The following is a 288,358-nucleotide window of genomic DNA, read 5'->3' on the forward strand; positions in this document are numbered from 1 at the left end:
AATTGCTTTAATAAATATAGAGCTATTTATATCATTTTTTTTCTTAAGTCAATTTTGATATGTTGTATTTTTTAGGAAATGTATTCATTTCAATATTCCTATTTTGGCATAAAGTTATTCCTAGCATTATTATTGTTCTTTAATATCTGCAGTGTTGATAACACCTTTTCATTGCTCATATGGATGACATTATTTCTCTTCCTCTTTTTTTCTTTATGATCAGTCTAGCTAGAGCTTTGTCAATTTTGTTGATATTTTCATAGAACCAGTTTTTGGTTTGCTAAGCAGTTTCTCTATTGTTCATTTTCCTTTCATTGATTTCTGTTCATTATTATTTCTTTCCTTCTCCTTACTTTGGGTTTATTTTGCTCTTCATTTTCTTGAAGTGAAACTCTGGTCTTTGCTATTAGATTTTCCTTCTTTCTAATATAACTGTTTAAAGCAATGTTTTCCTCTCACCACTGCTCTAGCAGCATCCCACAGATTTTGATATGTTGTATTTTCATTGTCATTTGATTCAAAATATTTTCTAACTATCCTTCTGATTTCATCTTTAACCTGTGACTATTACTTAATTTCCAAATATTTAGTGTTTTCCTAAGATACATTATTAATCTTGATTTCTAATTTCCACTGTGGTCAGCAAATTCACTTTGTATAATGTTCATCCTTTAAATTTGATAAAAACATGTTATATATGGCCCTGAAGGAAATGGCAACCCACTCCAGTGTTCTTGCCTAGAGAATCCCAGGGACCGGGGAGCCTGGTGGACTGCCGTCTATAGGGTCGCACAGAGTCCGACACGACTGAAGCGGCTTAGCAGCAGCAGCACCATACAGTCTATCATCGTCACTCTTCTATGAACACTTGCGGGGAAAATGTGTAGAATTCTCTAGTTTTTGAATGCAGTGTTCTATAAATTAGATCAAGATGGCTGAGAGTGTTGTTCAGACTGTCTGCATCTGTACAGGGGTTTTCTCTCCTTGTCCTATCATGTGGTGAGAGACGGGTATTAACATCTTCCATCCGTCAGGGCTGAACCTGACGGTGTACAGTGCCGGTTCGCACTGAGAATCCGGGCACGTTCCTCTCCAGGTTGTCCCTCTGGGATTCTCCTTTCACTCTCCAGTCCCTGGACACTCATTTTCCTCATTCCTCTGGCCAGAAATACAGGATGTTCCTTGGAGTTTTAGCCACTTACAGTATTGCCGCTCCTGCAGCACTCTAAGACTTTGCAGAGGGGGCAAAGCCACAAGAGAAAAGAGGGACAAAAGAGAATCTTATCCCTGTGCAGTCACTTCTCCAAGTTATGACTCCTTTCTACAATCTGCCTATTTTTGTCTACTTTTCAGTCTTCAAGTTGTTTTGTATTTTGCCCAGAATTTTCAGTCAGTGAGAGAAATGGGGTATATGTGGATGGAGCTTTTGTGTCATGCCAATAACAAAACATCCAAAAAGGTTCATAAGTTTTATATAGAAAAACTTTTGTCTTTTCATCAGGAATTCTGATTTTTTGTGTGTTTTTTTTTAAAGAAGTATTCTTTATCGAAAGATTATATACATATAAAATGGCTCAGAAGATAAAGAATCTGCCTATAATGCAGGAGACTTGGGTTTGATCCCTGGGTCAGGAAGATCCCCTGGAGAAGGAAATGGCAACCTGCTCCAGTATTCTTGGCTGGAGAATCCCATGGACAGAGGAGCCTGGCAAGCTACAGTCCATGGGGTTGAAAAGAGTTGGACTTTCAAAGTTCTTTTGTTTGTCTTTTTGTTTTGTTTTAACCTTACTTATTAAGCAAACTAAAATTCATTTTTTATTTTTTTTTAGCATTGGATAAAATAGAGATCTAACTTTACTTTTTTTTCTACTTTAAATATTGTTGTTCAGTCGCTCAGTCATGTCTGACTCTTTCGACCCCATGGACTGCAGCATTGCCAGGCTTCCCTGTCCTTCACTATCTTCTAGAGTTTGCTCAAGCTCATTTCCATTGAGTTGATGATGCCATCCAACCATCTCAACCTCTGTCATCCCCTTCTCCTCCTGCCTTCAGTCTTTCCCAGCATCAGGGTCTTTTCCAATGAGTCAGTTCTTCACACTAGGTAGCCTAAGTATTGGAGCTTCAACTTCAGCATCAGTCCTCCCAATGAACATTTAAGGTTGATTTCCTTTAGGATTGACTGGTTTGATCTACTTGCTGTCCAAGGAACTCTCAAGAGTCTTCTCCAGCACAAGAATTTGAAAGCATCAGTTCTTCGGTGCTCAGTCTTCTTATGGTCCAGCTCTCACATCCTTACATGACTACTGGAAAAATCATAGCTTTGACTATATGAACCTTTGTCAACAGGGCTTCCCTGGTGGCTCAGATGTTAAAGAATGTGCCAGCAATGTGGGAAACCTGGGTTCGATCTCTTTGTCAGGAAGATCCCCAGGAAGAGGGCATGGCAACCCACTTCAGTATTCTTGCCTGGAGAATCCCCATGGACAGAGGCACCTGATGGGCTGCAGTCCACAGGGTTGCAAAGAGTTGGACACAACTGAGCGATTAAACACAGCATAGTACCATTGTCGGCAAAGTGATGTCTTTTCTTTTTAATATGCTGTCTAGGTTTGTCATAGCTTTTTTCCCAAAGAGCAAGCGTCTTTTAATTACATGGCTGTAGTCACCATCCATAGTGATTTTGGAGCCCAAGAAAATAGTCTGTCACTTTTTCCATTTTTCTCCTATTTGCATGAAGTGATGGGACCAGATGCCATGATCTTAGTTTTTTGAATGTTGAGCTTTAAGCCAACTTTTTCACTCTCCTCTTTCACTTTCATCAAGAGGCTCTAGTTCCTCATCACTTTCCACCATAAGGGTGGCGTCATCTGAATATCTGAGGTTGTTGATATTTCTCCCGACAATCTTGATGCCAGCTTGTGCTTCATCCAGCCTGGCATTTCTCATGATGTCCTCTGTATATAAGTCAAGAAAACAGGTAACAATATACAGCTTTGATGCACTCCTTTCCCAGTTCGGAACCAGTCCATTGTTCCATGTCTAGTTGTAACTGTTGCTTCTTGCCCTGCATACACATTTCCTCAGGAGGCAGGCAAGGTGATCTGGTATTCCCATCTCTTGAAGAATTTTCCAGTTTGTTGAAATCCACAGTCAAAGGCTTTAATGTAGTCAATGAAGCAGAAGTAGATGTTTTTCTGGAATTCTCTTGCTTTGTCTATGATCCAACAGATGTTGGCAATTTGATCTCTGGTTCCTCTGCCTTTTTTAAATCCAGTTTGTACATCTGGAAGTTCTCAGGTCAGGTACTGTTAAAGCCTAGCTTGGAAGATTTTGAGTATGACCTTGCTGGCATGTGAAATGAGAACAGTTGTGTGGTAGTTTGCATATTCTTCATCATTGCCCATTTTTGAGATTGGAATGAAAATAGACCTTTTCCAGTCCTGTGGCCACTGCTGAGTTTTTCAAATTTGTTGGCATATTGAGTGCAGCACTTTCACAGCATCACCTTTTGGGATTTGAAATAGGTCAGTGGAAACTTCATCACCTCCACTAGCTTTGTTCATAGTAATGCTTCCTAAGGTCCACTTGACTTCACACTCCAGGATGTTTAATTATTTAAGCACCATTTATTAGATAGTACATATTTGATATATATATACATATTTGATGTATATTACATCATGATGTATATAGTACATCATTTTTCATAAGAATTTGTTTCTGAATTGCCCATTCTTTTCTATCAATCAATTTGATTATTAATTTTCCAATATCTGGCATTATTACTTTAATATTTTTTGGTCATAATATATATTATTCTTGTTTTATACTTGTTATTCAAATTGAATTTTCAAAAATTGTCTGAAGTATGAATCTAACGTTTTTTTAAGGACAGTCAGTTGTCCCAACACCACTTTTTGCCTACTCCATTGTAGGCATACACAAATAAATGCATTTCTGGATTCTGGATTCCTTATACTGTTCCACTGATGCGTTTATCTATCACTTTTCCAATATTTAGCAATACTGTGTTAAACCCTTTTTGATCATGATATATATTATTATTTTAATGAAATTCTTTACTAAGAGTGCTGATTCCTTTTACAATTGTAGGTGGTGACAGATGGGCTTCCCGGGTGGTGCTAGTGGTAAAGAATCCGCCTGCCAATGCAAGAGACATAAGAGATGTGGTTTCGATCCCTGGGTCAGGAAGATCCCCTGGAGGAGGGCATGGCAACCCACTCCAGTATTCTTGCCTGGAGAATCCCCATGGACAGAGGAGCCTGGAGGTCTACAGTCCATAGGATTGCAAAGAGCCGAACGCAACTGAAGCGACTAAGCATGCATGCACGTAGGGTGACAAACGTCACTTATTGTGGTGACCATTTTGCAATATATACAAATATTAAATCATGTTGTACATCTGAAACTAAACAATATTCTATGTGAATTGTACCTCAACAAAAATGCTGATATTATATTGAAGGATTTTTTCATCTAGCTTTATAAGAGTTCCACTTTGGCAGTCTCTCAATAGTCTGGTCTGATTTTGTAGAATCTATCTATAAAATGTTTTGGTCCTGGATTTTGTCTATATTTTACATTTGTCTATTGCTGCTGGTCGGAGAAGGCAATGGCACCCCACTCCAGTACTCTTGCCTGGAAAATCCCACGGACGGAGGAGCCTGGTGGGCTGCAGTCCACGGGGTCTCGAAGAGTCGGACACGACTGAGCGACTTCACTTTCACTTTTCACTTACATACATTGAAGGAGGAAATGGCAACCCACTCCAGTGTTCTTGCCTGGAGAATCCCAGGGACGGGGAGCCTGGTGGGCTGCCATCTATGGGGTGGCACAGAGTCGGACACGACTGAAGCGACTTAGCAGCATTGCTGCTGGTCTATTCTGTTTTTAACTTCACTGAAATTTTATTTTTTTTATGGAAAAGCCATTCGTTCCAATTTTAAAAGCTACTTTGTAAAAATGTTCTCTTATTAAAAAAAATCTGTAATTACAGTTTCCTATTTTTTTAATTCTTGATCTGGTTACAAAAGGGTTGTTTATTGGTATTTTCAGAGAGTTGACATTTGACATTAAATATATATTCTATTGTGCTTTTAATTGTTTCTTTTGACTCCTCTTATACTTTCTTTGGGTGTGTTTTTTGTTCTTTTTCTGGTTTGTATTTACTAGTTCATTTATATTTAATTTTTACCTTATTAAATACTTTTAAGCCTATATTTATTATTACTATTGCTTTTGTATGTGTTTTTAAATTTCAAAGTAGTTAGTTTTTTTTTTTTTTTGTCTTGGTTTCTTTCCTTTTTCTATCCCATATAAGAATTTTTTGTTTGCTTTGCTTTATTTTATCTACTTATATTTCTGAAGTTTGTTAAAGTCTTCCAGAATTCAGATACTCTTTTGTTGCTAAACTAGTCACAGAATATACCTCCCCAAATACCTGTGGATTGCACTTTCCATAACATCTGGAACCAGTTCAGGGTTTCAGAGGGAGAGAGATAGGAAGACAATACCTGAAAGTCCTTAATGCAATGGCTGTTGCATCATCTCTTCACTTCCCTAGTGAGAGCCAAATCAGCAGTACTCTTGACAAGCCAAATCTTCTTTCTGGAGGTAACCGTATGTAATTAATGAGCAAAGCACTCTATATATATATATGACATTATTTATAAGATTTCCTTGATGTGATGAAGGAAATTGGGAATTCTCTGGGGAAAGTCTGTGTATACACTCTGAGTTCTCATTCAGCTCCATGAGGTATAAATGTCTAAACTGTTAAACAACCAACCAATCTGGACAAGAGTACCTCCTTTGGAAAGGAGGGAAGTTTGATTTGTAAAGAGACTGGAAATGTCATGGCTTCAGAGAAATGTTTCTAAAGTAAATTAAAATTAAAGTTTATTATAGTATATAGAGTGTTTTCTTATCCACTAGATAACTTTATACTAGCAATGATCCTGTGACACAAGTAAAAAAGATGTGACTATCATCACCATCCTGATAGATACCACTGAATACAAAGAATGGGAAGTGACTCACCCAAAGTTATACAACTAGAACATGATGACGTCAGTATTGGAATACACATCTTAGGACAACACACATCTATTTACTTATACTTTACTGTAATAATCCCCTACACCTAAAGATTCAATTTTCATGGGAAATTCTTGGATTCCAATTCATGTAAATGATGAAATCTTGGAAATGAGGAATTCCTCACATGTAGTCATTGAATAGATATTGGTTGATTTTAATAGCATTGTGCTAAATGTCTTGCAGTTGCCCTTTACCCTTTCTGTCATGCTCTGCACACCAGGGGCTGACTTAAACCTCAGCATTACAGGCTCTCTTGCCCTCTGAGATCCGGTAGTGTTGACCAGTGGGAGCACCATCAGGAGACTGGAGGGAAAGAAGAGAATGAGGTTCAGGCATTTACTTCCATTTCCTCCCTGCAGGCTGATTTGGGCTGGCCATGTTACTTAACTGAAAATCTCAGCGCTTGTAAGAGGCCTTCTTTACCCTTCGTTTTTCCCCTGTTGCAGTAGCAATGTCCCCCGTGCCTTCTCAGGCCTGGGGTACCACGCCATTCCTTCTGGTTTCTCTGTACCTCTGCTTATACCTTTGTAAAGGTCTCTTTGTAAGTGATCCTCAAGTTATCTGACTTGAACGTGCCAGCTATTTCTTGCAAGGACCCTGATAAAGGAGACAAATTACTCTGAAAGTTTATAGCTTAAGTAAAAAAAGATGGGATAAAGAGACATGTTTTCTAGCCAAGCCAAAAGCTATTCATATACTAACATCTGATTATACAGTTTTGGAAAAGAGTTGACTCTTTTAATATATTCTTCATTGGGGATTATACATTTTCTGGACCAAAATCATAATCAGATCCAAAAGGTTTCTAATACTTTATATATAGTTAATAAAATTTAACAGTAACAGGAAAAAAGATAAAAGGGAACAACCCTTTCAGTTTCCAAAGCAGAGAGAAAAAACAGGGCATTGCTCCTAAATCACTCTGTTGCCATGCAAACTTCTTAGCCATACCACGCTGAAACATCCCTTAGAAGAGTCAGTCTCCCAATTCTGATTCTTTGGCTAATTAAAGCAGACGTGGGGCACTGCAATGGCTCACTTTCCAAAATTCAGTGTGAGAAGAGTGGGAATGTTGATTACATGTGAACAGAGGGATTGAAACAATACATTTCCTGTAGGCATCTATGTACACATAAGGATTCTTTCTCTCTCTCTCTCACTCTCTCTCTCTCACCCCCACACACACAGCCAGAAAGGTAAACCCACAGAGAAAAAGGTGTGATTGTCAGAATTCATTCTGCTGCTTGGAGACTAGACAGGACCAAAGGCTATTACTTTCGTTCTGAGTCAAAGCAGGGTGACATGCTGACATGTTCAATATTTTCTGCCAGTTGGTCACCATTTGGGTAGGTGGGAAAATATACTTCATTCCTATTCTCTCCCTTATCCCCTGCCATGAGTTAATTTTTAATATAATGCCATAAGAAATATTACAATTCAAAAAATAAGAAAGGAACCAAGCTACATCATTGCTTAATCAACATAGGATAGGTTTCCACTGTCAAAGTCGAATGGAGCATTATCCTCCAGTGGTTTTGTTTTGTTGTTTGTACAGGAATAAGGCTGATTACATTTTCCTCTTTTGAATTTTAATGAGAAGGGGGACTGTGAACTAAAATATATTGGCTACAGCCACTGAAAGCTACAAGGTGGCACAAAATAAGAGTGGGTCATTCATACTAACAATTTTTTCAGTTTTGAAACAGTGCCTTTTGTCAGGCAAGGTAATGAGGCAAAGTGACCAATCAGAAATATGTTATAAAATTTGTGTATTTGAACGATGGTTGCAGTTGCTAGTCCCTTGTCTCTGTTTTCAGCAGCATAATAGGTATTTCTTCAGACCACCAACTTGGAGGTAAAATTACTGCACAAGTTAATAATAAAACAATTTGTGTATCAGCCATTCTAAGTTTAGAGCAAGAGAAATGAGAGTAAGGACTTAGAAACAAAAATGATGATTGTCAAAATTAACATTTATTTCTTAATTGCTCAAAGTGAGGATAAATAATTGTACTTTAAATGAAAGTTGATATATTGAGAACTGTAGATTTAAGCAAATTATTTAAAACTAACCACAACTGCTTTTTGAATTTAAAATTGTCCGTATATTTTTTCAAACATCAAAGAAGAAGGTAGCAAATAAAGGAGATGCAAGACATTAAAAGCAGAAAAGACCATTGGTATGAAAAAACTCTAATATGTTAGCTTGATGATAAAAGTAAACAGCATAATACTCTACTAAATAAACAAAATGCTGACAGGAAACTTTATACTAATATCAAGCAGAAGTGAATGCAAACTAAAAGACTCATGTTACTTGATGTAGGTTAAAATACAAAGAGAAATTATAATTATTCCTTATGAGCAAAAATATGAATAAAATATAAAATTACTGAAGATAAATGATATATTTCTAAGAACACAACAATAATGAAAGGCAACACTTCACTTTCTGTACTTTATGGATAATAAATAAAAAAGAAAATATAGCAGATTGAATAGCAATATGTATAATAGTATTTAATAAATATGTAGATATCTAATATCAAACCCTAGAAACAAAGAAAAGCATCATTTTTTCAAGGACCCATGCTGCTGCTGCTAAGTTACTTCAGTCGTGTCAAACTCTGTGCAACCCCATAGACAGCAGCCCACCAGGCTCCCCCATCCCTGGGATTCTCCAGGCAAGAACATTAGAGTGGGTTGCCATTTCCTTCTCCAGTGCAGGAAAATGAAAAATGAAAGTGAAGTCACTCAGTCGTGTCCGACTCTTCGAAGGACCCATAGATATTCACAAATATTTATCAAACTTTTTAAAATAAAAAAAAAAATACTAAGTTCCCCAAAGTAGAAATACTATAAGCAAAATTCTCCAACAAAAAATACATTCAGTGCTAGAATCAAATAAGAAAATTAGGAACAAAACAAATTTTTTTATATAAAATTGTCCTCACATAAAGTAAATAATAACATCACAATTGCAGGGTGTCTGAAAAATAAGTGAGAAAAAGATTTAACTATATATATTTATATTACTAAAAGAATGGAAATAAGCAAATAATGTGCCACTTGTTATGCTAGAAAAATAAATCCAAAATAAACTTTAGAAATACACAAGGAAAAAAATTTTTTTAATGAGAAGCAAAAATCTATGAGAAAAATGATAGAAATCATAAATTAATTCAAGACTTGGTTCTAAGTGGATGGGAGAATCAAACACAATAAAATAAATAATTTACCACTACAAAATATGAGCAAGAACACAAGAGAATGAATTCATAAAATAAATAAATGAAAAGGAGAAATGACTAAAATAAAGAGAAAATCATCATAAGAAAATATTTTGCACAACTTTATATTAGTAAATTTTAAAACTTCAATTTTAGAGGAAATAGACTATAAATTGTGCAAGAAATTGTGAATGTTGTTAAAGTTCTCCAAAAAGCTTCTGACACAGAAGGTATTTTTGGAAATTATTTTCATTCTTCCAAGGGACAGATTACTCCAACATGATTTGAATTTGTTCCAGAGCAACACAAAATAAGGAATTCTCTTCAAATTCTTTTATGACCCTAGCATATGTGTGATAGTTACATCAAACAAATTCTTTCCCCTCTCTCTTCCCCTCTCTCTTTCCTCACCAAAACTGTGAATGATATTTCAGTTCAGTTCAGTTCAGTTCAGTCGCTCAGTCATATCTGACTCTTTGCAACCCCATGGACTGCAGCACGCCAGGCCTCCCTGTCCCTCACCAACTCCCGGAGTTTACCCAAACTCATGTCCATTGTGTCGGTGATGCCATCCAACCATCTCATCCTCTGTTGTCCCCTTCTCCTCCTGCCCCCAATCCTTCCCAGCATCAGGGTCTTTTCAAATGAGTCAGCTCTTCACATCAGGTGGCCAAGTATTGGAGTTTCAGCTTCAACATCAGTCCTGCCAATGAACACCCAGGACTGATCTCCTTTAGGATGGACTGGTTGGATCTCCTTGCAGTCCAAGGGACTCTCAAGAGTTTTCTCCAACACCACAGTTCAAAAGCATCAATTCTTCGGCGCTCAGCCTTCTTCACAGTCCAACTCTCACATCCATACATGACCACTGGAAAAACCACAGCCTTGACTAGACTAACCTTTGTTGGCAAAGTAATGTCTCTGCTTTTGAATATGCTATCTAGGTTGGTCAGAACTTTCCTTCCAAGGAGTAAGCGTCTTTTAATTTCATGGCTGCAGTCACCATCTGCAGTGATTTTGGAGCCCAGAAAAATAAAGTCTGACACTGTTTCCACTGTTTCCCCATCTATTTCCCATGACGTGATGGGATCGGATGCCATGATCTTCGTTTTCTGAATGTTGAGCTTTAAGCCAACTTTTTCACTCTTCACTTTCACTTTCATCAAGAGGCTTTTGAGTTCCTCTTCACTTTCTGCCATAAGGGTGGTGTCATCTGCATATCTGAGGTTATTGATATTTCTCCCAGTAATCTTGATTCCAGCTTGTGCTTCATCCAGCCCAGCATTTCTGATGATGTACTCTGCATATAAGTTAAATAAGCAGGGTGACAATATACAGCCTGGATGTACTCCTTTCCCAATTTACAACCAGTCTGTTGTTCCATGTCCAGTTCTAACTGTTGCTTCCTGACCTGCATACAGATTTCTCAAGAGGCAGGTCAGGTGGTCTGGTATTCCCATCTCTTTCAGAATTTTCCACAGTTTATTGTGATCCACACAGTCAAAGACTTTGGTATTATATATATATATATATATATTGGCATGATAATGATATATTAGCAGAGAGAATTAGCAGTACATCAAAAGATTAATACAATATAACCAAGTGAGATGAACTCCAAGAACATATTCAATTCAGTATTGGCAAATACATTGATTTCTTTCAATGAGTCAAGTCCCAATAGATGTTAAAACATATTTGATTAAATTTAAGACCCATACCTGACTTTAAAATATTGTTTTAAATCTCCCAGAAACTGTAAATAAGAAGATATTCTTCATATAATAATTATCCAAATTTGTCAAAAAAGTTAAGTATTAAAAATAGTAGTAAAAACATAAAAATAAAATATGTAGGAATAAACTGGTTAAGAAATATCCTTAATCAGGTATATAAAAGAAAACTAAAATATTCTTAAGAACATTAAATATAATTTAAATAAATGCAAATGCATGCCATGTTTTGGTTACCAATACTTAATATTTTACTATCATTCACTTTCTTCAAAATAATCTATAATATCCATGTATTTTTATTCAATATTGAAGTACTGTTTCTTTAGAAACTTTTCAGCTATTCTAAAGTTAATTTTAAAAAGAGATAAATGAAAATGCTAAGAAAATTTGGAAGGATTTAAAAATGTAAGAATACTTATCCTGCTGCTACTGCTAAGTCGCTTCAGTCATGTCCGACTCTGTGCAACCCCACAGACGGCAGCCCACCAGGCTCCCCCATCCCTGGGATTCTCCAGGCAAGAGTACTGGAGTGGGTTGCCATTTCCTTCTCCAATGCATGAAAGTGAAAAGTGAAAGTGAAGTCACTCAGTCGTGTCCGACTCTTAGTGACCCCATGGACTGCAGCCCACCAGGCTCCTCCACCCATGGGATTTTCCAGGCAAGAGTACTGGAGTGGGGTGCCATTGCCTTCTCCAATACTTATCCTACTAGATATTAAATTTATAAATTATAATGTCTGACACAAAACTGCCTCAGGAGGCAGAAACAGTCTGAACTGAAACATAATAAAGCAGCCAGAAGTAGACCCAAGGTTATATGGTAGTCAGTTATATGAGAAAGATGGCAGGCATTTCAACTGGTGAGATGATGAATAGAATTTCTGGTAAATAGCATTGGGATTACCAGCTAGACATTTGGGGAAAAGAAAGCTGAATTCCTATGGTAAAATAACCTCTAGATGGATCAAAGAGTTAAATGTACACAAAAAGATAAGAAAAGAAAAGAGAGAAACCAGAAACTACTAGAATAAAATAGGGGACAATATTTCTAATCAGTATAAGTAATACAAGTTCCATAATTAAATTTTGATAAATTTGGTTACATAGTAATGTAACATTTCTCTGCCATGAAATAAGCTTTTAAGTTAAATCAAAATACAAGCTGGTATATATATGAAAAAGATTAATACACTTAATATATAAAGAGTTCCAGCATACCAATAAGGCAGTCAAACACCCCAACAGAAACATGGGTAAAAAAATAATAGGTAGTTCACAAGTGGAGAAATGCAAGGATTAACAAACATGTGGAACATAGTCACTCTCACTAGTAGAGCAGTGGAAAAGAAATTACATATATTATTTTTCACTCATGAAATTAGCAGATGTTTATGTGACTGTAGGGAACACTGAATTGTCCAAGTCATATTGATGTAAATGTAATTCTACAGATTTTTGTAAAGCGGTGTGGGAGTGTGTATAAAGTCTTAAATTAGATACCTTTGGCCTAATAGCTCCAGTCCAGAAATTTATCCCAAAGAGATCTTGTGTAGGCTAAACTAATATATTTGAGGTTCTTTTTCATGTATATAAATAATCTATAAATATCTTTCAGTATGAAACTGATGATTAATTATAATATAAATTATAAGATATCCCATATCCAATAAAATAGCAATATAGATCTGAATTTCTTTGGTCAGAAAGATGTTCATGATTTTTTGGGGGGTTAAGAAAAGCAGGTTAAAATAGTAGGTAAGGAATGAATTGAACATGCAATTGTAAATAATAAGATCCATCTATGTAGCTGTGCACATAGAAATATACAGACATGTATTAGTTATATTTCCCTGGAATACAACTGACAGAATCTCAATCTAATTTAAGCAAAAGAGGAATCTGGGGGCTTAGATAGTTGAAAAGTGCAGAGTTTTGTTCTGCTTTTAGACACATCTTTTCCAGGGCTTCAAACGAGGTCATCATGAACAGCCAGTTTTCCCCTGTTTCCAAGTTTCTGCCCTACTTTCTCTGTGGCTTTGTCTTCAGAACAGTATCTCCCCTCATGATGACAAGGAGGCTGCCACAGCTTTTGCCTCTTCTCCTGTCCGTATCAGCCCTGGCGAGGAAGAGAGAAAGTCTTTTCCTAATTACTCAGTTGAAAGCTCTGGGTTCACCAGACTTGGCTGGTTAATTTGGGATTTGTGCTTTGTTATTGTTCAGCTGGACACGATTGAAGCAACTTAGCAGCAGCAGCAGCATTGTTCAGTCACTAAGTCGTTTGTGTCTGACTCTTTGTGACCCCATGGACTGCAGCATGCGAGGCTCCTCTGTCCTTCACTGTCTCCCGGAGGTTACTCAAACTCATGTTCATTGAGTTGGTGATACTGTCCAACCATCCTCTGCTGCCTCCTTTCCTTTTGCCTTCAATCTTTCCCAGCATCAGAATCTTTTTGCATCAGGTAGCCGAAGTATTGGAACTTCAGGTTCAGTACCTGTCCTTTCAATGAGTGTTAAGGACTGATTTCCTTTAAGATTGACTGGTTTGATCTTGCAGTCCAAGGGACTCTCAAAAGTCTTCTCCAGAACCACAGTTTAAAAGCATCAGTTCTTCAGTGCTCAGGCTTCTTTATGGTCCAGCTTTCACATCCATACCTGACTACTGGAAAAACCATAGCTTTGACTGTACGGATCTTTGTCGGCAAAGTGATGTCTCTGCTTTTTAACATGCTGTCTAGGTTGGTCATAACTTTCCTTCCAAGGAGCAAACGTCTTTTAGTTTCATGGCTGCAGTCACTATCCACAGTGAGTTTGGAGCCCAAGAAAATAAAATCTGTGCTCATACCCAAACCAACACTCTGATCTAGAGAACAGCAGTTCTGACTGGCTTAGGCCTGTATGCTGTGTCAGACTTTCCACTGTATCTCCACCATATCCAAAGGTAATCTAGGATAATACCTATAGTGTGTGGCCTGAGAATCAGCTGAGGCAGGGGGAGAGAGGAGGGATCTCAGTTTAGGAAAATTGATGGGGTAATTATCTGACAATGGGTAAGTGGATCCTGGGCCACTGAAAGAACAAAAGACATTTCTCCCTTCATGATGATGTTTTTGGACACCACTGTTTTATGTATGATTTGAGAATTTGCAATCTTTTAATTAGCAAAACTTATTCGAGACTATTAGTATGCCTTCTTTTAGATAATCTATTTGCAATATAAATAAAATACATAGATATTTGTTTCTCTCACTCATGATATTTTTGCTTGTATTTTGTATTTATGCCATGTCTTTAACTTATTTTTCTTTCCTATAAATCTCTCAGTATTGCTTCTTTCTGTTGTCATACCATAGCTGTTATTCAAGCTTCCAAAGTCACAGGGGAAACAATCCATGCAAAAAGGGAAGGTATTTACCCTAGGAAGTATTTCAGAGAAAGAAGAAAAGTAAAGAAATAGGTGGTGGCTCCTGAATGTTTGAAGAGGGTTCTAGGGGACTGACTCGTTTTGAAGTTTTGTTTGCAGAACAAACTTGATTTTTACTTTGTTTGCAAGTTTATATACGGTGCTGGAGGAAAAGGTGACTTTCTAAAGCCTCCCTGAAAAGCCTTTCAATTTGAATGTGCTCAGTTGCTAAGTTGTGTCTGACTCTTTGGGACTCCTTGTAGCCTGCCAGGTTCCTCTGTGCATGGAATTTCCTAGGCAAGAGTACTCAAGCGGGTTGCCATTTCCTCCTCCAGGGAATCTTCCCAGCGCAGGGATAGAACCCAAATCTCCTGTGCCCCCTACACTGGCAAGAGGATTCTTTTACCACTGAGCCACCTGGGAAGCCGTTGGTGAATGGTTAATTCGGATCAGTGCTTCAAAAAGTTTGTGTACACATAAGTCACCTCAGATCAGAACAGATCAGTCGCTCAGTCGTGTCCGACTGTTTGCGACTCTATGAATTGCAGCACACCAGGCCTCCCTGTCCATCACCAACTCCCGGAGTTCACTCAGACTCACGTCCATTGAGTCAGTGATGCCATCCAGCCATCTCATCCGCTGTCGTCCCCTTCTCCTCCTGCCCCCAATCCCTCCCAGCATCACAGTCTTTTCCAATGAGTCAACTCTTCGCATGAAGTGGCCAAAGTACTGGAGTTTCAGCTTCAGCATCATTCCTTCCAAAGAAATCCCAGGGCTGATCTCCTTCAAAATGGACCTAGTGATCTGTTAAAATGTAGATTGTGATACAGTGTGACCATATCGGGGCCCACAGTTCTCCATTTCTCAAAGCTCCCAAGTGATATTCATCCTGCAAGTCTGTGGGCCATTCTTTGAGAAGGAAAGATTTGGATAATATTTTCTACCTATTAAGCAAAACTTAAGCCAGTCATAATCTGCATACTTTTTCTTAAAATTAGAAGTATATTAAAATAGACTTGTGACTATTCTGGGTTTTTTGTATATGCTACTACATTTCTATTTAAGGCTACATTTTTAAAAATCAACAGAACTTTATCTTGTGGTCATTCATCCTAAAAGAAGGTAAATACTTTCATTCTCTCTCCTGCTTTCTAATATAAAATCCCATATCTGTTTTTACATTAATTCCATAAGAAAGAATGCTTTCTTGTGCCATCTTAAATGCTATTTTTCTCGTGAAACCACCAAAGAGTACTCAATTTAACTTTGAATCAAACTGTGATTGTGAAAAATCCTTTCCTGTTTGAGCATTTGATGATGTGCTCTGTCAAGGGCAAACTCAGAAGCCATGGGTTTTTACTTTATTGCTTCCAGCTAGTGTGATTTGCAAGGCAGAAGGAGCACGGGGCAAAAAACTTCTCTTGGAGAAAAAGCGTTGAAACCTTAGATGCCCACCCATGCAGAATGGTGGCTGCTCCTCTTCTCTGTGGGTCCATGTGAAATGGGGCAGCAGACATAGCCCAGCTCTGGTTTCAATACTGGTCAGGATGGACAGCCCAAGCCATTTAACCTGTTAGAGTCTGTGTATGAACGTGTGGCTGAATTCACTTTGGGTTACCAACACTTTTAATAATTTTTAATAATGTATATGCTTTTAAACTCACATACCCTCTCCAGCTCCAGGCCCTTTGCCAGTTCCTCTTGGCTGTGCTCAGATGGGTGGAATCTGGGAACCAGCATCAAAAGCAGACGTCTGCTCTACCCAAGAGCGATGTGCGCGTGTAAAGCAGAAACACCCCTCCCCGCGCCTCCGCTGGCTTGAGTGCCTTTCTTTAGCTTACCCCAGGAGCCACACTTGCTCTGGGGACTCTAATAAGCAATTCCAAATGGTAGCTCTGCTGTAAATTTTACTTCTGTGCCAGCATCTCACTCACCTTTGGGTTCCTGGCCCTGTTTTTGAACATGGCGTCCCTGCTGGGTGAGCCCTGATGCAGTCCTCTGAGTACCCTTGTTGCTGTCCTGACTGCCTGCACAGGTTACCTTGTCTTGTGGGAATTTATTTGGACTTTCAGACTGAACTCAGCACCTACAACTATCTATGTTCTCTGACTCATATTGAGGCCCACTGGTTAGGTGTTTGTTACATTCCCACTTCTTTGGCTATGATTCTGTGAAAGTTACTGGTATTTGCTAAGAAGAGAGTGATCGTAGTAACATAAGCATTTATAATAACATTAAAGCCTGCTGATGAAGAAAAACGTTATCACAACCTGCATGTACTTTTTTCCAGAGACAGAGGCCTTTAGAAACCAAAGAAATATGTTTTATAAAGGCATCTACACAGTAAACAACTTCTTTTTACTGTAAAATCATGACACATTGGATAATGAATGTTGGGTTGACCATTGGTGCGAGTTTGGCCTTTGGCTATGCCATGTGGTTGTAGGGAAAGAGACCTCACGGTGCACTTCTGTGGCTTGGCCATCCCCCTCACACTTGCTTCTCTGAGCCTCAAGGGACCCTATAGGACTTGTGGAGTTCATGTCTCTAGCATTTTGCATAGACAAGAAAAAAAGAGTCTTACATATGCATGTGACTCAGTTTTAAATGTATAAGGAGAAAATTATGTTTTAAGTTCATTAGTCTTTCAGTGCCAAACTTAAGCTATGGATGAAAACAAAAAGGATTCAAATATGTTTTGAATAATCATTTACTCTAGAGCATCTGGCAAACATAAACTTGGATATATGGAAGAACCTCCATATTAACAATGGCCACTTGCCAAAGAACAGTAAAGAGACGTATATTAAAACAACAACAACAACAAAAAAGCCCAAACCACAGTCATCTGCCACAGAAGTAATGACTGCAGGAATTATAAAGGATGGTGATAATAAGCGGAAGGTTATGCCTTTAAGTCCTGCCAATGAAATCCAGTTTGATGAAATGAGGGTTTAATTATAAAAACAAGGATGACTTTCACTTCTATTTTTAATTTTATGGATGAAAAGTAAGCCTCAGAAGTATGAAAGAACCAAATAAAGGCATCAAATAAGAATAACTTAAACTCCTTTTCTTATCCTGGTTTGTGGGGGGTTGGGGCATTTGAGAGCAAAGGATTGTTTGGCAGGCAATAGATAAATATAAACAAACTGAAAGTCCTTGACTTTGCCTTAAGTGGTGAAATGCATGATGAAGACAAGACTGAAAGGGTCTGAGTTGATAAACATGAAGGCAAGTTTTGTTCTTGTTTATTGGCTTATGAAGCACATCTTGCTTAATACAAGGTGCTGGGCTAGCAATCAGAAAGGCTGTTGAAACCCCAAGGTAGATCTATTCTGAGAGTTTAATTCCTGCAGAGATATTTTCATTTACTTCAGAAAATAAAGTATCTTACATATAGCTGGAGCTGTGTGTACCAAAGAGTTTCTCTGAATAAGGATTATAGTTCCTAAGTGAATGCTGTACTATATGCCAGGATGGCAAAATAGTATGTTGAACCCAAATGAAGAACTTAGGCTAAAGCATTAAAACAGATTGGCATTTTAAATCAAATTATTCTTATTATTTTAAAACTTTTTTTCTGGATGAGGGGTGGTGAGGAGAGGCCCAGAAAGAGTTACATAAGGACAAATGCCACGTTTAAGTAAAAGTTGGTTTTAATTCAGAGCTACTCAGTGGGAGGTCTATATCATATTTTTTACATTTTGTAATAAGCCCAAAATTGTATGGGTCTTTTCTCCCCCTAAACTGGCAACTTTATGTGGCTATGTTCATCTATACCCAGTCTAAGTGGGCATACACACAAACCAAAAAGTTTTAAAAATATATTGCCTGTCTCCAGGACATTTAAAAACTATTTTACTTTACATCATCATTAAGGAAGATGATTTAAACAGAGACACAGTCTACTTTTTCAATATCCTAACCCTGGGACTAAAATTAGCAACTAAACCTTTGAATTCAAACCATTCCAAGTTGTGGAATCAATTGCATTAACCTTTCTACCAGTTTTCCTGCTCAGTTTAATCCGATAGCCCCAAGAGATGGGTTCTGAAGGAGTGCCTGAGCTCTTGGGGGAGGAAGTGGTTAAGAAGGAAGAAGTATATTTCTGGGCAGGGTGTCTGAGCATGCAATGACTTTACTCACGGCTGGAGTAGACAGTGTCTAAATATCAAGTGTCATTTAGAGATGTCAAAAGGCTTACTGGCTTTAAAATACCTGATGATCCCACCATAAATTCACTCAATAAGGATGCATTCATTAATTAAACATTTGGGGATAGAAGGCACCTATCGTGCACCATCTTGTGTTTGGCATTTATGCGTGATTAACAGAGGGGAATAGGATGTGTCTTTGATTCTAAGAAGAGACCCACCTCATATTTTCCAGGCCCTGTCAAGAGTGCAAATGGAAGCCCACATGCCATGTGTCTAAATATTTTAAGGCCATTAATTAAAATGTTATACAAGTTTAAGTGTTAGTCACTCAGTCGTGTCCAATTCTCTGCGACCCCATGGATTGTAGCCCATCAGCCTCCTCTGTCCATGGAATTCTCCAGGCAAGAATACTGGAATGGGTTGCCATTCCCTTCTCCAGGGGATCTTCCTGACCCAGGGATTGAACCTGGGTCTCCTGCACTGCAGGCAGATGGTTTACCAACTGAGCCACCAGGGAAGCAGCATTTACATATATCTTTGACATATAAAAATTGTGTGTGTTTAAAGGCTACAACATGATGTTGTGATATATGTGTACACTGTAAAGGGCTTCCCTGGTAGTTCAGCTGGTAAAGAGTCCACCTGCAATGCCGTAGGCCCTGGTTTGAATCCTGGGTTCAGAAGATTCCCTGGAGAAGGAATAGGCTACCCACTCCAGTATTCATGGGTTTCCATCGTAGCTCAGACAGTAAATAATCCACCTGCAATGCAGGAGACCTGGCTTTGATCCCTGGGTTGGGAAGATCCCCTGGAGGGGTACATGGCAACCTACTCCAGTATTCTTGCCTGGATAATCCCCATGGACAGAGGAACCTGGCGGGTGACAGTCCATGGGGTTGCAAAGAGTCAGACACAACTTAGCAAGTAAACACAGCATGGCATATGGTGTAAAAAGACCACCGTAATCAAGCTAAATAACTTACGCCTTCAATTTTATATTATGTGTATGTGTGTGTGTGTGTGTGTGTGTGTTGAGAAGGTTTAAGATCCATCCTCTTAGCAAGTTTCAGGAATACAGTACAGTATTGTTAATTCTGGTTACCATGCTGTACATTATACCCCCAGAACCCATTTATCTTGCAAAGTGAAACTTTGCACCCTTGCCCAACATCTCCTTATTTTCTCCTCTCTATTCTGATCTTTGGAAACCACCAAAGATCTGCTTCTATGAGTTGACTATTTTACATTCCAAGTATGAAGAAGACTTGTCTTTCTGTGTCTGGTTTATTTCACTTAGCGTAATGTCCTCCAGGTGTTCTCTTTTTTAAGATTGAATAATATTTCATGGGGGGAGGGAGCGAGAGAAAGGAAAGAGGATGAAGTTTAGAGAGAGAAATATCACATTTTCTTGGTTTATCTGTTAAAAGACTTTTCATTTGTTTCTGTATCTTGGCTACTGTGAATAATGCTACAGTAAACATGGGAATGAAGATCTCTTAAAGATCCAGATTTCAATTCCTTTGGGTAGATACCCAGAAATGAGCTTGCTGGATCATATGTTAGTTCTATTTTTAATTTTTTGAAGAACCTCTATACTGTTTTCCATGATAGCTACACCAGTTTACATTCCCACGGAGTGTATAAGGGTTCCTTTTTTTCCACATCCCTGGCAACCCTTACCTTTCATCTTTTTAATGACAGCCATTCCAACAGGTGTGAGGTGGTATCTTATTATGGTTTTGATATGAATTTCTGTGATAATTAATAACATTGAGCACTTTTTAATATATTTGTTTACCATTTGTGTGTCTTCTTTTGAGAAATGTCTATTCACATCTTTGCCCATTTAAAATCAGATTTTTAATTTGCTTTGTTATGGAGGCTGTATGGGTCCTTTATATGTTTTGGATATTAACTATTTATCAAATATATAGTTTATAAATATATTTTCCCAATCCATAGGTTGTCTCTTCATTTTGATGATTGTTTCCTTGGCTGAGCAGAAACTTCTTAGTTCGATATAATCTCATTTGTCTGTTTTTGCTTGTGTTACCTTTGCTTTTGATGTCATAAGAAAAAACATTATTGCCTTGACCAATGTCAGTAAGCTTTTTCTCTGTGTTTTCTGCCCATGTGCTTACCACTTCAGATCTCAGTTGATGTTTGCATATGGTGGGATAAAGACCCAATTTCATATGAATATCCAGTTTTCCTAACACCAATTATTGAAGAGCCTATCCTTTCCCAGTCTGTGTTCTTAGCCCACTTTCAAGGGTTAGCTGACTGTACATGCATGGATTGATTTCTGGGCCCTCTATTCTATTTCATTAGTTTATATGACAGTTTGTATGCCAGTACCATGCTGCTTCTGACATGCACAGTGGAACAGCCAGCTAACCTTTAGAACATTCAAATGCAGTCACCTTTGTTTTGAGCACATAAAACAAATAAGGGCAACAACATTCGCTGAATCTGAACAGTTTAGTCAGAAGAGCTGTTGTTTTCGGGTGACACACACTACATTGTGCCATTCTTCGTGGTGGAATCTGAAGTGACCCATGAATCCTTTAATAAATTTAGGATCGTGATGTTTGTGACACACAGGGCTTGCTAAAGAATAGATCCTGGAGCACAGGCTCTTGTCTGGGCCAAGGATGGTTCTACCATGGAGCCTATAATTTAGTAAGAGAAAGAGACAAGAAATCCTGAATTATAGTAGGAGACTAAATGAAAGAGTGCTGTGATAAAAGAATAACAATAACCAGCTTTTACTGGCTCCCTGTGTCCCACTCTTAGATGTGCTTTATATATATTATTTCATTTGAACCTTAGGAGTAGTAAGTGAAGATTGCAAAATACAGAACTGAGACACAGAAATATTAGGTAACCTGTCCACATATGTGAATGTCAGTCAGAGGCCACATTTTAAGTAGGATTTGCCAGATATAGTAGTTTGCCAAATTTTATTTTAAATTTTAAAATAGGTGTCCATGAAAGGAATTTTTTTTTTCATTATCATTATGCTCTTGTCTGGTTTTCCATTCTCAAGAAAAATAGTTCAGCTCTGTGTGAGTGTATGTGTGTATTTTTCTAGAACTAGGGTCTTTGGTTTTGATCAGCTAACTCTAAAACATATATGGAAATGGCAAAGGCCAAAAATAGCCATGAAACTCTTGTAGAAGAACAAGGTTGGAAGATTTACAATAGTGGATATTAAGACATATCATAAATCTACAGTTATTAAAACAATACAGTATTCAGAAAAGGAGAAACAAATCAAGGGGATGTTGCAGAGAATTTAGAAACAGGCCTATACCCAAAAGGAATTGTGATTTATGATACAAATGATTCTGTTTAGGGTGGAGGAAGGGCAGCCTTTTCAGTAATGATGATGGGTCACTGGATATTCGTATATAAAAATAAATGAAATGTTATTCTCATTGCATATCACATCCAAACATCAATTCCAGGTGGGTTGTAGTTCTAAATGTGAAAGTGCTTTTAGAAGATAGTATGTGAAAATATCTTTCTGACCTTAAGTGATGAAAAGGTATTTTTAAAACAAAAGTAAAAGCAATAATCATAAAGAAAAACATTTGCAAATTAGACTACATCAAAATTAAGAAGTTTTGTTTATCAAAAGACATCATTAATGGAGTGAAAAGTCAAGCCAGAATGTGGCAGAAGACATTTCAATACATATGTCTATGTATGTCTGGATGCATATCCAGAATATATAAAGAACTCTTACAAATCAGTAAAAAAAAAAGAAAAGACAAGATTACACAATAGGAAAAAATGGGCAAGGAATTTGAGAAGGCACTTCATAAAAGAGACTTATCCAAATGACCAACAAACATGAGCATGTGTTAAACTTTATTAATCATGAGGGAAATGCAAGTGAAAACGTTAATGAGATATAACAGCATGTTCACCAAAGTGGCTGAATTTTTATAAATGATCACCAATACTAAATGTCGATATGTTTTTTGGCATCTTGTACTTTGGTGATACAAGTGTCAATTGATCCAGTCACTCTGGAGAATTTACTTGCAATATATGTTAAACCTGAAAAATCGTTCAGTGATCTAGTAATTGAACTTCTATACCCAGGAGAAGTGCACCAAAACAATGGACCTCATGGTCATAGCAGTATTGTTTGTAGTAGGCCTAAATTGTCCATCAGTGGTGACATAGATAAATATATCATGGTATAGTTATACAATGAATGATGTTCAGCAATGAAATGAATGAATGAACTATTATAAGCAACACTGGGTGAGTTTCATCAATATTATATTGTATGGCACCCCACTCCAGTACTCTTACCTGGAAAATCCCATGGATGGAGGAGCCTGGTGGGCTGCAGTCCATGGGGTCACTAAGAGTCGGACACGACTGAGCGACTTAACTTTCACTTTTCACTTTCATGCATTGGAGAAGGAAATGGCAACCCACTCCAGTGTTCTTGCCTGGAGAATCCCAGGGACGGCAGAGCCTGGTGGGCTGCCGTCTATGGGGTTGCACAGAGTTGGACACGACTGAAGTGACTTAGCAGTGAAAGAGCATACTCTATAATGTTGAAAAACATGCAAACTAGTCTGTGGGGCAGATTTTAGGATGGTGGCTATCTTTGGGATGAAAGAGGAATAATGATCCAAGGCGGGCACGAGGTGGGTCCCTCGGAAGAGGGCAGGTTACACTTCTAGGTCCAAGAAGGCCACCATGTAGAAATCTATCAAGTTGTGCAGTTATGATTTATATACTTTCCAGTGAACTTTAATACTGTGAATACACATGTGTTAACACTGTGAAGGAACTAAACAATGATGGAATAGAGAACAGAGGAGGGAGGTCAGGGAAGGGCTTCTGAGAAGGTTATGTGTCTTAAGTTCTAGAAGACAATCAATATGCATATGGCTGGGGAAAACCCTACTTTTGCCCTATGCAAAAGTGAGTACATTACCTCACTCTCACATGGATGGGGTGGTTGTACACTGAATTCAATAGTACTTTCATCATCTATGAAAGAGAAAGATCCTATGGCAGAAAATAGATGCGTTTTGATGGACTGCAGAACTAGGGAAGATTCAGAAATAGGAGATGCTTCCCAAAGGATGTACATGTGTAGGGAAAACATAGATGAGAAGAGAGACCCCTGAGGTATCAGCCCTGAAGGGACTGATCCAACGAGAGGAAGGAAAGACTGGAGAAATGACAAGGAAAGAAGGGAGCATACTGAACCCAATCAGCTTCCTTCCTTCAGTACTTCACCTGTCCTGATCTCAGACATCAAGTAGTAGAATCAGGGCTGAAAAATTAAGGAAAAAAAAAAAAAGAGTGTGTGTGTAGACTTGTTTGAGCGAACATCAGCAAACCTACATGAGGGAACTGAGCAAATAGGACATGCCCAAGTAGGGGGGTCAGGAAGGTGAGAGGGAAAAGAGAGGCTCCACTGATAAAGATAATGTGAAAGTTACATACAGAGGTTTGCTTGACATCTTTGGGGGAAAAATCAACTGTTTTATAGGCAACTTCTCACCTTTTAACAAAATTATTTCATGAACAAAACTTAAGAACTGATGGGCCAGAAGAGAAATGCAAAGGGAAAAAAAAGCCCTCTGAATGCCTGCCTATGTACCATATTTGACATTATGAAGGATTGAATGAGAATCACATTCAGAAACCATGACAATGCTCAAAGAAGAAGAAAAAAAAAATTTCTGGCCTTCAGCAACATTTTTACATTATGTGGAAAGTAAATATTGATGTTACTCCTCTGTATAAATAGATTTTACATACAAATCTTGAAGATGGGCATGTTCATGGCTTAGGCTAAAAAGTATAGACTAAAGAAAGTAGAGTCCAAACTTCTGAGCATCATAGTAACGCAAAGATTTACACGTTCACACACAGCTAAGTCTGGCTTGTATTTGAGAGAACGCCACTGTAATTAATCAGTTCTCTCCAACGTTTACTTCAACAATTTGTTGTGCACAAAATGGCTTAAATTAGTTTTGGTAGTAGAAATAGTCTGAAATAAAATATAATATCCAAAGACAGCTCATATTACAGTTCTAAAATTATCACAGTGCAACAGTGTAAATTTTACTTGTCCAGGTGTGAGCCATATGCTATAAGATTATTGCAAGGTACTTTCTCTTTTGCAAGATTTTCTTTTCAACACACTCTCAAAGATTACATAGTGATGATTCACACTTGTGTTGAACACATTCCAAATTGCCTATGTAGGAGTTATTTCTAACAAAACCAAGCAAAGACTTTTGAAGATTTCAAGCAGTGTTTTATTGGGAATCATTTATTTTCTAGCATTTCAGGAGAACAATCTGAAAACAAAACATAGCAGGATATTAAAATTATTAAAAAGTAGTCAGAGATGTTAACTTAGAGTTTGTAAAGAGTGGGAAAAAAAAAGGAATAAGGCATATTTTTATTTATAGAACCCTTATTACATGAAGTAATATCCAGCTCATTACAATATGAAACTTTCTCTTGGGATAAACAGGTATGAAATAGTTGGGAAAAGAAATCTGACATCATAAAATATACAAATGACAAACCCCAGTGTCTTTAGTAAACTTACATATAGTCCAAACATAACAAAGAGATTAATAAATACATAATATGCATTTCATGGTCCAGATGAACAGAAATAAATTTAATTTTATTACACAATAGGTAAAACTAAGGAAATATTTGGACTTCTTTCCCAAAATTTCCCACTAGGGCTATGTTCTAAAAATAAATATTAGAAAAATACAGTGTACATTTATCATACAGAAAACACAGAGTTGTGAGTGAGGCTGTGACCAATATTGTCATGTCACAGCAGGGGTTCTGGTGTAAATCCTGAATGAGAGAAAGCCCTTGAGGTACATTAGTATGTCCTGCAGTGACTGAAATTCCACTGTGGGAGGAGTAATGGGGAGTTTTCAAGGCTACTCAAGATGTGACAATACTGTAGGAGAAGTCTCCCTCTGACTGTATGTACTAGTCTCCAATGACTACAGCAGAGAAATTTCACCTTGTGGCTTTTCCTACTCTAGGAAAGCAACATATCTCAGGAGCACAGCCCTGGCTCTAAGCTAATTTCATCCATGCCAGTGATGCATTTGCCAGACATGCTGGGGAGAAGCTCCTGTAGGCCGTCTACCATGCAGTTATCGTGACCTCATTGGACAAAACCTCCAGGTCCACAGCCGTGATGACCCCCGCAGTATAAACACCACCAACCTCACCCCTCTGGCTTTTACCGTTCCCCCTTCTCTGCTTCCTCCCCACCTGGGCTCTTCCTCACACCCCCATTTCCACATCTTACTAGGTTATTCTTTTCTCAGCTCTCCTTTTCCTCCCCATCTTGCTTTCTCCCTCTTTTCCTCTATTTTCTCCATTGTCCCCATTTCTTCCCGCCCCGCTTCTTTTCCATTCCCTCTCCCCTGATCCCTCTTTTATCCTGCCTTCCCTTCTCTCTAGTTCCCTCATCTCTCTCAGCTACTTGGGGCTATCCTTTTGGGATCTGGAGGGGTGGATTCTTCAGGGACTGATGCCTCTCTGAGCATATCCTCTATGGAGCCTATTTCAGCAGCTGTCCTCTGCGTCACATCCTTCACCCCACTACACATCTCATGCTTGACCCAATCTGGCCCTTTGTGACCCAAACACATTATTCCTTTGGGGAGGTAGAGTGATGACAGAGGCAAACGCCTTATAGGAAATCAAAATCCTACTGGTTTATTGCTGTCAGCAACATGTTTAGGCCAGATTGTCAAGGGCCCACTCTTTTCTGGGTACCCTATTTTTCAGGCTTTTGACTGATTTATGCGTAAAATTCATAAATTGTTTTCTGCAAAGTAAGAGGTAAAAAGGCAATTTTGTGTTGCTAAAATGGAAACTATTCCTTTGAAAATCTGACCAGAAATGTTGGTGGAATTGTTCTATTCAGCAAGACTCAAAAGACCAAGAGAACAGTTATCCTTAGGAGAAAAAAACAAAAAACAAACAAATAAAAAATCCACAAGTTCTGTGGCTACAATCTAATGGTTTAGATCAGGAGTCCCTGACCCCAACCCCCAATCTCAGATCTAATGCCCAATGATCTGAGGTGGAGCTGATGTAACAATAATAGAAATAAAGTGCACAATAAATGTAATGTTCTTGAATCATCCTGAAACCATTTCCCAGGTCCATGGAAAAACTGTCTTACACAAAATTGGTCCCTGGGGCCAGAAAGGTTGGGGAACCCTGGATTGGACAGAAGATGTCAGAGTCAGCAACTGAGGTCCCTATGATGGGTTGCCAGGGCTTGCATACGGAAAATTCAATGGTTCAGGTAAACTAAGCCTATAATCACACAAATATATCATCTTAGTACTATTTTAACATATGTAGGAAACAGTTCACAGTCAGACTCAGGAAAGAAAGCCCCTTGGAGCTCTGTTGGGTGCTCTGCTCATGAAGCGAATGCCAACATGGGCCCAGGCATCAACAATCTCGGGATGTAGATTCCCTCATCCACAACAATATTAGTAACTGTCTGATAATAAAAACTGAGCTAATGGTTTATGTACCTACTCTTCCTTCTTTCAAAATAACTAACTGTTTGATGCTGACACTATGAATTCTTTAGGATAAAAGTAGAAGTTAAAAATAGTGCTTGTCTGTGTTGTTTTTGACAAAATTTTAGATGAAGTCAGATTCTCTCGTCTTGCTGGAATCAGACAAGAAGTTAGCACCCGTATGTTTCCTTACTGAATCCCACTAGCTGTTTCATGATTCAGTATTTAATGCGTGATCAGGGACTTCTTTTCTGTGATTAACCAAAATTAAAGTTTACATTATCTGCTCTTTTTCAGATTTTCTTACTGGATGAAAGAAAACATACTTAGCATTCAGTGGGAATTATGATAATGAAAATGATTGTAGCCAGTCATCCTGGCGTTAAAAATATGTGGTTTTGCTAATTACGAAGGGGAAAAAAGCCTTTATGTCATATTAAAATCTTTGTCTCTTAATGGGTAGCAAGCTCAGAGTTTCTTTGTCTGAAGGATATTTTCAAATCAAATTTCAAATCAAATCAAATTTTCTCTTTGTATCCAGGTACAAGTACTGTACTTTTGTTACAGAAAAAAATTCAATGGAAATTTTAGCAATATAAGAAATATTTTTAAATGGAAAATAAAAAGAATGCTAGTTAATTGTTTAAAGTGCATAAAGATTTAGTTTCAAGTTATACACACACACACACACACACATACACATATATATATATATATATATATAAAATCTCATGACACTTAAAATTTTCTCAGGTGATCATAAAATGTTCACACTGAGCAGGACTTTGGAGATCATCCAGTGGTTCTCAAGTTTAGGTCACATCAGAAACACCTGGAAGGCTTGTTACAAAACAGATGGTAGGCTCACCCCCCATAGTTCCTAATTTAGCAGAATTTGCGTTTGCAACAAGTACAGATTATACTGTTGCTGCTGGTCCAGGGACCACAATGTGAGACTCTTTGAGCCAGGCCAACTCTCTTGATTTGTAGACTGACACAACTTAGCAGCAGCAGCAGCAGCAACCTGCAGTTTCAATACGTTGTCCAATGCTAACCAACATGAGTGGATGTGAACTGGATGAGACCTGGCTCTTCTTGCTCCTACTTTCATTCTTAATCTTCTATGTGAGTGTTTCTCTAACTCTAATGTTCACACAAATGACCTGGGGAACATGTTAAAACACAGACTGGTTCAGTGGGTCTGGGGACATACTTGGGCTTCTGCATTTCTAACAAGCTCTCAGGCACTGTCCCGGCAGCTGGTTCACAGATATATTTTAAGTAGCTACATCTTGCACTGTTATACAATACTGCTGTCATCTTTATGTTAATTACTTACACACAAAAAAATATAGAAGACATATTCTTTTTCCCTAATAAATTTTAGAGTAGTTTTAGGGTCATAGCAAAATTGAGCAGAGAATACAAAGAATTCTCCTATACAATGGCGCTCGTAGTAAAGAACCCACCTGCCAATGCAGGAGACATAAGAGACGTGGGTTCCATCCCTGGGTTGGGAAGATTCCCCTAGAGAAAGGCATGGCAACCCACTCCAGTATTCTTGCCTAGAGAATCCCATGGACAGAGGAGCATGGTGGCTTATAGTCCATAAGGCGCAAAGAGTCAGATACGCCTGAAACAGCTGAGCATACATGCATGCACATACTCCCCTCTCCCCTTCTTCCCCACTGCCCCTTGCACAACCTTGCCCACTGTCAACATCTTGCACCAGAGCTGTTGCAATTGATGAACCTACATTAATGCAACATCGTCACCACAAGTCCAAAATTTACATTAAGGTTCACAATTTAAGTTCTGTGAGTTTTTGACAAATGTATAATAGCATTTATCCACTATTACAGTATCATACAGAACTGTTTCACTGCCCTAGAATATCCTCTGTGTTCTGTCTACTCATCTACCTCTCCCTTTGGCAAGTGCTAAACTTTTCACCATTTCCATTGTTTTGCCTGTTTTAGACTGTCATGTAGCTGGGATCATGTAGTATGTAGACTTTTCAGATTGACTTCTTTCATTTCAGTTCCTCCACGTCTTTTTGTGGCTTGATGGCTTATTTCTATATAATACTGAATAATGATGAAATATTTCATTCTCTGGATATAGCACTTTGGAGAGCATGAATTTATTTGCTTAATGGCTGTCTTGAAAAGTAGGTGCTTAGACTTAAAGGAGCCATGATCTTCTAATACTTCGGACTTTAAACAAATGCTAGGATGTGTCTGTAGATTTTAGATTTTATTGTTATGGCTACATCTGACATCCACCCAAACATTCTACTTTTAGTTTGTCCAAATTTAGATTTGATCAGTTTTCTAGTGTGATAAACGTATATTTCCAAATGTCTATTTATCCTTTAGTATATGCTACTCCAATAGTTTTCTTTAAATCAGTATTATCTTTTTCAAATATTATCTACACAGTTTATTTCAATGTTTTCTTTTTCAAATATAGATAAATACCTCTCTGTTATAATTAAACATTGCCTCATTTCCCATTGCCTGTACAATAAACTATTAATGCTATATACTGGCCCTGTTTTAAAAATGGATATACCCATTCAAATACTGAAGGACTTCTTAGATGCTTCCAAGTTTTGGAAACTATGAATAAAACTTCTAATAAATATCCATGTCTAGGTTTTTGTGTGGATATAAGTCTTCAAGTTCTTGGGGTAAATACCAAGAAATACAATTGCTGGATCACATGGGAAATTATGCTTACTCTAGTGAGAAAACACCCAACTGTCTTCCAATGTAGCTGTACCATTTTTCATTGCTGCCAGCAACAAACAGGAGTTCTGTTGCTCTGCGTCTTCACTGACATTCTGTGTTGTCAGTGGTCTAGACTTTGACATTCTAATAGGTATGTAGTGAAGTGAAGTCGCTTCGTCGTGTCCAACTCTTTGCGACCCTATGGACTGTACCCCACCAGGCTCCTCCGTCCACAGGATTTTCCAGGCAAGAATATTGGAATAGATTGCCATTTCCTTCTCCAAATAGGTACGTATTCAGTTCAGTTCAGTCACTCAGTCGTGTCTGACTCTTTGCGACCCCATGAATCGCAGCACGCCAGGCCTCCCTGTCCTTCACCAACTCCTGGAGTTCACCCAGACTCATGTCCATCGAGTCAGTGATGCCATCCAGCCATCTCGTCCTCTGTCGTCCCCTTCTCCTCCTGCCCCCAATCCCTCCCAGCGTCAGAGTCTTTTCCAATGAGTCAACTCTTCGCCTCAGGTGGCCAAAGTACTGGAGTTTCAGCTTTAGCATCATTCCTTCCAAAGAAATCCCAGGGCTGATCTCCTTCAGAATGGACTGGTTGGATCTCCTTGCAGTCCAAGGGACTCTCAAGAGTCTTTTCCAACACCACAGTTCAAAAGCACCAATTCTTCGGCGCTCAGCCTTCTTCACAGTCCAACTCTCACATCCATACATGACCACTGGAAAAACCATAGCCTTGACTAGAGGAATCTTTGTTGGCAAAGTAATGTCTCTGCTTTTCAATATGCTACCTAGGTTAGTCATAACTTTTCTTCCAAGGAGTAAGCGTCTTTTAATTTCAGCCATTCCTTCTCCAAGGGATCTTCCTAGCCTAGGGATCCAACCTGGGTCTCCTGCATTGCAGGCAGATTCTTTACTATCTGAGCCACCAGGAAAGCCCTATCAGCTCTATAGTCTACAGGAAACCCAACACACTGTTAGCTCAAAAGGACTCATTGCTAAGGCAGACACACACTGGCTAAACTTCAGGGATTTGTAGAAGTTTAAAAGTTGTAATAATTAAAACACTACCTCTCTTAAGCAATTAAAAATGTAAACTAATACATGAACATCTATTTTAAATGTGATATACTTTAAAGCAATCCAATATAACAGAATCTATTGGTTAGACTGCAAGCTTTAGGAGGGCAGGGACTATGAATTAATTTCATAAGCTCCTAAAGTTTATTTAACTAGTATTTTTACTTCTAATCTTGCCCTTTACTTCTTTTTAAAATGTATATATAGATTTTTTTTTTTTAAGAAAAATCTTTCTTTTCTCTTTACATTTATTCTCAACTTAGCTCAGTTGCAAACCCTGTACTTTTGGCAGCTCACTTCTCTTTAGAGAGCGATCTTTCTCTGACTCAGACATTTCTGCCTTTTCCCTACTCTCATGTAAGACCTCTACCTACATTTTCCAGCTATATTTCAGCTAAAATATCCCTTCTTTCCTGTGTGGATAATTCATTTCTCTTCAGTTTATTTTCTACCCTATAGTTTCCCCATCTTTCTTTGGAAGAAAGACATTTTATAGAACTTTCTTACCTCTCAACATATCTTGTACAGTGATTTAGAGTTATATTGCAAATTTTCCTCCAATAGGATATTTTTTAGATTGAGATGGAATACTTGTAAGTATCCAGAATCTCTGCAAATGAAAACTTAAGACTTGAATTTATTATGTGCCAATTAATGAATCTTCCTGTTTTCTCTCTAAACTTTTGTCACTATAAACAGTTCAATACTAAACATTGTTACCAATTTAAAGCTTATTCTGTATTTAACAGCTAAAATCATGGTTATGGACTGGCTATTATGTCAATTCAAAAATCACTAGCTATAAAAGATAATAGATATAAAAATAAACTTTTGACACCATCCAGCAGAAGAAAAGAAATAATGATGATAAGCATATTAATTAATGGAATTGAAAATAGAAAAAGTAGAGAACAATGGGACAAAAAGCTGGTTCTTTGAAAAATTCAATAAAATTGATAAATCTCTAGAAAGACTAACAAAGATAAAAAGAGAAAGAAGGTACAAATCACCAATAGTAGAAATAAAACAGAGGTTATTGATACAGATACTGCAGACATCAAAATGATAAAGGAATAATGCAAACAACTTTACACTCATAATTTGGCAACTTTGAAGAAATGGACTTGAAAATCACAAGCTCCAAAACTTAATTCAGGCAAAATAGGCAACCTAGGATAGTCCTACAAGCACTAAATTGAATTAGAAATTTAAAGCCTCCTAAAAAAGAGAAATATCAATAACCTCAGATATGCAGACGACACCACCCTTATGGCAGAAAGTGAAGAGGAACTCAAAAGCCTCTTGATGAAAGTGAAAGTGGAGAGTGAAAAAGTTGGCTTAAAGCTCAACATTCAGAAAACGAAGATCATGGCATCCGGTCCCATCATTTCATGGGAAATAGATGGGGAAACAATGGAAACAGTGTCAGATTTTTATCTTTTTGGGCTCCAAAATCACTACAGATGGTGACTGCAGCCATGAAATTAAAAGACGCTTACTTCTTGGAAGAAAAGTTATGACCAACTTAGATGGCATATTGAAAAGCTGAGACATTACTTTGCCAACAAAGGTCCGTCTAGTCAAGGCTATGGTTTTTCCAGTGGTCATGTATGGATGTGAGAGTTGGATTGTGAAGAAAGCTGAGCGCCAAAGAATTGATGCTTTTGAACTGTGGTGTTGGAGAAGACTCTTGAGAGTCCCTTGGACTGCAAGGAGATCCAACCAGTCCATTCTGAAGGAGATCAGCCCTGGGATTTCTTTGGAAGGAATGATGCTAAAGCTGAAACTCCAGTACTTTGGCCACCTGATGCAAAGAGTTGACTCATTGGAAAAGACTCTGATGCTGGGAGGGATTGGGGGCAGGAGGAGAAGGGGACGACAGGGGATGAGATGGCTGGATTGCATCATTGACTTGATGAATGTGAGTCTGGGTGAACTCTGGGAGTTGGTGATGGACAGGGAGGCCTGGCGTGCTGCGATTCATGGGGTCGCAAAGAGTCGGACACGACTGAGCGACTGAACTGAACTGAACTGAAAAAAGAGATCTCTAAGCACAGACAATTTCACTGAAGAATTCTACCAAACATTTAAGTAATTACCACCAATTTCACACAATCTCTTCCAGAAAATAGAAGAGAAGGGAAGACTTTTCAGCTCATTTTATGAGGCTAATACTACCCTGATACCAAAATCACACGAAGAGAATACAGAAAGAGAAGACTAAAGGCCAATATCTCTCATGACGTTAAATGCAAAAATCCTCAACAAAATATTAGCAAATGAAATGCAGCAATGAATAAAAATATTTATATACTAGGACCAAGTGGGATTTATTCCAGGCATGCAAAACTGATTTAGCATTTGAAAATCAGTATAATCCACCATATCAACAGGATGAAGAAGAAACTCACATGATCATAAAGCATTTGACAAAATCCAACACTCAGGGATAATTTTAAAAAACCTCAGCAAACTAGGAATAGAGGGGGAAACTTCTTCAACTGGTTAAAATGTATCTACAAAACACCTTTAAATAATATACTTAACGGTGAAAGACTCAAGGCAAAGATGTTTCACCATTCTCATTCAACATAGTACTGGAAAGTTCTAGCTGCTGCAATGAGACAAAAGAAAGGAAAGAAAGAAGGAAGGGAAGAAAGAAGACAAAGAAAAACATTATGCACATTAAAAAAATAAAACTGTCTCTGTTTCAAAATAGCATGGTTATGTAGAAAATCCTAAGGAATCTACACACAAAAAAATCCCTAAAACTGGTAAGTTGAGCAATGTTTTGGGAAAAAGATCAACACACAAAAATAAATCACATTTCAATAAATAAACAAGGAATATGCTGAAACCAAAATTAAAATCACAATATCATTAATAATCTTTCCAAAGAAAATAAAATACTTAGGTAAAACCGAAAAATCATACACAGCATCTGTATGCTGAAAGTTATAAATTACCAATGAAAGAAATTAAAGACTAAATAGGCAGACATTCCTATTCATGCTTTCATGTTTTGGAAGTCTCAGTCTAATAGAGATATCAGTTATCCTCCAATAAATCTGTAGGTTCAAAATAATTCCTACCAAAATTCCAGCAAGGATTTTTGTAAGCACAGATAAGACAAGCCTATCCTAATATTTACATGAAAAGACAAAGCACATAGAAAAGCTAAAATAATCTTGAAAAAGGAATAAAGTAGAAGGAATAAGTCTACCCAAAACTAAGGGCCACTGTGTAGACATAGTATCAAGCCACTGTGATAATGGTGCAAAAGTAGACATAAGGGTCAATGGCACAACATAGAGAACCCAGAAACAGATCCCCACAAAACATGCTCAACTAATACTTAACAAAAGTCCAAAAGGAATTCAATGGAGAAATGTCAGCTTTCTTAACACATGATTCTGGAGTACTCTACAGGAAAAAAATGTTATACAAATGAAGAACAGATTACTGGTTGCCAGTGTGCAGTGTGCAGAGGTGGGGGTAGGTGATTGTGGCTATAAGCAACAAGAGGGAACTTTGCCTGTAGTAATATCAATATGCTGAGGAAGGCTTTCTTATCTCTCCTTGTTATTCTTTGGAACTCTGCATTCAAATGGGTGTATCTTTCCTTTTCTTCTTTGCTTTTCTCTTCTCTTCTTTTCACAGCCATTTATAAGGCCTCCTCAGACAGCCATTTTGTTCTTTTGCATTTCTTTTTCTTGGGGATGGTCTTGTTCCCTGTCTCCTGTACAGTGTCACGAACCTCCATCCGTAGTTCATCAGGCACTCTGTCTATCAGATATAGTCCCTTAAATCTATTTCTCACTTCCACTCTATAATCATAAGGGATTTGATTTAGATCATACCTGAATGGTCTAGTGGTTTTCCCCAGTTTCTTCAATTCTTTATTCCTCAGCAATCAATGCAAAGAAGTAGAAGAAAACAATAGAATGGGAAGGACTAGAGAGCTCTTAAAGAAAATGAGAGATACCAAAGGAACATTTCATGCAAAGATGGGCTTGATAAAGGACAGAAATGGTATGGACCTAACAGAAGCAGAAGATATTAATAGAAGAGGTGGCAAGAATACACAGAAAAACTGTACAAAAAAGAGCTTCATGACCCAGATGATCATGATGGTGTGATCACTGACCTAGAGCCAGACATCCTGGAATGTGAAGTCAAGTGGGCCTTAGGAAGCATCACTATGAATAAAGCTAGTGGAGGTGATGGAATTCCAGTTGAGCTATTTCAAATCCTGAAAGATGATGCTGTGAAAGTGCTGCATTCAATATGCCAGCAAATTTGGAAAACTCAGCAGTGGCCACAGGCCTGGAAAAGGTCAGTTTTCATTCTGATCCAAAAGAAAGGCAATGCCAAAGAATGCTCAAACTACCACACAATTGCACTCATCTCACACGCTAGTAAAGTAATGCTCAAAATTCTCCAAGCCAGGCTTTAGCAATATGTGAACCATGAACTTCCTGATGTTCAAGCTGGTTTTAGAAAAGGCAGAGGAACCAGAGATCAAATTGCCAACATCTGCTGGATCATGGAAAAAGCAAGCGAGTTCCAGAAAAACATCTATTTCTGCTTTATTGACTATGCCAAAGCCTTTGACTGTGTGGATCACAATAAACTTCAATGATGGGAATACCAGACCACCTGACCTGCCTCTTGGGAAACCTGTATGCAGATCAGGAAGCAACACTTAGAACTGGACATGGAATAACAGACTGGTTCCAAATAAGACAAGGAGTATGTCAAGGCTGTATATTGTCACCCTGCTTATTTGACTTATGTGCAGAATACATCATGAGAAACACTGGGCAGGAAGAAGCACAAGTTGGAATCAAGATTGCTGGGAGAAATATCAGTAACCTCAGATATACAGATGACACACCCTTATGGCAGAAAGTGAAGAAGAACTAAAGAGCCTCTTGATGAAAGTCAAAGAGAAGAGTGAAAAAGTTGGCTTAAAGCTCAACATTCAGAAAACGAAGATCATGGCATCTGGTCCCATCACTTCATGGGAAATAGATGGGGAAACAGTGGAAACAGTGGCAGACTTTGTTTTTTTGAGCTCCAAAATCACTGCAGATGGTGATTGCAGCCATGAAATTAAAAGACGCTTCCTCCTTGGAAGGAAAGTTATGACCAACCTAGACACTATATCAAAAAGCAGAGACATTGCTTTGTCAGCAAAGGTCATCTAGTCAAGGCTATGTTTTTTCCAGTAGTCATGTATGGATGTGAGAGTTGGACTTTAAAGAAAGCTGAGCACCGAAGAATTGATGCTTTTGAACTGTGGTGTTGAGAAGACTCTTGAGAGTCCCTTGGACTGCAAGGAGATCCAACCAGTCCATCCTAAAGGAGATCAGTCCTGGGTATTCATTGGCAGGACTGATGTTGAAGCTGAAGCTCCAATACTTGGCCACCTGATGCGAAGAGCTGACTCATTTGAAAAGACCCTGATGCTGGGAAAGATTGAGGGCAGGAGGAGAAGGGGACTACAGAGAATGAGATGGTTGGATGGCATCACCAACTCAATGGACATGGGTTTGGGTAAACTCCAGCAGTTGGTGATGGACAGGGAGGCCTGGCGTGCTGCAGTTCATGGGGTCGCAAAGAGTCAGACATGACTGAGCGACTGAACTGAATATCAATTTTGCTAGTTGACATATTGGCATGTAGTTTTGTAAGATGTTACCACTGAGGGAAACTGGGTAACAAGTACACAGATCTCTGAATTATTTCTTCAAACTGCATGTGAACCTCTAATTATCTCAAAAGTTGAATTTAAAAAATAAGTTTAAGTCTTTTCCTATCTTCTAATTATTTAATAATTTATTATCAATGTTATAGTAATAAAGACATAAAGATATAGAAATGAAGACAAAAAAAGACATAGGAATCAAATTACAATCTTATGGAGAGAAAAAGGAATAATTAATTATGGGATATTAACTAATACTTCATAATAATAATTATCTTTGTTGTGAACCTGAATCCTCATATGGGATATTGCAAGAGAAAAAGAATATGGCATTGTTTCCTCAGATCTTACATGGAACAAGGTGGTGGATTAAAATCCAAAAATATTTTGGATGTGAATACAAGCTAAGATTTTACAATTAACAAAATAGCATTTCTCAATCTGCATATTATAGCTTTAAGTATTGTTTCTTCTGCCATTAATGTGCAGACTTATTGATGAGTTTTATTCTCTGATGATGGCATATTTATTAACATCAAGGTAGTGAATGTGAATTTTTTGCTTATTGGATGAGTCTATAATGCAAAATAAACATCTCTTAATTTCCCTGCAAGGAAAAATAAGTGTAAAATACAGTCTAGAAATTGAAGTGTAGGATTGGATGCTGAGGCCATGAGATTTTCTTTACTCTTTGCACCATCGTATAGGGATCTTGACTCTGTAGATAGCATGCCATTTGTGTATTGTTATTCATTAATTGATTTAATTTTATATTCATTTATTCAACTAACGTTTACTGAGAACATAGCATGTGCATAAAATTATGCTCAGCACTGAAATAGAGCAGGCAGGTAAACACCATGGGCCCTGCGGGTAGACTTGAAATTAACACACATCCGGAGTGACAGCATACATCAGAAAGTCTTAAACGCCCTAAGATACAGGCCATGTAAGCAAAGAACAGTCAGTGTTCAGGGAAAGTGAGTCTTTCCAACCCAGGGAAACTGGTGAAGGCTTTATGGAGAAAATGCTGCCTGATGGAATCTTAAAGGAGGCTAGGTTCCAAAAGCCTGAGAAAGTGAAGGTTTAGACAGAGGAGTCAAGGCCCTCTGGAATTGCTGGAGCAGTCTGAGGCCATCTACACTGATAAAAGGATGGCCTGGATTTTAACTCTGACAGCTGTCAGTCAAGCATGCTTGGATTTCCAGGGACAGGCCAGTTATTACTTTGCAAGGACATTTTCTTCAGCCATTCAGTATGTTTCTGACTGGTAGCTATTTCCTTATCTATGAAATGAACTTTACAGAAATTAGGAACATACAAATATCTAAAGTACCTAAATAAATATATTTTAAAATATTTTTATTGACAGTGAAGATAGAATAAAATAAAGTTGTCACAAGGGTAGAAGTCAGATAGGAAATCATTTACAAGCATGACTTCTGTGGGGGATTGGGGTTTAAGGATGGCAGCACTGAAGTTGTGTATTTCCTGGTGGGATCTAAAGAAAAAGAGAGAAATAACTGCTCATCATCCTAGGTCTGTCTATAAGGAAGAGATCTTTACCCAAGTCAGTGAGGATACATCAGATGTAAATTTCTTTCAATTTGTGGCTGTTTGTACCTGGTGAATCTCAGGCAGGTAAATTATTTGAGTGCATATATTGTTGTTCAGTTGCTAAGTCATGTCCAAATCTTTGCGACCCCATAGTCTGCAGCAAACCAGGCTTCCCTGTCCTTCACTATCTCCCTGAATTTACTCAGACTCATGTCCATTGAGTCAGTTATGCCATCCAACCATCTCATCGTCTGGCTCCCCTTCTCCTCCAGAAGAGATGTATTGTCTACCATCCATTCTCCAAGGAGTTTAAGAGAGGTGCTGGGATTTTTTCATGTGCATATTGGTTAATTTGGGATATCCTTTTTGATGCTTATGCCTGTGTGCTCAGTCACTAAGTTGTGTCAGACTCTTTGTGACCCCATAGATGGCAACCTGCCAGGCTCCTCTGTCCATGGGATTGTCCAGGCAAGCGTAGTGGAGTGGCTTGCCATGCCCTCCTCCAAGGGGTCTTCCCTACCCAGGGATCAAACCCGAGTGTCTTGTGTCTCCTGTATTGGCAGGCGGATTCTTTACCACTGTACCACCTGGGAAGCATCTATACACTTTCATATTAGATGGTTAGTAAAGTCTTAATGTCAGGCAGTATCTGCCCTCACATTTTTCTCTTTCTCTATTCCCTAGAATCTGGACACCCTGACACCCCGGGGTGTGTATGTATGTGTGTTACGGTCAGGAGAAAAGAATGTATAAATCAAGGAAGGTGACCATGTCACATATGAGCTATTGGAAAACTGATCTGAAGTTTCTTTTAACCCCCAAGAACCACTTTAACCAGGAAATTTTTTTCATTTTAGTAAAAAATAGCTAAGTCAAATTTAACAAGCCTTGTGATTTAAAAGTGTGTCCAATGTGACTTGTTGATTAAATCCCAAATAAAATTATCAATTTCTTCAAATAATTTTTAAAAACTCATGTTTTGACTTGGAAATGAAAATAGTTGGCCTTTGTGCCCCACCTCTAATTTGACTGATCGCTAACATAATAAGAACAACACATATGTACGGTCCTTAAACATTAGTACAAAGGCCTTTCCTGTTCCTCCTACTTTCTAATTCCATAGAGATATTGTGAATTAATACAACAGACTGGTTTGAATCAGCACTTTTCCAAAAAAGAAACATTTTCTGAGCAACAAAGAGTGTTTTTAATTTAGCCTGATGAGCTGTATTTCAAACATCCATGTAGATAGGAGGTTTAAGAGTAATTTGCTTACACACACACACACACACACACAAACCTACCCCTTTGATGATCACAAAGCAAACTCTCATAATCACCAGATTGCAGTACTGAACTTCTTGGGAGACACGACATCTAAGAACCCACAACTTCACAGAGTTTAATTACTGCATTGCCCCATGGAGCTTACCCTCAACTCTGATGAGCAGATTTCATGTTAGCCTTATAAACAAAGTGTCTAAACTATTACCGCTCAGAATTTTAAAATTGCAGTATGTTTTCTTATGGAACCAGCCCCAAAATGAAGAACTCCTCCCCTCAAAAACAAAAAACAAAAAAAAAAGTTTATGAACTGATGTGGTAATGTCAAATGCCAAATACCATGAAAAATATCCACTATGAATTTTCTTTCCCATGTGAAGGTCTAGTTTGCTCACCTGAATAAACTGGCTTCCGATATACATTACATCATCAGTATGAGATCAGAATTTTCTTCCTTAGATATACTTAATGTAGAAACACGTGAAGCCTGTGTTTATTTAAATAACTGTAGTTACAATGATTTTAAAGTATGTATGGCCATTTGAGTATTATTGAGTAGAAAAGTCTTAAAGCATTGGTTCTAAACTGTGAATTGTTCCACATCAGAAAAATCACTCCACACCAAGATGCCTTGTAATTACTCTCAGAAACCAAACTGGTAACTCTTCATCCAGATACTTAGGCTTTCTCTTGAAATCTGTGATTACCTTGGGGTCCAAAGAGGAATTGAAAGGTAGTTAAAAACAATACTAAAGGCAACATAGGAGACCTAAGAATCCAAGGAAACTGATTGTTCTCTATCTGTATCTTTTACAAGTGTTAACAGATTGGAATTGTGGGTTTGTAGTTTTTGGCAAGCAAGCTTATTTTGTACTGACAGAAATATTTGGCTTTGCAAAATGTGTTTGGGTCAGGTATACGCATAACCCAGGCCATCCATCATCGGGGCAGTGTCGGGACTAGGGGTTTGGTAGGTCAAAGAGAACAGGAATTCCCCCAGGATTTGTAGTGAAGAGCAGTCCATGGATGAGCAGGTTTCTGGGGTGGTGCCCAAAGCAACTGCAGGCCATTATCTCCTTACCTAGTTCCAGACATATATTTGCAAATTGCAGAGTGACTCAGACCTTCTCAAATGAGTTCCGTTCCATAATCACCTTGAAAAGTGGGAAGAGATCTGCTGCAGGTTTGGGCTGGCCTTGAACATTAAGATACACCCTGAGCAGGTGGGCAATTCTAACCTGTGCTGTGCTGGGCAGTCCCACAAGATGGGAGAGTATGTGCCTCCCACAGTGGTCAGGCCACACCAGCTTGGCCATTCTATTCTGATGTACAGGACAGTGCAGGGCAACAGGTCTGGCCCTGTGGTGGTTGTGAGTCGGCAGGTGAACAGAAATGACAGAACATCATTATTCCTGTCATGAACAAGCACACATTTCCCACTGTGGATTGACTGTACTCAGTGTAAACATCCAAGTCCCCAAGCTGTTCTTTCAGTCTGCCGCCAATCACTCATTAGATTAAGACTGTCTGCGTACATATGCAAAAATCCTCCTTTGGAGAAGGTGGTCAGGCCAGATACCTAGTTTTAGGAAGACTAAACAACTTGTGTCAAGTGATACTGCAGTGTCACTAGGACTGAACAAGGGCAAACAGATAAAAATGCGATCCTTGTATGAACTCGACCTAGAGCACTTGATTCTAAGTCCTCTGTCCCTGCACTGACTTTCATTCAAATGACACAGCCTGGAAGGTTGGCAAGCAGCTGACACATCTGTGCCATAAAAGACAATAGTGAGGGTCGAATGCAGTATTATCTAAAATATCTCCTTCTCCTGGACCTTCACACTTTCCTTCCGCTTAAAGCATGCTCAGCCTTTCATGTATATCCTGGTACTTTGGGGGACAAACTCCTGATGTCATTTTCCAGACATTTTGGATCGTGGTAAAATCCTTTCACCAGGTCCTTTAACTGTTTCAAAGGCATTTGTTTTTGAACTACCTAGTTTCTTATGTAGTGTGGAAGCTTTGTATAATATTTTCACAGTTTATGAATTTAAACACTTCTTCATGGTGACCTATGCCCACCCTGGCACCTAGTCCTTCAAGCACAGGAGAATAAGGATTCTCCACTATTTCTCTGAGAGTCAGACCCTTTTTTGTGTGTTTTTAGGCTGGATGTTGAAGGGAGGGGGGCGTTCCTATTAATAGATGAAAGATGAATTTAATAGAGCAACTATTTAAAGATAAGCCCTTGCAGCACACACATTAAGCTGGCGCTTGAGTTCCTGGTTTTGGAGCGTCTGGGATCAGGAGGAATGCTAGAGCCCCAGCTGCTTCTTATTTGGCTCTCCATGAAAACCTCCCCCCACTGAAATGCCTGCTTTTTAGGTGTCACATGGTTCTTACAGCTGAACCAGCCTTTCTCTAACTTGGCTGTTTTACATGCAAAATATTTTAAGTCAGATACACGTTAAGTTAGAGTACCTTAATTTCAATCTTTTAAGCTAAAACATTAAAAGACTTGTTTTCTTTTATTGAAATAGGGAGAGGCTCCCTGTAGGGACAATGGGGTCAGAAGATTTCCTTTCCTCCATTGTTCAGTGATTTTTCTTTCTGATTATCTTATGTTTTCAGGGTCTTGTTCAGTCACTAAGTTGTGTCCGACTCTTTGTGACCCCGTGAACTGCAGCACTCCAGGCTTCTCTGTAGATCACTATCTCCCTGAGTTCACTCAAACTCATGTCCTTTGAATCAGTGATGCCATCTAACCATCTCATCTTCTGCCACCCCTTTCTCATCTTACCCCCATTTTTCCCAGCATCAGGGTCTTCTCCAATGAGTCAGTTCTTCACATCAGGTAGCCAACATATTGGTGCTTCAGCTTCAGCATCAGTCCTTCCAATGAATATTTAGGACTGATTAGATCAGCCCTGGGATTTCTTTGGAAGGAATGATGCTAAAGCTGAAACTCCAGTACTTTGGCCACCTCATGCGAAGAGTTGACTCATTAGAAAAGACTCTGATGCTGGGAGGGATTGGGGGCAGGAGGAGAAGGGGACGACAGAGGATGAGATGGCTGGATGGCATCACTGACTCGATGGACCTGAGTCTGAGTGAACTCTGGGAGTTGGTGATGGACAGGGAGGCCTGGTGTGCTGTGATTCATGGAGTCGCAAAGAGTCGGACACGACTGAGCGACTGATCTGATCTGATCCCTTAGGATTGACAGGTTTGATCTCCTTGCTATCCAAGGGACTCTCAAGAGTCTTCTCCAGCACGACAGTTTGAAAGCATCAGTTCTTCGGGGCTCAGATGTCCTTACGGTCCAACTCTCACATCCATACATGACTACTGGAAAAACCATAGCTTTGACTATACAGACTTTTGTTGGCAAAGTGATGTCTCTGCTTTTTAATACACTGCCTACATTTGTCATAGGTATTTTTCCAAGGAGCAAGCATCTTTTAATTTTGTGGCTGCAGTCACCTTCTGCATTGATTTTGGAACCCAAGAAAATGAAATCTGACACTGTTCCCACATTGTCCCCATCTATTTGCCACGAAGTGATAGGACCAGATGCCATGATCTTAGTTTTTTGAATGTTGAGTTTTAAGCCAGCTTTTTTACTCTCCTCTTTCATCTTTATCAAGTGGCTCTTTACTTCCTCTTTGCTTTCTGCCTTTAAAGTGGTATCATCTGCATATCTGAGGTTGTTGCTATTTCTCCCAGCAGTCTTGATTCCAGCTTGTGATACATCCAGCTCAGCATTTCACATGATGCATTCTGCATATTAGTTAAGTAAGCAGGGTGAAAATATACAGCCTTGATGTACTCCTTTCCCAATTTGGAACCAGTCTGTTGTTCCATGTCTAGTTTTAACTCTTGCTTTCTGACCTGCATACAGGTTTCTCTGAGGCAGGTCAGGTGGTCTGGTATTCCCAACACTTTAAGAATATTCCACAGTTTGTTGTGATCCACAGTCAAAGACTTTAGCATAGTCAGTGAAACAGAAGTAGATTTTTTCCCCCTGCTTTTTCTATGATCCAGCGTATGTTGGCAATTTGATCTTTGCTTGCTCTGCCTTTTCTAAATCCAGCTTGTACATTGGTCCATGTACTGCTGAAGCCTAGCTTGAAAGATACTGAGCATAATCTTGCTGGCATGTGAAATGAGTACAATTGTATGATTTAAAAATTCTTTGACATTGCCTTTCTTTGGAACTAGAATGAAAACTGATCTTTTCCAGTCCTGTGGCTATTGCTGAGTTTTCCAAATTTGCTGGCAAAATGAGTATAGCATTTTAATAGCATCATCTCTTAAGATTTGAAATAGCTCAGCTGGAATTCCTCCATCACCTCCACTAGCTTTGTTTGTAGCAATGCTTCCTAAGGCCCACTTCACTTCACACTCCAGGATGTCTGGCTCTAGGTGAGTTACCACATCATCATGGTTATCTGGGTCATTAAGAGGTGTTTTGTACAGTTCTGTGTTTTCTTGCCACCTTTTCTTAGCTTCTTATGCTTCTGTTAAGTTCTTACCATCTTTGTCCTTTATTGTGCCTGTCTTTGTATGAAATTCTCCCTTGCTATCTCCAATTTTCTTAAAGAGATCTCTAGTCTTTCCCACTCTATTGTTTTCCTCTTTTTCTTTCCATTGGTCACCTAAGAAGGCTTTCTTACCTCTCCTTGTTATTCTCTGGAGCTCTGCATTCATTTGGTATATCTTTCCCTTTCTCCTTTGCCTTTCGCTTCTCTTCCTATCTCAGCTATTTGTATGGCCTCCTCAGACAACCACTTTGCTTTCTTGCATTTCTTTTTCTTGAAGATGGTTTTGATTATCACCTCCTGTACAATATTATGAACCTCCATCTGTAGTTCTTCAAGCCCTCTGTTTATCAGATCTATTCCCTTGAATCTCTTCATCGCCTCTACTGTATAATCATAAGGGATTTGATCTAGGCCATACCTGAATGGCCTAGTGGTTTTCCCTATTTTCTTCCATTTGAGACTGAATTTTGCAGTAAGGAGCTGATGATCTAGCTAAGGGTCTAGGCAGTTTAATACATAAGAAACAAAAACTAAACTTTGGGGAAAATTATGTTAGAAAGAAAAAAGCAAACATTACATACCTTTCAACCCTTTCCTGAGTGTAAATATTTAACTCAAATTTATTACATACATATTTTAATGAACTCTACACAGTGTCAATTTTCAGATTTCTGCTCTTAGACAGGAGAACCAACTCTTTGGCTTTAGAAATATGCTGAGATAAACAGCAGGGGAGGACATGGCTTCCCAGGTGATGCTATGGTAAAGAACCCACCTGCCAATGCAGGTGACATAAGAGACATAGGTTCGATCCCTGGACTGGGAAGATCCCCTGGAGAAGGAAATGGCAACCCACTCCAGTAGTCTTGCTTGGAGAATCTCATGGACAGAGGAGCCATGGTGTTGCAAAGACTGAAGTGACTTAGCGTGCACACAATCACATCACAGGTGGGGAATCCTTTTAGATGAGACTGGGGGAGTGGAGAGGCTCAACTTTCATAGCCAAACAGGCTCAGGTCATTAAGGTATTTTCTAGAAGAAAAAAAAAATTCTTGAAAAGAATTCTGCCTTCTTTGTAAGCCTTTGCCTTCAGATGCTAAAATAACTGATATTTTTATTGTCTTTACAGATGGTTTGAGGAGAAAGGAGGGAAGGATGAGTTGAGACCTTACGGATGATTTAGGACTGTGGCAAAGCCCCAAACTGAAAGCCTGAAATCCCCAAATTCATCTCCTATTTGCTACTTCACTATATATTCACCCTTTCCCAGACTAGAACAAGAGGGAGATGCTTTTAGATGGTTGTATAGAAATAAATTTTTCTTATCTACCCGATGTCAGCCAGTTGTTTACCTTATTGATTTGAAAATCTCCCTCCTGCCCTAGGTCTTCCTTACATTGCCAATTAGCTTCTTTCTAATGTCCTGTCACCATTAAGATCCCCTGATTAGGGATTTACAACTGCAATCTCATTTTATTATATATATATATATATATATATATATATATATATATATATATAAAGTTTTCCCCTACCATGTAATTCTTCTCTCTTGAGCATGAACATATTTAACTGAGTGAACAGTAAATAAATATTCCTTTTATAGTTGATTTATGAACACTTAATGCAATTCAAATCAAAGCCTTCAATTTTCATTTATCCTTCACATAGCTTCTTCATTGAATATGAAATTAACTAAGGTGATATTTATAAATTTTCTTCATGTTGTGCTAAAGTTCAAGTAAATTGAACAAAGGGCAACACCTATGGAAAAATTAGAAAGCACTGTATTTAGATATAACTATATCCAAAATGCTTAAGTGGTCAGGAAGACTTACTCCTGGTAAAACAATATTGTTGTCTATTCCAAACTGCCTCATTAAAGAACACAGTGAAACTAGAAGGGTTAACCAAAGACTAATAACTGAATTTAAGGAAATACTCAGAGGAAACATTACAGTCTGTGAAATAAATTTTTACTTAAAGAAATACGGAAAAATAGTCTACTTTCTTGATAAGAACCTTAGATTAATTTCTCTTCCCTATGATCTTAATAAAAAGCCAGTTATATTACACACTGCATTTTCATTTGCTTCTTAGAAAATGAGATTGAAATACTATATATAATCTATACTCTTCAAAGAAAAAGCAATTATATGAAATAGAAATTTGAAGGTATCAGAGAAGATGGGACCAAACTGAAAAGACGAGAGACAGAAGTAATAATTGAATGTTTTGTTCAGTTGGAACAGTGATGTCTTCTTTATCCCAGTTTGACCCCATGTGTGTTTCGAGTTCCCTCATTGAACATAACATGGTAGGCATTTCAGTGTGGTTCTGTAGAAGCAGTGAGCACATTTAGTCATGCAGGTGTCCTCTAAAAGCCTGGGCAGGTGAGCCACAGAGGAGGAGAGAGAGAAGTGTGAGAAAAGAGAGCAGTGAAATCCATGTGTTTCAAACAAGATCTTTAACTGCCTCTCTTATAGAATGTCAGAAAGCTGCCTTATGTCGGAGAATGTTCCCTGGCAGAGCTCTCTTCCCCTGCTGTGGGGAGGAGACCGAAGGATTGCTAAGTTATAATTGCTGCTGTGTTAGGACAGCCCATCAAGTTTCCTGTCAAAATGGCGGAAGGCAGGAGGCCAGGCTAAGTTTTTGTGGTAGGGGGCTGCCTCTTCTTGTGCTTTGAAGAGTTTCTAAATCACCTCTGTCTGAAAATCTCCCCTAAGAAAATGCCTTAAAGCCCCACCATTATATTCATTCCTTTTGCATAAAGATTCCCAACCAGATTCAGGGGGAACCTCTTGGCTGCACATACCTCCCAAGAGATGCATCCACAAGTGACCTTCAGTTATATGGATTTATTGGCTTCACTCCCTTGCATTAGGAAATGGCAACCCACTCCAGTGTTCTTGCCTGGAAAATCCCAGGGACAGAGGAGCCTGGTGGGCTACAGTTCATTAGGTCACAAAAAGCTGGACACAACCGAGTGCATGGCACATGGCACATAGGCTTCACTACAGATCCTATTAGGATCCAGAGGGAGTGGGATACAAGGCAAGTGTATTTTGGTGGCAAGTGTGGAGTGGAGACAGAAAAGTCTGAGATGTGATACACAGCCCAGATCTAAGAATCAAGTCTGGTCCCAGGAAGTCCAGCCCCTAAAGATAGTAGATTTCTATTTTGAAAAATGGAGAGGAGTTGAAAAGTGAGGTGGTTGGTACCCAACATAAACTTGACCTACCCAAATCTGCAGGCAAGTCCTGGCCTTGAGTAAGGAAAGGACCCTGTTAGGATGTCAACCAGTTATGACTCATTGGTAATTGCCAAACGGTAAAGTAAAAGCCCTTCCAGGAGTTGGGTTGCCTTGGGCCTCATTTCATTTCACTTCCCTGCATTTCATTGTTGAACCAGGAATCTGCCATCAGGAGCTTCTCTTCCTTGTCAGTAGAGAGGCAGGGCTTGCTGTTTTAACTGGCCATTGTTCTTTGACATGTAATCTGCTGCAATCAGAGATTTCCTTAAAAATCGCCTCATGTTATTGGGTTGGCCATAATATTCATTCAGGATTTTCCATAACGTGTTATGAAAAACCCAAGTGAACTTTTTGTCCACCCCAATATTTTCTTACTTTCAACAACAGTAGTGAAGAGACAATGAAACAGAAGTGAGAGTGGGGTCACAGGCAAGGCACCTGCGCTTCCTGTTCTGCTCAGGTTATCTGAGAACCAGTGCTACACATGAGCCAGGACATTTCACTCCCCTGCTTTCAGACACAAAAAGGTCAGTGTAAAGAAAAGTAAGCCAGGTGATAAACCACCACAAGAAGGGGTCATTTTTTCATGTTTCCTAGCCTGGAGAAGGTAGAGGAAAATATTACAAGTAATTGGGTCAGGCTTCAGTAACCTAAAGTGCCATAAACAACACCCCTTCTCACTGCCAAAAAAAGCAGGGGTGGGGGCTAATACTGTCTGAATATTTGGTAATGATACGCAAGCTAAAAGAAAAGACTGAACTATTTTTTAAAAACTCTCGAACTATTTTTAAAAACTCTCGAAGTTTCCTTGGAAAAAAATTCAAAGCAGAAGGTAAAATAAATGAGTCCTGTCCACTGGGCTGATTAAAGAGTAGCAATTATATTGTCAATTCTGCCAGGAATAAATACACCCACAGAATTCAGAATTCAGTTCAGTTCACTTCAGTCACTCAGTCGTGTCCGACTCTTTGCGACCCCATGAACTGCAGCACGCCAGGCCTCCCTGTCCATCACCAACTCCCGGAGTTCACCCAGACTCACGTCCATCGAGGCAGTGATGCCATCCAGCCATCTCATCCTCTGTCATCTCCTTCTCCTCCTGCCCCTAATCCCTCCCAGCATCAGAGTCTTTTCCAATGAGTCAACTCTTCGCATCAGGTGGCCAAAGTTCTGGAGTTTCAGCTTCAGCATCATTCCCTCCAAAGAAATCCCAGGCTGATTTCCTTCAGAATGGACTGGTTGGATCTCCTTGCAGTCCAAGGGACTCTCAAGAGTCTTCTCCTACACCACAGTTCAAAAGTATCAATTCTTCAGCGTTCAGCCTTCTTCACAGTCCACCTCTCACATCCATACATGACCACAGGAAAAAACCAGAGCCTTGACTAGACGGACCTTTGTTGGCAAAGTAATGTCTCTGCTTTTCAATATGCTATCTAGGTTGGTCATAACTTTTCTTCCAAGGAGTAAGCGTCTTTTAATTTCATGGCTGCAATCACCATCTGCAGTGATTTCGGAGCCCCAAAAAATAAAGTCTGACACTGTTTCCACTGTTTCCCCATCTATTTCCCATGAAGTGATGGGACCAGATGCCATGATCTTCGTTTTCTGAATGTGGAGCTTTAAGCCAACTTTTTCACTCTCCTCTTTCACTTTCATCAATTAGAGGTGCTTATAAGGCTCTTGATCTAGACAAATGGACCACAGATATCTGCCTAAAGGTAAAGAGCTGTTTTACTAACTGTCTTGTGTGATAACGGACAGAAGCTGACAGTGAAAATGGCAGAGATGGTAGATGAAGAGGTCAGTCATCTGCCAAGACCTGTAGGCCTGGAGTGTGATTTGAAGGTTACAACACGAGGAAAGTCAACTTACGCATGTGTGATTGTGGGTGTAGACTTCACCGGTCCTGGGTCACCTCGTGTATGTTGGTGTTTCTTCTGATGTCACACTTTAAATTGTGCCTCTCTGCTGCCTATTTCATCACATCCAGTGTGTGTGTTTGCACACAGTTGTGTGCAAGACGGAGACTTTAATCGGCTCTTGTTCTGATCATTAGTTCACAGTTTGTGATTAGGAAACAGTTACAACAATAATACAAATGAGAACAATTTTGAAAAATAGAAGAGTATAAAACTATATTGAGGGCATTTGTCATAGCACTAGATCTAGCAGCAAAAGCAATGAAAAACAAAGAAAGTAGAGACAGACTAAATATTTGTCAATAATTAAAATATTGCGTGTGTTATCACTCAGTCGTGTCTGACTCTTAGTGACCCCATGGACCGTAGCCGACCAGGCTCCTCTGTCTATGGAATTCTCCAGGCAAGAATACTAGAGTGGGTTGCCATTTCCTTCTTCAGGGGATCTTCCTGACCCAGGGATTGAACCCTGGTCTCCTGCCTTGCAGGCAGACTCTTTACCAACTGAGCCACCAGGGAAGCCCTTTAATTGAAATATTAGTCATCAGCTAAATAAAATGATGTGGACCTTATGTTTTTGCATGAAAAGATGTGCAAAGAATGTTTTTGTTTAAAAAGGAATTAATTTGGGAACCAGATGCATTACTTTGATTCCATTTTTGTTAAAAGCCAAAAAAAATTTTTTTGAAGGTTGGTAAGAGTTTCTGGGAAAGTACATTTAAAGACACACTTGAAGGATAGGTTTGAAATGTAAGATTTGGATTTTTATTTTTAATGACTTCTTTACTAATGATTTTTAAAATGAGTATATATATTGTTTTATTAATTTTAAAAGTCATCATTTTTTTTGTTTAAAAAAATAGGGAAATGGTGAAATACAAAAAAAAAAACCAAAACAATAAAGCTGCGAGGTATGATTTTAAAAACTGCACTTTTGCATTCAGACTACCTCCTATGCCAGAAATGGTTAATTTTATTGCAGTTATTTAGTTTGTGTTCAATTCTAGAGGGTGAGTTAAGATTGACAGAATTTCCATGTGTATAATTATGTGTGTGTAATTTCTGCTGATACATTTGAGAAAAAAGAGAAATTACCTAATCATTTCCATTTTTCTTTCTTTTTTTCATTTTTGGAGGCCATTATTATGCTTTCTATTTTCTTTCCTTTCTCTTTTTTTTGACACAGTTTTTATTTGCATTCAAACATACTGTATTAGAATCTTTTGATTGTAACAGACAGAAACCCAGCTCAAACTGGATGATGCTGAAAAGAAAAGCTTAATGGGAATTTTGTGATCATATAAGTAAGAAATCTGGGGGCTTACATTTTTTCATCAAGATTTCTTTCCTTTTACATCTCTTAGTACTACTTTTCTCACTACTGTCTTCATTCTCAGTCAGGTCTCTTCAGAGTAGCAAAGATGGCAGCCACAACTGCCCAAGTCTTACATCACTCTCAGCACTAACAGCCCCAAGAGAACAAGAAGGAATGCTTCTTTTTCAATAGCCGCAACCAGTCCTCCCAAACCTATGGCCAAGAGGACAAGACATTCTGATTGGCTTGTCTTGGTCACGTGCCCATCGCTATGGCCAGGGAGGCAGGTCAAGTGATAAACACATCTATCAGCTGAGGAAGGGAGTGTTCCCAGAAGAGAAGATAATTGTTGTTACAAGAAGGGAGAAAGTCTGCCAAGTAGGCTAAAACAACAGATATACACTAAACGTGGGATTTAAACTGTGTCGTTCTCCATAAGAAAAAGTAAAAGAGCCACCCTCATCTTTTTGGTCTTCCTAAATTCTTGAAAAATTTTCCTCCTTAAGATTCTACAAGTTCTGTGAAAAATCTCTCTCTGAATTGGGAGACAAGATTGCCTGTGTTTTTCTTCCCGTGTGTATCCTGTTATGATCGAAAGGTTCATGATTTGGTTTACCCAACTGTCCTGCCATTTGCCTTCCAATGGTTTATCTCAAAAGGAAGCTGGTAAAATGAAAGATTTTTATTTTTAAAATACTTTATTTGAGTGGGGGTAGGGGGAGAAAACACTGTTTCAAATGAGGTTTTTAAAAGCCTTGAGTTGGCGAGTTGTTGCATAAAAATAACTTATGTTCTTTTCCCTGAGCCAGCAGTCCTTTAAAAAAAGCAGGTGTTCCGGATACTGGAGATGACAAACAGCTTTATAACTAACACAAGGAAGAGCAGAGAACAGGGAACTTTTCTGCCAAGTGTTAAAGCCAAGGGCAAAATATTCCAAAATGGACTTTTCTGTAACCATTTCAAAACAGAGGAAGCCAGAGGATTAGTAAAACAGTAAGTGTACAGTCTGGTCACTTTGAAGCCTGACATATTAGTCAGTTTGCTAAGGGAGTACATTTATGCAGATCTTTTCAAGGGAAAAGATTTTTCCTTCAGCCAAGTATGAAGACACAATAGTTTTTTTTCTGTATCCTCAGTCATGCTAAGCATCATCAACATCTGTTGCATAATCTACATGGAGTGTGGCTATTGTCAAGAAGTTTACAGAATACTCATTAGCTTAGAATACCTTAGATTATTGATTGTAAAAGGCTTCTTTCTGCTTGTTTAGTTGCTGTATTAGAAGAAAGAAAGGAAGGTTCAATATAATTTTGGAGAATTATTCATGCTCCCTTTTTAAAAAAAAAATCTAAAGCAATCTGAAGGACAGAATATTCTGCAGCCCCTCGTTCACTTGGCACAAGGATAAAACAGTGTTTTGTTTTATTTTTTATGCTCCTGGTTTCCTTCTTTGGGAACATCTACAGCACATCAATAAATATTGTCTAACACTTATAGATGAGTTTTTCTACCAAGCATTAATTTTTCCAATACTGTGTAACTGTCACATCCATCTCTCACCTCCCATCCAAACCTGAAACTGGCTACCCACCCTCTGACAACACTGCCATCCATTTTGATGGAACGGTTTAGGATGGATGCTGGGGAGCAGGTATGATGGGGTGATTTTTCACATTCCCTAGAACCGAGCTGTCCAATAGAAATATAATGCGAGAGAAATATTCATTTTTAAGTTTTGAAGTAGCTGGATTAAAAAAAAGATTACAGGTGAAATTCATATTATTTAACCCATATATTCCAACAGTACACAATTATTAACGGATATTCTACGTTCTTTTCTCTACACTAAGACTTTGAGATCCAGGTGCCTATTACACTCACAGCACATGTCAGTTGGGACTAGCCATGGTTCAAGAGCTCAAGAGCAACCTCTGACTAGTTGCTGCTGTATGGAGCGGTGTAGCCCTGGAAGGACCCTGTAGGTTACACTTAGAGCATCTGCTGTGGACCTGTTATGCTTTCAAATAATGTTATATAGTTCTGAGTATCAGGATACTGTGAGCAGTAGAATTTCTTGCCCCCACCCAAATCCTCATTTCCTCAATTCTGTACCAAGATTCCATGTTCTTTCCCCCTGGTCAGTGTAGCTTCTAAAAGCCATTGCCAAGGTCATGATGGTTCTAGAAAATGTGGAAAGTTAGAGTCCAGGAGAAGCGTTCCAAATTTATAGGTCACAATTCTTGTTAAATTCCATATAAGAAAACACAGTGTTTAAAATGCATCTACCTGATTATTTATGATTCTCACAGATTTTTTTTTCACCACCCTCATGATTTTCTGCTGACTTGCTCTTAAATGTGTTTTATGTTCCAGTCTCAATTCTCCAGTGTTTTGAACAATTGACCTCCTTTCTGTTATACCTGGCCACACATTTCCACTAGCACTGCTTGATCCCCACACTAGGGAGTATGCTGTAGGAGGTTTGACTTTCTTTGAAGACTTGCTGTCTAGGAATTAGCACAATGCAGTTATATTGTTCTCACAGATGTTTTATAAGCACTTTAATAAGTCAACATATCCACTTGTGTTTCCCAAATACATGGTTAATGGTGGTATTGATGATAGATTTTGCTTTTGTATCTGTGTGTACCAGGCCAAGTGGTAGATGACGTGTGTGTGTGTGTTTGTGTGTGCGTGCGCTCAGTCATGTCCAACTCTTTGCAACTCCAGGAACTGTAGCCTGCCAGGCTCCTCTGTCCATAGAATTTTCTAGACAAGAATACTGAAGTAGGTTGCCATTTTCTCCTCCAGGAGATCTTCCCAACCCAAGGATCTAATCCATGTCTCTTGCATCTTCTGCAGTGGCAGGCAGGTTCTTTACCACTGAGCCATCTGGGAAGCCCCAATAGCCCTCCTTAAATCACTTAGTTATTTGAGAATAACTCTTAACACTTGGTTTCTGCATGGTCAATGGATTGATACTGAGCAGTCTGGGCTGGTTCTTCTACCTGGAACTCTTCTCTCACTGTTGGCATAGTTGTCCTTTTTTCTTTCTTCAAATTTCAGACGCCTTCCCTGACTACCCAATATTATAGTATATCCGCTTTGTTTTTCTTTTTTCCCCACAGTATTCTGTTTTTGCCTTCATAGGTCTTGGCAACACTGAAACATGCTTGTTTATTGACTACCTATAAGATCAGTCTAGTGTGTCTATTCTCTCCAAGATCCTCAACAATTAACACAGTGCCTGCTGCTGCTGCTAAGTCGCTTCAGTCATGTCCGACTCTGTGCGACCCCATAGATGGCAGCCCACCAGGCTCCCCCATCCCTGGGATTCTCCAGGAGAGAATACTGGAGTGGGTTGCCATTTCCTCCTGCAATGCATGAAAGTGAAAAGTGAAAGTGAAGGCACTCAGTCGTGTCCAACTTTTAGAGACCCCATGGACTGCAGCCTAACACGCTCCTCCACCCATGGGATTTTCCAGGCAAGAGTACTGGAGTGGGTAACACAGTGCCTAGTGCACAGCAAATGCTCAAATATTTGCATAAATATGTAACCAAGTACCTTGCATTTTTCCAAGGACTGTATTTTTCCATTTATATCGCTATAGTGATAATATCTCAAAATCATATTGACAGCCCTAGAGTTAAATGTGGAAGATACTCCTCTCACTAAAAATGTTTCATTGTTAAAAGTATTTCCTCTTCGTCTATTTCTAAATTATTAGTCAAATCACCATTGGAGGTCTCCGTTGAATGTTAAATGCTATTTACAAACCAAAGTTAAATGTGAAATTGGAGGCTAAAAGTTTTTTTAAACTTTAAATTGTCAGAGAACCAATGGCAATACTAAAACATGAAATGAAAGGTTTTCTCAATGTCACATGATCTAAATGATTATAATAAAAGTAAGTTTGTGGACAACTATACACATGCCATATAGCAATCTAGGATGTACTATTATTGTAGTTTAAGAAAAAAAGAATTCTAGTGCTGTTTAATGCCATGACACAAGTAGAGAAATAGGGATATTTCCATCCAACAAAGCAGCAGTGAGCTCTAGGGTCCATTTTTTCCCAGTGAATTCACCCAGGTGCCATAGGTTTTCTAGAGTTCATTTATTTAACAAATACTTATTTAAACTTTTAATTGTTTACTTTTAATTCTTCTTAGAATATTAGCTTATTTAATGCTGATAACAATCTTTTGAGTAGGTACTATAACCTCTCATTTCATAGCTGTGAAAAGTAAGGCCTGGACACATGAAGTGACTTTGAAGGTGGTAAGAAGGGAAGCTGGGATTTAATCCCAGGAGGTCTGACTCCCAGATCAGGGTGCTTAACCTTTATACTGAGGGTTACTTTGGACTTTGAGTTTAAAAGCATTCAGTCTATCAACAATTACATCTTTCTGTATTCTTCCCACAAACCGGCTTTAAAACATTTCCCATGCTTTACAAGGACCGTTTTTCATCAGCCATCAGCTTTTCTCATCCTGTCCAATATGTATTTAGCTTTTCTTTCCTTGATTTCTTCTAAAGAGGACCATATGTTCCCAGGACGAGGAATTGGAAACTGGAAGCTATAAATTTATAGAAGAAAGTAAAACTCGTAAGATAGTCATATCTAGGAAGACTGAATATCTTCCTTCATTTTCAGAACTGGACTTTCTGCACCAAAACTGTTTGGAAATAGGATTTATTCTGGTTTGGAACAGTGGGGATTATAATTACTTATGCATTTCATTCACTGACAGCTTTCTTCTGTACTTAGAGGTAACAAATTCTAATGTCTTTGCATGACTTATCCAAGCGGGAAAACTTTTTGTTCTATTAATCCCTAGAAGCTGATTAAAGATCAAGTCAGAGACCAGTCTATTATACTTTTAATCCTCATAAACTCTAAATCACTTTACTCCATCTCATAGCCATGGAAATCTGTAGAGCCATCCAGTTATCTCCAAATGCATGTTTCCGGTGCTGAGGTAGAACAGAGGAGAAAAAAAGGTGTATTACTCATAAAGACAATAAAAACTCTGAATCCAAGCACATACATATCATAGCAATATTCAAAATACAGATTATGTGCATGCTAAGTTGCATCAGTCATGTCCGACTTTTTGTAACCCTATGAATTGTACTCCCCCTACTCCACGATCTTCTGTCCATGGGATTCTCTAGGCCAGAATACTGGTGAGGATTGCCGTGTCCTCCTCCAAGGGTATCTGTCCAACCCAGAGTCTCTTGGTCTCCTGCATTGGCACGCAGGTCCTTTACCACTAGCGCCACCTGGGAAGCACACAGATTATATACTGTAGTAAAATCTTGAAAACGTAAAAGAGATACATTAGAATAGATTCAATGTCAGTTAACATCAGTGACTGGAGAGCTATTAATGAAGATGGGAGAGACTCTAGAATTTAAAAGGGGGAAAGGATGATTTTAAAGACAAAAAACAGCCAAGTAAGAATGATTTTATTCAGGCTCTTGAAATAAGAACACCCCAGCCCTGAGTACCAGAGTGTTTCTGATGGGTGATGTTACATTAGAACTTTGTAGGGAAGGACAGACATGTTACAAGTGAGATGATTTACATTTGGGATGGTTGTAATCAGAGGAAGTCTAGGTCAGTTAGCTGAACAGGAAACGTTTTTCTCTGTGTCTAGGAAGTTTCAGAGGGACCCACAGTTGTAATCTCAGCTATTCATTCATGAGACAAAGAATGGGAAGTTGGAGGGTCTGGGTCTGGTCTTGTCAGCACATTCAGGCAGAAAGAGGAAAATCTGTGTTTAGGCTTGTCCTGGGTAAACAAAAGAGTCATGTGCAAATCTTATGAAGTCATTAGAAAGAGTGGACCGTGGGTTTTATCAAAGTCACGGGAAGGAGGCTTTTTGTGGTAAGCCATTGCCCAGAACACAATAAGGTGGGTACACTTCCCAATGATTGTTAATATGTGGGAGCACAGGGCTTAGGCAGTTTCACCATTGTCAATAGCAAACAGATTCAGAGCAGAGGCTCAATGGACACATAGTGAGATGTGTGTGTGCATTAGTAGCTTGGTTGTGTCCAACTCTTTGCAACCTCAAGGACTATAGTCCTTTGGATTCTTCTCTCCATGGAATTCTCCAGGCAAAAATATTGGAGTGGGTTGTCATTTCCTTCTCCAAAGGATCTTCCCAACCCAGGGATCAAACCTGGGTCTCCTGCATTGTAGGCAGATGCTTTACCATCTGAGCCATCAGGGAAACCCCATAGTGAGATGTGCTGTGACTCAAAGGAAGATCAATTCAAGTAGATCTGAAGGCAACAAGCCACTCTTGGAGGGAAGAGGTTTTCCATTAAAAAGTATCCAGGAAAAAGGGACCTACTGAAGATGATGTAAGTGGAGTCCCTAGAAAAAGACCAGTCCACTGGACCCAGGTTGCTGCAGAAACATCACTTTGAAATCACAACTGCAGGTTTGCAGATGAAGCTTAAGAATGGGCAGTGTCTCTCAAGGCCAACATGAATAGTGTGTCCAAATAAACTTTAGGTAGAATAAAGCACAAACATGCACAAATCTGACTATTGGGTTAAAGTAATTATAGTTAAATCTAGCCATGAATACTTGTATAGAGTTTGAATCCAGAGTTCCTCTAGGTATCTTTACACCAACTTTTGCACCCTGCTGGTAGCTTGTTATGAAAGCGGGACACAGGGGAAAGATCACAGTCCCAAATCAGTTGATTTACTGAAAACCCCTTAATGCCTAATGGATAGTTGTTTGTTTGTTTGTTTGTTTTTGGTATGTTTTTGCCCCAGGGTGTCTCAGAACAAATGGCAAGACATTCATCTCATTGTAACTTTGTGCATGGTCTAATTTTTCCCATTTAAAAATCCCAACAATAAAATTGCCAATGATCTGTAAGGATGGGTAAAGTACAGTAACAGGATTAAATGGAATTTCACGATAATCTCAGCAAATCAGATTAACAATGCATAAAATTACTCCTATACCTAATCTTCTACTGACATTGCAATATCATAAGCAGCTAAGCTGCTGGGCTTGAATTTCATCCCCCTCCCCAATTTTAACTTTATTAGAAGTGCTAAAATGAAGCAAAAGGCTAAAACTTGCTCCAAGAAGAGAAAAAAGAAGAAATATTGCAGGGAAAAAAATCACTAGAAAGTGAAGACGTGATCATAGAAACAGGTCAGGTGAGAACGCTAAATTCCTAATCAGACTCAGCTCAGGCATACAAACACCCATAAGTATAGACCTCCCACTTGACGCTAGTGGTAAAGAACCCGTCTGCCAATGCAGGACACGTAAGACATAGGTTTGATACCTGGGTCAAGAAGATCCCCTGGAATAGGAAACGGCAAGCCACACCAGTATTCTTGCCTGGAGAATTCCCATGGACAGAGGAGCCTGGCGGACTACAGTTCATGAGGTTGCAAAGAGTCGGACATGACAGAGCAACTAACACTTTCACTTTCATAGCAAAGATAAGCTGTATGTAAAGAAGTTTAAAGTTTGTCTGAAGATATTCAAAAATGTTCAAAAGTTCGATTCCTAATCATTCTTTGTCAGTCACATTTATTTGCTCTTGATTTTGTGGTTATTTCAGAAGTTAGAGCTGCTATAGAGTTTATACTTCTGTTCATCATCTATTTCTATACTTCAGCTCTATGGCTTTTTGTAAAATGCATGAAGACTTTTCTCCTGTTTTATGAGATCTACAGTCAAGTGTAGTACGCTCATACCGCCTCATCTTATTATTTACCAAATGTCTGGTCATATTGTAGGATGCACTTCCTTGTCGTCTTGTGAGAAGTGGAGCCACATGACTAGTTGTGGCCAATGAATTGTAAGCAGGAGTAACCTGTATAATTTCTGAGCTGGAGTATTTAATTTCCCATATAAGACCTTCAAGTTCGTTTTCCCTCACTAGAGTGACCAGCAATATTGCTGTTAGTGGCTGTTTCATTAGGCTGGTCTTAAAGTGAAAAAGATGTGAAGCAGAGATGCTGCTGATCTGGAATTACCATATAGCGAGAACAAGAAATGCATTTTTAATGAGCTGTGGAAGTTTTGGCTTCTTGTTGCCTGAATGTTTGTTACTATAGTATAACCTAACCTATCATGACTGATACAATTATATTTGCATGTGAAGTATGATCTGATTCTTGATACACTGTTGTTTAGGTGCTAAGTCTTGTCAGACTCTTTGCAACCCCAGGAGAACTATACCCCTCCAGTTCCTCTGTCCATGAGATTTCCCAGGCAAGAGTACTGGAATGGGTTACTGTTTCCTTCTCCAGGCGATCTTCCCAACCCAGAGATAGAACTCATGTCTCCTGCGTCTCTTGCATTGCAGGTGGACTCTTTACCCACTAAGCCACCTGGGAAGCCCAAAAGCATGGGCCCAACTGAATTATAGGTTCCAACCAGAAATCAGAAAGGACCCCAAACAAGGCTTTCTTCAGTGATTCACACTCTGCAATGAGAAATAAAAATCAGAGCTTTTCATGCAGAGTTGGATGTCTTATTAAGCAAACCAACACTTAAAGAATGGGAAAAAGAAAAGAAAAAAGAATAGTTTCTATTTGATCGTTGGCAGTGTTGTAGCAGGTTTATTCAATTTTTGTAGCACAATAAAGATATATTATGGAAACTGGGTAAAAAGAAAGAGGCAGCTGTTTAATTGTAATAATTGAATGAATAATTACATGGCAGCTCTTTGGCAGATGATTTACAGTGAAATGAATTTCTGTACTAATTATTTTCAGTAGCTAACTCTTGAATATAAAAATCTGCTTAGTGATGAAGATCCAAATATGAGTAATATGAACTCCCTGGCATGAATGGAAACTGACAACTGAATAGTAGGGAAGAAGAAATGGACATGAAGCAGAAATAAGTGCTCTAAGAGTTGCACACTCCAAGCTGTGACAGGCCTGGGAGTTCTAAAAAGGGGTAAATGATCTAGTAGCTATGGCTGCTAAGCCATTCCATAGTTAGTACTAGCCTATAGAGGCAGCTGCTTGAATAGAAAACTGAGTATCAGAGAGTAGTTGGTAGTAATAAGCCACTGAAGGAGTGGGCAGAGCAACTTATAACTTGATAAAAAGTCAACGTTATTTTGAGAAAGCCGGATTTCTTGCCATCCAATCTAAAATCTAGCAGCTCTGTTTCAACTCCAGTTACTTCACTACTTCCACACTTTGGTGTATCAGTTTGTGGTTTAGGATTTGGCAAGACTGTGCACAGGAGAAGCAAACCAACAAATGGTCCAAGTGAAAGCAAACTGATTGCCTGTGTGTATAAGCATAGGTTTAAGGCACAGTGTAAAAATAATCACAGGGAAACAATGGTAAATATGTAATCAAAAACATGTTAGAATGAACCATAACAAAAGAAATTAAAAAAAAAAAACAGGGGAAATTTTCTGAAACAATGTCTCAAAGACTGCTTTTTTAGAGTATAGCATGCTCTTCCTTCGCTACACAAAACCAATATTTTCTCTCCTCAGCAATGTCTTCTGTCCATGTAACAGGATCATACCCATTCTTTGTTGAACCGTTTACACTGAGGTAACACTGGCTTACTTACTGTTAGATGTTTAAGGCAGTTGGAAGGAGATAGCCACGTATAACTCTTCAAAAAATTACTCCTTCAGTGTTAAAATTTGATTTTTCAAAAGCAGGCTGTCAAAATATTTAAGAGGATGGCAATAAAAGTGTGTTGTGTATAGAACATATCAAGGGTGACACCAACTCCATCCATATCTACTGGATGGAAGCAAGATGTGCTTTTCTGAGAGTTTATAGTAGGCAAAAAAAAAAAAAGAGGCATTTTTATTTTAACCAGATGTGAAAGAATTAAACCCAATATTTTCAAGTATTTTTTAGTGCCATATGATGTCATCTGATTTTATATTTTCTGAGGGATAGTGGGTATTTTCAAATTGTTAAGCCACTTTCCATGTATGTACTTAAAGTCTTATATATGATAAATTACAGTAAACAAATTACCACACCGGCAGAACATACTTTTGGCTGTTTATGTAAGACAGCAGAAAGAGAAATTTAGTTTCTCAATCGGAAATGGGATCAAAATCATGTGAAATGTCTTCTTCTGGTCTTCAAGACAGTCCTTATTTCAGAGACTATGTACTCCTCATCCAAAGAGGTCCAGGGCAGGGAGGGCTGGTTGTGTCCTCCGAATAGTACAAGGGCCTCTTCCCTGCAGTGCCAACACAGCAGCCCCCGGACCTCGTAGGCACTACACTAGTCATCCAGGCAACCACAGTTTTTAAACAACCATGCCCTTCCTTTTTTACTGGTAATATGTTTTCAGTGACAGCCTTACACATGCTATATCTCACCGCCACTAACCCAGATGGGGTCAAATTTCCCAGGATTGCTGCGCCACTCTTGTCCTCCGGAGTTGGCAAGGGAACCAGGCGGCCCCTAAGCAGACAGACGAGAGAACTTGCTTCCTCACACTTTTCTCTGGAGCAGCATCAGACAAGCGGCCACACCCAGGAGCAGGAGAGTGGCCCTCAAAGGCTTTGCTGAGTGAGCTTCTCTGAGCCATCTCTCCCGGGGTGGGGAAAGAGACTTCTTAAAAACCATTAAAAGCTTTCCAAAGGGCAAGAGCGAGACGATCGCGAGCCAAGGTTAGCATCAGTGGTTCCACTCCTCCAGACTTCACTTCGGAAATAAGGAAGGAGTCAGTCACCAGTGCTGACTGACGGATGCCTCATCCAGCAGCTCTCCGCCCTCTCCCAATTAAGACAGAGCTGCTGAGAGTAAAGTTAATATTACTAAAGGGCCGTCGTTGTATTAAACGTTGTTGAATTAGAAACACCATCAGTTCAGACCAGTTTCCTCCCTCCACCACCCATACTCAAGCACGGAACATTCCGGGCAAAGACCCCTCAGCCTTCCTTCCTTGGCGAAGTCCTCGAGGGTGGGCGAGACCGGGTTGGGGGCGGGAGGGGAGGATTGGGGTTTAGGACTGTGCCAACGCAAAATCCTCTGCCAAGGGGCTCCCGAAGCAGGGCAGTTTCCCAGGACCGTGCCCACGTTCCGTCGCCCCCTCCCCGAGTGTCTCTGCCCGGCCGAGGCTGGAACCCTGGATGGGTTGGGGACCAATGAGATGGCAGCGGTTGACGCAGGGATCACGGTGAGGGGCGATTTCATCTCCCGGGGGTGGGGGGTAGAGGCCGCCCAGCGGGGGTGGGGGGCGGAGGAGAAAGCGGGTAAAAAGTGGGAGGGGAGGAGATCGGAGACAGCCAGTTGAGCAGCAAAGACACAGAGGTGTGAGAGCCAAAGGTAGAGAAGAAAAGAGCAGGTTCGCGGACGAGGAGGCGGCGCGGCCGGGGCTGGGGGCCGCCGCGCGTAGGGCGCCGCGGGGAGGGCGGGGGAGGGTCGCCGTCAGTCAGGCCGAGCCGGGCTCGCGGGCCGGGGGGCGGGCGCCGGGCGCGCGGCGGCGGCGGGAGGGCGCGGCGGCCCGGGCCGTGGAGACCGCGCCCCCGCCCGGCGGTGCGCCGCGCTCGGCGCTCCGCGTCCCTCAGCGCCAGCTCCGAGCCCGCCGCCCCGGGGCTGCCCTCCTCCCGCTGCCGCGCGCCCGTTGAGGGGCCCGGGGGGGAGAGGCGCCGGAGGCCCGGCCGCATTGTGACGTAGCGGGGCCGCTGCAGCGCCTCCGCCGCCCGCCGGCTCCCGCGGTTTCTGCTCCCGCCGCCGCCGTCCATCTGTCCGTCCGTCCGTCCGCATTTTTGAGCAGCCGCAGCGCCGGGCGCCCGGGGTGAGTCCAGGTCCCGGGGTGGACGCCGCGGGGAGACGGGGGTGGGGCGCGACGGCGCGAGCGACTGAGCCTTTTCCAAGTTTGCACCGGGCGACCCGGGCGGGGGTCCCCCCCCCCGGCCCCGCCGCGAGCCCCGGGGGGGCCCCCTTTGTGCGGCGAGTCCCGGCGGCTCCAGTGGCGGCGGTGCCTCTGCAGAAAGGGTTTCGGGGGAGGTCTCTATAGTAACGTTGGCGGCGCCTGCCAAGCGGCTTCTCTTCTTCTTGAGGGAGGGGGGAGGAGCCCCCACCTCAGGTTCCAAAGGATTGCTCTTTTCCTTTGCCGGTTTCGTGTGGTTCTTATTCTTCCTGCCACCTGGGATGGTGTGGGAGGCAGGGATGGGCAGTGCCGGGGCTCCTAAGAACTGAGGTAACCAGGGACGAAGTAATAGTAATAGAAACGGTACCAACAATAATAATAGTAATCGCAAAAGAGGGACGCCTGGGGTTGCCGCGCGGCCCAAGGGGAGCCCCTCGCTCTTGGGCACCGCGGCCCCCTGGCTGCCCGGTCCTCTAGGGCTCCGACCACCACCTCGGGCGCTGTCCTGTGTCCGCCGCTCGTCCGGGTCAATTGTAGCCAGGAGTGTTTCTCCCCTGGCCTCCTTTCGCGATGATGTCTCTCATCTGCAGGTGGTAAGCGAGGTGACTGGTAATTTGGCTATTGTCAAATGCCACGTTTTGTTTATTTCATTTTTACGAAAGGAAAAGAGGGAAAATTATGAGCCATTACTGGCAGCCATACAGTTTCCACAGGAAATACTAGCATTCTTTGAGGAACACGCTACTGCTTGCGGGGAAGAAAGTCTTTAGGAAACAAAAAGGCAACAGCATTGTTGCTCATTTTCAATGGACCGCTAGGAGAGGGGAAACGTGGTGTTTTTTCCTGTGGGAACAGGCTTGCCTTGGGAAAGTTAATTAAGGAAGCTTACTGTCGGGGCCCGTTTTTCACTTGCTGGTGCCTAGACCCCACTCCTCCTGGCTATTACTGACAAGTGTCCATCAAAGAGCTGCGAAGAAGGGAGAACCATTGCAGGACAGTCTCACCACACACCATGTGCTGTGGAGCCCAGCCAGGGTGCAGTGTGCAAAATGAAATAAGGGCTGTCTGGGGAGGTTTATGAGGATTGCATGTGTGCAGAGTATGTCAGTTCTCCAAGGTGTCACTCTAAACACATCATTTTCAAGCATGGCTTTCCCTGCTGAATCTGCAGAAAGGCAAAAAACCTATTTCTCTTATTATGGAGCGCACGTCCCAGTTGGGAATGGGTTGAAATATGTATTTCATTTGTATATATTGAAATTTTCAAAGGCAGAGAGGATAAGGTTTAGGAAAGCAGTATGCTAATGGGTTCACATCTAGAGAATGTCTGTTGGGTATTTCTGATGCATCTCAACGTTAAATTACGTTCAGCCTGGCTGGAATGAAGGGAGAGACCCTTCAGGTGCCCTTTATTTGAAAAAGTGTGACATTTTGTCCCCATTGCAGAAGTCTCTCTGGAAGGCAGTATTAACTGAAGATTACCCAAATATGTAGGAGTTTTAGGTCTAGACACAGAAAGAAGATGGTGCTTCTCTTAAGATCTTTGGACATCTCAGTTAGAAATAAAATATAAAAAAAATAAATAATACAGCTTTGAATATAAACTTCATTTTATTTAGAGCAAGCATTTCATGAGGAAAGGTTACAATATGGTAGATCTGAAATGATGCTGCAGTTATTGATTTGACATTTACTACCGTATATGGCGTGCTGCGATTCATGGGGTTGCAAAGAGTCGGACATGACTGAGCGACTGAACTGAACAGAACTGTGTATGGATATCCAAAAGGTAGGGACTAAGGCAAATGAATTTCTCTGTCTACTGTGTCATAGCTCCGCTACTTTCAACTAGCTGTTCTTGTGCAGGTGTACAGTGGAAATTCAGAACAGAGGCCAAGAAACTTTCTGTGCACTGTTGTGTGGAGGGAATTGTTGCTTGGAGGGAATTGCAGCAGTATTTTACTGCTCTTAAGAGGAGGAAAACCCACATAAACATCTAATACAAACAAATGATCTTTGATATTATCAGAGAAAGCCTAGAGTCATTTTTCTTGCCAGATTGAAGGCATTTCTTGTCAAAAGAGGAAATCTCCCAAGGAGCAGGTGCATCATTATAAGAAACACAAGAGAATTTTTCTTTTAAATGCAAAAATCTAATTGAATTGAATAGCAACAAGAGAATCAAGCGACACTCTTAGAATAGAAGGTTTGTTTTTGGCAGTCTGTCAGATTAGGGTTGCAAACCACATAGGAGAAATAGGTGTCCTGGGAGAAAAATAATTTCCTGGTGAAAATCAAACATTTGCTTCTGTGAAACTGTTACCTTTATGTGCTTGTTTCCTTGTGCCCCTTAGATTGGTGTGCAGATTCTACTTGCAAGAATTAATTTTCTGGAAATGATTCAATGAGTGGTTACTAATATATATACTATGCATGATTTATGCCTGTAGATAACCGGATTTTATATTTTATAATTTATATATCTTATCACTCCTTTTTTAAGCTTTTAAAATTATTGATCAAAATATGTGTTGACATGATTAATTTTTTTTATTTTTAATTGATATGATTGACAGCTGGGTCCTGGAAAAGTGCTGATTGATTACTAAATAGTCATTCCACATACACTTTGTACATACATGGGGTATAAAAATATAAAATGCAGAGTCTCTTCACAAAGAACTTACAAGGGGAAAAATAGGATACATGAAATATTAAGTAATGATACAAAGCATGAAAGAAGATATTTTATGATTAATTGCCCAAGACAGTGAGCAGTAATTGAAAAGGAATTCCCGTGAGAAAGTAACCAAGTCAGCTTAGATGTTTTTTCAGTTATCCATTGCTGTGTAACAAACCATCCCCAAATCATTGCTTAAAATGACTGTATTGCTTGCAGTTGTGTGGTTGGTAGTTCGAGTTGGGTTCAGCGAGGTGGTTCTGCTGCTGCTCTTGGTTGAGTTCCTCTGTTATCTTCAGTCACCTGGTAGTTTGGATGATCTAGGATGGTCTCATTTACGTCTGATAGTTATTAGGTCGGGTTAACAGGTAACTGTGGCATGGGCCTCCCATTCTCCAGCTGACTAGCCTGGGCCTGCTTGTCTATGTGACAGACAAGCAGTATTCCAAGAGCAGCAAAAAAACAAACCCCAGTTTAGGGTGATTTTTAAGCCTCTGCTTGCATTATATTTGCTATACCTTCCCCTCAGCCAAATCAAATCACAGGGTCTCCCCAGATTCAAGAGGGTATTGAAAGACTCCAGTTGCTGTCAGTGGGAGCTGCAAAAATTTGTGGCAATTTTTTTTCAACCTAGTATGTGTATGAAAATAATTGTTCCAGCCAATGTTTTTGTGCTGAGGGATAGTGTACTGTAAGTATACTTGGAGACAGCCCAGAATTGAGGTTAGGGAATTGCCCTATAAATTATTGTCCTGTAATCTTTGTTCTGTAAACCACAGAAAGAAAAGGAATGACAACGATAATAAAATTTTAGCTATATTCTATGCTAGTGGTGTGAGGATGGTTTGGAGACAGTAGGCTGGTAGCAGAGTCAGCAATCCATTGTTGAAGGGTGAGGAAGGCTCTGACAAAGGTGGAGGCAGAGAGGAAGGAAAGGAAGGGATTGATCTGTGCATTTGGGCTAAGTCGTTCGGTCGTGTCCTGTCCAACCCTTTGTGATCCTATGGACTGTAGCCGGCCAGGCTCCTCTCTTCATGGGACTCTCCAGGCAAGAATACTGGAGTGGATTGCCATGCCCTCCTCCAGGGGATCTTCCCAACCCAGGGATCGAATCCATATCTCTTTCATCTCCTGCATTGGCAGGTGGGTTCTTTACCACTAGTGCCACATAGGAAGCAGGGATCGATCTGGGACATCCCATATTTTGAATTAGGTGACTGATTATACAAGGTTAGCGAAAGCCTAGAGTCAGAATCATTATGAGATTTAAAAAAGCTTAAGTGACTGAAAGAATGATTGTGCTGTTGTGAGAAATAGAGAAATCAATAAGTGATTTATTTGGGGGGAGGTGAAAAATTCAGTGCCAGGAAGATTGATTAAAAGAGATAAATGAACGTGAGAATGCTTTATAAGCTGCAGAGTATATTATGAATGTTACAATTGCTTAGTGTTTAAATCACAGTGGATTGTGTACAGTTGTTTCTCTAGTTGTAAAGCAACAGAAAACAAATGCAATCTGGAGGATATCCTGAGAGTCAAAGGGAAGTCAGAACCATTCTCAGGATAGAAACGGAACTCCTCTTGGGCACTGGGGAGTAGAAAATGAAGGTCTTGTTCCTGAGGCACACAGCTGGCTGTCGGCCCTTGGAAGTCTCTGCCCTTGCACTTAGCAAAGCAGGAAGAACTCCTTTGGCCTAGTTTGAGTGGCAGGCACACTGCTGAGCCAGAAGCGTTCATTGACAGCCCTGTTCAGATAGCACACAATGGGGGAGTAGGTGGGTGCTTCCTCAAAGGACCTGGGAGCACTGCTGTCAGAATTGAGAATGGACACAGGGTAGCAGAACCAACAAATCCCTGCCAGAGATGAACACTTGATGATTTCTTTGGGCCTGGCTACTGGGAGGAGAAGGAAATGGCAACCCATTCCAGTATTCTTGCCTAAGAATCCCGTGGACAGAGGAGCCTGGTGGGCTGCTGTCCATAGGGTCGCACAGAGTCGGACACGACTGAAGCAACTTAGCATGCATGCATGCATTGGAGAAGGAAATGGCAGCCCGCTCCAGTGTTCTTGCGTGGAGAATCCCAGGGACAGAGGAGCCTGGTGGCCTGCCGTCTATGGGGTTGCACAGAGTCAGACACGACTGAAGCGACTTAGCAGCAGTAGCAGCTACTGGGAGGTAGGCAGGGTAGGAGGTGACACTTTCGGCACATTTACATAGAGATACCAGTGCATTCGTGACAGTTAACACCCATGCTAGTGGCAGGAGAGAGCCAGCACAGTGTAGGCTCCTCTGTAAACGTCAGTGGATGTTTTATTAGCGGGGAGAGGAATGCAAAACACGTTCTTTTCTGTCTTTCACCTGAGGGTTCAGTGGAGGTGCTGCTTCGCCAGCCTTGTTTTATAGGTGGCCTGTCTGAAATTCAGGTGGCCTCCCTACCATAGAGTGCAGCTGTCAGGCTGGCCTGAAACATCTGGCCTCACTCATATCCCACAATTCGGCTCAGCAGCACACACAGCTGTGCTTTATGGAAGGGCCTGGGATGGACCAGCTCAAACCCGAGCCCACACTTTTTTATATCCCAGAAGATATTCCATAAACATTAGTGAGTGAATATGCCATTATCTGCCACAGTAACATTTTCTAAAGCAGTCTGGTCTGGATTTTCATTATTCACAGAAGAATTGGCTATAAAGTCCCTAAATACCTTTTGTAGATTGCAATGTTTTAAGGTACTGGTGGTGGTGGTTTAGTTGCTCAGTCATGCCTGACTCTTTGCCACTCCATGGACTGTGGCCCGCCAGGCTCCTCTGTCCATGGGATTTCCCAGGCAAGAATACTGGAATGGGTTGCCATTTCCTTCTCTGGGATTTTCATTATTCATAGAAGAATTGGCTATCAAGTCCCCTAAATGCCTTTTGTATACTGAAATGTTTTAAGGTACTAGTGTCACAGAAATACAGGGTTTTATAATGCCAGTTACAAAAATAGACCCTGGGGTTTTTTTGAAACACAATTGTCTTTACTTTTTGTATCTGTCAGGACTCTTGGCAGCAAGTCACAGAAACCCAGTGTTCAAGTAGGAAGGAAGGGACATATACTGGCTCCTATGTTGGAAAAGTTCAGGGAGGACCAAGTTCTGATTTTCTCTCTTCTTCATGGTGGTAAAATGTTTATCAGCAGCTTTAGACTTAATCCCTGTGGGAAAAGAGAATAATTCAGGATTAACTCTAATTAGACCACTTTGATCATATGCTCATGCCCAAACCAGTTTTTTTGGCCAGAGATGGAATATGCTCCTTGGCTCGGCCTTGATGATGGGCGCAGTCCTGTCCTGGAGCCTTCAGGAGCAGGAGGGAGTCTATGTGAGGGGTGGCTGGGTGCCAGGGAAGGTGCATGGGAGGGTGGGCAGGTTTATGGGGGGAGGGTGGTCAGTAAAACCCTCCTAAACCCCGTGACCTGAGAGCAGGAAACGGGTGGGTTTTAAAGAGAAAATACTGAAAAGAAGAGAGTGGAGGCTGTGCAAGCAGAAGCAGCAGATACCTATTGTTCCATCTGTTTTCCCTAGAGTACATAGTATACCTTGCTAAGCCACCAAGCCGTAAACCTGAGGATGGCCCTGGTCTGACCATCTTCCTTTCCACTTCCACCTAATCATTCACCAGGGCCTCCGAATCCATCTCTCAGTCTTACTCTTTTTCCCTACGTCGGCATAGATCAGCGATCCCCTACTTTTTTGGCACCAGGGACCAGTTTTGTGGAAGACAGTTTTTCCAAGGACTAGGGTCAGGGTTGGGGGTGGTTGGTTTCAGGATGATTCAAGCACATAGCAATTATTGTGTGCTTTCTTTCTATTATTATTACATCAGGTCCACCTCTGATCATCAGGCATTAAATCCTGGAGGCTGAGAACCCCTGGTTTAGGTCATCACTGTTTTTAACTCCTTCACTCCTCACAAGTCACCTCTGAAATGCTGCTCCCAGTCTCTCCCTGCCGAGCCGTTCTCCTCGCCACTACCTGAGAGTCCCTTCTAAAGAGCAAAGAGTTAAAATTGAACCACGTGTCCATGGCCAAATAGTACAAACTTCCAGCGGTAAAATGAAAGCCATGGGGCTATAATATACAGCCTGGTGACTATAGTTAATAATGTTATAGTGCATAGTTGAAAGTTGCTAAGAAAGTAGGTTTTAAAAACTCACCACGAGGAAAAATGTTGTAAGTTTGTGTGACAGATTTTAACTAGACTTCTTGTGATTATCATTTCATAATATATACAAATATCAAATCATTATATGGTGCACCTGGAACTATTGTAATGTTATATGTCAGCTGTTTCTCAATAAAAAAAAAAAAAGAACCATTCAAAATTTCATAGCTCTGGGGAAGAAGCCCAAGCTCTTGACCATGAAGTCTGGGTTTCCCCACGATGTGTGCCCTGCCTCCTATTGAACACGGGATGGATGGGAGGAGGGTGCACAGTGACTTCTAGCTGCCCACGAATTCCCCATGCTGTGATGACCTCTCTAGCACTCAAGGTCACCAAGTGTCCATTTTCTCTCTCATTTTCATGCTTTTGCATCTGTTGTGGTCTCTGTGGAGTATTGTTTCTCCTTTCTTGACCTAGTGAAAAGCTGCTCCTCCTTCCTGACACAACTCAAGTGTTACTCTTTCGAGAAACCTTTGCTGGTCCAAGGCCCTGCCTTGGACTTGACCCTGTGGGACAGCACTGGGTATACTTTCTGTCTGTGCCATTGCTCTGAACGTCTCGAGCAAGGCATTGCCTTTCCTCGTCTTTGTATATTTCTGTGCTTAGTAACAGTGCCTCTCATAGGGATGTTTTTTTAATTGAATGAATGAGATATGTGTACTGAGTTGTTAACCTTCAGGTTTTTAAGGTGATTTTTTTTTAGATCACCTTAACTTGATTCTGTTTCCTTTAACTTGATTCTCACATTTGCTTCTCAGAACATTGGACATGAAGACAGGTTACTTTTGAAAATGCTGCTCAGACACTTTTCCGTCAGTTCTCCCAACTGCTTGTTTCCTACTTGGTCACTAAAAGCTACCTTAGAAAAGAGCTGGAAAAATGCAAGTGGCCCAAAGTGAATATCAAGGCTGGAATCTATGGCTCAGAGATCAGATGAGGAATATTTTTTCTTCCTACTATAAAGAGGCTATCTATTAATTAATATCTGAGGTGCTTACTCTGTGTTGGGTACTTGCCAGCTCAGAGGCATTCCAGTTATTCTTAGTGAATCCTCACAGAGGCTCTAGGAAGGAGGTACTAAGTTATCATCCTCTCTCTCCATCTGAGAAAACTAACATGTAAAGAGTTGAAGCAGCTTGCTTGCCACTAAGCTCTCCCTTCCTGGGGACTGAAAAGCTGCCAGACCCTCAGCTGGGCCATTGAGGAGTAGACCCCATCTCTGATTGGGCTCTTCTGAGTCATCTGTTATGATGCTTTCGTTGTTTCTCTAAAATGAAGTGACCACTTCCTAAGAGTAAAACATTCCAGCTGCCTCCCTTGGCCATCCGTTATGTCAGAAACACTATGGGAAAAGATGTGTTTAAAGAAGTAAGGACACCAGTTCTATAGGTAGTTGAAATCAAGATGAATTTCTACCTTAGGCATTCCCATCATGTTCTTCTGCTTCTGCTATGGCCAGACAATAGAGGCCTCTTACAGAGGTTGTCCTCTTGTGTGTAATGCGTAGGTCTCTTGAACAGACATTGAAGAGGCTTCATTCTGAGAACCACTCTGAAACATATACTAAGAATACACAAAATGAGCTAAAGATTTTGGAAGCCATAGAATGTTTCTTAACCTGTTTTGAGTCTGAGAGCCTTTTGAGGCTATGATGAAAGCGATAGATTCTTTCCTTAGAGAAAAAAGATGTACACACACACACACACACACACACACACTGTGTATCTGATTTCAAGAGTTTCCATCTGTGGATTTCCCCCGGCTCCATACACTCCAGGTTAAAAACCTGCTTAAAAGCTGTAATCTGGAAGAACGGTAATAGCCATTGTTGAGTGTTTACCATGTATCACATGCAACCATTTATTGTGCTCACCATGTGCCAGTCCTTTCTGAAAAGCACATCATAGCCAACCAGCCCCAGAGACGTGCATGATGAGCCCTGTTTTAAGCTGTCCTGAGTGAAGTTCAGAGAAGGAACTTATTCTTCACCCAGCTGCCAAGTGGTGAGGGTGGAATTAAAGGCTGAACCCTGATCTGCATCACTGCCCCTTCCTGCAGCCTCCACGCCCGTTCCTCTTACTGTGTGAGACATGAAACCTGGCTAGGGAGACTCCCAGCCTCTGTCAGTCCTGACGGCCCTCAGCCTCTCTGTTGACAAAGTTGGTCTAGTGGCTGCTTCTGCCACGGGAGCCTCCTGTAATGCTGGAGCAGATGAAGGCTGAAAAGGGGGACAGAGTAAGCAGAGTAAGCAGAGTGGTTTCCTTTCAGGCCCCCTCTGCAGGTGAGAAGGCAAAGGGACCAGATGACAAGCCACAGATGGAATGAAGACAGGCTGACTGGTCGGTCTGGTCCCAGTAGAGCGTGGCTCCCTGGAAACCAGAGCCTGCTTCTCATTTATTGATGATGTGACTGTTGTCCTTGTTTTGGCCTTCATGTAGTGGTGTGTCTGCTGCAAATGAATTCAATGATAAGTGCTCTTCAGGGAGCACACACACCATCAACCTCTTCTCTTTGCAGCCCCTCGTGAGGTCCCCTGTGTTTTCCCTTCTCTCATTCTATGGCTACTTTTCCCCTCTCATCCACAACACCCCAAGACAGCCTACTGGATTTTCTCAAGCGTCCACTGGTGACCAGAACTGCCTGCTACAAGTAATAGAATCCATGGTTCATTTCAGATTTTCCAGTAGACATGGTGAGAAAAGTAAAAGGAAACAGGAAATTAATATTAATGTTTTACTTGGGCTTCCCTGGTGGCTCAGTGGTAAAGAATCCACCTGCCAGTGCAGGAGATGCAGGAGACTCAGGTTCAATCCTTGGGTCAGAAAGATCCCTTGGAGGAGGAAATGGCAACCCACTCAGGTACTCTTGCCTGGAAACTCCCATGGACAGAGGAGCACGGAGGGCTACACAGTCCATGGGGTTGCAAAGAGTTGGACATGACTGAAGCTATTGAGAACGTACGCAGAGCACACGTGCAATGTTTTACTTAACCCAGTATATCCAAAATACTAGCATTTCCCCATGTAACTGATATTTTTAAATATCATTAATCAGATTCTTTGCATTCCCAATCTCTTTGAAATTTGGATGTATTTTTAAAATGTTAATTCTTATTGAAATATAGTTGATTTACAGTGCTATGTTATTTTCAGGCATATCATGAAGTAATTCAGTTATACATATATATATATTTATATATATATATATATTTACATTGTCTTCTATTATAGGTTATTACAAGATATTGAGTATAGTTGGGTGCACTTTATTCTTAACTCAGACCAGCCACATTTGCCATGCTCACTTGCCACGTGTGGCTTGTGGCTCCCATTGCAGCCTGCAGGCTTGGGCTCTGAAGAGGCCTTGGGAGCCCCGAGGGCAGACTCAGTCCCCACCACCAGCTCTGTCTCCCCAACACTTAGCTTCATCTCCTCTGTCACCCCATAAGAGGTGTTGTACTCAATTGCCTGCGCTCTTGAACCTGGGCCCTTGAGAGTAGGCAATGTGTTGGTCGTCTCTCTGTCCTTGGTGTAGAGTGCAGTGTCTCAGAGTCCACAGTTGGCATTTGTGACCTTGAATGCATTAAAGGAGGGGGAGGTTGTATGTAATCTCAGGAACTGAAGAGACTGGTATATGAGGCTCACCTCCCAGCCCTGGCTCCTGCCTTTCAATCCCTGGTGCTTTCTGGTGCCACAGAACCACACTGGAGTCAGACCAAATGGACAGTCAGAAGGAACACTATAGCCTAGAATTGTGCTGTAAGCTACACCTCCTCTAGTATTGAATCCTAGGGGAACTTATTGCAGTCTAGCATGTTAAATCATAATGGTCTTATTTAACAGAAGGGGAAAGAAGTAAGACAGACCAAATACCAAAACAAACCTCATCCACTGGACAAGCCTCCTACTGACATTGCAAAGAAGGCCAACTGACATCTAGAATATTAAATCCACAGAGAAGGGATAGGCTGCATCAGGGAGCTGTTGCAGTCGTGATGATGAGCTTTCTCTATGCTTCCAGTGGTTTGAGAGTCATGACCACGCCCCCTGAGAGAATGGGAGATTTATAGCCCAAGTTAGTTTGCCTTTGCACAAACAGTATTTAAATTTTGCAAGGCTCCTAACCAACTAACATTCATACGCTTGTCTGTCTACTTTACCCTAATGATAAATGCTGTGTAAAATAATTCATTCAACCAAGTCTCAAAGGTTGGTGCTGCCACAATACCATACAAACCACATACTCACATAAAGTCAAAAGTTTGAAAATGGGAGAAAATATTTGTGTTTGATCTATTAAGTCATATAATCATTTTAAGGACCTCTTGTCTCAGAAAAAAGTATGTTGCCTCAGAGCCACTCAAAGGGTGCATTGAAATAGAAAGTGGAATCAGGCCTAACCTCTGTCTTCTAGTTGATTCCCATTTTCAACCTGGAAAGCTCATTGACCTGCTGGCGGTTTTTGTTTCTCAGAGTGCATACAGGGAAAAGTAAATCCTGCTGTCACAGACTATGTAGGAGGAGGATGAATGAAGTCTAGAGAATGTTTTGAACAATTTCTCAAAAAAAATTTTTATTTGGAACAGTTGGAGGGCAAAGTAGCTGCCAATATTTTTGCAGAGTAAATTCTAAAGAACTAGAAACATCATAGCATACATCCTATTGTAGATAACCAAACACTAACCATGTTTAAGTAATTTGATGATCTCTTTTTAATAAGTCAAGGATGGTTCAGGACAGACAAAGGTTTTCATCTATTGGCTAGAGTTTTGGGAAGGCTGCTTTCATTTGCATGTCTTAAAAAGAACCCGTGGCTCTCCTTATCTGCAGTGTCCTTCATCCTACATGCAGCTCTGGTGTTGCTGTGTTGGTGTAATTGAAAACCTATAAAAGGCCGAGAGCTACTTTTGAATTGGCTCAGTGAACTTGGACTGGATTTGTCAAAGTGGTGAAAGGTTTAAAGGAATTTTCATAAATGAGGTCTCCAAGCTGTGTTTTAGCCATACAGTTCCAATGAACTCCAAGGCTCGTGAACTCGGAGAAAAGCGCCTCTGAGAAGGGCAGTCATATCAAGATGGAAATAAATGATTCATTTTTACTCCCCGAGTTCTGCAGACATAAGCACACTTAGCCGCTGATCATCATAATTTAACGGTACTGTTGTGCACTAAAAATACAATTTAAAAGTCTAATCTTTAATTAAGTTGAGTACTTGCAGATTAACGTGGTTACAAATCTTGGGCCCTGAATGTAGCACAGTGTTCACTCTTGTTGCTAGGAAATAACAGCTCTTCACAAGCTACAGATTGACTTGGTAAGAAGAGGGACATAAGCTTTTCCTACTAGGGGACTTGATCAGTTCTTCTTTGTTTCTGTCTCATAATGTATGTGAATGCATTTCATGCTGCAGAGGTCTTGCTGCTTTTGTTGGCCACAGAAAGCCCAGGTATGCGCACTAAAGCAAACATTTCGAGGATGTTTGAAAGATCTTACCTAGAGCTCTTGGACAAAATAAGCTTCATCAAGTTTTTGAGTTTTTAATGAAATGAATTTGTCCATTCATTAGAATTACCAAGGAAATAGATTGTTCTTTAATGTAGAATTATCACACAGTTAATTGATGGCTTTGCATTCTCACCATTAGTGGGAAGCTGTCAAATTAGAATCAGCATTTAATCCAAGTTGATGGTTTTCCAAAATCATTAAAACTTGCATGTAGGAAATCAACTCTGCTATTCCTTTTTCCCTTTCCCTCTCTTTGGCAAACCTCACCGCGTGACACATTGTACAATAGTTTTTAAAAATGCAAAGCTAATGCTTGCACAGCATGAAAGGGGGTAGCGATGCCAGTTCATTTGCCTTGTTCCTGAAAAAGACGAGAGATTTCTATGTGCTATTTCAGTCAAGATTAGGCATGAAAGAATGGCCTCCCCAAGCTCAAAAGCAGAACTAAGAAAAAACCCACAGGGACGAATTTCTGTTTGATCTGTTGGAGGCAGGCCCTTGTACACAGGGCTGATGTTTCAAAGCAGAGGCCCTTCCTAAAAGATGGAAAATAGCAGAACACTTGTTTGTGTTGAGGAACAGCTTTTGATTGGCTTGTGCTCATTACAGGATTTTGTCCTAAATCCAAACTCAGAAGAATCTGGGGAGATTATATCTTTTGAGAAGGGTACTGCTGAGGGACAGGATCCTGACTGCACCCAGCGTATATGCTCATGACCTCTCTTGGTGAGTGAGTGCATGCGTACATAGTCGCTTCAGTTGTGTCCGACTCTTTGTGACCCCATGGACTGTAGCCTTCCAGGCTCCTCTGTCCATGGAATTCTCCAGGCAAGAATACTGGAGTGGTTGCCATTTCCTCCTCCAGGGGACCTTCCCGATTCAGGGATCAAACTCGTCTCCTGCATTGCAGGTGGATTCTTTACCACCAGAGAAGCCCTGCTCTTGGGGATTCAGTTCAGTTCAGTCACTCAGTCGTGTCCGACGCTTTGCGACCCCATGAATTGCAGCACGTCAAGCCTCCCTGTCCATCACCAACTCCCAGAGTTCACTCAAACTCACGTCCATCGAGTCAGTGATGCCATCCAGCCATCTCATCCTCTGTTGTCCCCTTCTCCTCCTGCCCCCAATCCCTCCCAGCATCAGAGTCTTTTCCAATGAGTCAATTCTTCACATGAGGTGGCCAAAGTACTGGAGTTTCAGCTTTAGCATCATTCCTTCCATCCAAAGAACACCCAGGTCTTATCTCCTTTAGAATGGACTGGTTGGATCTCCTTGCAGTCCAAGGGACCACACTTTAAATTTCCCTCTGGATAATTAAGGGCTCATTTCTGTTAGAAAACCTCTTGTTGATTTTGGTAAAAATGTTTTCTCAGTCTGTGCAAGTACCTGGCACAGTTTTAGGTTCATACTTATGATTAATACATGCTGGCTGGATAAATGAGTCCTTCAGCATGTCTTGCAAGTAAATGTATCAATTATAAGACTGAAGGTTTACTTCAGTGCAGTAAATAGAGGTTATAAACGCTTGTCTTCTCAAAAGATATCATTGTGTAACCTGTGTAATTTATATTCAGAGTATCCCTCTGAAGCAGGATACTGTCAAACACTTGGGCAAAATACTATGTGATGGAAGGTCTCACTGCCCAGCCACTAGTTGGAATAGGGAAGGAATTGTAAGAGTCTTAAGACCTGCTTTTATGGAACTTTTGATGCTAGAAGGGAATTTGGAAATTTGATAGTAGTAAGATGGAGAGATAACAAAACTGGCACACAGGTTACAAGCTTCTAGAGGGTGTTGATTATTTTTTGTTATTCTCATTGTCACCTGAAACACCCAACAGCATGCTTATAAACGATGTGGGTCAGAGATGGTGCATGAAGGCAGACTGCTACACTGGTCATGAGTCTCAGAGCACAGGCTGGCTTAGTCTCTTACTGTGTGTGTGTGATCTGGGGCAGCTTACTGAACCTCTGGATATTTTGATATGATTTTATCTTTCACTACCAGATATCTGCTGATTATTTCACTTACTCTAAGTTTGGGATGATGGTATCAAATGGATTCTAATCCACTCTATTCCTTTCTCAGCCTACTCTGTGTGCTGAGATATTTGGACTGAATCAGCAGGCTTGTTTCCTGGTTTCTGATTGGGTTTGGTCAGTGAGAGGCATCAGCAGGAGATGAGCTCCTGGCACTTGAGCATCTCCCTAAGGCTACTTTCTGAATTCTGGTAACTATGCCCTCCTGCGGCTACTTCATACTGATAACTGCTCCCCTTTGGTCTTATTAGCTTAGGGTACTACACTATCTCTTGTAGTTTCTTCAAACCCAGCCCACACCTTTGCAAATGGTCTCTTTATTAAAATACCCACAAATTGCATTTGACTGTGCCACTTGTTTCCTCGTGGGAATCTGGCACAAGTGGTTACCTGTTTCAGAGGTCATTGTAAGAATGACATGTTTTAGGTAGGATTTAAAACAATGACCAACTCATAATAAGTATTCAACAAGGTTAAATATGATTATCATCAGCAGTTGTTGTCTGCTACAAAATATTGGGTTTGTCATATTCATTGTGATTATGATGTTTTCAAGTTTTTAAAAGACAAGAAGTAAATAACTACCATGTTGCAGATGTTAAAAGTGGAAAAAGTGAAACAGAGAAGTCAAGAGCTAAGGCACTCAGTACTTCCATTCTAGAACTGAAGAAGTGAATTGAAGATTTTTGTCCTTGTTTCTCTGTACAGGGTACAGAGTCGCAATAATGTCTGGAAAAGAAAGTTACAACTTCAAAGTATTTACTAACTTGAAACATAACCTACTTGGAGTAAATGGATATGCCAAATATAATACAGTCTATTTGTGACTGCTAAATAATAATTGGGTTGAGTCATGGACACCTCAGCATCTTCACCTTAATTACTGTAAGAGCTGGGGCTCAGCATTTTCACATTTGTGCCCTCTTGGTGGTGTGAAGATATATGATCCTTAGCACTGAATTTCTTACAGACTCTTGAGGGTAGATCTATTTGTTTATACTCACAGCTGAATAAAAGACCAGCATTATGATGCTTATATAGTACACATTTTTCTTACTACCATTGAAGTGTTCTCATTCTTAAGTCATATAAAATAGCCCACTCTGTGATAATTGGAGCCATCTCATCTTAACTTATAGTACACTCATTACACTGTTTGGCAAGAATGAAAACTAATGCTTTCCCTGAAGGAGCAGTGATCAGTTTGAAAAACTAAACATCCTACAATGTCTTTCCATTTGTCATAGTTGTTGAAATTTCAGAACATGTGGATACATCTTTAAATATCCTGGAAAAATTGTATACATATTCACTAAGAAATTATAAAGAAAGTGAGTTTCAGAAATGTCTCTCTCTCTCTCTTTTTTTTTTTTTACAGTTAAGTGGAGTCAAGGGGGAGAAGGCGATGGCACCCCACTCCAGTACTCTTGCCTGGAAAATCCCATGGACAGAGGAGCCTGGAAGGCTGCAGTCCATGGGGTCGCTAAGAGTCAGACACGACTGAGCGACTTCACTTTCACTTTTCACGTTCATGCATTGGAGAAGGAAATGGCAACCCACTCCAGTGTTCTTGCCTGGAGAATCCCAGGGACAGGGGAGCCTGGTGGGCTGCTGTCTATGGGGTCGCACAGAGTCGGACATGACTGAAGCGACTTAGCAGCAACAGAGTCAAGGGAGGGATAGCAATCTGAAAGGCCTTTTGATGTCAGTCCATATGAGGATTTATAGATTCTCCCTTCCATTCAAGGAGCTAAGTGGCAAAAACAGATATCTCGTTTCCAGAGAGGCTAATGCTTCTAGAAGAAAGGATTATTGTTTGAACATTTGGATCTCTTTTTATTCTTTAACGTTTTCTTCAAAAGCGCATCCAGGTAAGATTGATGTTGTCTTTCTTTATAAAGAATATGCCTTTTATATATTGGGCACTTAACAAATGGAAACTTTCTCAACTACATGTTTATTTATTGTCTTAAGTTGTCCTTTATGGAGGAGACATCATATCCAAGTGCCATAGCAATCTCCCACTTGACCCTCATGAAGCCTCCCATTGCTTCCTTCCACCCATCTACTTCTGTTTAGATTTTCTCTCTTCCTATTTTTTTTTTCATATTGAGTGAAATACAGTGGCATAGTCACCAAGAGGAACTAGTAATATATTCATTGTAGTTATTATTCCAAATGATAACAACTGTTTTCAGCACATCAGTTGTGTTGACATGCATACCAGCAGTGTGGGAATAAAATAAAGTTCTTAGTAGATCATACTAAGTGATCCTAAAAATATCACACTGTACCCAAGAACCTTCCATGGCTGCTTGCCAAACAGATATAGCCATAGGTTTTTTAAATTGAGTAATAGATGGTGTTTGCAGATGAAGGACATGTTGCTTTACATAGTCATTTGGTAAACATGCTTTAATACTCTTTGCTGTATAGAGGCAGTCATTTCCTTCTCTGAACTTTCTGTCTAGTGCAGGACATAATTGGCTATCAATAGTAGAGGCATAGGCCAAGTGCTGTAGTAGGAAGGGGTTGGGAGTAATGAAGTCCACCTAGAATCTGGAGGAAGGTGGTCAGATTATCAAGGTTTCTCAGGAAAATTGACATTTGGTTTAAGAGTTTAAGGCCAAGTGGGAGATCACCAAGCAGAAAACTTCAGGAAGAGTGTTAGGGTCTAACAGACTTGAGAAATTGTAAGTATTTTGATGTGACTTCACAGTAAGATATATGGTGTGGAGTGGCAGGTGATAATGTTAGCTGGAGCCAAATCTTTATCTGTTTCGCAGTATGGAAGAAAGGAGCCTATCTATTTCAGTGAGTGATACTAACAAATGACCCTACACAGACTCTTGTGTCATCTATGCTTGAGGTTCATACTATCATCTGTGTTGGTGACTTTCAAATTTTTATCTCTGGCCCTGGGCTACAGATCCCCTTTATCCTCTGCTTACCTACATTTTGATGTTTCATCGGCTGTCACAAAATCTCCACTCCCACAGTAAACCCATCACCCTTCCCTCAAGACCTTGACTCTGTTCTGATTCTTAGTTTAGACAATGGCCCCAGTTTTCAAGGTAGTCATCCATGACACTCTCTTCTCTGGAACCCCCAGTATCTCCTGATATCATCTCAATAAGTTTACTTATTTATTCAGTTACTCTCAACATTATTGTCTCTTTTCCATGCCTAGTTCCAGTATCTTTATTTAGGTTGCTGTCATCTTTCTCTTTGGTTACCCCTGCAGCCTCTTAACTCAGCTCCATCTCCCTTTCTGTTCAGTTATCTCATGGTTACCAGGTTGATCTTTCTAATTATTGCATAAGTGACAGCTAGTAAAATTTTTAGCAGGTTCTCATTGCCTGTGGATAGAATCCAAAACATCAGCACGACATACAAATCCATAGGATTTTGGCTCTGCCTGCTTGTCCAGCCTCCTGGGGCCCATGATCAATCCCCTACCCTTCTCCAGACTTTTTCAGTGACATGGAGCACCTGTAATTTCCCGTCTGTTAGTCGCCTGGGCATTTTCCTGTTCCTGTTCCCAGCCTTCTTACCCTGTCTGCTCACTCCTTTGCACCACTGCCTCCATCCAGGTCAGGGTGAGGTGTTTCTACAAGTATGTGGTGATAGGTTTGTTTGTTTTCCTCCACTAGATTTCAGGCTCCTCAGCATCAGGCACCATGTCTCATTCATGTCTGCCATCTTCCCAGCACTCGTGTCTAGCTCAGAGTTACAGCAAAATAATAGTGTTGACAAAGCACTCACTGTAGGCCAAGCAGGGTGCTAATTTATTTACATATATTCTCTTTTAAGGGAAAAAACAAAATCAAGCTATGATTTAGAAAAGGAATGTGGAAGAAAAGTAAAGATTGGGCAAGAGATTTGTTACAGGGAGTTCAGTAAAGACAGTATTTTATCAAAACAAGTAAGAATTGAAAAGATATCTATACTAGGGTAGGGCCTTCCCAGGTGGCACTTGTGGTCAAGAACCCGCTTGCCAGTGCAGGAGATGTAAGAGGTGAGGGTTCAATCCCTAGATCGGGAAGATTCCCTGGAGGAGGGCCTGGCAACCCACTCCAATATTATTGCCTGGAGAATCCCCGTGGACAGAGGGTGTCGCGCAGAGTTGGACATGACTGAAATGACTTAGCATACATGTACATGTGCACATACAAGGGTAGAGGCAGTAGAAACCCAGTGGAAAGAATTCTTCATAAGATGGTATGAAAAACCCAAACAAAACTTTCTGGCCAACCCAATGTTACAGTGATTCCTAGAGGTACTGAACGGATGGCTAGCTAGGTGACTGAATGGAAGAATAGAGAACCCAGCATGTGCTCCTTACATAGAACTTGCTGTGAAACTTACTTTGTTTAACTTACAAGTCTGATAACTTTGGTGCAACAACTTCATTAGGATGAGAGGAAAAAATGTCTAGGTGCAGAAGTAAGCTATGAGGCAACAGCCCGAGAGGAAACAAAGGTACAAGCAGACATATCCTGAGAGAGTAATTGTGATGGCTCTTAAAAGAGATATTTAAAATTAAATGTACACATACGATTATTAAATTAAGTCCAAAATTGCTCAGGTGTGGAAGTATGTAATGTAATTCAGAATTCTTTCAGGGTCAAAAAGTGAAGATTCCAGTGGTCATTGTAAGCTGAAGGATTGTCAGTTGGGGTGTTGTTGTTCAGTCACCCAGTTGTGCCCAACTCTTTGTGACTCCGTGGACTGCAGCACACCAGGCTTCCCCATCCTTCACCATCTTCCAGAGTTTGCTCTGACTCATGGAAGTAATGGTTAAAAGTGAGGACCCTGGAATCAGAGTGCCAGGCTTGAGTTCTGGCTCAGTCATTTACCAGCTATAGGACCTGGAAGAAATGACTTTACCTCCAAAGTAGAGGTACTTTCTTTGTTGGGGTGTTTTAATGATTCAGTGAATAAAAGAAAGCATGTGCTTCTGGAGCAGGCTGGGCTGTAGCAAGCAATCAGTGAAGTGTGGTCTCAGCTCCGTGTAAACCCACACGACTTAGTAAAGGTGGGAAAGGGAGCAGTGACTGTATTCGCACTTACACTCATGGATTTCGATGGGCTTTCATCATGTTTGGTAGATGTGTTAATATGGGTGAAGTGTTGCCTTGTTTCATATTTAAAATGACAATTTTGTTTCGTAAGATACACTTCAAGGGACTTTGTTTTTGCTACGCTTCAGCCTAAGTGCACTTAGTTTTCCCACATACTTCCTGAAAATAGTTGGTCAGGTGAACAATGAAAGTGATCAGTAATCATTTAAGACACAGTGTATTAAAATATGATACCTAGTTAAGTCCTTATGGTGGGAATTTTCGAGTTCATTGGTGTTGAATGTTCATTAAATAGTCCCTTTTACTATTCATTATTTTAGCTAATTAAACATCTTAATAGAAAAAATCCTTGAAATATGCCACTTTCCAAATGTTTCCTAAGATATAATTCATATATATTTCAAGATAAAAATATTGTGTCCTTAAGGAGAATTGCCCAGAAATAAATATATATTGATTTAAGTACTAACTGATAATGAACACAGAATTAACCTGTAGGATTGACTTAACAAGTCTTTTCTAAATGTCTGCTTTTTATCTTCGTCTTCCTCAGTTTCTTTGATTGATGCAGACACAAAGCGTTTGGTGCGTGTGCATGTAAGCTAAGTTGCTTCAGTCATGTCCAACTCTTTGTGACCCTATGGACTCTAGCCTACCAGGTTTCTCTGTCCATAGGATTCTCCAGGCAAGAATATTGGAGTGGGTTGTCATGCCCTTCTCCAGGGGATCTTCCCTACCCAAGGATCAGACCCACATCTTATGAGACCTGCACTGGCAGGCGGGTTCTTTACCACCAGAGCCACCTGGGAAGAAAATAACATTTGGTGGCGCTTCTCAATCCATTGTCATTCTCTGTACCTTTACCTTATGTTATTTTTTGTGTTGTAGCACTTATCCCAACTTAACATAAACTAGCTTTATTTGCTTATTTATCATCCATCTCCCCAACCTGAATAGAAGTTGCTGTGTGCAAGACTTTCATTTGTTCACTGCTATATTCCCCAAACCTACCATAATGCCTGGCAGAAATTCAGTAAATATTTGTTGAAAGAAGAAATGTACATATGTAAGTTTGTGCTTAGTCAAGACTCCTAGACAAGATTGTGCTGCTACATGGATGTATTTTTGTAAACATTGTTTACTGAATATAATGTAATGCTTATTCACTAAAAACTCAAAACAAAATTTGGGAAATACAAGGAAATATCAATTAAAAAAATGTTAAATCATTCTCCAACCCTGAGAAAATGATGACATTTTGTTGTGTTATCCCCTTCATGTATTTGATGTCACATCATAATTATGTGCCATCCTGGATATATTCTTTTATATGCTGGATTTCTTTCACTTGTATTATATCATCAGCATCTTTCTATACTTTTACAAATATTTTCTAAAGACTTCTATTTTAAATAGTAGAGTTGAAATCCTTTTCTTCTACCTCCAAACAACATAAGTAATGAAAAAACAGAGAAGAAAATCCATCTGTGATGAAACAAGTCATTAGCAGCAACCCCAGAGCACAAACTTTGAAGTACACCTGCCAAGTCTATAACATATGGATACAGGTGAAGGAAGACTTAAGAAACTACCATTATTCCATCATCTTGGACCTTGAACAAGGTGCAGATTTCCTTCAAATCAAGTACACTTCCATCCAAGACATCTCCAGTGTTTCCTTAATTAACCTAGAGCCGTAGAAAGACTCTGGGAGAAGTTGGAGTGACTCTGTAAATATCCAGACATCGCCACTGAAAGGTGGACAAGATGGAACTGGAGGAGAAGTGATTCTGAGCTGCCGTGTTCATTTTCCTCTCCCAACCTGCTAGCTGGGGGTGTCCAGTGGAAGTGAAGTGTGAGGAGGGCGGGGAGGCAGCCGTTGCCTGTAGGGGGCCCACTGGGGCAAGCAGAGGGAGGAGCAGGGGGCAGCAGAAAGGAAAGGCTTTCTGCAAGAGCTTGCCAAGGCTTTTAGGGAAATGCGTTACTTATTTCAGACTGAGAATGTACTGAGACACTGAATAATATTTGGTGAACTTAAAGAGTGAATACTTTCTCCTTATCCTGTTTGATAGAGAGACATGGCCACTAGGGAGAAACTAACCCATTAAGATTAGAAATGAGAATGAAATAGCTGAGCTTGTGCAAACTTCATGTAGTTTACAGAAAGAGGTTAGCACAAAGATAAGGGCCATAAATCAAAGATTAAGCAACATGGCACAAAAGGGCATGTTTCTGCAGTTGTAAAAAGAGCTTTGCAGCAAAAGGTGAAGCTGAGCTTTTCAAATTGCTGGAATGTCACTGTTTATTTATGAGGCAAGATAAAACTCATTTTTAGATAAATGACTAAATTGAAATACCATAATACGTACCATTCAGGTGCTGTTATAGTTTTAAAATGTGACTATAAAAATGTCACATTATTACGGATCCTATTTGTTGGTTGGGTATTTTCCGAGTCCTGTCTACTCAGTGTATTGACTCCCACTAGGTTTTACTGCTGCCCGCCTTGTGTAGCCAGTACACAGTAGCTATTATAAAAGCAAGATAGAGTTCTTTTCTACCTTGCAGAGCTCTGAAGAGTTTCGGGAACGTGAGCCAGAGCTCGTGTTGTTGTTTATGGTATTAGATAGAGTAGAAATAAAGGCCCTTTGCTGACAGAGACCATACCTCATTTACAAAAAAGCAGTGGGTTCTTCAAAATTCAAATTTATATTTCATTTGAAACTTGAAAATCTTACATTCTAGTTGTTTCCCATTTCCCTTGAGCAGCTCTGCCGGATTTAGGCAAGGCTGAGTTTACTATGTGAGTGTGCAAGTGCTTAGTTGTGTCTGACTCTTTGCAACCCCATGGACTGTAGCCCACCAGGCTCCTCTGTCCATGAGATTTCCCAGGCAAGAGTACTGGAGTGGGTTGCCATTTCCTTCTCCAGGGGATCTTCCCAACCTAGGGATCAAACCTGAGTTTCTTGCATCGCCTGTATTGGCAGGCGGTTCTTGACCTGCCTGAGCTGGTAACTCACTAAAAAAACCGTTGCGTGACTGCATGACAGTAGCAGTCCTGTATTTTGTGTGCCTCTCTGGTTAGTCATGTTCACAAATTGCACTTTACATTTCATCATGCTACCAGTAAGGTTTTTGGAGATAGTTGGGAATAAGTCAGAAACAATGGGCAAATGGAAGCTGTGTTTGGGTATGGAGGCCACTAGGAAGAGCAGGTTGATATGGAAAACTGAGCTTTGGGAAGCACAGAGCAATGGATTAAGAGGGTAAGTCAGGTGACAGTATGAGAGGAGGCTGTAACAGGCTTGCAACTTCTGAAGAGGTGATAAGAAGAACTCAGGGAAATGAAAACAGAGTGGCAAACCAGTGATAGGAAAGATGTTCAAACCATATGCAGGCACTGTCCTAGATGCTTTACAAATGTTAACTCAGCTTCACCATAGCCCAAGTGAGCTAGGAATGATTAGCATCTCCACTGTATAGGTGGAGAAAAAAATTGAAGTGAAGGAAGTTTTAAAGCGGGAGAAGGCAATGGCACCCCACTCCAGTACTCTTGCCTGGAAAATCCCATGGATGGAGGAGCCTGGAAGGCTGCAGTCCATGGGGTCACTGAGGGTCAGACACGACTGAGCAGCTTCACTTTCACTTTTCACTTTCATGTATTGGAGAAGGAAATGGCAACCCACTCCAGTGTTATTGCCTGGAGAATCCTAGCGACGGGAGAGCCTACCGTCTATGGGGTCGCACCGAGTCGGACACAATTGAAGCGAGTTAGCAGCAGTAGCAGCAGCAAGTTTTAAAGCACTTTGCTCAAGTTACACAGCTAACAAGAGGCCCAGCTGGGATTTGAACCTGGTACCTCAGATCCAAGCCCATGCCCTTGGTCCTTATATTGCTTTGTCTCTCAGACATCTGTGACAAATTAAGATGCTTTGTAAAAGTTTAAGTGTTCACTGTACAAACGAATGAGTTGGCAGTTAGGTCTTTGTTCGAGGTCAACACTTGATTCATACTTGAGACACTTTCAGGGTAGAAGTAATGAGTAAGAGTGGGCACACAGGGTCGTATCAATGGACAGAAGTTAGTGAAATTTAAAGAGGAAAATATAGGGTGGATTAGAGAAATTATTGTAATAATGAAGCCTCATCTTCAAACTGGGTTCATATTAGACAAATTGTTACTTTTAGAACCCACTTCAGTATTCTTGCCTGGAAAATCCCATGGACAGAGGACCCTGGTGGGCTACAGTCCACGGGGTCGCAAAGAGTCGGACACGACTGAGTGACTTCACACACAGTTTGTAATTGAAAAATTTCCTTATAGAAAATGTGTGAATATTGTGCAGTTTTACAGTTCTGTTGTTCAGTCTCTAAACTGTGTTTGGCTGTTTGCAACCCCATGAACTGCAGGCTTCCCTGACCTTAACTGTCTCCTGGAGTTTGCTCAAACTCACATAGTGTGCTTAAACTCATGTACTTTACGGTAGTCCTAGAATAAACAGCATGTGAACTATTTCGTTGTCCCCTATGCAAATGAATTAGCCACAGAATTTAGGTAAGTGTCCAGTAATTAGTGGATTTTTCTTTTCAATTTAGGACACTTAGGCAAAAATTATGTTGATCCTCTTGGTGTGGATTTAGTTCAGTGTTTAGGAAGTATTATTAAATTGCCAGAGATATTATTAAATCACTATAGGTTTGGCCAGAATGTACTTTTAAATGTATTTGACAATGTGCCTTCACTTTTAACAACTAACACAATTAAAAGTGTAGGAGGAAGACTTTTAGGCAATTTAAATACATATTTTCAATAACCAGTGTACGAGACAGCAAAAGAGACACTTATGTATAGAACAGTCTTATGGACTCTGTGGGAGAGGGAGAGGGTGGGAAGATTTGGGAGAATGGCATTGAAACATGTAAAATATCATGTGAGAAACGAGTTGCCAGTCCAGGTTCGATGCACAATACTGGATGCTTGGGGCTAGTGCACTGGGATGACCCAGAGGGATGGTATGGGGAGGGAGGAGGGAGGAGGGTTCAGGATGGGAACACATGTATACCTGTGGCGGATTCATTTTGATATTTGGCAAAACTAATACAATTATGTAAAGTTTAAAAATAAAATAAATAAATACACATTTTCAAGCATGTTTTTCCTGTTTCTTTTTTCTTGACAACCAAGATATTGTATAATTGTTTTTAAAATAAAAATAAAACCTAATGTTTTAGATTCATTTTTAGTGAAGTGTATTTGTTAGGGAGAGCAGTTTTATAGACAAGTTTCAGTTGAACAATTGTCAAAGACCCAAAGGATAGGCTTCTTTATATGCTGTATGTAGGGCTGTGTCTTGACAATGTCAAAGCAACTGCTTAGTTCAATTAACGATTTGATTCTGGAATCAAATAAGAAAAACTAATTATTTGGTAAAAATAATCTGTTTTTGTTATTTTCTCTCATCTTTTTCAGTCAAAAGTACCCACTTGTAGTTGTAGAGAAGCTGATGCACCAGTTCTTACAAAAAATAAAAGGTGCTTCATTTATGATGTTGCAGGAAGCCTGACTCCAGTAACCTTTAATACTGGCTAGTTTTGGCCAGTATGGAGAAGGAAATGGCAACCCACTCCAGTACTCCTGCCTGGAAAATCCCAGGGACACGGGAGCCTTGTGGGCTGCCGTCTATGGGGTCGCACAGAGTCGGACACGACTGAAGTGACTTAGCAGCAGCAGCAGTTTTGGCAAATGGTTACTCTGGACTCTAACTGTTATACTTTGGGACTCTTGGGAAGTAGACTATATGCCGGAAGTTTATCAGAGAGTGCTCTTGGGATCAACACCTGTGGAAGGGAGTGGGCAGGAGAAGCTGGGCTCTGATGCTGTCTCACCAAAGGCCTCAGTTGATCAGCAGAGAGTGGAGGATCTCTGTTTAGCCAGGGGTGATTCCCAGAGAAGAGGATAGCTGAGGGCTGTCGGGCAACATCATTCCCAGCAACTGGGGATGATGTCCTTCCATCCTAAACTGGAAGCAGCAGTGCCCTCTAGAATAAATGACTAAAATATTTTGAAATTTTAAAAAGGAAAAAAAAAAATCTGCATCTTATCATTTACTTTCAAGTTATATATAGTGTTATCACAGAAGCCTCATTTTACAAGGAAATGAAACCAAGAAAAATTTTATTTGAATAAGTCTTTTGCGTAGAAAAGGGAAGTGGTCATATTTTTAGTTACTGGTCATCGGGAGAATGTACTTGTGTGTGCAAGAGTGTGGAATAGATAAATAGGATGAGCCGCTTTTAGTCTTGTGCACTGTATTAGGAGCTTGAAAGTGAAAGTGGTTCAGTCATGTCCGACTCTTTGTGACCCCATGGACTCTACAGTCCATGGAATTCTCCAGGCCATGGAATTCTCCAGGCCAGGATACTGGAGTGGGTAGCCTTTCCCTTCTCCAAGGGATCTTCCCAACCCAGGGATCAAACCCAGGTCTCCCACTTTGCAGGTGGATTCTTTACCCGCTGAGCCACAAGGAAGGCCCTGTCAGGAGCTTAACCTATCATTTAATCTGTGGAACTCCTCTGTGAGGGAGGTACTGTTCTCTTGATGGTATTGGTAAATAAACAGACTCAGACAGGTTAAGTGATGCCTGAGATCACACAGCTAGTTTGTGATATAGTCATGACTCGAAGCCAAGTTCATCCAAATCAAAGCCCTTTTTCAGATCCCATGCTATACTGTTCTAATCCTTTAACTCTAGCCAGAGATTTTCTGCTTCAGTGGTTAACTTTCTTCCCTTGTTTTAACCATGTCTCCTTATCCGGGTTTAGGTCCTCACAAATCCCAGAAATTTGCTTTTGACCCTTGAGACAACTTCTACTGGTAAAAGGCAAATATTTTTATCCTCCCTTATCAGGGCTGTAGTGCGAGTGACAGTGGACCAGCGTCCTATGAGAACGGGTGCCTTCTGGGATGATTTCTGCCCCGTACTTCTGTCCCCATTTAGTAGGTGTGTTAGTGGGTAAAGGAAATTCACCATGCTAAAATATTCTTAGGAGTCAGAGGTGAAGCTGGGTGTACTGATTCCAAATCCCGTGCTTGATCCCCGCTTCAGTGAGATTAATATGGGGAAGGAGGTGTGTGTGTGTGTGTATACAGTAAGTATAGAAACACTCCAAACTTTGAATGACCCCACATTATAAGCATTTCATTTATGATGAGGGGTTCTTGGAACCAGTAGAAAGAAATCGCTTGGGGTATTGCTAGGAAAAATATAAATATATACACTTGAAGTATATGCTTTTTGAAATGAATTTAAACCATTGAAATTAGAATAACTTCCTTTGGGCTTCTCATTTGATTAGAATGCCTGGACAGTGTTCTTTTACACTGTGTTCTGTGTTTTGAGGAGCTATGGTTGATTGGTCCCCACAGTTGAATCAGGTTACAAATGACACAAAACTTCCACTGCTCCATGACAGTCGGCGTCCTCTGATTTGTTTTCGACAGCACAACTGAAGTAGGCAAGATTCTCTTGTTACTTTGCTTATTTGAGTAGGATACTGCTTGTGTCAGATAGTCCATGAGGACTTTAAGACATTTGTCAGATTTTCATATAATATTTCATCTTCTATAGTAAAAAAAGGAATAAGGCAAGTCATTGTAATATTTTCAGTCACATATATTCTTTGATAAAAGTAAATGACAATCTCTATCTGAAGTATTTTATGTCTTTTCTCAAGCAGTGATTACTTTATTTGTATGACTTTGGTTTCTACGCAAATCTTAATTTAATGGAGGATTTCAGGAACAGTTGAATGAAACAGATATTTCGACATGATTGATGCAGTGTCCCATATATATTGTATAACTGCATTATAAATTACTTGGGGCTTTAATATTGAAAACAGATGAAAGTATGTTTGCTTTTTGAAATGAGAAAAGAAGGATATTCGTATACAAACTTGTAGAGGTTTGACTATATCATGAATGCATATCTTCATTAACAACCATAACTCAGCTTCCCAATTTATCAGTATTAATCTAAATGGCTGTAAACTTAATTATCAGTACTAGTGCTGCAGTCAAGACCAACTAAGAATTTATTATTTTTTTATTGTTCTGGGTATTAAAATGGTCACAGAACTATAGTAATACTGTTTCATATCTATCCCTACATATATTAAATTATGCTGATACTGATAATTTATAAAGTTTATGAATGAGAACCAAATTAAAGATGCCCTTTGAGTTCTCTTTTTTTCCCCCATAGTGAAGTTAGGAATCAAGTAGTAATATAATATCTTGAGAATTCATATATAATGGACAAGGATTTAATGAAGACTTTCAGGTTTCACTGTTATTTTAGATCCCCATAGTATTTGAATGTGGTTTTATATGTCATTTGAATCTCTTGGCCTAAGTCTTCAAGGGAATGTTCATTTCCTAAAACCTCTTTATGGGATAAACATAAGCTTTTATAAAAGGATTCATGCACACCTCTGCTTCTAGGGTAGCCTAAAGGCGTGTGCATATACAGGCAGGAAGGAATCAGATACCAGGAGGGGGACTTGGGTCTTACACAGGGGGGAAGGCTGTGGCAGCTTGCGTACTGGTGTCCTGATCTGAAGGAAGCAACTGGGTTTGTGATCATTTTGAAAAGTAGTACCAATTTCTCTACATCTAATGTTCAAGAGAAGATAAAAATATGGATGTTTTTGTAAAATTCCTTCATTTTAGAACACTGAGAAGACCAAATCAATCCCTGATGTGGGCTGCATATGGCCCGAAGGCATCCAGTGTTCTCATTCCCATCTAAGTCATGGGAAACTGGAATTCTGATTGTCTTCCATTGGACATACATGGAATGGAAGTTTGAGTAGGAAACTAATTATCTTAATAGAATCTTCAAAATGAAATCAGAGCCAGCTTTGGATAGATTTAAATTTTCTTCTTCAAGTGTGAAAAATCCTCCAGTTTTCTAGGTTAAGCCACATATATTTTAGTCCAAAAAGGAGGTGGGGTATAGGAAGTTGGAATCCTGTTTCATTTGGGATACTGTCTTTTTATTGATTGGTCCAAAATTGAATACCCAATTTCCTCTTTCGCATTTATATCTCAGCATGAGATTTCCTTTCCTGATTTAAGCCTTTGTGGCCAGTTTTTATCTGATCATTTGTCTGTCTGATATCCTTGATATGTTTTTGTAACATTTTTAACAGAAAATGTAAGTGCTATTTATGGAAAGCAAGCTGGTCGGCTGTGAGGGGTCTCTTGTGATTTCTCAGGTTGTTTTCACATTCGACTGATGCTGGCTTCTAGAACAGAAGTCTGGGAACTAACGATGAATGTTAGACCACTGAACATAGGTTTCTTTCCTTTCCAAGTCTGTCTGCAGGGGCAGAGAGAAAAGATGAATGAGAATGGAAAATATATGCATGTAGCTGAGCAGGAGGTTAATTATATTAATTTCAGACTCAACCCAGCCTGAAGACAATATAATAATCTTATAAAAAATGGAATGCCAGCAAGGAGCCAAACTTCTATTACCTTTTTCCTTTTAAGAGCACAATATGTTATAGCAATCAGGAACTCATAAATTGCCCTTACAAGCAGTTCAGAAAAAGTTACTGTGTGAAGCCTACTTAGAGTTGGAAACTGTGGAGAGATTCTTTTCCCCCATTGCACCTGAGGTGTTTTTTTCCATGTGTTGAGTTTTGTTTCAGTTGTTCAGTAGAGAACATGGGAATTCTGCTATGTTTCTCAAACATGTGATGGATGTGGAGGGGTCAAGCTGAAACTGAGTTACTTTGAATACTGAGGAGACAATAAATAGTACTCAGAAGTATGATTCCCTGAATATATATGTGAATACAGAGAACCATCCCATTTTCCTCTCCTTTGGACTAGGATCCCTGGTAAGAATGAAGTAGGGGATGAAGATGGGAATTAATGTAGGGAGAGATGAAATATTCTAGTGCCTTCCAACACAGACCTCTTCCTTACCTCACAGGGAAGCTTCCGTTCCTTTCCTTCATCAATAAATACTAAGACTCACTGAGTAAAAGACCAGTGATTCAAAGTGTTGACACCTTGAAGTAGGGGAATGTTTTTCAAATAATTTACAGCAGCTATGAAAGTAATTTAAAAAGTTAATCTGCCCTTAAAGTATTCAGCTTTGTCAATTGTGCATAATATCCTCAATATTTACTATTACTTTATGCTACAAACATAAACAATCATTTCAATGACCCTTTTTATTAAAATATGTGAACATTTATATTTCATTATTTCAGAGAACCACATGAATCCCACAAGTCCGTGGAAATTTTAGAGTGAATTTTACTGCCTCGTCACCTATGTCTAGACAAATTTATTAGGCACTTGCTGATGGTGAGTAATACCTGTTTATTAAGCTGGTTTTCAGGCTGCTTACATGAGAACTTCCATAAATTAGCTCTAGTAACCTTAGGATTTAAACTTAAATAGAGATTAGGTATTTATAAATTGATTCTAGCGATCATGAAGTAAGAGGGAAGATATATATTTTTAAATGCATTTTTTGGCTTGAAACCCCTCCCTTACTTTCAACCCCAGGGGCCTGCTCTACCATAAAAAGGACATATTTAAACATTAGAATCTCTAGTGCCAGAAATTTCCACTTTATGTCTTGGCTAACCAGTGAGGATAGTCAGCACCTTGTCTCTCTTAAAACTGACAGGGTACATTTTTAAAGTGTTGAAAGAGAAGTATACAGACTTTACAGGTTGAGCAGTCTCAGTTTCCTGGCCTCGATGAAGTTTTTGAAAATTAAGTTACTTTCAGTTGTCAGGATAACGCACTGTGGTCAGTAAATGAACTGGCTATTTAGTCATTGGCATTTTCTAGTTAACACATACAAATTGGTAGGGCATACTCTGAAATAACTTCCCTGGTAGCTCAAATGGTAAAGAATCTGCTTGCAATGCAGGAGACCCCGGTTTGGTCCTTGGGTCGGGAGGATCCCCTCGAGAAGGGAATGACAACCCACTTTAGTATTCTTGCCTGGAGAATTCCGTAGACAGAGGAGCCTGGCAGGCTACAGTCTGTGGTGTCACAAAGAGTCAGACATGACTAAGTGACTGACACTCCTCCAAGACTCTGAAATACAAAATCAACATTACTTATGGTTTTATGGTACCTTAATCCAAGGAACCATCTACTTCCCAGTACGCAATTTAGTGTATTAAGAAGGCGAACCATTTAAAGACTCAGATTTATTAATCTTTTGGATATTAGCCCAGCCCCAAGTTTTAAATGAAATCTGCCTAAGTGTGGGCAAATGCAAAGAACCTCCAGGTTTGTTTTGTTTTTTTTAGCACTTTAATTTGCAAAACTGTAGGACTGTCTATTCCTCTTGTCACTGTTTAGAACTTTGGTCTGTCTCGTACCTCCTCAGAAAAGCAATAAAACCCTTTGTCTCTTGGGGTTCTTTAGGAAACTGCATTGTTTGGGGAAAGGCTCTACCATTTTAAACCCATCTTTGGTATCTTGGTGTCATGACTTCCCTGGGGGCTCAGATGGTAAAGTGTCTGCCTACAATGTGGGAGGCCTGGGTTCGATCCCTGGGAAGTGGCAACCCACTCCAGTACTCTAGCATGGAAAATCCTGTGGACAGAGGAGCCTGGTAGGCTATGATCCATGAAGTCGCAAAGAGTCGGACACGACTGAATGACTAAACTTTGACTTTTCACTTTGGTATCTTGGAGATGCTGGATAGGAGTTACATGGTGTGTCATGGGAATAGCCAGCATACAAAATGAACAATACCCCATCCAAAATTTAGTTGTTTCTAAAATCCTTTGTCTCTCATAAATTCACTTCTTGATTATGTTGCAGAATCAAAAGTTAAAGAAGTATTAAATAAACTGTGAGAAAGTTTAGCAAATTTCAGTAAAATACGCTGTCTTCTAGCCACCTCTTTCTCTAGGAGAGTAGAACTTCCGTGGGTGGTGCTTCATGAGATATTTTGTATTTTAGCTACATTTGCCCATCAGCTGCATGTTCTCACAGCAGTCAGGATATTGATTGCTAGCCATCGATATTAATACACCCAGAGTGATAATTTTGTGGTTTCTCCTTTTCTCCTACCTCTCCTCTCCTGCTATCTTATTATCCAAGTCACTCAGTCTAAGGGTAAAGAAAACTGAGATGGGTGGGTTGGGGATGGAAGAATGGAACCAGAACTGCTCTGTGTCCCATCTTCCCAATGGGAGTTACTACTCATTGCTCAGGTAGTGTCCATAGGAAGGACAACTACATGTGTCCAGTGACCTCTGGCAAGCAACAAGCTGGCATCTCTCACAGTGACTCACATCACTGGGCATGGATTTGGGTGCTAAAGAGAAGGCAGGACCATTTCAGTCCATACGCGGCTAGTTGTATCCATAATGCTGTCAGTAATTACCAAAGCTTTATGGAGTGCCCAGTCAAGCGCAGGTACTCTAGTATCTGTCTAGTTACTTAATCCTCATGACAGGGGGACTTTGATGACCATTTTTCCCGATTGACAAATAAAAAAAAAAACTGGAGCTTATAGAGAGGCTAAGGAGCTTGCCATGGCCATTCTCCAGGTCAGTGGTGGTGAAAGGACTCAATCCTGGTCCCAAACCCATAGCTTTAAAAACAGCCTGTGTGCTCCCAACTGTGTTCTTCACTCAGCAATATGTATAATGCATCCCACAGTGTGAGATTCTTCATTTGTCCCTTTTTTTTCATGGTAACACTGTGATAAGCAGGCTGTGTTCTTTTTCCAGTGGCAGAATGTTTAAGATATATTGTTCGTATCTTAGAGATGTATAGGGGATTTTTTCAGTTGATATGTGAAGATCTATTTCTATATTTCCCTTAAGTAAGAAACTAAATAGAATGTCTTTTTTCTTCCTTTCCTCCTAACCTTGTGATTACACTTGCATTGGAAGAGATCCCATGGCAGATGGCATCTGAGAGTAGTTTTAACAAATATGTTCATTTTAAACATTGTATGGCCTTCGTATCAACCAAGTTTTCTAATGACACAATAAAAACAGAACATTTTAATGTTGAAACCTACTTATGTACTTAGCTGTCAAACTAAATGGACTGTAGCCCATGAGTCTCCTCTGTCCATGGGATTTCCCAGGCAAGAATGCTAGAGTGGGTTGCCATGCCCTCCTCTAGGGAATCTTCCTGACCAAGGGATCAAACCCACATCTCTTAGCTTTCCTGCATTGGCAGGTGAGTTCTTTACCTCTCACACTGCCTGGGAAGCCCTGCCAAACTAAATCAGCCAAATATTATTTTCTGCTAGCCTCTTATGTGGATAGCTCAGTGTCCACTTCTGGAGTTTAACCCTTGCCAGTCAAGTAGTTTTTTCATGTTCCCCCTTCATCTCACTATCCTCCTAGCAATCACTACAGTCTAGTCTTTTTACTCAAGCTGAAACTTACCATTATGTTAGGTACATTTCTTTAGTTCAATAATTTTCACTGGAGACTGTTGAAATTAGTGCAAGTTTTTAATTACTTTTTGAAAGAATAGATAGCTTTTATATGTAAGCAGTTACTTAAACTGAAATAATGAAACATTAGTAATTATATCTTTATTTTTGCTTTAATGAATCACTGAAACTGTTTTGTAAGTAAACTCTGCAGAGATACTCTTTAAAATGATATTGTTTGAAAATGTTTTTGGTTTTCTCTTAGGTGTAGGTATTGAGTATTTTGGAGAGGCCAAGCATGCTTCATCATATATGGCAAAGCCTTTCCTCCTTGGTTCTCCTGACATTTGGGGTCAGATCGCTCATTGTTGTGGGGGCTGTCTGTGTGCATTGGGGGATATCGAGCTGTATCTTTGGCCTTTACCAATCACATGTGAATATGTAACCTCCTCCTAGATGTGACAGTTAGAAATGTCCAGACATTGTCCCATGTCCTTTGGGGCAAAATCACCCCAGACCGAGCGCTGTTGCTCTGTGGTTCTCCTGCTGAGAAGTCTTAGTTAGAGAGGGATCAAAATATCAGCTCTGGTGATGACCAAGCTACAGAAGATAAGGTGGCTAAGGTCTAAGACCAGGATAGGTTTCTTTTTCTTTTCTTTTCAGACACCTTTACCCAAGTGTCATCTTACCAGGCCTTCTCTAGCCACTCTGTTAAAAACTAGCACAACCCTATGACTCTCAGCCTCACTTGCTCTATTTATCTTCCTTGCACCTATAAGCCTGTAGTTATATATTGCTTGTTGTTTTTTTTCCCCTGTCAAAATGTAAGCTATAATTACCTTCAAGGCTCATTTCAGAAAATTTTAAATTGCTTTTAAAAAAAAATTTTTTTTAATGTATGTTACATGAATGCAGGAAATTTGTGTTTTATTTAGTCCTATAAGTGCAGCACACAGACCCATATGTGACACATAATTTGTAACCCATGAGAAATTGTTGACTGAATGAGTCAATTATTTAGAGACACTTTCTATAAAAAAATAGAGTGAGGATATTAAAGATCACTAATATAGCTGAAAATAAATTGAGAGAGTTGTTAATGGAAAAGAAGCACAACTTCAAGTATAATAAAATCTACCTAATGATTTTATAATTAATTGTTTCATAATTGAGATTTAGGTTTTTCCTTCATTTGATGGAATTAGTTGTACTAGAGTCCATTTTTCATGTCAACCAACAATGGCTTCAGATGAGAGAAAGCCTTGAGCTGTAAGGAAATGAGGAGAGAAAGTCCAGATGATGCATGAAGTCAGAAAACAGTTGGAAAATACCAACATTTCGTATACAAGCAACCATTGAAAAATGTGTCAATAAGCAAAAGCCTGTCATTAGACGGTTTCATTGGAAGTTACGGAAGAACGAATACAGCATTCCTTAAAATGCTTGTTTTGTAGTTTGAGAAGTAACAATTGAAGTTTGGAATTTAAAGGAAATAATTTATTTATTGAGTTTAAAATTCTTATTCTGTATTTTAAAATCTTTTCTTGCTTTATGCTTACTTTTTCAGTTCCCTATTTTTAACCAATTGCAAATGTTTTTAAGTACCACTGCACTCAGTCTTTTGAATTGAAGTAGTTGCCTTTAGTAGAAAATCTGAATTTCATCATAAGGATGGAACACAAAATCCTTGGCTTAAATATAAGGCTCAGAAATGAATGGGATAAAATGATGTCAGCTTAGCAAATGGTAAATATACACAGTCCACCAAATGTGCTTTTGTCTTGAAGAATTATGTACATGTGTACCAGGCACTGTGAAGACTGCAGCCCCTTCAGGCTGTATACTGAATGCCACTTGAAATTTTATATGACAGGAATAGCCAACCTGGTCATAGGCAGACACCAGAATTCACTAGCATTATCAACAAAAGGTCTGTGACAATTGATCTTTCAAAAGAAATGTTATTCTCAGATTTATTGCTGTTGGTTGATTAGGGTGCCCTCATGTGTTTCCTAATTATAGTACCTATTTAATTCTTTCAAAGTACCTATCATTTCTTCCTTTTAAACATAGGGTCAATATAATTAATGAAAATACTGGAATTTTTTTTCTCATACATGCTTCTTGAGATATATGTAAAGTCCTGAAGAGTCCAAGGCAGCTCTGGGTAGTGGATTGGGCCCTGTTTATCATGAATTAGTTACAGAAGTAGAAGAACCAAAGAAACAGTCGGTCCTATTCCTCTTGTTTGTTGCGGTTTGGAGGGGTGTTGGCTCACCTGGTCTTACGTAGTATGTGGGTGGTATGTCCTGGCCTGAGACCTTTCTCCAAGGCTCTCTGTCCAGTGTTATTCCCAACCTCCATTTGTGGTATAACATGGTCATATCTTATCCCTCATGGATTATAGCATAGCTCAACATCTGGAGCCAGAGGTTTTGGTTTTATAATGGAAATAGGATGAGTGGAGGTGACAGGAAACAAAGAGATTATAGAGTAGCCTTTCATTCCCTGAAATTCTGTCTGATAGTAGAACATTTTGGGAATGTGCTTGTGTGCGTGCTCAGTCGCTTCAGTCATGTCTGGCTCTGGGAACCCATGAACTATAGCCCCTCTGGCGGCTCTGTCCATGGGATTTTCCAGGTAAGAGTGCTGGAGTGGGTTGCCATGCCCTCCTCCAGGGGATCTTCCTGACCCAGGGATTGAACCCACGTTTCCTGTAGCTCCTGCATTGCAGGTAGATTCTTCACCAGAAAACCACTGGGAAAGCCCCATTTTAGGAATTTACTCAATCAATGGACATATTAAGTTTCCATTACATGCAAAACATCCTGATGCGTGATGTGGGGGATACAGAGATGAGTATGAATTGCTTTTTTTCCTGCCCTCCAGGAAAGCATGTCCTCTAATGATTTCCTTCCTTGAGGTGGTCTACTACAACCCATAGCTACAGGTCTTTCTGGAAGTGTTAGAGATTCAGGAAAATCATGCTCTTGTGACTTTTGCACATCCAACAGGATGGCTTACATGTATCATTTGGTAGCATTTTTGTACTTCTTTAGAATTCATCCTTGCAAGGACTTTCTTAAAACTTAAAAATGTATTTCATTTATCCCATGATTTGCTCTGTGTGGTTTTATATTTTCTAAGTACATTAGCATCACTAGAACATGTTAAAAGTAGAATTCCAGTGTTAAAGATGAGGGGATAGAGTTTGTCTCAAATAGCTGATGATGTTTCCAGAGTCAAAATAAAACTTCCTCTTTTCTCTTCATTCAAGTAGAAGGCAGTTTGACCAATGAACTCAACGTCTCTCTCCTGAAAAACATGGATTCATGGACTAATAGAGTTTTAAAGCTCTAAAATTATTGGAGGTAATTTCAGAGACAGCGAAATTAGTAGACACTGAAATACACATCTTCCTGCTAGTCACTGAGTAATAGGAATGTCACATTCTTATCTGCTTATCTGATAATTTCCTGGGGTTTAGGTGAATGAAAGTAGAGTTGATAAATGAGCTATTTGATCTATTTTTGGCATGTCCAGTGCCTAAGCATAAAGCTGAGAAGTCAATTCTAAAATCTTTTAGTAGTCACAAAAAGTAATAATATTGACTGCTGAGATATATTATGAACTGTGGGGTTGTTAAGAGACACTAATGACATGGATATAATTATGGATACAATGAAAGCAGTTGTCAGTGGATTTTGTAGGGTTTCTTTTAAAATCACATTAACAAGATTACTGAATAATTAGAACACAGTTTGAGGCAAGCTTTGCAGGAATGATTCCCAGATGTGAGTGAGCTAATTTTTATCATTAGATTAAACTCAGTGTTTTAATGCAGCTGGAGCGAAAAACATATACTTCAGTAGGACTTACAAGAAGCCAGAGTTGTTTGACTTTCTTCATTTTACTCACAAATTATTTGAAAAGATAGACTGTGTTCTTTGTTATCCATAATATATTACAGCTTTCTGGAAGGTCTGTGTGAGTAGTGCTTTTCAAAGCTTGCTGGGATAAAGTGGTCATCACAGCATCTTTACCGCAAAGAACATCTGCTCACCAGCTCTGCTTTCTTTGGTTGTAGGAGTACTTTAGGGGATGATTTCTTTTTTGTCTCTTGACAGACTTCTGTGCTCGAGGCCCGACTGCAGAGATAACAATAGTGTGTGTGTGTGTTTGTGTGTGTGCACACAAGTATAGAGTATGCTAAAATCATAAGCCTGACCATATAAGAATTTGTTGTTTCTCTGTGTATCCTGAAAGTTCTTGGTTCTTTCACATATGTGTAGATATTCTCAATTTGAAAAAAAATACTGATTTTCATTTGTCTCCCTTCAGATTATGCTCTCAATTTCTAGAGATGTTTTACATTTTTAACTTAAATAACACATTCATCCTGGTACCTTGGAATGATGAGCATCGTATTCAAGCAGTTCTGTTTGTGTCTTACTTGTAGAATATTGTGAAAATAAATATCTAATGGTTTTTCATCTAAAATAGAACTGTGAAGTTTTTGTGGGAGAAAAAAGTTGAATTTGGCAAACGTTTATCCTGAATTTTCCTCTCATGCCATTGCTTATTAAAAACATAAAAATAAGTGCTTCCCTCCCTATTTCTCTTTTTCTCAGCCCTTGAATATTGAACATAATCAAACATATTATGAGCAAAGCGAACTACTTGTATTTTGTTTTTACCTCTTAAATTAATTTTCAATATGTAAAAAATACCACAAATATTGATTATATTTATATTTTTCTCAAATTTCTGGGATCCTCCCATTATTTCAGATTCGGAGGGACATATATCTTTCATTCAAAATATATTAATAGTTGATATACAAATGGGAAAATCTTAATTTTCCAAGCATTTTATATGTTCCTTAAATAAATGTGGTACATAGAAACAATATAAAGTTCATTATCTCATATTTGTTAGGACATCTTTGTTCCTTAAAGGGAAAAAAGATATATGAACCTGGCTTTCAGTTTCTGGAACATTAAGGTCTAGAGTATTACTGTTGTTCATTACCTTGATGTTCTTAAATAATGTTCTGATAATAAGAGCCTTCATTGTCTAAGCCCTCACAGTTTGGTTACAAGGTGAACTATCATAAGAAGAAAATATTTACTGATGAAGTGACTGGTTATAAAAGTAGCTTTCTAAAATCTCACTAAGCTGATGTTTTTATTAATCAGTTTTGGGCTGATTATAAAATGCTTACAACAATGTAACACACACAAAAAATGCAATGCTAAAAATATGATACACATGCAATCCATATAACAAATTGATTGCAAGAATTCATTAATTCTCGGACTTCCCTGGTAGCTCAGTGGTAGAGAATCCATCTGCCAGTGCAGAAGACACAGGTTTGATCCCTTAACTGGTAAGATCCCACATGCCTTGGAGCAACTAAGCCTGTGCACCACAACTACTGAGCCTATACTCTGGAGCTGGGAAGCCACACCAACTGAGCCCACATGCCCTAACTACTGAAACCCCATTGCCCTGGAGCCCATGCTCTGCAACAAGAGAAGCCACTGCAATGAGAAGCGCAAGCACCACAGCTGGAGGGTAGCCCCTGCTCGCCACAACTAGAGAAAAGCCCGTGCAGCAGCAAAGATCCAGTACAGTCAAAAATAAATAAATAAATAAAATTATATATATATAAAAAGAATTCATTAATTCAAAACAATTGATGTTGGAAAACTGCCTGAATCATATATAAATCCATTGATAAATGAGGATCCAGCAGAGTGAGACCAATGAACAATTAAAAATGAGAGAACAAAAATGGATGAGGACATAAGTAGATGCTTCATATGAAAATTATTTTAGAATCAAAGGGCAAGAGGAACCCCTGGGAAAATTGATGACATCTTTGAGTATTCTTTGAAATAATAGCTCTGGTTTAGGCTGAACTGTAGTGTAATTTTGTCAGGAAAGAAAAATTATGTCTACTTGCTTCAATCTTTACTCCAGTTCATTGCTGCAGTTATAGCTTAAAATTTTCCTTATGATATAATTTTAATGAATTTATTTAAGATAATAACCCAGCACTATGTTTTTCACTATTTCAATGAAAAGGTGGCTTAGCCTTTTCCTGTTACCAATTTTTCTCTGATAATGAAAGCCTCGTGATAAAGCCACCTGGACTATTTATCACCAGATGGACTCTGAATTATCCATCACCAATAATTATGAATAGAATGTGCCTCAGTTGTTTGCTTCATTGAAAGCCTAAAGTATTTATTTGTTTCATCTCAAAATAGTTATTTAGCACAGTAATTCTCAACTCTTGTCAGGCTTTAAAATGACTTGCTCCCAGGCTGCACTCCAAGAACAGCTAAATCAGAATCTGAGGGTTGGAGCTTGAGAAAAACTTTTTTTGTTTGTTTTTAAGACTTCCTATGAGATTCTAGTGAGTACCACTAATAGTACATCAAAAGGTATTAACTTCCAATGATTCACTTTGCAGAATCAAAAAAATGAATATGGCTGTTTTCTTTCTACTAGCACTGTTTTAATGTATTAAAAAAAGTTCTTAAGTTTTCCCTTACATAAGTCAAATTTGAAAAAGTGATGGTAACCTGTTAGGTCTTTATTGACAAGAAAGAGAGGATTCTTAACCATAATAACTCATTTCTGCATTTTGAACTATCTATTTCTTTAATTTTTTTTCTGCTGTTAATTAATCCAAACACTCTCTTCCAACAACACAAAAGAAGACTCTACACATGGATATCACCAGATGGTCAACACCAAAATCAGATTGATTATATTCTTTGCAGCCAAAGATGGAAAAGCTCTATACAGTCAGCAAAAACAAGACTGGGAGCTGACTGTGGCTCAGACCATGAACTCCTTATTGCCAAATTCAGACTGAAATTGAAGAAAGTGGGGAAAACCACTAGACCATTCAGGTATGACCTAAATCAAATCCCTTATGATTATACAGTGGAAGTGAGAAATAGATTTAATGGACTAGATCTGATAGAGTGCCTGAGGAACTATGGACGGAGGTTCATGACATTGTACGGAAGACAGGGATCAGGACGATCCCCACGGAAAAGAAATGCAAAAAAGCAAAATGGCTGTCTGTGGAGGCCTTACAAATAGCTTTGAAAAGAAGAGAAGCGAAAAGCAAAGGAGAAAAGGAAAGATATAAGTATCTGAATGCAGAGTTCCAAAGAATAGCAAGGAAAGATAAGAAAGCCTTCCTCAGCGATCAATGCAAAGAAATAGAGGAAAACAACAGAATGGGAAAGACTAGAGATCTCTTCAAGAAAATTAGAGATACCAAGGGAACATTTCATGCAAAGATGGGCTTGATAAAGGACAGAAATGGTATGGACCTAACAGAAGCAGAAGATATTAAGAAGAGGTGGCAAGAATACACAGAAGAACTGTACAAAAAACAGCTTCATGATCCAGATAATCACTGTGGTGTGATCACTGACCTAGAGCCAGACATCCTGGAATGTGAAGTCAAGTGGGCCTTAGAAAGCATCTCTATGAACAAAGCTAGTGGAGGTGATGGAATTCCAGTTGAGCTATTCCAAATCCTGAAAGATGATGCTGTGAAAGTGCTGCACTCAATATGCCAGCAAATTTGGAAAACTCAGCAGTGGCCACGGGACTGGAAAAGGTCAGTTTTCATTCCAATCCCAAAGAAAGACAATGCCAAAGAATGCTCAAACTACCGCACAATTGCACTCATCTCACATGCTAGTAAAGTAATGCTCAAAATTCTCCAAGCCAGGCTTTAGCAATACTCCTGATGTTCAAGCTGGTTTTAGAAAAGGCAGAGGAACCAGAGATCAAATTGCCAACATCCGCTGGGTCATGGAAAAAGCAAGAGAGTTCCAGAAAAACATCTATTTCTGCTTTATTGACTATGCCAAAGCCTTTGACTGTGTGGATCACAATAAACTGTGGAAAATTCTGAAAGAGATGGGAATACCAGACCACCTGACCGGCCTCTTGAGAAACCTATATGCAGGTCAGGAAGTAACAGTTAGAACTGGACATGGAACAACAGACTGGTTCCAAATAGGAAAAGGAGTACCTCAAGGCTATATATTGTCACCCTGCTTATTTAACTTATATGCAGAGTACATCATGAGAAATGCTGGACTGGAAGAAACACAAGCTGGAATCAAGATTGACAGGAGAAATATCAATAACCTCAGATATGCAGATGACACCACCCTTATGGCAGAAAGTGAAGAGGAACTAAAAAGCTTCTTGATGAAAGTGAAAGAGGAGAGTGGAAAAGTTGGCTTAAAGCTCAACATTCAGAAAACGAAGATCATGGCATCTGGTCCCATCACTTCATGGGAAATAGATGGGGAAATAGTGGAAACAATGTCAGACTTTATTTTTCTGGGCTCCAAAATCACTGCAGATGGTGACTGCAGCCATGAAATTAAAAGACGCTTACTCCTTGGAAGAAAAGTTATGACCAACCTAGATAGCATATTGAAAAGCAGAGACAATACTTTGCCAACAAAGTACCGTCTAGTCAAGGCTATGGTTTTTCCAGTGGTCATGTATGGATGTGAGAGTTGGATTGTGAAGAAATCTGAGTGGTGAAGAATTGATGCTTTTGAACTGTGGTGTTGGAGAAGACTCTTGAAAGACTTTGGACTGCAAGGAGATCCAACCAGTCCATCCTAAAGGAGATCAGTCCTGGGAGTTCAATGGAAGGACTGATGCTAAAGCTGAAACTCCAGTACTTTGGCCACTTCATGTGAAGAGTTGACTCATTGGAAAAGACCCTGATGCTGGGAGGGATTGGGGGCAGGAGGAGAAGGGGACGACAGAGGATGAGATGGCTGGATAGCATCACCGACTTGATGGGCATGAATTTGAGTGAACTCCGGGAGTTGGTGATGACAGGGAGGCCTGGCGTGCTGTGATTCAAGGGGTCACAAAGAGTCAGACATGTCTGAGTGACTGAACTGACTAAATTACTCTCTAAAGAAAACATCACAGTGCTACTTGTGTTCCTGAGAGGTTGAGGATCTGGGAGGCAGGACCTCTTCAGACTTGTCACACTTCACTTTCTCTATTCTTTTCTGCATCCTACTGTAGACACATAAGTGTACCTTCAGGAGACCCTGGTTCAATTCCTGGGTTGAGAAGATCTGCTAGAGAAGGGATAGGCTACCAATTCCAATATTCTTGGGCTTCCCTGTGGCTCAGCTGGTAAAGAATTTGCCTGCAATGCGGGAGACCTGGGTTCGATCCCTGGGTTGGGAAGATCCCCTGGAGAAGGTAAAGGCTACCCACTCTAGTATTCTGGCCTGGAGAATTCTGTGGACTGTAGAGTCCATGGGGTTGCAAAGAGTTGAATACAACTGAGCGACTATCACTTTCGCATATTCCCTAAATCTGTGGTGGTGCCTCATTGAGCTGAAATACTTCTGATGGACCTGCCTTGCCTGTGACCATCCTGTTTGTCTGTCTACCCGTCTTGCCGCCTCCCATCCTCGCCAGCCTGTAGACTGCCTCGGAACTTCCACACCCTTCTGCTCCCCCATCAGCTGAATGGTCTTTAGAAAGAGCCACTATACTGTATTTCTCCCCACGTGAATAGTTCAGTTTTCTCCTATTAGATACACACTCAGTAAGTTCTTAAGTTAGGAAGTTATGGAAAAGGATCTAATGGCAGGGAGAATCTCAGTATTTCATTCAGCTGTAATAAAAGTTTATTCTGTACAGATTTATTTCAAGAATTGCATCTTCTTGATCATGGCACATTTCTACATTTGGAATAAGTTAAGCACAGCAGTATCTGAATTCAGGAGTCCATCTCACCTGTAAGACTTGTAAATGCATAAATGGGTTTGCTGATTTTTATGTTTTAGTAGAAAGGAATATGACAAATAATTTTGTAAGTTCCCATTAAAAATAGAAGATTTCTTCTTTTATTATAATTCAGTTTCTCAGAATTAGTTTCAGCTTACATAATTTTTAATTGGGATGACATGATTTTTAACATGAGTGTTTTATTTCAGTATACTCTAAATAGATATTACAGTTGAGATTTCTGCATTTCTTTTGTCCACAAAGAATAATGCCTCACAAGATGTTTACAGTTAAAAGAGTTTTGCTTGAATCATTGTTCATTACTAGAAAAGTCTCAGAAATCACCTTTCTATACTTTAGCTCAGACTGACTCACAGCTCATCCCTGACCAACTTTAATTGCAAATGTTTGGGGGCTAAAACCGTGTTATTTTAGTTTTTTTGTGCTTATGTATGCAACAAAGCCCAGGGATCATGGAAAGTGTATGATGGGGTGGTCACGAGATGGATGTCCAAACCAGAGTCAGGGTGCTTCCTGGCAAAGCCAAACAAAAAGGTGGGTCCCAGATAAGAAGGTGAGATGAAAAGAAGGAAGATGAGATAACAGTGTTCACAAGAGATTGGGGTGGCACTGAGGGATTTCTTGAGGCTTAACTGAAGCCAGAACACCAAAGACCATGTAATAACATTTAGTATTTATTCTTGCTAGTAGTGTTGAGTGCTGTTTACTTTCTTTGATCCTGAAGATCTTTGCTAGAAACATTAACTCTGTATCTAGGGCATCAGTTACTATAACCCAGATCTTATTTTACCTCTAACATTTTCTATTGATTCAGCATATACACTTCGGTGTTCTTTTGGATATGAAAGTGTTATCCTTTTTCATGCTTTTTTTTTTTTACCGTAAGTTTTGTGGTGTCTTCTCTTCTCATTTTACGTCTTTCCCCCCATTAATAGATGTGCTTTTTGACTCCAGAGGAAAATTAAAAATGTGGACTGATTAAAGACATTATTTCGTCTGTAGTGGTTGTGTACTTGGCATGGTCAGTAAATAGTTTTTTTTTGTTTTGTGTTTGATGTCATTAGGACCTAAACAGGCCTGGACAGAGGGTACTAATCAGCAGCATGCAGCACCTCTGTGTTTGGACCCAGCCCTCTAACTGGGATGTTTGTATTGACCTCATTGAGGAAGGCTGGCTGCTTAGCAAATTTGGCCAAGCCTGTCCTAAACTAGAAGAGTTTGTATGCAATACGTGGGCTTTAAAGCAGAAAACCAGATGATGCCCTTCCTCAAAAGAAAGGATTTGTCAGTAACGATGACCTGTTGTTTCCCCAAAAGCAAGATACTATGATCTCACCCACTGTTACCCTCTAGGAGGCAGGCCTGTCTGATTCATCTAATGGCTGTGTTGGAAGCAACCAGGCTTATGACAGATGGGCAAAGTGCAGTCTTGAAAATCTTGGATGTTGAGCGTTTCTTTATGATGTTTTCACAAATGTATTAAGTTGGTACATGTAATAATTTCTGTGAAAGTCATTAATTACTTTTATGCCTTTGCACCTCTTACTGGATTTTATCCATTGCCTCCCAGAAAAATGAGTTCCTTGTGTAACCAATTCTACCTTGTCATCGAAGATTACACCACTGCTTGCATTAAAGGCTCAGGGGTCTTTGCAAAATTTCCAGGAATGTTTTTAAACTTTTTTTTTTTTTTTTTTACTAAGATGTCTCTTTAAAAAATCCATAGATAAAATTGCTTTCTTTTAAATTATTGGAGTTTCCATTGGACCCTCATTAATAGGATTAAAGTCCAAGTTTCTGTTAAGTTATCTTCTCTGATTACTGAGCTTTCTTCTTCTCTTACTGAAGGACAGTTGTAAATATGGCATTATAGTGGGTTTTTTTTCTGATTTTCCAGATTTTGTGGTATCATAAACATTAGAAACCTTTCTTCATGGTTCTATATAAGGATTAGAAAATAGTTCCTCACTACAGAAAAGGTTCTTGGAGGTTTTTAAAAAATGTTTTTTAACCTTTTTAAAACTTCATATACTTTTGTATTTATTGATTTGATATTAATGCATTGCATATTAATATAAAGGCCATATACTTTAATTTGGGGATAAGATTTGACCTCACAGACCTCCTGAGTCCTATTCTAATGAAGGACCAAACTTGGAAAGTAAATATTATTTGCCCTGGCTTATATTACCTGAGTCTGAAAACAGGGAATGAGAATTGTTAACATTTTAAAAAGTGTGCTCAATTTAATGGCCTGTTTCTTTGGTTTATTAATTAGCACTCTTATGTACAAAATCAAAGATTTTTATTTACTTTATTTTTGTTTTCTTAGATAGCAAATCTTTTTAAGGAAGTGCTTTATTTTGACCTTACTGTATCTTTGATTATTTAAGAAAATAAGGCAAAAATTTCTCACTTATGAAAGAACTTAAGTTTCTTTTTAGTTTTTTTGTGTCATTTCTGCTTATTTTTCAATGTTTTCTTGTTACCAAATATTGCTTGAAATTCATCTCTGATCCTAGCTCAATGAACTGTCTACATTTTCTCTGAAAACTTTGGAATTTTGCTTTCCCAAATTCAGAACCTAAATGCAGAAAAGTGAAATAACAAATCACCAGGATATCTTTTACACCTAAAACAGTTTTTGAGATTTCACAGATACTGGAAATATCACAGAGATGTATACTTTCATCTTATAAAAAGAGAAGTGCTAGAAACAGTTTTGCTTGAAATGTTACTATTGTGAAAGTTTATAGGACGAGTAATGGCACCCCACTCCAGTACTCATGCCTGGAAAATCCCATGAACGGAGGAGCCTGGTAGGCTGCAGTTCACGGGGTCGCTAAGGGTGGGACACGACTGAGTGACTTCACTTTCACTTTTCACTTTCATGCATTGGAGAAGGAAATGGCAACCCACTCCAGTGTTCTTGCCTGGAGAATCCCAGGGACGGCGGAGCCTGGTGGGCTGCCGTCTATGGGGTCGCACAGAGTTGGACACGACTGAAGCGACTTAGCAGCAGCAGCAGCATAGGAAGAGTTGTCTAATAAAAATAGACTCTCAGCCTTCCCTATGATACAACTGTATAAATTGTTATTAATATAAATATTAGTATAAAATTTCAGAAATTGCTTTATGGGAAGTTCCTGGATACTTGTCAGTTCTCCCACTTTCATAATATTTTCAACAGCCTTTATTTGTGGAGCAATTTTTAATTCACAGCAAAATTGAGAAGAAGATAGATTTCCTGTAGACCTCCTGCCCCTGTACCCACTTGCACAGCCTCCCCCATTATCAACATTCCTCACCAGAGTGGTACGTTTGTTAAAACTGATGACCCTATATTTGCATAGTATTATCACCCAGAATTCGTAGTGTACCTTGGTTTGTTCTCAGTGTTCTACAGGTGACGGATTTGTACAAGTATATAAGGGCCTGTATCTGCCTTTCCAGTATCATAGAGAGTAGTTTCACTGCCCTTTATATCCTCTATGTTCTGCCTGTTCCTCCAGGCCTCCAGAACTTTTTCTCGCTCACCGTGAACCTTGTAAAGAGAATCAGTCTTTTTATTCCTCACAGTTACAAGCCAAGAAAAAAATCATTGTGAACAAATGACAACATAAAACAACTTTGGGTTCCTTGAAAAGAAGATATGAGTCGATTTTTAAACAAATATTTATTTTTATTGTCTTCATGCATTTGAGTTGCAGGCTACTCACTTTATACCTTGCTTTACAGATAAATATATAGTTAACCAGAGTTGATACACCATGGCTCTAAATGAACAGTTAATATATCTGTGGACTCTGGAAAGTTTGTCTAGAACAGGTCTGGAATCACCACCAGTTTCCAGTTACTTATCGCCAGTGGATGCAGAACCCCATCAACATGGGAAATCCTTTAATACACATTTAGACTAAGATGATATTGCCTAGGCTGTATCTGCTATGCTTCTGTTTATTACTGAGATCAATTATATTGCCTTGGCTGTTTTCAAAAGTATGTTTCTTGTGTATTGCTTTAGTAGTTAGCATCATTAGAATTAGAGCTGGAAGGAATGAACAATTATACACACTATTATGGATGAGTATTCCAAACAACAATGTGTTGAGCAGAAGACAGCAGGTACAAGAGTATATACTTTGTGATTCCATTTATGTAAAGTTAGCAAGGCCAACCAGTCTGTTGTGCTAGAACTCAGGATAGTTGTCAGTTAGGATAGGGGAGGGACTGTGACTGAGATGGGACAAGAGGGAGATGGACTCAGTTCGTGAAAATTCGTTAAACTGTACAATTATGATTTGTGTGTTTTTTAACCAAAAGCTTGAAATAATGATAGCAGTTATAAGATAATTGAGGGGAAGAAACAGCTGCTGAGTTAAAGCAGGAATAGGAGGAGTGCCCAAGATGGGGATGGGGAGAGGCTGAGCCAGTGTGAAAACCACTGGTATAACCCAAGCACCATGTTTTGGAGCAAAGAAAAGAAGGGTTCCCCTAGAGACAAATTACACAGCTACTTGATGACAGCATTTATTAATGTATTTAATAACGCATGCATATTGAGCATGTACTGTGTCCTAGCTATGGGGCAGGATGCCTGTATATAGTTGAAAACCAGAGTGACCATGCCAGATCCTGCCCTTTTGGAGTTGCTTTATTTTTTTATTTTTTCAAAACAACTGATGATTGTCTTTATTCATTTATTTTACATTTTTATTGGAGTACAGTTGCTTTACAACATTGTTTTAGTTTCTGTTGTACAGAAAAGTAAATCAGCTATAGGTATGGATACATATATCTCCCCTCTTTTTTGGATTTCCTTCCCATTTAGGTCACCACAAAGCATTGAGTAGAGTTCCCTGTTCTGCATAGTATGTTCTCATTAGTTATCTTTTTTATACATATTTTATACATAATGGGCTTCCCTTGTGGCTCAGCTGGTAAAGAATCTGCCTGCAATGCAGGAGACCTGAGTTCGATCCCTGGGTTGCGAAGATCCCCTGGAGAAGGGAAAGGCTACCCACTCCAGTATTCTGGCCTGGAGAATTCCATGCACTGTATAGTTCATGGAGTTGCAAAGAGTCAGACACAACTGAGAGACTTTCACTCACTCACTTTTATACATCATAATGTATATATGTCAACCCCAATCTCCCAGTTCATCCCCTCCACCCTCCTTTCCCCCTTGGTATTCATAGGTTTGTTTTCTATGTCTGTGTCTCTATTTCTGCTTTGTAAATAAGATCATCTATACCATTTTTTTTCCGGATTCCACATGTAGACGTTAATATACAATATTTGTTTTTCTCTTTCTGACTTAGAAGTCAGGTTTTCTAGCTGACTCATTTACATGACCCACCCTGCCTAGTAGACATTTGAGTTTGCCTTCCTTGGTTCACATTCACCTTTCTCTTTCAGAAAGCTGGGCATTTCATTTTGTTAAGGCACAGGCTAGAATTTCCTTTTTTTTCCTACTTGTTGCATGTTTCATTGTGTTCAAGGAAGAATGTTCTGAGAATTGTGTTTAATATTTTTTGCAAGAGACCCTGGTCTTCCAGAGAGGCTGTGATAGGGAGCAGAGAGAATTCTTGCTGCATCCTCCTCTTGGCCCATAGACTTGAGTCCCCATCATGTCTGTGTGGGTAAACTCATTCACAGCACTTGGCTCCCAGGCTTGTCATTTGATCAGGCTCTCATCTGCATGTCAATGAGGCTTAAAGCCCATGGAAAGAATTAACTGGTCTTGGATGTTTATGCAGCTTTTCAGCAAAGGCAATTGAAAGCAAAGTTGCCCTGACTGAGTTGATTGTCTTGGAGCAAATATATAGTGAAGTAATCATGTTAATATTATGTGACTAGGGTTATATGATATTTTCAATGATCAGCCTAGTAGGAGTTTAAACATGAGCAAAAACACAAACTAATCAAAAACAGTAAATGAAACATCCCTTTTAAAGCAGATCAACTGGCCTTTTATTTATTTTTATACTCTTTTTTCAGAGTAAAGCATAGGACAAACTCAGGTTTCTTTGGAGTTTATGAACCATGTTTTCTATTTTCTATTGCATTTTAAAACCAACAATATTAATTTCCAGTTGTATTTCTTTTCTGTTAAGGCTAATTAAAGAAAACATGTTTGTTTTTCTAGGCACATTCCCAAATTTGCAAGTGCCAGGATACAAATTCTGGTTTTATGTTCCAAAGGAATGTTTAGGCTTTGAGATCATACTACTCTTTAGTAGAATAAAAGTTAGTGTGTGAGGAAGGTACATGCATTCTTTGTTCAAGAGTTTAACCTCATACCATAGACATTTCTAGAGTGGTAAGCAAATTCCATGCAAAGACTTTTCTGTTCCTTCTCCACAGGTTATATAAACACACAACAGATTCAACTCAGATTTAAAATCGTGTTTCAGAGGCCATAAATTTATTAGGTAAGACCCCTCAAAATTTGTACATTCTCTTTTGTTTGTGTTAATGTTTCTCATCTGTAGGATGGCCTCCCCTAAAAAAAAAATCTCAAGAAAGCTTGATTTTCAAGTCCTTTCAAACTGAGAGATAGCCGTGTAAGATCCTTCATGATTTTCCTTCTGAGTAAAGTTGAAGCAACTTTGTGCCAATACGTAATGGTATAGAGCAGTGGTCCCCAACCTTTTTGGCAACAGGGACCAGTTTTGTGGAAGACAGTTTTCCCATGGCTCGAGGGCCAGGGGTGGGGTGAGGGGAGGTGGTTCAAATGCATTACATTTATTATGCACTTTATTTCTATTATAATTACATCAGCTTCACCTCAGATCATCAAGCATTAGATCCTGGACACTGGAGACCCCCTGGTATAGAGTGAAGTCCTATTCTATAAAGTGATTAGGTTATAAACTTGGTGCGTGAGGCAGAAAATATGTCTAGTCACAATAACCCCTGAATGCCTGTTAAATTGCCCTTAAAATCCACCTTCCCATAAGCCCAGTGCTGTCAGTTTTTCCTCCAACATTGGAAACAGTGGTTTGTCTTTGCACATCAGATGATGTAGGGCCACATTATAGGGAAAAGTAACACTAGATCCTGCCTGACATGGTGGGATTCCCACAGCATGAAATGGAACCAAACCAATGGTTGGAACAGCCAGTTTCCTATCTTGAGTCTCATGTTCATTTTCAGGCCCAGACTCGTTGAGGAGAATGGGGAGTAGAATTTCTCATGGTATGCCAATTGCCTTCCTTTCTTCCTCCCTCTCACTATAGAGCTGAATTTAAGTTAATGCCTATATACAATGATACCACTGTATCTGTGAGGCCCCTCTAGGGCTTTTTCTGTGCGTAACACACCAACAGACATGTCAGGGAAAATATGTTATCAATTCCAGGGTTAAACACTTGAAAACAATACAGTAATGAGAGGTTGAAGTGGTCTGAACCCCAACTCTCCTACTGGATAGCATATCATTATGGTTTAGAATAACTGGTTCTGAAGGTGGGTGGCATTTACACATGTATAAATATATGTAGATTGTGTTTAATACTGTGCCAAAATGTATTTTGGCAACAATAGATGTTGTAAGAGTTGGCTTTTTTTTAAAAGGTCATTACACAGTTTATATGCCTAAAGTTCTTTCTGACTGGATTGAAATAATTGGGCACATTTTACTTACAATTTTATACACACACACACACACACACACACACACACATACACAGGCTTCCCGACATGTTGATAAGGGCTTTTATGGTTTGACTGCTTCTGGAAGTTTGAGCACCATTTTTTTCTCACACTGTTCGACAGTTCAAATGGCACTCCATCCCTAGTGGCTGGTGATACGGGGATTAGCTCTACAGTTCCCTTTCAAATCAACCTCCTTGATTTCTTGCTTTCCTTTCTCTCACATACATGCACTCTCACCACCAATCATGCATCACCAAGGCCGGTTGGCCCCACCCCCTGAGTACGCTAGAGTCTGGCCCTGGTGTGGTCTTAGCCAAGCCACTGCAGCATCAGGCCTGACTCTGGGTTCCCTCCTGAGTGCTGTTTCTACTCTTCCATTCTTGCAGTTTGGCCTCTAATCAGCTGCTTGTCTGATCTCATTAAATGTAAATCAGCTCGTGATACTCTCTCTGGTCGGAACCATTCACTGGCTTCCCTCTACCATCAGAGTAAACTTCAAACTCCTTTCCATGGCCATAAAGCCATGAAACCCCCACCCCTCCACCTGCTTCTCAAACTTGGTCTCCATAAACTTGCTTGCACCTATTCTTCTCCACATTAGCCTTCCCGCTCTTTCCTTCTGTTGCATTCCCTCTCACTGGAGATCTTTTGCACTTGCCGTTCCCTCTACTTAGAATCCTCTTCCCCTACATGTTGTGTGCCTTGATGTCTTTTGTTAAGAAAAAGCCCTTTCTTGATCCACCATAATTTAAAAAGTCCAACCTCTCCCCCAGTCATCCTCAGCCTGCTTTTTTTCTTTGTTACTCTTACCCAAACCTGAAAATACTTCATATACTTGTTTGTTTATTGTCTGATTAATCCATTGGAATTGTGCTGTCCAGTTTGGTAGCCATTAGTCACATGTGGTTATTTAAATTTAAACATAACAGATTAAAATGAAATAAAGTCTAAAACTGAGTTCTTCAGTTGCCATGGCCATCTTACAGGTGCTCAGTGGATACTAGCTGCTCGTGGCTACCTCATCAGACAATGTACCTTTAGAGCATTCCCATTATCTATATGTATACACAATGAAATACTACTCAACCATAAAAAAGGAATAAAATAATACCATTTGCAGCAACATGGATGGACCTAGAGTTATCATTACTGAGTGAAGTCAGACAGAGGAAAACAAGTATCATATGATATCACCTGTATGTGCTATCTAAAAAAATGATACAAAAGAACTTATTTATGAAAGAGACTCAGACATAGAAAACAAACTTTTGGTTTCCAAAGGAAGTGGACAGAGGAGGGATAAATTAGGAGTTTGAGATTAACAGATATATAGTACTATATATAAAATAGATAAACAAAAGAACCTACTGTATAACACAGGGAACTATATTTTAACAAATGAGTTTTCTTAGGACAGTGAGCCTGTCTTGCTTATTCACTGCTGAATGCTCAGTGGCTGTGTCTGACACATGATGCTCGATAAATGTGTGGCAGGAAGGAAGAAGAGAAGAAGGGAGAGAGAAGGAGGAAGGGAGGTAGGGAGGGAGAGAGGGAGGGAAGAAGGAGGGAAAAAAGAGCCTTGTATCTTTCAGGAAGGGATATCTTTATCACTTTAGTATTTGTCTCCAGGCCTTCTGTATCCCAAAACAGGCTTAAATTTCAGGCTTACAAAATTTCTTTTTTATATATAAGGGAAGCCTTATATGCAATGGAGTCCCTTCAAATTCCCCTGTGTTTGCCACCTTTTGTCTCTTCTTAGAGTCTCACTTTGGGGACTCCAGCCTACAAAGAGAGACATTATCAGACTTCCAGGAGAAAAGCACATTTTTCCTGGTCTCTGTCTAGTATAATAAACCATTTTCCTTCCTTTATCTCTAGGATGTATGCACAATGTTTTTTTCTCTCAGGCTACAGTTCTCAAAAGTTAGAAATATGGAATGCGTGTACCTGCAGGTTATTTGTGTAACTTTTCTGAACTTACCTTGTGGAAACCATACTTCTGAGAGGTGTCTTGGCAATGTAAGAACTCTGCATCACACCAATTGGTGAGATGTTTAGCGTAAGGATTGTAGCTGAGTGTTGATTAAAAGCAGCACTTTCCTCCTGGCTTGCTTCAGAGCTAAGACCCTTATAAATTGTTGCTATGAACTTTTGAACTCAGAGAAACTTCTGGATGTATGTAATAAGACGTAAGGTGATCCAGAGCTAAGAATTTGTGTCTTCCTTGTAACAAATCACATCTATTAAAAATAAGTCTGATTCTTTGCTTTTTAAGATTTTCTTCTAACTTAATGTTTTAAAAATTATCTGAAACCTTTAAATACACTTTCTAAAGTGTTTTTTAAAGTTTTTAATATACAATTGTCTAGATAGGAAATGATGCCATATAGTTGATATAAAAATAAGAATGGTTTCAAAAACAGTACTTTGTCATTTTTGTTTTAAGACAGAGAAATCTATCATTTAAGCCCAGAATAATTTACTAAACTATGCTCTGAAGCCTAGACTTTAGTTAGATTTGAATTATCAAAATAATGTCATAGCATTTAAATTTCTGAGTAGTTTCACATTGAATATTCTTTTGCCCTGAGTGACAACATGAGATATTTAAATCTTAAACAGAACAAATACACTTTGCAGATTCTCTATGCCTTTCTTCACAAAGCTTACTGAATCAGTGAATACCTTTATTTAATAAGATCTTATGAGAGAAGTACAATAGCTATTAGAGGAAAGCCATATTAATTTAATTTTTTTTTTTTTTGGAAAAAGGTAGAGCAGAATATGTCTTTAAAAGCCAAGTGCTCATCAGCCCATGAATCTGTAGTTTTAGAGATAAAGAGCTGGGTCTCTAGCATGTGTTGCTGTTATTTGTAGCCACACATAATGGTGCCTTCAGCTTCTTAAGTGGAGGATCTGTGCTCATGGGATTCTTGGGTAAGGACATGCTGCAACTTGGAGAACCTGCTGGATTTTAAGCACCTCTTTATGCAGTCAGAGTTGATTTTTTTGTACTTGTGGCTGGGCTCTTTCATGCAGAAGTGGGAAAACATTGTTCCAGGGAGCACCTGTAAACACTTTCCCACCATGCTTTTTGAATTTTAACATTTGATGTCAAATTGCTTTTGGCTGCTTGAGACCTAAATATTTAGTAACATAGCCAGCCTTCCCCTTCCAAAGAGTATCCCACAACAAGCAAATGCCTGGAAGTGCTTCAGCTGTCTATAGCAGCACCAGTTGAACAGAATTCCTGGAGCCTCTTGGAGCTCTGGACCTTCTGTCTTCTCATCAGGCTAGTTGTTCAGCCAGTCCCAGAAATTAACATTGCAAGTGTCTTTCTCATGAAGATTGGTAATGAATAGGGTTATATTAGAGAGTGAGCTGAAAACTACTGGTTCCCACCAACTCCAGCATTCCGGCCTCAAGGCCGGAACACAATCTCCTCAGGGCCTTAGGAATATTATTCACTGTAGATTGTAATCCTTTTTCCAACAAGGACCTGCTTTGTAAACTAATAATTGGCACTTACCCCCATGTCTCAGTTTTCCTGTCTCTGAAACGGGGATGGTTATAACTACTTTGCAGGGTGGTTGTAAGTTTTACAAGTTAGGCATGTGAACTGCCTGGCACGTGGAAGCTGCTCAAAAACAGTACTGTCTCTTTAGCTTCATGAAATTCGTTAGCTGGAACTCTACTTGAAGAAGAGAAATGGCTTTTTGGATCCCTTTCACTTAGCACTTAAGTTTTATTTTGTAATGTCTCCAAGTATTCTCATGAAAAAAAAAGTATGATTATGTGTACCAGAGGCCCTTATTATCTGAGAATAATCAGGAGAGGAATAAAAGCCCGCTTAAAAAGTGAAGTCACTAAAAACTTGAACATGTTTTCATAGTAAATAGTAAAATACACAAACAAAATTCACATCATTCGAATCTCTCTTGAAAAATTAAATAGAAATTATGGAAATAAGTCCATCTATGCCTCAGTCTGTATTTAATGAGACCTAGGTTAGATCTTTAGAATGAATTGCCTGTTAATTCTTTCAACAAAATTATACATTTATGTTACATGACATCCTTTATTTTGTGTTCGTCTTTGTAGTACATAATGATGGTCATTTTTGCAAACAAAAGAAAAAGTCCTTGTGCTTCATCAAGTTATCCAAAGCCTTATCTTTACCTTTTACTCATCAAATCATTCTCTTGTGAAACATCTGTTACACCATCATCCTTGTTGATGTGTTTCTGGAATTATTAACCCCTCTAACGTTTTCCAGTGACCTGATGTGTATTTTAAGCAGTTACTCAACACAATTTCAGACTTCATGGATCCTGATCTTTTGCAAGCTTTGCAGTTTTGCTTCCAGTCCACTTGCATTGTATTCGTGTTGCATTGAAGGAGGGTTGGAAACATCCCACAGCCCGTGTGGGACTGGTTTCCACAGATGTTGATTAATGGATATAGAGAGATGCTGCTTGTAAGCAGAGTGGGATGTTGAGGGCAGAGTGGCTAAAGCAGCCCATTCATGAATATTTTCATATTATGATGACTTTTCTATCCCTCTGTAACCTGGAAACTGTGGGAAGTTGGATAAGCAGGCTTCCTTGAGTGGAGTTATTGTCATCCCTTGATGAAGAGCTCTCTCACTGACCTTAAGGCCTCCACATGATCTTGTTCAGCATGTTTGCTCATGCAGTCCCCTGGGTTTTCCAGATCAGCTTTTCCATCAGTATCATTTGATCTACTTCCACATAATCAGTTTCAAATGACAGACCAGACATAGAAGAGAGAAAGATCTTTCATGTTTCCTCAGCCCTATGTCAGCACAGTCAACTTCTAATCTTCTATAAAACTGGCTGGTAATGATTTTGAAAGGGTGACCCTTGTAATTTTCCAGCACTGAAGGATGGATACAGTTTGGGAACAATGGAAAATGGAGGGTAACATGTGTGAATGTTTTCAATTCCAGCTGCAGAATCCTGATCTCATAATCATCACTGACCTTGATACATTGAGTAATTTTTTTTTATTATCACTGGGGATATTGTAGTAGATCTGTAGTAAAAATAATAATAAAAGCAATAACAACTAATTTCTGTTGAGCACTGTTCTGAGGACCTTGCCTCTGTGATCTCATTAACTCTTTACAAAACCCTCAGAGTTACCATATGATCCAGCAATCTCACTCCTGGGAATATATCCGGATAAACCTCTAATGTGAAAGATACATGCACCCTAGTGTTCAGAGCAGCATTGTTTACAATAGCCAAGACATGTAAGTAACCTAAATGTCCATGAATAGATGAGTGGATAAAGAAGATGTGGTACATAGGACTATTACTCAGCCATAAAAAGAATGAAATAATGCGATTTGCAGCAACATGGATAGACCTAGAGATTATCATACTAAGATGAGTAAGTCAGGCAGAGAAAGACAGATATCATATGGTATCATTTATATGTGGAATATGTTTAAAATGATACAGATGAACGTATTTATAAACCAGAAATAGACTCACAGATTTCAAAAGCAAACTTACAGATACCAAAGGGGAAAGGGCAAAGGATAAATGAGGAATTTAGGATTAACATATATACACTACTATCTACAGGTTCCCTGGTGGCTCAGATGGTAAAGCGTCTGCCTACAATGCAGGAGACCTAGGTTTGATCCCTGGGTCGGGAAGATCCTCTGGAGAAGGAAACGGCAACCCACTCCAGTACTCTCGCCTGGAAAATCCCATGGACAGAGGAGCGTGGTAGGCTACAGTCCATGGGGTCACAAAGAGTTGAACTACTATATACAAAACAGATAAACAATAAGGACTTACTGTATAGCATAGGGAACTATATTCAATATCTTGTAATAACCTATAATGGAAAAGAATCTGAAAAAGGTATATATATTCAGATACTTGTATATATATCTAACTGAATCACTTTGCTGTATATGGGCTAGGTGTGTGTTAGTCACTCAGTCGTGTCTGATTCTTTGCAACCCCATGGACTAGGCCCTTCTGTCCTTGGGATTCTCAAGGCCAGAATACTGGGGTGGGTTGCCATTTCCTTCTCCAGGGGATCTTCCCAACCCAGGGATCGAACCTGGGTGTCCTGCATTGCAGGCAGATTCTTTACCATCTGAGCCACCAGGGAGGCCCTGTATATCTGAAACTGACACAACATTGTATGTCAACAATACCTCAATTAAAAAAAATTTTTTTTAAACCCTCAGAGGTCAAATTCCTATTTACAGATGAGGATTCGAGTCTCTATCACTTACATGCCTGTGATCGTTGGATGATGGAGTAGAGATCTGTCAAGAGTGTGAGGTGAATATAAATGTCATTGTCCTCTGAGGTACAAGGATTACCACTATAAATCACCACAGGGGATATTTTGGAAATTCAGAAATCGGGGTATTTTTTGACCCCAGGAATGGAGCAGATGGTGGAGAGCCAGGTTTGTCCTCTGTGAAGCTCAAAGATGTGCAGGGAACTGCTGACTAAAGAGAACTGAAGTGAGTTCGAGCAGGGAAATTTTAAGGCTTATCAGTAGAAATGGAATGTGTGAAGTCAGAGAACTCATAGGAACGTGTACTGGTTACCAAGTGCAGAATCAGCTTAAATTGGAGAGGAGGAAACTGGAGAATGTCGACATGTGACTAGGTAATAAGGGAGCGAGCCAAGGACTCAATTGGAGCTTGACGAGTGAAGCAGCAGTCCAACTGAGGCTAAACTGAGCAAGAACCATGCTCAGAAGCCTTGGAAGTGCTCCCACCCACCCCACCCCACCCCCGCCATAATGATATAATGATAACAAAGGCATGCACATGAGTTGAATAATGTAGCAACTTGTGCTCCAACTATCTTCACCTTGGAGGATGGAGTTTGGAAAGTTTGATATTTGAGTCACAGATGAACTATATGGTTGAGAGGAAAAGAAGCTATGTTTGAAACATTGAATTTCTAGGTACCATGGCTTCTCTTGTTTGTCTCCCTAACTTTGTTGCACTTACTGCCAACAGTTCAGGAAGTCACATATCCATGCTGTGTGGCCTGTTCTACCCGCTGTCATTGCTTCCCAGAAAGGATGTGGTGTGCAAGTGACAGAGTTCCTTCCCTGGGAGACTCTGTGGGAGGAGGCTGAGACTGACCAGGGCCCGATGGTTGAAATTTGCTCCCTTTACCTCACCTGGAAGAGTCAGGCCCAGGAAAAGGGAAAAAAATGTGGAACTAGAAGTAAGCCTGAGTGTTTAAACTGAGGATCCAACATGACTTAAGTACAAAGGGGAAAAGGAAGAAAGAAAACATAATCCCTATTTGCCATAGCTCCTAGGATGGTGCTAGAAACTGGTGACGACTTGTAGTGCGTCTCTTGATTGATTTTAGATGATTTGAAGCTGAAAAATGTCCTAGAGCAACCCACCACTTTTAATTCATCTAAAAAAATAAGCATCTGTGTTCAGCTTCTTCTTGTTCAGATATTTGACATAGTTGTGAGACTTTTTTTTTTAATTGAAGTATAGTTGATTCACAATGTTGTATTAGTTTTTTGTGTATAGCAATAGCGGACCAAGACCTTTGACCTAATTTTTTATTAGACCCTTAAAGGAAAAGGAGGAAGAATATCAGACAAGTCCAGGTGTTACTGAATTTATTAGTAGAAGCTGACCTTAGAAGAAGTAGAAAGTTGTGGTGAGTTAAGAAGTAAAAAGAGACATGAATGCAGATGCCCCTCTTGAGATGTTCAGATGAAAGGAGAGAAGAGATGGGATGGAATCCAAAGCTGGGATGGGGTTTTTTGATTATTATTTATTTGGCTGCTCGGGGTCTTAGTTGCGGCATGGGGCATCTTCCATCTTAGTTGCAGTTGTGAACTCTTAGTTGCAGTATATGGGATCTAGTTCCCCGACCAGGGATTGAACCTGGGTCCCTTGCATTGGGACCACAGCGTCTTAGCCACTGGACCACTAGGAAAGTCCCTGGGATGGGTTATATTTGTCGGGTTGGTGAGACTTGAGGATGTGTGTGGTCAGGTGCAAAAAGACAAGACTGATGGGTTTAATCCTTAGACAATAGAGTAGAGATATAGACCAAGGGACTTAGGGCTGGAGTCAAGCTGGGAGAGGTTGGGGGGAGTTTTCCACAACTGCCTGCCAAGGAACTGAGCTTAGGCTGCAGAGACAGTGCATTTGGAATTCCAGCCTTTGGCAAAGAGCCATGTAGCACCTTCCACTTACAAACAAAAGCACCTCTATGACTGTCTTACGATTTTAGGAAATAAGTACTCACAAAAGCTGGCAGTTATACCAGACTTTGTAGCCTTCAGACTGGGTTCATGATTTCATTTGACCTATGCTAACCTTATTACACACACCATACACACACCTCATATGCATACAAACATATGGGTATGCTTGTTTATACACACACTTATATACATACACATAGAACTATATATATTTCATTGTCTCTAAAAGAAAGTGAAAGTCGCTCAGTCATGTACGACTCTTTGCAACCCCATGGACTGTAGAGTCCATGGAATTCTCCAGGCAGGAATACTGGAGTGGGTAGCCATTCCCAACCCAGGGATTGAACCCAAGTCTCCTGCATTGAAAACAAATTCTTTGCCAGCTGAGCCACCAGAGAACGCCAATATGTAAGTGTTAGTGAAAGTCATTCACTAACTAAGTGAATTCATTAACTAACTAAGTCAATTCACTGGCTCTTTGCAACCCCATGGACTGTATGTAGCCTGCCAGGCTCCTCTATCCATGGGATTCTCCAGGCTACCCACTCCAGTATTCTGGCCTGGAGAATTCCATGGACTGTATAGTCCATGGAGTCGCAAAGAGTCGGACATGACTGAGCGACTTTCATTGTCTCTGGGAAACCTTTATTAGGAATCTGAGGCTAAGAGCAGATATGACCTGACAAACCTTTCACAGTCTGTTCGTGATTTAACCCAGGTCTTATAGCTTCGGATTCCTAGAGACAGACTTTGCCATTCTCAGAGGCTGGCCTAGGGAGTGTCGTGTGTAGGTTCCTAGGGACATGTTCGGATTCCCGCAGACAGACTTGGCCATTCTCACAGGCTGCCCCAGAGAGTAAAGTCCTGTGCAGGTACTGCCCGCTCCACTTTACTTCCTGCTTCTGCAGGCCTTTCAGCCTCAGACATGGGGGCCACTCTTCTCGGCAATGGCAGCTCCTCCCCTCCTATGTTCTGATGGGGAGGCTCCCCCAGATTCTGCCCACAAATCTTCCCCATCTTGGGCCCTTTCTTTCTACATGCAGCAGGAAAGACCCCCACCATGGTCCTCATTCCAGCAGACTGTTTCTTCACGGCCTAGTTCTCCAATTCTCTCAGCTTTCTCTGCTACCACATTTCTTTCAGCTTTGAATCCAGTATTTGTCCCCATTCCCGCTCAAGGCCCTGCCCACCCCCTGCTCTGTGGAGCCCCGTAACCCTGGTGGGACTCATGATTCAGTCAGGCACGACTGAAACCAAGCAGGCAAGTTCCTCAGCTCTACTGAAGCTAGCAATTCCTTTTCAGTTACTGAGAGGATTTGAGGAGAGAACATATGCACAGGGTCCAGCTCAGTGCCAGGCTTAATCAATCCGAGCTCCCTTTCCCCACCAGAGTGGCCTGGAGCTCTTACTCACATTTCCCAGCACTTAGCACACTAATATAATTAGCAACATTAGTATATCTAAAAGGCAATTACCATTTAATTGCTCTGGCCCCAGCCAGCCTGAAGTTGCTCTCCAGTCACTTCCAATTTGGAGCTAGGGTGTTTTCAGTCTTACCCAGGCCAATCACAAAATCACTGCCTTGGAGAGAATTAAAACAACCTACAGGCAGCCATTGATTACGAGATAAAGGATTTGGTAATTTCCTCCATTTCGTTCTATATAAAAATGCACATATCAATTTGTTCCTGGCCACAGACAGCTTCAAGCAGCATCTCTCTGTGACTTAGTGGATTATCCTGCTTGGCAAGAGCAGCGCCATGCAGAAAGTGTGCCCTTCCCCCATACATGCTATACTGATCATCACAATAAATCGGTGCCCTCCTGTAGATCCAGACTTAGAATCAAGTTTCAGGCATCTCTTCTTAAAAGACATTGATTTGTATTACATACTCAATTTAAAGGAGTAAATGCCCTTCCCTCAGCCTGCAAGATTTGTTTATCTTAGCGCTACTGTGAGAACTTAATGCCCAAATGAAGGCAGCGTGTTTTATTTCTTCTACTCCCACCCGACATTGCATAAAGTTAACAGCAGCCTCTAATCATGAGGAACCCAAAGTAAATACTCTGAGATTTCGAATCCAGATCTTTACTATTAGAATCGCACATGTGCATTTGAGGAAACCTAGATTGCCTTAAGCCACACGGAAAGCATTTACATCTGAGCCACTTTACATGTGATTGCAAGTTAAAGTAAATTCTAAATAACTTTAGCAGTTTGCGATTTGGAAAACAGCCTGGGCCATATAAATTCTCCTTTAGTTCTTTTTCTGTTAAATCTTATGCCAAAGTAAATCGAAGCTGTAGAGAACCTTTGAACTCCTCAGTTCTCAAATGACCTCAGTGAAGTTGGATTGGCAGAGCCAGTGTTTAGTTTCCAAAGGAAACAGTTTTTTTTTTTTTCTTTCCTCCTTGAAATGTACACAGGACGGTTACCTTCCTTAAGGGAGGATGCAGTCCTTGGAGGAGGAGGATAATAGGTGGGCTTCCTGGGCCCCCCTGCTTTGGGCCCTATTCCTGCCTCTCAGAAAGGGGCTTTCTGCCGTCAGCAGCTCATCACCGCAGTTCCGGGGGAGCCTTGGGGTTGGCACCCAGGTTTCTTAACACCTCTGCTTCACAAGTCAGTCAGCTTTGCTTTCCCCCTTCCCTTTCTCTTTCAAAAAGATCTGTTGAAAGCAAAAGGTCTGAGGTTCTGTGCCACCTCTTCCTGCTGGGTCTCCACGCTTCAGTTTCCTTTCCTGTGAACTGGAGATTAAAAATGGATCTGGCCACAGGGGGTCTTCCCTTCTCTTGAGTGTTTTATTCTTGTACTCATGACCACACAGTTTATCACATTGTATTATTCATGATTTATTAGTTATTAGTAAATAATTTATTTAAATTTATTTTAAACGATATATACGTGTGTGTGTATGTGTATATATAGTAGGTTTGCATGTGTGTGTGCTAATTCCCTTCAGTCATGTCCAATTCTTTGTAACCCCACAGACTGTAGCCCACCAGGTTCCTCTGTCCATGGGATTCTCCAGGCAATAATACTGGAGTGGGTTGCCATGCCTTTTTCCAGGGAATCTTCCCGACTGCAGAATCAAACCCACGTCTCTAATGTCTTCTGCACTGGCAGGCAAGCAGGTTCTTTATCGCTAGCACCACCTGGGAAGCCCCGTTCATGTAATATAAATAATATATATTAACATAGCCTTAAACTTCAGTGTGTGCTTACGACTAGACCGCACACCTCTTGAAGCCAGGGACAGCGGCCTCCATTTCTGTGCACCACCCTTGGAGTCCAGTGCTGAGCTGGACACACAGTAGTTCTCGGTAGACAACCAAGTGAGGCAGTCTTACAGAGGTGCCTCCTTAGCCATACTGTGCCATGGTTAACAAAAGCGTTATCCATCAGTCAAGACAACGTTCACAAAGATCAGTTTTACTCCCCTTATATTTTAATGTGTGCTGTTTTTAATAGATACCCATCAAGATATATAAATAACCTTGAAGGGAAAAAATGACATTTATATTTTACACTTTTGCTGTGCTGCCAAGGAACATATTACATGTTTGCTAATCCTTTCAAAAACAAATGTTTATGTAAGCCTTTAGAGAAGGGGGTTTAAAAAACATTTTTACCCTTAGACCTCAGCTCTGAGAGTATTTGCCATAAATTGTTACTATGTCAGCATATTTGAAAAATTGCATCACATAGACAATTTCTTAATTCCCTACTGCAAAATTAAATCTTAAGGTGGCTGTATGTTGTCTGCTATTTAGGGTTGTTTTTCAAGAATCTACAGACTCAGTCCAGGTGGTCATTGTGCCTCTGCTTAAATATGGTCAGGAATGGGGGCCTCTCTTCTGCTGGTATCAACCCTTTTCTCTTTCATGTAAGGCATCTTGAACTGGTGTACAGAATGTTTAAAGATCTTTATGATATTCAAGAGTGTAAATGCCCTTAATGTATGTTATTATTATTGAAGGAGAAGGGAGGGACTGCTATCCAAAAAATCTACATGACTTGTGTATTATAAACCCAAGAAAACTCTTATCAAGAGGTGCATATTATGGGCTCTATAGGTTGGGTGTACCAATTGTAAATGATTAGGAAACTGTCAAGAACCATCAGCAGAAAACCCACAGTCTGACAGCACTGTGGAGAGGTGGTGGTTAAGAACCAGTGGTTTCAGAATCAGTCATACCTGACTTTGATTCCTGTAGCAGCTTTGACCAATTTGCTTTCCTCTCTGGTCTTTTACTGTCTCATTAGTGAAATAAGAATGATATTAAGGATTAAACGAGATCACATTTATAAAGCAGAACACCAAAACAGTGTTTGGCCAAATTTATATTAAATAAATGGTAACCAATATGAGCAATATTATTGTGTTATTACTGTATTATTGTTATTATTATAAATTCAGAGGTGCCTGCTTGACTGCAGTTGACACTGAGGTAATGGATGTTTCTTAGGGAAGAAAAATGTGGTGTGGGGACTGAGTTGGCTACCTGTCTTAACTGCCAACTGGGGAAAAGGAGTTTAATAGGAAGTGTCAGCCCCCAAGCTTACCTCCCTTGGGTGGAATTGTAAGGTCCAACTTTCCTACTTGTTAACACTGCTATAAACCACTTACACATACCCTTATTGAAAGGGTTCAGTTCAGTTCAGTCCCTCAGTTGTGTTTGACTCTTTGCAACCCCATGGACTGCAGCATGCCAGGCTTCCCTGTCCCTCACCAACTCCCGGAGCTTGCTCAAACTCAGATCCATCGAATCGGTGATGCCATCCAACCATCTCATCCTCTGTCAAGCCGTTCTCCTCCTGCCTTCAATCTTTCCCAGCATCAAGGTCTTTTCTAATGAGTCAGTTCTTCACATCGGGTGGCCAAAGTATTAGAGTTTCAGCTTCAGCATCAGTCCTTCCAATGAACACCCATGACTGATCTCCTTTAGGATGGATTCATTGGATCTCCTTGCAGTCCAAGCGACTCTCAAGGGTCTTCTCCAACACCACAGTTCAAAAGCATCAATTCTTTGGTGCTCAGCTTTCTTTATGGTACAACTCTCACATCCATACATGACCACTGGAAAAACCATAGCTAATACTGATCTTATCATTATGTAGGTAAAATACCAGCTCATATCTTATCACTCTATTCTGTATTTTTTGGTCAGGCCAGTATTGTCCTAGTGAAACAATTCCTCCCCCACCAAAAGCCCTGAGTTGCAGCATTTGCTGATTTCCATGGTGTAAATCAGATTGATTATATTCTTTGCAGCCAAAGATGGAGAAGCTCTATACAGTCAGCAAAAACAAGACCAGGAGCTGACTGTGGCTCAGACCATGAACTCCTTATTGCCAAATTCAGACTGAAATTGAAGAAAGTAGAGAAAACCACTAGACCATTCAGGTATGACCTAAATCAAATCCCTTATGATTATACAGTGGAAGTGAGAAATAGATTTAAGGGACTAGATCTGATAGATAGAGTGCCTGATGAACTATGGAATGAGGTTCATGACATTGTACAGGAGACAGGGATCAAGAACATCCCCACAGAAAAGAAATGCAAAAAAGCAAAATGGCTGTCTGAGGAGGCCTTACAAAAAGCTATGAAAAGAAGAGAAGCAAAAAGCAAAGGAGAAAAGGAAAGATATAAACATCTGAATGCAGAGTTCCAAAGAATAGCAAGAAGAGATAAGAAAGCCTTCTTCAGTGATCAATGCAAAGAAATAGAGGAAAACAACAGAATGGGAAAGACTAGAGATCTCTTCAAGAAAATCAGAGATACCAAAGGAACATTTCATGCAAAGACGGGCTCGATAAAGGACAGAAATGGTATGGACCTAACAGAAGCAGAAGATATTAAGAAGAGATGGCAAGAATACACAGAAGAACTGTACAAAAAAGAGCTTCACGACCCAGATAATCACGATGGTGTGATCACTAACCTAGAGCCAGACATCCTGGAATGTGAAGTCAAGTGGGCCTTAGAAAGTATCACCTCGAACAAACCTAGTGGAGGTGATGGAGTTCCAGTTGAGCTATTCCAAATCCTGAAAGATGATGCTGTGAAAGTGCTGCACTCAATATGCCAGCAAATTTGGAAAACTCAGCAGTGGCCACAGGACTGGAAAAGGTCAGTTTTCATTCCAGTCCCAAAGAAAGACAATGCCAAAGAATGCTCAAACTACCACACAATTGCACTCATCTCACATGCTAGTAAAGGAATGCTCAAAATTCTCCAAGCCAGGCTTCAGCAATACTCCTGATGTTCAAGCTGGTTTTAGAAAAGGCAGAGGAACCAGAGATCAAATTGCCAACATCCGCTGGATCATGGAAAAAGCAAGAGAGTTCCAGAAAAACATCTATTTCTGCTTTATTGACTATGCCAAAGCCTTTGACTGTGTGGATCACAATAAACTATGGAAAATTCTGAAAGAGATGGGAATACCAGACCACCTGACCGGCCTCTTGAGAAATTTGTATGCAGGTCAGGAAGCAACAGTTAGAACTGGACATGGAACAACAGACTTGTTCCAAATAGGAAAAGGGGTACGTCAAGGCTGTATATTGTCACCCTGTTTATTTAACTTATATTCAGAGTACATCATGAGAAATGCTGGACTGGAAGAAACACAAGCTGGAATCAAGATTTCCGGGAGAAATATCAATAACCTCAGATATGCAGATGACACCACCCTTATGGCAGAAAGTGAAGAGGAACTAAAAAGTCTGATGATGAAAGTGAAAGAGGAGAGTGAAAAAGTTGGCTTAAAGCTCAACATTCAGAAAATGAAAATCATGGCATCCGGTCCCATCACTTCATGGGAAATAGATGGGGAAACAGAGGAAACAGTGTCAGACTTTGTTTTTCTGGGCTCCAAAATCACTACAGATGGTGACTGCAGCCATGAAATTAAAAGACGCTTACTCCTTGGAAGGAAAGTTATGACCAACCTAGATAGCATATTCAAAAGCAGAGACATTACTTTGCCAACAAAGGTTCGTCTATTCAAGGCTATGGTTTTATCCTGTGGTCATGTATGGATGTGAGTTGGACTGTGAAGAAGGCTGAGTGCCAAAGAATTGATGCTTTTGAACTGTGGTGTTGGAGAAGACTCTTGAGAATCCCTTGGACTGCAAGGAGATCCAACCAGTCCATTCTGAAGGAGATCAGCCCTGGGATTTCTTTGGAAGGAATGATGCTAAAGCTGAAACTCCAGTACTTTGGCCACCTCATGCGAAGAGTTGACTCATTGGAAAGGACTCTGATGCTGGGAGGGATTGGGGGCAGGAGGAGAAGGGGACGACAGAGGATGAGATGGCTGGATGGCATCACTGACTCGATGGACGTGAGTCTCAGTGAACTCCAGGAGTTGGTGATGGACAGGGAGGCCTGGCGTGCTGCGATTCATGGGGTCGCAAAGAGTCGGACACGACTGAGCGACTGATCTGATCTGATCGTGTAAATACTTCCGGGATACCCAGTTTCAAGCTTCCAAGCAACTGCTCCATAGTCGCTGGTCACAGAGTTGGGAAGAGATGCGCACAGCTGCTCAAGTCAGTGTAAGCTGGCTCCAGAGCACCACTGGGTCAGAGGGAAGCATGTGATGCGACAGTACAAGATAGGATGATTGAAAATGAAATTTACAAGCATATAGAATAGAGGGAAAATAGTTTGTCCTGGGAATGACCAACAGAATTCATCCAGAAAGTGATTACTTGAGCAGCATGTTTCACTGCTGTTTTTCTGTCCTTGCTCTGTACTCTGTAGTCATACTGAGGGCAGAAGTCTTTTCCTAGCTGCCTGTGCTCAATTGGCAGTGGGGTGCAGAGGTGGAGGGTTGAGTGGTGGTCTCCCTAATGACTTCTGAACATCAGATTGTTTCTTTAACCAGTAGTTTAAAGATTTGGTCTTGGACATAGTGCCCACGTTTGTAAAAATGTCTCCCTTCCTCCCTTCCCTTCTCCCTTCTCTTCCCTTCTCCCTCTCTCCCTGTCTTCTTTATTCCCTTCCCTATGACCTCACAAGTATTTTCTATCATCTCTTTTGTAATCCTAACAACCCCCAAGAGATCATCAGAACAGGTAATACTACTCCTGTTCTGCAAAAATGGTAGAAACATTAGAAAACTGCTATACTTCATAAATTTCTATCATGTTATTAATGTCATTGGTAATACATAATTTTGTTATTTGGAAACCTTCACTGTTACTCAAACACCCCCACTTCTGTAATATTTTTTGAGTCGAGAGGGTCATTTCAACCTCTGGCCACCTTTCCTTTGTTGTCACACAGTTAATTTTCTTCTCTCCCTCATGGTTGTTGGAAATTGTATCACACTGTATCTAGGAAATTGCATTACAGTGCTATAAATACATTTCTGAGAACTTTTAATTAAGTGATGATACCTAGAACTTTCTCATTATAGTTAAATCCCGAGAGATGATAAAACAGAATCCTCTTGAGAAGCTGTTTTGTTTCCAGTGGCCCAGCACTGAACAAACATAATTCTGTTACAAACCATCTCTGAACTATTAGAGTGACACCAGTGGAGGAGTGTGTCAATGTAGTGGCTTCGAAAAACCCAGGTCTTCTTACTAAAGACTTCTTAAAAGCTTTCCAAGTGCCTTATGACTCAAACTGAAGAAGAAGCCATCTGAGCTCACTGACTCGCCATTTACCATGAAGTCCTCTGTGGATGTGCTTGAAATCATCACTTGCATCCTGCTAATCCTTGTGAGCTTTATCGGAAACCTGTGTTTATTTTATTCTACAAGGAAGTGTATGACTGGACGTCTAGAGACATCCTTTCTTCTGATTTTCAGTCTTATATTTGTCCACCTCATTAAGAACCTGGTGGTGAATGTCATGAAAATTGTTTATTCTTCTGGTTGCATGTTGGATTCAGCTGGCTGCAAAGTTCTGCGCTTCACGGCAGCTCTGACGACATCCCTGGCCATCTGGTTCATGTTACACTTTGCATTGCTCTACCACCAGAAGCTGTACCAGACTGTCCGCCCCTTGAGTGAGCCTCCAAACCCGGACCATCAGAAGCATTCCTTAAAGGTGGTTTCTGCACTTTGGATGACAGGCGTGGCAGTATACCTCCCAGTTTTACTCTATACTAGGAAATCAGAATACCTGAATGCAGGAAATGATACAGACCCCTTGTCAACAAACAGGATTCACAGGGATTGCCTAACTGACTTTGGAAACAAGCAAGTAGAGTTTTACTATGAGGAAGTGTTTTTGGTTCTGATTGATATTCTTCCTTTAGCCACCTTAGTCTTTGTCTGTTTCTGGATGTCTTTTCTGCTTTCAGAGAGAAAGAAGATGACATATGGTGACATCTGGATTGGAGACGATGATTCAGAAATTGAAATCCTTAGAGGGGCCAAGTTTAGTATTTTATTAATGTGGCTGATCACTCCACTTTGGATTTCTCATTTTATCTTAGTCTATTTCTTGAAAGGCTTGGCAGCCTGTGTCTTTTTTCCAGCTGTTCTCACAGCCCTCTCTTCAGGCTTCTCTGCACTCAGTCCTTTCCTGCTTATGCTGGTGAATTACAGAATGAAGTTGGTGTCCTTCTGTGATGCCAAAGAGAAAAAACGCACACCACCTCCTGCAAATGTTATTCTCTCTCCATATGCTTAATGGCAAAAAAATCTCTGCTTTAACTTTGGGGAGTCAGACCAAACTTCCACAACCCTCATCAACAGATAATTTCTGAAAGAAGGACTAAAGACTGACTTTTCCTCAAAAAAAAGACTTCTGAGGGAAACAGTGCAAGAAGAAGATATTTGAACCTGAAGTTATTATAAGTTGAAGAAAAATAGTCATCTCAACATTTGTGATTTCAGACAATACCACAGTTTTTAGTGTAGAACCCAACAATGATCATAGTCTGGAAGTGAACTCAACAGTGTATTAAGTATTTACTGTGTGTAAGATACTATGTTAAAAAGCAGCATATTGTAAAAACTGAGGATTACACTGCCTAGCTGAATTCCTTTAAAGGTACTTAACAGTAATCTTGTGTTTTCATCTTGTGTTTTTTCTTGACATACTATGACATACATTGGAAGTGCATTAGTATAGTATACAATGTTCATTTTTGCACTTTTAATCACGATACCTCACCTAAACTAGAAGCAGATTCTGTTCATTTGCCTTCCTCTAATTATCTTTAGTAAATTTGGCTAGAGAAAACCATTGGATGAAACAATCAGTGCTTGCTAAATCATATTCTTTCTGTATGTACAGATGTGTAAATATTTGGTTACTACAGACATTTAACCCACTCTTCCTTCTTAATCACCTTAACATGCAACTTTACTCCTCTTCAGAAAAAAAAGAGATATTTATTTTAAGAGACTTTATTTCCTCTTTTGGTTATTAAGTTGGTACATTTTAATTGGAAGAATTGACAAGTATCCATAATAATCTATTTTTCTGAACTTGGATTTAATAAAAATAAGCACATTATAATTTAAAATACATGACCAGGATTTTATTTTTTACAGTTAGCCAGTATAATCATTTGGACTGCTTCAGATTCAATAAATAATAATTTTATATATCTTATGATGCATATATGTTGTATAAGCATTGAATTTTAAGTTAATTTTTACTCGATTCTTGCATTTCATTTTCCTTCTTTATGAATAGACTTAACTTTATGAATAAACATAACTGCATTATGGTTCTAGTGACTGGATGCCCCTAAGTTGGGGTTCTTGCTCTGAAAAGGTTCCTTCTGAAATTTTAAACCTGGATCTCATTAACAGGAGAAACGTAGAACATCTTTGTTGCTGTGAAGTGCTATGGAGAAAGGAATTTTTAAAGTAACCAAGGCCCAAATTTTGTAGGGTTCGGTAGGCCGATGTCTTGTCCCTTGCATAGCACTGAGAATTAAAATACACACACACACAGACTGAAGACCTTCTGAGGTTTCTGGGTGGTCTTCATGGGAAATGCTTAGTTGAGTCCACTGAGGAAGTTTAATCAGAAGGGCACTATGCATGGATCCTATATAATGAAGTTAACATCTGTGGAGATGGGGGATGTGGGGAAGAGGTCACCATCTTTTAATTAAGTGCAGATGTAGCTGGGGCTGGGACCAGCCATTGATCTTAGGTAGTAGCTCTCAAATGTGGTTCTGGGACCAACAGGATCGGTATCATCTGGGAACTTGTTAGACATGTAAATTCTCAGGCCCCAGCCCAGAGCTACAGTTTGGGCAATTGGACCCAGCAACTTGTTTTTAATAAGCCTTCTGGTTGATTCTCATGCAGGCTGAACTTTGAGAACCACTGGCCTAGAGTTACTCAGAAGTTTAATCCTCACAATGAGAAGTGTGAGAAGGAAGCCAAGATGATGGACACCTGATGTAGTCTTTAGTGCTCCTGTACACATTGCTGTTATGTCTATTGCTCTCTAAAACGGGAATCAGGATTGTCATCTGTGTTGCATACATTCTCAATAACAATTGCCAAATAAATCCACTGTAAAAATCAAGCAATCTTTGCAGAATCAAGAGGAAAGCATGACCACTTCAGGTGTGCCAAAAATCTGGAACTTGGATTTGGAGAGTTTCCGGTGCATAACTGAGTAATGGATCTAGTTCCATAGTTGCTTTCCAGGAGTCAGTGTAAGACATGGCTGGCGGACACCCAGGCTGAACTTCCCAGTGCTGGAAATGTTTCCTTTTCCTCCTCAGACATTTTCTTTTGGTTTGGGCCTCATTAGGTCATAGTTTTGTCCGTGTGGAATTGATGTTTTCATGTACAACAGAGAGTAAATCATATTCTCACTGAATGAACCACATTCCAGTTCACTTTTAAAAATTATGTTCACTCTAACTCTCTGACTCTCTTTCGCTCTCCTCCTCTCCCTTAACCTCCACATTTCATCTACATTCCTGGTAGGATCAGGATGATAGATGAAATAGGGTAGAAGTTCGACAAAGGTTGTCATGGTGGCAACCTTGCAGAGGGCTCAGAGTTGGTCAGGACCATCCTGAGGTCTTGGTTTGGGCCTCACAGAATCTCTGACTTAGAAGGTCATCTGTCCCTTCTTTCAATGCAAGATTCTTATCTTTCTCCCTCAGAGAATCCCTCCAAACCTCTGAATGAATAGTTTCTTGCTAGGGTGGTTGTGATCTTATCAAGGAGCCCATTCCATTCATGCCCTTTCCAAACACCATTAGTAAGAAGTATTTACTGAGACTGGAATCCCTGAAACTTCTTAAAGAAGTTTCTTACCCTTGAAGGCAAGTCCTCCACTTACCTGATGGCTTTCTAGGCTCTTAGAGAGAGAGGAGTGCTTTTCTCTTCTCCCCGTTAGACATTTCTTTAGCCATGCCATGTGAGGCAGAGCTTGCCAGCCACTGGCTGTCATGACTTCCTCACTCTGTCTTGGTATATTCCAGTTTGCCTGTGGCCTTCTTAAGTAGTGGCAGCCAGCACTGAACACAATATATATTCTCTTGTATTTACATATGTTTATATTTTTTCTACATTCTTTTATCTTCTCTTGTGTAGGTACTGTGAGCATGGATTCTTCTCTTCCTCTTCCAAAAAGAATTTTAAATATTAAATTCACTTTAAATCTGCCCCCCGCCACACACACACACGCACACACACAAATACAAATTTAAAAGCACCATTGTGTTAGGGCTTAAAAATGAAGGTCCTTTCAGGCTCTAAAATTCTGCTATAAGTTAGTTCATTCTCAGTGTCAGATTTTAAAAATAATGAAATACCCCCAAATCATTTGTAAGAATTTTAAACTATAGGCTAGGGCTCAAAACTACAATAAGACCATATTTTAAATCAAATATACTTCATTTTCTTTTTAAAAAACTACAAAGAAACACAGCCTATACAGTGGTGTTTTGCTTGCCTTTCCAATAAGACATAAGGAAAGATGGTCATAATCAAATTTTCTTTGAAGATGAACTGGAGGTATTAAACCAACTGGCTATGGAATATAATGCTTTATAGGCCAGTTCAGGGATACCTGTGGATAGGTATGTTAGGTACACAAAGGTCTATATACTTTCCTTTAAAGATGATCATGTCTACCATTCTCTTTAGACTCTACTGGAGAGAGGAAAGAGCCAGTTCTTGCATACCCAAAGCAGTACAGCTCAGGACTGAGGATGCCTGTGGAATTCTGGCCTACATGGTTCAGAGACACAGTCATGTTTTAGGACAGTCTAAGATGCAAATCACTGCCAGTGGTGACTGCAGCCATGAAATTAAAAGACGCTTACTCCTTGGAAGGAAAGTTATGACCAACCTAGACAGCATATTAAAAAGCAGAGACATTAGTTGCCAACAAAGGTCCATCTAGTCAAGGCTACGGTTTTTCCAGTAGTCATGTATGGATGTGAGAGTTGGACTATAAAGAAGGCTGAGCGCTGAAGAATTGATGCTTTTAAACTGTGGTGTTGGAGAAGACTCTTTGAGAGTCCCTTGGACTGCAAGGAGATCCAACCAGTCCATCGTAAAGGAAATCAGTCCTGAATATTCACTGGAAGGACTGATGTTGAAGCTGAAAGTCCAGTACTTTGGCCTCCTAATGCAAAGAACTGATTCATTTGAAAAGACCCTGATGCTGGGAAAGATTGAAGGCGGGAGGAGAAGGGGACGACAGAGGATAAGATGGTTGGATGGCATCACCGACTCAATGGACATGAGTTTGAGTAAACTCTGGCAGTTGGTGATGGACAGGGAGGCCTGGTATGCTGCAGTCCATGGGGTCTCAAAGAGTCAGACACGACTGAGCAACTGAACTGAACTGAACTGAAGATGCAAATCGGAAGAGCTGTGAGCTTGATCCCAGGAAGTGGTTTGTCTGAGCTTGCTTGGTCCCTATCTATGTAGGAGTACATCACCTCAGCTGAAACATTCCTGAGTTTTACCATCTTTAAAATTGGAAGGATATGATTGCAAATTGTGATATACACCCTCTCTATCCCTCATGGACTTGTAATAAAGTCAGATAAAATATATTGAAGATTAAGAAAAAAAAGATATTGAAGGTGTTTTGAAAAAGTAAAATGTCTGATGCAAGTGAAGTGTTATTGGGTTGGCCAAAAAGTTTGTTCCAGTTTTTCTGTACAGTCTTGCAGCTAACCCCATACTTTACCCCTGCAGTTTGGGTAAGCTGAAATAAGGGAGAAAAAGCGAACTTACCACCAGAAGCCCTGGCTGCATGTGAGGCAGCCACAGCACCTCTCTGAGCCTTGGTTTCCTCTGTTCCATGAAGGAGATTGTGAAGATATTTGTCTCCTATGACTTTGGTGAACTGTGAGTGAGAGAGTATATGTAAGAGCACCCAGACCTACTCCTGGTACAAAGTTTGGCTTCATAAATCCTTGTGGTTGTTCAAACTGGAAATGCAGCTCCCCTTTCCTGGATCTGGAGCGGGCTCAATACATTACATTAAAACCTCCTGTTTGATAGCAAATACTTGCTTGTACTTTCTCCAGACATGCCAGAGAATTTGTTACTCCAGCACATGCTCTGTTTATACTCTGACTTTGGAAATATTCTCCTGCCCACTTATCGACCCACCCCAGCTATCACCCTTCAAGACCCATTTTTTGAAGCAAAAACAGCAGCAAGTGTTAAATCTGTGTTACTCACCTTTCTGGAAATCCTGCTTCAGGATTCTTCTCACCTCCAGCCTCCACCCGTACAGCAGCTCTACCCAGAATGCTTCCTCCTGGCCCATCGACTCACTCACCATTTGTGCCCTCACTTTCTTCAGCTGTCAGCTTAGACCTCAGCTCTACTGCACACACTTCCCTCATCTACAAGATCTCAGTTAGGTGACTCAGGCTCCTGAGTATTTTTTAAACACCAAAAACATTTTGTATTGGGGTGTAGCCAATTAACAATGTTGTGGTAGTTTCAGGTGAACAGTGAAGGGACTCAGCCATACGTATACATGTGTCCATTCTCTCCCAAAACCCCTTTCGCATCCAGGCCGGCACGTAACATTGAGCAGAGTTCCCTGTGCTATGCAGTAGGTCCTTGTTGGTTATCCATTTTAAATATAGCAGTGTGTACACGACCTTCACAAAGTCCTTATCGATCCCTTCCCTGCACCCTTCCGGTAACCGTGAGTTTGTTTTCTAAGTCTGTGAGTCTTTCTGTTTCGTTTAAGTATGTTCATTTGTATCATTTCTGTTTAGATCCCAGATATAAGGGGTGCCATGTGATATTTCTCCTTCTCTGTCTGACTTACTTCACTCAGTATGACTCTCTAGTTCTACCTATGTTGCTGCAAATGACCACAGTATATGGTAATGGCCCTTTTTTCTGCACTGTTCCCCCCATACTGGCCTGGAGAGTAGTGTTGGTCTAACCTAACGTGTTCTCTCAGGAACATGCCGTAAATGAAGACAAGGATGAGATCTACACAGCTTGTGCTTCCCTCCCCTTTCTCCCCATGTGTACTTCTTGGCTCTCCTTCAGTTACCTCTTTCCAGTAGAAATTTCTTGCCTCTATCATCTTTCTGCTTCAATACTAGGCATTCAGTGACTGCCATGCCTCTGGCCACTGTTGAATCAAAGGGTGAGAGAAACTGAATCCAACATTTGGAATGAGTTGCCTCCTTGCCAGCCAATCTACTGAGCCAACTGGGGACGACATTTCATATATTCTACTTTTTTCCACCCAAGCCTTCCAGTATGCAGTTTGTGATTTTTTTTGAACTCTTGTTATATGAAGGAAAGAAAGTTCAATATCTATGCCTAGGCTTTTAAAGTGAAAATGTATCCCAGTACAAATTTGGCTGTGTGTGTCAGGGTGTAGGCAAGTGCGGTGTTTTCCCAAGTTATTGGTGAATTAAAGACTAAAGAAAGAAGCTGTAATGCAAATCAACCAAGGTTACCTCATCTCCAAATGTACCCTGCTCATTTATTTTGACAAGCCCAACTTAACTTTTAATTACCAGGCCTCCTAGTACACTGGTAAAATGTAGCAATAGTGACTTTGGCATAAGAGGAGAAATCTGTGTAACATGAGCCTTCAGAATGAGTCCATGCTGACTCCTTGTAAAATGGAGTGAGGCAATTCATTTTAAGAAGAATTTCAGTAGAGCAGTTTATGTGATCTGTGACTATAGTCGCAAATCAGTGAGCCTTTTATGAGCCAAGCACACCAGAATGTGTACATTAAATGAGGGTAGTTCCTCAAAGAAATTTTGTCGGCCACTCTAAGCCATTCATTACCCAACAGATTTTGTAAGTCTTCATTTGGAACTATTTTCAGAGTCAGTTTTCAAGTCACTATAAAAAAAAAAAAAAAATTGAAAATGTCACTCGAAAGTCCTAATACTGGAGAGGGTAGGCTATTTTTTACATTGATGCCTACTTTTTATTATTCCGTTGGACTCTTAGTTACTTGGAGCTCTTTCCTAAATTGAGTCTTCCCTTGAAGGAAGCAGTCGGGCCGTCACTGAGGTCACCCATGAGAAGGTGACATGGCGTTGATAGACCTATTAGGGCCAGAGCCCCTGCTGTACATTTTAATAGGCACTGGAGGGACTTCTGTTCTTGGCAGTTTATCAAAACTCTGTGCAAGTAGGGAAAATCCTACAGATGTGCACAGTTGATGCTCATTACTGTGCTTCTTTAGTCTCTTCCCCTCTAACTGGCATCAGTTTGGAGTTTGGGTAAAGTTTCTCTGGTGCCTTGGACACATCAAGAGAAAGGGTGCATTATGTCACCAGTAGCTTCTACCTGGCACATGGGTCCCAGCCACCCGGTCCTGTGTCCTCACATCCTAATATTGGTTTTCCTTCCCTCTCTGTAATTTTTCCCACCCAGAGCAGTAGACTTAAGCCATTGGAAAATGTTTCCTTTCCCTTTCTCTGCTTTCCCACTCCTGCCCACTCTCCACCTTCACCTCTCCACCCTGCCCTAAAAAGAAAGCTGAAACACACGACATGCGTGCCTCAGTGCATAACAGATTAAAACTCGCCCATGTCAGTGAAGAGAGAAGCCCAACTGACCTTGAAATGGAAGGATTTCAACCAGTCCGCAGTATCTGAGAGTAGACAGGTCTTGTAAGAGATGTGCTTGAAGGGAAGGAAGTGGGCAAAAGAGGAGAGAAGGAACCTGGGATTGCAGCTTGTAGGCTCAGGGCTGATGGGGTAAGGGTGCCGTGCAAATTTATAAATGACTGGGCTCTGAGATCCCAGAGGGGTCCAGGGCCAACTATGATGTATAGCAATAAAAATCTCATGTAAAGGCTTTTCAGCTGGACTGCCCTTTCTGGGGAAGCTGAAAAATATTTTCCACTGAGGTGTCTGTTGACCCACTCTCGTCAGCCTGGAGCCGCTTGGCCCTCTTGGGTCCAAGCTGCCAGGCTGGCCACGCAGAGGATGGTCTTGGTCTCTTTTCTGGACTTGCCCTTGGCATAACTTCTGCCCTTCCCCCCAGTCACAGTAGTGAAGTGGCATCGTGTAACTGCACAACGCCAGTGACCACAAGGCAAAGACGTCTTCTTCCTCTGGTTGTAAAATGAAGGAAATGTAATCCCCACCTCCTAACATTTTATTGTGTTGGTGAAGCTTTCCTTTCTTTAATACTAAGAGATGACATGGAGGCTGTGGAAAAGCACATATTGTAACATGCTGGTAGTTTATTTGTGAGAAATTGTGTTTTACTGCTGTTGTGGTATGAGAATTCAAAACAATCGTAGAATACAGTTTCAACCTTAGAATACAAATGAAGGAAATATCGTTTGTTGGGAGGCACCAATAAGAAAAGCAGGGAGGATGGCACTTAAGGTTTAATCCTGGATTCCTCTGAAGGGTCAAAGGCTGAAATGCCACCAAGGCCAGGCAGGATGTGTGGATGAGCAGAACTGATGGGGGTTGAGGGGGGAAGCTGAGGAACACGTGTCCCCTAGACAGGGCAGCGGCAGCTCAGCTCCAGCCGATTATTTATTGTGGGGAACACAGACCTGTGCTGCCAGAGCTTCAGATATTTTTTAAGTGAAGCCAGAAATCTAGAGTTTTATGTGAAATCACCAAAGGTCTATAAGCTGGCAACAGAGTCTATTTTTTAGAAACACTGCTGGGGCCAAGCACATCACATCTGTGGGCCAGACTTGGCTCATGGGCCTCGGGTGTACCCTCTGTGGCTGTTCATCCCATCAGAGCCTGTGGGGCTGTCAGAACAGGGGGGCTCGCTGGCTTCCGCTGTGGCTGGTGGGATGGTGCCCAAAGAGCACAAGGAGGAAAGCACATCCCCAGCCCAGCTCAGTTTCCTTATTGTGTTGGATTAGTTGCAACAGCTGCTCTAAACCTGACTCTGTTCCCATCACATCCCTAATTCCTCAGAAGGGAGTGCTTGAGGGGCCTGTGTGCTCCATGGAAGGGCAGATGGGGAAGGAAGAGACGATGTAATGACCACTGGGGCAACTGTGGGCTCACCCTCAGCTGAAAGATGGACTTGATGCTGGGAATGTGACCCAGATTTGGTGAACCACAGGGATTTCTCTACCTTATAAATGAGGATGTATTAATTCCAGAGTGGCCCCTTGAAAGAAAGAAGCATTGACACTAGACAGAAGGAATTGTGTTGTAGATGGCATTAGGTGTGTTAAAGGAGATGGCTACATGTGTAGGTCCATTGGGAAGCAAAGAAGAATACTGTATGCCTTGGACCACTTAATCTGAGGTGGGACCATTCAACCTACTGAGATAAATATGGCCTTCATGTAATGGGCTGGAACTGTTGTAACACTTATGTTCTGGTCTGTTAGAATAAAGAATCTCACTGTCAACCTCCAAGGCCAAATATAAAGATTTTCCCATTGTCATGATTTATATTATCCACTAGATATGTTCCGTTAGAATGTTTATGCTCAAATGCAAATTGTTCTTCACAATGTCAATAACACCTCAAAGATTCAATGACTGTTAACTTTAGTTAAGATGTGATCATTTGCATTTTGCATTTAGTTTTGTGTATCCATGTTTTGAAAGATCCACTTGTTCCCCAGCTTTGACGCACGCTTTTCCACTTCATCTCATGTTTCCATGCCTCTGGTGATACTGTTTGTCTGTACCCCATCCTAACACCCAGAATCATCTTTGTGTTCACCAAAGCCTTGGGAATAGAGTCTATAAATCAACAGTTCATTGTGGAGTACAGATTTAGTGAAAAGAAATTGAATTGAAAGAAGATCTGTTAGTTGACAAGCTGGAATCCCAAGTCTGGATTGTCTCAGAATCCACCAGAATGGAAGGGAAAGTTATTTTGAGTAATTTGCAAGTATGAGTATGCATGTTTTTCTCTGAAAAGCTTTTTGAGGCTTAAAGGAAAAGTGATACATTTTTGTACCAAGCAATTTGCTTACAAACCAATTTTTAGATTTCTATAAATAATAAAATTGAATTTAGGCATCAAATACACATTGATTTTCTTTTTATTTTATACCTTCTGTGATTTCAAAAGAATTTTTAATATATATTCTAAATGGATAATTACATTTGTACATGGTAATAGCATCCTAATCCTTTCTTAGATCAACTCTGTGTCCACTATAAATTAAATATATATAAAAATGGTGTATTCATGTGGGAAGGGAAGAAAAGGAAAATTGAGTCCAGTGATGGATTTGAGGTGTGGAACGAAGAGTGCTTTTCTCTCTTTTGCTGCAACTATGCTATTTTTGTAGATTTTTTTTTTTAAACCTCAAAATGAGAAATCAGTGCCTTCAGAGTCAGAGTTTTCCTTTAAAAACTAGGTATGTTTACAATCTCAATCTTTTACTGATAAGTTCATTCTAATCAGCCTAGATTTATTTTCACTTTCCAATAATGTATTCCTTACTGTTTGGCAAGTTACCCCTTCATTAGAGATCTGAAAGAGGAGAAAATAAATTATTTAAGACTCTCAAGTCTGAGTGCATAAGACAGTTTTTGTAATAAGCAAAACAACTTACAGGAAATGGAATCTTTTTCAGCATCTCAGAGTTTCCTCTGCAGAAGAGAACTGCCCAGCAAGGCACCGGCAGGAGATTTTTATTTCTATTCCTGACATCTGTGGGTGCCACTGCCACCGCCGATGGTGGTGATGATGAGTAATGGGGAAATGAACTGGGAGGTGCTGTGTCTTCCTTGACAGATTTAAAGAGCTGCCGCGGGCTACCCAGAGGCAAGTCCTGCCCGAGGACGCTCTGGCGTCTGTGTCAGGTCCGTCTGGCTCTGGCAGGCAGAGCTGTTAGAGGCAGGGGGTGATGCAGTAACTCTGTGGTTTAAATCTGTGTTTAGATCCTTTTTTTTTGAGGGGTGAACTGGAGGTTGCCCTACAAATTCTGAAATATTCATTACTGTTGGTTAGTTAGTGTCTGCCTTGAGTTCAGTTCAGTTCAGTCGCTCAGTCGTGTCCAACTCTTTGCGGCCCCAAGAATCGCAGCACCCCAGGCCTCCCTGTCCATCACCAACTCCCGGAGTTCACTGAGACTCAGATCCATCGAGTCAGTGATGCCATCCAGCCATCTCATCCTCTGTCATCCCCTTCTCCTCCTGCCCCCAATCCCTCCCAGCATCAGAGTCTTTTCCAATGAGTCAACTCTTCGCATGAGGTGGCCAAAGTACTGGAGTTTCAGCTTCAGCGTCATTCCTTCCAAAGAAATCCCAGGGCTGATCTCCTTCAGAATGGACTGGTTGGATCTCCTTGCAGTCCAAGGGACTCTCAAGAGTCTTCTCCAACACCACAGTTCAAAAGCACCAATTCTTCGGCGCTCAGCCTTCTTCACAGTCCAACTCTCACATCCGTACATGACCACAGGAAAAACCATAGCCTTGACTAGACAGACCTTTGTTGGCAAAGTAATGTCTCTGCTTTTGAATATGCTATCTAGGTTGGTCATAACTTTCCTTCCAAGGAGTAAGCATCTTTTAATTTCATGGCTGCAGTCACCATCTGCAGTGATTTTGGAGCCCCAAAAAATAAAGTCTGCCACTGTTCTACTGTTTCCCCACCCATTTCCCATGAAGTGATGGGACCAGATGCCATGATCTTCGTTTTCTGAATGTTGAGCTTTAAGCCAACTTTTTCACTCTCCTCTTTCACTTTGATCAAGAGGCTTTTTAGTTCCTCTTCACTTTCTGCCATAAGGGTGGTGTCATTTGCGTATCTGAGGTTATTGATACTTCTCCCGGCAATCTTGATTCCAGCTTGTGTTTCTCATGATGTACTCTGCATAGAAGTTAAATAAACAGGGTGACAATATACAGCCTTGACGTACTCCCTTTCCTATTTGGAACCAGTCTGTTGTTCCATGTCCAGTTCTAACTGTTGCTTCCTGACCTGCATACAGATTTCTCAAGAGGTAGGTCAGGTGGTCTGGTATTTCCCATCTCTTTCAGAATTTTCCACAGTTTATTGTGATCCACACAGTCAAAGACTTTGGCATAGTCAATAAAGCAGAAATAGATGCTTTTCTGGAACTCTCTTGCTTTTTCCATGATCCAGCGGATGTTGGCAATTTGATCTCTGGTTCCTCTGCCATTTCTAAAACCAGCTTGAACATCTGGAAGTTCACGGGTCATGTATTGCTCAAGCCTGGCTTGGAGAATTTTGAGCATTACTTTACTAGCGTGTGAGATGAGTGCAATTCTGCAGTTTCAGCATTCTTTGGCATTGCCTTTCTTTGGGATTGGAATGAAAACTGACCTTTTCCAGTCCTGTGGCCACTGCTGAGTTTCCCAAATTTGCTGGCATATTGAGTGCAGCACTTTCACAGCATCATCTTTCAGGATTTGAAATAGCTCAACTGGAATTCCATCACCTCCACTAGCTTTGTTTGTAGTGATGCTTTCTAAGGCCCACTTGACTTCACATTCCAGGATGTCTGGCTCTAGGTCAGTGACACACCATCATGATTATCTTGGTCGTGAAGATCTTTTTTGTACAGTTCTTCTGTGTATTCTTGCCATCTCTTCTTAATATCTTCTGCTTCTGTTAGGTCCATACCATTTCTGTCCTTTATCGAGCCCATCTTTGCATGAAATGTTCCCTTGGTATCTCTAATTTTCTTGAAGAGATCTCTAGTCTTTCCCATTCTGTTGTTTTCCTCTATTTCTTTGCATTGATAGCTGAAGAAGGCTTTCTTATCTCTTCTTGCTATTCTTTGGAACTCTGCATTCAGATGCTTATATCTTTCCTTTTCTCCTTTGCTTTTCGCTTCTCTTCTTTTCAAAGCTATTTGTAAGGCCTCCCCAGACAGCCATTTTGCTTTTTTGCATTTCTTTTCCATGGGGAAAGAAGATCAAGACATGGTCTTGATTCCTGTCTCCTGTACAATGTCACGAACCTCAGTCCATAGTTCATCAGGCACTCTATCTATTAGATCTAGTCCCTTAAATCTATTTCTCACTTCCACTGTATAATCATAAGGGATTTGATTTAGGTCATACCTAAATGGTCTAGTGGTTTTCCCTACTTTCTTCAATTTAAGTCTGAATTTGGTAATAAGGAGTTCATGATCTGAGCCACAGTCAGCTCCTGGTCTTGCTTTTGTTGACTGTATAGAGCTTCTCCATCTTTGGCTGCAAAGAATATAATCAATCTGATTTCGGTGTTGACCATCTGGTGATGTCCATGTGTAGAGTCTTCTCTTGTGTTGTTGGAAGAGGGTGTTTGCTATGACTAGTGCATTTTCTTGGCAAAACTCTATTAGTCTTTGCCCTGCTTCATTCCGTATTCCAAGGCCAAATTTGCCTGTTACTCCAGGTGTTTCTTGACTTCCTACTTTTGCATTCCAGTCCCCTATAGTGAAAAGGACATCTTTTTTGGGTGTTAGTTCTAAAAGGTCTTGTAGGTCTTCATAGAACCATTCAACTTCAGCTCCTTCAGCATTACTGGTTGGGGCATAGACTTGGATTACTGTGATATTGAATGGTTTGCCTTGGAAACGAACAGAGATCATTTTGTCGTTTTTGAGATTGCATCCAAGTACTGCATTTCAGACTCTTTTGTTGACCATGATGGCTACTCCATTTCTTCTGAGGGGTTCCTACCTGCAGTAGTAGATAGAATGGTCATCTGAGTTAAATTCACCCATTCCAGTCTATTTTAGTTCGCTGATTCCTAGAATGTCGACATTCACTCTTGCCATCTCTTGCTTAACCACTTCCAATTTGCCTTAATTCATGGACCTGACATTCCAGTATCTCTGCCTTGTCCTCGTGTTATTACCATGGAGAGGCTGAATTCATTACTCCATGCCCAGGATCCAAGGATACGCCCACATAAACATTTGAATAGGGTTGTCCTCAGATTTTGAGCTTTGCTCCCCATCCTCAAAGTCCATACATTCCCCCATGGTGTAGTATTGGAAGTGGGCTGGATCTGCCTTAATCACAGGGGAAGAGTCTGACCTGAGTTACTATTCTGGCAAAGGCAAACAGGCACAAATGAAATACAGTGAAGGACCCTTGGCTACCTGCTAGGGACCCTCCTGGGGAGCCTGGAGGAGCTGTGCTTATAGAGAGCCAGGCTGGGGACATTGGAAACAAGCGGGAAAGTGTGCTCAAAGGCAGCCCTCGTACCAGTTAACTTTTCTTATTTTGTTTGTCTAAATAAAATGATTTCTGGTTATAAAGCAGCTAACCTTTTTGCTTTTCTCTTGTGCTTCGTTATTGTCCAGGACTTTATAAGTAGCTGACGTTACTCAAAATGTGCAAAGAAGAATAATGGAAGCCCCTGAATACCTTGATTTGGATGAAATTGACTTCAGTGATGACATCTCTGTAAGTATTGCTCCTTGCAGGCAGTGCTTTCAAGAAATTCTGCCTTAATCTATATGGGTTCCTTTCTCTGTTGTAGTCTGTACATTCTAAGCTCTTCCTACCACATTTAGAAATTGACAACAGAAATCCTGCTGTGGCAGACAAAGTGTGGTTTGGGGGCCTTCCTGACCAGGAAGTAAATGAATCCCATTTCGTTTTGTGTGAGCTTGGATGAGAAAGCATGTAACCTCGCTGGACTTCCCCTTCCTAATCTGTTTCTTTCTTGTCACAATTATTCATTAGGTAAATGTAATTAACCCGATTGGTGTAGATGCCCATAATGTACATAATTAGTCCCTTTCATATACCTGGCTGTGCCACAGCCTGCATGGACTAACATTCACAAGGACACAGACTGAAGGATGGCCAAGTTATTAGTCTTTGAACAATATCTTTCAGTAACTGGAGCTTTCAAAACATGGGTTGGACACTTGTTGGGAATATCGAGGAAGAGTCATGTATTGCTAAGGACAGGACAGGCTGACCTCTGAGGCCCTGATTCATCCTGTACTCCTGTGGACTGATGAACTTCTTAGTGTCCTCTGCACTCACGAACTCCCTGCTGCTTCCAGTCTGACTCTTGGCTGCTGTGAGTGGATGGTCTGCCTGCTTGCTCAGAGCTTCCTGTGACTCACCCTGGGCCACATGGTCTATTCTGCCAGTGGCCGGACAGCAATGTTAGACTCTCACACCCTCACCCGGTTGGGCTGACTCTCAGAGTATGTGACGAGAAGGTGGCTTTTCTGAACAAGTTAAGTGCCTTTTCGTCTCAGGGCCAACACGGACCTACTTTCTGACCTTACTTTCCATTGATGTCTTGGTTTTTGGTCACCAGTGGCAACTGTCTCAAAAACATAGGCTTTCACATGCCTCTGGCAGCAGCGTTATTCTTCTACTTTACTCCTTCCCTTAAGTGAAATATGCATACTCTATGTAAGAATTGGATTCCTGGGGTGCGTTTGATGAATCACCCATTTTATTCAGCCGTGGGTGAATCTGCCTACCTTTTCCTATATGTGAATTCAGCCTTTCCCTCTTTGAGCTTTCGGAAAATTATTAGTCCTCATTAAGATGGATGTGAAGTGAGTGGTATCCCTCTCCCTTTTTAAATCACTATGCATACATGCTCAATCACTTAGTTGTGCCCAACTCTTTGCAACCCCATCGACTATGGCCTACCAGGCTTCTCTGACCATGGGATTTCCCGGGCAAGAATACTGGAGTGGGCTGCTATTTCCTCCTCCAGGGGATCTTCCTGCCTCAGGGATGGAACCCACGTCTCCTGTGGAGTCTTTACCACTGAGCCACCTGGGAAGCCCCATAATTAATGTGGATCACAGCCTGGTTCTTTTAAAACCACTCCCCTCCAGGTATCTTGAGTTGAGTGGAGAAGAGCAAGGAAAGTGAACGATGATGTGGGTGGTGGGGGTAATGTAGAAAGTGTTTCAGAAAGGGACACGTTACGATTCTCAGTTCAGGGTGGCGCGTAGGCTTTGAGGGCACCAGCGTGGGCTGCAGCCTCGTCCTGACCTTTGCTGGCTGTAGCACTGTAACTTTGCCTTGCTGAGATACCCACCTCATTTTTAAGATTGTTTCGAGGATTCAGTGAAATAGTAATATACGGAAAGCACTTATCTTGGCACACAGTAAGTTGCTCTTAAAAATGGTAGCTTTTGTTATTATTTCAATGAATGCTGCAATAATATTTATATGACCAATGGTGAAGAAAGAACTCCAGGGAAAAGACCAGGCATCATGTCAAGACTTTTAAAAAAAATACAATAGAGCAGTTGTGTTTATAGAAGAGTCATCTGGCAGCAGCCCATAATTTTGATGAATTAGGAATCTCCACTTGAAAGATAATAAAATATGTTAAGCAATAACTGAAGCTGTTTAGCAAATTAGGATTCAGAATTATGCAATAGTTGAGCTTCTATAGCCTGACCACTCTGAAACATAAGTAAAGATCTCCATCTGTGACTGTGTAACTGCACTCAAACTCACCCCCTTTAGATATATTCCTATTGTTTGGATCTTTAACCTACATTTAAACTGAAACCAGAAGGGAAAAAATGAAATTGCATAGACTTGATAAACTAATGATAATGGTTAACATTGAGCACTTCCCAGGGGATATGCATTATCTTGTTTAATACTCACAATAATTCTCTGAAGAAGGGAAAATTATTATTTTTTTTTATAGATGAGGAAACTGAGGTGTGAGTTGTTTAACTTGCCCAACGTCATCCACTGAATTAGGAGCACTGTCTTTGGAATACCTGCCTTTAGCCCCAGTACTTGGGGCAACTTTACCCTTCCCCCAGCGGACGTTTAACAATACCTGGAGATGTTTTTGATTGTCATAACAGGAGGTATAACCAGCATTTGGTGGGCAGAGACTAGGGATGGATTTAAACATCCTGCAATGCCTAGGAAAATACCCCATCGGAAAGAGTTATCTAGCCTAAGATGCTGGCAGTGCTGAGGATGAACAGTCCTGGTCTATTTCAGTCCACTTAAAACTAAAGAAACTCTAACTGGCATCCTCTGAGACATGGTAGATTATTTTATAGTTGTTCCATCTCATCCAGGTTTAAGACCTTAAACATGTCAGAATGTATTAGCCTATATAATGTCTTCATGGGAAAAGAAATGGACATAGCCTCTAAAATATTGAAATGATTGTTCTCAGTCTATTTAGGTAACCTAGGGGCAATAAATTTACATCTGCTTTAAGGGCTAAGTGGATATAATTCAAATGCTAACATTAGGGGAAAAAATCCCCACAAAGATGTGTTCAACTTGCTAATTCACTGGTATAACAAAAAAATGTGTGTGCATGCATACTCTCTCAGTCATGTCCAACTCTGCGACCCCATAGGCTGTAGCCCACCAGACCCCTCTGTCCATGGAATTTTCCAAGCAAGAATAATGGAGTGGGTTGCCATTTCCTCTTCCAGAGAATCTTCACAACCCAGGGATCAAACCTACATCTCTTGTGCCTCTTGCATTGACAGGCGAATTCTTTATCATTGCACCGGGAAGCCCAACAAGAAATGTTGTCTCCCATAAACCTGCCTGTGTTGTTGAAATTCTGTAAACAACCTTTTCTGACAGCCTTTATGCTTCTTTCCTGGTTTAGTGGCAGGAAGAGGGAAGGGAAATGCATAATACATTTGAAAAAGATGTTTACAGAAGAGATGCCCAAGTTTAAAACTCCTCTTCTTACTCTCCAACCGTAGCCCTTTTACGTATTATAGGGTTTCTGTTTCATGATTTTCCCCCCTGGTCATGAGCCTAGTTCTTGTTTTAATTAAAACACAAGCTGTATATTGGTACAGAAAAGCAAAGCTTTTTTGCCTTTGCCTAATGAGACAAAACACAGAAGGCAATCAAATTATTTTGAAGTTTCCCAGACTCAAAAATAATGCTCATCTTTTGCAAAATGCAGAGTTTAAACTATACATTCTTGTAACTCTGCCATCTGAAAGGGCAGAACATTGTGCAGTGACTGAGGGTCTGAGAGGGCGAGATGACGACACACACAGACACAGGGGTTCAAAGCTGGACTTTTCTGTTGCTGCAGATGGTTTACAGAGTTCCTTCTGTATTCCTATGGAAGCCAGCTCTCTCTGTCTTACAAAGGGAAAATGCCCTGGAATATTATTTTACTATAGAGTTCTTAGTAGCCGTGATGTATATTTTATGAAGAGAGGCCAATTTGCTGTCCTCAAAAATAAGATTATACACAGGACTGAACAAAGTAGAGGCCAAACCATGGATCCAGTGCAGTGCTCCACTCGTGAGCCATCAAATGTTGGCTGCGCCACGCACCGCAACTCTTTAAATCATTGGTCCTGGTTAATCCTCGTATCAGCTCTGCAAGGCAGGCCCTATTTTTAATCCCCTGTTTGGCAGATGAAATAATGAGGCTTAGAGAGATAGTCTGACTTTCACAGGGTTACAGATAGATAAGTAGGAGGGTCAGGATTTCAAAACAGAACTGTTTGTGTTACTTTTTCTCTTTTGAGCAATTTGGTTTAATAAAATCTCCTCTGGACCAGTCATCTTACCCATCACTATCCCTAGCTGTCACTGAAGCGATTGTAGAGTGCTTATCAAAAGTAAAGGAGTTGATATACAGTATAAATAAATATTAATAAAATAAAAGAAGCTAGGAGAACTTAAGCAACCCTCCTAATTTAATTGTTCCTCAGTTTTTCCATCTGTTAAGTCATAATAATCCATCTCTACCTATTGTCCTGTATTTTATGGAGAAGATATGAAATGTATATTTATGTCCATACATAAACTCACACTTCTATTCATATGCAGACACAAGTGCATATATATGTATATGCATATATTTATACAAATACCTACATATACATACAAACATGTATGCTGCTGCTGCCAAGTCGCTTGAGTCGTGTCCGACTCTGTGTGACCCCATGGACTGCAGCCTACCAGGCTTCTCCGTCCATGGGATTCTCCAGGCAAGAACACTGGAGTTGCCATTTCCTTCTCCAACATGTATACGAACATGTAAATAGACACACACAGGCATGTGTGCACACGCACATAAATAGAACTAAGTACAAGGCTTTATTCCTCAGCACAGGAATTTTTCTTGCTTTTCTGTATCACCATGACTGCAGCTTTGGTGAAAGTTGACATTTTTGGCAATCACATAGCATACGTTTTGTGCAAATCAGATGAGATCAAGGTCAATAAGTGTCCTTTCACTTTATTATCCCTTTTGACCCAAGCCCTTGCCGCCCAGGGTAATAGTACAGACTTAGGTGGATTCATTTTCCTAAAGTGCTTAAGGGGCTTCCCCAGTGGCTCAGGGGTAAAGAATCCATCTGCAGTGCAGGAGCCACAGAAGATATGGGTTTGGGTCAGGAAGATCCCCTGGAGGAGGGCATGGCAACTGACTCCAGTAGTATTGTCTGAAGAATCCCATGGACAGAGGAGCCTGGTGAGCTATTAAGAGTTGGTCGCAAAGAGTAGGACACGACTGAAGCGACTGAGCAAGCTAGCAAAGTGCTTAAACCACTGGTAGAAAAATAAATTCTTATGGCAAATAAATCTCACTCTGAGTGAGTTTTCACATTTCCGTCCCACAGACTGGGCATCACTTACACTAAAATACCAGCCCCTCTTCCCCCTTCATGCGTACATCACCTTTTGCTCAACTCATCCCACTGACACTTTCCAGATTTCTTTACATTCTGACCAAGAAGTGCTTTAGGGTAGTGGGAGACCTTGAGAAAGGGCCCGAAGGGCTTATCACATGGACCCAGGCACTGAGTCGGGGTGGATAAAGAGTACAGCTTTTGTTCCAGTTTTAGGTGTGAAAAAAATCTTAGAAAGATACTCAAGGTACAGAGAACCTTGCTTGTCCCTCCTCTCTAGCACGGCTCTAAAACCCTGTTATCTTTCTCTGGTGCTTCCTAGAAGGTTACTAAGACGTTTAGGGGCCTCAGATCGCCTCCATCTCTTCGCTGTCCCTGCCCTTTCGAGCCATCACCCTGCTCTTACTTCCGTTCAAACTTCTCTAAAGTGCTTCTCAGTAGGATTTGTTTCATCAGCTCTTCGGAATGCCCCAACTTTGGCAGTGTTCTTTTTGTAGTGTCCTGTATCCAAGTCTCAATTACCTCTCATTGGTCCCTTCTCCAGCTCACCATATTATATATGTCTTACCGTTTTCTTAATACCTGCCAGGAAAGGAATTAAAAATAATCTAATCCAGGCAAAATTTAATTTCAAATTTATGTCCCATAACTAGTGTTAGAGTGCAGGCCTAGAACCCAAGTCCCCAGATGCTAAACTTGGACCTGACTGACATCCCTACCTGAGAAGGTAGAGAGCAATCTTATAGATATGGAGTGATTTCCTAGCAGAATGAATAATTGGTTGATTTACTGTTTTGCCCTTCTCTTACTCTGGAAATAGTTTTCATCTTGCCCAAGTCATGACACTTATTAAGTTGACTATGCGGATTATTTATACAAACCGTTTACCATTTATGAACAAGTACATGTTATACAAGTCTACTCAACAGGCATATATTAAACATTTACAGTGCACCAGGCATGGTTCTAGACTTGAGGTGAATGACACAGATGTATCCTATGTTCTCACAGAGTTTACCATACCCTGTGATAACAGTTGAGCATATTATGAAATGTCAGGTTAACTTAAATATTAGGTCACAATTAATTATAGTATCAAACGCCATTCTTGAAGTCAATCTTTATATTTTGGTAGTGATTGATTATTGACTCACAATTAAAAGTACACAATCATTGAAGTCAAATAAGGCTTGTAGTTGGTCATCTGCTCTACTGTAAGATAACTTGCTTTCTAAATCTTTCATAGTTTGTAATTTTTGCCTCAATAGTTACCATTATTTTAGCTTCATTTCTAAGTGCTCATTTTTTATACTTTTTAATTAAATAATAATGATAACTAACAATTTTTGAACACATGCTGTGCATCAGACACCATTCCTGATATTTTTCATTATTACCTCATAATCTTCACAGCCACATTCTGATGTAGATACCATTAGTACCTATTTTACAGAAACTTGTAATATGCAGAGATTGAGTAACTAAGATTAATTAGCTGGAAAACAGTGAAGTCAGGCTATAACATGTGCAGTCTAGCTATAGAATCCAAGTATGTAACTACTGAATTGAAAAATGAAAAAAAACCTCAGCCCCTTGGTCGCCTATAGCCACACTCATTCACCCACGTCCTTTCCCATCCACAACCACTGCCTGCAGTAGAAGAGGATCATTCAATTCTGTGGTCTCATCGTCCCTTCACAAATGTGGAGTTTCATCTTTTGTCTGACTGTACATATTAACGTTACAATAGAGTCATTCCTGGTGTACTTCTAATATGGTCAGAGAGAATTACTGAGTTTTCCCAAATACCAACAGCAAGCAGTGTTTTAGCATGGAAGAATTTGACACATCAATTTTTTAAATACCTCTTGGAACATAGGATAAAAACAAGGAGTAAGAGCAAAAATCAAATGCATTTAAAATAGGATAATTTATAATAATAATTTTCTTTAATAGAGTCTGAATGGTGGAAAGAATTATATATTTAAAACAGACTGAGATATATATGACTTCCCAGGTGGCTCAATGGTAAAGAATCCTCCTGCAATGCAGAACATGCAGGAAATGCAGGTTCAATCCCTGGATCAGGAAGATCCCCTGGAGAAGGCAGTGGCGACCCACTCCAGTATTCTTGCCTGGGAAATCCCATGGACAGAGGAGCCTGGTGGGCTACATCCATGGGATCACAAAGAGTCGGACGTGACTGAGCATGCACACACGGGATTTGTTTAGTCACCGAATCATGTCCAACCCTATGTCTTTGTGACCCTATGGACTGTGGCACACCAGGCTTCTCTGTCCTACACTATCTCCCAGAGTTTGTTCAAACTCATGTCCATTGAGTCAGTGATGACATCTAACCATCTTATCCTCTGTTGCCCCCTTCTCTTCGTGCCTTCAATCTTTCCCAGCATTAGGGTCTTTCCCAGTGAGTCAGCGCTTCACATCAGGTGGCCAAAGTTTGGGCGCTTCAGCTTCAGCATCTGTCCTTCCAATGAATATTCAGGGATTATTTCCTTTAGGATTACCTGGTTTGATCTCCTTGCTGTCCATGGGACTCTGAAGAGTCTTCTCCAGCACTACAATTCAAAAGCATCAGTTCTTCGGCACCCAGTCTTCTTTATGGTCTAACTTTTATATCCGTACATGACTACTGGAAAAACCATAGGTTTGACTATACGGAACTTTGTCAGCAAAGTGATGTCTCTGCTTTCTAATAGGCTATTTAGGTTTGTCATAGCTTTTCTTCTAAGGAGGAAGCATCTTTTAATTTCATGGTACAGTCACTGTCCATAGTGATTTTAGAGCCCAAGAAAAGAAAACCTGTCACCATATCCACTTTTTCCCCATCTGTTTATCATAAAGTAATGGGACCAGATGCCATGATCTTAGTTTTTGAATGCTGTGTTTTAAACCAACTTTTTCACTCTCCTCTTTCACCCTCATCAAGAAAGTCTATAGTTCCTCTTGACTTTCTGCCATTAGAGTGGTATCATCTGTCTATCTGAGGTTTTTGAAATTTTTCCCCGCAATCTCAATTCCAGCTTCTGATTCATCCAGCCCAGCATTTCTCATGATGTACTCTGCTTAGGTTGGTTCAATCAGTCTGTTGTGCCCGACTCTTTGTGACCCCATGGACTGTACATGCATGGTGACAATATTCAGCTTTGATGTACTCCGTTCCCAATTTTAAACTAAACCGTTCCATGTCTAGTTCTAACTGTTACTTCTTGACCTGCATACAGGCTTCTTTGGAGGCAGGTAAGGTGATCTGGTATTCCCATCTCTTTAGGAATTTCCATGCATGGGATATATATATGAATATGTAGATGACCAGTGTCTATACTATGTAGAGCTAATGGTTGAAACTGTGGGAATCAGTAAGGTCACCTGAGAAGCATGGAATATGAAAAGGGAAGAATGTCCCAAGAAAGGAACTGTGCAGAAGTGTGTCCTGTGAGGAAGGAGGAAAAAGAAGCTTCTCCAAAGAAGACAGGAAAGAAGTTTTCAAAGATATTCCTTCAAAGAGGAAACTTAGGGAGATAGAAAGAGGGGGAGTGATGATTTAAAGAATGTAAAGGACCACTTACGATGGTCAAGCGTGGGAAATAGGTGATTAGAAAGAGCAATGTCTGAAAAGTGCCCCTGGATTTTCCAGTTAAAACTCACTGGTGGCCACAATAAGAGCAATGCCTGTGGGTGAGGGCACAAATACCACAGTGCTGTGGCTGGAGGAGTGAATGCAGAACTGAGGAAGTGGAGACAGGAACCAAGGCAATTCTTTAAAAAACGATGGCTGTGAACACCTGAGCAGGAAACTCCACCCATGACCAGCTGAGGAGGCAGTGTGTCTTGAGGTGGTGGGGGTGCTTGTTTAATTCTGTAGGATCAGAGGAGAGAGCTGATGTTGAGAGTGTGGCTGAGAGAAGGAGAGAGCATGAGTCCAAGGAGATGGGAGAGAATGAGTTCTGAGCCGTAACAGCAGGCTAGTGTGATGAAGGTGTGGAGTGTGAGCACCACATCCCCAGAGAAGGGAAAACAGAGCACGATCTGTTAGGGAGGGCGTGAAGTCAGGATGCTGCTGCCTTGAGTTGGGCCATTGGAGAGGAGGTCACAGTTTTAGGAAAATATTGCACTTCTGAAAGTCTCTGTTCAGCTGTGTGCCTTTGCTTTCCCTACCAGCTTTGTACACATTTTTGTCATTTTTAGTGTGTGACTGTGTAGATGCCTGCTTGCATTTTGGAAAGCTACGTGAGAAACCACGAATTTCAGGATAGTTGTTTGGATGACTGGCCTAATTATTTCTTTTGGAAACTCAATGTGGCCTTAGTTGCTTAAAAGTCTCTAGCTTGAAAAAGTGTTAGGATTTTAGTTCTTTCATTTTCTGTGGCTCATGACCATTTGAGTAATGTCTGCTCATTCACCCAACTGGCTCCAGTTCTCAGGAGCAAGGGCCAAAGCTTTCAGCCCTGAATAGTATGTAGGGTGGTCAGAGGTCCCCAAAGCCCAGTGTAGAAGTCACAGCCTGTAATTATGAATCCCATGCACGTTCAAACTGTTTTGCATGGCAGAGTGACAACATTGGGATGTGTAGGATCATCTTAACATCATAGCAACTCTGTGTAGTTTGTGAAGCTGAGTTTCAGTGTCTGTTCTTGGGCATGGGTTCTCTTGGAAGGAAAGACCAAAGAAGTGAAATAAAGTGCTGAGACAGGCTGGGCTGTCCTTCCTTTCCTTTCCAGTCCCAGCCTGGCCACCCCTCTTCCTGGCTCATCAGTTCTCAAGTCTTGATCTCCTGAACTGCGAATTATGAGAGGCACAAAGATGAGGAGGGAAGAGCTGTGGTACACACAAGGAAGATGAATTAGAGAGAAGAGACCAGAACATTTCACATCATTTTATAGCTTGCAGATTCACTTACATAATCTCATCTGATTATCTGTGTTTTCTGAATAAAGAAACTGAGCTTCAGAGATTAGAAATGATTTCTCTGCCCAGAACTACAGAGTTAATAAATGTCAGAAGTAGGACTTGAATCCAGAGCTTCTGGCTCCAAATCCATTGTCTCTGTACAAAAGGCTAAGGCATCAGCTGCCATTCATGCTGTGAATATATTAGAAGTGTTTATTCTTTTAAATATGTCCTTATTACATTGCTAGACTGGTAGGTATGGCATTTTCTAACATGATTAGTGCTATATAAATATTACTGAATACTACCAGTGGCTCAGAGGATAAAGAATCTGCCTGCAATGCAGAGACCTGGATTCCATCCCTGGGTCGGGAAGATTTGATCCCTGGTCCTTCTCCAGGGAAGATGCCCTGGAGAAGGAAATGGCAGCCCACTCCAGTATTCTTGCCTGGAAAATCCAATGGACAGAAGAGCCTGATGAGTTTGAGTCCATGGGGTTGCAAAGAGTTAGACACAACTGAGCGACTAACGTGCACATGGTTTCTTAAGATTAGTGCTATATAAATTAGCACTACCATTATTAGTATTAGTATTGCCACCAGTATCATGAGCTTCCTAGGAAAATTTCATTTTACTCAGTTCAGTAAGTACCTAGTATCTGGTAAATAAAATATTGTCCATACCCTCAGGAAGCAGAGAAAGACATTATGTAAAGGTATAGATGAAATGTCACATGATGGATTCTGTACTGAACATATGGCCAAGATAAAGAAAGAAAGAACAGTGGTTCTTGAGCTTTACTAGGCATCAGAATCACCTGAATGGTTTGTAAAAACACAGATTGCTGCTGTTGTTCAGCAGCTCGGTTGTGTCCCACTCTTTACGACTCTATGGGCTGCAGCATGCCAGGCTTCCCTGTTCTCTGCTACCTTCTGGAGTTTGCTCAATCTCATGTTCATTGAGTTGATGATGCCACCCAGCCATCTTATCCTCTGTCGCCCCCTTGTCTTCCTGCTGTCAGTCTTTCCTGGATTGCTGGGCCCTGCCTTAAAGTTTCTGGGGTGGGGCCCAGGAATGTGAATTCCTAACAAGTTCATAAATGGTGTTAATGCCATTGGTCTGGCCACCACACTTTGAAAGGTGAGGTAAGTTCCACTTGGGAGGATCAGAGAAGATATTATGAGGGATCCACAAGAAACTTAGTATTATTGCAACCAGAAGAGGACAATGGTGAGAGATGAGTCCAAGCTCATGGAAGGCTGCCCATGCCATGCTAAGGCCTGTTGATCATTCTTCTAGGGGCAGGGCAGAGCCACTGAAGATTTGAAACTGAGAAGCACCCTAGTCAAACTTACATTTTAGAAAGCTAAGTAATTTTAGAGCAAGTACAGAAGCATGGAAGGAATTCCCACTCACAACCTAAATATGAAAGGACTTGCTTGACCGTCTATAATATTATGTCCCAGGATTAATCATATGTGTGTATAGCTTAGCATTTCAGACCATGAATAAGTTGTTGTGTGCCATCCATATATACTAAAGACATCATCCTTTCCCTCAGGCACATGTGGGAGCCAACACAGCACAGGGGAATGACAGAGCACACGACAAGGTTTTCTTTTCAAGGGCAGAAAAGCATCCCTTTCTGACTTACTTCACTTAGCCTGGTAGTCCCTGAAAAGTGAAGTGAAGTCAAGTGTAAGTTGTTCAGTCATGTCCAACTCTTTGTGACCCCGTGGGCTATAAAGTCTATGGAATTCTCCAGGCCAGAATACTGGAGTGAGTTGCCATTCCCTTCTCCAGGGGATCTTTCCAACCCAGGGATCAAACCCAGATCTCCTGCATTTCAGGCAGATTCTTTACCAGCTGAGCCACCAGGGAAGCCCATGATAGTCCCTAGTTGCATCCATCTAAAACATGGCAGAAATGAACCTATCTATGAAACAGAAATAGAATCACAGACACAGAAAATAGACTGGTGGTTGCCAAGAGGGAGGGGGTTGGAAGAGGCTGGATTGGGAGTTTGGGATTAGCAGATGCAAACTGGTATATGTAGAATGGATAAACTACAAAGTCCTTGGCGGGAACTGTATTCAGTATCCTATGATAAACCACAATGGAAAAGAATATGAGAAAGAATGTGTGTATATATGTATATGTATAAAACTGAGTCACTTTGTTATACACAGCAGTAGTGAACACAACATTGTAAGTCAACTATACTTCAATTTTAAATAATTAACTAATTTTTCAGGAAGAGTATGTTCAGTCAGGGCTGAAGCAATCAGGCAGGGTTTCACAGAGAATGTAGAACTCTGTGAAACCCTGGCCTTGAGGAGCTGGCCTTGAGGAGCAGTAGCATTTGCCCGGCCAGAAGAAAGTGTTGCAGGCAAGGAGGCCCTGGAGTAAAGGAACTGAGGGGAAACTAAACTTTGAATGCACAGGGACATGGAAGAAGTGGAGGCAACTGTTCAGTCTTTGGCGGGGGCTTTCCTTGGAGCATGCTGGAGGGGTGGAAAAGAAGTTTGAATCAAAAATATTGCTTCCTCTAAAGATGCTTAGAAAAAGAAAAAATTAGAATGCAACACAGAGATAGGAAATATAGTACTTTTTGGCCATCTCCAAGGCCCCTCTCCTCTCTTGTCACTCAAGGATAATAGGAATCAAGGGAACACAATATAAAGGCTTGGGTTGAGGTCAAGACACAGGACAGAAACGGGGCTTTCGTTCTCTTAGGGCCAAAATAACAGTCATGGCTACCCTGGGAGCTGGCCATTGTCCTGAGAATAGGTGGGCTGGTGACCTAACAGCTCCTTATAAAAAGCCATCTGTCCTGTGAACCCGGGTGACGTCCTGGGAAAGCTTTCCTCTCAGCTCCCAGATGGTATCACAGTGCATTTGTGAAAGGAGATTTCCTGGGTTGTTTGCTTATTCCCAGATATGAAAATTATTTTTTTGTGTCAGTTTTGTGAATTTTGATTTCTGCTGTATCTCTTCATATCACAACTTAACCATCTGTATGGCACTCTCTTAAGTTTTATCTTGTATCCAAAGAGCAGTATACTTGCTGAAACAAATCCACAAATTGATTTTTTTTTCCCTCGTGTGTTCTTATAGATTTGTTTGCAGTGTAGGTTAGAGTCATTGCTGAATTTGACATTCCATATATTCTTATAATTATCCAAACTGATTTTTCTGGCCAACACATCATCTTTGTCTTCAATTACTATTTATTTCCATGACCAGGAGCAAGCACATGACTTTTTCTACAATGCCATATTCCCAAAGAATTAAGATAGATACCTTCCCAAAAGTGACTTCCTGTGTGCCTGTGGGTGAGAGGCAGAGCCACCAGAAGTGAAACAGATCGAGACAGTGGATGGGGCTCAGCCAGGCTCATCTCCGGAGCTCAGTCCCTGTACCAACCAGGCATCCTGTGGGCTGTTGAAGTGGAAACCTCATCAAATTAAAAGTGATTGCATACTGTGGACCTTTGCAATCACTCTGGAGGAGCTGAAGGTGCAGCTAATAAATCATAGGTTCTGACATTTCTGACAGGTGGGAGGTGGCAGTTAGGATGCATGTGGCTGGAAATGCAGATAGCAGCACACCCAGTTAAATCAAATACTTACCATTAGGCCCACTGAGCAACTTATTGAATTTACCATTGACTATATTTAAACATGATCAATCTGAAATTTCCTGTCTGAGATTTTGCCTCGGAAGAACAGGGAAAAAAGAGAGAGAGGGTAAGACTTTGCCAAAGGGTGCTTTCATGGGGTTGATGGCAGCTGAAACAAAAGGCCCAGTTTTAATTGAATCACAGACTGTGTAATTATTTAACCTGTACCAGCTGGCCTCAGGAAGCTACCAGATTTCCTTAGAGAGCTTGTACTTGGCCAGAAACAGAAGGTAACTTACTAGTAACAAGAAAAATGCTTCTGTACCTGTGTTACCTCCCACACCCAGAGAACTTAACGTAAAAGGGGAAAACCTTCCATGGAGTTCATTTTTGGCTTAAGAGGCCGTCCTCCTTCCCTGGAGGATGTGAACGGGTTTGCTAAAACACCTGTAGTCTCTGAGGAATAGCCAACATAAACAGGATGTTATTGCATCAGGCAGGTAAGAGTCATTTCTCTAATTAGTCATCTGGGATTTCATTCTTCACGTGGAAGTACTGGAAATTTAATTTGTTTGTGATGTGCAATTGGCTAACTGACAATAGCTCCAACTGCCCCTCCCTCTGTCTTGCTGTCCTGATGCTTCATGGAAAGTGCAGGGGTGGGACGTGGGGGAGCTCAGTGTAAACACTGCTTCATCCATCAATGTCAAGCTAACTGAAGCACCTTCCTATAGACAAATGTGTCCCAAATACACATCCCTCACTTGTAATGCTGGAATAATCCTAATGAGCTTCTCGTGATCATTTTTCTTTTAGATTAAATGTTTTTGTTTTTCTCAATCCCCCTCCCAGTTTTGCAACGTGAAGTCATTCAGAATCCATGCTCATTTACATAAGAGCATCATTCTTAAAGGTGCGGAGTAAACTTTTTAGGAAGCTATATATTATGAATTAAAGTATGATTGAAGACCGTCCCTGACTTGGCCTTTGATTAAAGAAAGAGTTCATCCTATTTACATTGTTTTAAAACACCCTTCTCCAAAGAAAGATTAATTGGCATCAAATGTCATTCCTATACATTATAACTATTGATTTTACATTTGTTGTAGCTCCTCTGATTTTATGCCCCTTTATGTCATAATCTATCATCCTGATAGCAGCCCCTAAGTTGGTGCTGGGACAGAGCCTGAAGGGTGGTTTCTTTCAATTTAGACTAATCTATCTGTGAAACAGATGAGCTTTCAAACAGAACCGTGCTCTTCTCGCTTTTCATAGCATTATCCTGATATTTCCCATGGAGATCATAGTATGATTTGTGGCAGCATTAGGGACATTTCTGTAGTTCAGGAGAGATGGATCCTGGCTACCCTGGCTGCTGTAGGAAGCCGGGTGCTCCTCTTCTTGACTTTTTTTTTCCATACATAGATTCACTCTTAGGATTCAGAGTGCAAATATTATGGCCATCTTCTGGAAACTGTCAAGGTTCAGAAAAATCCATCTTCCACAAGTAGCAGAAGAAATAGAATATCTGCTGGCTATACCCCACCTCATTTGTTAAAGGACTGTCCAGACCTCTTTTTAATCTGCATCTACTTACATGTTTATAGGTAGAGTCTGGGCTACAGCCAGATCACCAAGCAGTCCATTTAGTGTAAACTTAGACTTTCTGGACATACATGTTGTACTCAAGTATCACTTCTTGTGTTTTGGTTTTCTGGCCAGTTGAGTGAATGTAATGCTCTTGTTTTAAACTGTTACTTTACACTCTTTTTCCTCTGGCTTCCTGTTCAGTATTCAGTCACATCACTCAAGACCATCCCGGAACTGTGCCGAAGATGTGATTCGCAAAATGAAGACAGATCAGGTAAGTTTCACTCATCTCTTTTTAACCTGCATTTTAGAGTGTGGGGGACTCCTCCTGGAATCTCTTCCCCCATCAAATTGGTTGCTCCTGCTTTCTGTTTTCTTCTTCTTTTATGGCTTCTCCATTCACCACCCACCCCCAACAAACAGATGTTAGGTCATCCTCCAGAGACTAACTGGACAGGGAGGCCCTGATGAGGACCCAGTTGTATACAAATAAATGTAGGCGATCATCGTGGTGGCTCCAAACCACAGTATACGCAGCAATTTACTGCAAACCCGAGAAACCATTGGTGACAAAACATAATGATGCAGGCGCCAATGAAAAAATGTTGGATACGTTTACTACCCAGATGGCAAGGACCAACTTGGGGGATGGTGCTTTGCCAAAGTTTGAAATCCTATCAGGGATGCGACATGATAGAATCTGCAGTAAGGCATACTGTAACAGTTAAGATTAAAGCAAAGCTTTGGAGTTTAATAGTGTAAACTAAACAGAGAATTATGGCATATAGATGAAAACCAGCTGGCTGACCTTTTCTCCTTGCACCGCCCCCCACCCTCGACCAAAATAAAAGTACATTCAGGATTGTTTTTCCTTCTGAAAATCAAATTAAGCCTCTTTGCTTTTCTCTCTGTGATGGGCAAAAAATGAAAATAAAAAAGGATATTGATGGGAATGATACCATAGCATTAAACTATGAAATGATGTTTGTTATTTTTCCAACTAATTACTCTAAGGCATCACCATTAACCTTGCCAAAGCGGGACCTCTGATAGTAACTAGAATCCTAAGAACTGCAGATGATGGGAGACTTAAGATAATCCTTGAATTAGGTGCATTGTGTTTGAAAATAAATAGATCTTCCTACCTATACAGCTATGAGAATTCTAGGCCTTTTGAACTGAAACAACTGTACAAAACTTATTTACTTTTCTTCTGGATCGTTTGTTTACTATCGACAGTTTGTTTAGATGAGGTGGGGAAAATAATTCGTCTATCTAGGTTTGTTTATCTCTTTGTTTTTCTGTGTGAGTGAAAGTAATGTTTCATTGTCTGGGTCAGAATCGTCACGGAAGATAGTTTGAAGTGCAAATGAAAGTTTTCGCTTACCTCCATTAATTTTTTTTTTTTTTAATTTCAAGCACACTCAAGTTTCTATGGGGTTAACAGAGGCTTTGATCACAAGGCTTATCAGAATGTGCCTCCTTAAAAGCCATCCCCAGATTTAGAGTTGAACCCTGTGATCAGTGACAAAGGCAGCAGATTCAGTGGACAGGCCCCCAGCCTCAGAGTCCAAGACCTCCATCTGAGTTAGCATGCAACCCTTTACCCTCTATCCCACCTTGAGCCTGTGACTCATTATCTATAAAATAAAAAAGAAAATTTTCTGCCAGTGTTGCTAGGCTACTGTTAGTATCAAAATTAGGTGATGTATCTGAAGGTACTTTGGAGATACAAGATTTTCTTTTTTTTTTTTTTAAGTTGAAGATGTAGAGTAAGAAAGAAGACTTAATAGCAAACACTTCAGTAGTGCTTAATGTGCCAGGTACAGCTGTAAGCCCTTTACTTGTGTTAACTCAATCCTAAAATCCTTGTGAACTAAGTACCATTAGGATGTTTGTATTATATGGATGGGCGAACTGAGGCACGGAGCAGAGAAGTTAATTATCTTACCCAGAGTCACACAGCAATTACATTACGGAGTTGGGATTCAAACTCCAGGAAGTCTGTCTCTGGAGTCTGTTCTCTTATACATTCCTTATACTATCAGATAGCTAGACTTAGGGATAGTAATTTAATTTCAGGATATTTTAAAACTTTAAAAGCTAGCATTTTCCCTCACCAGTGAAGTGGAAAATTTGTTCTTTGTTAAATAGTTTTTCTTGCTTACCAAGTTAAGTGAATTAACCGAAACTTTTAAAAATAATTTTCCTAGGGGTGGTTTATTCCATTTTTCTCCAGGTCATGTGACTTGTAGCCACTTCCACAATAGGCGCTGTTACAGATTTCTTCTGTGGTTGAGAAGGAGGCCAATTTCAAGTTCAGATGCCTTCAGACTCACCCAGAGCAAACATCCAATGCTCAAGGTAATCACCAATGATTAGACCTGACAAGAAACGAATGTTTGAGGGAAAAACTCAGGCCTCTTTAATGGGATCACATGTACACCTCCAATTTGATGGACCATTTGGAGGCTGGTAAAACACTTCCTAATAGAGCAAGAGCGATCTTAGAAAAAGAAACACACGAAAAATCAATCTCTCCAAAGCACCACTGTAGAATTATCTGTGAACTCCTTTGAAAGAAATCTCAATATAGTAAAGTTTTCACCTTCCCTTTCTGAAAGAACTGAGCCAGTCTCAATGAGTTCCATGGGCATTCAGATGTAGAAATAGTCCCCACCTCCCCGCACTGGCCCCCCATCCCAGCCCCAGGTCTTTCTTGTTTCAACAACCTGGGAGGAGTTGGCTCCAGGAGCCCTTGCAGATATCCGTTGTTATGATAATCTTTTCGAACCCATGGCAGCAGAAGACACATTGGCTCCTGAGAAAAGTCCACGTCTTCTGGATGGGGGAACTTTCCCCTAAACTTCTAGTGACTGTGAACATACCCCACCCAACAGAGACGTGTCTCTTTACCTTTAAGTCCGTTAGGCACTTTCTGTGTAAGCCATCAAATAGTAATGTCCATCCTGGTATTAACAAGTCTTTGATGAGATAGCTATTCTTGGAGCCACTCATTCTTTTATTTATTCATTCCTCAAGTAACTTGTGTGTTTTCTGTCCTGTGCACTGAAGACAGGGTAATAAACAAGGTATAGACAGGCCCTGTTCTCAAAGTACTTACATCCTGGGGGGTGACAGACAAAGGCAAGCAAATGAATACATAAACCAGATCATTCCCAATAGTGATGAGGTGATGTGAGGCTTGTGACAAATTAACTTATAGTAGGGAAGAGAGAAGAGTTTGGGGATCAGGGAGTGTTCCTAGGGCCCAGCCATGGGAAAGCCAGTGGAGAGCATTCAAGGCAGAGGAACTAGCAAGTGCAGCGCCTCTGAGTCAGAAATCAGCTTAGTGGATGCAGAAGAAAAAGAAAACCAGTATGGCTGTGGAGGGGTGGGGGGTGGGGTGATCAAAATGAGGATGAGGCCAGGGAGCCATTCAGGGAGGGTCAAACTCTACAGGGCCCTGTGAGTCAAGGAACGTGGAGTTCAGGTTTTATGCTAAGACCTCTTAAGAGCACTGCCAACAGAATCCCAATTTTTCTGAATTCCTATTACCTGGAAGGAAGCCTAGAGTCATAACTCTCGAAGAAGGATCCCTAAAAATCATGTCGTTTAAAAAGGAGAGAAAGTGAGAAAGAGCAGATAATAAAAGCAGTTGGGTACAATGTTGACAGTCGATGGATGTGGGTAAAGAGTATACATGTGTTCTTTGTACTTTTTTTATTCTTTCAACTTTTCTTTAAATTTAAATGAAAAATGTTTTGATTATTTATAAGTGAGTTTTTAAAAGGCTAAAAGTAATACTACTGTAGTCCCAAACCCATCAGATCTTAGAAAGTGATGGTTACTATGCTGATGGGATCATCCAAGCCTATACCCCATCATGTTAGTGACGGGGAGCTCACAGTCTCACAAAGCCACCTATTCACAGAGATTAGTTTTTGTTCAGCCAAAATCAGTGGTTAGTTTTTGTTCAGCCAGAATCAGTGGCCCTCAGATGTCCATCCTGATACCTGATTTTCCCTTTGGAATCGTAGAGAAGGACCGTTCCTCCTGGGCAAGGGTGCTGCCACTAAGTGTCTGGAGATGGCATTCACCCTTGGTTTTGTCTTCTCCAAACTAAAATTTCCCTCCCCAGTTTTGAGTGTGTCCTGCTCAGGCTTCTTGCTTTCTTGTGGACGTTTCATTTATCAGCATCCCTCTTAAAAGTGGTGCACCCAGAACTGCACCCGAGGCCTCCCCATGTGTGATCTGATCAGAACCTGTCAGCCCCACTGATCAGCCTCAGAACTTAGCACACACCTTTCCTGCCACCCCTAGTGGGCTGCAGAGGCACAAGCAGTGCCTGTCCTTTCTGCCTGTTTTTCCAAGTGTTCCGAGAAGAGCAGGAGTTCAGATGAACCCTGTTGGTGGCCCTTGGAAGCTTCTCCATGAGACATACAGCCCAGGGTTACCCGCTTTGCATCCCTGGGCCCTGTGCCAGCTCCACATGGACTCTGAAAATGCGAATGGCCGAGTGCTGCCAGAGGTCTGGGGCAGGCCCCCTGTGCCTTCCATTTGCTCACCGACACCACGAGTCTGATCTGAGTGCCCTTCCCATAGCCAAAGGCATGGATTCCTATTAAAATCTGTATTTTCCCTGACAGGGTAATACTGTCAACTGTGCTCCTCCTGGGGATCTTCCCAACCCAGAGATCGAACCCAGGTCTCCCACGTTGTAGGCAGATTCTTTACAGTCTGAGCCACTGTATGACTAAACAGAATTTTTGTCAGCAAAAAAGGTTTTGAAAAGAAATGTGAAGAAATTGCAGATACCAGAGGAAGGCAGGAGGAAGAAGAACAACTAGGACTTAGGCGCCTGAGAACAAACTTTGGTGTTTTTGGAGTTGTCCAGGTATTACTGAGTTCTCCCAGTATGTCTGAGGTGCTCAGTGTACCAGGTATTAGGCAAGGTCTTCTGAACACAGCTTATTTGTCCTCAGAATAATTCCCTGGTGGCTCAGACAGTGAAGAATCTGCCTGAGATGAGGAGACCCAGGTTTGATCCCGGGGTCAGAAAGATCCCCCTGGAGAAAGGAATGGCAACCCACTCCAGTATTCTTACATGGAGAATTCCATGGACAGAGGAGCCTGATAGACTACAGCCCATAGGGTTGCAAAGATTTGCACATAACTGGTCAACAAACACTTTACACTTTTACTTTCAAAATTATTCTCACAGGAAAGACTATACTAATGGTCTTTTTATTGATAAGGAAAATAAATGCCCATTTTATTGACTAGGCAACTGAGACTCACAGAGAACAAATACTTTTCCCAGAGTTCCGCATTTGAAGGCAAGTCTACTGACCGCAGAGCCCCTATGAAGTTTAACAGCTGAAGAATAGTCGCGATCTCAGGAACCGTGCGTGGCTAGTGGTGTGAGGCAAGGATTAGCACCAAGGATGTTATGTCTGAAAATTTTGCACCTGTAAGAGAGAGTTATTTGTAAAACATTTGCATGTTTTCTCTGCTTAATCCCTGTTCCTCGTGTAGAGAAAGACGACAGAATAAGGCAGGGAGTGTTAACTCTATTCTCCATTTCCTCCATATGAGGATTAAATGCGTTAAATCGACATATGGTATTCAAATCAAATGTATTCAATTTCATTGACTTTGAGTTTCTTTTAATTAATTGGACACTCAAATACACATTTGTTTCAATTCATGGTTTAAGTGTCTCGTGATTCTTACAAGTATGTATCTGCTCAGCTCATATAATTTTCTTATGAAAGAAGGCAGATAAATATTAATGCAGTTTTGCATCGGAGAACTTAGTTGTGCTAAGGTTGGGAAACTTGGTTATGTAACAGTAATAAATGGCCTTGGGGTGTGTTTGAGAAGAGACACTGAAAGGATTTCAGTACCTAAATAGTAGAGAAGATCACTGGTATGACCATTTGAGTAAAGAAAAATCATACTTTTTAAAGTTCAGTTCAGTTCAGTTCAGTCGCTCAGTTGTGTCCCACTCTTTGCAACCCCATGAATCGCAGCACGCCAGGCCTCCCTATCCATCACCAACTCCTGGAGTTCACTCAGACTCACATCCATCGAGGCAGTGATGCCATCCAGCCATCTCATCCTCTGTTGTCCCCTTCTCCTCCTGCCCCTAATCCCTCCCAGCATCAGAGTCTTTTCCAATGACTCAACTCTTCGCATGAGGTGGCCAAAGTACTGGAGTTTCAGCTTCAGCATTATTCCTTCCAAAGAAATCCCAGGGCTGATCTCCTTCAGAATGGACTGGTTGGATTTCCTTGCAGTCCAAGGGACTCTCAAGAGTCTTCTCCAACACCACAGTTCAAAAGCATCAGTTCTTCGGCGCTCAGCCTTCTTCACAGTCCAACTCTCACATCCATACATGACCACTGGAAAAACCATAGCCTTGACTAGACGGACCTTTGTTGGCAAAGTAATGTCTCTGCTTTTGAATATGCTATCTAGGTTGGTCATAACTTTCCTTCCAAGGAGTAAGCGTCTTTTAATTTCATGGCTGCAGTCACCATCCACAGTGATTTGGAGCCCAACAGTCTATCACTGGTTCCAATGTTTCCCCATCTATTTGCCATGAAGTAATGACTGGATGCCATGATCTTCGATTTTTGAATGTTGAGCTTTAAGCCAGCTTTTTCACTCTCCTCTTTCACCTTCATCAAGAGGCACTTTAGTTCCTCTTTGCTTTCTGCCATAAGGGTGGTGTCATCTACATATCTAAGGTTACTGATATTTCTCCCGGCAATCTTGATTCCAGCTTGTGGTTCTTCCAGCCCAGTGTTTCTCATGATGTACTCTGCATAGAAGTTAAATAAGCAGGGTGACAATATACAGCCTTGACGTATTCCTTTTCCTATTTGGAACCAGTTAGTATCTGGTAAAAGTCATTTTGGATGTTTATTTAGAAACCTTATGAATTTGCTATATTTTTAGCCTTTGTGCATGCAAATTTTGTGGAAAAAAAAAAAAACCCTGAACATTTGAAAATCCATGGTTTTCTAAGACTTTTCAAGGATTTGGCTAGCACCAAAAATAATATATTGACATGAAATTTATCCTTTCAGTGCTGCTGTGGTATAGCTAATGATGCTAAATATATAAACCTCCTGTTTATATATTATTAAGGTTTCCCTAAAAGCATGAAAACAAAAGTTGGTATAGAAGTTTAAATTGAAAGCCTGCTAACTAATCCATTTCACATGATCTAATATAAAATGAACTCAAAGAATTGCGAAACAGATTTGTTAAGATCTCAGGCAAGAAAATGAACACTTCAACCTGATATGGCAAAGAATCTGACATTTATGACAAATGTCTTGTTTAACCACAGTAAAAATTTACATACAGTAAAGCATATAGGTGAGCATGTTAGTCATTTTTTATTTTTTTTAACAAAATTATAATTATAACGGTGACATAATTCATTTTTTAAATGGTAGGTAAAAGCTACAATTAACCATGCCACCAAAACAAAATCACTGTATTTCTTTCTAGCATTTTTTCATGAGGCGTATTTTTTGTATGGTTGTCACCATGATGTAAGGGCCATTTTATCCACTGCTTTTTTCTGCTGTTACAAAATGTGTATGGCCATCACTTTGAATGAACCACAGATCTTAGGAAAACAGAGCTGCCCCCTCTGTCTGCTTTTAATCCATTAACACTTACGGATTAACACATAACCCCATATTTAGCTTATGTTTCTGAAAGAAAGAATATGAAGTCAGTACAGGGAAAGATAGGAACCAGGGGGTGATAGAGAAGTTAAAAATAAAACTCTTGTCAAAAATAATGTAAAGGGCTGGCAGTGGCAGAGATTAAATACATTGCATCTTTTCCCCTTCTTTACTTGAATATTTCTTCCCTTTGCTTAGCCATGGATATAAGCCCTGCACCTCCCTGATTGTCTAGAAGGTTGTGCAGTTAAGAAAGTCAGGAATGAGGCATTGTCAGAGAGGGAGAAAAATTCAGGGCAGAGACCCAGTCTCATCCCCCCATTTTGGTTTTACTGAACTGAAAACTGGTGGAGAAATCTCCTCTTGGTAGAAAAGAGTTCAAGGGAATCCCAGTAAGGAAGGGTGAGAACTCAGGGAGATAAGCATCATGGAGGGAGGTAGGGGAAAAAATGAAGCCCAGGGTCATGGGAAAACTGGTACAGAACCTGAGTGCTTTTGACCTTGTGCAGCCCCCAGGTGACTTCCTCCTCAGAAGTCACTCCGTCATAAGGGAGGAGGGATTTTCCCTGCCCCGCCTTCACAATCACAGCAATGGTATGACTGGGGAGGGGAGCATCATTACTGATTTTGGAGTTTCTCAGCATCTCAGAGAGCACCCCACTTCTGGCTGAGAGCTTATCCTTTTTCTTTAGTCTCCCAGTGGGCTCTTTCTTCCTATTTAAAATGAACGGACGCGCTTTGTCCACTTAGCTCCTTTGCCCTGACTCTTCCCCTAAGAAAAAAATTTGAAAGTCATGTAATAGAAACAGGATACTAGAATCTCATAGTTGAAGGATTCTCAGAGGCAGTAAAGAATCATCTACAAAAATCCAGACCCTTCCACGGCACTGATTGCTCAGGCCCTCGCGTCTCACGGTGCGATCTGGAGCCAGAACCAAGCACGGTCAGCACCACCCGTAAGCCTGTTAGAAATGCAGACTCGGCCCTGCTCCAGACTCCCACATCAGAATCTGCATCCTACCAAGCTCTCCAGGCCAATCCTTTGTGCAGATGCAAGTTTGAGAAGGTGAAAGTGAAAGTCACTCAGTCATGTCCGACTCTTTGTGACCAGACCCCATGGACTGATTATACAATGCATAGAATTCTCAAGCCAGAATACTGGAGTGGGTAGCCATTCCCACCAGGGGATCTTCCCAACCCAGTGATTGAACCCAGGTCTCCCGCATTGCGGATGGATTCTTTACCAGCTGAGCCACAAGGGAAGCCCTCAAGTTTGAGAAGCCCTGACTTAAGCCACCCTTACATTTCATCTGAGTTAACAACCATGAACTAGTCTCACTTCTTTCTTCACCATCAATTCTACCACCCCATGTTTCCACCAAGTAGGCACAAAGATGTATTTTTAAATATAAAGTTGGACTTCCCTGGTAGATAGTGGATAAGAATCTGCCGGCCAATGCAGGGGACAAGGATTCAAATCTGGTCCAAGAAGATCCCAAATGCCACAGAGCAACTAAACCAGTGAACTCCAACTACCAAGCCTGTATGCCGCTGCTGCTGCTGCTGCTAAGTCGCTTCAGTTGTGTCCGACTCTGTGTGACCCCATAGACGGCAGCCCACCAGGCTCCTCCATCCATGGGGTTTTCCAGGCAAGAGTGCTGGAGTAGGGTGCCATTGCCTTCTCCGAAGCCTGTGTGCTACAGCTCCTGAAGCCTGTGTGCCTGGAGCCCTTGCTCCACAAGGGAAGCCACCACAATGAGAAGTCTGAGGACCATGACGACAAAGAATAGCACCTGTTCTAGCAAAGCAGTGAAGACAATATATAAATATATATATTTATAAATAAATAAATAAATAAAATTATTTAAATTTGATAAATATATAAATATTTATTAAATAGCCAATATATAAATAAATAATAAATAAAATTATAAAAAATGTAAAACAGACCCTTTTATTCTCTGTGGAACGCCCCTAAGAATACCCCATTTCACTTAAAATATAAACCAAACTCCTTTTTGTGGTCAATAAAACCCTCAAATGAATCGGCCCCTGGCAACCTTGCCTAGCTTCATCTTTGCTCTCCTTCACCCTGCCTCACTCTGCTCTAGGTATGAGAACTATGAAACCTGCCAGATTCTGTCTGGCATCAAACATTTGAGGATGGGCTTCCTTCTACCCAGATCTCCACAAAATCATCTCTTATCCTATATTTTCCCCGCAGGAGAAAGATGAGAATTGTAATTCTCATCTTACCCTCAAGTAATTGTGTTCTCATCCTCAGATCTTGGCTTAGGACCTATCATTGCCATGATGAGGCTTCTCATCTGTTCTCTGTTCCATCAGAGCACTTTGCATTTTGTAATTTCTCATTCATCTGTGTACTTGCCTGCCTGTTGGCTTGCCCTCTACGGACAATGATTATGTCTGTTTCGTTCCCCTCTAAACCCCTAGAACCGTGTGCACAGAGAACATTCAACAGATGTTTGTAGAATGAATGGACCCTGTAAGAGCCTTTTAACATTCTACCAGTTACTTTAGCACTTCTGAATAAGTGTTATCCTATTCTTGTATCTCTTGCTTATACTGCAAAGAAATTGCCACCTTTAACCAGTTGAAGGAATTGGCAGCTGAATTCAGAACTAATTCTCGGTGATAAGATGACTCTAAATTTAGGCTGATGCCATTAAAGATAAACAAAGTAGGGAAATTCTTCTACTCAACTGTTTCTAAGAAAACTTGTTATTAAAAGCCATTTTACTAATGTTACTTCATAGTCAGTGGTTACCAAAATCTATAGATAGAGTATACAGTTAGGGATTTAGACTAAAGTGAATCTGAAATGAGTACAACCAGGTTTTATTACTGGTGTCTAGGATTCCATTGCCCACATGTGACCCAAATAGAAAAAAAAATGTGGATCACATGTTTAGGGGATGCTTTTCATTTTGATAAGGCAGTTCTGTGGTATTACGGAAAGAAAGTTGAAGTCCAGGAATCTCAGTCCTGGTTGAGCAGTCAGCATAGTGTGTAACTTTCCATATAACGCTTAAAATTCTCCTAGTTCACATTTATATTCAAGTGAGAAGAACAGAGGCACCACTCACCCTCTGCAGTTGCTATGAAAACATCTAGTGAAATCATACACTTGCCTTGTAGTCAGAAACATAGGAGGTTTTACACCAACATACTGTGTTAGCAATTTAAAGATGGAGGACATTTTAGGAAAGTTCTAATTAAGAAACTGGAGAGGTTTTTTATTTTCTGATAGTTTATAACAGTGCCTGAGAAGTGTGTGCTGAGCCGCAGTGGACAGAGAGGAACGCGGCTCTGCTCGGCTTTGTCCCGGACGAGCCTCTGTCTGCTCTTTGCTGCATTCCCTGTACCTGCCCTGTTCTCTCCACAGCCTTGTAATGGAGAGCTTTGCCGGGGCCCCACCAGCTCAGGTGGGCAGACCCTAGTGAAAACGGGGGCTGCAGGCCAGGCTACTTCTTCCTCTCATTTCTCCACCCTTCCAGACCTTTAAGTGCTTCCCCCTCAAAATGGGACCAGAGTTCATACACTGAACACTTTTTTCTGGAAAATAGAGTTCATTTAACGTTTAGTTTTTAAAAAGTGGGAGAACACTCTTGCATCCTAAAGATGTGTACACCCTTTTCTCTTCTTGTATCTAAAGCTGTATTCCTAATGTGGATACGTGACTTCATACAGAGAAAACTTTACTGATGGCATTCTGGGAGCCAGCCATCTGTTGGAGCTGTCGAGTAGAGGGTAGAGGATGGGGATCTTTTTCAACCCCCATCCCCTGCCCTGCCCACCCCCTCTGCCTCTTGTTCTCTTAGCAAGGAGCAGTCTCTTGATGTTTCCTGGCCTTGACAGATCAGCACTGTAAAACATCGCCACCTTCAGTTAAAACTGGTAAGCGTGGTTCTGCACTTTCCAGAAACCATGCTGAGCAAGCTCTCCCCTGTCTCCACACTTCTCTGCTTTCTGAGCCTTTGTACCCTGCGTGGATGTGTATCTCTCTCTACAACTTAGCACTGAGAGAGGGAAAAAAAAGGAAACCTGGTAATGGGCTTAGAGTGGATACAAGAGTTAATCCACTCAAAAGGTTTTGCTGATGTCAGAGTGAAGGTCAACATGCTTTCCTATCAGACTCTTTGAGACCTCATGGAGCCCACCAGGCTCCTCTGTCCGTGGGATTTCCCAGGCAAGAATACTGGAGCGAGTTGCCATTCCCTTCTCCAGGGAATTTTCCAGACCCAGGGATCTTCCAGACCTGGGGATCAAACCTGAGTCTGCTGCACTGGCAGGAGGTTCTTTATCACTGAACCACCTGGGAAGCCATTTTAGGTAACAGAATAACTAAAACCATGTACTTTCTTGAGAATCACCCACTGCTCTTTTATAGGGACCATACTTTTAAAAGGTCCAAACATTTTAAGTAGTAAAAATATTATGTCACATTTCATGATAGAACATACATCTTTGGTGAAGAAGTATCTTTTCTATCCAGGTAGTAAGGGATTTTGAGTATTCCTATGAGTTTTCACCCAACAAATAGATGTGTGCAGATGGGGCACAAAGTGATGTGAGCAGGTCTTGACAGTTCAGGGCAGGGCTGGGAATTACAAAACTGGAATCTGACCCTTTCTACAGCTGCTTGGTATCAGCAGCCACTTAAATTCAGGAAGTTGAGAACCAAATCAATGAATCTTTTCCATTAATATTTTAACTCTCAATGTGAATAAATTTTCGGTTGGTATTTTTATAAGAAAATCCTCTATACTTTCCCCTCAGCCTCACAGCATGCTCAATAAAGGGTCTGTGGCACCAGTGAAAGGGATGAGAAGACAACTCCATGGGGACGTTCCAGAAACATGTGTTCCTCACTTCCACCAGCTCTTCCCAACATCGTGGCCTGACACAATGCTCCAGATTCAAAGTTAACCCTTTCTTAGTTCAGGTTCCAATCTAGTCCCCACGGATGGTACAGAGAGTACTCAGCAAGTAATCTTCAGTCAGGCTATGTATCCTTCTTCATTTGTCATGAGATGATGTAAGTCACCTGTCACCACTCTTTGGAACTTGAAGTGTTTTTGATAAGTGGGCCCATGATGGATTTTATTTACATTGGATTCAGGAAACTTGACTCTAGCATTGATCCTCCTGATCTTTCATTGATATCCCTCTCTTAGGTATAGAAGTGGAGGGAAATGGCCTCTTGGAGAACTTTGAAGTCATGTCCTTGAAGATGCCTGGGTTTCCAGTAGCTGTAGATGTGAAGGGCATTGTTGTGTACATGTTAAGGCAATTACAGCTAAAGCTGATTGTTTTGTTTCTCAAGGAAAATAGTATTCCTTTACCTTTTAACAATAAATAGCAAGAAAACAGTATTTTATCATAAAGATATCCCCTTTTTCTTCTTGATGTCTAAAGCTAATTTTCTAGTATGGACACATAACTCCATATTTAGAAGTAAAATAGACATTTTGGGAGCCAGCACTGACGTTCAGTCTCAAAAATTGGATCCACCGTTGCAATTGCAAACTGTACATTATCTTCCTAAGAAAATACTAATTTATCAGTCCCAAGAGCCAAAGAGTTGTTCTGTGTCAGCAATCAGCTTAGCCTCATAATTATAAATTTGTGAGGATCTGTTGAAAGACATGGATCCAGAAGAATTATAGTGTTTCATAGTGAGTCACTCAGAATAAAGAGCCCTGTTATTTGTAGACTTTCCATACAGTCATAGAAATTTAGAGGTGGGTCAGGTCTTAGCCATCATGTGTCTAACCCCTTTATTTTACAGATGAAGCAATTTTGGCTTAGAACTTAGGAAATACTTGAAAATAATACATAGCACATCTTCAGTAGCTTTACCAAGACTGTCTTTGAAATATTCAACACATTCAATGTGTCTAAAATGTGGGCAGGAGTGACTCACTGTGACAAGACTCATATGTATGTAGTATACTTTGCATCTTTGGTCTAGCATGTTCTTTTGTACCTTTGTCCCCCCTGTGCAATGCCCTCTCTCCTCCCTTCATTCATTTATTCATTTTTTTAAAAGGTTTAGTCCTTGGTCCCTGTATCTGTGACATGCTGTGCTTGAGAGAGGGCTGTTATTAACAGATTGGTTCATAAGCAGTCTTTAAGAGACTCTCAGTAGAGAAGGTGAGACAGATGCTCAAGTGAATTGTTGAAACAGAGCTTTATAAATGCCTGACTCTCAGTATGGGCAAGTCTATCTCAGGGCACTGAGAAGCAAGGGACAACAGTTATCTGGGAAAGTCAGAGGAAGTGAACCAAGGAGGTAACACATGAGGGGAATCTTGGCAGATGAGCTTCCATCTCAGCAGCTGCTGCTGCTGCTGCTAAGTCACTTCAGTCGTGTCCGACTCCGTGCGACACCATAGATGGCAGCCCACCAGGCTCCCCCGTCCCTGGGATTCTCCAGGCAAGAACAGGCAGAGAAGGCAGCAAAGGCCTCATGGGGCAGGGGTACTCTCCACAAGGAGGGAGAATGAAAGAAGGATATGGGGCATCCAGAAAGGGTGAGTTTAGCGATGGAAAGGCAGAGGAAAGTGAGTGATGTGGGAATAATGGTGCTGAGATGAGAAGATAACTTAGAAAATAAAGAATGCTCAAGAATTTAGCTACTATCCTGAAAGTAGAAGGTTCGTCAAAACTTAGTTGTTCAAGTATCGTTTCTGCAACATGGGTACATGTAAAGTTTTCTCTGCCATTTTTGTTTTACCTGTAAACCACTTGTATTATTATTTTAAACCTGTTTTTCTAAGACCACTTATTTTTAGCATATTTGTTTTTAAGAGAAACTTTAGGTCAGTGTTGTAAGTGGAAAATTGGTGTCATAGTAAATTCAAGGACATCATTAAAATGGGATAGAAATAAAGTGTTTCTGTGAACTCTTTGCTAATGAAAGTCTCTGAGGTGAAGGCCCACAGTCTCATTATTCTGAAAGGAGTTTGTAAGTTTGGGGGAGGAGTTAAAGTCATTGTAGCACCTAACAGAGTTCTTAAATTAAGAAGAAGAAAGAGTTGAAAAGTGAGAAGCTTGCTTATTCTTTAAATCAGGGGTATTTAGCATGGTTTCTGTGCACTGGGATATGCCTCCCCCATAGTGGGGGAATATTGTTTTAGGCAGTACAAGGCCACCTCAAAGTTTCTAAATTAAGAAGTGACAAAATCAGACTTATCTGAATAGGAGATCAAAAAGGAAAACCTAAGAAGTAGACAGAACCCTGCACAGACTATGGGAAGGTCTCAGTGTGGTCTAGTCAGTGTGGTAAGATGAAGCAAGGGACCAAATTAGAGAAGGATTGAGGATCAGTAAGACTTGCTGCCCAAGGGCTGAGGGGCAGGGATCATAAAAGAGAAGGGTCCTCATATAAGCGATATCATATGATATTTGTCTTTTACTTACTCTACTCAGTATGACAGGCTCTAGGCCCATCCATGTCACTGCAGATGGGGTTATTTCATTATTTTTTATGGTCATGTAATATTCCATTGCATGTATGTACCACATCTTCTTTATCCATTCATCCATCAGTGGACATTTAGGTTGCTTTCATGTCCTGGCTATTGTAAATAGTTCGGCAGTGAACATTGGGGTACGTGTATCTTTTTGAATTATGGTTTTCTTCAGATATATGCACAGGAGTGGGATTGCTGGATCATGAAATCTAAAATAAAAATGGTACAAATGAACTTATTTACAAAACAGAAATAGAGTCACGGATGTAGAAAACAAACTGTGGTTACCAAGAGGGAAAGGGAGGGAAGGATAGATTGGGAAGTTGGGATTTGACATATACACATGTTTATGTGAAATAGATAGCTACTAAGAACCTACTGTATAGCACAGGGACCTCTAGTTACTACTCTGCAATGACCTATATGGGAAAAGAATCTAAAAAAGAGTGGATATCGTATATGCACAACTGATTCATTTTGCTGTACAGCAGAAACTAACACAGCATTGTAAGCCAACTATACTCCAACAGAAGTTAATTTAAAAAAAGAAATAGATCAGTGATGCCTTGGAGGTAGTTTGCTTGGGAGCCAGCATACATGGTCATATGATTCCGGAATACATTTAGAGAAGATGGAATAGAGAGAGAGAGGGTGTGTGTTGGATAAGGAAGTGGAAAGGAGAAAGCAGGCCAGTGTGGAAGGCGATACAACCCCTGGATCAGAACATTCTACCTGTTAAACATACCTGCATGACGTGGGCTCACGTTAGATGCTTGTTGAAGACATGGTGACCTGTAGATGGTCAGCAGGCAGTTGGAAACACCCTGCTGGAGATCGGAGACATTCCAAGTGCCAATTAGATTAGGAGAGGGAATTATGGCCTATAAGTCAGCCTCAAATGCACTTCCATTCACCTACTGACCATTTAGAAAATGTGTGCCATAATCAGGACTGGTTTAAGGTGTATTTTATATGTTTCCTTTCATAAGATGTTGAAAATGAATCCACTGTACCAAAAAGTCACTGAGAACCTACTCGTATAAAGGAATTTCCTGGGTGCTTTGACGGATAGAGAGAAATTAGACACAGACTGTGTTCTTACAGAGCTTGTAAAGATCTCATAAGGTAATAGATCAGATTTTCAGAGATTTAAAGTTTAACATGTGAATTGTTTATTCATGATTTCCAGGAAACAAATTTAGCCTAAAAGTCTTCCTAGTAACCATAGTTAGTCTGATCTTTGTTTCCATGCATTGTAAGAAACTTATTATGGTGTTGGCATAGAACAACAGTATAAGTGGAATTTTTGGTAGACTTGTCGAATTGGAAGTGAAAATCTTGTCAGTCATTAAGGGCAATGATGTTATGCTTAAAATGCCCATTTTCCCAGCTTAGGAGAAAGAAACTAATTGAGTTTTATCTTTTGTATATAAACAAAATTTTACTTCTCAGACAAGTATATGGTAATAAATGAGAGCATTCTCATGAAAACTTGTCATCTAATCCATTTTTTTCTAACTGGGCTTTTTTTCCCAGGAAGTCAAGACAGAGACTAAAAAGCACAGATTTCACACTCAACCTAAAAAAAAAAAAAACCATAGGTTTGAATAAGGAGGACAACAAGCCTAATGTTGATGCCCAGTCTTCAGTTTCTAGGCTCTTCTGTGGAAAGAAGTGTTTTCTTAAGATTCAGACAGAATTCATTTCCATAGAGCATTCTTAATGGCCCCTGTCAGAAGAAAACAGCTGGGAAACATATGGTATCCATTTCCCTGTATCACTTGGAAAAAATTTCACATGTAAATAAAGCCAACATAAAAGAGTAGCCCTTTGAACCCACGACCTTATATGATACATAAATACATTGGTACAATGGTCTCGTTGTACTGGCCCACTAAGTTATGTGGCTTGAAAATTTTTTTATTACATCCTGAGATTCACATTATCAAGAAGTTCCAAAAACATGAAGGTAGTTGGCAATATATGAGCAAATGCTGTCCCTAATAATAAGTGTATATCTCAGAAATGTTAAGGAATATATATATATTCTACTATAAGCTTTTCAGATAATTGATGGATAAAATTAAAGGCATATTTACATATTATAAACTCTGTGTCCACTGTTTCTCTGCTCTTTTAAAAAAGTAAGTAACCATGTGTTCTTGAAAGGAAGAGTTAAAGGCTTGGCAAGAATTTCTGGCAGGCATTAATTTTTTTAGCTTTACATTTTATAGGGCAAAAGGACATATAAAGGATAGAAAGACTTTGAAATTTATAATGGACCAGTTGGAATTAGTCTTTGCCTTTGCATATTTACATTTCATAAATAACTAGAAAATCCAGCTCTCGGTGATTATCGCTCCTCTGAGTTTATTAAAAGGACTTTCGTTCCCTGTGAAATTAAGCTGTGAATCCCTCAGAAGGATGCACTTTGGGCATTTTTAAAGAAATTTACTGTGTTGTACAGAGTGAGATTCAAACTCAGATACTAGCATTTGTTAATTGTCTGCTCTGTGTCAAGAACTGTATACATGTAAGAACCAGAGTTAGCTAAAGGCAGAGGAGCAGCAGCTTAAGAGCATCTAGATACCTCCCCTTCTGGAATATTCTCAATTAACACCCGTTTCATTTGTCTATGATGTGGGAGACCTGGGTTCGATCCCTGGGTTGGGAAGATCCCTTGGAGAAGGAAATGGCAATCCACTCCAGTACTATTGCCTGGAAAATCCCATGGACAGAGGAGCCTGGTAGGCTACAGTCCATGGGGTCGCAAAGAGTCGGACACGACTGAGTGACTTCACGTTCTTATTAGACAGAATCCTGGCCTCACTCCACAGCTGACAGTGTTCTCGTAGGTTCCTGAAAGTCCTCAGAGAAGGATTGCTTTGTGCAGACCCTCTGAGACACAAGCAAAGTTGTGGTCCACTTAGGGGGAAAACTCACCCACCAATAGGTATCTAGCATTCAGGCTTAGAACTCTCACTCTCATTTTGTTTTGACTCTGGAACTTACCGGAATCCTTTGAGAACACACTGTAGTAGGAAGAAGAATGGCCAGGTCTAAATTTAGGGAACTTTAAATCATCTGTATGCTACTTTCACCCCAAGAATCAGTGATAGCAGGGGCTATTGCAGAAGTTACAGTCCCGAATATACGTTCCTCTCAGGTTCCTTTAGTTTTTGGTTGTGCTGTGTGTGTGTGTGTGTTTGTGTGTGTGTGTGTACTCAGTCACTCCATTGTGTCCAACTCTTTGAGACCCCATGGACTGTAGCCTACCAGGCTCCTCTGTCCATGGGATTCTCCAGGCAAGAATACTGGACTGGGTTGCCATTTCTCCCCCCAGGGGATCTTCTCAACCCAGGAATCGAACCCCCGTCTCTTGCATCTCCTCTGTTGGCAGGTGGAATTCTTTACCACCGCACCACCTGGGAAGCCCATTTTTGGGTTGTGCTCACCGGCAAAGAACAGACACACACAGGTACTTTGGTTTAAACCCTTCCCACCCGCTGCCGTTCTAGAGGAGACAGAGATGGGAGATGCCAAGTGGGAAGGCGTATCCTGAAACCTCACCCCTTTGGTGGAGGATGGTATAAACTAAGTGGGAAAGGAGTAAGAGTCCATAAATCAGTGGCCTGCAAGTTACCAGGGTGCAGGGTCATCTGTCTAGTCAGAGGACTGTCCCAGACAGGAAGCTGTATCATCGAGGCCGAGGGAGGAGGCCATTGCTCGGTCAGCCTCTGAGGGGAGGCAGGGGCAGCTGGTCATATGAGGCTCCCTGTGGAAGGAGGTGGTGTTTGTCTTTCACCTCTCATGTGTTGCTGTTTCACTTGACACGTCATCCCAACCAGACACTCAAACACAGACTATACAATCTTTATCAACTTTGCACAGAAATGAGAAGGGGGAAAAAAAAATACTAGCCTGCCTGCTTCACCCTCCCTTTGCAACTTCCTCCTGTTATTTCCAGCTTTCCAAACGACGGAGGGCAGCAGTGACTCTAAAAGAGCATGTTCCCTTGTGGCGTGGCAGTGTGTTATGTTGCTGGTCATATGCCACAAAGCACTGTCAAATGCCCATGAGCTATGGTTGACTTGGATACTAATCAGTCTAGGGTGGGATGAACTCCACTGTGCCTTATCTCCCACGGTCCAGCCAGTCCTGACCATTCCATGCCTTCCTGTTCTTTCCCTGATCCATCTAACAGATCACCTAGGGAATCACTCAGTAGTTCTCAGTTTAAGTTTGCCCAGTATTAAATCATTTACCCCTTCTTTCTCCAAGACTTCATGAGCTCTAAGGGTATACCTATGTGTGTGTGCACAAATGCAGGTACATACCTTCTCTCCCTGAATTAGTTTGGAAGTTTATTAAATGCAAAGGATCCTGTCCTCCAATTCTGTTTTTCAGAGTGGTGACAAGTATCAACATACTGTCAGGGAGGTGCAACCACTCAGGGAATAAAACAGAGTGTCTATCTGGGTTTGTTTTCTTTTGCTATTTGCTTCTACTATTATTTCTACATGAATTAATTCTAAGCCAATACGTGGTAACTTTCTTTTAGCATTCACTGTTTTTCAAGGGTAAGTACAAACTGTTTTATGGTCTACATTCTCTCTTAAATTGTTCCTTAATACCCAGACTTCCTTTGAGCACAACTTGAGAGGATCGTGTCTGCCTACATGGCCATGCTATTTTCAGTGTTTCAATTTAATAGTCCCCTCTCTTAATTTATTTTAAAACAGTGTCTAGCTCTGGCTGGAATTGTGGTGTCTCAACTCTTATTACAAACACGCAGAAGCCCACAGGAATCGCCGATGTGTATAGTAAGTTCCGCCCAGTGAAAAGAGTGTCCCCATTGAAACACCAGCCAGAGACTCTGGAGAACAATGAAAGTGATGACCAAAAGAACCAAAAGGCAGAGTACCAGAAAGGGAATGATCCTGACCCAGGCCCCCAACCCGAGGAGCTTGGCCCCAGAGCTGTCGAGGGCAGCCCCCAGAGGAAGAGCACGGAACCCAGCACCCTGCTGGGGGAGCTGGAACATTATGACCTCGACATGGATGAGATTCTTGACGTGCCTTACATCAAATCCAGTCAGCAGCTGGCCTCTTTCACCAAGGCGACTTCGGAAAAAAGAATTTTGGGTTTATGCACAAGCATTAATGGCCTTTCCGGCAAAGCTTGCCCTACCGGAAGTGCTGAGAGCTCCCCGTCTAACATGACACCATTTTGTGTCCTTTCTCCTGTGAAAAGCCCTCACTTGAGAAAAGCATCCTCTGTTGTCCAGGACCAACAGAAGCTCTCCCCTGAAGAATCAGAGAGTTCTCCTCCTCTTGTTAAAAGTGGCTCTGCTTATGAGCCTGAAAACCAGGGTAAGGACTTTCTACACAAGACCTTCAGTGATCCTCACAGTCGGAAAGTTGACAAGGCAATGGCACCAGATTGCCAGCTCAGGGCCTTCCATCTGCAGTCCTCGGCAACAGACCCCAAACTAGAGGAGCAGATTGGTGGCATGAACTGGACCAGCTCCCAGGGACCTGAAGAAAGGAACGAGTACCTGAAAAAAGTAAAAAGCATCTTGAACATTGTTAAAGAAGGGCAAATATCTCTCCTGGTGAGTATGAACTAATTCAATATACACGCTAACCATCTAGAACTCCAATTCTATCAATTCCATTCACCAGTAACAGAATGATGATGCTTTTGTTCCAATTTTTGTTTAATCTCTGCTCATGGCTTTAGTTGGGCGATGTGACTTTGGAATTTTAAAATTAAAAGGTGTTTAATATAAGGAAAAACAAATGGCTATAGAGGGAGTATTATTTCACTTGAACTGTGCATGAATTCAACTGTAATAAGGACATGTACTCTAAAGTAAAAGCAAAACCCAAAAAAGCCCAGCACTTTAAAAAATATGAATGTTAATGTCTTTCCTTTTGCTTTTCAAATGGTTCCCAATGCTCTCACTGAGTTATTTGTGGGGATGTCAGTTCCTTGCTGATGGGGAATTGCCAGATATATGAACAGAGGGTCTTCTGTTTTATCCTGATCATTATTCAGAAGACTTGGACCAGGATGTTTGAAAGCTTTTGCAGATAGAGACTTACCCTAGAGCTTGATTGCCCTCTGACCCACATGGAGTTTTTATTTAGTTCCAGGTCTGCATGTCTAGGGAGCATGAAGAAGCTTTTCCAGAGACTCTAGACACAGAGTAACATGATGTAAGAAAAGTCTGTTCTGCTTAGGCTCAGAGAAAATTAAACTGAAATCACATTCCATCTGCCTACATTGTTCTTTCCTGGCTTCCAGACATGGATCAAACAGTAGTAAACCTGAGCTGACACTGTGGTGTTAATTAAAGTCTCATTCAAGGAAAATCATCACATCTTGGCCATGTGATTCTACTCATGGTAAAGCTATGCATAGATAAATGTAATGCACTTGGTCTAATACCACAAATTTTAGTGTTATAATAGGATGATATCATTGAACAATTTTACTAAGTAATTTTTTTTTTTTTGGTCTCTTGAAAATGTCTTTTCCATTTCTCCTGGCTCTTCCTCTCTGGTTCATCCCTTTCTTTTATCTTTCCCATGTTTTTATGTTTCCCAAATGATAACACCTCTCAATTTACCCAACAGTCTTTATCAATGAGTCACGCTCAGGGCACTGAACTTCACTCAAGGTGAAGAAACCAGAGTCCAAGTATAGCTTCCAGATGCCCAGGAGTTTGTTTAGGGGTGAAAGTGTTTGGAGGTACCCAGGGGAGCACAGACTACAGCACCCATCATGAGGCTTGCCATCAGAGCCAGCTCTCCAAAGCTCAAGTCAAAGCAGATGGTTAAGACAGGTAGTTCATTCATTTAGCAAACCTACCACAGGGAATAAAGCAGAGTCTGGCCCTCAGAACATAGCAGGAATGGAGGAGACAGACAAGAAACCTGCTGGTTGCCATGAGTTGTTAGAAAGCTGGCTTGGAGCCTCTACAGACTCGTTGACTCATCTCTGTTGCCTGTCTCCCATGAACGTAAGTCACTTGAGCATTCCTGTGCTTTCATAGCAAGGAATTCTGACTTATTACAACCCCGTGACTGTCACCAGGGCTTCTGGAAGTTCATCTCTTCTTCCCAAGGCCCAGAGCAAAACCCCCACAGCTTCTCATTCTGTTTTATTGACTTAAGTTTTCCTCATCTTACTATGTGTACAGCCACACCTAGCTGCCGACAATCTAGACAAAATTCATGACGAAAGTGGAAACAATCTCTTACACGTTGCCGCATCGCAGGGACATGCAGAGTGCCTGCAGCACCTCACTTCTTTGATGGGAGAAGACTGCCTCAATGAGCGAAATGTGGAGAAGTTGACTCCCGCAGGCCTGGCCATCAAGGTACTGGTGGTTGGGGCTGGGCCCTCCACATGTTCCTGTCTTGTCAGATTTCTAGTAAACTGTTAGAGTGGAAAGAGAGAAAAGTGATGTTCCAAGCAAACAGCAAGTGAACCTATTGCATTTAAAAGGTTAACCGTCTCAGTTGCTAACTGCTTTGAGATTTTGAGACTATATTCCAATTTAGGGTAAGCATCAAAAGAGAAAGGAAAACTAATAAAGAGAAAGGAAAATGATCTGTTGCCATTTTAAGAACTTTTGTTATTCATGGTGACTGCAGTTTGGATTCTTAACCACCCTTGGATCTTTGTGAGGCTGTTTCATTTTTTTCCCTAATGTGAGTATAAATGAGCAAGATGAATGGGGAAAAGGTGTATGGTAAGGCATGCTAGCCTAGTACTCAGGAGGATTTCAGAGAATAAAGTGGACCTCTGATGGATTACATCTGAAGTTGAAGTGTCTGCAATATCAGGAGTTCTTTAGAATATCGGTGCCGAGTTTGAGTTTGGCTCTCACAGAGCACAGTATGTTATCTGTCAAAAACTAGGCAAATTAATGCCGACTGGGATAGAGTTAAAACCCAGAAACACTGATACAGGAAAATGTTGTCTTTTATAGCACTGTAGTGAGTGCCTCTGTAAAATGTAACACATCACTAGAAGGTTAGCTATTAAACTAAAATTACTTTTAAGATCTTTGGCAAATAAATGTGGAATTCAATCACATTTATTAAGAAGCCAGAAGTGAAGTTTAGGGAAATATAATACATCTTGTGCTTCTGCATTTGTACTTTGCTTTGCTTAATAGTTATGGCTTCTAAAAGCTGAATAATCATAATTTTTACAAATAGAATTATATTGAAATATACTAGGGGAACTTGCTAGTTTAAAGTCTGTTTGTGAATTCACTAAGGAACATGTTATATTTGAAAAGCAATTTCCTTCCCCTGTATACCTCTTATGCAAATCTAAATTTTTGTATCTTCAATTTATTTATCATTCAGCAAAGTTTTACATTGTTAAGAAGTTGCTTTCTATTGTGTTTAATGTTACTCAGTCATTAGGTTTCTTGATCATATAAGAAATCCATGACCCCAGTGGATAGATATCATTTTTCCTTAGTTGTCAGTGATGCTATGTCAAATAAGAGCTGAACTGCCATCAAGAAAAAAGAAAAAAACAAGTGTGAGTGAAAATTCAGTATAGTGAAGTTAAACAGTGTTTTTGAGTCCACCAGACATTGTTTTAAGGCACTGGCAAAACAAATGTGAATGAGACATAGTCTCTTTTCTTAAGGAATTGATAGCCTGGTGGATAAGGCAGGTAAGTTACCAGTGCAGGATGGTGAATTCAGGATCTAGTCCCATGTCAGAATGCTGTGGGAAGGCAAGAATTGGGTTTGGTAATCAGTGGGAATGTCAGTCATGACTAAAATATTCTTTCAGTGCCAGTGATTGCTGACATCTACCTTGTCATTTTAGTATTTATAAAATACAGTGCTCATTAGTTTTACTCACTAGTGGTGGGTTTTGAATATATCTTAACTACATAATTGTAGTTAAGTCTTCTCTAGTGGCTCAGACAGTAAAGAGTGCCTGCAGTGTGGCAGACCTGGATTCAATCCCTGGGTCAGGAAGATCCCCTGGAGAAAGGAATGGCAACCCACTCCAGTATTCTTGCCTGGAAAAATCCCATGGACAGAGGAGCCTGGTGGGCTATAGTCCATAGAGTTGCAAAGAGTCAGACACGACTGAGAGACTAACACACACACATAATCATATAAAATTTGTTAATTTGTGTGCCCAAATGCTTGTTTTGATAGAGTAAGAATCTTCAAAGTAGAAAGGTACCTAAGAAATTTAATGGTCATTAAGCCAACCCTGGGCAAACTCCTTTATGTTATTCATATTAAGTGTTTGTTTATTCTTAAACTCCTCCAGTCAATATAGCTTCTCTCTGATACAATCAGCATGCAAACTTAGTAATTTTTTTTTCTGCTTTAATGAAGAACATGCAATCAAACCCATAGGACTCAAAAGCTCTTATAGTTTCGCAGTCTCAGGCTTTTCATACTTTATTTCTGGAAAATGATCTGAGAAATGGAAGTGTTCTTTTATTCCTTCATTTAATCTAGAATTTACAAAAGCGGTAAATACAAATATTTTATAACACGTGCCTTGCCTTCTGGCGATCCTGTCCTGATACATGTCCTGCCTCAGTCCATTAGTGTTTTGTGATGGACATTGATGAAATTGAGGGAGTCCCAAGAAGTCATCATTCTTCCATTTTAAGACCTTGTTTTGAACACTGGTAACTAACTGGTGGCGTTTCACCTCGTTAAGCACATTTTGGAGAGCCCTGCTGTCATTAAAGACAAACAGACTTGGTACAAATGTGCAGAAGCTGCTCACATGATACGACTTGGCTGACAGGAAGCAGAGTCAGAGACAGGATATCAAATAAGAAGATTACATTAGAAAAGGGGCTCTGAAGTCATACCAAAGCTTAAGAACATCTCTCCCCATACTTAAACTCCTTAAATGGAACATCATAAATTCTTGCCAGCTCCATGCAAAATTTATTGAGTGCTTTCTCGGGGACCCAACACTAGATACTGTGGGAGTTCAAGGTATTATTAAGTGCCCTTTGGGAACAGTTAAACAAAATGATTGTAAAGAAAGTTTCAAAAAGGTGAAAACAATCTGTTTTCTAACATGGAGCCAGCACAAAAATTTAGAATCTAAACAGATTTGTAATGAAATAACCTTAATTCTCTTTTAATTTCTGAATAAGTCCAAAGACAAAATGCTGGTCTGGTGAGAAAATACATAACCTACTGATTGTCCTTTTTAACATACAATGAGTGACCCAAAGCTCAGAGATGTTAGCAAGTAAAAATTTCCAGCTAGAACTTAATAAGATTTTTGTTTTGTTGGTAGTTCTATTAATGACAAGTGATATGGCTTTCAAACTCATGGTAACGATATAGTATTTCCTTTTGCCTCTCTGGCAACTTTTTATTTGTTTAAATGTTTCTTCTTCGATGAACTAAGCCTAACACATCGAACAGAACATTCTACCCAATAGCAGCAGAAACATGCATTTTTTTCCAGTGCACATGAAATATTCTCTCTTATAGACCATATGTTGGGTCATAAAACAGATCTCAATAAATTTAAAGTAATTAAAATCATGCAAAATGTTTGTCTTTAACTATAATGAAATGCAATCAGCTTTAATAACAGAAGGAGATTTAAGATATTCACAAGTATATAGAATTAACACAGTCCAAAATAATCATTATATCAAAAGAGAAATTATAAGGAAAATTGTAAGCTGTTTGGAGATCAATGAAAATGCAACATACCTACATTTAAATATGCACCTAAAGCTTACTTAAAGGGAAATATATGTTTTGGTAAATGCCTGTGTTTAAAAAAGAAGGAGAAGGAGGAAGATCTCAAATTAATAGCCTAATCTACCTCATAAAACTAGAAAAATACTAAATTCAAAGCAAGCAGGAAGAAGGAAATCTAAAACTTTTCAAGCAAAAATAAATGAAATAGACAATAGAAAAGCAATAGAAAAAATCAGCAAAACCAAATTTGTCTCATAAAAAGCTGCTTAAAAATTAGCAAACCTTTAGTTAGACTAACCAAAGACAGAGAAAAGACTCTAACTGCTATTACTAAAATCAGGACTATTGTCTCATATTTCTGCATTCTGTGTTAAAATACATTGATGTAGACTGTCTTGCTTATAGATGCTCAGCATGGTTCCTTTTCCTTTCTTCATTCAGAGGGAATGAAGCACATTGTATCCTTGGGTTGTTTTATTTTGTTTTTTAAGTTCTCCTAAGAAACACTGCATGCTCAAATTGTGTAATTTAAGGAGAGGCCATAATGAATGATTTATAAGCAAAAGGAGGGTGAATGGATGGGGTGTAGTGTAGGGAGCATGTGAAGGACAGTATAATATATTGGGGTCAGTAACAACCAGAGCGCATTTACCACCCCAGAGCCTAAAAGGGCAGGGGAAGGACTTGAGATAGAGAGGATTGAGTAGAACTGCTGACTTTTGACCTTTGACTGGTTGGTAGGACTCAGCAGACCAGTGGCATCTCCATTAAGGGGGAGTTGGGAACAAAGGGAACCTTAAACACACTCTCTTTTCCTGGTTTCCTGCTACTGCTTTCCATCAGCCAAACCCAGTCAAAAGCCGGGGGCCAAGGGAATCAACTCATAGAGATCAGCCTCCCTGGGCAGCAAGGAGGAAAGAAATGGGAGGAGATAGAGCTGAGTAGGGCACCGGGAAACTATTCAACAGGTACTAATCATGCTAGATGACTGTTCTACATGAGATTAGCTACAAGTTAACTACTTGAAATTCCAGAGTAAGTGAAGAATGAGCAGATTACTTCCCCTGTCTTATTTTCAGTATAGGCCTCCCTGACTTCACACCCACCGTAGTTCTTTTCTCTTGGGCTAAGATCCCACACTGTATAAACCAGGAAAGCAGCTGAATGTCTCATTTGTCTTCTGGAGTTATTATGAGGATCTAAGATAGCATTTTAATATAGTATAAGATAACAGGTATTGTGTGCTTAGGAAGCTGACATGCTTCGCCTCATTTAATCTTTACGGTAACTCCATAAGGTAGCTGCTACTAACCCCTGCTATTTCATAGATGAGAAAATTGAGTATCAGAGAGATGAAGACGCTTATTCAAGGTCTTGTAACTAAGTGGTGGATTAAGGATTTAAATCCAGTCCAAAGTCTGGGTCTTAATGGCTAGGTTGTGTATATCACAGCAGTCTTCCTGGTTTGCACAGTGTGGATTTGAGCACAGGAGAAAAGGACTGTGAGCATCAGGGAAGAGAAGGCTCCTTCAGTGAATGTAGCATTGGGATTATTTCCCTTTTCTTTATTTTGGACTCCTCACATTCTAACTTATCAAGAGAAAAAGCCAGTTCTAAGAGTTAATGGATAAACAAATTGTAGTATATTCATACAGTGGAATACTTCTCAGCAATAAAAAGAAATAAGCTATCTCCAAGCAGTAGCTTATGTAGATAGAAGCATTATGCAGCCTACCAGGCTTCTCTGTCCATGAGATTTTCCAGGCAAGGATACTGGAGTGGGTTGCCATTTCCTTCTCCAGGGGATCTTCCCAACTCAGGGATCGAACCCAGGTCTCCTGCACTGCCGGCAGCTTCTTTACTGACTGAGCTACAAGGGAAGCCCAGGTAGAAAGAAACTTGATGTTAAAGAGTGCATATTCTCTTCTGCTGTGATAGGAATCAGAGTGGTCATGTGGGCAAAGGTGAGCAGTAGGAGAACAAAGGAGAGCTAGAAATGAGGGGGCAAGGGTGGAGATGTTCTATGTCTTCACTGGAGTTGGAGTTACCAGAGAATATACTTGTCAAAAATTCAAATTGTACGTTTAAAAGAGTACATTTTATACTTAGCAAATTATACTTTAATAAATTGATTTTTAAATAACTAATGAAATTATGAGAACATATTTAAGTAAAAACTATGCAGTTGATTTAGAGTAGAAATTACTGGTCACAAGTATGGTATACATTTATTGTAAATGAGTTAAGCCAGAAATAAAAGCTAAAATTCATGTGATTTTTTTTCTTGGTAAAAATGCCACCTGTGAGATAACTTTTAAACTTGAATTACCTTCATTTTTTTTTCTTTTTAATCTAGAATGGTCAGTTGGAGTGTGTACGCTGGATGGTGAGTGAAACAGAAGCCATTGCTGAATTGAGTTGTTCTAAGGATTTTCCAAGCCTTATTCATTATGCAGGTTGTTTTGGTCAGGTATGAAGAAAATTTTAATTATTTTCTCTTTGCATACTGTGTAATCTACTGCTTTTTAAAATTTTAATATATCAAAATCCAAACCTAAAAAATCATCAAAGATATATTCAAAGATTTATAGGCAATGATATTCATTGTAGCATTTTTTGTAGGAAAAAAATGTGTTAAACCTAGATATTTCATGATAGAATATTGGATAAATAATGAGACATTCATATGACAGAATTTTTCAGAAAAATATTCATTATATAATATTCAGTTAAAATATATGATACAAAACTGTTCCTGTAATTTGGCACCAACTTTGAATTTTGAAGAGAAAGAGAAATGAATAATAAGACTAGAAAAAAAAAAAAAAAAACTGTCTCCACATGTTTATAGTAATTATCACTCAGACTTATAAGTGACTTTTATTTTCTTTTTTTATGTTTTTCACTTCTTTCCAAATTTCCTACAATAAACAAATTTAACTTTTATGGAAATGAAAAATAATATATTTTCTTGAACCCAAAATTAAAAAGCAAATCTTTAGTAAGACATTAATTGAGGAAGTCTTGCTCCATTAAAGATAAGCAAAGCAATCACTTACCTAAAATTTTCTTAAATATTTGTACATGTTTTCTTTTCCAAAACAGGCTGTTCATATTCAGTTAAACCATCTTTATTGGGATTTTAATTGTCATTGCTAAATTTTACTTTCAGATTAATTTGGTAATAATTACAACATTGAGTTTTTCTATTTATGTTTGTTTATGTATTCAAAGCTTGTTTTATCATCTTCAACAAAGAATTAGAGAATTAAAAAAAAAATAGATGAGCAATCATGCAAACGAAGTGAGTCTCAGTTACAGTCAGTTTCTACATTAGGAAATCCCAGTGTGAGTAATTGATGTACACAGATTACAATCCAGTGTATACAGTAAAAAATCATCACTAACTCCCTTTGGGAAGGATGAGTATAAATAATCTTTAAAAAAACTGGAACCACAAAATGCCAATCTCAGCCTTAAGAAAATATAAATAAAGTCAGCAGTGCATTAAAATAGATTTAATCACATTTGTTTGTGGCAAAGAAAATTGCTTCTCATTCTTATAACCGTATCCCTTTGGCTTCGTAAACTTTCCCAGTGGCAGTAAATTGTGGTGTTGTCAACAAGAGATTATACTTTTTCGAGCATGAAAATCTCAAATTTATAAATAGACTCAGAATATTGCCACAGCCTTTCTTTAGTGGGGTTCATGTTAGGTGATACCTTATAATATGCCATGGTAACTTCAATTAATATATATATGTACTGTTTCCTATACATACCAAGCACCATGCCATTGGACTTTTGTGTACATTATCTGACTTAGTCTTTAAAACAACGTTATTGGATTCTGTTGTTTTTATCCCTAGTCTATAGATGAGGAGACTGAAGACAGAAAGTCGTTTAAGTGGTTGACATATGGTCTAGTGGCCGGTAAGAGCAAAGGCTGGATCTCAACTCAGGTCCTTTGACTTTGAGGCCAGATTCTGGTTTTTTTCTCCATCCGTGTAAATTTGTGTAGCTTGTTTGCAATGGAACCGATATAGCTGCAGAAGTCCTTTTTTTTAAATAATTCTATCTAACAATATGTTGTGGTATTTGGAGTATCTTAAACACAGCTCATGGTACTAAATTTATGGAATGAAGAAAGAAGCAAGAACATTTAAAATTTGTAAAAGCCACTGTCTTTGAAGTAATTGCTTCATTTTCTTTGTGTATTGCACTTATGAGCCCCAGCCGTGGTGTTCTATGAACTACCATAAGAATTAATAAGTATTTGCTAAAGATGCTCTCTTTTGGCTTAGGCCAGCAGAGGGGAGAATAGTATTTTCAAATGACCACAAGAATTATGAAGACAAATAGTCCTCATAAATCATTCTCAGTATAAGATGAAATTTTATTTATTCTCAAATTGTCTGAATAATTGTTTCACACCCCTGATTTCATTTGCTTATGTAAAGAGGAGTTTCAGATATCAGTGGAAAAGCTGACTGCAGTTTTGGAAGAGCTTGCCAAAGAAAAGGAGGGAAGGATTGCCTTGCTGTTCTGAGACTTTAAGTCAATAATAGGGCATCTGGTATTCTTTGTCCTGGGAAATGTTGCTTATAGGTGCCAGTTTCTCTCTTCACCTCTCACAGCAGGCGTCTCATAACTTTGAAGCCATTGGGATAAAACAAAAGAAAGTGCCATTTCTGGGATTTGGTCAGGTGACAGTGTGGTTTATTTGGCTGGAGAAGAGGAAAATACAGAAATTAGTGACCTTTGCGAAGAGCCATGTCAAACATTTGCTTCATGTTAGTATCAGTCTTCAGATTGTTATTTCAAGTTGATAAGCATTTTTAATGACCTCAAGTACAGCTCTGAGCAGAGTACCCAGCAGTGCCTTCAGGAGAGCATTCCTACCCAAGTGGAAAATGTAGACACCCATTAGGACTGCAAGCTCAGCGCAGCCATCCTACGTCCGCTGCAGCCACTTATGTAACAGATAACCCGTGGAGATGCTGAGCTTGGAACCATCGCAAGCCTAATATTTTCACAAGGAAGACTGTTACTGAACAGTTTTCTAATGGCTTCAGCACATGCAGGTTTTTCTACATGGAGCAGGCACTTGAGTGTGTTCTGCTTTTGTTTCTTCAGTAAATACCTTTTGGAAAGGATAGTACAGAGGAAAATTTCTCTCCTGGTTTATTTTGGTTACCCTCTGCCCCTCCTATAGATTCTTAAAAGAATGGGCTTCATTTGACTCACAGTTGGCATCCTTTTTCTGGTAAAAAATTAACTGTAAGGACTCCAGAACCACGGGGTAGCCAGCAGTTTTTAGTGGTCTCCTGGAGTGATAGATCTTTGGGTAACAGGAATTGATCTTCCTCCTCTTGACACACAAAGTCTCAGAGGGGGCAATTACTTCATTGTCTGATAGTACTTAGCAGAACCAGCCACGGGGAGCATGAAGGTGAACGCGTGAGGGACACTCAGGGAAAGAGAGGGGCGCGTGTTCAGATGGGCCTGCTTTGCTGTCCTGAGGGAGAGATGCTGCTGGTGAAACAATCAAGACAGAATGATCTCAAGTCAAAGCTACCGCCTGTGTAACTTGGACTGTTTTATTCAAATATGAAAGCTCAGATGGTCTCCTTCAGGGTCCCAGTGAAGCTCTCGCCCTCACATGCTTGGGGGCTCCAGCCTGTTTGGCGTGTTGGTCACTGTTTCAACATCAAACTTCTCATTTTGTTTCTAAACCTTTAATGTGACTTTTGGTCAAGAAGTTCTGCTATGGAAACAGCAGGCATCACAGCATTAAGCATTTACTGAGAAAGAACACACTTGCCTATGTGATGTTCATTCTCCATTTTAAATGTTTGACCTGATCAGATTAAAAAAATAAAAGTCACTTTTTCACAAAAGGCTCAGAATTCCTCCGAATGGTCATGAATGGTGACGGGCCTGCTGGTGAGGGGGTTGCTTCCACAGGCTGTGTTAGAGTTTTTCCACAGTTTACTTTTAAAAGGAGAAATATTCTGTTGACTTTATTATTTTGTTGTCATGGGGCAGAAATAAGTAAACAACACTGAAAGTTCTACAGTTGCAGATGAAAGTGCACAGAAGAACCTTTGATCGGCACAAGCAAGAATCTGCTCTCCAAGGCCTTTGAAAAAGCATAACTAGCACAGAGCTCCACAACCCACAGACTGACAGGCAGTTAACGTGATTTCTGTGACCCAAGGGGTGCCAAAGGAGCACGTCCTTTATGGAGTCAGGGGTCATGGGTCATGAGCCGTGGTGGATATTCATACACAGAAGACACAGGACGTTAGCTCCTCAGTCTGAGTTTAAATCCTAGCCCTACCCTTACTAGCCCAGGAGCCTTGTATATATTTCTTTATTTTAAAAGAAAAGATAAGAAAATGTCTCCCTGGACCTCAGTTTCCTCATCTTTAGAATGGAGATAATACAACTTTCTTAACAGGGTTGCTCTGAGATCCAAATGAGAAAAGTCACAGGAAGCCTGTAGTAGACAGTAGGTAAATGTCAGCTATAATGGTTATTGGATACCTTCCAATTTATGATTTTTATTGCTATAAATATTGTTTATTTACCTATAAGTAAAGTATAAGATAAGTTTGGCAAAAAATTTTTTTCAGCCTAAAACCTCTGTGTGTGTGTTAATCACTCAGTGGTGTCTGACTCTATGTGACCCCATGGACTGTAGCCCACCAGGCTCCTCTGTCCATGGAATTCTTAGGCAAGAATACTGGAGTGGGTTGCCATTCCCTTCTCCAGGGTGTCTTCCCAACCCAGGGATAGAACCTGGGTCTTCTGCATTGGCAGGCAGATTCTTTACTCTCTGAGCCACCAGGGAAGTCCTAAACCTGTTCAGTCAATTCTTAGATGTATTATTTTTTCACATTTTACTGTCTCTAGATTCTACATTAATTTTACAATAAGTGACAATATGGAACTATTGCTGGCCTTTTTTTTTTTCTTCACATTTTAGCATCTCAAAAACTGGAATGAATCTTACAATTGATGGCTTGTTAGATTTGATGACTTATAATCACAGACAAAATTGCCTCCTTTAGAACTTACAGTTGTAACAAAACTATAGAGATTTTATTGATAGCAGTAATGCACCTGTGGCATCCTTTTCAATTACATTTTTAACTAGACTGTCCAGCAAAGTTCATAAATTACATGTATTAATTGCCTCTATAAAGAAGTTCCATTGCCTTTAAGAATGCACAAAAAACATTAAAACAGGTTATCAAAAGAGCAGAAAATCCCTGGAAGAGGAAACTAGTACATAAAGTAAGTTTTCATTCATTAGATGAACATTGAATGGGTAGATATAATAGATATAGGTGATTGGATGGCATGTCAGTTGGAGAGGCAATCTGTAAAACAGAAATAATACAGAACTGCGTCATCCATGTGATTACATTGGATGTTCTCTAAAAGCAATACCTATGGGAACATGAAGGTCTGAAGTTATATTCTTTAATATCCCCCACCCGCGCTCTCTCTCTCTCTCTCTCTCACACACACACACACACGGCAGGGGTGGGGTCACTGGGGAGGTGGGGAGAACACACTAAAGGTCTAAAAGAAGAGCTAGGCATCATGGATATATATTTATATGTGATATACATTCACAGGGTCATCTTAGTTGGAGAAAGTAGCTGTATCTCTTCTCTTTACTGGATATTTGTCAAATAAGTCACTGTTTAAACTGTAGGACTGTGGGTGTCTGCATGTTTTCCAGAATCAGAGCAGAAAGCATTTCTAGGAGAGTGGATGCTAAACATTGTGCTTAGTCATCAGCCCATTGTGGCCAACATTGTGTCCGACTCTTTGTGATCCCATGAACAGTAGCCCACCAGGCCCCTCTGTCCATGGGATTCTCCAAGCAAGAACACTGGAGCGGGTTGCTGTTTTTTTCTCCAAGATGCTAAACATGCTTTACCCAAATCAAGGGATTCTAACCATCTCCATGCCATCTCAGAAATCCTAAACTCTGGTTGTGAAACCAAGTGGATAATCAGCCCATCCCTTTGAGCAGTGCCTCTCTGCACAGTATCATAGGGGAGATGGTTGTTTCCATATAACTTCTCAGTAAACAGGCCAGTTGCATAAAGTGAAAGTGAAGTTGTTCAGTCATGTCTGACTCTTGGTAACCCCATGGATTGTAGCTCACCAGGCTCCTCCATCCATGGGATTTTCCAGACAAGAATACTTGAGTGGGTTGCCATTTCCTTCTCTAAGGGATCTTCCCAACCCAGGGATCAAACCCAGGTCTCCCACACTTCAGGCAGACTCTTTACCATCTGAGCCACCAAGGACAGTGCGGCCAGTTGCATAGCTTATTAAAGTGTCCACTGCAGCATAGGAAACTGAATTTGACCTGCTGGGCAAAGACCTACATTGTTTTAAACAATAGGATAATGTTGTTGCTGCTGTTGTTCAGTCATTTAGATGTGTCCAGCTCTTTATGACCCCATGGCCTGCAGCACGCCAGGCTTCCCTGTCCTTCCCTATCTCCCAGAGTTTGAGTTTCTTGAACAGAGGAGCCTGGTGGGCTACAATCCATGGGGTCACAAAGAGCCAGACACCACGGAGCAACTAACCTGAATTAAGATAATGGGTCTTCCTTGATTAAAGTCTTGCATATTGAATTTGGGAAGAATAATTATAAGGAAGAAATATCCAGGTCATCCTAAGAAAAGCAGCAGGTTATCATAACAGTATGAACTACACTTGACGGGGAGAGCCCCAGGAGCCAAGGCACCTCCTGCCTTACACAGACCTTGTCCTGTTCTCCCAAGGCATCAAGCCCCTGTAAAGTCCAGGTCTCTATAGGTTCTTCCCCAGATTTCTATAAAGGGAAAATTCCTGCTCTTATGGAATGCAGTATTATATTTCCTCTAACTCTATTACTAAAAATATCAAACCTTGGATATGCAGATGACACCACTCTAATGGCAGAAAGAAAAGAGGAACTAAAGAGCTTCTTGATGAAGGTGAAAGAGGAGAGGGAAAAAGCTGGCCTAATACTAAGATCCTGGCATCTGGTCCCATCATTTAATGGCAAACAGATGGATAAAAAGTGGAAACAGTGACAGATTTTATTTTCTTGGGCTCCAAAATCACTACAGACAGTGATTGCACCCACAAAATTAAAAGACACTTAGTCCTTGGAAGAAAAGCTATGGCAGACATAGACAGCATATTGAAAAGCAGAGACATCACTTTGCCAGCAAAGGTCCATATAGTCAAAGCTATGGTTTTTCCAGTAGTTATATCTGAACATGAGAGTTGAACCATAAAGAAGACTGACTGCCAAAGAATTGATGCTTTTGAATTGTGGTGCTAGAGAAGACTCTGGAGAGTCCCTTGGACTGCAAGGAGATCAACCCAGTCAATCCTAAAGGAAACCAGCCCTGAATTTTCATTGGAAGGACTGATGCTGAAGGTCTAATACTTTGGCCACCTGATGGGAAGAGCCAACTCACTGCAAAAGACTCTGGTGCTGGAAAAGATTGAAGGCAGGTGAAGGGGATGACAGCGCATGAGATGGTTCGATGGCATCACTGATTCCATGGACATGAATTTGAGCAAACTCTGGGAGACAGCGAAAGACAAAGAAGCCTGGTGTGCTGCAGTCCATGGAATCATAAGGAGTCAGAGATGATTTGGTGTCTGAGCAACAACAGAAGTAAAACACTGTGAATTATAGTAAAGGGCATTTTCTGTGCATGTGTAGCACACACACATCCATTATGATATTTAATTGAGTCTGGAAAACATGAAAGTGTGCCTGACAAGAACATACATATAAAGTATTTCTGATTATCTTGAACCCCTATGAACTTTACTTGCTAAAGAAGCTGCTGGAATATCCGAGAATATCCAGTTGTTTTTTTCAGTTGTCTGATTTGTAAAATAAGACTTTGAATTGGATGATTCACTAAAATCTCTCCCACTTAACAATCTTAGTGTTTAATATCATGGAGCAAACCAAGTCACCACAAGCTTGCCATTGAAGATAGCAGGGCTGTCCTTTTCACCAGCAAAGGCACAGCAAATTGCCCTCTTGATATTTCTTAGACATTGACTTCTAACCAGTTGGTCATGTCATTGATCTTGAGATATACCCACTCATCCAGATCTTTTTAGGAGTTAAGATCACGTGATTCAGATGCTGAAAAGATATGGAGGAGAAGAGAACCCTCCCACACTGTTGATGGGAATATAAGTTGATGCAGCCACTGTAGAGAACAGTATCGAGATTCTGAAGAAAACTAAAAATACAACTACCATATGATCCAGCAATCCCACTCTTGGGATATACTCAGATAAAACCATAATTTAAAAAGATACATGCACCCCCATGTTCACAGCAGCACCTATTTACATCAGCTAGGACATGGAAACAACCTAAATGTCTATCAACAGATGAATGGATAAAGAAGATGTGATACATATATACAATGAAATATGACTCAGCCACGAAAAGGAATGAAGTACTGCCATTTGCAGAGACACGGATAAACCTAGAGACAGTCATACAGAGTGAAGTAAGTCAGAATGAGAAAAACAAGTATCATATAATATCATTTATATGTGGAATCTAGAAAAATGGTACAGATAACCTTATTTGCAAAACAAATAGAGACACAGATATAGAGAACAAACTTACGGATACTAGGAGGGAGAGAGGATGAATGGGGGTTTGGGGTTGACATATACATACACTGCTGCTGCTGCTGCTGCTAAATTGCTTTAGTCGTGTCCGACTCTGTGCGACCCCATAGACGGCAGCCCACCAGGCTCCCCCGTCCCTGGGATTCTCCAGGCAAGAACACTGGAGTGGGTTGCCATTTCCTTCTCCAATGCATGAAAGGGAAAAGTGAAAGTGAAGTCGCTCAGTCGTGTCCAACTCTTCGCAACCCCATGGACTGCAGCCTACCAGGCTCCCCTGTCCATGGGATTCTCCAGGCAAGAACATACACTACTATGTATAAAATAGATAATTAATGAGAACCTACTGTATAGCATGGGACCTCTACTCAAGGCTCTGTGGTGACCTAAATAGGAAGGAAATCTTAGAAGGGGAATATATATATATATATATATGTATAACTGATTCATTCTGCTGAACAGTAGAAACTAACAACATTGTATAGCAACTGTACTTCAATAAAAATGAATTAGTCATCTGTCTCCAAATTAAGATAATTCAATTTTTTTTTTCCCCTAAAATAGGAAAAGTAACAGAAGTTGTTCTACCTTATACATTTGAAACATCACTTGCTCTGGTATCAGTTTCAACTTTCTTTCTTTCTTTGCCTCTGAAGAAGAGAGCACTTAGGCCTCTTTTTTATCCACCTCCAGCCACCCAGCCCTGGCCTCGGGTTTCTGCCCCACCTCATTCTCTCAGGACATGGAAGATTTCCCCTTCCTACAAGGTCTGTCTGTTTTTGCAGCTAACGCTCACCCTGCTTTGCCAGGATACATTCTTGGTTGCAGCTATTAACTACATTTTCTGTTCTTTTTCTTTGGAGGGCTTACTTTCAGCTTGCTCCTGTGAAAAAAAGTGTGGTGCAAATATTCGGTCTCTCCCTGATATCGCAGTTGCTTTCATAAACAGTGCCCCGTTCCCCACATGAGGGGAGAAACATGAAAGGAGTTGGCTGTTTTGATCCAACATTCCTTTAGCAGATTAGTTGGCATGTTCAGAAGGTGCAGGCAAATTTAATCCAGAAAAGTATAAAAGTTCATGAACAGTCCGAGCAAATAACTGGGAAAAAATCCTATAAAAGGCTAAGGAGAGGTTCAAGGCTCTTTGAAAGGCATGATCATCTTTTTAAATGTCAAATTCCACCCACTAAATTTCATGCTGTTATTTTTACCACTCTCGTATTTTTTTAGCATTATATTTAATTTTTCTATTTTAAAACCCTGAAATCCCATCCCCCTGCTTTCTCCTGAGACTAAACATAACATGAAAATACCACAAAAGACTCAGTGGGTAAAATGCAAACAGGTTATGACAACACGCACTGACTCTTCTGTGTCTTTGCTTTGGAAAGGTTGTGTTCAGAGGTTTGGTGCTCTTTAACATAGAAGAGAAAGCTTTACCTTTCAAATACCACCATCATTTGATCAGAAAAATCAAGAGGGTCCCAGTTTCATTTCAGTGTGGTTATCTTATGCCTAACAACTTTATATGTTTCCCCTTTTTGGAAGCCTGTTGATTGAAAGGTGTGAGATTACAAAGTCATAGTTGAAGTGTGATTAACTTAAAGTAGAAACTAGTTATCTCAATAGTTCAAGGTTTTATAATATTCTTAAAGCTACCAGATAATTGAACAGACTAGCAGAAATATTGCCTTGAAATCAAAAGACTTGGATTCTGGTTCCAGCATTGACTCCGTCTCACTGTGTAACTTTGAGGAGATGCTCAAACTTTCTCTGAATCCGTTTTTCCACCTGAAGAATATGGAAGCAAAACAAGAGCATTTCTGAGATAACTTTCTGCTCTTTGAATTCTCAGCACAATTCTCTTTCATTGACTTTAGTCAAAGATGCATCAATTTTCAGTTCATACAGAATGGAAATGTTCTCTTCATAGGGTAAGCTTGGCTATATCTAAGCTTCACATGTTAGATTTTTATTTTACTCTTTTTATTAGGCTTCTTTACATGTTGTTCAGCTGCTCAGTCATGTCTGACTCTTTGCAACCCCATGGACTGCAGCACACCAGGCTTCCCTGTCGTTCATCATCTCCTGGAGTTTCCTCAAACCATGTCCATTGAATTGGTGATGCCATCCAACCATTGCATCCTCTGTCACCTACTTCTCCTCCTACCTTTGATCTTTCCCAGCATCAGGGTCTTTTCCAATCATTTGGCTCTAAATGACAGCCTATTAATTCCAACTTGTCCTTGTGTCTATAGGAGAAGATTCTGCTCTGGCTTCTTCAGTTCATGCAAGAGCAGGGCATCTCGCTGGATGAAGTGGACCAAGATGGCAACAGTGCTGTTCATGTGGCCTCACAGCATGGCTACCTCGGGTGCATACAGGTACACGGGCCCTGCTTCTCTGGAGAAAAGAGTGCAACAAGTAGTAAAGCAGAAAATGGGAATTTAGTTCCCTCAGAGAATGTCTAGATTAAATCAACTTTGTCTCTTTAGTGGATAATAGAAGAATCAAATTGATATATTTGTATTTCCAGAAGTGCACACGAGCATGGGCATGAATAGCTGTCTGGGTCTCTCCTTGCATGTCACAGGGTGCTGACAGGGTCTCTTCTTGCCCTTTCAGCCTTGCCTGAAAACCCCAGTGCTGAGGACAGTAGATGTTAAGCACCCTGTGTTCTCAAGATAGCAGAAAACCCCTGTCAGACGGACATCGCTCAGACTGTCACATGGCAGGTGGCCATGCCTGCTGCTGTTAGCACACTTTGCCTTCCCAAGTGTCTAAAAAACAGAACTGAATTTTCAGGAAACAATTAGAAAAATTCCTTAGAGTATCAAGCAGTATGACACAGTGGAGACACAAGAGACGCAAGTTGTGTCCCTCAGTGGGGAAGATCCCCCGGAGGAGAGCATGACAACCCACTCCAGCATTCTTGCTGGGATAACCCCATAGATAAGGGAATCACAGAGTCTGGCTATAGTCCATGGGGTCGCAGAGTCAGACACGACTGAGCGACTAAACACACACACAGCAGGTAGTAGGCTGGGGAGAGAGGGTCCTGTGGTTTTCTCCCTTTCTTTGTAGTAGGACTGAGCTTCTTGAATACATTCAAAAAGCCCAGAACTGATTCTAGGAAGCCCTTGACATAGACCCCCTCAGCCCAAGGGCAGGCTCGTCAGGGCCCTGATAGCCAGTCCACCCAACAGCCTCAGGTGGCCTCACCCTTCTAGCCAAACATACCTGGAGAATTTTACTGTGTCTTATGTGTGTAGCGATGGAAAGAGATTGGGGAGTAGAGCCACGGGAGGTGGCATTTCCCTGCCCCAGCCACCTGAGGGGACCTCCAAGAGGGCTGCTTAGAGAGTACAGGCTTCCTACGAGAAGAAGGATTGGCATCTCATCCCGCAGCTGAACGCAGAGCTGCCCAGAGCTGAGCCACACCAGGGCTACCACCCTCACAGTGCATGGCGGGGGGTCCTGAGAGGAGCACGTGAATGTGAAAACTGGGCAGGCCTCTTATATGTAATAGTTTAACATCTGCTAATCCCAAACTCCCAGGCCTTCCCTCTCCCACCTGCCTGTACAGCATGGGGAACTATTTTTAGTATCTTGTGATAAACCATAATGGAAAAGAACATATAAAAAAGAATATCTATATGTGTATAACTGAGTCACTTTGCTATATAGCAAAAACCGACACAACATTGCAAATCAACTATACTTCAATTTAAAAAAATTTTTTTAAATAACTGGATAGGCCTTTTCAGCTAGAAGGTATAAGGCCCTGACTGACAAAACAATGAGAGAGGGAGCTGAAGGGGAGGAGGGACAGTGATGGTGTAAGGAGAGGAAAAGCTTTGAATTGAAACAAAGTTTAGAACTGGCCTGGAATTTACTTTAGGAAAATAAATCATCATTACCAGAGTCTGACCAGTCACACCATTCTTTTCATTGAAAGTGACCCAACATCTATGGATTTGTTCCCACATCTGCCTGAAATGTAGGAAAAGAACAATTGACAATGTATGGGTGAAGGCCACGATTAAAGAAAATACTTTTACCTCACCAGATTCATACAGTTCAAAATATCTTATGTGTACTTGAGAACTCTAAGAAAACAGTGCTCTTTTGCACCATATTTGGTAATATTTCATTTATTCCAAACTTAACAGGCACTTACCAAGGTTTTCCTGTGTGCCGGTAGACTGTATCTGAAAGAGAAAACTGGGCAGTGAGAACCAGTTGCTCAGAAAAGTAGAGAGGATTAGGAAATGACAGGAGAAGATATGCAAAAGCTGTAAATATGAGACAAGAGCTGAATAAAACCAGAATGCAGAGGCAATAGCAAAAAGATCTCTACACAGTCTCCTCACATGCAACTGCTCTGTGGAAAGCCACATTAACAGGAAATATTCCAAGTGTCTGAGAAGTTTCCCCACTATTGTTGGCAAAGCATGCATCTTCTAATTTAAGACACCCAGTCGTGAAAGGAGTGATGAGAAATCAAAATGTATAGAAAAGAGAGAAATTTTAATTACTACCAGGGTCTGCAGAAAGATGAAAGGAGTAGCATTGCTTTTTGTGGAGGAAAAATAATTGAACGAAGACTGAAAACTTCATTTTTCTGTTTAACAAAACACTATCATATTTAATAGTCTCAAAGTAAAAAAGAGTAAACTTTTATCAGCTAATAAATAACTGCAAGCCAAAGAAAACTGGCTGATATCACTAATTCTGTTTGAGATTTCAATTTTTTTTTTTTTAATATGTGAGGAGAGGCAGTCTGTCCTTTCAGCGTGTTCATCTCCACTTAACACAAATGATATTTTTGGCACTAGGCACCATGGATGTGGAAACTTGGATACTCTTGGAAGTAAGTCTCTCCACTGGGTGTGAGAAAAAGTAGGTACAAAGAGATTGGAAGTGGAAAAGGGAGTGAGCAAGTGTCGTTATGATGTGAGGAGGGAGCTGAGTATGGGAAACACTGCAGAGGCCGGAGCCAAGAGGAGCGCTAAGAGTGTGTGTTTAAGCTGTGTCTCTGGGAGCTCAGTGTGGGGTGGGGACGCTTTGTGAGCTGAGTGGCAGTAACTGTAGGGCACAGTGACTTTTCATGGCGAGTAATCCTAAATTGAGTGGAAAATGAAGCTCCTTCATGACCTCTGAGTCTGAGTAGTCTAGGAATTTTAAAATAACAATTATTTCTTGTGGAGAAAACATTATCTATTACTAAAATAAATTCGGAGGTCTACAAACTCATCTTGATAGTGTCAAAAAAATATATCAGACTATGCCAGTTGATTAATATTGATGTGACAGCTTTTTGTGGAGTCTATTGTCACCACAGCATAAAAACTAAAGTTTTAATTTTTAAAAATTAACGATGTCAGGGAATTCCCTGGTATACCGGTGGTTAGGACTCTTTGCTTTCATTGCTGAGGGCACAGGTTCAATCCCTGATCAGAGATCTAAGATCACACAAGCCAAAGTACAGTAAAAAGAAAAAAAAATTAACAGTCTCAACCATGCTCCTTCAAATCTTTCTCCGCTATATTAATGATACCTTGACAAGATTCCTTAACTTTTTGCCTTTGTTTGACTATTAACATATACTTCAAACCAATTGAACAATCTCAGTCTTATTTCTAATTCAAAGTATTCTCCTCCCCAAGCCAGCTCAGCTCAGGGTAGAAGGAACAAGGTTGGGACAGAAGCTTGACTGGCTTGTTACACACCACCTTAGCTCCTATTCACCTCTCTCTCCTGGGATCCACTGTTGAGGACAAATAGGGAGTATGGAGAGAGAAAGTCAGCTGTCTCTTTGCTTAACTGGCAGGGGCCATGGCATCTCCCTGAAAGTTGTCTTGCTTCTTTAGCTCACTAAGGTTTGCCACTGATATCCTCGGGAGCAGCCTTCAGGGGCTGTGTCTCTGGTGGATGTGGTGGGTAGGGTCTTTGGAGGGTCCTTTAGAGCCTCCCCACTGCTACCTGACAGGGAGATGCGGCCCTGACCTTGCACTCTCCCCCCCATACAAGACCCTCCACGGTGTTGCTTCCCACTGCCTCCTGCTGCTAAAGAACCTTCTCCATTTTCATCGGGTGATAATAAGCTCACAGCATGCTCCCTTCTACAACATCTGCTCAATCTATGGAGACACATCCTCGCCAAGGCACATGGTGAGAATATGGGCCCCTGCCATGACAGTTCTCTCCTGTTCTTTTTATCTCTGATTGGGTAGGTTCAGCACCAGATCAAGTGTGCTGCCCAAAAAGGAACAGGTAAAAAAAGTTCCTTCTTTTTCTTAGGGGCATCCCTAAATTCATGAGCCCACCCACTGAAAGGGACAGAGCCTCTCACTGCAGACACGGCCCTGCTCATCTCACGAAGGAAAGGACTCCTAAGGACAACACATCCTCCTCTCCTTCCCAGTGTCCTTCTGAGGCTGGGTGGGGTTGATAGTAGGAGGTTGGTCGGTTGCGTTGTTGTAGGTTCTGAAGGGAGGCATCTGATACTGACTGCTAAAGTCTCACTAGAAGTTGTCTTTGTATGGGAGGCTCCTTGCCCCCACCCTGTCCTGCTGTGGACTCTGGTGACTGGTTTTGGAACAACAGGAGAAGTTCCATTCAACCTTCTGTTACAGTCATTAAAAAGTAATGTTTATGAACACACCTGAAGAATATCATACTAAGTAAGTCAGAGAAAAGCAGTTATATGATATCAGTTATGTGTGAAATCTAAAAAATAATACAAATTATTCTGTATACAGAAAGGAAACAGACTCACAAACATAGGAAACAAATTTATGGTTACCAAAGGGAAGAAGGAGGTGGGGGAGGGATACATTTGGGAGTATGAAAGTAACAGATGCTAACTACTGTACATAAAATAATAAGCAACAAGAGTTCACTGTGTAGCATGGAGAACTATATTCTATATTCAATATCTTGTAACAACCCATAATGGAAAGCAACATGGAAAAAAGAAATATAAATATATATATATATATATATATATAATTGAATCACTTTGCTGCATACCTGAAACTAACAAAATTGTAAATCAACTATACTCCAAAAATTTTTTTTAAAATAACATTTAGAGGGAAGTCCTGACGGATCACATGTCTCTGCCTCCTCTAACAGACCCTGGTTGAGTACGGAGCCAATGTCACTATGCAGAACCATGCCGGGGAGAAGCCCTCCCAGAGCGCCGAGCGCCACGGACACAGCCTGTGCTCCCGGTACCTGGTGGTGGTGGAGACCTGCATGTCACTAGCCTCCCAGGTGGTGAAGCTCACCAAGCAGCTGAAGGAGTGAGTGACCTGCTTGTTCCATGAGAACCCAGTCTGGCTGGTCAGGTCGTGCTTAGGTGTCAGCCCAGTCCTCAGAAGGCTCCCTCGCATGGGTGGTACCGGGAATGCCTAGTATCTTCCTCATCTTCTTTTCTTCCCTCGTTCCCAGTCCTCACAGCCGGTGTTCATGCTGAAGATGCCATGTCTGTGGAGGCAAAATGATATTTAAGCAAAAAAAGAAAGCAGAGCAAGCTTCCTCAGCAGGAAACTTAAGCCACAGTGGACTAGGGGAGAGAGCCTCTCTCTGTCTTCACATCTTAGGGCCCCAGATGATGTAGCGGGCGCAGAAAGCACATGTGGGCATCATTCCAAACTTCTGTCCTTAATAGTTCAACAAATTATAAAGAATGTGAGAGAGAGAAAGTTTCAAGATGAGCCAGTTTTTCAGTTTTCTCAAAAAAGAAAAATGTATATTTGGGAAAGTATAGGTACCCTGGTAACCATTGCCACAAATTTATTATAAAAATTAAGCAGACAATTCACAAATCCTCAGAATGAAAAATCCTCAGAATGTGAACTCAGTATGACGTTACTTAAAACACTCTTTGTCTAGTTAAGCCCAGTTCTTTTTTTGATGAAATAATAAAGCTGGTACACATTGCATAACTAGATGTCAGGGGAGCATGGCTGGGAAGTTGCTATGATGTGTTTGAAAAAAGGAGGGCCCAAGGAGAGGTTATCTGGGAGGGGTGGGGGTCAAGCAGGTTGAAGGACTAAGAGCTGAGGCCCCTCTAAGGGGACAGAGGTCAGCCCTTGGAGAACACATTGGCCAAATGACCGTTGCCATACTGATAAGGGACTCATTGAAAATCAAGAATAGCACTCAAAGTAATGGTAACAGATTAGGAGAATAGACCTTAAAAATTAAGTTTTAGGGGAGAAAAGTGAAGTTATAAAAAATATTTTTTTCTTCTTTCCTTGTGAAAAAAGATCTGTAGTTGGTGGGAGGCCTTAACTGGTTAGAATTTAATTCATGCAACAGTGACAAGTCCTTAGATCCTCTGGCTCCTCACTAGACTTGGGAAACATTTCTCTCTCTGCTTCTGCTCTTGTGCCTTAGAGGTTAAGAGTTTCTGCACTCCTCCACCCTTCCCCTGTCAGTACCTAGAATACTGTCTCTAATGAGTTTAGGCTTTCACTAGAAAAAAATTTAAACTTAAAAATTAGAGGGGTTCCTTTCTCTCCAACAATCCTTTGTCCAGTTACACAAGACTCCACTGGAGCAGGTGAGCTAAGCAAGCTTTGAAGGTCTGGATGTAACTGAAGGGGAAATGCACCCAAATTCCTAATTCCCTTCAGGAAGTTATCTTGTCAAGGCAAACATACTTGTACACATGCCTTTATGTACATGTATAGGTATTTCTGAAAAGAAGTTCCTAGAAAAGGAATTACCAGAACAAAGGTGCATACATGTGGATTTTTGTTGTTGTTCAGCCACTAAGTCACGTCTGACTCTGTGACCCCATGGACTGCAGCACACCAAGCGTCTCTGTCCCCTCACTGTCTCCCAGAGTTTGCCCGAGTCATGTGTGTAGAATCGGTGATGCTATCCAACCATCTCATCCTCTGCCACCTTCTTCTTCTTTGCCTTCAGTCTTTCCCAGCATCAGGGTCTTTTCCAGTGAGTCAGTTCTTCATATCAGGTGGCCAAAATACTGGAGCTTCAGCTTCAGCATCAGGCCTTCCAATGAGTATTCAGGGTTGATTTCCATTAGGATTGACTGGTTTGATCTCCTTGCTGTCATGATACTTGTATACAGATGCTGCCTAATATCCTTCCAGAAATGTTGTACCAGTGGATACTCACCCCAGTAGTGTATGCACATATCCATCAAGAGGAACCTTAAAATAGTCCAATGGAATGTTTTTTTCTAAAGGTTTGTACTCAGAGAAAAGACTGAAAAACCTTCCCCTCAGTCTCTCAGCATAGAGTTGGAGAGGCTTTCCTGAGCTGTAGTAGTTGCTTTATTGGTAGAACTCTTCAAGGTCAGGGTCTTGGCCGCTCTCTGTGCTTTTGATCCTGGGATAAAACACACATGTACGCTAATAGGCAGCAGTTATTCCACTGTCTCCAAGCTGAAGGCTGTAGACAGTTGTAGTCAAGCCAATGAGAATATGAAATAAGAGAGGTTATGCTGGAGACCCTAGTTTTGTACTTACTGTGTGTCTCAGTGAGACTGGCAAAACTAAAACAGAAATTCACTTACTCTATTTAGTCCACTCTGCCCTTCAGACTCTAGGGCACCAATAACATCAAAAGGTGCACGAGGAAGGATGGGAAACACTAGTTTTTCAGTCCAAAATTGTGAGTGGGAGACAGTCTTGAGCGCCTTTTCCTCCTAGGATATTTTTACCAGTCCTTCATCAACATAGGTATTATTTAGAAATGGTACCCTTCAGCTCTCTCAGACATCCTGATCTATAAGTGTAGGTGTCAATGGGTTGAATTGTGGCCTCATAAAATGATGTGTTGGAGTCCTAACCCCTAGGACTTTGGAATGTGAACTTATTTGGAGATGGGTCTTTACAAAAGTAATCAAGTGAAAATTAAGTCATAGGATTGGGCCCAATCCAAGATGATTGGTGTCCTTGCAAAAGGGGAAAATCTGGACACAGAGACAGACACACACAGGGAGAAGATAATGTGCACAGGAAGGCAAAGATCAGGGTGATTCATTCAGAAGTCAGAGAATGCCAGAGATTGCTAGTGAACCACCAAACACTAGGAGAGAGGCAGAGGGCCAATTCTCCCTCACAGCCCTCCAAGGAACCAGCCTTGTCAACACCTCGGTTACAGACTGCTAGCCTCCAGAACTATCAGAAAATAAACTTCTGTTGTTTAAGGAAGGCAACTTGTGGTATTTGTTAGAGCAGCCTAGCAGACATACTGGACAAATGCTCACATATTTTCACATATTCATATTTCACATGCTCATATATTATAAAGTTGATTAGTCCTTTCTGAGGGCTTTTTTAGAATCTAGATAATAGAGTCCTTTTTTCCTCCATCCATACTTGGGATTCCTCTCATCAGTCAACCTAATTGCCTCCAAATAGTTTCCTTGACTGTGTCATAATTCACATTGACACCTAAAAACCCTTTAAAAGGAGACTGTAATCTTGCTTCATCTATTTTAATCCCTCACCTAATGTTTTTCTAAAATACTTGACAGACAATACCAAATTTCAAAGTAGGAAAAGTAGAAAGCTCCTGTATATTTTTTGTTTATTCTTTAGATTAGGGTCAGCAAACTATAGACTATATACTGAGGCCCAATTCACCCCACCACCTGTTGCTTTTTTTTTCCACCACCTGTTTTTGTAAATAAAGTTTTATTGAAACAGAGCCATACACATTTTCTTACATATTACTGAGTGTTGATTTCACAACTACATAAGCTGAGTTGAGTAATTATGACACAGAATTTGTGGTGTACAAGCCTAAAATATTTAATATTTGACCCTTTAGGAAAAAGTTTGCTGGCTTCCGCTTTATTTCAGTGTGTGAGTCACAGAATGAGCAAGATAAAATAAGATCACAGACTTCTAGGGATGGAATGGAATAGGAGGGATGGAATAGGAGAAGGCAATGGCACCCCACTCGAGTACTCTTGCCTAGAAAATCCCATGGACAGAGGAGCCTGGTAGGCTGCAGTCCATGGGGTTGCTAAGAGTCGGACACGACTGAGTGACTTCACTTTCACTTTTCACTTTCATGCATTGGAGAAGGAAATGGCAACCCACTCCAGTATTCTTGCTTGGAGAATCCCAGGGACGGTGGAGCCTGGTGGTCTGCCGTCTATGGGGTCGCACAGAGTCAGACACGACTGAAGCGACTTAGCAGCAGCAGCAGCAGGGATGGAATGTTAGTACTAAGACTGACCACTTCTGAGAAAAGGAGAATATCTGGGGCTGGTGGAAGAGTATTATGCAAATCTGATCTCTCAGAATTAAATTTAGGTAGCCGACAGCTGTTGAGGATGTGCAGTGACATTTGGCAAGGAGAAGACTGAACTTCCTCAAGCCAGCATCGAAGATTCAGCAGCTCTTTTAAGAATACTTATAACTCATTGGTTTAGTTCTTCCTTCTGACTCATGGGAGCTGCTACCAGTTTTGATGCTTAGATTTCTACTCCTGTAACAAATTACCACATACTTAGTGGTTTAAAACAATGGACATTTATCTTACAGTTCTGTAGGTCAGGATACCAGAATGAATTTCTCTAGATTAAAATCAGTGTGTTCACAGTCTGCTTTCCTTTCTGGAGACTCTCAGATGAAAGTCTGTTTCCTGCTCATTCAGGTCATGTAGCAGAATCAGTTTCTTGCTGAAGTCTCTGTTTTCTTGCTGTCAGCTGAGAGTCATTGCCAGCTCCTCGAGGCTACTGCATTGCTTGGCTCACAGCCGCTTCCTTCATCATCAAAGTCCCCAACCGCAGGTAGAGTCCTTACCACACTTTAAGTCCCTCTGATCTCCTTTTCTGCCTTCTCTTCACTGTTACTCATGTGGTGAGATTGGACCCACCCCATAATCCAACCTTAATTCCCTTTTTATCACATAAGGTAACATAATCACATCTTTCAGGGATTAGGATGTGATAGACATCTTTGGGGGGCAATGGGGAGTACCACAGGAATACTACAGAGATCAGTAAATACTGCTTACTTCTCTAAAATCAGAATCAGTGTAATTTACTTTTTCAAGTTCTATAATAATATGTGTTTTCTAAACAGATTTTACCTTCTTGAACCTATGGCTTTCAACCTATTTTCTTAACTTTAAATAAAGCACATTCTGATGCATATGCTTCTCTGTCTGGAGTAAATCAGCTGTTGCCATACACAGTTTTCTCTTTATACAAAAAATACCAAGTTATTTACCTGGTAGCTCAGCTGGTAAAGAATCTGCCTGCAATGTAGGAAACCCTGGTTCGATTCCTGGGTCAAGAAGTTCCCCTGGAGAAGGGAAAGGCTATGCATTCCAATATTCTAGGGCTTCCCTGGTGGCCTAGACGGTAAAGAATTCTTGCAGTTCGGCTGACCTGAGTTCAATTCCTTGTTGGGACAATACCCTGGAGGACAGCATGGCAACCCACTCAAGTATTTTTACCTGGAGAATCCCCCTGGACAGAGGAAACTGGTGGACTACAGTCCATGGGGTTGCAAAGAGTTGGACACGACTGAGTGACTAAGCACAGCACAGCATACCCAACTTGGAAGCAGTTCGCTTGCTTTGTTTTATTTAGCTTTTTTCTGATGGCTAAATTAACTCAATTACTTTATAAATTCAGACAATTTAGGGAGAGTGAGTAACATTTTGGAGTATATCCTTCTAGCTTGGGGTGTGGCTGGGGTTTGGGGAGAAAGAGATTTCTTAAAAATGAGATAATGAGATTATATTACACACAGCATTTTGTAACTTTTTTTTTCAACTTAAGGAAAGTAAATTACACTCTGTGTGTGTGTGTCTGTGTCTGTTTATATAAATACACTTCATACTGTATACTTTATATATATATACACACACGCATGTATTAGGGAAGCTTTTTCTATGCTACAAAAATTCAGATATATTATCATTCTTAATAGCTGCCTTCCTAGAAATAATTATAAATTGATTTACTCAGTCTTAGTGATGAGCATTTATGTTACAGTTTTTTTACTAATGGGCTTCCCAGGTGGTGCTAGTGGTAAAGAACCTGCCTGCCATGTGAATAATAAATTATCTTGTTGAGTACTTTTGATTGTATCCTTAGGAAAATTTCTGAATTATAAGGGTGAAGATTATGCACATTTGTAAGGCTTTTAGATTTATTGCAACTTATTGCAAATTATCATGAGAAAATGTATATCTATTAATTTATGGTAGTAGCCATGTGTCAGAGAACTTATTTGTTTTGATTTGTTTTTCCCAGACAGACAACGCAACGTGTCACACTGCAGAACCAGCTCCAACAACTTCTAGAAGCCCAGAAATCAGAGGGCAAGTCACTCCTTTCTTCACCCAGGTAATACCAGAAGTGGTGGTGGTTAGGATTGTTAAGTATTTTTAATCTCTGAGCCATTTTCTTGGACTTTCTTTTATTATCTTTTTAGAATATAACAACAGAAGACATTTTATTTTTATAAAGAGGAATAAAAATGAGCTATCATAGGGAAGAAGGCACTGGATCTAGGGTCAGAAGACGTGAGTTTATCTCTGGCTCTGCCATTTCTTCTTTCCATGACTATAAACAAGTCACTTACTCTTTTAGAGTCTTTTTTCCTTCATCTATGAAATGGAAATAAGGATACGTAGGCTCATAAGGTTATTGACAATGGGATTGGGAAAATTTGTGCAAAATTGATGTGTAAAAAAACAAAACAGTAGATACATTTGGTAGTCACAGCATAAGGTATGAGGCATCCCATTCTGGTTATGGTTGCCACCATGGAATGTTTATAGTTTGATTGAAACAGACATTATTCTTATTTCAGTCTTAGTGATGTGGAAGTTATTCACAGCAGTAAAGCCACGCAGTGGTTCATTATTTTAACCCAATAGGAGATCATCTCATATATTTTCCATCCTCTTTCAGTTCACCATCCTCTCCAGCTTGCAGAAAGTCCCAGTGGAAGTCCCCAGACGCAGAGGATGAGTCTGTAGCCAAAAGCAAATCAGGAGTCCAGGAAGGGATTCAGGTTCTTGGAAGCCTGTCAGCATCCAGCCGGGCTAGGGCCAAAGTAAAAGACGAAGATTCTGATAAAATCCTACGTCAGTTATTAGGAAAAGATATTTCAGAGAATGTCTGCACCCAGGAAAAGCTGTCGTTGGAATTCCAGGATGCTCAGACTTCCTCGAGGCATTCCAAAAAGATCCCCCTGGAGAAGAGAGAACTGAAGTTAGCGCGGCTGAAGCAGCTGATGCAGCGGCCACTGAGCGAGGCTGACACAGACTCCAACAACTCTGAGGACCCCAAGGGCACCCCTGTGAGGAAGGTTGACAGGCCCAGACCGCAGCCCATTGTGGAGAGTGTGGAGGGCGTGGACAGCGCAGAGAGCCTCCACTTGATGATCAAGAAACACACCTTGGCATCAGGACGCAGGTTTCCTTTTAGTATCAAGGCCTCCAAATCCCTGGAGGGCCACAGCCCATCCCCCACCTCAGAAAGCAGCGAGCCGGACTTGGAATCCCAGTGCCCAGGCTCAGGAAACACCCCCTCAAGCCAACCCTCTGGAGAAGCCCCTCAGCCCAGCCCTGACAGCACAGCCGCCCAGAAAGTGGCCACAAGTCCCAAGAGTGCCCTCAAGTCCCCGTCGTCCAAGCGCCGGACATCTCAGAACTCAAAACTTAGAGTGACCTTTGAGGAGCCGGTGGTGCAGATGGAGCAAACTAGCCTTGAACTAAATGGAGAAAAGGAGCGAGAAAAAGGCAGGACCCTCCAGCGGACGTCTGCTGCTAGCGAATCAGGGGATCAGCTCAAAAGGCCTTTTGGAACCTTCCGATCCATTATGGAGACACTCAGTGGCAACCAGAACAATAATAATAACTATCAGGCATCCAACCAGTTGAAGACCTCCACCCTCCCCTTAACCTCCCTTGGGAGGAAGGTGACAGACGGTAAGGGAAACACCGGGAGCTCTGCTAGCAAAGGAAAAAATAAGGCGGTGAGTGCTGTTTGGAGAATGTCCCTTTTATTCCTTTAAATTAATTACACCACAGATTACAGCCCTTGGCCACCTTGAGGGAATCCCGCAAGAATTCTAAATGATGCATGGAAAATCAGACTCAAGCGTTTCTAATGAGATATGTTGTGTTGAGTACCTTTTACTCTTCCTTTGGAAATTGAGAGAGGATGATTAAACAGGTCACAGGAGATTATATCCTGGTCCTTCGATTTCCCCAAGTAGTTTGATCATTGAGAATTAGGAGTTGTAGATGGGGAGGCATTTCTATAGGATTAGATTACAAAATCGATACGAAATCAGGCCCCTCTTCATCCCTGATTCTGCCTCAGGAAGAGTTAGTTCTCCTCATGTGACTGGACAGTTTATTCTTGAGCCCAATTAAACAACATACAAATAGAAATTCTATTTCTAAAGACTTAACTACTCAGCTTTAGAAAGACCTTTGAAATGAATATGCCGCAGGGACCTCCACATTGGCATTTTATGACACAAGCCCCTAAGGAAGCCCTAGTGGTCTACAGTGCTTGCCAGCACGCAGGGGATGGCAGAGTATGTGCCATGAACTACACTGTACAATTGCATTTATTGTAAAACCACATGTTATAATCTGGATTTAAATCCTGTGAATAAGAGATACGAACATCTTTTTAAGTAATGTTTCCTGCATGCTTTGTGCCTGCTATGCCCTTAAAAACATGGTATAGCAGCCAAAATGTGAAACCCTCTGTGAAATAGAAGGACCCAGAATATCCTTCATGGTAACTAGAGAGTCAACACCTGCATAATTTATTATTTGTTATAAGGTACAACCCCATTCCGGTGAGGTCTAAGAACTTTCCAGACTCTTTTTGCAGTACCAAAATCAAATTTTACTTAATATCACTCAAATTAACAGCACACAAATTTTAATTGCACATTGATTTCCACCGAGTTGTCTTTGTTATAAAAGACTAGCTTTGTATTTGCTTCAGCTTAGAAAAGCCAAGCTTGTGCCCCCGAACACCAGGCTCTATGGATTAAATATGTCCAAACTTACATTGCTGGAATAAAACTCTTCCAGGTAACTTAATGGGTCCTCTCACTGAGGAGTCAAAGATCTCAGCAGTTCCGCATGCACCGTAAAGTGTGTCCGAAGCTTCTATCCTTTAACCTGTCTCCTGCATGCCTCCTGTTTATTGAGACATGTGCATGTGCTGAGCTTGTTGCATGTGTTCAGATGATTTTTAATTGCACCTCTCTAGGAGATGTACGGCAGCTGCATCAATCTTTCCTCTAACACGCTGATTGAAGAGCATCTGCATAACTATGCACGGTACGTGGTGCTAGGGGTGTATCCACAGCAGTACCAGGCCTTCGCTTTAAATTGCATGCCCTTTTAAATGGTGGTCCTAGGGCACCTTTTGCAGGCTCTGACACCTAGGAAGTAGAAAATTCCGACTCCTCCCCCAAATAGAAGCTGGCAGATTTGTAACTGGTCCTTAGAAAGGGAGCAGGTACCCACCCTAATGGAGAGGCTTCATTCCAGTAGCAGAGGGCAGAGGAATCTGCTCAGATCACAAACAATCTGTGCTTCCCAGCTGACCTTGACTTTCAGTCTTTGTTTTAATGGTGGGCTTCCCCAGTAGCTCAGATGGTAAAGAACCCGCCTGCCAATGCAGAAGAGCCAGGTTTGATCCCTGGATTGGGAAGATCATCTGGAGAAGGGAATGGCAACCCACTCCAGTATTCTTGCCTGGAGAATTCCATGGACAGAGGCGCCTGGTGGGCTGCAGTCCATCAGGGTTGCAAAGAGTCAGAGAAGACTGAGCAACTAACACTTTCACTTTCTTTCACATGAGTAAGTATAGAAATGACACTTCCTGCCATGGGTGGAGTGAGTCAGCCTCCTATCATAATCAGAACTTTGAAACTGAGCTGAGGTTCTTCATTGCTGGTTGTAGACTGAAAGCTCCCTTAGTCAGCAGTCTGCTGCCCTCAGGAGAGCTGAGGTCCTACCATGCTGCAGTTAGTTCAGCGTTCAGGACTGCAATGCTGGTCTATAAGCCAGGCTGTGAGAACCCACCACCATCAACAACCAAAAAAGGCCTTTCTTCAACACAATATTTGTGATTCAAAAGGCATGGACTGTGTATATAGAAGGATCATCTCCAAGGTCCCCAGTGACTCAGGCTGCTCCTTGAGCAAAGTCCTTCTTCGGCATAGCTTTCCTTCATCCCGTGGATACACACAACTCCCTAACAGAGCAGGAGACAGGAGGGTGCTTAGAAGAGAGCAACTGACAGGGAGGTACTACAGTCAAGTGCCTCTTGACAGGTTATTCCAGGAGAGATAAACCCCTAACCCCCTTTCAAAAGGACTAATCATCTAAATTAAGACTATGGCATGCCTTTTAGCACCCTTCCAAAATCCTCCAAAATGTTTGTGTGGAGATGTGTTTATATATGATAATTACAGATACACAAATGCAAGCGAATGTGTTGTGGATATAAATGTTAGTTCAGAATTATAAGGTGTAAGAAATGTCACTCTGTTTTTCTTTCCCTCTAAATCAAATTTAATCCACTTCACGTCTCTGTTCAGGCTAGAGGAAAAGTAAATCTGTCATTTTACAGGGTCCCCCTAGGGATCTCATTAATTCCATACATAAGTTGAAGGAAGCCCCTTGAAGCTCTGGTATTTACGGGTCACCCTCATTCTGCTCAGGTCAGGCTCGCATGTTGCCTAAGTCTGGGCTGCTTCCCACCACACTGGGGCAGGGCGTCTTGGCCAGTGCTAACAGCCCAGTGCCTGAGTTGGGAAGGAAATAGAAAAAAAATACCCATCCCCTTCCCAGATGTTGGTATCAGCCCACTTCTGTTTCTCCCAGCCTATCTTGACCCTCCTTGTACCCTTCTGTGTCCACATCTTAGGTTCTGTCTTCTAGTATCTGAAAAATTCTGACTTTGTCCTTAAAGGGAAATCACCAATAATACTCTAAGGCAAGGAAGCACACAGGCTTGGGGAACTCCTTTGAAGCAGGAGGGAAAATACCTCTCATTTCTTCCAGGCTCCCACAGCACCTGAAAACAAGATAATTAGTATCACAGTAGATTCTCCTGCTAGATATATTTCATCCTGTCTTCTTACAAGCAGGGAAACAAAGCTAACAATCTACTATAATAGGATTACAGAAATCAGAGCACAAAAGGAGGTTATGAGGCTACTCAGATATCTGACAACTGGGTTAACACTTTCCTTCTCAGTTAAAGGAACAGTCCTTCTGAAGACTCAGTTTTGAACCTATCAGATTCACTGGCTTTATGTATTAAGAGAGTTTTCTTTCAGTAATAAAGAGAAACCCCAAAATTATAATTCAGTGTATTTAGATAAACATCCAGACCCCCTCCCCCTCCCTATCATATAAAATCAATGTGTATTTTATCATGGTTTTAGTTTGACATGTGTTCCATGAAAAGTGAAAATGCACTAGTTTGTCCACTGTAGAGTGAAAAGTTTTCTCCTATTCACTCACCACACACAGAGGCAGGGAGGACCAGCCCAGTTCACTCCTTAGATAAAGTAAGGATGGCTATATCTAGTTGAAATAAAGATCCCTCAAATTAGCATGGAAATGTGAACATGCGAAATACCTATTTATTCTTGTCTTGCCTTTGGGATCCATAGCACAGGCATCCCACAGAAAGGGGGAAAAAAGGAAAAAGCTCAAGTGCCTATCTACCAGTGATGCCTTCAAATCTTGACCCAAGAATTTTCTTGAAGGCCACATGGTTCCTCTGGGGAGTAGGGACTGCCTGGGATCATGTAACTTTGGAAAGCAGTAGCAGTCATTGGGTTGAAGTTGGCTCTCAGCATTATGCCACTGGTGACCCTATCAGAATGTCCCTGGGAGAAAGAGAGGGGCAATGGACCCTCCTTCCAGCCCTATCCTTGGTCACGTTTTACTTCCTAAGATTTTTTTTTCAGTAAAGGAAAAATAGAGAATGAATACAGCATTCTAATGTCAGCTCTGTGAGGGGGTTTCTGTTTGCTATTTATTTTTCCAAAGTGGTCACAGTTTGATAGCAAAGAATCTAAATGTCTTTTCAATGCCCTTTAAAATTAGATTCAACTCTGTTACTTGGAATAGTTTTCCCAGTGTGTTTCAACTGCAGAGGATGACTTTGTTTATAACAAGCAGATTTATCTTTACTTTTTTTTTTATAAAGGACAAGTTGGTTTTAAATTATTACAACTCCAAGGGAATGTTGGCAGTTACTTATCTTAAAATGCCAATAAGACATTCATTTCCCAGAGTTTAAGTCCATGTGAGATCTGTAACACATAAAATGAGCATCGATTCCAGTCCCTGATAGGCAGATGGCATTAACCCCTGGCCACCACTAGTCATATCCTCTCTGACCACAGTGGCACCATGGCCTGAGGGGTTAGCATCAGGAAGCCCCTAATCCTATCACCAACATGAGAGCAGACTCCTTAAAAAGACATTAAGCAATAAACACCATTAGTGTGGGTTTTACTGCCAAGGAATTAGCCACGCTGGGACTTATACATCCGGAGCCAAGAGCTAGTAGCACATATTTCATATAGATGTCAAGACTGTTCAACAGCCACTTCAGAAAGAGTGGTAAATTTGAACTGAAATGATGTGAAATGATGTAAGGATATGACAGTGGTCATCTGCTGTGCCCAGTTTGAGGTTAGAGTTCAGGGTACCCCTGCTATGCATGTGCATACACACACACACACACACACACACACACACACACACACATCTGTCCTTATTGCCAGGAAATATTACTAAACAGAAAAGTGAGCCAAAGACAGGGAAGACATTGGGAAGGTAGAGGTGAGGCCCTGGCTGAAACCTGTCCCAGGCAGTGTATACCCTCGGCCCCACTGAACAGCATTCCAGAATCATGATAGAAGATGCAGGGAGAACAAAAAGGAATCTCTGATCCTGGTACTAAAGCATTTTGCCATCATTTCTCTGGGTATAAATCAAATAACCACACCTTAATCTTAAAACTTCTGACCTGAAACTATTTTCAACTTTTAGAGATTCTTGAAGGGATAATTACCTAGTCATAGGGGTGTGACCAAACTAGCTGAGATTATGTTGATTGCATAGTTCTAGACTGAATCCCTGAGAGCAGACTGAATCTTACCAATTTAACAGTTCAGAAAAGCTTGTTAGAGTGCCAGTACTAAAAGGGGGTTTGGTAACCCTGTAGACAGAGTTTCTGCCCCCACACTACAATTTTATGTTCTAATCTCTGATATGAAGTATATTTCTCTGTGTTTTTGCATCTGATACAGTAGTTCTGGGGTCCAGAGCCAGGAGAAGTTGGTGTACCTGTGGTAACCACCTCTGCCTCAGAAATCCCTAGAACTCCTCTGTCTCCTTTCCCTATAGCCTTCCCCACATTTGCCCAGTTTTCTCCTGCTCAGCTCTTGTCCCGCCCACCCCCACCTCTGCCTCCCTAGGATTCACATTCATTTCAGAGAGAAAATTTCATACAGGTCCCTATGATGTGTCCCAATCTGAAACCATTTCTCCAGATTACATCCATTAAGTGACAGCCTCTCCTTTGAAATGGGTCACAGTTTTGCATTGTTCTTGGCTGTTGCCTAGTAGAATCCTGTGTGTGGAGAAAAATGCCCATGTGATGGGGAATTGTTCACATGATCAGCTCTTTCCAGTGTCTGGGCACAACTTAGCAAACCCTTTATAAAATCTGCCAGAGTTTGCAAGATTCATGAGAGTGTGATTCACACATGGAGTTTTTATTCATAAGTTCCTTATACCCTCTGGGAAAAGGAGAAAGCATATTCTATCATAGGAAGACAGTAGAACAAGGTTTAGTATCAAAATGTGATGAGTTGAGATATAGAAGAAGCTATTGCAAATAAGAATCCATGTTCTATCTCAAAGCACTGCACTTGGAAGGCAAGAAACCAACATGTGGAACACCTATGAGCTGCAGGTAGGAGGGGACAGAGGGGAGATCTACCTTAGAAACCAAAATCCTCCCATCAGAAATACACTCTTTCAGCATACTCATCTGGTTTAAGTGTACTCCCAACAGTTATGAACAAACAGATCCCTTCTCCCTCCTCCACCTTCCTCCCCTCTCCCTTTCCCTCCCCCACGGTCCGGTTTGGAATCGTATAACCTCCAAAGGGGACGAATGTAGAACCAGTGTCATATTTGCACCACACATCTGCCACTGCTATACTGTCTTTGCACATTAAACGGTCTATAAACTCTCCTAAGCCTCAAGTTTTAAAGAAGCCGTAAGTCACTTGAGTTTTTAAAGTATCAGGTAGAGACTTTACCCAAACATCTTCTGGTATCTTCACTGAGAATCCCTGCTCCAACCACAGCCATCCGAGCTATCCCTTCCCACCTGGAGGACAGTGTAGCTGTACAACTCTCCTGCATGTCAGATCCCTGGATTGCCAGTGTCCTTTGTTTCAATACTATCATTAGCAATTTTGCCGTGCCAGAATAAGGCATGTTCCTTCATTTAGCAAGAGAATAATCAAGAGAAAATTGAGAGGATGTAGTTAAAACATGGTCAACTTCATGAAAGGTGTAAGAACTTCCTGGGAGTGGTAACCCTAAGTAGCACCATCATACCCCAGTCTGTACCCCGGTGTCTAGTTTGGTGCCTGGCACAGGGTAGGGACTTTAGGATATATGAAGGAGAGGAAGCTAGAGAGAGGGATAGGAGGAAGGATAGGGAAAAGAAAAGACCAAGCAAGCCTGTCATCCTGAAGAAAGAATGGTATGCTCTGTAGAAGCCTGCTGCTGCTAAGTTGCTTCAGTCGTGTCTGACTCTGTGTGACCCCAGAGACAGCAGCCCACCAGGCTCCCCCATCCCTGGGATTCTCCAGGCAAGAATACTGGAATGGGTTGCCATGTCCTTCTCCAATGCATGAAAGTGAAGACTGAAAGTGAAGTTGCTCAGTCGTATCCAACTCGTAGCAACCCCATGGACGGCAGCCCACCAGGCTCCTCCGCCCCTGGGATCTTCCAGGCAAGAGTACTGGAGTGGGTCGCCCTAGGCCTTTTGATTACAAGTCTACTCCCCTACAGTAAGTTTAATATTGAGTATTTCAAGTATATATTTTTATTCTTTGAGCCAGAATCTCATTTTTTAGAAGATGGGCATTTATAGATATGCTCTCAGTGAAGGTGTGAAGGAGATCACAGAAATAGCTAAGTCAGTCTACCTATTTTGGCCATCAGTAGGAATATGTAGTGCATACTCATGGGCCAGTTTAGACAGATTCTCTAAAATAACTTGCCATCTAGTCACCCTGGGCTGTAGAAATATGGAATCCAGGCACAGATGAGTCAGCAGGTTAGATTACTTGAAAAACTGTTACTTAAATTTAAGCCTTCTTTCCAATTTTGGTCACAGAGAATGTGATTTTATATCCAAAAATGAAATCAAGAGCAGTAAATTATCTGAATAATTCATGCCAGAATTACCCAAACACTTTTGCTTTTTTAAAAAAATTTGAATACTGGTTATTCAGGACTAAGTAATTGAAGGGTTCAGGGAGTCTTGAATCATCCTGATATTATTCAGATAAAAGCCTCAAATTAACATTTTACTTGGTATTGACTCAACTCTAATCATGCTGGGTTTTGTTCTGCACAAACTGCTTTTAGTGTCTTTAAACACAACACCCCTTATATTAAAGTAGAAATACTCCCTCAGTGTCTAAATTATGATGATATCCTTAGACTTTTTTTTTAAGTTTTATTGATTTTTATATTTTTTTGTCCAAGTGCTATAGGTACATATGATAGTAACGCCTTATAACAAAAACTGGCTGTCCATGTGTCCAACCTCCCCTGTTCTCATTCCTACTCCCCTGAATCAGACATTTGCTTTGCTTTTAGGTGTTTTAACTAGTATTCTATATTTCTCAATAATGCGCTTATATGGACTTTCAATTTTAGATATTATGCTGTCTATCGGCATCTTACTATAGAAAATAAAAATGATAGCTGCTGCTTATAAAGCACTTACAATGTACCAAAGAATATTCCAGGTACTTCATGCATATTGACTTTTAATCTTCACAATGAATGACACAGTATGGTAGATATTATTATTTATCTAGATTTTCCAGATTGGAAACCAAGACACAGAGAAATTATACATCTTGCCCAAGATTACACAGTACCAGTGGTAATAAATTATGTATCCAGGGTTTCAGCTCAGTTTGGTTCCAAAATCCATGTTCTCAACAATGAACCAAATTTGGCCAGCTCTATTTGGACAAATTTGGCAACCAGCACTGCCCCCCATTTCAACACACACACACATATACACACCTGCTTCCTCTTCCCACCATCAATATAGTTGTATCACTCTTGGGAGTTAAATCAGTATTTGGCATTTATTATTATTCAGTTCAGTTCAGTCGCTCAGTCATGTCCGACTCTTTGCGACCCCATGAATCGCAGCACGCCAGGCCTCCCTGTCTATCACCAATTCCTGGAGTTCACTCAGACTCACGTCCATCGAGTCAGTGATGCCATCCAGCCATCTCATCCTGTGTCGTCCCCTTCTCCTCCTGCCCCCAATCCCTCCCAGCATCAGAGTCTTTTCCAATGAGTCAACTCTTCGCATGAGGTGGCCAAAATACTGGAGTTTCAGCTTTAGCATCAGTCCCTCCAATGAACACCCAGGACTGATCTCATTTAGAATGGATTGGTTGGATCTCCTTGCAGTCCAAGGGACTCTCAAGAGTCTTCTCCAACACCACAGTTCAAAAACATCAATTCTTCGGCACTCAGCTTTCTTCACAGTCCAACTCTCACATCCATATATGACCACAGGAAAAACCATAGCCTTGACTAGATGGACCTTTGTTGGCAAAGTAATGTCTCTTCTTTTGAATATGCTGTCTAGGTTGGTCATAACTTTCCTTCCAAGGAGTAAGCGTCTTTTAATTTCATGGCTACAATCACCATCTCCAGTGATTTTAGAGCACAAAAAAATAAAGTCTGACACTGTTTCCACTGTTTCCCCGTCTATTTCCCATGAAGTGATGGGACCAGATGCCATGATCTTCGTTTTCTGAATGTTGAGCTTTAAGCCAACTTTTTCCACTCTCCTCTTTCACTTTCATCAAGAGGCTTTGTAGTTCTTCTTCACTTTCTGCCATAAGGATAGTGTCATCTGCTTATCTGAGGTTATTGATATTTCTCCCAGAAATCTTGATTCCAGCTTGTGCTTCTTCCAGCCCAGTGTTTCTCATGATGTACTCTGCATATAAGTTAAATAAGCAGGGTGACAATATATAGCCTTGACATACTCCTTTTCCTATTTGGAACCAGTCTGTTGTTCCATGTCCAGTTCTAACTGTTGCTTCCTGACCTGCATATAGGTTTCTCAAGAGGCAGGTCAGGTGGTCTGGTATTCCCATCTCTTTCAGAATTTTCCAGTTTATTGTGATCCACACAGTCAAAGGCTTTGGCATAGTCAATAAAGCAGAAATAGATGATTTTCTGGAACTCTCTTGCTTTTTCCATGGTCCAACAGATGTTGGCAATTTGATCTGTGGTTCCTCTGCCTTTTCTGAAACCATCTTGAACATTTGGAAGTTCATGGTTCACATATTGCTGAAGCCTGGCTTGGAGAATTTTGAGCATTACTTTACTAGTGTGTGAGATGAGTGCAATTGTGCGGTAGTTTGAACATTCTTTGGCATTGCCTTTCTTTGGGATTGGAATGAAAACTGACCTTTTATTATTATTATGGCTGTCTAAATAGTTATCACAGTGGATATGTGCAATGTACTATTGTTACATTTATTTATGTAACTTTGTTTTCCTTGAATATAATAATTTTGATTTTTAAGTATGTAATTTCTGAACACTCTGCTAGAGACAAAAACCCTTCTTTCAGTGCATTCAGACAAATCAGGTACCTCTCTGTTTCAGTCTATTCATGGAGACACCATCTTTCCTTTGCCCCAGTCTAGATTGCTGCTATCTGGCAGTGCTACACAGCTGTAACCATGCAGTTTCTTATATACATTATCCTGGGAATTGCCTTTGGCTTTTCCCCTGTGATTTCCTGAATCTGTCTTTTCCCTTTTTGTCAGTCTGTATGTTTTCTTTGGTAAAGACAATTTGCATCCTGTGGAGGTGAAGGGATGCTAAAGGTTTTGAGGCCTTGCCTGCCTGAAAATAGCTTCATTTTGCCCTCATATGGATTAGCACTATTTGGCTGGGTATAGAACTCTTGACAGGAAACTAATTTTCCCTTAGAATCTTGAATAGATTATTTCATTTTCCTCTTGCTTCTAATGTGTCTGTCAAGAAGCTCAGCTTCTCCCTAATTTCTAATCCGTTGGAAGCTTTTATGATTTTTCTCTTTATCTCCAGTATTTTGATTTCATGGTACTTTGCCATGATTCTATTCTATCTATGTGCTTTGGTACTGGAAGTGTTTTTGTACAATTTCTTTGAAAATTTTATCCCCTACTGCTTTTCTGTTCATTTTTCTGGAAATACTGTTAATCTGATGTTCAACACACTGAACTGATCCTTTTCTAACTATTTTTTCTATTTTTCTAAGTATTATCTAACTATATTTCTCCTATTTTTATCCATACTTTTGCTTTTTCTAAAAATTATTTCTAGGATATTTACTCAACTTTACTTTTCAATTTCTAACTTTTTATTTCTTTGATTATTGTGTTAATATTCAGTAGCATTTTATTGGTTTTCTCTTTTTTTTTCATAGCACTAAGTATGCAAGACTTATTTAAATTTTATACTCAAATACAAATACAAATGTATATGTTTATCTTTCCTTCCTTTTTACAATAAAGATGGCATCCTTTACACATAGTCTTGCTTCTTGCTTTTTTTATCTATCATTTTAGAGGTCTTTATGTATTCATTAAAGAGAGCTTCTTCATTCTTTTACATAGATATGTATTCTTTATTTGTATAAATGTATTATTTTTAATTCTACATTTTTGTTGAGATTCTGGTTTTTCTTGTTGATTTGTAGCAGCTCTTTATGTATTATAAATTATAAGAATTAGCTCTTTGTGATACAAATAGCAAACGTTTTCCTCAGTTTTTCTTGTTACAATTTTTTGAAGTTCTTATCACCCCTTATATTATCTCTACTCACTTTGACTGCTGTTTCTCTATTTATCCTGGTCTCTGTCCGTCATAGTAGCACTCTTCTCAAACATCTGGTGATCCCTAACTCATTCGTATTTAAGAATAAGACACTAAAACTGAACAGAAGCTCTGGCTTGTTGACTGGTAGATATTGCATCACACAGACTGGTTAAGTACTAGGCTCTTGGGCTGGGAAACTCACTGTCAGTATTTGTAGGACTTTTCTTTTGGCAGTTGACTTCTCAAGATAAGGAAACTCCAGTCTCCTCCTAGGATCTATTAACCTACCTTCCAGGAATCTTTGGGTTAAAGTAACAGGGGATAGGTTGACAATTGTGTTTTATAACTTTCACCTAATCCTATGGTTTTCACCCCTTCAGCTGAATTTAGAATCTCCCTGGTCCATGCCTTGCAAATTGTAACCTGCGGTCTCTCTTCACATTGGGAAAGGGACAGTCACCTGGCTGCATTAGGTCAGGAAGGTAATCTGGGTATGAACTGGTACTTCCAAAAAGTTTAAAATAGTCTTCCTATTTTCAGCACTCACACAGCACCCACTGCGACTTTCAGAAGTACATAGGGTTTCTAGTTCCTGTATCATGAACATCAGTTTGTTGGGTTCCCTGACTGTAGGCTTAGATTTCTGCTTTTCCTGCCTGCTCTGCTAAATCAATTCCACATGTTCATCCATTTTCCTGTTTCTGAAATGTTATTGGCAGTTTGTGTGTGTTATCATCTCATCTTCCATTTCCCTTATTCATTTAGGTTGGTGCCTTTTTTATTCATTTGCATGTTCTTTTGTAAGAAAGGGATGATTAATACTATATATTCAGTCTATCATGCTTAATTGGAAGTTCCTAGAACATCTTTTAACCAACCAGGTTTTTCCTTCACACTCTTCCCTTTCTTTCCCGTGAACATCTCTCTAAAGTTCTGTTCAGATGAACTTTAAATAAAAATAAAAATTACAACTTTCAGACAGTGATGATGATTGTTATTAACCAGTCTAAGAATAAACTACATAATCTTTGTAAGCAAGTGTGATTTTGAGGGCCATAAAGCCATCCTTGGAGTTCTCCAGTCAAATGTGGCCTCATGTGAGCAAGTACCATTCCCAGAAACAGTTTGTTTTTGTCTGTCGTAGCAACAAGAAGGAATTTAGTAGGATGCACACTTGCTCACACTCAGAAGATAACTCCTGTCTGGGAGATTTTACACCCAGAATGGGACTAATATTTCAATGAAAATGAGTGCTTCTTCCCAGGGGAAATTCACATAAAAAGCAAAACTGTTCCCAGACTTGAGCTGGTACTTCTTTCCATAGATTTACAAGGTGTTGCGTATTGAAGGGAAAACAGCTCTGTTGTTCCCTAGGCTCTTCTTTTTCCTATAGATATACCTACTTGTGTTTTTCCACCGTGCTACTACTCAGTAATCACACACTCAGAGCAAAAGCATTTCCTTTAAACTATTAATACTCAAGCTTACTGGAGAATAAAAAGTGTCACCAGTGAACCCCATGAATAAAATATACATATCTCTTGTTTCAATCTAACAAGCAGTACTACTCTTCCTGTTTTGTTTGACTGATAAAATTCATTTGACTGTAGAATTTTACTTGGATTCCAATCGGCATGATTGAGTAATTACTTCCGGGGCCAAATTTTAAAGTATCCATATAGTATGTTATTACATGACTATTCCTTTTATTTAAAGAGTGGTTTGTATGAAAAAAAAAAATAATTTTCATTCTGGAATGAAGTGTTCTTCAGTGTGGTTTGTGTGAGGATAATTTCCATTTTGGGTGAGCTGTTTAGTGGCATTGTATTGTAACTTGACTATAGTTTTATCTAATTTTGGCCTTGTGGTTTGTCTTCCACTTAGGCATGATGACATCAGTAGAAAAATGAAGAAATCCTACAGTATAAAGCATGTTGCTGAGCCAGAATCAAAAGAACTCTTCTTATAAATCACTTTTTTATAATCTCTCATTGCTGCCCTTTGGACACCATTGGAAATTTCTGGACTGTCCTCTGTGGAAATAGAATCATGAGAACAATGCCTCACCAGCAGAAGACCAGACGATTAGGATGCCTTAAATTTATAGCACTAGCATATATAAGACACATTTTTGGGTGATATTTGTATATATAACTTGTTTTTAAAGAGATGCAGTTTGAAAGCATGATTGGGCAAATGTATGTTTTTTAAGATTGATTCAACCTCCCCACAGGACATCCACCAGCCACTGACACCGCTTTGTCTCATCAGTTGCATGGGTGTTTGCTGATGCTGGTTGAACCCTCCCTTTCCCCATAATATGGGCAATTTGGGCTCAGCTTCTCCGGGAGACCAGGTCAGTGCTGTTGTTATCTGTCGAGTGTTTTTTTCTGTCGTTTCTACTTTTTGTATAAAGGAAATAAAACAATGTTAACAACCACCTGTAAGCTTGGGGCACTTACTTTCTAATAAGTCTGTGATGTTCTGATTTCTAAGGGGCTTTAAGCATATTTTGACTGCTGGTATTTTATTTCAGGAACAAACTGCCCAGTTGAGCTGCTTTCCCATAGGGGTAAAATAAAACATTCTACTTTTCACTAAAGTACTAAAGGATCAAACGGGTATATAAAGTAAGTCAATTCCTTCTGTCTTTTCAAATCTCAGTGTTGACAAGAGAAAATATTAATGACAGCTAAGGATTTAGCCCCTTCTTGGGTCTCTTTTTTTCTGCCTCTAACACATGATGAGGCCTGTCTAATCCCTTTAGGAGACAGTGTGGAGCCTGAGTTCATAACAGCCCTATTGTTGATGCAGCTCTTTGAATCCATGTAAGAGTAAGTTCCAGATGGTTTTGTCCTATCGTGTGAAAATGTATTTCTGTTGCAACTTCAAGAGTTTTATTTTCAAAGCGTTGGCATGGTCTGTAAGAGGCCTGTCAAGTTTTAGTTTGAAAGTAGTATGTATTCTTATCAGAAGGAAGGAGCAGTGTATGCTATTAGCAATTACTAGCAATGTTTCTGCCATCAACTGTGGACCATTCTGTGTCCTGGTGGGCAAAATAGGTCAAGGTACTGAATTAACAGGCAATTTTGAAAAGGTGGGTCATTCAACAAACTTGGGCTTGATGACATGCAATGAAGTTTAGGAGAAGGAGGTAATGGTTAAGTGCCTTTTATGTACCAGCCATGCTTATGTGAAGGTATTATGACTTTCATTTTATAGATTAGAAAATTAAACTTCAGAAAGTATAAATTCCGTGTCCAAGGCACCACCACTAGCAATAGCAGACTTGGCTTTGGTACACGTTTGTTCATTGTCCTCACTTCACTGTCCGTCTGTCCTGCACAACACTGTCTTCTTAGTGCATGGACCACTGGACTAGCACACAGGAAGCTTATGGTGCTGTGGTGTTGGCTCTGGTCCTGGACACCCCGTTAGTCTTGGGCAAGGGACACTGCCTCCTTAATAAATCTGGGGAAAGGAGGAGACTGGCATACCCATCTAGGAGGTAGGTTCCTTCCAACTTATAGAGCAGTGTGTCTGTGAATGTCAGCTAGTCTACACTGTCATTCATGTCCTGTGAGAGCCTGGTGCTGCGTGTGGTTCTACGTTTCCCCACATTGTCTTCTCCTCCAATGAAATGCCCTGTTCTGACTGTGGCCCTTGACCTCACGTGCCCTGTTCGTTTGCTTCCTCACATTTCACTGCTCTGTCCTAGTGTGTAAGATTCTAAATGAGAATATATGGCAGGCGTACGTGAGAAGTGGATTCCTGTGCTTTCTGTTCAGTGCAAAGGAGGTGATCCTGGAATCATAAGTGAGCCAACCTTCAGGACTTATCCCTCGAAAGGGGTCTACAAAGGAAGGAGATCCAGAGAGTGCTCTCTCTGCCCGCCCTCCCTTGCACTTGCAGAGGCCCCCATTTTGTTCTTAGGCTGTGTTTTTAAACTCAAAAGTTGAAGGGGGCTGGACATTCTGCAGAGATTTTATGAGCCAGACACAGAGTTTCCAATTAAACATAGCAAAGGAAATGTGAGGAGTTTGAAAGAAAGAGATGCTACCTTGACCTAGAACATTCTGGCAATCTGATTGTTTGTTGAAACTATCATTTTAGATACCACAGTACTAACGACAGAAGAACAAAGAATTTTTTTAAAAAAGGTAAAATAGGCAAGTCGAACGGATTCAGATGAGCCAGATTGTGAGACAATGCATGCTATGTTTAACGATGTTTCTAGGACACTAAAAATGCTGGTCTTAAATCACACGTGTACAATATCTTTACTGTCCAAGTTCCTTATGACATGGGTGAGTTATGTGTGCTTGAAATTAGTAGACATGATGTTTTCCTTACCACAAACTTAGTTTTGTGCAGAATTTTAAAACTGAAGACACAAACTCTTTATATCCTTATAGAAATCAAGACACACTTCCATGTTGAAGAGTGTTTGATTTTAGTAAGCACAGCTTTGGGGCCCCAGCCCCAACTCCCTCCCTCCCATCGGACTAGTAAAACGAGTGAAGCTCTATCTGCATGCCTAATTACATGCAGGGAACTCAGCTCTGCTGTAAAAAAAACTATCACAACATCTGTCAGCATCTTTTAAAGTCTGGCTGCTTTTATGTCACTAAAGGGACTTGTATTGCCAAAGTTCAACACATCAAATTAAGAACGTTTGTTAGAAAAGATAACAAGATACCAAACCTTCACCACTATGAATGGATTTAATTCCCATTATTTAGTCTCACAAAAACTTGTGTCAAGACCTCCACCCTAATAAGAAAGTTCTAGATGTATATCATGGCGTTGGGAGTGTGGGGAGACTCTGGAAAGGGTATCTTAAAGAAGTGTATTCTTAGAAGTTTGTTTTCTCAAAGTGAATATTCATAAACCACATCCTGGTTGGTACAGGCTGGAGGAAATGAATATAAAGTAGATATTTAAATAATTTCCCTGAAAGACTCGCTGATGAAAGATGGGTTAAATATTATTTCTTCAGTAGCCTCCTATAAGCTTAATGTTAACTTGATAAAGCAAAGTAAGAATAAGGAATTTATTACAACAGGATTGATACAGATTCCCCACATAAAATGGAGTTTGTGCTCTCCGTTGCCCGTAACTCTCATTTGTTGATCTATCTATGTGTTATCTTCTGGTCACACATTATTCTTTAACAATTGCATAGCTTTCTGTAACTTTTCAAGCATTTCATTTGTGTCTCCTAATGAGACCATAAATTTGTTGATCTCAGTCGTCTTGGTTGTTGATCTCAGTAGAACCACCTCTCATAGATGGTGGCTAGTGACTATCTCCTAGCAACTTTTCAATACTGTTCTCTTCTTCTCACTTCTCCCACATTCATCATATTCTGCCCATTTCTTATCCTCTTTTTCTCTCCAGTTCCTCCCTTGCTGTCTCTCCTTCCTCTTTACTGTCATCTTCTCACCCTTTTCTTCTCTCTTCTCTACCCTCAATTCTCAAGATCTCAAAGCCCTTTATGTATGACCTTCCTTGGAAGAAACCTGGCAAAGAAACTGCAGTAAGTAGAAATGTGTTGGACCCGTGTTTTCAATGAAAAGTAATCACCTCTCCCTTCACCTAAGCATATCAGTAGAACACTCATCCTTCTATATGCTGAGTAGTCAACAATCGATGACTGATCCATGCCAAGAATCAAGCCCTGTGCTAGGCACTCTCCTTGAGTTAAAAGAGACCCAGAAGTCTGTATCAACTGTAGCGGGCCATACAAGGAGACAGAAGTCTACCAAACTGTATTTAGAGGGACCTACAGAAAAGAGTCTTCTCATTCATTTATCACAGTAGTTTTTGCTGCACTTTAGAATCACGTGGGGAAGCTTTTCAAAATCTGATGCCCAAACCAAACCTCGTAACAAATCCAACTTCTTGGATAGAACCAAGCATCAGCATTTATAAAATCTCCCCCTGGACTCCAAAAGTCCAAAAGTGCAGTCAAGTTTTGAAACCAGTGCCTTACTACCAAAGTGTCATTGGGCACCGTCAGTATTGGCCTCAACTACGAGCATACTCGAAATGCAAAATCTTCCTTCTGGCATTTACGATGGCCTCCATTTTTAATTTTGTTATGGATGCTCTGTACTATCTATTGAGACAATATTTGAGAAGATAAGTTGACAGAAAAAGACCCTTCCTCAAGGAGAGGGAAAGAAGGACATACCCCTACACCTGGGATAGGTATGGAGAAAAGATTATTAGGTCTAGGGAAGTATCACCGGGGTCCTTGCACTCTTAGGTTTAATATGCCTGTAAACTGAAAATCAGATTCAATACTATAGTTGCCTATGTAGGAAATTTATGAATCATATAATTATAGAAAGCAAGGCTTCTTTTCTGATTCACATAGAAGACAGAACAATAACTTTTCCATAAAGGATGGGGTCTTTGCCCTGTGTGCTTAATCATAATGTGGCTAGCTTTTCAATTGTTATTTCCCCTAATTTCCTAAAATCCTTGTTTATAGAAATCAAATCATCAGAAAGCTACCCATCTGGCAGTGGCAATCACCAAGATAAAACACATTGAAGCAAAGACTGAAACCCAGTCCCCCAACCACCACTGCAGGGCCTCCCCATAACATGCCAGCAAGATGCGTGTGTTTTATGAGCTCACTCCCCAGTACAGCGCTGTATCGTGTGCAAGATATGTTCCTTTGTTTACACAACACACACTGATACCTATCACATGTACAGCTCTGTCCCTAACAGTGGAACTACAACCATAAATCTATGGTAATATATGCACAGTTGCTTTTGATGTAATGTGCAAAATGTGAGTTAAACTTAAATTTGAAAAGTGTAGCAATCTGTTGTGTTGTCGTCTTGTATTTTATAAATATTTTTTTTTGTTCTTTCTGTGGAATGAGTTCCTGGAGTCGTTCAGCCAACGACAGGAACAAGGAATGAAGAAGTTAAACTATTTTTTTGTGGCAAGACTATTCCCGTCTCAGTATCCTTTCTCCCTTTTTCCTAATTAAGAGAAGTCAAACGTGCTGCAGTAAAATTACTTTCCCTGATGCCTGTGAAGTTAGGAATGACCATGTGACTCTGTTCTAGCCAATGAAGCGTCAGTAGAAATCAAGCGTGCATGCGTGGGTGCGTAGTCGTGTCCGACCCTTTGCTACCCAGTGGCCTGTAGCCCACCAGGCTCCTCTGTCCGTGGGATTTCCCAGGCAGGAATCCTGGAGTGCGTTGCCATTTCCTCCTCCAGGGGACCTTCCCCACCCGATAGAAACCGCATCTGTTGTGTCTGCTGCATTGGCATATGGATTCTTTACCATTGGCACCTCCTGAGAAGTTCCAAAATGGTGAAGTGGAGCTTTAGAGAATTGTGTGAAGGAAGACATTTGTCTGGCACTTGTCTTTGCCTCAGTACTTTTCCCTCTGTGGTACAGCAGTGCCTCACAGCCCTGAGAACAGAGTTAACGTGCCAAGGATGAAAGAGAAGGAAAGAGACACAGCCACCATGTAAGCCCTGGACTGTCCTGCATATTACCTAGGTGAGCAAAATAAGTTCTTTTCATTGACTAAATCACTGATGCCTGGCTTCTGGTAGTACTAGCCAAAAAGAAAAACTAATTGATGTACTCATCGTGTGAAATAAGGAGTATACATTCAGTTCATTGGGATTAAAGGAACATTTCACAAATTGTATTCTCTGCACCACTAGGCCTAGATGTTTGGCTGTGCTTCAGGATTAAAGTAGGTTTTGCTAGTTTGGTAAACTGTGCATACAAAATCTCATAACATGTTGTAATGCACCACCTTCAGAAACAGAGGATTTATTCTCCCAGCTGCTGGCAGTATTCCTGGGCCAGACACCTCAGGTATGAGCCCTCTCTGGAGATTGCCCTCAGCTGAAGAGAGACACGTTGACCAAGAGCATGCCCCTTTCCAGAGCACCTGTATCTAAGGACTGTTCAGTGTTGGGATAGATAAACTCAACCCTGCACCCAACTTGAAACAACTCCAAAAAGCCATTCTAGCACCAGAGCTCCCCATGGGCTTGGCCCAGCTTCTTCCCCTGCCTTATTCTGTACCCCCAACTCCCCTTCCCTGTTAATCCCAAGAACCATTTATAAGAGACTTCCTGCCCACTAATCTCCAGGTCAAACCCCACGTACCAGGGAACTCGGACTATGACAGGATATTATTAGTCTGCTCAAACTTTGAAGAATCTCAGAGTACAAAGGAAACATGTTTAAATATGTTATGTGTCTAAATTGATTGGTAAACCAGGGGACTGTTAGAACACTTTTCACATCCTCTGGAGCAATTTCTCTTAATATGAATTTGGGACTTACTGGAATCAATTCTAAATCATTGTGTGTACATAGAATTTAGACTATTATGACAAAATTGTTTAGTCGCCAAATTATGTCCAACTGTTTTGTGACCCCATGGACTGTAGCCTGCCAGGCCCCTCTGACCTTGTGATTTCCCAGGCAAGAATACTGGAGTGGGTTGCCATTTCCATCTCCAGGGTATCTTCCCAGACCAGGGATCGAACCAGCACCTCCTGCATTGGCATGTGGATTCTTTACCACTGAGCCAGCAGGGAAGCCCATATTATGACCCAATGTCAAATCAAAATGCTTATGCCGTGGTAGAACTATTTAGCCAAATTTCAAAGAAGTGCAACCAAAGTTATACTCTAGTTGAATACAACTTTGTTTACCAATCATATCAAGTTGATACTTAATATAGTAGCCTGTGGTCATTATTATGTAAAGTACCTTTCTTAGGGTCCTTCTATAGGCTATGGCCCCAGATGAAATCCATCAACCTTATTTCACTGCTGATGGCTGAACTACATCTTAAGTCCCCAAAGAAATGTCATCTCTGAACTATGGCATTTCTCAAAAAATATATTTCTTATATTTAAGAAATCGCCATAAAGAAAAAAAGTTTCTATGTTTTTTTTTTATAAAATTCTTATTGAAACCATCATACGTTTAAAAAGTCAATGGCTCTGTTAGGGGCCATAAAATAAATTCTTCTTAGAGTTAGTGTTAGGAAAAAATCTACTTCTATAGAAAAACTGGCATGCTTCTTTTTATTAGCTAATAAGAACCTTATATAACTTGTGTTTTCCTTTTTGTCTTGCCTGCCAGGAAAAGGTCAAAAGTAAAGTTAGCCTTCCACCTCAGTAGCAGTCCTTAGCTTATTTTTTTCTAGTAGATTCTTGCCTAGATGTCCACTTAGGATTGGTTACTGGACCCGCCATAGATACCAAAGCCCACAGATGCTAACGTTCCATAGTTGGCTCTCTATGTTCTTGGGTTCTGCATTCTCAGATTCATTTGACTGTGGCTGGTAACTCAGTACACGATCTGCAGTTGGTGAAACCCATGACCATGGAGGGCCAGCTGTATATAGTTTTTCTCACCTCTACCTTCATTCTTTGGTCTTACATCTTTATCCTTTTTTAATGGTTGTGCCATATCACTACTATAAGCCACCCTAGATCTTCTGAAAATAAGTAGGCTGAAATAAATGTAAATGTGCCTATTGTTCTTTCCACAACTTACCTACCCCTGGTCTCCCCAATCCTGTCCATTCATTTTCTCTAACTGCAGTTGAAACTTACACCAACTGTGTGCAAGGCAATGCTGATTCAAAGAATAAGAGAAACTGTCACCTCGAGTTGCTCATTGTTGATCTAGGACAAGAGAGACCACACACACACACAAACACACACACGTATGTAAAGTGCAAGACGAAATAATGTGTGTGTGTTGGGGGTCGGGGGGAGGTGGTGCTCCATGACCACTGTCGTTGAAAGCAGGGAGAACTCACTCTTGGTTTGGCTGAGGCCAGGCTTGTGCCCTGTGGGTTCCCATTCAGTAGAAGCAGACAGATATCCTCAGGTACAGTGATTGGCTACCCAGTCCCCATGCTGTGTATCAAGGGTCGAAATGTGAATCACATATTTGAATATAGCAGTGCGTGTCCACAACCAAATGGTCTTACTGGTAGTTTATCTGACTCAGCATCTTGGCAAACGTTCAGTCAGCTCTTAACTTGGTCAAGCAATGTATGTTTTCTAACACAGAGACAGGTAGCCAGAGCTTCGGAAATGGAGCTCTATTTTCTTCACCTGCTTGGGACCTGAATCCTAGCTGCTCAGAGCCTTCATTGCAGGCACTCCTGGGTCAGCACCATGGACGCCCCCTGGTGGTGGCCATGCAGTTAACCCTGCCGGGCTCCATTCAAGATGCCCTGCTGTGCAGAGCTCCTTCAGCTCTGCTGTGGCCCCACTTCCCTGTGCTTTCTTAGCTGGAGACTGAGCACAGCAGAGGCATCAGAGTCAGAGCATCTCTTTCTGCCTGGGAGCCCCTCTTAGGGCAGGCTGTGGCCCAGGACTCCCCTCACCTGGCCAGATCTTCATCCAGAATGTTCTGCAGTCTGAGGCTTTCCTCGCCTCTCTCCCTGCATAGGTGTCAGCCCTGTGTGCCAGTCTGAAGGCTCTCCCTGCCTGCTCTTGCTCCAACCCCCTTCATTCTTCCCAGGCCTGCCCCTCAATGACTCCTTGCCCATCTAATCCCATTTTGATGGCTTCCTGAGATACTCCTTGACCTTCATCCCTAGAGCCACCCCTTTTTACTCTTTCACCCTCTTTAAGGTTCAGCCTCCTCTTGGGGTAAGCATTCAGCTTGGGATTTTCTTTCCTTTCTAACTCTCTTTTCTCCCCCTGCCTAGGGAGGGTGGGACTGTGCGGGCAGGATGGTGCCTAGAATCCTGTGGGTGGAAGTGGGGAGGGGCATGGGTCTTTCCTTGGCAAAGATGAACTTGGTGCTGGTATGTTTCAATATGTCTCCTGTAACTTGTCCTGAAAGAGTCTATTCCCTTCTCTGCCTTGAGTTATATCACAAAAGCCATGTTCTGTTCCCTTAAGCTGGTGGGACAGGGAGAGGCAATATGTCAGTTCAGTTCAGTTCAGTCACTCAGTCGTGTCCGACTCTTTGCGACCCCATGAATCGTAGCACGCCAGGCCTCCCTGTCCATCACCAACTCCCAGAGTTCACTCAGACTCATGTCCATTGATCAGTGATGCCATCCAGCCATCTCATCCTTTGTCGTCCCCTTCTCCTCCTGCCCCCAATCCCTCCCAGCATGAGTCTTTTCCAGTGAGTCAGCTCTTCGCATGAGGTGGCGAAAGTACTGGAGTTTCAGCTTCAGCATCATTCCCTCCAAAGAAATCCCAGGGCTGATCTCCTTCAGAATGGACTGGTTGGATCTCCTTGCAGTCCAAGGGACTCTCAAGAGTCTTCTCCCAACACCACAGTTCAAAAGCATCAATTCTTCGGAGCTCAGCCTTCTTCACAGTCCAACTCTCACATCCATACATGACCACAGGAAAAACCATAGCCTTGACTAGATGGACCTTTGTTGGCAAAGTAATGTCTCTGCTTTTGAATATGCTATCTAGGTTGGTCATAACTTTCCTTCCAAGGAGTAAGCGTCTTTTAATCTCATGGCTGCAGTCACCATCTGCAGTGATTTTGGAGCCCCCCAAAATAAAGTCTGACACTGTTTCCACTGTTTCCCCAACTATTGGCCATGAAGTGATGGGACCGGATGCCATGATCTTCGTTTTCTGAATGTTGAGCTTTAAGCCAACTTTTTCACTCTCCACTTTCACTTTCATCAAGAGGCTTTCTAGTTTCTCTTCACTTTCTGCCATAAGGGTGGTGTCATCTGCATATCTGAGGTGATTGATATTTCTCCCGGCAATCTTGATTCCAGCTTGTGCTTTTTCCAGCCCAGCATTTCTCATGATGTACTCTGCATAGAAGTTAAATAAGCAGGGTGACAATATACAGCCTTGACGTACTCCTTTTCCCATTTGGAACCAGTCTGTTGTTCCATGTCCAGTTCTAACTGTTGCTTCCTGACCTGCATACAGATTTCTCAAGAGGCAGATCAGGTGGTCTGGTATTCCCATCTCTTTCAGAATTTTCCACAGTTTATTGTGATCCACACAATCAAAGGCTTTGGCATAGTCAATAAAGCAGAAATAGATGTTTTTCTGGAACTCTCTTGCTTTTTCGATGATCCAGCGGATGTTGGCAATTTGATCTCTGGTTCCTCTGCCTTTTCTAAAACCAGCTTGAACATCTGGAAGTTCATGGTTCACGTATTGCTGAAGCCTAGATTGGAAAATTTTGAGCTTTACTAGCGTGTGAGATGAGTGCAATTGTGCGATAGTTTGAGCATTCTTTGGCATTGCCTTTCTTTGGGATTGGGATGAAAACTGACCAACTGACCCTGTAACACAGGTAAAACATGTCACCTGAGTTCAAAGAAAAAAATTACCAAAAAGAAGTGGAAAAGAGCTTTCATCCTGCGTTAAGCTCCAGCCTCCTTTTTTGCATCTCTTACCTCTTATGCAAAAGTTTTGCTGCTCATAGGTGAATAATTCACACTTCCCTTCTCTCACCCCAGTTTTTGCCTTCACATTTCCCATATTTGAGTTAATTTAACACAAAGAACATGCCAACAAATAACTCAACTTATCTCTTGTTATTTGTAGCATTGATTTCCCTTAAATTCGTCTCTGTTGAGAGAGATGTACTTATAAAGCTATTTAAAATTTTCCTAAGTTGGTTACAGGCAGTGTGTAGCAGATACAGGGAATAAATAATAAGTTAGATTGAAAGTTACTCATCATTATGTTATTGATGGTGGGTGCCTCTTGGTGGGGGGGAGCGCGGGGGCAGGCACCTTTTCAGGCAGGATTTATTGTCACAAACAATCTCTAAAACCTGTGAAGACTTCAAGGAGACAGGAACCATTCTACTGTAGCCTGTCTAAATGGAGTCCTGACGTCATGGCTGCAAACCCTCCCTGTTTATCTGGATCTGCAGACACATCTGCAAGACAAATCCCGTGATTTCACATTCCGAGCAATTGCTGGGTTGTAATGATGTCTCCAGGAGGAAGCAATTCATCCTTAAACTTCAGAGTCATCAGAAGGGAATGGAAAGTGCTTCCTTCTCCCTGTGTGTACAAGAGCAGCATTCCACGTGAATTCTTGGCTGTAGTTTCTTCTTGGACATAAACTCTGACAACAAAGCAAAATCACACCTCTGATTTTAGAACCATTTAACCAGAATTTATCTTGGCATGTGGACACTTAAAATCCTTACTTTGTTTGCACCTCCTTCAGCCTCCTCCTAGACATTTTAAATGGCTGGGCATCCTCTCGTGCACCCCTTTTGTTTTCCAGACACACCACAAACCATAAGGAGCACATGGACTGCAGTCCACCCAGTGCTCAGTCACAGGGTTTCTTGATTGGCTACCTAATTAAGTAAATCTCCTTGCCTGGAGGAAACTAAGTTAAAATAACATTGAGGTCCATCCCTAAGCCCACAAGAGAGAAGAAAATTTAAAAGCAGGGCTGAAAATTTCCTCTGTTGTGCAATGAGTATTGCAGAATGGCTGTCAGATGGAGTTTCAAGAACATATTAACATTTTCCTAAACAGGAGTTCAGACCCCACAGTCTCCTAAATGTTGCAGGTTTGGCTGACTTTAGTTCCTGAAGGATTACCCTGCTGGAAACCATCCGCCAAGAGTGACTCTACCCACTCTGTCTGTTAGAGTGTGTGTGTGTGTGTGTGCGCGTGTGTGTGTCGCTTCAGTCACGTCCAACTCTTGAGACCCTATGGACTGTAGCCTGCCAGGTTCCTCTGTCCATGGGATTCTGCTGGCAAGGATACTGGAGTGGGTTGCCATTTCCTTCTCTAGGGGATCCTCCAAGTCTAGGGATCAACCCTGTGTCTCTTATGTTTCCTGCGTTGACAGGTGGGTTCTTTACCACTAGTGCCACCTGGGAAGCGCCCTGCCTGCTATTAGATCTTCTTCTTCTGGTTAGGGAGCCCTTTCTTCTGCTTTTCAGTAATAAACACATCAAAAAGCAGAGTGCAATCAGAGAAAAACAAATATCATATATTAATGTGTATATGTGGACTCTGAAAAAACTGGTATAGATGATCTTATTTACAAAGCAGAAATAGAGACAGATGTAGAGAAGAAACCAGCGGGTAATACCAGGTGGTAATCAGAGGAGATGGGACGAATTGGGAGATTGGGATTGACAAATATACACTATTGATACTATCAATAAAAATTAATAACTAATGAGAACCTACTGTGTAGCACAGGGAACTCTGCTTATTGCTCTGTGGTGACCTAAATGGGAAGGAAATCCAAAAAAGAGGGGACATATATATAGGCTTCCCTGGTGGCTCAGACTGTAAAGAATTCACCTGCAGTGTAGGAGACCTGGGTTTGATCCCTGAGTCAGGATGATCCTCTGGAGAAGGGAATGGCAACCCACTCCAGTATTCTTGCCTAGAGAATCCCACGGACAGAGGAGCCTGGCGGGCTACAATCCATGGGGTCGCAGAGAGTCAGACATGACTGAGAGACTAACACATATATATTTATAACTGATTCACTTTGCTGCACAGTAGAAACAAACAACATTATAGAGCAACTATATTCCAATAAATTAAAAAAAGAAAAAAGAAAAGTATGGTATGCTGGGCAGAGAACTGAGAGACCCTTTGCCTCCCAGTGCTTGCTAGAAGTAGCACAAGGGTACCATTCCAAACAGAAGAAAATGTGTATTTCTTTAATAAACCTCCAGAGAATGAGATGCCACAATCCCTGTCAGTAACTATTTTTAGGTTGGGACAACCATTAATGCCAGGCCTTTCTTCCTCCAGGCCTACTCATTTCTGTGGGCCTACCTTCCCAGAAATGGTCCTTTTAGGACTAAGCCTATTGACCATGACAATGATCTGATCCAGTGCAAATATAAAAAGAGGGCAAAGAGTCAGCTTCTGAAGCAGATAATAGTAAAAAGGGATTAGATACTACTTCAAGTGCTAAGTGTAAGAACTGGCACTTCATTTTTTAACCGTAAAACTATATATCCCCTCATAAACTCATGTTTTATTGGTATGTATGTGGTTTAATATGAGAACCACTTTAAAGGTAATAAATTGCTCATGTTTCCCTTAACCTATGGAATAAATACTCATGAATAAATACCTATGAAGGGCAGACTTCTTGGGGTCATCCATCATCCTGTTGGTGTATTTGTAATAATTTGATGTTTAAGGCATAACACCAACACAGCTAACTCTTAATGAAAGATTAATACCCAATAGCTAGCACTAGCAGACCACTGGTGACAGAGAGCCCAGAATAAATTTACTGCAGTACATCTAAAATCTAGTTTAAGTACACCTCTCTTCCCCCCCACCCTCTAAAAAATCTGTTCTTACATTGGGAGTGCCTGGTTTTTTCCATGTTAGTGTGTGATATTTAATATGCTTGTTAACATGGCTTACCATATTTTCTGGGCATGAGTATTTATGAGAAAAACTTCAGATTTATACAAGGTTTTGGACATGTGTCTCATATAAACTGGAATAAGAGCATTGTTGCTAAAACCTGGGGCTTGCTTTGAAGCCTCATCATACTGGTTTCTTGTGAAACCATTAAGCAAAATGCCCTGAAGGGTAGGAAAAATTGCATTGAGCAATAAAATGTCAACAAACTGCAGAATCTGAACATCAGGCACTTTCATCTAAACATGCCCTTCTCTCCTTTCACTTGGCAGGGGTTTGGTTTTTAAAAAGTAATAAACTCTAGCACTCCAGTTGACCTGGGATGTGTTTAAGAAATTCAACCCTAGAGCCAGAAGCACTTTGACCTTTACTGTGGACTCCCTACCTCAGAAAAACCATAGAATAAAAAATATTAACAGAAAAGGAGAACAGAAATTTATGTCTCAATTGTCTTGGTTTGGGTGTTTTTGTTTTTTTTTTTTTAAAGCACACAGTGAAACTATTGGCCAGAAGGAACAGTCTTAAATCTGTTTAAACAGGTGTCCAGTACTTACCATCTCATGAACAGCAAACTAACACAATCACAGCACAATTTTAAAAGGATATAAACAAGGAAAACCTATTCCTAAGCCTATATAACTTTTATAAACCTGGAGCAGACACAGTTTGATCTTGGAACCGGGTTGCAGTCAAGAAATATATTCCCACAGCCAAAAGTAATTTCAAAATAACTCGAACCTTTATGTTTCTTAAAAACCATAAAGCATATCCAAATTCAAAGAGCATAACAACAGTTATTAAAACCGTCTTTCGTCTTCCACCCCACCCTCCTCACACTTGCTGCCAGGGCAGAGCATTTCAATCCACAATTCCTCATAACTTCTCTCAATACAACATTTTCCTTTTCTCTGCCTTTCCCCTCTTCTCCACATTACTTTATGATATAGGTTGACCTGACCTCTCTAATAGAAGAAAAGAATCAGGAAATTGATCTGGTCAATTGATAATTCTCTTTGGCTGAGTAAAGTATGGAAATAGGGAACATCCCACATTAATCATTTGATCCCAATGTAATTGCCTCATGAATGAACGATATGTTTGCAGAGTTCTAAAGAAACTAGAAAAACCTAGAAAAACTTGTTTATTAAATCATAGAGAAGAAGATCTCTGTTCTGAATCTCAGAAAAGTGAAGTTTCCTTTTGGAAGTATTGATTAAAATCTGATAGGTTACCAGATGGAGGTCTAGAATTTCTTGGAGAAGGAAGGAGGAGATAAAATATTAGTCACGGACACTAGGAAATTTCAATGCCTGCATGCAGACACCACGTAACAATGCTTTGGGATGGTAAATCAGCATACACCTATACATGGCCACCATGCAAAATTTATAGGCTTAGGCCCAAGAAAAAGTCATTATTAAAACAGGAAACTGCCTTGAAAGAGGATACCTAATAGTTTCACTATATTACCTTTATCTAATAGTTTCACTTACAGAAAATTATACAAAGAAAAAAAACCTAGTTGCACAAAGATTATTATATGAAAACAGTTATCAAAACAATTTGCAACTGAAAAATTGGAAAAAACCAAGTTATCCAATAATAGAATCTTGGTTTAAATAAGTGTTGTATGATACATCCATAGTATGTAAAACTATGCACATTAAAATAAAATAATGCTGCAAAAATTATTTAATGGAAAGATGTTCTTGATAATTATTGTTGCAAAGCAAGTAACATACAAATAATTCTATTTTCTTATGTTTATATTTGAGGCTTCTAGGTAATGCTAGTGGTAAAGAATTTGACTGCCCATTCAGGAGACATAAGAGACCTGGGTTCAAAACCTGGGTTGGGAAGAACCCTTCAAGGCAGGCATGGTAACCCACTCTAGTTTTCTTGCCTGGAGAATCCCATGGACAGAGGAGTTTGGCGGGCTATAGTCCGTAGGGTGGCAAAGAGTTGGACACAACTTAAGCAACTTAGCATGCAGGCTTATGTTTATATTTATATTACTGAAAAGCAAACAACCCCCCAAAAGGCAAAATATTTGAACCAGTATTTCACAAAAGAAGATACATACATAGCTAACACTTGAGAAAAATCCTCAACACCATTAGTCATCAGGAAAATCCAAATTAGAACAAGACACCACATAATCACTGGAAAGGCTAAAATTAAATAGAATAACAAAACCAAGTGTTCTCAAGGTTCTGCTGGTGGGAATGCAAAATGGTACAGAAAATTGACAGTTTCTTACAATGTTAAGCATGTACCAACTGCATGAGCCAGCAGTTCTGTTGTTGGGTATTTACTCAAGAGAAATGAAAACTTGTATCCACAAAAAGCTTGGAAAAAAGCATAGAAAACATTTATGGAAACTTTATTCATAATAGCACAAAACTGGAAAAGTCCCACGTGTCCATCCACATTCATACAATGGAATACTACTGAGAAATAGAAAGGAAAAAACTACTCATAGATGTAACATAGTTTAATCTCAAAAACATTATCCTGAGCAAAAAGAGCCTGACAGAAAAGACTATATACTGTGTGATTCCTTTATATAAATTCCAAAACCAGACAAAACTAAATTGATGCAAACAAGAATAGGGGTTGTGGGGAGTGTGAATCCAGACAGTAAGAGGACTAACTGCATAGAAAATGCATGTAGAAAATGTTGCATCTGTTGGAAATGTTCTATAGCTTGATTAGGATATTATACAGATGAATACATTTTTTCAAAATTCACCAAACTGTTTAATAAAATTTATGCATTTTACTGTATGTAAATGATACCTCAGTGCGTTCAATAAGTTGATTTAAAAAAATCATTTGCTAAAGGCTGTCCCACTCCTGCCCCACCACTATGCAAGACCCTGTGTGTACTGTAAGCCCCTGCTGCAAACTCATGCAGAACCTTTCCTGAGGGAACATAGTCCCTATGATTCTAGGAATCAACACACACATTCCCCAGCCCTTGTCCGCTCCCCAGCCACATCTGGCTGCGCATCACAATCACCTGGGGTGTTCATTAGAAATGCAGATTTGGGGGCCTTTTCCTTAGAAATTCTGGCCTTAGGTCTACTTTACATCCAAGGCAAATGCCACAGTGCTTTGTGCTGTGTTCACTGCCCACACCCCAGCTGCACTGGATTTTGAGTCACTGCTCCAAGGCTCTGTTGTCGCTTAGCTGCTCAGTCATGTCTGACTCTTTTGGCGACCCCATGGACTATAGCCCCCCAGGCTCCTCTGTTCATGGGATTTCCCCAGGCAAGAATACTGAAGTGGGTTGCCATTTCCTGCTCTGTACTGAAATTCAATTCCTCCTCATGTCCAGGGCTGCCACTGGGCACTGGTCTCACTTTTTAAAGAACTGCGTTTTTTCAAATATAAGGATCTTGAAAGACAAATGATGTCACTTTTATCATCCCAGGGCTCTGTGACACATTAAACTCCAGTCTTTTCGTAGGCCCTCTCCCCTCAGTCATTTCAAAACTCTCCAGGAAAGGTTACATAGATGCAAAAATCCGTCCTACTCATCATCCCACTTGTCCCTGGGATCCAGGATGAGGGATGATATTCCATAATGGCAAAGTGAGAATGAGGATCTCTACTCTGGCAGCATGTCAAGGTGACTTCTAAGGGATTGTTAGTAAATTATCCTGTGAAATCACAGAGTACATTTTCCTGTAGTCTGTTCTATAAGACCATAAAAATTACAATGGTTAGGAGATCCTTTTCTCTGAAAGCCATTATTTGCTCATTTGGTCTGATTAGAAAAATGTCAAAGATTGTACCTTCAAACCCATGAATATCAGGATATACATGAGCATGTATATGCTACTCTTAGCGTGTAGATGGACGTTATTGGTCACTTAGGATTTATACCAAGGCAAGCCTTTATTTACTGTCTCCTAGCCTGAAGAGTAATTTAAACAGGGGAATAGGGTGGGTGTGTGTGTGGGTGTGTGTGTGTGTGTGTGTGTAAGACACATATATGTAAGATTTCTAATTCCATGAATTTCAGGTCCTAGAAAACCAGGAAGACATTAGATCATTTTTTCAAACTTCAGGTTTTCTTTAGGTCCTATTGACCATTTAATATAAAAGTTTTTAATCAACTGGGCTAACCAGGAGAACCAGGGAATTGGAATTCTTTTTGGTTGAGAAAGAAAGATAAATCTTTGTCCAAAGCAGTAGAGCAGTCAGAAAGGGGGAAGCTTTAGAAGGCAAATGGCAGCAGGAGGAAATTCAGTAGCTCGAGTATAATAAATGGAGTGAAGAGTGGACTCAGAAAGAAAGAGGTGGATTGGAATGCAGATCTCTAGTCTGACCTCTACAACTCTGCCCGCAGCCCTGGTGACGGTTGTTAACTCTTAAACTTCTCTCCACATTGGCCAGCAGGGGCACTTTGGAAAGCATAGAGCACACCTACCATCATTTAGTCCAGTTTCCCTCTGAAAACACTCTGATTCTTTTTTATGTCTTCCTGACTCTAGTGGAAAAGAAAAAAAGAGACACAAGCTTATTACTTCCCTAAACATTCTCTCTTGTCAATACGATATTGATGGAATTCCCCTAGTCTAGGATCTCATAGGGATTCCCAAGACATCCTATTTCATTAAATTGATGACAATTCTAAGATCTTAAAGACTTATAAAAGTTTAGAACTAGAGAAGACATTGGAAATTATCTAGTTCCAGCTCTTAATTTGAGGCATTGAATGATTTATGCAAGAATAAATAATGTTAAGCCCCTGCTATAAGCCAGGAATCAAAAAGAGCCAGAAACTTGCCCTGAAATACCACATCTTTTTGTCTACCTACTCTAAGCTGGTGGCCATAAATTTTTCTCATTGTGGGGTTGTGTTCTTTAGGTAACTACATGCTGCTGCTGCTAAATTGCTTCAGTCGTGTCCGACCCTGTGCGACCCCCATAGACAGCAGCCCACCAGGCTCCTCTGTCCCTGGGATTCTCCAGGCAAGAACACTGGAATGGGTTGCCATTTCCTCCTCCAAGGCATGCATGCATGCTAAGTCACTTCAGTCATGTCTGACTCTGTGCGACTATGGACAGCAGCCCACCAGGCTCCTCTGTCCACAAGATTCTCTAGGGAAGAATACTGGAGTGGGTTGCCATTTCCTTCTCCAGGTAACTACCTACTATATCCCTTATATTAACCCCTTTAAACTGTAGCTAAATTTACCTCTTTGGGGCCCTAGAGATATAATACTAGAAACACAGAGGTAGGTAAAAAGAAAACTCCTGCTTAGGTGAGCTTATATTCCAGAGAAGAAAATAATACATACTATAACATCAGATAGGCTTCCCAGGTGATGCAATGGTAAAGAATCTGCCTACCAATGCAGGAGACACAGGAGTCCAGTCCCTGGGTCGGGAAGAGTCCCTGGAGTAGGATCCATTCCTGTATTCTTGCCTGGAAAATTCCATGGACAGAGGAGCCTGGTGGGCTACAGTCCAGGATGTCGCAGAGTCAGACACAACCAGGCATGCACACATGCATGTAACATCAGATGAGTGATAGTCGCTCAGTGGTGTCTGGTTCCTTGCAACCCTGTGGGCTGTAGCCCGCCAGGCTCCTCTGTCCATGGAATTCTCCAGGCAAGAATACTGGGGTGAGTTGCCATTTCCTTCTCCAGGGAACATCAGATAGTGATATCAAAGAAGAAAAGTTAAGATGCTAGAGAATGAGTCTGAGGCTGGTGACGTGCCTAGACAGAGTGGTTAAGAAAGGCTTCTCTGAGGTGGTGATAGCTGAACTAGACACCTAAATGAGGTAAGACAATGAACTAGGTAGAAACTTGGGAACAGTGTTCCAGATGACAGCAACAATAACAACAACCAAAAAAACCCTCTGACTTGGAAATGAGCTTGGCATTTTTAAGGAACATAAAGTAAATCCCTGTGACTAATATTGAGTGGATGAGGCAGAGTGATAGGAGGAGAGGCCAGAGATAAGCGATGAACACATCGTGCAGAGTTATAGCGCCTTGAAGGAAATGGAGAAACAATTTAAGTGATTTTCCAAGGACAGAGGTATAATTTGTCCTGTCCACCCCCACCCCCATACTCCACAGAAGGTTTTCAAGGTAACTTAGAGTCCCCCTGCATTTCTGAAATCGAAGACTGTCTTTATGACATCATACTTTCCCAGTATCAAACATTATAAAGTAGACCACCAGAGTAAAAGCAGATTGCAAGCAGGATTAATCATCTTCAAAATGAATAGGATGACTAATACAATTTGAAGAGTACACGAGAGACATAATTGTAATTTTTAAAACCAAGGACTATGTAATAGGGTTGCAATGGAATTACCTATCATTGGGAGACCAGTCACTTGTGAGCAATTCCTAAATAGTGAGCCCTCGGGAATGGCCAGAGAGCAGCCCAGAGTAACTGGCCCTGGCACCTCCAAAGGCTGTGCCCAGTTGCTCAGCCAACAGGGCAGAAAACACTGAAAACAAAACATAATACCTATTAACTCGGGTTGCCATCCAGATCACAGATCATGATGGCAAAATATAAATAGGTCCCGCTTTTCACATAGTACACAACTTCTCAAGTAGACTGTAAATACTACTCTTCTCAGAGGGCTATCTGCCCATCACAATTGCACCAGAGAGCTGTTTAGTAAGAATAAGGGATTGTTTTATCATCTAAAGTTTAGATAACAGGCTTCCTAAGAAATCAGTCCAAAAGGGAGAAACTAAGGCAAGTGAAAATAAGTAAAAAGAAAATAAGTAATTTTACCTACTTCACATATGATCAAGTCTTAATTTTGAGCACTAAAAAAAAAATTACACAACTTGTATTAATAAAAAATCAATAATTCCCCACTCCTCTGAGTAAGGGTCAAACAAATACACAAAGAATATATCATTACCCAGTCATAAAAAGGAACAAAACTGGGTCATTTGTAGAGACATGGATGGACCTATAGAGTTTGTTATACAGAGTTTGTTATACAGAGTGAAGTAAGTCAGAAAGAGAAAAACAAATATCATATGTTAATGCATGAGTATGGAATCTAGAAAAGTGGAATAGATGAACCTATTCGCAGGACAGGAATAGAGACACAGATATAGAGAAAGAGGAAGTGGGGACAAATTGGGAGATTAGGGTCGATATGTATGTACACCACCATGTGTAAGACAGATGGCTAGCAGGAACCTGCTGAATAGCACAAGGAGCTCAGCTCAGCCAGCGCTCTGTGGTGACCTAGAGGGGTGTGTTGGGCCGGGGGAATGGGAGGGAGGGTCACGAGGGAGCGGATATGTGTATACATACAGCTGATTCACTTTGTTGTACAGCAGAAACTAACACAGCAGTGTAAAGCAACTATACCCCAATTAAAAAAAAAAAAAATATATCATTTGAAGGAATTCCAAATTATTGACCTCACACAGAGCCTTGCATTGATGGGTCCAGGCTTGCTATCATCTCATTTTCTAGGAACATCCTCCTTCTTCTTGCCCTAAATGGAAATAAAGACTGGATCCCAATGGATTCTGAAAACATATGAATATTCAGGCAAGAAGCAACAGTGCCAGCCAATAGGTAGATGAAATATTTGGCCATATTTTTCTTCATATGAGAACTGGAATGTTTTAGATATTCAGAGATGAATCTGAGAGTCCAAAAGAGGTTAACTTAGGAAGCACATAAGGAACTACTATTTCCACAGCAGGTAGTGAGAGAAATCTCTGGCTTCCACCTTAGGGTGGGCAAGCAAGGGCATGTCTCAGCTCTTTGGTTGCCTTTGGGGAAGACAGCTGTGCCCCTTTCCTAGGTGTATTTTGGTGTTTTCATCAGACATGGAATACTCACTACATAGGCAAATCTTAAGCCTATGATCTAAAAGTACACATTTTAAGACACTAAGAGGCAACGGGCTTTATTGCCGTTCATTAGCTTGATATTTCAAGGAGCTCAGAAGAGAACGGTAGCAACTCAGAGGAATTCATGTTTGGTAGACTATTTCCTAATGAGTGTTTATCTCTTAGAAATACTTGTTTTTGGCTAAACTGAGACCTCTGTTTCTACTAGCTGCTTAGCATTTCGTATATCTCTCCATGTTTACCTTAAGGAGCTTTCTCTGAATAACCCATGTCCCGGAATCTTCTCTAAATTCCTAAAGAATTATCTGTGGCCCTCATTTGTCGTTTAACATATGCTATTTCATAGGATCCTTTCTTCCTGCCTCCCTGCCTCCTTTTCTCCCCCTTCTTCCCTCTGCTTCCTCCTCTTCTAAAATCTGTTACTGTAACCACTTACTCTATGTGAGCATTGTTCTAATCTCTTTTCAGTCAATTTTCTAGTTTAATCTTATCAATAGATCTATTATTTATTCTCTCCCAATTAGTTTCTCTACTTCTTGGGTACACAGATTGTCTTATATTCCTCTTTAGGTCCCAGGTATGCCACACTCATATTCTTCCAAAGAAATAAAACTTTAACCAAAATCTGTGTGCAACTGAAGAGTACACTTATGTTTGACTTGTGACTCACTCCCATGTAATTAAACAATTAATTTTGCCATTCTTACTTCAGTTATCATGTCCTAAGCCGGTACGTATCATTATGCATGGCTGGTCCTAGAGCAAATAGAAAGGTGTTTATAGAGAGGGAAAGGGCAGGTGGGGAGAGAAAAGAGGGAGGGGAATGACTCACATGTTACTTCATATTGATAAACCACAAATATTGTCTCCTCTTTCTATGCCTCCTTCCACTTCCCTTTTCTTAGAAATTGGTCAATAGAAGAATGTTCATTTCTTGAAGGATGCTTTTCAATGTCATTGTATTAAAATTGTCATAACTTCAAAATGAGAGAGAAAATTGAGAGAATATGAGGTGAATGGAGGGAAAGAGGAAACATTCCTTAAACCCTGATCAGCAAGGCTCATTTTCTTAAAATTATAACTTATTCCAAGAAATAGTTCCCTCTTCACAATCCATTTTAAAACTCTGCTACTAAATCACCCTGCATCTGTGCCGAGCCCTGAATCCCAAAGGCTGTGGATTCAAACCTTGGCTTCAGGAACTATCAGTGACTTATATGCCTACTATACTGAGAAGTCAAGGAGGCAGTTCAAACCCCAGAGCCGGCTGTAGCAAGACTGAAGTCTCTTACGCCCATAGGGCTGCTGATCCCATTCTACAGGAATGCTGAAAACAGCAGCTTTCCCAGAGAGAGACTCCAAACTATACTCTTAGGTGATACAACCCAAGCCAAGCTCCTTTACATGGCCAGAGACAGAGCCAAGGAAATTCCTGTCAGTTCCACAGTTCTTTTTGAACTCTTTAGTCACCAGACATCTGGAATTACAACCAAAAAAATTTAGGAAAATTCATAGAGGACTCAAATGGTAATAATAGCTGCCTTTTGAAGATATTCCACACAACAGGAATTAATCAACCATATAATTTTCCAATTATTTTACCAGCCATAGAAAATATTTTATGGACAAGGATACTGGGATTCAGAGATCCTAAGAAACTTAATAAGTGGCAGAACCAGGATTAGAATGCAGGTCCACCTGAGTGTTTCTCAAAAAGGGACAATGTTGCCCCCTACAGAATATTTTCTAATATTAAATTATTAATGACTCCAGATAGTACCTGGGCATTTTGGGTTGCTGTAACTAGAGGGAGAGCAGTGGTCATGGAGTAGGTAGAGGTCAGGGACACTGCTAAACCTCCTGCCGTGTACAGGACCACCCCCACCGCATAGAATCACCGAGCCCAAAATGTCAGTACTTCTGAGGCTGAGAATCTGCCCCACCCACCCCCCACCTCCCCACTTATCTGACTCTAAACCTGATTTCAAGCTTTGCAAAGCATCCAGCATCTATATATACAGGGAAACACAGATGAGACTGCAAAGGTGTAGCTTGGGGCTGAAGAGGATGAATGGGAATGGAACTTATTGAGATGCAGATCTCCATTCATTTGTAATGAAGAGATGAGAGTGAATAGGCCACAGAATTCAAGTCAAAAAACTCCATGCATCATTCAAAGGAACTGTTAGGATTTCCCTGGTGGCCCAGTTGTTATGATTCCATGCTTCCAGTGCAGGGGGCACAGGTTCCATCCCCAGTTGGGGAAGATCTTGCATGTCACATGTGGAACCAACCACCATGCCCCCCTCAAAAAAAGAAAAAAACAAAAACAAGTAACCATCCCCTTTGTCAGCTGAGGAACACTGCCCAGAATAGCGGAGAATACTGAAGATTCCAATGGCTCTGGACAAAACCAAGCATTCCAGTCCAGGGAACATTTTGTCCTGGCTGCCTTCTGACCCTTGTCTGCCTGCCTTGGGGTTGTTGGGGTAACCCTCTTATCCCAGCTCCCCATGGCTGGCTGGGAGTGAACTCTGCCATGTCTACTTCATCACAGGCCCAGGCTCAGACTATCAGCACCTGGATCTGAGCCAACAGGGGACTGAGCAGGGCTGCTGGTACCAGACACCCAGGCCTGTTCTCTGTCCTCCCCCTCCTAATAAATGGCTTTCTGGGCTCTGCTTGTGCATGTACCATGGCTTCCCTGTTAGCAAGATAGCCATTTATCTATGCCTGATAGGAGTATGAAAAACAGAAGCTTTCTTGGATTGTAGTGTAGTGGACATGCTCACTCATCCGTTTTCTCCATCATGAACCAGTGATAAATCTACTAGGCAATGTCTGTATCTCTCAGTGGAGATGTCCTCAGCCCCTCCAGATGTAGGCAGTGTTGGAGGAATTGCACAAGGATTTTAGGAAGAGCCTTTATGTCTGCCCCAGCACACGCTCTCCTCTGCTCCCAACAAGAGATGTAGCCCCTGTGCTCTTCGCACAGACCTGTTTTCTTCCCCAGCAGGGCACTCACCTCTCTGTATCCAATTCCTCTCTGGCTGGCTGGCTGGCTGGCTTCTGAGCTTGCTCCAAGCTCTCCTTGCCCAAAGTTACATTTCCAATGCTTAACAGGGGGGCTGATCCTACTGGGTGGATCAGATTCTATTAGTTAAGGGAATAAATGAGATGCTATTTGTATAGGTATCCTTACAGCAGTTTATTTCATTTACTGCATTGTCACTTTTAAGATACCTGGCTCATCAAAACACAGAAAACTCCTTGAAGTCTGGGACCATGTATTCTCAATGCCTGGTCCATTTTAGGAGCTAAATGATTGAATGAGTGAAAAGAATTAATTGAAACAATCGAGGTTTGAGATTATTTTTTCTTTTTAAATTGAAGTCTCACTGATTTATGGGCTTTCCCCGGTGACTCCCTGGTAAAGAATCCACCTGCAATTCAGGAGAGGAGGGTTTGATCCCTGGGCCAGGAAAATTCCCTAGAGGAGGAAATGGCAACCCACTCCAGTATTCTTGCCAGGAAAATCCCAGACAGACAGAGGAGCCTGGTGGGCTACAGTCCATAGGATCACAAAGAGTCAGACAGGACTGACCAACCAAACACAAATGCATGCATCATTGATTTACAATGTTGTGTTAATTTCTTCTCTACAGCAAAGTGATTCAGTTATATATACATTCTCTTTTACATTCGCTTCCATTGCTGTGTATCACAGGATATTAAATATAGTTCTCTGTAAGATACAACAGGACCTTGTTTATCCATCCTATATATATAGTTTGTGTCTGCTTGCCCCAAACTCCCACTTCATCTCTCCCCCACTCATCCCTCCCCTGGCAACCACAGTCTGTTCTTTTATGCCTATAAGTCTGTTCATATTCATAGATAAGTTTGTGTCATAGTTTAGATTCCATGCACACATAATATCATATCACATCCGTCTTCCTTCTTCTGATTTACTTCACTTAGTATTGTTAGGTAGTTAGAATAGGAAAAAGGAGTCCAGAATGGCAGTGACTAAAAGACAAAAGAAGGGAAAAGCCCACGAAAACAGAACAAAGGAAGGTCCAAGGACTGGAGTGAGGACCTCAGGTGAAGCAAACAGCCTCCTGGCTAGCCCACTTTACATAGGGCAGGCTCAGGGAGAGGAGAAAAAAATTCAGAAAAAGAGGAGCCAAAATTGAGTCTCGGGACTCTCTTCTCTTCACGTCTTCTGGGTCAGCCCGCCTTCAAGCGTCGAGGGTGTATTTTCCTTTGCTTGCCAAATAAAACTGAGCTGTGACACTGATCTGCCAGTCAGTTCATATTTTTGCTGCAGCGAGACATAGCCGAGGAAATTACGAACTCCCCTGACAGCACGATAATCTCTAAGTCTATCCATGTTACTGCAGATCACAAATTTTCATTCTTTTTTATGGTTGAGTAGTATTCCATTGTAAATGTATATGCCACATCTTTATCCAGTCATCTGTCAATGGACATTTAGGTTGTTTCCATGTCTTGGCTGTTGTGAATAGTGTTGCTATGAACATAGGGGTGCATGTATCTTTTTGAATTAGAGTTTTGTCTAGACACATGCCTCACAGTGAGATTTCTGGACTATCAGATCAGATCAGATCAGTCGCCTATACGACAACTCAATTTTTAGTTTTCTGAGGAATCTCCATACTGTTTTCCATAGCAGCTGTACCAATTTACATTCCCACCAGCAGTGTAGGAGGGTTCCCTTTTCTCCGTACCCTCTCCAACATTTGGTATTTGTAGACTTTTTAGTGATGGCCAGTGTGAGGAGGTGTCTCATTGTAGTTTTGATTTGCATTTCTCTAATAATTGATGCTTTTGAACTGTGGTGTTGGAGAAGACTCTTGAGAGTCCCTTGGACTGCAAGGAGATCCAACCAGTCCATTCTGAAGGAGATCAGCCCTGGGATTTCTTTGGAGGCAATGATGCTAAAGCTGAAACTCCAGTACTTTGGACATCTCATGCAAAGAGTTGACTCATTGGAAAAGACTCTGATGCTGGGAGGGATTGGGGGCAGGAGGAGAAGGGGATGACAGAGGATGAGATGGCTGGATGGCATCACTGACTCGATGGATGTGAGTCTGAGTGAACTCTGGGAGTTGGTGATGGACAGGGAGGCCTGGAGTGCTGTGATTCATAGGGTCTCAAAGAGTCGGACATGACTGAGCAACTGAACTGAACTGAACTGAATAATTAGCAATATTGAGCATATTTTCATGTGCCTGCTGGCCACCTGTATGTGAGACAGTAAACTGTCTTTGTATTAATATTTGATTTATGACATCAAACTGACATAGAGGTCACATAGCTGTGTGTGTTTATCAAAACTCATAGAGCTATACACAAAACAGGGGAATTTTACTCTGTATAGATTCAGTTTAAGTTTTTAATGAAAAATAAAATTTTAAACATACCATGAAAAATAAATCACTTTTCTCTAGTATGTAATCATGACCATTATAAAAATGTTAAAGCAGCTCTCTCCCTTAAAAATATTATATAAGAAAAGATGCAGGTTGTTACAGAAGCATGACTTCATCATCATAGAAATGAACATTTCATAACTATCTTCAGAATGTCAAAGTAATTTCATTTCATATACAGATTCATATACTCATATACAGGTAAAAATGAGGCATTTCCAGTTCCTCAAAGGCAACATTCAGCTACAGATATGTTTTCAGAGAGTAAATGTTCTTTTAGCAGATGTCACTCTTGTAGATTTTTTAAAAATGATATGTGCTAAAACTCCTGAGTTTTGAAAATATATTTTGCCTCAAGGATTTATTTACCTCTATCCCAACATCATAAAGTAACATGCATAAACTGCCAGGAACAGCTTTCTAGGGACAGAGAGACTTAATAGGGCCCTATATTAGCAGAATATTTCCAAAATTACAAATATTTCATAATTAAAAAAAAAACAACAATTTAATAATGGGAAGGGTGAGTAGTAAACAGAACACCAGACAGCATGTCTTTGGTGCAAAGCAACTGGATTATCATGGTCTTTCTTCTTCCAGTCTTCCATGATTCCCCAAGGTGACGTCAAAACCACCCATCTCTCGATTCTGTTGGCACTTTCTGTTTATATCTTTGGAGACTGGGATCATCGGCCTAAGGCAGACTCCATCTGAGCCACGTGTAGAATGAATACAGTACGAGTTTTGTGTGTGTGTGTTCTTTTGTTTGACTTGCGGTTTTTGAAAGTTTGAATTTGTTTTGAACATTTCCAAAATTGGCAAATTTCCTGTATACATCCACTGTTCCAGTTTCTCTTGCGAAATCGGAAAGATCTGGCAATGCCCCATCCACGCTTCCATGTGGCCGGGCTGAGTGGTGGCTGCTTTCTATAGAAGGAGCCTGTGTCCTGTGGTTTTCCAGTGTCTCTACAACCCTCTGTGTTACCTCTCTGGTCCTGGGGACTTTGGATACACCACCCAGGCCTAAGGAATAACCAGGCCTATGGAACTCTGTACAAACCACTCAACATGGTAAGCAGGCGGAGGTCACTGCAGAGACTCTCCCAACCAGTGCTGAATCAAAGAATGAGCTAATGGGTGTGGTCAAAGCCAAAAAGATAGAGGGAAGCTCTGCAGGCTTTAGAGGACCAGGGAAGTCGCCATGGAAGTTGCAGTTGGCTTTGGGACGGTCTGACTGACAGTGGACAGGGATTCCCCAGGATGGCAGTGCTGTACAACAACTGGTATCGTCTGGGAAGGGACCCCCATGACATGACTGTGACAGTCTATGCAGTAGCAGTTTCCTTGCACAAAAGTACCAGAACCATAGGAGAACAGGGATCCCATGGGAGTTCCACCTTTCTTCAAGGGCTCCGAGTTCTCATCAATGCCACTGCTGTCGTACAAGGCAGGGGCAGGGGCTCTGGTTTCAGAAACCTTCACAGTGGCCTCATTTTGACCAGCCACTCCTATCCTCTCTTGTATTGATTTGCAGTATCTACTTTGTCTCTTCAGTTAGACAGTTACTTTCTGTGGACTGGGGAAATACCAGGTTGGCCAAAAAGTTTGCTTGGGTTTTTCCATGCCATCTTACAGAAAAACCCAAACCTTTTCGGCCAACGCAATATGTTATGTTTCTCTTGTTACCTTCTAGGACCAACTGCTATATGTTAGACAAACAGCTTGTACTCCTTATTTGTTCTAAATTGAATTGGCGTGCTGTCTTCAGTATCCTAAGTAAGATCATACAAACGGCTGGGCGGTCGTGGCAGGAACTACACTGCAGTCATAGGACCTTCAACTCGGCCCCTGCCTTGCTGTCTGTGTTATTAGCCTGGACCTGTTTGACCCCTGCCAGGCTGGAGCATCCACAGAGTGTAAAAACTCTCTAAGCTATATATCGAGAAGCATTCCAAAGTACTGTTCAATAGTAATGGGAGTGGTCTGCGGGCTCACCTGATTACACCTGGGAACAGGTATTACATGGCTATTGTATTCTCCGGGGGATTTTGAGGTTAAAAGATTTCAGAGGGCAGATCTTCTCTCTGAAGACTGTACGGTTTCAAACAGCAACCAGCCAACTGTCAAGAGGGATGTGTACCTACATTCACATAGGATTCTAGTGGAAATGAGCTCAGGCATCTATGAGAAAGAAGATTCCTCTGTAACTGTAAACACGGCTTCATCAGCCTTGCCTCTCTTTAGTTTACACCCCGCCTTCTAATTATGCCCTAATTTGGATGGTACAAACATCTAACAATTCCTCCACCAACAGCTTTTCCAATTAGTAAGAAAATCAGTGGCAGATGTGAAATCCGTGGGATGCTGAATGTAAAATGTTAATTAATTTTAAAAAAACTGTAAAGCCTCTGGAAAAACCTTTTCTGAGAAAACTTCGTATGGTGGTCTCATTAACACAGATCATGGAATAGCTTTTTCTTTTATCATGCTACCCTTTGAGTCTGATTCTTAGCATTTCCAGACTCTTCTCTGAGTCTGAAGCTGTTTGGGAAATTTATTAACTCTTCAGTCATTGCCTAAGTGAACCTGGAATTGGTTACTCTGATATCTTTGACCAAGTATCTGACTGTCCTGTCTGACTCTGGCCATCAACAAAGTCCTGCCCCCTGCCCCCCGACTCCTACCTTTACCACATAGCAATGTGAGAAAAGCCACAGAGTCGATGAGGGTAAATGATGAGGGTCTGGGTCTCTCCTTAGGGGGTTTATCTTATATTCCAAAAGGTCTCAAGACCCTCAGGTTACCCCTGAGAATTTGTGCAACAGAATTGTCCCCAAAGATGGTGTTAATGAGAACAATGTCTCTGCCTCCTGGTTTATTGGGTTTCATGCTTTCAGGGACCAGCTGGGGATCAGCTGGTCAGTAAATCAGTCTATCTAACTGGAAAAAGGAGTTACAAGACCTAAAAATGGAGAGGGTCATTTTTAGTCACCCCTACAAAAAAAAATTGATAGAAATTAATTCATATGCTTGGAACCCAGTGTTGCCAAGGCGCTCACCTCATGGCATACAAAGTTCTCCTCTGAGGCAAGAAGGCTGCAACTCTGCCTGCATTTTTTTCCTGCAGCGTCCCCTGCTGTCACTTTGGAGGATACCAGCTGGCCTTGACCTGACTTGGCTTTCTCTTCCTAGCTTGATCTCAGCCACGGCATCCTTCCAACACTTCTACTGAATTTAAAGAAGGGTCCTTGTTGCAGGGGTATAAGAATTCTCCCAATTCACTATCTTCATTTTTTTTTTTATACAACCCCTTTGATTGTAGTCACTTTTGTTTTAATTAAATTTTCCTTTCTTAAGACCTAAAAATGTTTTTTCATAGCTGGATCAGAAATAATGAAAATATTAACACTGAATGTGTTCCTCAGCATTTCTCAGACACTATTCAAAGAACTTGACATTGTTTATTATTTTTAAGCCTCTCAACAACTCTGTGGAGTGAGTGATATCTGTTATTGCCATTTCACAGATGGGAAAACTGAGGCACTGACAGGTTGAGTGGCACGCCCCAATCACATAGTAAGTGGCCAAAGGGGGATTCAAACTCAGGTTCATCAGGCTCCAGAGTCCATACTCTGGGCTGGAAAACAAGACAAGGGACACTTGAAGTTACACTCAAAGCCTCCCTCCTCTAATTGCTGATTGTGTCCCTAGACTCGCTGGATATGTTCTCCCTCTCTCATCGGGGTGATGTCTTTCTGTGTAGAGGTGCAGACCTCTACAGCTGGAGAGGGAGCCCTTGCTTGCTGCACGCCCCTCACCACCCTCAAACCCTCCCTCACCAGAGATACTCATTCCTGGGGTCTGGCCCCATTATTCCCACATGAGCTCTGGGCCTCAAACAAATAGAACACCACTGGCTTCCCTCCAAAATCCCTTAGCACAAAGAAAGAGGGGAATCTTCCCAGTGATGCCCACCCCACCCCTTCCCCGAGTTCCTTCAGGTATTTCAAAAGACTCTTCCCTTTATTTACATTTCTTATTTTCTTTTCTAAAAAATGTATTTATTTTTAATTGTAGAATAATTACGATATTGTGTTGATTTCTGGCATACATCAGCATGAATCAGCTATAGGCATACATATGTCCCCTCCCTCTTGAGGTTTCCTCCCACCTCCCACCCCATCCCACCCCTCTAGGTTGTCACAGAGCACCAGATTTGAGCTCCCTGTGTCACACAGAAAATTCCCACTAGCTGTCTGTTCTACATATGGTAATATATATGTTTCAGTGCTACTCTCTCAACTCATTCCACCCTCTCCTTCCTCCACTGTTCTTTATGTTTCCATCTTCTTTGCTGCCCTGCAATTAAGTTCCTCAGTGACTCTTCCCTTTAAAAGCTTCCTTTCGTGTTGGCTGTTGACTTGGGTTGTACGTGTGTGTACCAATGACCCCACATTTTGGATCTCCAGAGCATGGTGGGGGACTTTTGCCTTCTGTGTAAGTGAAAATGTAAGGAGATTTCAAAGAGAATGGAGGCAGGTTTACGGCCCTGAAGAGTATTACAATTGACAGAACTACTTGGTGGGACTTCAAAGTCCGTTCCCATTGTTTTCTGATCCTTGAACGTCAGTCAAGCTGCTCTGGTTTCAAACATTCTTGGTTCTTAAATTGCTTTTTAGCTTGTACACCTTAGCAGATTTTGTATGAGGTGCAAAAAAAAACAAAAAACAAAAAAACAAAAAACCAGGAAGAGAATCCAACATCATGCAGGTGGTGTGCTGAAATACTCTTCATATTAAAACAATGGCCCCCAGCCTTGGCTAACACATTGCCATCATCTGGAGAGCTTTTATAAACCTCAGTGTCAAGCCACACCCCAGGTCAATTACATCAGGACCTCAGAGGGTGGAGCCCAATTTTGACACTTTTTAAAGCTCTCTAAACAATTCTAATATGCAGTTAATTCTGAAAACCACATTTTTTGTAAAGAAAGCAGGCTTCATTTCTGCTAAACCCCATTGCTTCTGAAATTACTCTACAGTTAGCAAGGTTTCTCCCTTGACGCTGGGCTCAGTCTTCCTCTGAGGGTGAAAAGCTCAGCTTGGAATGGTGTTGATAATATGTAACACAGATTGAGTGTTTCCTCTGCATACTTATTTACTGGGTGCTTCCTATGGATGGTCTCATTTAAGTCCATCAGTCCCAAGAACACTGTGGGCGTGGAGAGTGATCTTACTCCTGTTTTATGGAGGAGGAGACCAAGGCTCAGAAAAGTCAAATCCGCCCAAAGTCAAACAAACTGAAAAGTGATGGGATCAGGATTTGGCCTAAAGAGTAAGACTCCGGAATCTCCCTGAGATAGAAGCTTCTAAATCCTTCTAGTGACTAAGATCTGGGGAATTTTTATGTTTTTTTTTTCTTTTGTGCCACTTATGTGACTTTAAAATACGAGCTGTGAATTCCTACAAGGAAACTTGACTCCTATTATACACACCCTCATCCTTTCATAGCTAACACTTCCTTGCAGATGCCTGGCTTGTCAGGAAGCCATCTCCCTCATCCATCCCAGTCCAGTTCCTCTGACCAGCACCTCTGCAGCATATGGTCGCTGTGCTGGGCACAGTGCAAGTGCTGATGGGGAGTATCTCAACCACTCCTCGTAAGACCTCTGCTTCCTGCAGCTCTCCGCTTCATGGTACCGACGAGGAAACAGGCGCAGAGAGTTTCAGTGATGCACAGGATACCTCCTGGTAAACTGTGGAGCTGACCTTCAACCTGAGGCATGTGCCATTCATTATGGGTGTTCCACAGCCGCCCCAGCTGAAACTCCCATCCGAGTCTTCAAAAGGAAGGAATAAGCATTTTTATCAATGGAGTTTCAGCTTCTCAGAAAAACAAGGATGGCCGCAGCCTTTGCAGAAGTCCGAAGATAGTAAGAGTGGTCACCAGAGGGAGACAGAGCTTGAGACATCCCAGTCTCTTCTACTTCAGCACCTTACCACTCAGCGAAGCGCAGAACTGGGAGGAAAACAGCTCCGTTTGTTTGGAACCCTTTGTTTGGGTTTAATTTCTTGTGTGATCAGGTCCTCTCCTTTTTTCCCCCTTCCCTCTGCTCCATTTCCTTGCCTGTTTCTAAGTGGTAAGGAACAGCTTTATCAGAGTATACAATACAAAATCAGTCTCTTTCCTCTGCCCAGAGCCTCAGTACCTGATATCTGAGAAAACGCTGCTTTCTGAGTGAAAAGGCACCAATATACAGTTTTCATAGCTACTGCGTCAGATTCTGGGGCCCTGGACAGAAATACAAAAGCAATACTAGATCATTTTTTTGAGCAAAGAAATTAAACACTGCCAAGGCAAAGGAAAGTTTGATGTGCAACTTTTTTTTATTGCCATAAAACTTTAAGTTGGATTTTTAAATACCCAATAATTCTATATAAATAATGGATATGTGAAATTATATGCATACCATCAGAAGTCTTCTTTTTAGAGATGTGATTATCTAATTTCTAAATTTTAAAATATCTCAAGGCTTCTTATTAGAATATTTGCCATAGTTTAAAAAGGAAGGTTTTTTGTCATTGATAGAATTAAAATGAAATTTGCTCTTGAATCACAGGCCTGATTAAAGAAGATGTTTAGCCTAATGGCATCAGGCTCCTACAGAGAAGAGACTTGTTTTGTTTTGTTTTGTTTTGGCTGTGCTGGGTCTTTGTTGTGGCATGCAGGATCTTTAGTTGTGGCAGATGGACTCTTAATTTCAGTATGTGGGATCTAGTTCCCTGACCAGGGATCGCACCCAGGCCCCCCTGCAGTGGGAGCTCAAAGTCTTAACCGTGGACCACCAGGGAAGTCCTGAGACTTGGCTTTATTATTTAGGCATCTTCAGTGCATCTCCAGGTATGTCAGCTCAAGAAAGGTGCTCTCTAAATATTTATGAAACTGAGTAATGAAGGAAAAATTCATGGTTAGCTGGTTGCTGCAGCACAGACCCCACAGCTTGGGGAAAAAATGCAGATCCTTGCCGCACCACCAGGTGGCGCGTCTGAGATGACAGGTCTGTGAAAGCAGGGCTCAGACGCCACAGTAAGGAGCCCAGGCGGCAGCCGGCACAGTCGGTATTCCTCTATGTTTGCCCACCCATTTGTCCCAGTCAGGGGTTACTTGGTTAAATATATCAGAACCCCACTCCACCTAGGCTAAAGGGAAGGGAGGTGATGACACTGGAAGGACTTAGGTTCCTTCACAGACTCAAGGGCGGGGCCAGGAGAGCAGTTAGGAACCGAGGCAACTTCAGACCACCCCCTGCTTCTCGCCCTCCCGCCAAATGATCTGTCTTCTCACGACGCATCTGCTTTTCTCTTTTCTTCTCTCTTTTCTTCACTTTTCTAAAAGTGAAGAAGAAGTGAAATAAAGAAGCTTTATATGCTGTACTGGTTGGGGGGGGGGGGGGGTGTGGCGGGGGTGGTGTAGTCCTAGACAAGCCTACGTGTCCTACATGAACTCAAAGTCCTGACTGTCACTGCATCCCCAAACAGAGAATCTGGCCAAGGTCAGATCACAGGCTCACCTTTGATCTAAAGAAGTATGGCCCACGGAGTGAGATTATTTCCCCTTCAACTCATTCAGGGGCTATCCCCCCACCCTCCTAAGGACAGCACACTCTGTCCATGAGCCTCCCATGGGGAGATGCTGCTTGTCCATGGGCCTAAAGGGTACACTTCCCTCTGAACTAGTCAACGTTGATGGAATAGTGTTAAAACACCAAGGAAAAGGATTCAGGAATTCTAAGTGTCTCCAATGGAAGCCCCTGTATTTAACATCACAAGGGTGACTCAAAAATTTATTCCTGCAAGCAGATGGTTCAGTCGATGCTAATTTTGCAGTGTAAAACTGAATTGCATATGAACATATTTGGCAATATCTGTAAGCATGTTTCAAGTTGCCTGTGACTCTGTGTCTCTTGTGCAAATTCCATTTCTGGATGTGATCACACATCCAGAATGTGTGATCACAAAATTACCACTTCGAAAGGAGTGTGAGTCTCTTCTCGGGTGGGAAGTCTTGAGTGAGTAAGCAACAGTTGGAAAATATGTGAAGTGCAGTGCAAAGCCAGACAGAACAGATCTTTGATGGCGGTTTGATGAGATTCAGGTTCAAGGTGATGGCATGTTTGGTTAACACTGAAGCGGTCCTGTACTAAAATCCTCCTCTGTGTGGTTATGCACAAATATTATGATGAACCCCAGGAAAGTAGAGCACGCAGGAGTCATAAATTGCTGTCACTCAATTTGACGATCATACTAATCCAATGACAATGACAAAGATCATTGAAAATTTGACCCAGGTGAACATTCAAGTATAAAATAAAGGCCAAATTTCTGTAGCCCATCTTATAGCCCAGACTTTGTGCCAGTGGTATGCTGTCTTATGATCACATTTCTGTGTGAATGGTGTTTCAAGGCAGGATTTTGCAAGTCCTTCATCACCAAACCCAGGGATAGTGTACCATCACAAGATTCAAATGCCAGTAGTAAAGTAGTTTGCAATCATCAAAAATTGTGAGCTATAATGTCTATAAAATCTTGTTTCATTAATCACCCAGTAAGGCATAATATTGGGCTTCCCAGGTGGCTCAGATGATAAAGAATCTGCCTACAATGCAGGAGACCCGGGTTCGGTCCCTGAGTCAGGAAGATTCCCTGGAGAAGGGAATGGCTACCCACTTCAGTATTCTTGCCTGGAAAATTCCATGGGCAGAGCATCCTGATGGGCTACAGTCCATGGGGTCGCAGAGTTGGACACAACGGAGCAACTTTCACTTTCAAGGCATAATGAGTAACAACTTTTGAGACATCTCAATGATTTTATTTATTTAATAAACATTTGTATTTCTCAGCATTTATAAAGCAATAACAATATTCAAACAGCCTTATTAATGGGTAGTATTATTAATCCTATTTAGCAGATGAGGAAACTGAAGACGAATGGTTGGATGGGCAGCCTCTATCTCTCTGCTCTATCCACTCACCCTGTCATGAAATGCTATGTTGGAAAACCCACTCCAGCAGAGAGGGATAGATAGAAAAAGTGAATTAAGGAGATGGGATAGAGACAGATGTCCTAGATTATGATGGCAGTCCTGGAAGTCATGGCAGCAGCGTTAGAGTGAAGCTCCCATCCAAGCTGGGGACCTATTTCGTTTCCCACTGTAGACGGTGGTTCTTTGGAAGGAGCTGAAGGTCCAGCAAGAGCATTCTCGGATGATGGATCACAGCACTGTCTTCACACAGGCTGTCCTTCGGTTCCTCCACTTTATTGTTCATTTGTTCAGCCAGCAGATTTTGATCATCTACTGTGTGCCAGGAGTTGGGCTCTTAGAGATTAAAACGTGATCTAGACTGCCCTCAGAGTGTTCATAGTTTTTAAAAGAAGAAGGATACAATATAGCGCAGGAAGTGCTCCTGGCACGTTATGGAGGTCTGACTCTTAAGGAGCAGATCCTCAAGGCTGAGACACTCACAAAGTGTGTGTACATCTGTCACAGACCAAGAGCTGAGACTGGAGATAAACAATATTTATTATGAGCTTTGGTTTTTCCACAGTTATTAGATCACTGGCTTTTCCAAACAATTTTTATGACTCTGAAAACAAATTTTAAAGGCATTCTAGCCAGCAAGCCTGGTTTAATTCTTGTCTCATTTGTGTTCTGACTCTTCAGATAAGCCTTAGCAATATTGCATTCACATTTAGCTAACTAAATATCATTTGCCGAAATCCAGGTCTCTTTATGCGAGAAGTACTCATGATTATGTCAGTGCCTCCTATTCTTGGTTGTTTATATGTTTATCTGATGCCCTTTATCCTCCATATATAGAGCTATTTACTTTGCTGTCATTTCAATGTCTCTGGAGATATTTTTTATCTCCAGCTCTTTATCAGTAGGCAAGTGCCTGCCTGGCATAAACCTTTCTGTATAGCCTCATATAACTACTTAGCTCTGGAATCTTAAGTAACATTTATAACTCCTTGGCCCCTGGTGGAATTTTTCCAGTAATTGAAAGGAATGATTTCTCCATCCTCATCTTCTTTCAGATCCATACTCTAGACCCAATTCACGGTTTATCATTTGGCTTATTTGACTGTTTCTAAGACTAAAGGCCAATGCTATACCCGATAATGTTTTAATCCAAACTGGAGAACCTTTCCTAGAGGGAAGCTTTCTCCAAGCCTGTGAGAGGATGGTGTTAGCTCTGTGGAAATATCAGGTAGTGATGGCCGCGACCTTGACTGCAAGCTACTGGTGACAGGAACCTATGCCATCGTCTTACACCATCTGCACCTTGGCCCCGAGACTGGCATGTGGTAGACATGCCACTGTGTACTGAATTGGCTGTAATATGTATACACACACACACACGCCTCACACACACGTATACACACGAGTTAGATTTAGTTTGAAATATCCTCCAAAACAAGATTCCACCTCTGATACAAGAAGAGGATTCCTGTAGCTTCATCATTCTGTTAGATGTCATCAGACACATTCTTGATAGACGGGTTTCTGTTTTTAGGAAGACTTTCTGCTTTGAGATTTTTCTCAAGTTTGAAAGTAAAATATTCACTTCTGTGTCCTGAAGGAAATCAGGCAATCAATAACCAGTTTTTGCCCCTGGGAAAGGTGAAATGCAGCTTTCATATTTGTTAGATAAGCAAAGTCTAGATTTCTCCAAGTCTAATCGGTGAGCTTTTCAATTGAATAATTGCACAACTCTCCTGGGCAGTAAAGAAAATAAGTCACTCTTAGGAAGTATTTAATATTCATAACACTGGTAATAGTACTAAATGGAGAAGGCAGGAAGAGTGCTGGATTGGAGTTTGTTCAAATGCCTGCTCTCAACTGGATATTCCAAGGTCCAGTTTCCCCAAGTCTTTACCTTCTCCAGGGTCAAGAAGGTGGTGGATGGTCATGAAATAGAATGACTTTGAAGGCTATTTCTGAATACAGGTGGGAAGAAGGGCCAAGGAGAAGGAGCAAAGAAGGAGACTGGCTCTTTGGGCTGCATGCCTTCCCCACTCACTGACTGATGCTGCCCATGCCTCGCTTGCCCCAGTGCGTGCGCCGGCTCCCAGCCACTTCTGACTCCCCACAGGCCCCTCCTGCAGCTTGCCTGCTGCAGGCCTGGCACTCACCGACTTCCTGCTTAAACACTCTTCCTGTGGTATCCCCAGGCTCGTCTCCTATACTTCACTCGGGTCTCTTCCCAAATGCCGTTTTCCCGGAGAAGACTTCCCTGTCAAAAAAAGAAGAAGCTTGCCCTCTGTTAAAAACAGTGCCCCTCACTGTCTCAAAGCACTTACTCTGCTTTGTCTTCACAGCGCATCACTCCAGATATGTTCTAGCTTGTAAGTTTAGCATCTGTCTCTCCCAGCTAGATGGAGGGGTCTCAGAGAGCTGGGAGCTCTTTCATTCACTCCTGAATCCCCAAGGATGTGGATCAGTGCCCAGCATATAGTAGCTGTGCAATTAATTTTTGTTAAATAAATGAATGATGCTTGCTTTGTGCCAAATGCAGAGACCCCAGTTTCCATTTAATATCTTCTAGATCTCCCACAAGAATTGGCAGGAGAGATCTTGTTATCATTATCCCTATTTGGGGGTTGAAGAACTCAAAGAAATTAACAAATTGCCTAAGACTGTCTAGCAAGCAGGTGACTGATGGGGCTATGAGCCCAGGACTGTCTCAGTCTGTGCCCTTAACCAGTTGACCTCTTTAGATGAAATGATTACACAAATTCAGTCAGCCTTGATGTAGCTACAAAACTCCTGTTGACCTGTATATATCAGTAGGACTTTGCCTGGTCCCCATTGGTGAAAATGCCACCTTTGTAAGACAGCAAAACCACATCTGGCTGCTACTGGCAGATTCTGTCAGGGCTGTAATGGAGTTCCTTTCCTCTCTGGAACCTAGAACCCTACCTTCTTTTCAGGAAGAGAGCTATCAAGGAAAAGTTTTGGTGAATTTTCTCTAATCTGAAAATAAAGGGCAGAAAAGCAAACTTTTTGGTAACTGCAAGAGGACTGATGGGGGAAATGTTTAAAATGACAGGTTTGTTTCCAATGCCAGGAGAAGGCTGATGATTCCAGCATTACTGAGGGCAGGTGATTGGCACTGGGGATGAAATTCCAAGCAATCAGATTCTCATGCTAGAAAGCCTGTGAGTGCCTGATCTGTGGAAGCAAGTGAGGAGATTAGAGAGCTCGGACTGTTCCTGAGAACATAGTGGCATAGTTTTGGTGTTTGTTCTAGCGACTGTACTATTAATTCTTGCTGTCTGAGTGGCAGGCACCACGCAGTACACACTTACACACAATGTCTCCTTAAACCCTCAGTGAAGTGGGAACTTGACCGTCGGTGTGTCCATCATTTAGTAACACCAACAGTTGCTCATAGTATTAAACAATGAGTATGTAGTAGTCACTGAACACTGTCTATTTGACCTCTGGAGTCAGATTCCAAGAGCTTCTGGATTTCTCCCCTGGAGAATGTATCTGGTTTCTGTGATATATGTAGAAGCACAAAGCTTAGGTGAAGTCAGATGTGGTGTCAAGGGCTCAGATTGACTCAGCAGAGCGGAGATAAGAGGGCCTTGCATCAGATGTTCAAGCTGGATTTAGAAAAGGCAAAGGAACCAGACCAGAGATCCAATTGCCAGCATCCACTGGGTCATAGAAAAGGCAAGAGAACTCCAGAAAAACATCTGCTTCACTGACTATGCCAAAGCCTTTGACTATGTGGATCACAACAAACTGTGGAAAATTCTTAAAAAGATGGTAATACCAGACCAACTTACCTGCCTCCCGAGAAACCTTTATGCAGGTCAAGAAGCAACAGTTAGAACCAGACATGGAAAAACAGACTGATTCCAAATTGGGAAAGGAGTGTGTCAAGGCTATATATTGTCATCCTGTTTATTTAACTTATATGCAGAGTACATCATGTAAAATGTTGAGCTGGATGAATCACAAGCTGGAATCAAGACTTCCGGGAGAAATATCAATAACCTCAGATATGCAGATGACACCACCCTTATGGCAGAAAGTGAAGAGGAACTAAAGAGTCCCTTGATGAAGGTGAAAGAGGAGAATGAAAAAACTGGCTTAAAGCTCAACATTCAGAAAACTAAGATCATGGCATCCGGTTCCATCACTTCATGGCATATAGATGGGGAAACAATGGAATCAGTGAAAAACTTTATTTTCTTGGGCTCCAAAATAACTGACGGTGACTACAGCAATGAAGTAAAAAGATGCTTGCTCCTTGGAAGAAAAGCTATGACAAACCTAGGCAGTGTATTAAAAAGCAGAGACATTACTTTGGACATTACTTTGGAGTTTCAGCTTCAACATCAGTCCTCCCAATGAAAATTCAGGACTGATTTCCTTTAGGATGGACTGGTTGGATCTCCTTGCAGTCCAAGGGATTCTCAAGAGTCTTCTCAAACACCACAGTTCGAAAGCATCAGTTCTTCGATGCTCAGCCTTATTTATGGTCCAATTCTCACATCCATGCCTGACTACTGGAAAAACCATAGCTTTGACTATACAGACCTTTGTTAGCAAAACTCTGTTAGCCTTTGCCCTGCTTCATTTTGTACTCCAAGGCCAAACTTTCCTGTTATTCCAGGTATCTCTTGACTTCCTACTTTTGCATTTCAGTTCCCTATGACGGAAAGGACATCTTTTTAAGAGGGGCCTGGAAGAGCATATTAGAACCCCCTAAGACTGGGTCCATGCCCGTCTGAGTAGGGTCACAATGTTTACAAAGACCAACAGTGACTTTCTTGTAATAAAACAAATGAGAGACATAAGGGTGCCCCTCCCCCCTGCCTTTTTTTAATGAAGGAGGGAGGGGTGGGTAATCAAACTCTGCTGAGACGAAAGTCCTAACAGCCAGAGCGCCGCGTTCAATTCTCTTTGAGGCCAGCAGAGGGAGCTATTGCCACGCACATGGGATGGTTCATGTCCAGCCCGTCTAAGCTTCAAGTTTAGTCTTCCCAGAAAAAGATTTGATACAGTGAGGACTGTTTAGGTTAAGAGAAAAAGCACTAGACTCAGAATCAGGAGGTTTAAGTTTCAACATCCCCGGTGCCCCTTGGCAAGTCACGCTCTGTGAATCAGTTAGAGGTATATCGAATGAGGGGTGGGCTGGATAGCAACATTTTCCATTCCTGAGTACTTCCTTATGCCAGACCCCTGCCAGACCCTTCCATCAACAGGGGTTCAAATCCTGCCTCTAAAGCACATATAGTATCTGGCTGATTTGGGGCAAGTTACTTAATCTCTTTAAACCTCAGTTTCCTTACTTACAAATTAGAAATAGCAAATCCTCTTGGGCTTATTTTAAGGATTAAATTAAGTAAGCATATATAAAGCACTAAAGAGCCACTTGATGAAAGTGAAAGAGGAAAGTGAAAAAGTTGGCTTAAAACTCAACATTTAGAAAACTAAGATCTTGGCATCGGGTCCCATCACTTCATGGAAAATAGATGGGGAAACAATGGAAACAGTGACAGACTTTATTTTTGGGGGGTTCCAAAATCACTGCAGATGGTGACTGCAGCCTTGAAATTAAAAGACACTTGCTCCTTGGAAGAAAAGCTATGACCAACCTAGATAGCATATTGAAAAGCAGAGACATTACTTTGCCAACAAAGGTCCATCTAGTCAAAGCTATGGTTTTTCCAGTAGTCATGTATGGATGTAAGAATTGGACTATAAAGAAAGCTGAGCACCGAAGAATTGATGCTTTTGAACTCTGGTGTTGGAGAAGACTCTTGAGAGTCCCTTGGACTGCAAGAAGATCAAACCAGTCCATCCTAAAGGAAATCAGTCCTGAATATTCATTTGAAGGACTGATGCTGAAGCTGAAACTCCAATACTTTGGCCACCTGATGTGAAGAACTGACTCGTTGGAAAAGACCCTGATGCTGGGAAAGATTGAGGGCAGGAGGAGAAGGGGACGACAGAGGATGAGATGGCTGGATGGCATCACCGACTGGATGGACATGAGTTTGAGCAGGCTCCAGGAGTTGGTGATGGACAGGGAAACCTGGCGTGCTGCAGTTCATGGAGTCGCAAAGAGTCAGACATGACTGAGAGACTGAACTAAACTGATATAAAGCACTTAGCACAGCATCTGGCACACACCTGTCAATAAATGGCAACTCCCATGGTTTACTAATTTCATTTCATCTTCACAGCAATCCTGCCAGGTAGTTAGTACGTTTTTTTTGTTTGTTTCTAAGTGAGGAAACAGGCTCAGAGAGGTTCAGAATGTAGCTATGTGACCCAGTTTAAAAGTAGCATCGCCTGGATCTGAATCCAGCTATGCTCTTTCTACTACAGTATGCCAAGCATTCTCAGATACTACACACTGTATTTCTTCTGGTCCATCTTTTGGAGGATAATTCAACAGTGGAAATAACCCACTTGGAAGCAGAGACAGGCTGGCATTCACAAGATATCCAAAGCTAAGCAAGCCTCCTCGCCTAGGATCAGACAAGCTTGCAATGGAAGGATTGGTGCTAAAACTTGCAGTTCATCATCAGCTGCTGTAAATGTGAGCTCTTAGGCGCTCTTTCTTGTTTTGGCCCACTTTCTTTCCACCCTTCCATGTCTGTGTTGAAACTAACTCTTAAAGAGGATATATGCTATGCTTAGTCATTCAGTCGTGTCTGGCTGGCTCTTTGCGGCCCCGTGGACTGTAACCTGCCAGGCTCCTCTGTCCTTGGGGACTGTCCAGGCAAGAATACTGGAGTGGAGAACCATGCACTCCTCCAGGGGATCTTCCCAACTCAGGGATTGAACCCAGGTCTCCCACACTGTGGGCAAATTCTTAACTGTCTGAGCCACCAGCCACCTTTTTTTCTAAAGATCTCCAAAGGAGCTGTGTTAAATCAAGGGCTATTGGATAAATCTGACCAAGTGCCACTCAGAAAGTTTCTGCTCCACCACTGGACTTGCCACTGAGTTAGATGGAATCTCACACATGGGCGGGACCCCCCACTGCTGGAGGGAGTCATGCCTGAGTCTTCACCTCGGGAACAACCAAGGCCACTGTGTCTGCTGCCATGTTCCAAACTCTCTGCTCAACACCCGGCGTGTATTGTTTTCAATTCTCCCAGCAACCAATGCAGCAATGTTCATATTCTCTTCCCTGTTTGACAGTTGAGGAAACAGGAGCCGGGAGAAGTGGTGAGCCCCGTGATTCAGTTGGGGATCGGAATTCAGTATTGCTGGGCTCCATAACCCACTGCGCCTCCCCCACTCAATTTCACATCCTGACTTGACTTTGAAGGCGAATTCTATTCTATACCTTCAGCTACCATATTCTTTTGGACAGCCCTTGGCTTGCATATGGTTCAGTTTGGTTTGTTTTTTTGCAATCAGCATACATTCTCACTGCCTCCTCCACCCCGCTTTATGCTTTCTAGTAGAAGCCTGGGGTGCATTTCTTTGTGTTCTCTTGCTCCAGAGTCCTGGATCACATTTGCACTCTGGATGCCATGAGATGCATTTACTGGATTTAGAAAGTGAATGTCATTCTTCCCACCCCCCCCCCCCCCCGCCCCGCCATGGTGACAAAAGAGGCACGGGCTGCAAAGAGAAGTTTCTGCAGCAGTCTCCATGCCCACCCAGTGGTCAAGGCTGAGACGGATCGGGGAGGTTGCAAAGAGTTCTCTGCAGATCCTTGTCCTCTGGGTGGTGGCAGCAGCTCTCTGAAGCTGCACCACAGCTATGGCAGCTAGGAGCAGACAACCAGTCTTTCCAGTAATTTCATAAGAACCTAAATCTCTACTGGCTTCCCTGGTGGCTCAGATTGTAAAGAATCTGCCTACAATGTAGGAGACCTGGGTTCAACTCTTGGGTCAGGAAGATCCCCTGGAAAATCCCTAGGTCTGGAAGATCCACTGGAGAAGGGCATGGCTGCCCACTCCAATATTCTTGCCTGGAGAATTCCATGGATGGTGGAGCCTGATGGGCTACAGTCCACTGGGTTGCAAAGAGTCACACAGGACTGAGCAACTAATACTTTCACTTTCAAATCTCTTCTTGAAATACTTCAAGTTATTTTTCATTTCTACTCTGTGCCTAGACCAGTATTACTCTTAGTTAGCTTCTTCTACATCCTTCTTTTCTTCTAAATGCTCCCTAAATATAAATATACTCTTAGATTCCAGACCCACTCTTCTTTTTTTAATATAAATTTATTTACTTTAATTGGAGGCTAATTACTTTACAATATTGTAGTGGTTTTGCCATACATTGACATGAATCTGCCACGGGTGTTCATGTGTTCCCCATCCTGAACCCCGCTCCCACCTCTCTCCCCATCTCATCCCTCTGGGTCATCCCAGCACACCAGCCCCGAGCACCCTGTATCATGTATCGAACCTGGACTGGAGATTCATTCCACATATGATAATATATATGTTTCAATGCCAATCTCCCAAATCATCCCACCCTTGCCCTCTCCCACAGAGTCCAAAAGACTGTTCTATACATCTGTGTCTCTTTTGCTGTCTCACATACAAGGTTATCGTTACCATCTTTCTAAATTCCATATATATGTGTTAGTATACTGCATTGGCGGAGAAGGCAATGGCACCCCACTCCAGTACTCTTGCCTGGAAAATCCCATGGATGGAGGAGCCTGGTGGGCTGCAGTCCATGGGGTCTCTAAGAGTTGGACATGACTGAGCGACTTCACTTTGACTTTTCACTTTCATGCATTGGAGAAGGAAATGGCAACCCACTCCAGTGTTCTTGCCTAGAGAATCCTAGGGACGGGGCAGCCTGGTGGGCTGCCGTCTCTGGGGTCGCACAGAGTTGGACACGACTGAGGTGACTTAGCAGCATACTGTATTGGTGTTTTTCTTTCTGGCTTACTTCACTCTGTACAATAGGCTCCAGTTTCATCCACCTCATTAGAACTGATTCAAATGTATCTTTTTAATGGCTGAGTAATACTCCATTGTGTATATGTACCACAGCTTTCTTATCCATTTGTCTGCTGATGGGCATCTAGGTTATTTCCATGTCCTGGCTATTGTAAACAGTGCTGCAATGAACATTGGGGTACAAGTGTCTCTTTCAATTCTGGTTTCCTTGGTGTGTATGCCCAGCAGTGGGATTGCTGGGTCGTATGGCAGTTCTATTTCCAGTTTTTTAAGGAATCTCCACACTGTTCTCCATAGTGGCTGTACTAGTTTGCTTTCCCACCAACAGTGTAAGAGGGTTCCCTTTTCTCCACACCCTCTCCAGTATTTATTGTTTGTAGACTTTTTGATAGCAGCCATTCTGACTGGCATGAGATGGTACCTCTTGTGGTTTTGATTTGCATTTCTCTGATAATGAGTGACGGTGAGCATCTTTTCATGTGTTTGTTAGCCTTCTGTATGTCTTCTTTGGAGAAATGTCTGTTTAGTTCTTTGGCACATTTTTTGATTGGGTCGTTTATTTTTCTGGAATTGAGCTGCAGGAGTTGCTTGTATATTTTTGAGATTAGTTCTTTGTCAGTTGCTTCATTTGCTATTATTTTCTCCCATTCTGAAGGCTGTCTTTTCACCTTGCTTATAGTTTCCTTTGTTGTGCAGAAGCTTTTAAGTTTAATTAGGTCCCATTTGTTTATTTTTGCTTTTATTTCCAATATTCTGAGAGGTGCAGACCCACCCTTCATATCTTCTTACTTAAGACACTTCCTAAGAGAGCCCCTGTATTGATAATCTTCAGTGATAATCTATATTTTGATGAAGCTCAGTTCAACATTTCCAGCTGAACCTGAGCTGTGAGCTCCAGTACACACAGCCAGCTCTGCACTGGACATATAAGCCAGCCTAAAATGTAGTGGTGTAAAACAACTGCTTTATGATGCTCACAGATTTTGTGGGTCAGGATTTCAAAGGTGATACCACAGGAATAGCTGATCTGTAATGCAGTATGTCAGGGACCTCTACTGGGAAGAGTCAAGGTTGGGACAGCTTGTCAGTTTGGACATGGAATTATCCAGATATGTTTGCACTCGCATATCTGGTGGTTGATGTTCCTGTTGGCTGGGACCTCAGCTGGGCTGTTGTCTAGATGACCAGCACAGGGCATCTCCATGTGGTCTTTCTAGCTGGTACCAGTTGGACTTCCTTTCAATATGGCAGCTGGGTCCTGCGAGTAAGCACCCCAAGACAGCAAGGCACAAAATGCATGAAATTTTTATGATGCAGCCTTAGAAGTCACTTAGTGTCAATTCTGTCATATTCTGTTGGTCTTGGCAGTCACAAAGGCCCACCCATATTTAGGGAGAAGGAACATAGACTCTCAGTGGTGGACATATTAGAGTCACATTGTTATAAGAGCATGTGGTGCATGAGATAAGGTTGGGATAATCTCTGGAAATACGATCTACCTCACAACAGAAACTTAGTGTGTTCAAAACCAAAATCACCATCTTTCCTGCCCTTCACACCTGCCTGCTCTTTATTATTTATCTTAGTGGATGACACTGCTGTCCCTCAGTTGCTTAAACCAGAAACTTGGGAGTCATTCTAGAATCATACCCTACCCAGCAGATATATCCCTCAGCTAAGCCTGCTTGATTTGTTTCCCAGTTCTTCCACTCTTGCCTTCTCAGAACCCATCTCCTCCTTTTATCCCTACAGCCTCAGTTCTGGGCATAAGATTAGGCCCCGTCTTTCTCCTTGTTCTGGAGAAGGAAACAGCAACCCACCCCAGTATTCCTGCCTGAAAAATCCCATGGACAGAGGAGTCCATGGGGGTGGCAAAGAGACATGACTGAAGCGACTTAACACTTCATACTTTCTCTCCTTGTTCAGCTTGCCCCTCTCCACCAACCTCCAACCTCAAACCCATGCCCTGAAGTGCTGTCAAGATCTTTCTAAAATTCAGATCTGATCTGAATTTTGCAGATACCCTTCTGCTGCAAACTCTTCCCTGGCTCCTTGGATTCCTGAATTAGCTGTGCCAAACCTTCTGCACAGGCTCCTTCTGCACCTCCACACACCCTGATCACCCTGGCAGAGCCATCTCTGCCCTCCACCGACAGCATTTCCAGCTGCCTCCACCCCACGTTCTCCGAGGACTCTTCCCCTGCTGCAGCACCCTCCTGTGTGGTGCTCCCCCAACTTTTCTTTGTCCACCTCCTCCCTGTCCTTCAAGACTCAGCTAAGTAACCCCCTCCCCCAGGAAGCCTTCCCAGCATTTCTTCCCCCGGGCTGAGTAGGGAGAGCCTACTTTTTGGTTTTTGCTCACTTTATATTTGGCCAAACCATTAGTTCCCTTGGATGTTAGCTACCTTCCAATTCTGATCCCTCTGAGGAAATTATACGAAGGAAGGAATCTCAGTGATCACGTAGGCTGCTTCTCCTCTGAAGCAGGCCTCTCACAGTCTGCATCCTTAGCGCCTCAGTGCCTGATACAGAGTAGGTATCGGCTGTCTCATTAAACAAATGTCCAAACTTTTCTACCCAAAGCTGGATGTTATAGTTTTGGAAACCATGGCAGTTGTCAATCTGATTGGAGTCTAGAAGGAAGCAGGTTGAGAACTTTCCCTTTGGACGTCTGGGAAGACATACCCCTCTCCACCAGGGATAAAGGAGAGAAGCAGATTTTTTGGCCTTTCAAAGGTTTTCAGTTTTCCCTTACTGGTTTTTCCAATGAAAACATAATTCCTGAACAATGCAGCCATTTACTTTCTTCCTTCTTTCCAGTTTTGTCTTATTTTATATCTTCTGCCTAAAACAAGGAAAAAAAGAAAAAATGACAGGCCTTACGGTATCAACTGCAGGCATCCAAACTAAATAAGATCTTATTTTCTCTCCTCTTCTCGAGAGTATTTAATTTCTTCTTTTATTTTATATGTTCCAAGGCAGTATTTTATATGTTCCAAGAAAACCATAGCATTTCTTCAAGATAAATGTAGATGTTTTCATATTTTATGAACTAGTCATCTAACATCCCTGATAGATAAAACTTTCATAAGCTTTAAAATTGCACATCTAGGTCTTTAATCTAAAAATGTTCCTGGCAGAACTCAAGGTATTTTATATAGTAATGTGATGGTTTTTGCCCTCCAGAGTGAAGAAGAGACTAAATGTGAGAAATAGAAGGGAAATGGTGGCAAGGTGAAAGCTACCACTTACTTTCCTCTTCTATATAGAAAAAAAAAAAGCAAGGATCATTTCTGTTGTGACCACCAGCATTTATCAGGTTGCCTGCTGTCACTGCAGTGATGTATAGGGTTCTAAAAGGAGAATCCTCAGAAAATGCTTAGACCACTTTCTCCAGTAGGATGAAGTAAGGGCTGACATCTCTGCTATCCGATGCTGAGTTCCAACTATGCTTTAAATAAAATGTGTAAAAATAATGTTTAATTCTTCTGAGCAGGGAAGGAAAGAACAAGAAGTATAATAGTAGCTTTTAAAAAAATGTTAATAACTGAACCTTTGTAATACAAAAATAACACTAGCACACTGTAGAAATTTTAGAATTTATTAATAACAACAAACAAAAATCTTTACTAATCTCACCACTCAGAGATAATTATTGTTAATATTTTAGTGCATCTTCTGTCAGTCTCTGTCCCTCTGTCTTTCCCACCTTGCCATCTCCCCTCTCTCTCTGTCTCCCTAATGAGTGTGTATGTGCAGAAATCTATATAAACATGGATACAGTTACATGTGTTAACAAAATAAGCTCATACCCTACATATTGCTTTATAACCTGGATTTTAACCTATTTTTGGTAAACCCTTTTCTATAATTACATTTAATGAAAATGTAGTATTGAGAAAAGGAGAGGATCTAGCCAGTTTTCTCTTGTTGTGCAATGGTGACATAATGATAGAATTTCCAGCATCAGTGACAGGCCCAGAAGGAAGCTACTCTGGGTGGAGTTGGGAGGAGACTAAGCAGCTCAGTGGTACAAAAATCTAGTCCTTTCTGCTCAGCCTGGACTCCCCAAGGGGGTGTTTCTTTGTCAGAGCTCTTGCTTATGCTGATGGAGCCTTGGTCAGGTTGACATCACCGTCTGACAGCTCCCCATCCAACCCTGCTTTCTCCCTTTTCCTTTCACAGGCCTTCCTCTGTCCTAAATCTTTGCCCTCCTAACTCTGCCTCAGCATCCTCTTCTTGAGAACCACTGAGACGTTCCCTCTTATGAGTTCCAAGAGAGTTCATATTCTCATTTGACTTATGCATAGGATTCCCAAATAAAATACAGGACACCCACTTAAATGTGAATTTCAGATAAGGAACAAATAATTTTTTAAGTATAAGTATGTCATGCAACATCTGGAACATACTTATACTAACAGAAATCATTCCTTGCTTGTCTAAAATTCACATTTAACTGAAAATCTGTTCGGTTTTTTTAATTTGCTTAATCTAGGAAATTCCTTCTAGAATCATCTTTGTGCTTAACTTGCTTCGTCAAGTATATCATAAGATTCCTGTGAGTATGGACCCCAGGTCTTACAATTCTTTGTTTCCCCAGAGGCTCTTCATGGGGCAGAATTTCTCACTGGGGGGTCCTTGAACAGATCCAGGAGGCCCACACACCTCCCTTAAGACGAAAACAATGTTTGTGTCATGTAGACAAAAATTCACATGAACCATTGTTTATGATTCCCTCAGTACTCCCTGGTTCCCACAAAACCCTATGGAGCCTCCTCAGGGGAAAAAAAGTACTCCTCTTCCTATTTTACAGGTTAAAAATAAATAAATTAATTAATTAAACTTAAAATTTTTTTTAAAAATTAGATGGAAGATATGCATAGTATCATATAGAAGGTGAACCAAGTATTTAGGCATGTTCTTAGGCATTAAAATCCTGCAGTCCTCTCTGTAGGAAGCACATAATGTAATTTTCTCAATTGGAAGTTGCCTATAAGTTAGCTTTTGTGTATAAACAAGCCTGTTGTGAAACATAAATGACAGAAAATAGTGTTCATTTGTGTGGGAAACCCCCATGGACACTTCCAAGCTGACTGGAGAAAAATGGTGAGTGTTATGGATTAGTTGTGTCCCTTCCAAATTCATGTGTAGAACTCCTAACCCCTCACTGTGATGGGGTTAGGAGATAAGCCCTTGGGAGGTAATTAGTGTTCGATGAGCTCATGAGGGTGGGGACCCTGTGATGGGATTAGTGCCTTCATTAGAAGAGGAAGAGACACCAAAGCATTCTCTCTCTCTCCCTTCATCTCTGTCTCTCTCTTTCTCGTTCTCCATACCATATGAGGATAGAGCAAGAAGGTGGTTGTCTGCAAGCCAGGAGAAAGGTCCTCACCAAGAACTGAATCTGCCCACACCTTGATCATGGATGTCCCAGACTGTAAGACAATGAGAAAAAAATGCTTGTTATTCAAGTCACGGAGTCTGTGTGCTTTGTTCTAGCAGCCTAAGGTGCTAAGATGGTGAGTTTCTGCTTATCTCTGGGTCTTGACCATCACAAAGTGAAAGTGAAAATGTTAGTCACTCAGTCGTGTCTGACTCTTTATGACCCCATGGACTGTAGCCCGCCAGGCTCCTCTGTCCATGGAATTCTCCAGACAAGTATAGCGCCACCTGGTAAGCCCAGCATTGGAGCATATGACCTCCATGGGGAGTAAAATAAAGATTAAATAACTAAGTTTAAGATAAGTTTTTTAAAAAATCTGGCTTCCCTTGTAGCTCAAATGGTAAAGAATCTGCCTACAATGCAGGAGACCTGGGTTCAATCCCTGGGCTGGGAAGATCCTGAGTCAAAAGAAGGAAGTGGCAACCCACTCCAGTATTCTTGCCTGGAGAAGCCCATGGACAGAGGAGCTTGGCGGGTTACAGTCCATGGGGTCACAGAGTCAGACATGACTGAGCCACTAACACACTGTTAAGTCTAGCCATGCGCAGATTGGGCTATTTGCCAGAAGTCCACTTTAAGGCCAGCTCTGCCTTGGCATCCCTGGGATTTCTTCTAGTTACGCCTCATTTTCTAGATGATAAGAAGTCAGGGGAAGCAGTCCTGCTGGCACAGCCCTGCCACAAAGTTTCAGTCCTGCACGCCAGGACTTAGCCTCATCTGGTCTGTTCAGACTGTCTGACTCTGCTGTCAGCATTACTGCAGAAAAAGAGAATTTCTTCCTTCCTTATAAATACAAAGTGCCCCATTAAAAAAATAGCTTCAATAGACAAAAGCATGAACTCATAAAACATAAAGTGGGAGATGACTATTTACATTGCAAAAGGATTCTTTGTTTATATCACTCTCTGCCAGAAAATCTTCCAAGTGCCCCGGCTCTTGATACAAACCCTCTTTATCTGGCATTAGGGCCTTCGCAATCAGTTTTCTTCAGGACTCCCACCTCCCAAGTGCCCAGTATCCTGTATTCAAACTACAGTCCATTGCTAATTTTATTCTTTAGAAATACCACAAACATTTTTGTCTTTGTTCACGCTGCTTTCTATGTCTTATCTCCTTTTGTTTGCTCCAAGAAGAACACTCCCCCTCACCCTTTAAACACAGCTTGGTGTGTGTGTGTGTGTGTAGTAAAGAATTTAGCTTTGTCCAGAGAGGGTCTGAAAGCTTCAGCTTCTCAGAGGCAACCTCTGGGGCCTTGTAAGAGACATATGTGGCATGAGCATCTTTGCTTGCCTGGGGCTTTTAGATCAGGCCACATAGCCTAAGAGTGTGATTTAGGGTGGAGGTTGGCCACACCAGATAGTATTAAGAGTTGGGAGTGATCAGAAAGACCAAAAGGAGAGAGAGTGGAGTTTGTGAGTTAAGTGGTATCAATTGCCTTGGAAACTGAGATCAACCATGTGAGCAACTGACCAATCAGTCAGTCAAGCCTGCCTGATGGAGCCCCAATAAAAGCTCTGCCGAGGCAGTCATCCGCGCCACACATCAGTATTGTCACACATCAGTCCTCAAAGAGTGAGACTGTCTGCAGCTCAACAGGGAGAGAACAATGGCATGGCGCATTTGGTACTTCTAACTCTTCCCTAGTGTTTCTTCCCTTGGCCGATTTTAACGTGCCTTTTCCCGTCATAAAGTATAAGCATGAGCACAGCAGCTCTCAGGAGGTCTGTGAAACCTTCTGGAGAATTATCAAACTCAGAGCAGCTTAGGGAACTCCCTGGACTTACAGTTGTGTCAGAAGTGAGGTCTAGTGTGGATGGCCCTTCCGCTAACTTCACGGGTGAATAGCTCCCACAGAGTGGGCTCCCCCAAAGAGACTCTCCTGGGGGACTTCCCTGGTGGTCCAGTGGTTAAGAATCCGCCTGCCAATGTAAGGGATGAGGGTTCGATCCCTGGTCAGGGAACTAAGATCCCACATGCCATGGGGCACATAACCCTGTGTGCCCCAGTGAAGAGCCCAGGCAACCAAAGAAACAGCCAAACTAAAAACCACACACAACTGGCCTCCAGAGAGACTCTCTTATTCCTCCAAGCTCCTCCTCATGGGCACCATGTTTTTTCATACAGCTTAATGAAGCAATATATTAAACCAGGATTCATGCTTAATTAGTTTCCTATTGCTGCTGCATTGCCACCAATTTAGTAATTTAAAGCAACACTTTTATTGTCTTACAGTTCTGGAGGTCAGAATTCCAAAATAGGTTTCATCATGCTAAAGTCAAGGTGTCAGCAGGGGTGTGTTTCTTCTAGAGGCTATTGAGGAGAATCTGTTCCTTTGTCTTTTCCTGCTTCTGGAGGTTACCTACAATCCTTAGCTTGTGGCTGCTTCCTTCACCTTCAAAGCCAGCAGCATAGCATCTTCCTGTTTCCCGCCTTTTCTCATAACCTTTCCACCCTGTTTTTATAAGGACACTTGTAATTTGGGGGTACCTGCACAGATGATGCAGGATCACCTTCTTATCTCAAGATCCTTAACTCAGTCATATCTGCAATGACCCTTTTGCCATGCAAGGTAACATATTCACAGGTTTGGGGAATTAGAACATTAATGTCTTTGGGGGAGGGCCATTACTTTGCCTATAATACTCTTGATTTGTTTTACCCAAAATTCATCTCAAAGTTTAAGTATCATAAATCCCCTACTTGTATTGATTTTTGTTATTAATGCAAGGATTATAACGATTGACTTCAGAATTATAGCTGGGATCCCTTACTGTCTTGATAATGGCAGATATATTTATTGGTGATTAATAATAATAACTATAGGGTCACTGTGAAGGTCAGCTGAAACAATTCATGTAAACCACTGAAAACAGAGTCTGGTGCAGAGAAACTATACAAATAATGTTGTTTCATTGCTATTATTATTGCTGTTATTGTTATTATTACTATTATGTATATATCTGATCTGTGACAATGGGACACACTATAGTAAAGGTCAGAATGTCTTTTTGAAAGAGAAGAATTGTTTTCTATTTATGATAGATTTTCAGAGGGTACAAGAAGTGATAAGGGATTTGAGAAGGGAAGAATGACAATAAGTTGGAAGCATTTTATGCAGAAAGAATCTCACCTTTGAATATTTATCCATATGTAACATATATATAGGGCTTCCCAGGCGGTGTAGGGGTAAAGGACCTGCCTGCCAAAGCAGGAGAGCAAAGAGAGGTACATTTGGTACCTGGGTTAGGAAGATCCCCTGGAGGAGGGCATGGCAACCCACTGCAGTATTCTTGCCTGGAAAATTCCATGGATAGAGGAGCCTGGCGGGCTACAGTCAGTCCATGTTGCTGCAAAGAGTAGATCACAATGGGGCAGCTGAGCATACACATTGTATGTGGATTATTTAGGGTACTTTGGAACCAACACTGAAGGAAAAGAGAAGGTGGAGGGACACAGAATGTTACTCGGGGCCTTAGTGAAAGGAGGAGCTTGCCACTCCAGTGTTCTTGCCTGGAGAATCCCAGGGATGGGGGAGCCTGGTGGGCTTCCGTCTATGGGGTCGCACAGAGTCGGACATGACTGAAGCGACTTAGCAGCAGCAGCAGCCCCGCTGGGTGGTAGCGAACACAGGCAATTCTTGCAGAGCTTCTCAGAAGCTCAGCCAGGACCAGCAGTTACTGTGGACCTCACTGCCTGTTCACAGTCCAGGGGCGGAGTGAGTAAGGATGATGATGTGAAAGTAAATACAATGCACCAGTAATTACTTTTAGGTGCTGCCCTTTCATAAAATCTAATAAAATTGGACTTTAAATGTCTATCTTCATAATGCAGCTGTGATATGTTTGTTCTGGTATTACTTTTTAGTCTGTCTTGAATTTTTTTAAAAAGGTACATTTCAGGGAAACAGTACATTTTTTATTTTAAGTGGAATAGAAAAAAATTGATTTTTTTTTTCCTAAGCCCTAATTGCAAACATGTCAAATAACATGTCACATTTAAAGACTGTCATGGGAGCCTAACAGTGTAATTGTATATGGACAGTGCTATCTAATTTAGCTGGGTTAGTATGATTTACTAGGATGTTTTGCTATTGGTTGCATTATTTAGATCTTTGATAATCTCTTTCTTTTCCTTGGTAATCTAAATCTGAAAATGGTTCTTTTTTGCTCCTCATCGGGAGGTCTTTTTTGTCAGATTATCAGGATGTGCAACAGGAACTGTCTAGAAACAGGAGGTGAAGAAAGGAGAGCCCAAGCAGATTTAGAGTTTACGAAGCAGGAACTGGTGTTCTGGGTGCAGAAATAAATGGCCTAGTCAGAGCTTTCATGGGTTTGTTTGCATGCATTTTGTGGAATTCTGTGGTTGCAGGAAGAAGTCATGGCCCATTTTTTTCCCCCTCATGAAGCCCTTTTCTGTCCCTTTGTTTCTTAATATAATAAAAATTCAGGTCAAAGCACTAGTTTTCCAAACTTAGATGGGGTCGTGTCCTTTTCAACATGATGTGTTTTCACTAAGAATTGAGAGTGAACTGTTACCAAGTCACTTCTCTGTAGTCTACTAGATAAGTTTCAAAATCCTTGAAGCTGATTAGTATGAATGTGCCACCGTGTTTATGGGTCTGCTTCCCTGTGAGGAGTCCTCCAGACTCATGAACTAAAAGTATCTTTGCCACAGTTAAGGTGCTCATGAAATGCAGTCATGCTGATGGCTGTGGCTTGGGACTCTTCACAAGAGGTCGTCCACATCCCCTTTTCTCAATTCCAAGCTTCAGTCACATCCAGGATAGGAATGAACTTCAAAATCCACTATCTGAGGAAAAAACAACAGCTTAGTCAAAAGCAGCTGATACTTCGTGAAAAATGCTGTAAAAACATCTCATAAATCATTGGCTTATGATACATACTGTAGCTACTAAGATTCCTTCTTCCATCCTAATTGTGGTGGCCTTTATGTCCTGTGGTCATGTATGGATGTGAGAGTTGGCCTGTGAAGAAGGCTGAGCGCCAAAGAATTGATGCTTTTGAACTGTGGTGTTGGAGAAGACTCTTGAGAGTCCCTTGGACTGCAAGGAGATCCAACCAGTCCATTCTGAAGGAGATCAGCCCTGGGATTTCTTTGGAAGGAATGATGCTAAAGCTGAAACTCCAGTCCTTTGGCCACTTCATGCGAAGAGTTGACTCATGGGAAAAGACTCTGATGCTGGGAGGGATTGGGGGCAGGAGGAGAAGGGGACGACAGAGGATGAGATGGCTGGATGGCATCACTGACTCGATGGACGTGAGTCTGAGTGAACTCCGGGAGTTGGTGATGGACAGGGAGGCCTGGCGTGCTGCGATTCATGGGGTTGCAAAGATTCAGACACGACTGAGTGACTGATCTGATCTGATCTTACGACTAGAAAGTGTTACATTGTCCACAAATGTTTTCTCATGATGATTCCTAAACTGGAAACTGGCTCTTATGGTAGCTAGATTGTTACAGCTGCAACAGCTTGAAAAGCTGTTGGTTTCTTTTTCTGAAAGAGAAAAAGTGGTTTCTGAAAGGAAGTCCCTGAGAAAATTGGGTAATATGGTTCTGGACATCATGTAGCTCTCATCCTAAAGGAGAAAAAGTAGAATACAATACAATTAATTGAAAAAGTGGAGCCAGTCTGTACTTTATCTCAGGACAGTTTTTCAAAACAACCATATGTCAAGACTGCGAGACTTTGACTACTCGATCATTGGAATCCTTACTCAGGGTTGTTTATGCAACTTCCGGAGGTGAGGTAACATCTCCCCCTGGGCAACGAGCAGGCTTGCTTGCTGCTCATCATAAAGAGGTAGATTTCCAGCTCCGGTGTTCCTCAGCTGCAGTACAAACCAAACCCAGTGTTGCCTCAGCTGGGCCTACACATTGCCCTCGTGAGACTTGCAAACAAGAGGAACTAATGCAAATACACTGATGCTCCTGCTGTTCACTGGGCCACGAGTAACAGTGTTTTGTCTTTGACCCAAGTTTTGTGTCCTCTGCCAGCATCCATGAAACAATAACAGGATAATTTAGAGCTTCTAAGCAGGGTAAAAAATCTCAAGCCTAACAACCCTCGGTTAGATTATAGCTCAACTGGTAGTTTTGAAAATAAACAAAGGTATTATTATAGGTTAACTCCATGCATTTGAAGTACAGTGGACTTCAATCAGAATATTGATTTTTCAGTGGAAAGAAAACAGGATTATTCTAGTTAAGCTGGTTATGTACAAGTCAGTTACGACAGCACCTACCATGTGAATAAATTTTAAGAAAAGTAAATGAGTGAAACCTGGTTGTTGCTGCTGCTGTTTAGTCACTAAGTCACTAAGGAGGAAATATTTTATGTTCATAAAATGCTGTAAGTAGTTGAAAAGAAGCAAAAAAAATCCCTTTTTATTTTCCTCATAGTTTAGTTTTATTTTATTCAGTGGAAAACTGTGACTTTAAATAGAGAAAATGTTACTGGTGGTTGACTCCTGCATTTGCATTGTCACCTGTGACTCTTTTGTGAGTTCATGGACGATAGCCCACCAGACTCCTCTGTCCATGGGATCATCCTGGCAAGAATACTGGAGTGTGTAGCCATTTCCTTCTTCAGAGGATCTTCCCGACCCAGGGATCAAACCTGCATCTCCTGAATTGGCAGGCAGATTCTTTACCTCTGCGCCACATGGGAAGCCCCGAAGCTGTTTACATACTATAAACAATGATCATCATGAAAGGGGCGGTAACTGTATAACTGATACATAAAGTAAGAGTTGTGAGTATGAACTATATAAAAGAAAATTGAATGTATTCTCCTATCCCTGTAGTAGTCATATAATAATAGATGATTCTTTATATTTTTCTAGGAGAACTAGGCAGCCATACACTAAGATTTTCAGGAGTATTAAGAATCCAGTCATGCCATGGGTCACTTGCTTGATCATCTCCATTTGATTCCTACTAGATATTTCTCTCTCTCTCTCTCTCACACACACACAATACACACAAAAAGTTTTGACAATGTAAATTCAGGAGTCAACCACCAAACATTTCCTCTATTTAAAATCACCAGTTTTTCATTGAATAAAATGAAACTAAACTATGAGGAAAATAAAAAGGGATTTTTTGCTTCTTTCCAACTACTTACAGCATTTTATGAACATAAAATATTTCCTCCTTCTACTGAAAGTATCCGTCACTTCTGGATGCCATCAACACTCTTCACCATGAAATTGTACACATTTAACTTGATTTGTATAATATCAAAATTATAAATTTTAGGTATTAATTGCAAATGTTTTATGTACAAATTGTAGAAAAGAAAGACTATCCAGAAGAGTTCAAAGAGGGAAATTCAAATTATCAATGATGTCCAACAACTAGAATGTCACTGAAACTTTGCTACGTATTTAGGTTGTTTCTAGCTATTTGCCATTGTTTAAAAAGTTGCATATTAAAGTAGCAGTATAACAAATAAACCCCTTAAGTCTCAACAGATTTCACACAATAGTGCTTATTTATTGCTCATGTACAGTGCAAACCAGTGTTTCTGTTACCAGGTAGCTTTCCTTCAAATGGTGATTCAGGAATGAAATATCCTTCCATATTATGGCTCCATCATCTTTAACATGATGCTTCCAAGGTCATCATGGAAAGGAAAAGAGCATAATTACCAGTGAGACTGAAAGTGATGCACATCATACATCACTTCTGTTCACATTCCACTGGGTAGAACTCAAACGTCCATCTCTAACCACAAGGGAATCTGGGAGATGTTTTTTAGCTGTGTGCCCTAGAAAATGAGGAGAGGGGATTGGGGATTAGTTAATAGTTCCTGCTATATAGTATTTAAAGATAATCCTTGTGAGTAAATCTTCTCACATTCATGATTATTTTTAAGAGAAACTTCCAGAAATGAAAATAATTTTATTGTTTTATAAGGATTTGTACACATGGCAGACTTTTCACTTTTCATTGCAGCCCTAAGAGATACAAAGTTTGAATATGGTAGTATTCCTTTCAGGAATTAAGACAACTTGTCTTAATTGATTGTTGGAAAAAGTCATGAATCTGCAGATTCTATGCCCTGTGATCATTTCCCTAATAATATGCTATTCAGAAAAAGCTAGACTTTTTTAGATTAGTGTTTATGCATACTTTTATGCATAGTTTGTATGCATACTTCTGTATGCGTACTTATGTATGCCAGAGCATAGCTAAATATAATTTGCAGTTAAGTTTCCATTATTTTTAGAGACATATTCGTGTTTCTACACCACAAAAAAAATTTTGCAAAATTTGGATATTAGAGAATTGTTCTCTTAAACATAAATTTCTTCCAAAAATCATCCAAATGTTTATTCTAAGATAACTTAAAGGTTCAAATAATACATTTTTGAATTTTATCATTTCTTATTCATACAGACCAGAAGTTACTTCCCAACTTTTTTCTGTTTACTACTTACTTCTCTTGCCATTCATAATCAACAAAAATGACCAAAAAGTAAGGAAAATTATAATTAAAGTGAATAATTCCCTGCAATCTAAACTATAAGCAGATGTTAGCAGTACTTAATGTATATTTGCTTGCTTGTTTCCTCTCCCATCCCATGGAATCAGTTCATTCTACATGAAATTTACAGCTTCCTCACGGTGATCTGCACTGGTTCCCCTGTATTTTCTCAGTTGTTCACAGATTTGATTATTGTATTTTCCTCTTTTGACAGTTTTTTTCTTGCTTTGCTTTAAATAATTTTTTATTTATAAAATGCATATTTTTCATACATTTTGCAACATACTTTTCTTATTTATACTCAGTGCTAACTATGGCATTAACTTCCCTTCTGTATTTCCTCTTTAAAGGGATGGTTAACAACAATAATCCTGTCTTGAAACAGAAAATATGGTTCAGAGACTTGAACCAAATGAAATATCGATTCAGGTTGGAGAATATTTTGATGTTTTAGTTTTGTTACAGTTCAGTTGTTTTAGAAAATATGTAGGTTTGGATTCAGTTCAGACTGGTTCACTGGGTTTTTTGTTTTTAATGGATTTGATTTATAGTTCTGTAAAAAGTTTAATATTGGGTTTAGGTCAGAGAGGACACATTCAGCAAAATAGTTGTTTGTTTCCAATTTTGGTTCATGGGTCATTACAAGGCCTCTGTGCCGTAACTATTTCCAGAGCCACAGCATGAAGTTTGCACCTCCCTGTGGCGTCTTCCTCCAAGACGACAATAGATGCCATTCAGTCCCCGCAGAATTGGGACCACTCGCCGGCGACCTGATGGTGTACGCCCTGTGTGAGATACAGGGAAAACGGATTGCATGTCAAGGGATTATTTGAGTCTTAAACTACGACAGCATTTTCTTTTGATGTTCCTACATATGAGTAAGAGGGTTCCTATAAACCTCAAATTTTAAAATTTAAATTCAGTCTTTACAGACTAAGTTTTAAGTTGTTTTCTTCTCTTTGTTTAATTATGTTAGTTAGTGAGCTCTGCTTTTAGAATTATTGCAGATTTTTAGGAGACTCAAGTGAAAGGCTCAAGCTCTAAACAATTCCATCTTTTGTCTCTTATTTTAGTGGCAAAATGTGGTGAAGGATTATCAAGTTATGGAGTATAGTTGTAATAGTTTTACAGCTTGGGAGATTTTTTTTTTTTAACTACACTTTAAAATATTGCTGGGGTTGTCATTGGGTATAACAATACTTAAGGTGAAGAAAGAAGGCAAAATCCTCTCACTAGAAAAACTCTTTAAAGCCTGGATAAATAGTAAGGAGTGTGTTTAATACAACTAATTTATAGATAAATGTGGTGCCAGGCTAGAATACATTAACAAGGTAAGGCTTCAGGGTCTCTAGGTAAGATAATATATTGCTTTCATTAAAAAGCAATCTGCATGGACGATATCCACCACCACTGGAAAGTCTGCAGCTGTCACCTTTATCAGGGGAACGAGAGCAAGCCACTACATTTTAATCACTGGAGTTTGTCAGGAACGAAAAACAGCCAGCTTCCCACAAATCAACAGACATGTATCCTGATAAGGCAAGCGCCCGGGAAAAGGACAGCTACATACCACACGACACCACCTATTCTAGGGTGATCAAAGCCCAGTCATTGCTGAAGATAAATCTACTGAATTGGGCTTTAGGATGAAACAATTGGCTTTGAACAAAGCAGACACGTACTTATACAAATAATCCATGACTTCAACGTGCTTAGGTCCGAGTACATTTTGCAATGTGGGAAGGAATGGACAGTAGAACAGCAAAGCAAGAGACGCAGGCATCTTCACACTGTGGTTATTCAGAGAACTCGGTTCTGGCTATGTTATAAGTGGAGGAGCCATCAGGAAAAAATTGGAATAAGAGTCAGTCAGGAAAGGCATAGCCAAGCAGAAACAAAAAGCCCGGCAAATGAGATGGGAAGGGGAAATATTGCCTAGATGCTTCAGTTCAGTTGAGTTTAGTCACTCAGTCGTGTCCGACTCTTTGCAACCCCATGGACTGCAGCACGCCAGGCTTCCCTGTCCATCACCAATTCCTGGAGCTTACTCAAACTCACATCCATTGAGTCGGTGATGCCATCCAACCGTCTCATCTTCTGTCATCCCCTTCTCCTCCTGCCTTCAATCTTTCCCAGCATCAGGGTCTTTGCAAACGAGTCAGTTCTTCGCATCAGGTGGCCAAAGTATTGGAGCTTCAGCTTCAGCATCAGTCCTTCCAATGAATATTCAGGACTGATTTCCTTTAGGATGGACTGGTTGGATCTCCTTAATGTCCAAGGGATTCTCAAGAGTCTTCTTAAACACCACAGTTCAAAAGCATCAATTACACCTTTCATTCTTTGCCTTTAGACAAAACAGATGGAGACTAACCCACGCTCAGCTATTCCAACCCTGTGCTGGTACAACTGAATATGTAGCATCTTCATAATGTACCTCCTTGCACAAGATGTCTTTAGAGAGCCTCTGTGGTTTCAACAGAAGAACTTTAAAAAATATAACAGTTTTTAAAATGGTTACAAATAAGCAAAGACAAACCAAAAAATGGATATGTATACTTTAATTTTAAAGGATTAAGACATCATAATGAAAAGCAGACTGTATTTTAGTAATTTAGAACTAACCATACAAAGGTTAGAATTTGCAAATGAGTGCCTCAAAATCAACGACATCTTACAGATTGCTGTAGTGTAGGAAGATAAAACATGGTAATACTCACAGGGAGAGAAAACTGAGGGGAACTGAACTCCAAATTTGGGAGTCAGAATCCCAGGGACGGTGGAGCCTGGTGGGCTGCCGTCTATGGGGTCGCACAGAGTCAGACACGACTGAAGCGACTTAGCAGCAGCAGCAGCAGCAGATCACAAACAAGGGGAGTGAGATCTGTTTTCAAACGCCAACCAGGCTTATGGTCTCTGATTTAAATTATGGCTGTTGAATGCTGGGTCCCCAAATACCATTAGAACAAACTGTTAATAATACAAAGGAGTTTTATTTCTTATCAAGGTAGGAGAAATCATCAGTTCCATAGACTTAAAAATATTTAATTGAGGTGAAGTCACATAAAATAAAATCTACGTTTTTAAAGTGTACAAAGCTGAGTGTTCATCACCTCTGCTGCTGCTGCTGCTAAGTCGCTTCAGTCGTGTTCGACTCTGTGCGACCCCATAGACGGCAGCCCAATAGGCTCCCCCGTCCCTGGGATTCTCCAGGCAAGAACACTGGAGTGGGTTGCCATTTCCACCTCTACCCAGTTCCAAAGCATTTTATCACCCCCAAAGGAGGTCTCATAACTCATAAGCAGCCCTTCCCCACTCCCCTTCCACACCTCAAAATCTCTGACAACCACTAATCTTTTTTCTGTATCTACGGGTCCACCTATTCTGTATATTCATATAAGTGGAGCCATACAATATCAACCTTCTGTCTGACTTCCTTCACTTAGCATAGTGTTTTTAAAGTTTATCCACATTGTAACATGTATCAGTACTTCGATTTTTTTTATAACTAAATAGTATTTCAGGGTATGAATATATCACATTTTGTTTGTCCATCCTTCCATTATGTATATTTGGGGGGCGTATTGTTATTTTTTCATCTTTCAGCTATTGTAAATAATGTAGATTTGAGGGAAGGGCAAGTTCTGACTTGTTAGAATTTTGAAGTTTGGGTTCAAGAATGGTCTTTTAAAGCCTGGACTTGAGTAGGACCGGTGAAGGATCATTTTATAATTGTTTAGGATTGGTAAAAATGGCAAGCACCTTTGGGCAAAGACTCAAAGAGTCTTGGGATATGAACTGCCTGTTAATGCTTTCGATTGAAGAGTTGATGGCTCTTTGGGGAAATTTTTTTTTCTTTTTTTTAATTTTATTTTATTTAACTTTACAATATTGTATTGGTTCTGCCATATATCAAAATGAATCTGCCACAGGTATACCTGTGTTCCCCATCCTGAACCCTCCTCCTTTCTCCCTCCCCATACCATCCCTCTGGGTTGTCCCAGTGCACCAGCCCCAACAGTCCAGTTATTCACTTGGGTGAGACTCTTGAAATAGTAAATTTATGCTGCTGACAACAATAAACAGTGAACTCCTTTTAATGTAGACAGTAAGCTATGTGATGTGGTTCTCGTACACCAAAAGATAGAGATTCATAAAACAGATACATTTTCTGGCAATATTGGGAGCAGAACTGCTCCCAAACAATTTCAATCACAAAACAGTATAAAGTAAGTTAACCAAGACCTATGCATGTGTGTGTGTGTGTGTGTGTGTGTGTGTTAGTTGCTCAGTCTTGTCCAACTTTTTGTGACCCCATGGACTGTAGCCCGCCAGGCTCTCCTGTCCATGGAATTCTCCAGGCAGGAATGTTGGAGTGGGTTGCCATGCCCTTCTCTAGGGGATCTTCCTGACCCAGGGATCGAACCCAGGTCTTCCACATATCCATATGGTACCTCTAATAGATCCTCTCGGGCAAAAACATCTGTCCACCCTTTGTGTCACAGCAGTATAGTAAATGAGCTAGCGCACGGTAGCAGCTTCCCAGAGTCTCTGAGCGTAATAATAATATGATATTCTTGCAGTGGTAATTAAGCAAACATTCATC

General features: G+C 40.8%; 1 protein-coding gene across 8 annotated transcripts; it reads left to right on the plus strand.

Annotated features, from left to right (window-relative positions):
• Positions 1-61,631: 61,631 nt before the first annotated feature.
• SNCAIP (synuclein alpha interacting protein) lies at positions 61,632-225,556 on the plus strand. Of its 8 annotated transcripts, XM_027546964.1 has the most exons (13): positions 62,182-62,416; positions 92,293-92,389; positions 144,887-144,989; positions 160,491-160,563; positions 180,240-181,111; positions 182,705-182,884; positions 188,595-188,708; positions 199,189-199,314; positions 204,071-204,240; positions 210,195-210,287; positions 210,858-211,926; positions 213,189-213,259; positions 224,999-225,083. In XM_027546964.1, the coding sequence occupies exons 3-13, from the start codon at positions 144,933-144,935 to the stop codon at positions 225,081-225,083; spliced, it is 2,910 nt and encodes a 969-aa protein (XP_027402765.1). In that variant the 5' UTR covers positions 62,182-62,416; positions 92,293-92,389; positions 144,887-144,932. The 8 variants fall into 8 exon arrangements, with proteins under 8 accessions (XP_027402767.1, XP_027402766.1, XP_027402768.1 ...); XM_027546966.1 differs by lacking the exons at positions 62,182-62,416; positions 92,293-92,389 and adding an exon at positions 61,632-61,795; XM_027546965.1 differs by lacking the exons at positions 62,182-62,416; positions 92,293-92,389 and adding an exon at positions 61,886-61,944.
• The last annotated feature ends 62,802 nt before the right edge of the window (positions 225,557-288,358 follow it).

The sequence above is a fragment of the Bos indicus x Bos taurus genome, chromosome 7 (assembly GCF_003369695.1).
Source record: "Bos indicus x Bos taurus breed Angus x Brahman F1 hybrid chromosome 7, Bos_hybrid_MaternalHap_v2.0, whole genome shotgun sequence".
NCBI lineage: Eukaryota > Metazoa > Chordata > Mammalia > Artiodactyla > Bovidae > Bos > Bos indicus x Bos taurus.

Coding starts and splice junctions, on each gene's coding strand:
- SNCAIP (XM_027546966.1), top strand. CDS start 144,933: ATGGAAGCCCCTGAATACCTTGATTTGGATGAAATTGACTTCAGTGAT. Junction 144,990..160,490: donor ACTTCAGTGATGACATCTCT/GTAAGTATTGCT, acceptor CTTCCTGTTCAG/TATTCAGTCACATCACTCAA. Junction 199,315..204,070: donor GCTACCTCGGGTGCATACAG/GTACACGGGCCC, acceptor CTCCTCTAACAG/ACCCTGGTTGAGTACGGAGC.